This window comes from Heterocephalus glaber, unplaced genomic scaffold (genome assembly GCF_053883595.1).
Source record: "Heterocephalus glaber isolate CG9 unplaced genomic scaffold, H.glaber_assembly_v1.0 deba00001444, whole genome shotgun sequence".
NCBI classification, from domain to species: Eukaryota; Metazoa; Chordata; class Mammalia; order Rodentia; family Bathyergidae; genus Heterocephalus; species Heterocephalus glaber.
The window spans coordinates 25,549,686-25,838,043 of record NW_028258297.1 but is presented as its reverse complement, the minus strand read 5'-3'; the positions used below and the strand labels follow the sequence as shown (position 1 = coordinate 25,838,043).

At 43.3% G+C, this 288,358-nt stretch overlaps 1 protein-coding gene, 1 long non-coding RNA gene and 1 pseudogene across 7 annotated transcripts; 2 read left to right on the top strand and 1 right to left on the bottom strand.

The window, feature by feature from the left end:
- Positions 1-34,856: 34,856 nt before the first annotated feature.
- LOC110349436 (uncharacterized) lies at positions 34,857-42,900 on the top strand. The gene is made up of 3 exons (XR_015452343.1): positions 34,857-35,031; positions 35,198-35,357; positions 37,286-42,900. It is a non-coding gene; the product is annotated as an uncharacterized LOC110349436 (long non-coding RNA).
- An 11,051-nt stretch (positions 42,901-53,951) lies between these two features.
- On the bottom strand, positions 53,952-54,013 carry LOC147827510 (U6 spliceosomal RNA; annotated as a pseudogene).
- Positions 54,014-62,491: 8,478 nt separating this feature from the next.
- Etv6 (ETS variant transcription factor 6) lies at positions 62,492-280,030 on the top strand. Of its 6 annotated transcripts, none has more exons than XM_087214089.1 (9): positions 62,496-62,757; positions 154,618-154,747; positions 186,145-186,210; positions 234,449-234,613; positions 245,289-245,423; positions 259,305-259,850; positions 271,849-271,991; positions 273,204-273,304; positions 276,316-280,030. In XM_087214089.1, the coding sequence occupies exons 1-9, from the start codon at positions 62,725-62,727 to the stop codon at positions 276,419-276,421; spliced, it is 1,425 nt and encodes a 474-aa protein (XP_087070215.1). In that variant the 5' UTR covers positions 62,496-62,724; the 3' UTR covers positions 276,422-280,030. The 6 variants fall into 6 exon arrangements, with proteins under 6 accessions (XP_087070217.1, XP_087070215.1, XP_004845932.1 ...); XM_087214090.1 differs by lacking the exon at positions 62,496-62,757 and adding an exon at positions 91,524-91,639; XM_004845875.3 differs by lacking the exon at positions 186,145-186,210.
- Positions 280,031-288,358: the final 8,328 nt, after the last annotated feature.

Below are 288,358 nucleotides of genomic sequence, written 5' to 3'. Positions count from 1 at the left end.
GTAGGGCAAAGGCACCAATGCTGCAACTTTCAAATCCAGAGCAACTTGGGCTGAAGCTGGCCTCTGGCCATGGGAGCAGATCTGTGTCCTTCAGCTTAAATGCCTCAGGGAGTCTTTTTCCAGCCTGACCAAGGCCACCTGACCATGGCTGTCTCTCACTTAGTTACTGTGAAAATGTAACACTGGGAGCCCTGAAGTGAAGCTGTCCTGTGGCTGCTCTGAGTCCCAGGTTCAAACAATCAACCCTTCCCTGGAATGGCATCTGACAAAGCACTCTCTCCAGGGATGTGGTGGGCATGTGAACTGGAGTCACTCACCAGCTGTGGCCTGTTGAAACACTCATGAAGGAGCAGAGTCCTGCGCTCTTCCTGTTGCTCTAAGTATCTGCTGGTCTGTTCCACTGTCAGATTTCGCCATGAAGCCTTCTGGAGTCCCACATATTTGAGCAAATGGACTTAGCAGATATTTACAGAGTGTTACATCCACCAACAACAGAATACACACAGAACTTTTTTTCCAAAATAGAACATTTCCTAGTCTGTAAACCATACTTAAATAAATACAAAAGAATTTAAATAATCTCCTGCATACTATTGGATCATAGTGGAATGAAGCTAGAAGTCAATAGCAAAAGAAGCCATAGAAGATACACAAACATATGGAGATTACATAATACATTACTGAATAATCAGTGGATCACAGAAAAAAAATCAGGGAAGAAATTTAAAAGTTTCTAGAATCAAATGACAATGGAAGCACAACATACCAAACCTATTCAAAGTATGAGGTTCAGTCCCTAGCACTACTTTACAAGGACAGAATAACTACCAGTAGTCATCTAAAGAACCAGCCATATGAGTATCAACATACAATTTATACCTTGTTTTAAAAGTTCTCTTCTATTTCACTAATTCAGGAAAAGAAACTGAGAGGAATAACGTAGGATAGGATAGGTTTTTTAGGTCTTAATGACAATATTTATATACCAGAAAAAAAGGGGGAAATTAGGAGATATTTAAGAGGGTTTGAGAGAAAGAAAGAAAACCAAAAAGAGAAAGGAATCTATGTGGAAAGTGAGAGAAGATATGAGGAGTTTAAATCTAATTAATTAAATCTAATTAAGCTGAAATGCAAAGTTCAAAAACCCTATGAAATAATCTTTAATATAAAACAAATTAAGACACTATTGAAGCAAAATAATTAATACACACACGCACCCCAGGTCTAGTATTCTTCCTTATGGGGCTATTTATAATGGAAACATTATTTCCCCTGGTCTTCTGTTGTGGAACAACTTCAGAGGGATGTGAAAATCTTTTTGAGCCCAGATTTCTCATTCTCAGCCTCTGTCCAAGTAGGAGCAGTCATTTAGGGCAGTTTGGGGGGTGAGGTCTGCCCTTCCATAATTACAGATGAGTACTTGGTGGAGGTCCAGCAGTGGTAAAACTGGCCCAAACCTACAACTTAATCTCTGCTGTAGCTGGGAATGAGGGGGCCTGAAAAATCTATGCTGTTCACCAACTCATGTCGTTCATGGACAGGTCCAGACTGCCGCCCAAAGTTCCAGAATTCACCACCCTGCCAAGTTTATTCTCAATGCCTCCAAGTGACATGGAGGTACTTGGATATGTAGAAACTATGCTGGGATGGGAAGCTGAACTCATCAGTGTTCTACCCACCTTTTTTTTTTTTTTTTTTTGCTTCCTGCCTTTTTAAAATGTGTTTTCCTCCTCTTTGGTAAATGTGCTCACTGTCTGCTGGATTCCATGCATCTGGCCATCACTGAGACTTTCCTAGACTGGGCTTTGGTCTCCCTTGGATCAGGCTCTAGGGCATTTCCCCCGATCCCATGATTTTAGTTTTTCCATGTCATAGTCACCATTCTCCTGGGCCCAAATTAGCTATTAGTAGGGTGTCCACTGCCTACCTGGAGAAAAGTAGATCTTGCATCCTGAAGATATAAAATATATGAGGGTTTTCTGATCTCCCTTACTCCTACCAAGGCACAGAAAGTTATTTAAGATGGCACCTGCCCCAGATCTATCTGTCTGAGTTTGTCACCTGCTGGTTCCACTGATGCGAGTGTGTGTGTGTGTGTGTGTGTGTGTGTGTGTGTGTGTGGTGTGTATTCTTCTAAGATGGCTTTGTGTATGTAGGGAAATGTTGGGAATTATCAGTCTCAGCCATGGTCACTTGGCTGAATTCCTGTCTGCTCAGGCTGTATCTCTGTTCAGCAGCCGTCAGCACACTGGAGAGTATGCTCTGGTCTTTCTCTTTCCGCCCCACTGAGTAGCCATGCACTCAGTGCCAGTGTGCCTTACTTCTGTTACTAACCTTTGTGAATATCAACACTTGTGGGCTTTGCCAGGTTACTAGCATGCTCAAGTTAGAATCCAAAAATTTCCTATGGTTCCCCTGTATCCTTACAGAGCTGTGTACCTGTTGTTTTGGGCAAATATTCTGCAGTCAAATGCTCTACCACTGAGCTATACACCCCTGGGCAAATATTCTGGAACAGCTTGTGAGTGCTGCTTGCTTGTCTGCCATCTCCTGCATCCTCAAATCATATTTTTGAGCCGGGTGTGGTGGTGCATGCCTCTAATCCCAGCACTCAGGAAGCTGAGGCAGGAGGATTGCTGTGCATTCAAGGCCAGCCTGAGCTACATAGTGAGTTTAAGGCCAGCCTGAGCTACATAGTGAGACCCTGTCTCAAAAAACAAAACAAAACAAAAAAATCGTACTTTTGGCAGCTAAAGGAAACTCAAGAATTCTTCCTATTGCCCTGCCCTTGGGCTAAGGAAGTGTTATCATTCCCATTTTATTAGTCAGTGCAAATGAAGCACAGACAAAAAGGGACTTATTCAAGGCTAAAAAGGCAGAGCATAAAGGTTTGCATGTGATAGGGGCAAGGCAGGGATTGGAGAGGGTGGTGGGCATAACTAAAATCCTGCCCTTCTGCCTTCTTTTGACTTGCTGCTTCCACATTGTGACACTTCTTACTAATCACTTATCACTTATAAAAAAATCAACTTGTAAAAAGAAAGGAAAGCTAAACAAATAAAAATTATTGCTCAAATGGCTAGGGGATTATTTCTTTAAAGTAATATAATAATTATTATTATCTGATTTTATGTTTATGTATTTATTTATAAACCCAGTCTTCACACTGAAATACATCCCCAGCCCTTGTTTGTTTATTTGTTTGTTTGCTTGCTTGTTTTTTAGAGACTGTCTTATTACTTGCTTAGTTGCCTGGTTGGGCTGGAATTTGCAATCCTTTTGCCTCAGCCTCTCAGAGTTCTGGGATTATAGGAATGTGCCCCGCACTTTGCATATCTGATATGTGTTAAACACAGCATTGTTTGAGGTCCAGAAGATAATCACTCCTTCAGAATACATAGTGGTCCTCTGATATTCACAAAGAATACATTCCAAGGTACCAATCTCAAAAAGCATCAACATCTGAGGAGTCAAGTCCTTGTCTATAATGGCATACATACTATTGGCATATAACCTATGCATACACCTAAATACTTTAAATCATCTTTGTTTGTAGTGCCTAATACAATGTAAATGCTATAAAATAGTTGTTGCTTTGTATGGTTTAAGGAATTATGATGGAAAAAAGTTTGTACATGTTCAGTGCAGACACAATTTTCTTTCAAAGTATTTTCAGTCTGTGATTGGTTGAATCCTCAGATAACCTGCAGCCGCGGAGGACCAACTATAGGACCATTTATTCATAGTAACTCTGTCTCTCATGTAAAGTTTTATTAAAATAAACTAATGATCAAACATTTCCCTAAGCTACCATGTTCAGTTCATCCCCATGTTCTTTTATTGCAATTCTTGGCTCATGGCCCAAAGGTACCAAATGGACCGAACACTACCCAAAAGACTGGCCAGGCACCAGGCGTGGTGGCACATGCCTGTAATCCTGCACTCGGGAGGCTAAGGCAGGAGGATCGCCATGAGTTTGAGGCTCACTTGGGGTAAATAGTGAGTTCAAGGTCAGCCTGGACTAGAAAGCCATATCCTGACTCAAAAAGAAAAGGAAAATGACTGGCCAAGCAAAGCTCCTTTTTTAAATTAGTGCCTGTTTGCAGTACGTAATGACTACATTCACTGTAGGGGATTGGTACATGCACACAACACATTTCAATTCCCTTCTTTTTCACCCCTCCCTCATCCCCCTTTTATTTTTCCAGCACTAGATACATTTATTAATCTTATAAGACCTTATAAAGTTAATTATCATATATATAGATTAAAAACCAGACTAATAGGCCAAAGGACCTATAAAACACGTAAAACAATTGTAGTAAGTCAAGGTACACTCTTAGTTACGTTGTCCTCAGTGTATTACAATACCTTTTTTCAGGGGCCAGGGATTTAGCTCAGTGGTTCCGCCACCTGCCTTGCAAGCACAAGGTCCCGAGTTCGATCCCTGGTACCAAAAAATGCAATGCCTTTTTTTCCTCTTTTTCCTATTATCTAAATACTTATACATATATATATTATCTATCTATACATATATATATATAGTTTTTCATGTAAGAGGGGCCATGTAATATTTAAGCTTGTATGTCTGAGTTACTTCACTTACCATGGTCTCAAGGTGCATCCATTTTCCTACAAATGACTCAAGTTTGTCCTTTTTTATGGCAAAGTAGTACTACTCCATTGTGTATAAATACCACATTTTTTATCCATTCATCTCTTGATGGACATATAGGCTATTTCCAAGATTTAGCTATTATGAATTGTGCTGCTATAAACACGGGTATGCATACATCACTGTAGTGTGATGCCTTTAACTCTTTGGGGAAGATATGTAGAAGGTGAATAGCTAGGTCAAATGGAATTTCTATTTTTAGTTTTTTGAGGAATCTCCATACTGATTTCCATACTGCTTGTATCAGCTCATGGTCCCAGCCATAATGGAGAAGGATTCCTTTATCCCCACAGCCTGGCCAGTATTTGCTTGGTTGATTTGGTTGATTTCTTGAGGGTAGTCATTCTTTCTGGATGGAAATGACATTTCAGTGTTGTTTTAACTTGCATTTCTTGCTTGAATGGCCAGTGATGTTGAACATTTTTTCATGTATTTATTGGAAGTTTGTACTTCTTCACATGAGAAATATATATTCATTTCAGATGTCCATTTTTAAATTGGGTCTTTAAATTTGGGGGGGGGTCTAATTTTTTTGAGTTCTTTATATATTCTAGATATTAGTTCTTTTTCTGAGGAGTAGCTGGCAAAAGGTTTTGTGGGTTGTCTCTTCACTCTCTTACTGTTTTCCTTTGCTGTGCAGGAGCTTTTTAATTTGATATGACCCCATTTGTTGATTCTTGGTATTATTTCTTGTGCAACCCAGCTTTCGTTCACAAAATATTTTGCCTAAATCTGTGTCTTCAAGAGTTTTACCTTAGCAGATTAAGTATTTCTGTTCTAATGTTTAGATCTTTGATCCACTTTGATTTTAGTTTAGTGCATGGCGAGAGATATGGATCCGGTTTCAACCTTCAGCATGTGGAAAGTCAGTTTTCCAGCACCATTTGTTAAAGAGGTCATCTTTCCTCCAGCAAAGGGATTTGGCCCCTTTGTTAAAAATAATGTAGCTGAGTGCACCTGGAGTTGTTTCTATATCTGCTATTCTGTTCCACTGATCCATGAATCTGTTTTTTTGACAATACCATGCTGTTTTTATCACTATAGCTTTATAGTGTAACTTGAAGACCATGATTATGATGCCCCCTGGCTTGCCCTTGTTGCCCAGAATTGCTTTTGCCATTCTAGGTCTCTTCTGGTTCCAAATGAATTTTAGAATTTCTTTCTCCGATTCTATAAGGAATATTATTGGTATTTTGATTGGGATTGCATAAAATCTATATAACAGTTCTAGAAATGGTTCTGCCTATCCAGGAACAGGGGATATTTTTCCATTTTTTTGATACCCTCTTCAATGTCCTTCTTCAGATACTAGAGTTTTCACTGTAGAGGTCTTTCATTTCCTTGTTTAGGTTAATTCCTAAGTATTTCATTTTTTCCTGATACTGTCATGAAGAGTGTTGTTTTCCTAATTTCCCTCTCAGTGAGTTTGTTCTTGGTGTAGAGGAATGATACTCTTTTTGAGTGTTGACTTTATATTCTACTACACTTCTGAATTTGGATATTAGTTCTAAGAGTCTTTTGGTGGGATTTTGGAGTCTTCTATGTCGTCAGCAAATAATGATAATTTAACCTCTTCTTCCCTATCCATATACCTTCCATTTCTTTCTTTTGTCTTATTGCTCTAGCTAATGTTTTGAGAACTATATTAAACAGAAGTGGTGATAGTGGACATCCTTGTTTTGTTCCTGATTATAGAGGGAAAGCTTTCAGCTTCTCTCCTTTTAGTATGATGTTGGCTGTTTGTTTGTCATAGATGGCTTTTATAAGGTTGAGAAGTCCTTCCATTCCTATTTTCTTCAGTGTTTTTACCATTAATGGATATTGGATTTCGTTAAAAAAAAAAAAAAATCCTGCATCTATTGAGATGATCATGTGATTTTTGTCCTTGGTTCTGTTTATGTGGTGTATTACATTTATTGATTTACATATGTTGAACCATTCTTGCATCCCTGAATGAATCCTACTTGATCATGATGTATGATCTTTTTGATGATTTGTTGCATTCTGTTTGCCAGTATCTTATTGAGGATTTTTGCATTAGTGTTCAATAAAGAGATGGGCCTGTAGTTTTCTTTTTTGGTTGGGTCCTTTTCTGGTTTTGGAGTCAGGGTAATGCTTGCTTCCAGGAATGACTTTGGGAGTACTGCTTCCCTTTCAAAATCATTAAAAAGTTTGAGGAGTACTGGCTTTAGATCTTCTTGGAAGTTCTTGTAGAATTCATCAGTGAATCTGTCAGGTCTTGGGCTCTTCTTAGCTGGGTTTTTTTTTAATTACTTCTTCAATTTCACTGATGTTGGCTTTCTCAGGATTTTTATATCTTCTTGGTTCAGGTTTGATAGTTCACATGTAGCTAAAAATTTATCTACTTCCTCTAAATTTTCTATTTTATTAGAGTACAGGTTCTCAAAGTGGCTATTGATAATCTGGATTTCAGCAGAATCTTTTGGGATTTCACCTTTTGCATTTCTAATTGCATGGATTTGGGTCTTTCCTTATTTTGGTAAGATTAGCTATGGGTATGTCTATTTTGTTTATTCTTTCAAAGAACCACCTCTTCATTGATTCTGTGTCATGTTTTTTTACTCTCAATTCATTAATTTCTCCACTCATCTTTATAATTTTCTTCCTCATATTAGCTTTGAGTTTGGATTATTCTTGTTTTTCTAGGACCATGTGGTGCGTCATTAAATTATTTAAGCTTGTTCTGTTTGTCTTATGTGGGAACTCAACGCTAAACTTTTCTCTTAGGACTGCTTTCATTGTGTCCCATAGATTCCAGTATGTCATACTGGCATTATCATTTGATTGTAGAAACTGTCTAATGTTTTCTTTAATTTTATCTGTGCTCCATTGATTATCAAGAGACTATTGTTTAATTTCCATATGTTTGCATAGTTTATGTGCTTTCTTTTGCCATTGATTTCTAGTTTCATTGCACTATGATCTGATAATATGCATGGATTCTTTTGCATTTACTTAATAATGCTTTATTGGCTAGTATGTGGTCTATTTTGGAGAAAGTCCCATGTGCTTCTTAGAGGAATGTCTGTTCAGTTGCTGTTAGATGGAACACTCTGTAGATATCTATTAAGTCCATTTGCTAGAAGACCTGGTTCAACTTTGATTTTTTATGTTGATTTTTTTTGTGTGTAGTTGACCTGTTCATTTGTGACGGTGGGGTATTGAGGTACCCCCATTACTATTGTTTTGGTGTTTTTCTGATTTTCCACGTCCATTAGTGTTTATTCTATGAAGTTGAGTGTGCTGATTTGGTGCATATGTTTGTAATTGTTAACTCTTCCTGCTGAATTCTTCCCTTAACTAATATGTAGTGCCCTTCTTTGTCTCTTCTAATCAGACTTAGCCACAGCCCCAAGTTTCAACTACCTTGGTTATTTTGGGAAAGGAGGATGCAGTGTAGTCAATCCAACAACCAAGTTCTCTGGGAATGGACTGTAGTATTGTTAATGTCACAAAGCCGATCTGAGTGTTGGCTTACAGAGAATCTGTGACAATTTTGTGACCCACCTATTGTAGCACATGGCATCCACTGCTCTGTTCCACTGGTACATTTCTCTCTGAAGCCTTCTGAAGTCACCTGCTTCCACTGTGTCTCTGTAGATTTGATCTTTTCTCACAAGCCGTGAGCCAGGAGCCAGGGAAAAGTGCAGATCTCTCCTTCCTTTTTCTGCATTGTGGTCTGTCTCCACAAACAAAGCTGTTTTGGTCCCACAGTCTCAAGATTACCTTTATTCTCTCTTTGGGTGCTCTATAATACTGCAATGATCATAATAGGCACTCAGGAGATAACTTGCTGACTTGATAAAGAAGAAGGAAACTGCAGAAAACTCAGTGATTTTAAAAAATATTTTCTTACTCATTTCCTTCTCTTGAATATTGTCATTTGAAGCTCATTCTGCATCTATCTGCTTTGTCATTTTAACTTTTAGGCTTAACATTCAGAGTCTGCCCTTCACTCACATCCCTTTGAGTATGTTCCCTGTGCACAATTTTATAGCATCATCATAACCAATACGCTAATGACTCCAGGCATGTTTTAAATGGCTCTGTCTTCTTTACTCTTCCCCCTCTGGAATAGCTGAGATGGCTCCTTAACACAGAGAAAACCCTGAGGCCATGCCTGGAATACTTTCACTTATTTCCAGCCATAATTTTCTGTTAGGATATGCCCAAAACAGAACTTCATTGCCAGGACCAGTGACTGTTCCAAGGAATACCTGTGTGGACCAGCCTGTCGATCAGAATCCATCTTTGGAAATATTTAATCTGGCTCAGAAGAAGATCCCATTTTTCAGTCTCTCAGATAGAAAAGTAGAAGTCCTCAGCTCAAAAAATATAAATCCTGAACCAACTATGGCCTAGATTCTTAAGCAGAGACAGAGTCTCTCCATAGTAGAAAGGAATAAAGGCCACATTCAGAAAAAAGATATGGAGGAAGAATTATATCTGAGGCCTTGATTCAGTTATCCTTACTGGCTCTACCTGGTGTCCTTCCCAAGGTGATTGGGGCATGAGGACTCCAACTTCATCAGTGGATTAATCCACTGATGGGTTCATAATTTGATGGGCTATTTGGGATGTGATGGAAATTGTATGAGGTGGAGCCTAGTTGAAGGAAATAGGTCACTGGGGGCACACCCTAGACCTGGAAGTGGAAGTGTATATTCTCTCTCTCTCTCTGTCCCCCGACCCCGGACCTGGAAGTGGAAGTATATATTCTCTCCCCCCCCCCTGCCCCTGGACCTAGAAGTGGAAGTGTATATTCTCTCTCTCTCTTTCCTCTCTCTCTCTCTCCCTCTCTCTCCCTCTCTCTCTCTTCCCACCCTTCTTCCTCTCCCTAAAACTTATATATAGCAGCAAGCCAAAGGCACCTGTGCTTTATACCACAGTTATTTTCATACTTCTCATTTTCCTTTAAGGCTATAAACTTCCTTGGGGACAGGAGCTCTTCTGTGTTAAACATTAGTGCCAAACATTACCTGGTAAGTTTTCACCAAACATCTGTTAAATTGATGTAGAAATGACATGTAAATTTGGGAAGAGATTTTGTTTCTTCTCTTAACCAGTTCACATTTTAATTCTGTGTTGGAATTAATGCTTCCCATGGAATTTGTGAAACATCTTTTAAAATCTAGGTGCTTATCACATTTTCTATTCTACCATTCTCATGAATTTCCTCTTTAAGAGAACTCCCAGTTTAACATAAAATCTGTAAGGAAATTGAATGCATGACTATACCATTAAGAAAAAAAACATTTTCATGTCTTTCTTGTCTCTCCCTTCCTCCCTCCCTTCCCTTTAACTCCTTTCTACCTCCTCCCACTTTTTTCTTTCTTTTTTCTTCTTTCCTTCTCTCCCTGCCTTTCCTCTCCTCTCTTGTCACTTCCCATTTGCTTTTTTCTTTTCCTCTCTCACCCTTCCTTCTTTTTGTCCTTCCTCCCTTTCTTCCTTCTTTCTTTCTCCCCTTCTTTCTTTCTTAGAGATAATCAAAATGCAAGCTGTGGCTTGTCTGTAGTTATGGGTGCCAAGCCCAAGTCAGCTTCTCTTTGCAATCCCTTTGCCAAGTCAGCACTTCATCTCCTCCTCCCTGATGCATGCAGAATGCACCTGAAAGGGCTTGAGTCATGTTATTTGTATGCCATTAAAATAGGGCACCTGGTAACCTCTGTTCCCTTTCTCTGGTTCAAGTCATGAATGGAGCTCCTCTCCTGTTCCTTAGTCACCAGCTTTTGAACATTTACAATCTGTCAGTAGTACAAAGAAGTGGGTTTTGAACCCTAAACAGCCTCTAGTTGAAGTGAGAAAGCCACAGAGAAGAAAGTGCAGAGTACAGAGTGGATAATAATGACATTTCTCTGAGTGGGATGGGAGAAAAGAATGAAGTTGAATGACTGAGAGTGAAGAAAGTTCACAAAGAAGACCAAGAAATCTAAGGGCCGGGGATTTAGCTCAGTGGTTTCACCACCTGCTCTGCAAGTGCAAGGACCTGAGTTCGATCCCCGGTACCAAAAAAAAAAATAAAAAAATAAAAAAAATCTAAATATCTGTTTATGGATGAACAGGAAGGAAAGAAATAGCATTATGCTTTTCACATAGTAGGCACTCAATAGCTATTCATTTAAGAATTTTGGTACTGCTTATAAGATAGTGTTTGCTTCTTTAGAATTGATTATCAATATTAAAAAACTATTCCTTGTTAATGGCTATGGTAATTTTAAGGCTATAAGGATTATTTATTTAAATCACTTGACTCAAACTTAGTCAAGCACCTATCTGCATGCAGTTCTACATAGACGGAGTTTTAGAGAGTCTGGTTCCATGCATTTATAGCTTGAACATATATTGAAATTTTTGCAAATGAGCTAAGTTGAGAACATCCGTCTTTAAACTGCCTAATTTTCAACCAGGCAAACCATCCACCTGGTTCCAGTTTTGCTAGGTTAGCATAGTCAATAAGAACTGAAGAAAACTTGATCAACTGTATTAGGAGTTCTGATATTGATTGGCCAAGGGCGGCAGGCAGATGTTAGTGATATAGGATCAAAAAATACATAGACAACTGATCCTATACAGAACCAAAGACTTGAGGTTTTGGAATGGAAATTGCATCAAATTTGCAGTCAGAACATCTTGAGTTTAAATCTTGGCTCTCTCATGTGGACTTTAGGCAAATCACTTGACTCCTCTATGATTCAGCTTCCTGTGCCTTTGACTAAAACATTCTATTTCTCTCAGAGTTGACTTCCTGTGAAAAATTGAAAAATAAAGTTGTTGTGAGGATTAAATGAGATGTATGTGGAAGTATATTATATTCTTCACTGTTAGGTAAATGTAAGGCAGTATGAATTTCTGGTTGTGGACTTATTAAAAGGGAATACATTGGCATTATACTTAAGGGGTTTCTATTACTAGTCTTTAATGACAGAGGAGACATGCACAGTTTCTGCACAGCCAGTGAGCCACCCACTAGTTCAGCATTAATCCAAATGCTTACTGGTTCCATACTATGTCCCAGGAGTATTTTACATGTTGGATATCCAATAGTAAACAAAACAGATAAAAAATTCCTGTCAGATGCAGATAATAAACCAGTAACATCAAAGAGAGCTGCAAAAATTTACCTGAGTAGAATTTCGGAGAACACTCTGTGAAGTTAACACTGAATGATATTTTCAGTTGATAATGTCAAAAAAGCACAAACGAAACAAATTGGACCCTCAATTAATAGACACCAACTGAGAAAACCCCAAATTATCAGGAGGAAATACCATCCAAATTCCCCCCTACCTTCTGACAACCTGCTCACAGGAACTTCAGCTGGTGAACAACTGAGAATCAAGGCTGGACAGAGGGTGGGAGCCAGGTGTCTTTGCTGTCGGGTTCATGCACCTGACAGGACAGAATGTGTCCTGGAGAAAATGACAGAAGGAAGGGAAATCATACCTCAGTGGATGGGGTTGCAAGGAGGTCAAGAAGTATTCATGGGAAGGGAGCATCTGAGCAAAGGCTTGGTGGGGCTGAGCAAGGCGTCTGTCCATGGGGAGATCTGGAGGAGTCATACACCCACCAGAAGGAACAGAGTAGAAGGTACTGAGCTGGACACACGCTGGAGTGCTCAAGAGATAGCAAGGGGGCCAGTGAGGCTGTGGTAGTGTAAAAGAAGTGGGGGTGGAGGTGTGGGGGGGTAAATTCCAATAAAAGACAAGACCAGAAGGAACCGACCAGATGACAGGGGTGGTGAAAGACACTGGATTTTGTTCTGGATGGGAAGGGGAGTTGTTAAAAGACGTTAAGCAGAAGAGTAACATGAGCTGAAGGTTCTACAGGATAACTCAGGACTGTGTTGAGATCAGTCTGCAGGGGCCAAGGGCAGAAGCGAGAAAACCAGTGAAAGACTGGTGAAATAATTCCGAGGAGAGAGAGAGGTGGTGACTTGGACTGGGATGGGACTAGGTGTTGGTGAGAAGTAGTTGTGATATAGGGCGTGGCAAAATTGGCTGGAAAAATGAGTGGGACCTGTCAATTACAAGATCCCAGGGCGGCATCAAATAATTCCCAGAACCTCATATGTGCAACTTCTCATGGGCTCCCACAGATGTGAATGACATCAAGGAGACAAGACAGCTGGAGCCCACTATCATGACTCCTCACCGGGGCCCACTCTGCATCTCCTAGAATGCATTATTTTTGCTTTTATCTTCTCTTTGTTCTGCCCAAGTTCACTCTACAGAGCTAGTTCTTCCCTTACTCCTTCACCCCTCACTTTTCAAATAAACTTTTGGTACCATTTTTGGCTTCTCTCATCTAATTCTCTGTTCGAGGCAAGAAGGACCTGAAACACTTTTAATTGGTGAGTCATTTCTAAAGAAACTACCCCACTGGGCCAGGGATTTAGTTCAGTGGTGCCGTGCCTGCCTCACAAGCACAAGGTTCTGAGTTCTATCCCTGGTACCGGAAAAAAAAAAAAAAAAGAAACTACCCAACAACAGCTGGACTTGGATATGCGTGTGTGTGTGTCTGTCTGTCTGTGTCTGTGTGTGTGTGTGTGTGTGTGTGTGTGTGTGTGTGGTGGAAAGTAAACTCAGGGCCTACACACATGCTAAGCAAGTGCTGCAGTGCTGAGGTACATTCCCAGCCCCTTCCCCTCCCTTTTTAAATTTTATTTTGAGACAAGATCTCACTAAAGTGTTCAGATTGGCTTTGATTTTGGGATCCTCCTTCTTCAACCTCCCAAGTAGCTGAGGTACACTATGGCATCCAGCTTGTAAAGTGTGTTTGTGTGTGATGGTGATTGAACCCAGAACCTTTGCACTGAGTTATATCCCCAGCCCATTGTTTACTTTTTATTTTTGAGACAGGCTGTTGCTGAGACGGCCAGGCTGGGCTCTAACTTGCAATCTTCCTGGCTCACATGCCACTACACCGGGCTGGGAAAATGTTTTGAAGGTAAAGCTAACAGGATCTTCTGACAGTTCCTCCCCTCTTCCTATAATCCTTGCCCTATACATATCTTTATCTGGGTCCTTTGTAATTTCCTTTATGATGATCCTGCTATGTGGAGAATGCAGACAAGTAGAGCCTCTCTCCATACCCCCAGCCTGACTCTGGAACTGTGTGAGGAGCTGCTGAATTCTTCAGTGCCCTATCAACGGGTCTCCACTGACCAACTAGAGCTGCATGGTGTGGGGATGACAGTTCCAAGTTGAACAGTCAACATCCAAGTGGAAGGATATCTTCTGGTGAAGGGAAAGAGGGAGTTCTGGGACCAGGTCTTGTAACCAACCACAAGTGCTGGAAGCAGGGATGATTCTTAAGCAAGAAACTGTAACTATGCCTTTAAACCTATGGCAGAATGCCTAAGGGCCTAATGGAGGTGGGGTGTGCCTCCATCCCATCTGGTAAATTTGAGGTTAACAGTGAGAGCCGCTGGGCCATGTGGTGGTAAATATAGCCCACTAGTTCCACACTTGTGCAACCTTTCCCTGTCTCAATAGGAGGATGAGGAGGAAACACTTGCTAGACTAGTTTTGCTGCCTGCAGTATAGACAGGTACAGTGGCGAAACAAACTTGATGTTCCTTCCAAAGGTGGAAAAGCCTGAATAGAAAGTGAAAAGACAAAAGAACAGTAGCTGAGAGCAAAGGAATGAATAAATGGGTTCCAAATCAAGGAAAAGCCAATATTATATGAACACCTCTATAGAGACTCATAGCAAGAGATAATATTAACTCTCAGCTCAATCATACCAGATGCCCAGAAGGGTGAAGTTCTCTCTTTGCAGAGAGCACTCCAATTTTAGAACTTGAAAAGACTAGACAGAGCCTGCAAACCTGAGCGGGCGCACACTGGGAGACCTGTTATTTGGTGTGATGATGGGTGTCACTTATTAGGAACAACTGAATGGGATCCCAACGATGTGCCAGCATCTTTTGACTTGAATCTCCTTTTGATAGAAAGGGCTCATGCTCAAGGATCACAGGGGTACTGTGATATTCTGAAATATATACTTGGTCTTCATCTCCATTTCCTGGCATATAACTTCTAAAATCCTTGAGGAAAGAATGTCAATCAGATCATGATATTCTTAAATTTTTCAATGGCTCCCCATTTCACTTAGAATAAATTATAATAACAAAATGAGCACACATGACATCTACTATGTGGTGGGCATCATACTAAGAATACTTTATATAATCATTTATTTAATATTCACCCCTACAAAGCATGTCCTGTTATTGTAAGTTATATTTACCAGATGAAGAGACTGAGGCACTGTGAGGCCCCTTGTTCAAGAGGCCTCAGTGAATGTGGGTGGCCTGCATCTTCACTAGGGAGTGCAATCTCGGAAAGCAGGCTGAGTCAGGCAAGGAAGGACAAGAGTACAAAGTGGCACCTTATCAAGATGAACCACAGCATAGTATCAGGTACAACTGGTTTCTTGATTCCCTCAACCACTATCACCCCATGTCTATCTTAGCACACTCCATCTGAGTGAAAGAGAACTGACAGAGAATCTCTCTGTCTCTCTCTCTCTGTCTCTCTCTCTGTCTCACTGGTTAGAGTCCACAAGACTCAGCTTCCTTGCACTTGTGCCCATAAGCAGGTCTTTATGCCAACAGGACTGCACCTGTGCAAAGGATGACAGGTGCACAGTTTGGGCTCAAGGCAACATGCTATCAGATTGGTCCACATGAAGCCTGTCAACAGCTGCATGTCACATTGGCAGCAGGAGCAGACCAAGTAGTCAAACAGCCTGCAAGATGGGTAAGGCCCGAGGACCTGAAGCAGTGGGTGCCTACAGACAGAAAGGAATGGAGCTGAAGTCCAAGCTCTGGCGTGTTGGCCTCAAAGTGCCTACATTTAATTGTTATGATACACTGCCCTGTAGAATGGACTCAAACCCCTTACCATGTCCTACAGCCTCCTACTGGATTTAGCCGCTGCAGTCTGTTCAACTGCATCTTGCACCATCTCTGACTCACTAAGCTCCAGCCTCACTGTTCTTCTTTCAGTTCCCCCAAACTTTCCTGCCGCAGAACCTTCGTGCATGTCAGTCACTTTTTCTTCCTCTTTTGCATGGCAAACACTTTATCTTTCAGCCACAGTTCAAGTGTCACCTTCCAGAAAGCCTTTCTGACCTCTCTTTTTAAAAGGGATTTCTATCTTGTAATTATCTTCCTCAACTCCTTGTGTGCTTCTTTCTCACTACCTATCTCAGCTGGGAGGCAGTTTGTTACTTTATTTGATAACTGCTTTTTTGCTGGTCTCTCCACTAGAATGTAAGTCTCCTGAGGCAAGGGCACTGTCCATCTCGTTTACCGTCCTGTCCTTGGCATGCAGCACAGTGCCTTAGCCAAGGAAATGCTCAGTAAAGATTTGTAGAATGAAAGATTAAGGGCATTTATATAAAAAATGGATTTTATGATTGTATTGCCCACATCAATGTTTAAAGTAAAAACCACTATCAAGTTACTGAATTGACAAATGGGAGGAACTGATAAGTGAAGGTAAAAGACCAGAAGGAAACGACATGATGATCATGGAAGATCAACTTTCCTTCCAGCTAGGTGTCCCTATACTATAGAGGATATCTTTGGGGAAGTACATTGGAAACAGGAAGGAGGCAAAAGTAGGAATTCCTTAGGACGTTCAAAAGAGGAAATGCAGAGAATTGGGCAAATTATATGATAAACAGGAAGTTTCTTAAGGCAGGGTTTTGAAACTATGATTAAAGAGTTAGAAAAATCCCGGAACTTCATAAAATTTTACCCAAAAAAATCTCTATACACATACATGCATTTTTCTAGGCCAAGAGTCTGTCACATTTGAAAAGGAACTCATAACCTTCATATGGTTAGGAAATACCAGCTGATTGCAACAATCTAGACTCACTTCCTTGATTTTCAAATGGAGAAATCAAGCCCCAAAGATGTAATGGAACTCTGCTAAACCTTCTCCCCTCAATTAATAATAAATTAGGTGATAAGTAGGCTCAGGACCAAGTCTATCAATTCCCATTCTGATATTCTTTGCTATGCCACAATGCCTTCCTGAAGTTGCTATAAAATACTATGTGGAAAAAAAAGAAATTGTTAATTTTTTGGAAGAAAGAAAAGGAAATCCAAACTGATTACAAAGGTAAATTCAATAGACTCATAAAGCCAGAGGGAACTGTAAAGGTCCACCAAACAGTTCCCCAATTTCGGGTGCAAATCCTCTAAACATGCCCCAGTGTTAATTTTTCAAGGTGTTTAAGGAACATGAAAGAAAATAATTAACCAGCCATTTAACTTAGAAACAAAATGGGTAGATTTTCTTTATTTGTAAACATAAGCATATATATATGCTTACATATATCTTAAATTCATATATATAAATCTTAAATATATATGCTTATATATGCATATATATATATGCTTATATAAGCATATATATATATAAAATTTGCCCACAGAAAAAGAAATTTTAACAAAAGCCATAGGGGCTGGGGACATGGCCTAGTAGCAGAGCACTTACCTAGCATGTACAAGGCCCTGGGCTCCATCCCCAGCACTAAGGAAACAAAAAAAGCCCTAACTGACAACCTGTCAAATCCAGCACTCCTCTTAATGCAAAGCAAAAAAAAAAAAAAAAAATCAGTATGCTTTCTCCTAACTGCTAAGATCACAAAGAGTGATGAACATCTGATTATCTTTCACAATTTTACTTAAGAATAAATTCAATCCACAATGTCCAGTCTTCCAATTAGATAATTAATGAATTTTTGTTCAGAGAATATAACATTGCTTGGATATCCGAGTTCAAATCTCCCATCTGCCACTATTTCTGGATTTGGATGAGTCAGTTTCTCTGCTTTTTAGTTTCTTCCAGCTTCACAGTGGGAAAAGGTGGATCTTGGACAGTGTTTTCATTTGTTTGTTTGTTTTGTATTATTGTTTGATTTTTTTGAGACAGGGTCTTATAATGTAGTTCAGGCTGGCCTTGAACTCACTGTATAGCCCAGGCTGGCCTCAAACTTGTGATGATTCTCCTGGCTCAGCCTCGTGAGTGCTGGGATTGCAGGTATGTGCCACCTGCCTAGTCTTGGATAGTGTTCTTCAAAACTGTGAAAAGTTGTTTTTAAATTTGTTTTTGGTTACTGCCCATCCATTATGATATATTTTATATTAACTACTTGTATAAATACTGTATACGTATGATGGTAACCAAAACCAAAGCTTCACAAGACAGTGTTGACCCTATTTGGTACATACCGATATTTTTATTATAGACTATGTTTTTTTTAAAAAAAAAATGTAGGTCATGCCGGGTGTCGTGGTGCATACCTATGATCTCAGCACTCAGGAGGCTGAGGCAGAAAGATTGCCATGAGTTCAAGGCAAGCCTGGGATACATAGTGAGTTCAAGGCCAGCCTGAACTTCATAGTGAGACTCTGTCTCAAAAAAGAGAAAAATTAGGTCATAACCCATTAAACTGACTTCATGACCTACACACGGATCACAACCTATACTTTAAAAACTACAAAAAACAAAGATCACTTGTAGTTTTCACAATCTACCAATAAATCTTTACAACAATACAAGCCAATAGTATAATAAATTTATTTGAATGTATATTTCCCCCTCTCTGTATTGACAGTGATAATGGTTAGTAATAATTACAGGCAGAAAAAAGGAAAATAAGAGCTTTAAGTATCCATGAAAAGAAATTCTTCCAGTAAGTAATGTAACATTCACCAAAAAAAAAAGACATCAACAACTAAATTGGAAAGTTTATACCAACCTATTTTTTAAAACCACTTAAGAACTTTTCAAGATTTAAGAACATCCTGGGAATGCTTAGAAGAAGAAAGAAGCTGAGGGAATAGGAAGAGAGAGCAAAGAGGGGGGAAAAGGAGGAAAGGAGGAAGAGGCAGATGTTCAAGTGGGGGAGGTGGTCTTGGCCCCTTTGACCTTCACTGATGCCAGCTTCCGTCTGTGTGAGGAATACCCTCTGCATGTGAGCCCTGTCTGTATCCTCCACAGATAGCAGATGCTGACACTCTTTATAAATCCCAAAGCTGACCATCAGTGTCTACTTAACATTCTGCAGTGATTTCTCAGCATCTCCAGGGTAAACGTAAACTCTTCTGTATGATGCACACCCATTCATAGTCCGGTTGCCTCTTCTCCTGGTCGCCTGATGCCGTCCTCAGCCACCTACACACAGACCATCATCAGCTATGTGCAGTCCCTTGAAATCCTCCAAACATCCTGTCTCGTGCCTGTGTGATTTGGTTTCAGCTCTTTTTTGCTTGTAGAATACCCTTCTTCCACCTCTCTAGTCCTGCAAGTCTCTACACATCACATTATCCTTTCTCTGTCATTTCCACCTCATCTGCGCCTCTCCTAACTCTGTACTCATCCCAGTTGCAGGTGCCAACACAGTGTATGCAAGACATCCTGTCTGATCATCTCCCCACTAGACCATGAGATCCTTGAGAGCACAGATCCTATCCATCTTATCCAAGGTAATCAGTATACAGCACATAGGAAGAATTGTTAAATAGCTGTTAGCTAAACGAATATTGAAAAACTCTCCTGTAGTCTACCTCCCCCAACTGCTGAGGGTTAGTAGGAGCTCTGAACCTCAGTTATGAATCTTGGCATTTAAGTGTGCTCAGACTAAGTAGATGATCCTCTAATCTCCTGACAAAACTAGCAAAATCTTCACATAAAAAGTAAAGTGTGAATATTCCCCAGCTTAGAAAATGATAATGTTTAAAAAGAATGGAAACATAAGCCTCAGAAAATCTAATCTAGAAAATGTTATTCTCCTAAAATGGCCTTTCAAAAATGTGTACAGTTAATAGTGGAACAACGAAGGAAATAGAAAACTACAATGGAGAGTTACCAGATTTTATTGAGTATTTTGACTGTGTCCCCTTTATTAGTGGGTAATGGAGATAAAAATGCTAATAGTAAAAATTTTATGTGTGAAAATAAAACACCTTAAATCGCCTAGATATATTCCTACTTTGATAATTAAAAGAGTAGATGTTTACTAAAACAATAGGTTACTGGCACAAGAAGCAAGTAACATGGGATCAGGATGATTTGTTTTTAAAATATGGTAAATAAAAGAAGAGAAACAAGGTCAATTAATCTTGAAATATGGTAAATAAAAGAAGAGGTCAACTGGGCTGGGGATTTAGCTCAGTGGTCCCACCGCCTGTCTCACAAGCACAAGGTCCCAAGTTCAATCCCTGGTACCAAAAAAAAAAGGAAGGGGTCAACTAAATCTTGTAAAAGACCATAGTAGGAGGCACAAAGATAATTAATGCTAGCCTGAAGGGGTAAAAGACTGAAATGTTGCATCCTAGAAAGTGAACAAAAAGGAGCCCAGTGCAAGCCCAAAATAAGGAGAGGAGAAAACAAACCATGACTGTGGCCAAGCAGACCTCTTTGGAATTGAAATCATTTAGATCTGGTGTTTTAATAGGAAATAAAAAGGCACAGCCAGGAAGTAAAGAATTTGCTTCCATTTACCTCTGATAAAAAGCAGATGAGGGGACGTAAAGAACAAGGGATGTTCTTTATAAGTTTCCTCGTCCTTACGACATACAGGATATCTCAATTAGATAATGATTTCATTTCCTAGGAAACAAAGGAATTGAATAAAATAAATGCATTATTGTACATCAGAAAGAATCAAGAAGCTTGATTCCAAAAGTATTTCCCAGTGACTCAAATCTGGTCGTTGGTGATTTATTTGAAAAGAATGTCTGTGAACACATGAGAAAATGCAACCAGTAAAATAACATGAATTCTCAAAGGCAATTCAAGATAGCGATGTGACTACACTGTCGTCATTGTTAGGATGGGGTCCTAAAAATTGTTGATGACTGTCTATTGGTGCTAAACCTGTAAATCATTTTTACAATCCTTCTTTTACTTATATTATCAAAAGTTTCTACAGTAAACATGTATTACTATAAGCGTGAAAAGTTTTTCCATTCTTCCTCCAGAAAAAAAAAACTGAATAAGATAACATCTAAAAATATCTTTATTTGATCTGTTGGTATAGAAATATGAAAAATTTGAGCCCATAAATTCAGATTATTACTGAGATGATGTCTAGAAAGCCAAACTACCCAGAAGAGTATTGAGTCCAGAATCAGAGAAAGAAACTGAGGGGCATAGTTCCAGTACCAGAAGGAAGTTAAAGAACCCTCCCTCTGGACAGAGGTGGACTTCATATTACTGTTGTTGGTGTTACTTCACAGTAAGTAAGCCAGTTTGACAGGGGGAGTTTTTTAAATTGACTTAGTCATTTATTATGTCATTGCCAAGTTTCTGATGGGAAGAAACAGAAACCAACCCATGAAGCTCAGCTTTCTTGAATGTAGGCTCATTTTTAAGAAGACTAGGAATCGTGGAGAGGCTATTCAGTCCAGCCTCATGGAAGTTGAGGAATGGAATTGGTAAGCTGTCAAGCTGGAGGTCATGCTGCATAAATCCTGGGCACTGCAGGCCACTCTCCTCAGCTCTTTTCTAAGTATCTACCTCATTCTTATCTCTACAGACCAGATACCTTCATTTTATTTAAAATTTCTGCTCTCCTGTGATTTTGGCCTGCTCATGGCTTTTTCTGGGCCATAAAACTGACTCTAGGCATGATGCTGCATGACAGATAGGCTCTCGCAGCTAACACAAACTCTCCAAGGGCCAATTTCACATTGGATCCAACAGAACATGTTGTTGCCTCAGCTTGCTGACGTGTTCATGGCTGTGCAGATCTATCATGGCAGAAGGGCTCGGATACATTGTGTCAATGGCTACCACAGGCTCACCCCTTAAGGGGGTAGGGAGATATCCAGAGAAGTATCTGTAATATATATTACTTATGATTAAGCAACTTTGGGAGAATCTGTATTTGTCCTTCTCATCCAAAGTGTCATTTCTACAGCAGCCTACTCTTTCCTGGCAGAAACAGAAAGCAATTAATTAATACTAAAGTGCTTATAAAAAGTAAAGTGACTTTGGAGCAAGCCATTCATCCTCTCAGGGATTGACTAAATTTACTTTTGTCTACAGACAAAACTTGGATTTTTTTTCTACTATAGAAATTGTTTTCTAATACAACTTTCTATTTTTTAAAGTTTATTTTTTTTAATCTTTTTTTTTTTTTTTTGGTCCCGGGGATTGAACTCCGGTCCTTGTGCTTGTGAGGCATGCAGCGGAACCACTGAGCTAAATCCCCGGCCCTAGTATAACTTTCTAAATCCCACAAATAAAAGTCAAAGATCACTTCTCTGGGGCCATTTGCATTTTTAAAGAGAATTCTAAATAATAATAATAGTTTACATTCATTTGGTGTTTGTTATATGCCAGTCCCTCCTCCTCTAAGACTTTTAATGAGCTGGAGGAGTAACTCAGTGGTAGAGTGTGTGCTTAGCCTGAGTGAGACCCTGAGTTCAATCACCAGCACTGTGAAAAAAAATTTAAGTCCTTAACAACAATCCAGTCAAGAGAGTGTGTTATTTAGTATTCTAATAATGATGGTAACAAATAAATGCTGAAAATATATATTTTAAAAACTAAATTAAAGTTGGGCATGGTGGCACATATCTGTAATCCTACACTTGAGAGACTAAGGCAGGAGGCTCACCGTGAGTTCAAGGCCAGCCTGTGCTACATAATGAGTTCCTGATGCATGGGTAACTTTCCTCCATTTGATGACCCAGGAACTCAGGCTTTTATTTTCTCCTTATGGCCCTGTCATCTCCTGTCATCTCACTGTCATCTGCTTTCAACTAGTGAAGGAAAAAGAGTGTGGAAAAGTCACCAATATCTTAAAGAGCTTAGCACAGGGTCCAGAGGAAGGGGCTTCTGTGCAACCATCTGTCCCGCCACTCCCAGCTCAGAGGAAAGGGCATTTCAGCCGCCATCTGTCCCGCTGCTCCTGGCCCAGAGGAAGGGGCTTCTGAGCTGCTGTCCCAATGCTCCTGGCCCAGAGGAAGGGGCTTCTGGGCCACCATCCGTCCCTCCACTCCCGGCCCCAGTTCAGAGGAGGTCAGCCGCGCAGGCGCCAACAGCACCCCCCACCCCAGTCGAAATGAGAAGGCACATAAATAAGGCTCAAAACCAGACTTCCAGATCATTTACAGCAACCCCAAAGGGAAATGAGATGGGACACTCTGATACTCAACCACCTGGACCCACTGAACTGGCAACAAAAGTTGATCTGGAAAAAATGAAATCAGAAATAATTTCTCAGATAACAGCAGATATTGTGCTCCTAGTGCAAGACATGATTAATAAATCTAGAGAGGAGCTCAGGGACATGATGGAATCCCAACATAGGAAACAAATGGAATCTGTAAAACAGATGCAAATAGATTTCCAGGAGATGAAAAACTCCACTGAAAGTCTACACAGCAGAATGAGCCAATGTGAGGACAGAATTTCAGATATAGAAGATAAGATTGCAATTAGTGACCAGGAAAAGAAAAATTGCTTCAACATTGTAAGGGAACACAAGAAATCAATCCAGCGGCTGCTAGACGATGCAAAGAAGAATAACATAAGACTGATTGGAGTCAAAGAAGAAACATGAGAGAGTGCAGATGACATAAAAAAAAAACTCTTCACAGAAGTAATGGCAGAAAACTTCCCAAGCAGGGGAAAAAACTTGACATACAGATAAGTGAGGCATATAGGACTCCAAATAGCCTTGATCAAAAAAATCTACACATAGGCATATAATTGTTAAGATTCCAGAAACTCAACAGAAGAACAAAGTTCTAAAAGCAGGTAGAGAAAAGAAACAAATCACATACAAAGGAAAGCCAATCAGAATCACAGCAAACTCCTCAACACAAACCATCAAGGCAAGAAGAGCTTGGAGTGAGGTATTCCAAACCCTAAAAGAAAATAGCCTCCAACCCAGATTGATGCACCCTGCAAAATTATCTTTCAAAATTGATGGAGAAATAAGATACTTTCATGACAAAGAGCACCTTAGGAACTTCGTGAATACCAAACCAGCACTCTAAAAAATTTTAGACAATATCCTAGGAACAGACATTGAGGATCACAACCCCAGGAAGCAAAGCAGAATGAACCCATCTGGTGCGACAAGAAATTAAAGGTAAAGGAGGAGAACCCAACAAAAAGGAAAAGTCATTACAATGATAAGTCAATATATTTCAGTTATAACCATCAATGTAAATGGTCTCAATTCACCAATCAAAAGAAATAGACTGGCAGAATGGGTCAAGAAGCAAAATCCAACAATATGCTGCATACAAGAAACACACTTAATTCAAAAGGAAACTCATAGACTGAAAGTTAAAGGGTGGAAAACAATATTCCATGTGACAGGAACCCGAAAAAAAGCAGGAGTAACTATCCTCTTTGCAGACCAAGTAGATTTCAAACCAACACTGATTAAGAGAGACAAAGAAGGACACTACATCCTTGTAAATGGAACAATCCAACAGGAAGAGATGACAATCATAAATATCTATGCACCAAACACTAGTGCGCCCAATTATATAAAACAAATACTAACAGACATGAAAAGTCATATATGCACTAATACAATTGTAGTGGGGGACCTCAACACCCCACTGTCACAAACAGATAGATCAACTAGACAAAAAATAAGTAATGAAATACTAAAACTCAATCGAACTCTTGAACAAATGAACTTAACAGATGTTTACAGAGTCTTCCACCCCACAAAATCAGAATACACATTCTTCTCAGCTGCACATGGCTCGTGCTCCAAAATAGACCACATACTCACACATAGAACATGTTTAAGTAAGTGCAAAGGAATTGAAGTTATCCCCTGTATATTATCAGACCATAGTGTGATGAAATTGGAGATCCATAGCAAAAGAAACTCAAAAAATTTCATAAACACGTGGAAATTGAACAACACACTTCTGAATACCAATGGGTCACAGAGGAAATTAAAGAAGAAATCAGACAGTTCCTTCAATTAAATGACAATAACAATACAACATATCGGAATCTGTGGGACACAATGAAAGCAGTCTCATGAGGGAAATTCATAGCAGTGAATATGCATATTAGGAAAACAGAACGAGCCCAATTAAACAACCTGATGCTGAACCTGAAGTTTCCAGAAAAAGAAGAGCAGGACAACCCCAAAGCTCATACAAGGGAGGAAATTATAAAGATCAGGGCAGAAATCAATGCAATGGAAACTAAGAGAATGATACAAAAAATCAATGAAGCCAAGAGTTGGCTCTTCGAAAGAATGAACAAAATTGACAAACCTTTAGCCAACCTTGTCAGAAAAAGGAAAGAAAAAGCCCAAATCCATGCAATTAGGAATGAAAAGGGTGAAATTATAACAGACCCAGCAGAAATCCAGAGGATCATCAATACCTACTTCCAGAACCTATACACCAAAAAGATGGAAAACACAGAAGAAATGGACAGATTCCTAGATACATATGAATTACCAAAGTTGAACGAAGAAGACCTAAAAATTCTAAACGACCCAATATCAACCAATGAAATTGAAAATGTAATTAAAAACTTATCAACTAAGAAAAGCCCGGGCCCTGATGGCTTCATTGCTGAATTCTACAAGACATTTAGAGAGGAACTGCTGCCACTACTGTTTAAACTCTTCAATGAAATTGAAAGGGAAGCAGTACTCCCAAATTCATTCCTGGAAGCAAGCATCACCTTGATCCCCAAACCAGAGAAAGACCCAACCGAAAAGTAGAACTATAGGCCAAGCTCACTAATGAACATAGATGCAAAAATCCTTAATAAGATACTGGCAAATAGAATGCAGAAGATCATCAAGATCATACACCCTGATCAAGTGGGATTCATCCCAGGGATGCAGGGATGGTTCAACATATGCAAATCAATCAGTGTAATACACTATATCAATAGAGCCAAGGACAGAAACCATATGATTATCTCCATAGATGCAGAAAAAGCATTTGACAAAATCCAACATGCATTTATGATAAAAACCCTACAAAAAATTGGAATAGATGGTCTCTACCTCAAACCGATAAAAGCCATCTATGAAAAACCAACAGCCAGTATCATACTAAATGGTCAAAAACTGAAATCCTTTACACTAAAATCAGGAGGATGTCCACTATCACCACTCTTGTTCAATATAGTTTTGGAAACATTAGAAATGGCAATTAGACAAGAGAAAGAAATAAAAGGAATAAAGATAGGTAATGAAGAAGTCAAATTGTCATTATTTGCAGATGACATAAGACGCCAAGAACTCTACCAAAAGTCTTCTAGACTTAATAGCCAAATTCAGTAAAGTAGCTGGTTACAAGGTTAACACACAAAAATCAATAGCTTTCCTCTACACCAATGACAGACTCACTGAGAGAGAAATAGGGCAAATAATTCCTTTCACAACAGCATCCAAAAAACTGAAATACTTAGGAATCAACCTAACGAAAGAAATCAAAGACCTCTTCTCTGAAAACTATGGCACTCTGAAAAGAGAGATTGAAGATGATATCAGAAAATAGACAGACATCCCTTGCTCCTGGGTAGGAAGGATTAATATAGTGAAAATGGCCATACTTCCAAAACTGCTATATAGATTCAATGCAATTCCAATTGAAATCACAGCAACATACTTCACAGACCTTGAGAAAACAATCCAAAAATTCATTTGGAACAAGAAGTGACCCAGAATAGTAAAAGTAATTCTAGGTAACAGAGACATTGCAGGGGATATCACAATCCCCAACTTGAAACTATACTACAAAGCTACTGTGATAAAAACAGCATGGTACTGGCAAAGAAACCAACCTGAGGACCAGTGGAATAGATTAGAAGATGCAGAAACAACTCCAGACATACTCAGCCATCTCATCTTCAATAAAGGAGCCAAATACCCTCACTGGAGGAAAGATAGCCTCTTTAATAAATGGTGCTGGAAGAATTGGGTTTCAACTTGCCAAAGGCTAATACTAGTCCTATATCTCTCACCATGCACTAAACTAAAATTGAAATGGATTAAAGATCTAAATATTAATATAGAAACGCTGAACCAGTTGGAACAGAGGTTAGGTAGAACCCTTGAAGACATTGGTGTAGGAAAAGATTTTATGAACAAAACCTCAGTTGCCCATGAACTAGCACAAACAATCAACAAGTGGGATCTCTTCTTATTAAAAAGCTTCTGCACAGCAAGAGAAACCACCAGCAGTGTGAAGAGACAACCCACAATGTGGGAAAAAATCTTCACCTGCTATTCCTCAGACAAAGGTCTACTATCTCGAATCTATAAAGAACTTGAAAAGATCAGACCTCCCAAATTTAAAGACCCAATTGGAAAATAGGCATCCAAAATGAACAGACATTTCTCAGACAAAGAAGTAGAAATAGCAAATAAATACATGAAAAAATGTTCAACATCACTGGTCATTCGAGAGATGCAAATGAAAACAACACTGAGATTCCACTTCACTCCAGAAAGAATGGCTGCTATCATGAAATCAACCAATAACAAATGCTGGCGGGGCTGTGGGGAAAGCGGAACCCTGCTCCACTGCTGGTGGGAGTGTAGACTGGGGCAACCACTGTGGAAATCAGTATGGAGACACCTCAAAGAACTAGGACTGGAAGTCCCATTTGACCAAGATATTTCCCCTGCTGGGAATCTTCCCCAAAGAATTAAAAGAATCATACCACAGTGATATATGTGCACTCATGTTCATAGCAGCACAGTTTGTGATAGCTAAAACTTGGAAATAGCCCAAATGTCCATCAACTGGAGACTGGATCAAGAAAATGTGATTTTTTCATAAAATGGAGTACTACTCAGACATAAAAAATGAGAAATTAGAGACATTCATAGCTAAATGTATGCACATTGAGGTGATACTTTTAAGTGAAATAAATTGGACACACATGTATAAATACCAAATAGTTTCTGTGGTGTGAGAAATTGAAAGTATAAATAAGGACTAAAAGGTCTAATAGGTAATGTGAAACAGGAAGAAAAGGGGCAAAGGGGAAGGAAGTGGGAGGGCTAGGGGAAAGGATAGAAGGGAATGGGATTAATATGAGAAAATGGAAAAATAGGAACAAAATCTTTGTAAATAGGGAGGAATGGAGGAGTTGAAGGGAGGGCTGGGCAAGGGTGAAAAATAAGAACCAAGAGAGATTATGTAAAGGTGTAAATTTCCAATGATGAATGTCATTATATTGTATACCTAAAATGTACCAATGATTAGAATGAATAATCAATAATGCAAAATAGGAAGAAAAGGTCCAAAGGGGTAGGGGTAGTGGGAGGGGCAGCGGAAATGAAAGAAGGGAAAGAAAAAATGCTGAGAAATGGAAAAAATGGAAATAAAGTCTTTGCAAATAGGGAAGGGTGGAGGGGGTGAAGGGAGGGCTAGGAATGGGGAAAAAATAAGAACCAAGATGCATTATGTAAAGGCACAATTCCCAATGAGAAATGTAATTGTGTTGTATACCTACAATGTACCAATAAAAGAACTTAATTAAAAAAAAAAAAGAGCTTAGCACAGAAATGACCCACAGATACACTCATATTTTACTGGTGAAAACACTTATTTGTGACAAGACCAGGAAACAGTCTCTGATGAGACAGCCAGTTCTTGGAAAAATTAATGCTTTCCACAAACCCTGATTCTCATATCTTTTTCACATTTTAACATCTTTTCAATTAGAATGTATTGTTCAGTCAAGGACAATTTTACTATTCAACGTAAGCCCAAATTTAGTTGGTAGCACTTTTTCCTTCCTAGTAGTACTTAAATACTATATGTTTTACAATCAATGGAAATTTACATTAGATGAAATTTGATTAATAATATGGAAGAGAAAGCAGAAAATTTGGCTTTTCCTCAGTCTGCTGGGTTTTAAAAACAAATATCCATATATAGTTCTTTCTTTGTCCCAAACATGCTAAAGTCCCAAACTGGTCCAGTTAAAGCATACCACACAAAATCTGACATTTCTGGATAAGATGAACCATTTCCAGTCAAAGCTCTTCTCAGTATGTGACAGGTAGACGTATAAAGAAGTTATCTGAACCAGGCATGGTGGCCCATCCTGTAATCACAGCACTCTGGAAGTCTGAGGCAGGAGGATCATAAGTTTGAATCTAGTCTGGTCAACTTAGCAACTTAGTGAGATCCTGACTCAAAATAAAAAGGGGCTGGGTATGTACCTCAGGTTGAAGGTCCTGATTGAATCTTTGATACAAAAAAAACCCCAAATCATCTACCTTTCTTTTATAGAAGGAGAAAACAGGAGTAAGAAAGTCATGATAAAAACTCCTGTTAAGAAAATGAAGAGTTGTGAATACGTAACAGTCACTGATCCATTGTAGGAGTGGATTCTGCCTTTCAAGTTATAAATATAATTTTTTAAATGGTTTACCAGTGTATAACCTGGGTCTCCATGTTTCTAGCACCCAACATTTGTTCCTTTTCAATTGGCTACCCACGTGTTGAGCCAATAACAGTTACTTTAGGGATTTATTATAGCAGTTCTTCTTTCAAGGTACCAATTTTTATATTAATTAGGATAGTGTTAGTGGCAGTAAATAATAAATCCAAAATACTCAACTCAGTAGAGTTTTATTTTTCTCTCATGGCCACTGAAGGCATTTATCCTTCCAGCTGGTGGCAGAAAGAAGAGCCCAAAGGCAGTATTTCTTCTTCAGTATTAACCTTAAAATGCCATACACCACTCCTGTTCATGTTCAGTGGGTTAGAACCAGAAGGAAAGCCATACCAGGTACAAAGAAACAGGAAAACAAGGTCCTCAACTGGACAGCTTCCAGTGACAGTTCTCTTCCCTACACAGAGGCAAAAATTTTAGCAGATAGCTAGCTGTTTTTGTTTTGTGGTATCGGGGATTGAACCCAGGACCTTGTGCTTGTGAGGCAGACGGCAGCACCACTAAGCTAAATCCCCAGCCCAAGCTGGGGATATAAGAAGATAAGAGTTAAATCCCCCCCCCCAGCTAGCTGTTTCTAATATAAGAAGATAAAAATTAAATCCCCCCACCCCCCACCCCCATTCCGGGGATGGAACTCAGGACCTTGAGCTTGGAAAGTAGGCGTGGCACCACTGAGCTAAATCCCTGGCCCTTAATCTTGAATTGTAAATAATTAGTAGCAAGGAAGAAATTTTTTTGAAATTTAAATTTTGTTTTTCTCCTTCCTTTTATTAGTAGATGTTTGCAATACATAATCAATACATTCATGGTGTGGAATTGGTATATATATATATATGTATCTCCTTGATCCTTTTTACTTCCCCTTCTCCTTCACTCCCTGCCTTCCCCATCCTCAGATCCTCTTCCCAGAGACATCTCTACACAGTCTGTCTCCCTCTTTCTTATCATTTATCTTTTATTTTGCTCCTAAACTGTTTATGCTTTGTGTTTCTCATGTAAGAGCAACCATGTGATCTTTCATTTTCTGTGTTTGATTTATTTCACTTACCATTATGGTCTCAAGGTACACCCACAAGGGGAGAAATTCTTAAAGTATTAGTCAGGAATTCTTTATTAGGGTGTCTTAGTTACTTTTCTCCTTGCTGAGACAAAATACCTGACACCAAAAGCTAAAGGAAGAAAGGTTTATTTTAGCTCACAGTTTGTAGAGATTTAAGTTCATAATCTGTTGGCTCCAAGGCAGGGTGGCATGACAGAGGGGAATCACAGAGGAGAAACAGTCCATAGCAAAGCAGGGCAGGCAGAAGGCAGCAGGTACCAAGCAACTGCTTAGCAGCAGCCCTCTTTCTGTCCCTTATGTCCTATCCAGGCTACCCACTCTTAGGGCAGGTAGCACTCATACCCAGGGTGCGGCACCCTTATCCCAGCATCACACTATTAATCCTAGCATTATATTCTTAATCCTAGCATCACACACCCTAGATCCAGCCATCTCTGAAAAGCCCTACCTATGACCATATGAAGTTTAGGGGGACATCTAGCTACAAGCCATAACATAGAGTGACTCAGATTATAGCCACCAGATTGGCACCATCTCTGTCTCCTAAGGCTGTGTTGGCATATTATTTTGAAATAGTAAATAAAATATCTATATAAATATAAATAAATATAAATATCAATTTTTTAAGTAAGCAGAAGAGGAATAGTAACCATATAGTAAAAGTAGCTAGGATTATTTTTAGAGGTTTCTAAATGTCAGGCAATGTATTGAGAACTTAAAACATCTTATTCCAGGTTCTAGTTTCAAACCTATATAAGGGAGGAAAAGACCTTTTCTCTCTATGTTCCTAGGTTCTCCAACAGGGATCCTGAAATTGAAACTGAAAAAAGGCAGATTAACAAGAGAAAAATGGGTAAATTATGTAAGCCGGGCTTGGGAGTTTTACAAAGAAGTCCAGTTCAAGGAGGCAGCCAGATGTTTGAGCCTTATCCAACATCTTGAGCTAAGCAAAGGAAAAGTGGTCTGAGGCTTCTGAAAGAGAGGCAAGTTATAGAAAGGCGAGGGAAGGAAAAGGGTGGTAAGTAAAAGTTGTCTTGCTACACAGATAAGAGCATCTCAGGCAACGAGTTGTCACCAGGAGCAGCTCTCTTCCTGGCACAGACACTTTTACAAATGGAAATTCCCTGTACAAATCTAAATTTCTTTTAAAAATGAGAAAATATATACTCTACTTTTAGGCAGTTGTAGTTGAGTAAAGAGCTTTTCCTGCACCTGTTGGTTCTTTTTTGGGGGGGTACCAGGGATAGAGCTCGGGTCCTTGTGCTTGCGCAGCAGGCAGCAAAACCACTGAGCTAAATCCCTGGCCCCACCTGTTGGTTCTTAATTGCCTTCAGCTCAAAACAGTCTATATGCCAGAAAGGCATATTTTTGGCAAAGGCATATTCTGGTTCCCTTCAACATACATCAATTATATTTCCTACTGAAAATTCACAAATTTCTAATATTTCATGGTGAAGATTTGAAAAGTACTGAATTGGAAGTTGATGATGGGTAAGTGGTTGGTTTTAACACAATCAAACACAAATGCAAATAAATTACATGAAACTGCATGTCAGTCTTTGGTTGGTTAAAAGATGATACAAAGATTCAAAACAGGCTTTGGAAAAAGTATACTTCATATAATCATCAAAAAAACAATATTTAAGGGCCGGGGATTTAGCTCAGTGGTTCTTCCGCCTGCCTCGCAAGCGGAAGGACCCGAGTTCCATCCCCGGTCCAAAAAAACCCACAATATTTGAAAAATCAGGGCATTGATCTCTCCCCTTGGGGCTCGTGGAAGAATCATGTGGCTTTGGCTTGTATGATGATCATCTTCCTCACAACTGCCTACCTAAAATTAGTATTTCTCAAAAAACATTCATAAGTTCTTTACTTTGAATTACCCTCACATTAAAAAGAGCAGCTTGAAGTGTAATCATCAAAACTAAGAAATTAAAGATTATTTTAAAGAACTTGCAGTTTGAGAAATATTTCCCAATTCTGTAATGTGTGGATCCCTAGCTTTATCAATAATACTTTCTGAAATCTCACAGAAATTCTAATTTTCTAAGAGAGTTTTCTCCTCTTTGTTAATACTACTGACCCTTAAGCCTTATTTTTCTTCTAATTTTGAGGGTCAATTGATATTGCTGAAACACTAGAAGGTGAAGATTCCCAAGGTTCACTTACAGGGAGGACATGATGGAACTTACCCATGAGTGACCAAATGTAACAGGAAATAGAGGGCGAGCCCATCAGAATTTAACTAAAAAGTATGACAACAGAGAGGAACTCAGAAAGAGGCTTTGGTCCAGTAGAGATGCCCAAATAAACTCCTTTGTAGGAAATTTCTTAGGCACTACCATGAAATGGGGTAAGGCAGTACTTAATGACTATCCTTTGGCTTCTTTATCCTCTTAGAATGCTTCTCCATTTTTTATTGTTTAGCATCTATTCCTTTCCCTGGGCTTCTGAGCCTTAAGTTTTTGCAAATTAATGTTACATAGAGTAGATATGTCTTAGTTCATTTTCTGTTGCTATAATAAAATAACCAAGGCTATTTTATAAAGTAATCAAGGTACTTTATAAAGAAAAGTGATTTAATTAGCCCTGCTGGTTTGGCCTTGGTAAGGGACTTTCAACTAAATCCCAACATTGTAGATAGCATTATAGAGAGAGGGTGTGTGACAGCAAGAGACTACATGATGAGATAGGTAACAAGAGAGATTCAGGGGCCAGGACTGCTCTTTTTATTGCCTTTGTTCTCGAGGTAGTACTAATAGAGTTTGCAGAAGAACATTAACCTTCTAAGAGTTGTACTCCCAATGACATAACTACTCCCACTAGACCCCACTTTTTTATTGTTTATTTGTGGCAATACTGAGGATTGAACCACGCTTTTACATTGAGCTATATCCGCAGTTCTTTGAGCTTTTTAAAGGTTGTTTTGTTTTGGTTTTGACACAAGGTCTGACTAAGTCACTAAGTTTCCCAGATGAGGCTTGAATTTGTGATCCTCCTGGCTCAGGCCCTTAGAATGAGATTATAGGTGTGTGCCACCACACCCATTTTAAAAGCTACCTTTTAAAGATTCCACCACTTCAACATCACCACATTGCGGGCCAAGCTTCCAGAAGATGAACCTTTGAGGGGCACACTCAAAACATAACCAAAGCATAGTAACATGGAAGGGCTCCAAGTTTGCCCCACACAAGGGAACAAGGAGCAAACTGTTCACGCCAAGAGGTTTTGCAGCCCAGAATCCATCTACACACCACAGAGTGGGCTGTTCTAGGAGATCCCGGTGCTCAGCAGGTGCTGATGATTAGAGCTTCTAGAGGAAAACACTTGGATACTTTGTGTTAGATAAAGGGGGACCACTTCCTCTTCCAAGAAACTCCGGAGTGTGCATTTAGGAGACTGACAGCCAAATAAACAATAGAAATGACCAGGAAATAATTAGGGAGTGCAGTAAGGGAGAGCTACTAGGTAGATTTAAAATATATTGCTGAGGGCTGGGATTTAGCTCAGTGGTTCTGGCTCCTGCCTCGGAAGCACAAGTTCCCGAATTAAATCCCCAGTACCAAAAAACAACAACAACAAACAAACAAAAAATTAAAATATATTGCTGAAGAGTCATGACATCTTGGACCCTTAAAAGGGTCCTAAAATCCTCATCTCATCTGAAGCCCACAAATGACTACTTAGAACCAAATCCAGCCCCACTGCTGTGATGTGTTTTGTTTGGGTCATAATTTGAATTATGTGTCAACACTTAAAATATGGACCTGTCAGCCTTGAATGGCCATCATTTGCCCATGGTAGTAACAACATCTGAGCAGTTCTAACAGCTTTCGTACGTTGCCTGCGTTCCCCAGCTTCCCACAGTTCCTGCCTGGCCTGCTTTAATGTGTATACATAAACTGCCTGGACTCCACTGGCAGCTCTTGAGTGCGTAACCCCTGCTAGAACAACTCGTTAATTTTACAGATAAGGAAATGACACCTGGAGCACCCAAGAGAGTGGCCCATCCATACCACTTTTTCTAATATATTCTGTACGTTGGTGCTTTTCCGTATATTACTTTTCCTATCCCATACCTTTTCCATTAACCGGTGAGACTGATTCAGCAAAGGAAAGGAGATTTGGAACACAAGCATATAATCTGAAAATATTATGTTGAAAGCAAGAAAAGACAAAAGTAATAGCAAGAGGATAATTTAGAGACGAACTCACCAGACCTCAGTGGGAAGTTATTAATAGCAAAAAGTGGAAGGAAGAGAGAGATCCTATGTGTAAGAGGAACAAAGGAGAGACACATATGTGAAGAGCTAAGGGCAGGTGAAAAGAAAGAGTCAAAGAGGCACCAAATTGATCTGCTCTTGTAGAGGATAAAGAAGTAGCAACTGACAGAGAGGAGACTGCCAAAAAAATACCTTCAAAATAAAAACTGATCAGAAAAAAAATAGGTTTATTTATTTGTAGAAAAAGCACGTGAGAAAAAAAAAAAAACCAAGAGTTCCCTGGGAAATTACAAATTATTATTTGAAAAAACACTTCAGAAGAAAAGAAGAAAAGATTCTTCCTGAAACTAATGAATACCAGAATGTTCTACCCCAAAATAGGTCTCTGGCATAGGGATTATTTTGAGCTAATGGCAATTGAGAACCAGCAGGGACAGTAAAAGCTGTTTACCTCCTCCGACCTAAGAAGAGGGTTCCTCTTTTATAAGAGAAATTTACATTTATACAGGAAACTTCCTTGTGTAAAGGAAGAGAGCTAGCTACTCCGGGAAAGGACTCTTGTCACCCTAGATGCTCCTATCTGCATAACAAGACAGCTGCGTTAGTCCTGCTGTTCTCCCCTCTCCTTCCCGTAACTTGCACTTTCCCCTTGTTTAGCCTAAGGTCCTGTATAAGCCTCAATTATCTGGTGCTTCCTTGTTTCTCTTTGCTTTGGAAACTCTAGGGAGCTGGTGGGTGCATAATTAAACTGTTTTTCTCTTGTTAGTTTCTTTTGTCAGTTTAATTTCCTGGGTCCCAGTTGGAAAACCTAGGATGGAGGAGGGAAAAATCTTCAACACCTAGAGTTTTGGCAACCGCTGTGCGACAGCTGGGACACCCCACTTGCTCCAGAGGCTGAAGTGGAAATCTGGTACCCCTGGCAAAAGGTAAACATTCTCTCCCACGTCAGCCTCCTGGGTTTTTGCCTGTAGAGTTTGGATGAGGTTGGTGAAAGTCTCTTTGTCTTTTCTTTTCCACTTGTACAAAGAGGAGAACATTTGAAGACTTAGTTCTTTGGATTGTGACTCTTGTAAACTTAGCTTGAGTGACCATTGGTTATTGATCCTAGCCTCCCCAAATGCCATTGTTTTCCTTTGTTTCTGTTTTTTCCTGTCATTTGTTCTAATGTCATTGTTATAATAGGGTAAAACACAGCTCGTCGGTCCTATGAGCCTGATGTTCAAGCCAGCTTCACAGACTGATGAGTTTATAGGTAGCAGCAGACCAACATCTGTTCAGACTGTCTTTGCCATGGGTCTCTTTCTGTCTTATTTTGTGTCCTGAGAGTTTGGCTGTGTAACCATTATGGTCACTTACAGTCTAGTTTTTGCCAGCCGAGAGGGTGTGGCTGACATGCACCAGGTGGTCAGCAGGCTGGAACCCAAGACACATCATGTGCGGGGAGGACTTTGTCTAACCAGGCTGGCTGTCAGAGGGCTTTGCTTTAATAAGGAACCCAGCCCCTGAGGGGCTTTGTCATCTCTCCCTTTGTTGCCTTGTTTGTGCTGGGAGACAAGACCCATTCTGGTACTACCTACTCAGGGTACCATGCTAGTGGGTCTGTGATTGAAGGTCCCTTCCTTTTGTGGGAGACTAGTTTTCTTACCTCCTGGGATTATGAAAGTCATTGCTTTCTTGGGCTGTCTTTGGGAGTAACTTTTTATCTTGGGTACATGGATAGGATTACTTCTTTTGCACGCTTGTTAGGGAACATCTCTTGCAACCATGGTTAAGTCATAAAAAGGCGTATTGCTTAGGAGTGACATTGGAAGAGGATACTTTTGGAAATTTGGAATTTTATATCCAAAAGGAATTTTTGGGAAGAACTCTCACCCTAAAACAACCATCATACTGGTGTATATATGAGAAGATCTGATTGGAAGAAGGAGAAATTTGTGTAAGGGCTATTTGGCAGCCAACTGTATAAGTAAAAAATTTTGAAAATCCTTCTCCACAAATATTGGTGAAAAGTTTTATCCATCATTGAGCAGGTGACTTCTTCTATCTGAGCCAACTATTTTATATAAACTGGTGGACTTTGTATTGTGCTTGATTTGTGGTTTAAATTTTTAAATGAAGCCAATGAGATCTCTATTTGCATCTGTCTGTATATTTATGTAAGTCCTTCTGTTTGTTTTGTATATTGATATTTTTCTATCTTCAGATGGCATTTCCAAAATTTGTCAGAGTTCTGGTAACTGATTTAGACTTCAATAGGTTTTTATGTAAATTGGACATTCTTAAACTCTCAGGAAAATAGAAATTATATATACTCATTCTCCAATTATTTTTTTCATGTTCACATGCTCTGTGATAATCTTAGGTAAGTAAATCTAGTTAATATTGTCTAAATAAAAATTGGTATGTCTTCAGACTTGTCAGCATTAAATATAAAGCAGACAGTTTTATTCCACCTGAATTTACTAGTGAAATAAGCTTATGCTACCTGAACTAGATGTTTATGATTATAAAATTATAATTCAGCCTAAAGATAAAATGTGCAAACATAATGAATTGCTTCATGCATGTCTACAAGTCATCTTTATCATGTTTTTGATTACTTAAAAATAAATGAGTCATCAATATAAAAAGAACTAAGATTTTGCTATGATTCAGATCTTAAATTTCCCCAAAAGGCCCACATACTAAAGGTGGGGCTATTGGGAGGTGGGGGAACCTTTAGTAGGTGGGGCTATTGGAGCTGGGGAACCTTTAGTAGGTGAGACCTAGTGGAAGGAAGTTAGGTAACCCTTGAAGAAATATTGAAACCCAGCCCTTTTCTCTTATTTCTGTTTGCTTCCGGGACACCATGAAGCCTCCTCCACCCTGAACTTCTGTCCAAAGCAACAGAACCAAGTGACCATGGACTAAAACCTGAAACTGTGAGCAATTTGTTTATCTCAGGTGTTTTATTACAACAATGGAAAGCTGACTTCCATAGGTTTATTTCTGCTTCGGTTCTACAATTATGTGAGCTTCCATATTTGACTTTTAAATCTTTACTGTCACTTTGGTTAAATAAATAAGTATTGTTTCATCGTGACCCATTATCCCATTTAATTAAGTGTTCAAACTTATGAAATTGTTTGCCAAGCGTTCCCAAATGAAATTCTGAAGACTTTTTTACTCAGGACTTTGCGCTTGCGAGGCAGGTGGCAGCACCACTGAGCTAAATCCCAGGCCCTTCTGAAGACTTTTTTTACCTTGAACTTGGAGATTCCCCAGAGGGACCCTGGAAAATGTCAAAGGATTTGTTCTCTCACCTTGAAAAGGGGAGATGTTAAACTAATTAAGTTTCTTTGAGATGCTAAATTACAGAGGACACATTGTCAACTAAAAAGAGATTCTTAGCCTTCTTTATATTTGTATTGTCATATGTAATTAATATAAATATTTCAGACATTATGTAAAGTTCCTAAAAATATATCAATCTTTGCTATCCATGGTGTACCTTGATGTAATGTTTTTCATGGACTTATCATTTTAAGATGTTTTATGTCACAGAAATAACCAAATTTCCTTATTACTTATGTCATAAGAAACTCTTGTCAGATCTTTATCTGTGGCTATTTTAAGTCTTTTGTCATTTACTGGCAGTTATTTTACTCTGCTTCTCTAAAAGCTTTTGCAATGAACTATGTCTTCAAGGAGATTCATGAAAAAGACTCTCACAGTATCCTGAAGTACATGTTTCTGATAATTTTAAGATCATTCCACTGAGCTGGGTGTGGTGGCACACGCCTGTAATCCTAGTACTCTGGGAGGCTGAGGCAAGAAAGTTACAAATTCAGCGCCAACCTGGACAGCTTAGTGAAACCCTCTCTCAAAATTAAAAAAAAATTTTTTTAAAGGGTTGGGGATGTAGCTCATGTGAAGGTCCTGGGTTTAATCCCCAGCCCTCTCCCGCACAAAGCTACTGCACTAGATTTAAATTTTTTCAAAACTCTAATAGAGAAATCGATGAATTCTTAAAACTCCACACCCCAAATCAAACAAAGCAAAGATTAAATCCCTGGGACTGAATAAATGAATGAGAATGATTATAATATTATGGCCTTCCTGTTTGAAATATTGCTGGTTATGTAATAGTTTTTTTTCCCCATATTTAAGGGATCTTTCTTCTCTTTTCTTTTTACTATCAATAATTTACAGCAATTTGGTAAAGTCCACCTTTGTGAACAGAGATGATATTTGCTTTTTCTCCTGACCTTGCCCCTGCAGAATTCAGCAATCTTTATTGAATATCCTTGTTTTCAAAACAACATATTTATTTGCGTAAATTCAATAAAAATCCATTTTCTTTCTAACGGGACACAATCAGAAATATTGTTTATATTAGCTGGGCCTTGCCTGGTGTGTCATATTTGAGGGTGATGTGCATAAAATCAGATAAAACCAGACAACTTTAAGGAACTAAGGTTGACTTTCTGGAGCCCAAATTCCCAAATCCCCTTGGAAAACTAACCTACTTCCTGGCTGATGGAGTTCTCAACCTTGGGGGTGAATAAGGAAGGTCACTTTCTGATAGGCCAATGAATCCTTTTGTATGAAGATGTTTAAACATTTTTTAATTTTAAAAAACATTCAAAAATATATGGGAGACCTCAAGAGGAAAGGAATTCACCCAAATCTATCAGTATTGCTGGTGAAGTTTGGTGGTGAACCCTTGGATTGGCATCCTAAGCTTAACAGGCTTTTCAAAGTATAATCCAGGGTTCTGTTACTCCCAGTAAAGCAGACTTAAAAGAACCTATATTGTCAGTCACCATGCTTGCTGTATTTATGTGTCAATAATCAGGCCAAGTTTAATGATATTAGCTATGTTTTTCAAACAAAAATAGTCTTACTTTAGGGGTAATTAATGAAAGAAATATACATTTCAATGAGAAAGTAGCACACACTCTCTATGTATTGTTAAATTCTACTCACGTTCACTGTCTTTTTTCTTTGTAAACTGACTCTTGCCATGTTTGGCATTTTGTTAGTCACAATTATTTCCAATTTTTCTCTCACCCTCCCGATTTGGCACCACTGAGAACTAAAACCTGATTGCCTGGATCTGTATTGGCACTGTCTAAAAAATGCATGGCAAGGTGAAATTGGACCCTTCTGTCCTCTGCTCTGAGAAATAACCATGACGGTGACAGTGTTTATGCCATCACCAGAGACACTCAAACTACAACCTGGGAATTTGTCAGATTGCCACTCCCTGTCTGCTCTCCACCATCTAAACATGCTTTGTTTCATAATCAAGAAATGTTGACTGCTGGCCTTCTCAACTCAGAAACAACCATTTGTTAGAACAAATGGTTATAATTTGTTCTAACCATTAACCCTTGGTCTTCTTTGTTTCTATAGAAATCTACCTGATTAATTGTCTGACTGGTAGCACCATAGAGGAGCCAACATAGGTAGATTCCCTTCACCCACTCACAATGTTGTCCCCTAAAACGAGACACGACTAATTAGACTGGTCTGTTTCCAGGTCCGAGAGACTGATCCAATAAGAGGAGCAATTTGTTTAAATCTGACCTTTTCTACTCATCCTTGTTCCAATCTACGTTTTCTTACACTTTCTTATCTTGCAACACCTAACCTGAATCTTTCTGTGTCAATACCAACTCAGCTCTTGATATATGAAATTTCCAGGGGGGCGGGGGAGATTTACAAAGGGAGGCTAGAATGAAGGGTTCCAGAATAAGCCACCCAAAATATGTTTCTTTGGTATGTGAATTATTTTGAGCTAAAAGCAACTGAGAATCAGGAGACATAGGAAAAGCTCTTTGTCATCCTGTAATGCCTAAAAAGTACAGTATACATTTCCTCTTCTGTAAGGGAAAATTATATTTATAAGGGATATTTCTATTTGGAAAGGGGTCTGTACCAGGAAGAGAGCTACTGGAGACAACTAGTGTGTGTGTGTGTGTGTGTGTGTGTGTGTGTGTGTGTGTGTGTGTGTTTATGTTTGCATCCAGGGACTTCACACTAAGCTACATGCTATGGTTCATATCTAGATGTGCCCCCAAAGCCTCATGTGATCATAGATGGGACTTTTGGGAGGTGATTGGATCACTGGGTTGTGATATTCATCAGTAGATTAGTCCACTAAGCTTTTAGCTTAGAGTGATGTTGGAGGTGAAGCCTGGTCATAGAAGGTGGGTCACTGGGGGTGTGTTCTGTAAGGGTCCATCTCCCTCCCTCTGCCTTTGGTCCTTCTGTTTCCCACCAGCATGCTGTGAGTACTTCTCCTCTGCCAGGTACCCCTGCCCTGCCATCCCTGCTTTGTAGCCAGCCAACTATGGACTGAAACCTCTACAAACGATAAACCAAAATAAACCTTTCCTCTTTGCAGTTGTGGGTATTGGGTATTGTGTCACAGCAAGGAAAAAGTAACTAAAACACTGTATCTCCAGCATTCTCTCCTTCCTTTTTTTAAAAAACTTTTTATTTTTGATACAAGGATAAGTTGCTACATAAATTGCCCATGCCGGGCTCAAACTTTCGATCCTCCTGCCTTAGCCTTCCAGAGTGCTAGGGTTTTAGGCAGCACCATCACACCCAGATTGGAGACAACTCTTATCACATGAGAAGCTCTTATTTGTACCAGAGACAATGCTTACTTACTTACCTTTTATTTCTTCCCCTCCTTTCCCATCACTTTTCTCCCCCACCCAAGAGCCCCAAATCTCTTTTCCTTTACTTAGCCTAAGATATTATGCTGTGGTTTGCTACAAGTTCAGCTCCCCTGTATTCTAGAAATAATGTATGCTATGGTGCATGCTGTGGTTTGGGAATGGTGTGTCCTGCAAAGGTTCATGCACCCAGAGCTTGGCCCAAGTGGTGGTGGCGAGGTGGTGAAATGTTTAAGGGGTGGTGCCTAATGGAAGGTAATTAGGTCATGGGGGCTCCACCCTCATGCATAGATTAACGCTGCCTCACAGGAGTGAGTCATGTACAACATGAATTCTCAAGACAGAAGTGTTGTAGCCAAAACTACTCCACAAATGTGACTACCACTTTTTTTTTCCTTTGGTACTGGGATTCAAACTCAGGGCCTTGTGCTTATAGCTGTGCCACTGAGCTGCATTCCCAGCCCTTGACCACTCTACATATAACTAACTCCCTCTCTGCTTCTCTGCCACATTATGATGCTAACAGGAGGCCCCTGCCAGTATACAGCACCATGCTTATAGTTTAGAACCTCCAGCGACCAGAATCACAAGCCAAATAAACACTTTTATCTTATCAAGTGCCCTGCCTTGAGCATTTTATTATAGCAACACAAACAGACTGAGACAGTATATAAGCCTCAATCATCTGGTCACCTCCCTAAGTCTCTTTTCTTTGTGAAACCTTATGTGCCCATAATTAAACTTTTTTTTCCTCTTGTTAACCTGTCTCTTGTTAGTTTAATATCCAGGGTCTCAATGGAAGAACCCAGGCAGGGAGGGGAGAAATGTTATTTTTCTCTCTACAAAACCAAATCCAAATGGAAGTTTTATGAAAAATTTGCTGTTTAAGGTCTCAGCAAGAGTTTTTCTAAAAAGAAAAATGAAGGAAGATTGTAACAGCATTCATTTTCTTAGGGAGAGGATCTCATGCTGTAAGAATGTAGCATTTATACCCCATATTATTGTGTCAATCCACTATGAAGCTTCACAGAGGGAAGTAGCAGAATGATATTTGAGATCTTGGCCAGCGCCAAAAGAACACAGAAGTGGTAAACATTAAAAGAAACACTAGGACACATGTAATTAGCACGTGAAAGTCAGAAGACCAAGGTGCTTGTCTTGGCCCTGAGTTCAGTCACTTTGGGACAAATACTTCAGTCCTCTAAGGCTTAATTTTCTCAACTGTGAAATGAGGGATTTAGGGTGATTCTCAAAGTGTTATCCCTAGACCAGAACCACAGTATCATCAGAGAATTTAGAAGAATGCAAATTTTTAGACCATTCCCAGACACCCTGAGGCAATAACTCAGGCTAAGGCCCTTCAAGCTGTTTTAACAAGCTCTCTTGGTAGAAACCAGTAAAGCTTGAGCACTAGTGAATAAGCCAAAGTCCAGATGATTTCTGTGTTCCTTGTAGGTGTAAGCATTTTAATTGTAACCAAAAGAAGGAAAATACCCCAGTATTTGGATAAAAAATTCTAAAAGGATATTCCACAGGACAAGACATGGTTATTTTTTTAAAATAAGGCAAGTGTTTGATTAGCCATTCAATTTTGTAAGATGTAAGAATCCTACGCACACATGGAAGGAGCATTTACACAGTAAAATAGAAGGAGTTGAAACAAAGGTAAAGACCACAGATGTTAGGGAGTTATGGCTTGGATCTTAAATGTTTCCCAAAGGGCCATATGCTAAAAGTTGGTCCACAGCCTGTGGTGCTATTGGGAGGTGATAGAACCTTTAGGAGTAGGGCCTAGTGGAAGGGAGTAAGCTTCCGGGACGGGGGGGGGAGGGTCCTTCAAGGGGAATATTTGGACGCTTGCCCCTTCCTTACTCTCTCTTTGCTTTCCAGCTGCCATAAGGCAAGCAGTTTCCCCATCTAACACTCCCACCATGATGTTTTGCCTCAACATAAGGCAACAGGATCCAGGGACCATGCACTGAAACCTCTGAAACCATGAGCCAAAATAAATCTTTACTTCTCATAAGTTGATTTTCCTGGGTATTTTATTACAGGGACATACAGCTGAGTAACATAGATGGTCACATGTAGGATGGTAGTAATCTCCATGAGAGAGTACATACATGTTAGGACTGGTTCAGTGTGCAAGCACCAAAGGGAAGAAAGGTCCCTCTCTTTCAGTGTTAAAAGTTCTCCAGTTTTGGAAAAAAAATGCTTATAGCCCAGTTAAAGAACTCCTTTATAATTGGTAAGCTTATATTGATATTGTTTATGTTTAAAAACGAATGAAATCTTCAAGGCTCAGTGGAAGTCTTAATGGTGTCAAAAGGCTCACAAGGTAAGCCCTAATACCCCAAAGCAGAGCAAAACAAAAGAAAACACACAAGTCAAGAACCAACAAAAGGGCTGGGGATTTAGCTCAGTGGTTCTGCCGCCTGCCTTGCAAGCACAAAGTCCTGAGTTCAATCCCCAGTACCAAAAAAAAAAAAAAAAAACCCGACAGAAACAAGAAAAACCAACTCTTTAAAATCAATTTCTTTTCACCTGAGCTATGCTTAGGTGATTGCAAAATAGAGAGATTTAAGTAAGATTGCAAAATAGAGAGATTTAAGTTTGAGTTCTATATCATCCCCTTTTGGTTTTCTTCCTTCACTCTGAGGTACCTGCACTTTCTTGCCTTTGTCAGTCATGGATGTTTGTTAATTCGTGGACTACTGACATGCTTGTCAGTTCGTTGCCTGTTAACCGTGAGTATGAATAAACCACACTGTGCTATTTTCATAATGAATTCTGTAAGAAAAGGTCCTGTCCGTTGTGAAAGGAGTTCTAGGTATCACCTAATAGTGGCAACATTTTTGAAAGACACAGAAAAACCAAGGTTGGCAAAGAGAGCTCGGAAGGCAGATCTGACTTAGTGATCTTAAAGTACCTGGGAGGAAGAGGAGTAGCCAAGGTGGAAGAGTAAAGAAGTGGAGGGAGAAACAGTCCAGGAATCTGTGTGAAATTAATAGAGGCTACCCTGGGCTGTGTGCTAAGGACTTTCTCCCTCAGGAAAGACAGTCTGCTGGTTCAGTGGACAAAACAGTCTCTAACTGTCATGAAATGTGCATATATAGACCTCTGGAAATAGGAAGTTTCTTCCAGGACTAGAGATCAGTTCTCTAGGGGCCGGGGATTTAGCTCAGTAGTTCTGGCACTTGCCTTGCAAATGCAAGGTCCCAAGTTCAATCCCTGGTACCAAAAGAGATCAGTTCTCTCATGGCCTTTCTGGTTCTCTGCTCCATCTTTTCAGGCAGAAGTACAGACCAGCTCTTTTCTCCTCCCCCAGTCATATCTGTCTCCTGCCCCAGGAGCCAGGGCTATGCAGGCGGCGTCCTACATGGAAGGCCAAGCCCAAGTAGCATCCTCAGAACTGGAGAGTAGAAACTGACCAGCCCATGTTTCCTTCACCAGATTCTGTGCTAGAGAGCACCTTCCTTTAACTCACACAGACACCTGTGAGCTAGCTGCAGCCACGCTAGGAATCCTCAACCTGGATATCGGGGCACATCTGACACGACAGTGGTTTTCTTACAAACACTCCTCTTAGCCCCCTCTCTGGATTAACACGTGCTTCTGATTCCCTCTGTGAAATACACTTACAAGTCCATACACACCCATTTCGGCAGTTGGCAGGCAACTCGCTACCGTGCCCGGAGCATCTCCACTCCCTCCAGTATGTTCTAGGTATATCAAGCAGTCCTATTCATTCTCAGACTGGTTTTTACCAGTTATACTTGTTATTTTAATTGTCCAAATTAATTAACTATTGAATAACTGATGAAATAGTATTTTTAAAAAGGTTATAGTTTATTAGAAAACTGTATCACTCAGCCTTCCTATGGCTGTACATGACGCCCAGCACCCACAGTGTAGAGAAGAGGCTTAGTTTGCTTTACTTTTTAAGGGGATTCAGTCTCTGGTTGCTGGCTCCAAGGTAGAAACCTCATGTTGGAAGGGCGTAGTGGAGCGAAGCTGCTTAGTTCATGGTAACTGGGAAGCAAAGCAGGAGAACAGTGCAGGAGAGGGCCAGACAAAGACCCTAGGCCACACCTCATGGCCCCCCAGACACATCCAAGAGCACGCTCCACCAGTCCCGGGGTGGATCCCAAGGCCAATCAAATTGATACTCCACCCTAAACACTGCAAAAACTAAATTCAATGCTCTGCAAAGATTGGAAAAGGGGACGTACTAGAAATAACTGTTGATTTAGTTGTGGGAGGGGGCCAGCTATAGAAAGTTAGCAAAAGAAAAATGTGAAGTGTAAGTTTCTACAGTGTAATTGCTTTGTATTTGTTTTGAGGGGCTTCACTCACTTTACAGAAACTCAAGTTAGAAATCAGGCCAGGAATTATGGGTCTAGGTTATGAAAGAAAGATAAGTCACTATAATCTGCAGACCCTTGCTGAAAACAAAATTAAAATAAGATACGTATATTTTAAAATCTTTGGCACTACAGCAAAGAATTTAAGATGCTTTAAGGTAAAATGGCAGGTTTAAGATATGTGTGTGCTGTTTTAATCAACTTTTTTCAATTAATTAACTGTCAACCAATACCAGTCCAGATCATGTCATATAAGATTTTTATAATATTTTATTTAGGGCTAATGAGATTTATGTGTAGCAGTCTCTTACCCTCTGTGATGTTTTTCCATGCAGTTTTAAGCATCCTATATCATTTGCCTTTGATAACAGTGTTTCTGACAACAAAGTAATATTGTATCATACAAGAAAATAGTCCTTCTCAATAATAGCCACAGGATCATTTTTAAACCAACTCAAAGTATTTTAAAGAACTCTTTATTTATTTATGGTACCGGGGATCAAACTCGGGTCCTTGTGCTTGCGAGGCAGGCACTGGAACCACTGAACTAAATCCCCGGCCCTTAGAGAACTCTTTTAAATCCAATTTGACTTTTATAATAAGGTACCGTATTACAGATAGCACAAATCATGAATTTTATCTGGCAACCACCAAATCAATATTTGGCACCTTTCCTGGGAATTTTGTAAAATTTGACTGTTAAATTCAAACTGACCAAGAAGCAAATAATGTGTTCACTTCTTCAACAACAACAACAACAACAACAACAACAACAGAGAATGAAAAGCTTGCATGGGGCCAGGGATTTAGCTCAGTGGTGCCACTGCCCGTCCCACAAGCTCAAGGACCCGAGTTCGATCCCCAGCACCAAAAAACCCAAAAAAACCAAAAAACAAAAAAGCTCACATCTTGTTTTAGGAAGCATGATTTAGTGTGAGATTAATATTCACTAAGGGAAAAAAGGAAGAAGACTGGAAAAGAAGCTTTGTTTCATCATTGCCCAACCATTTGAAATCAAAGAATCATGAAATTGTGGAACTGAGGAGGAACCTACACGTCAACAAGCTAGGTCTTTACACCATGGCAGAAATTTCTTCAGATAAATGGCTCATGCTCTGTCTATTACCACCAAAAATGAGATATTCCTCACTCTAGAAATGCATATTCTGCTTTTAAAAATTTTTTATTTCAGAAAAATTTCAGACTTCCAAAAAATTACAAAAGAAGGACAAGTTTGTGTACTTGGCTTCCTCAAACAATTTCTTATTTAGCCTTAGTCCAGAGTTAAACCGGAAGTCAACTCTGCTACATTAGTGACTGGTCTGCAGATCCTTGCTCACCTTTCAAGACTGTCCCAGATCCCTTCCTGGTTCCGGACTCCACAGGGCATCGAGTCCCCTCATCTCCTTTTCTCCTCTGGCCTGTAACAATTCTTCAGTTTGTCTTTTATGGCTGCAACACTTTTGATAAATACTGGCAGTTAATTTGCAGAATATCCCTCAGTTTGGGTCTGTCTGATGTTTTGTCATGATTAGATTCAGGTTATGCATTTTGGGCAAGAAATGATGCCATCTGTCTCCAGAGCTTGTCAGGGGCACCTCATGCACGTTTCATTCCCAGCAATGACCACTTGGCTAAAGGGACCTCCACTGTGGTGTTACTGTTGTTCCCTTTGTCATCACCAACACCTTCATGGGAGGTTTCTCTGCTCAGTGGATTTTCTGTCTCACATCACACTCTACCCTCGGTTTTAGTGTCTACTGATGGTTCTTGTCTTGAACCATTATCACCATGGTGTTTGCCAGTGATTTTTTTCATCCCATCATTTCTTCTACATTAGTCAGAATCAGTGAAGAGCGTCCCCTTCCTCCAATTATTTATTTACTCAATTCTATCAGCGTGGACTTGTGGATATTAATTTATGCTGAGAACTGTCAACCTTGACAATCATTTGTTTTCTCAGCTTGTCCTGGTGCTTTATTACTGGAAACCTCAATTTAGAAAATTCTTTCTTATAGTGAGTTCTTGTATCACCTCCACTTTTGAATATTAGTTCTGACATTGCAGATTTAAACAGTTCCATCCGATTGTATTTTGAGGGAACTAAGTATACTTAACTTGGAAAAAATAAGATGCATGTGTTTGTGTGTTTGTGTGTGTGTGTGGGGGGGTGTCCCTAGGTAGATTGATGGTTAAGAGTAGTAAGCAACTGAATATCAGGAAAAACTACTTAACTATTAGGTAGCAATTAAAAAATGTTGAGGCTCCCCTAAATAGTATTGAGCTCAAGTGTTTAGAAGACAGCAGTAATTATTCACTGGGAGGTCTTTAGGATAGGATTCTCATAGTGGATAGGTTAGAATAAGAGACCTCTACAATTCCTGCAAAAGTTCTAAAAGTCTGTAATATACTTGACATTCCCCATGATTTTCTGCTCCATAACATACTTAATATTTTTATTGTTCTAAATGACCTGCTATGAAAAAATGTTTGTGAAATAAATATCTTTAAAATTTTGTGTTCAAAATTAAATTTTATAATCAGTAAACATAATGCTGAAACTAAGTCATGAGAAATGGACTGCCATCTTAACTCTGCCTGAGTGTGTGTGTGTGGTGCTGGGGCTGGAACCCAGGGCCTCTTACATGCTAGATAAGCACTCTACTCCTGAGCTCTACCCTCAGTCCATAAGTGATCTCCATCTAATGACTTTGATATCGATAGCAAAAGCCAATAGGAAATGCATTGCTGCTAAAGAGGCTAGAAAACATGAAGTTCCATTAAAGTGACCAGATTTAACATTATGACTAGACTGTAAGTTACAAATCAATAAGTTCATCAGTTAATTTGTAGATTATTTAAAGAAATACAGATAATTATGTCTTTACCTGTAATTCCAGAAAATTATGAAAAACAAGGTTTTTTTCCTAACTAATTTGGTGGCAGTACCTGATGTAAACCACTAGGAGATATTTAATTATTTGTATTTACCCTATTTGTTCTGAATAGTCACACATTTGGTTGCTAAATTATTTAAATGATTGCTTTAGAAGTATTCTATGTCACCTTGCTAAATCCAAAATATCTGAAATCAGAAAAACATCTGGCCAAAGCATTTGACTTAGAGACTATGCACTTGTATGTGTTGGGAGACCAGTGTTGGCATCTGTGTATTTGCAAGAAAAAGGTGAAAGGATTCCATATCCACCAGAGCAGTGTACCAGACACTCTGAAGGAACTGACAAGGTAAATAACAAGTCAGATCCTGAGTAAAACATATTTGTAGGCCACATTGAGCTTACAAACTGGGCATGGTGGTGATGCTTATAATCCCAGCACTTGGGAGGCTGAGGCAGGAGGATCACTGTGAATTTGAGGCCATAGTGAGTTTAAGGCCAGCTGGACTGTATGGTGAGACTTTACCTCAAAACCCCCAAAACTCTAAAATAAACACTTTAAGCTCACAAGCAGGAATAGAAATCTCCAACTCAGTTTCCCCCCTATCCTATCCTGGCCCCCGCAACCACAAAGGAAACAGAATTAGACAAAACATGTTCCAAAACAAAGGGAAAAAGGAAAAAGAAATTAAAGATAAAATATGTAACCATACAGGGGTTGGGGATTTAGCTCAGTGGTTCTGCTGCCTGCCTTGCAAGTGCAAGGACCTGAGTTCAATCCCCGGTATCACACACACAAAAAGTAACCATGCAGAAGATTTCATGATAATGTGTTACTCACAATAGGCTACTTTATGCTGTGAGGATGAATTAGGTTCATTATCTCACTGACATCCTATAAACAAAATGTGCAGTATTTCTTCCTCTTGCTGCATAGTGACACAGGCTGGTAGGAGACTCTGCTCCATGTTGAAGGACTTGATGGATGAAGGCTTTCCCATCTGGCACATTGTAAGTTTTTGCGACAGGATAAAAGAACACATGGAGAATTCAAACCAACCCTTCCTGGCCTTGGAGCGCTAGTGACAGATGACACCCTCCTTCCTATTGCCCAAGAGTTCTGATGTTGCCTCCCTAAAGTACAAACGTTCACAGAGGGCAGGACAAGGAATGCTTGTTGATCATTACTCTCTCTGTCATAAGAAGAGAATAGAGAAATATAAGAAAATGTGGAACAGATCAAAATTTAAAAATGATATGATATAAAGTCCAAATAAATCTATGTATAGTCATAATATATGACTTATGACACACATAAGTCAAAAAGCAGGTAGTGCCAGGATGGATTTCTTGGTAGTTATATGAAGTTCAGAAGGCCCTATGTGGGCTGGGGATTTAGCTCAGTGGTGCTGTGGCCTGCCTCGCAAGCACAAGGTCCCGAGTTCAATCCCTAGTACCAAAAAAAAAAAAAGAAGAAGGCCCTAAGTAAAAGAAGAAGACAAGAAATGGATATAATGGACAAATATAACCAAGGAAAGCTGATGTAGCTGTTTTTATTTTTATTTTTATTTATTTTTTTGGTACTGGAGATGGAACTCAGGTCCTTGCACTTGCACAGCAGGTGGCGAAACCACTGAGCTAAATCTCCGGCCTGTAGCTGTTGTTTTATCAGAGAAAAACCGATGTTAAGACTGAAAATTGTTAGGTGTAAAAAAGGAACATTCATAATAAATTTTTAAAAGCTCAATTCACCAAGATATAAAATTCTAAACTTATATGTATGTAAGGAAATAGCATCAAGTTATACAAAGTAAAAACTGGTAAGGTGAAGAGAGAATATGGCTTCCAAAGCTTAAAATATTAACTATCTGGCCCTTTATAGCATGTTTGTTGACTACTGAACATAAGGTATTCCAGAAAAATTTCAAAATACTGGTATCAAACAACAATCTCTGAAACATCATGCAACTAAATATGAAGTCAATAAAAATAAATGATCCCACACTCTTGAAAAACTTTTTTAGCTTATTAGTACATGTGTACAGTACATAATGTTTACATACCTTGTAGGAAGTTGGGACATGAACATAACACATCTTAATTCGTTTTTTCCTCCCCTCTGCCTTCCCTCTCTCCCCTCTACTCATCCCTTGATCCCTTTCCCTTTTGTTGTATATGTTTGCAATACACAATTGAAAATTTTAAAGGAAACTGAACTTTAAATAATGCATGAGAAAGAGAAGAAATTTTGATAATTTGATAATTATGATAATTTGAGAATATTGTATAACAACTTTCTCCATATATAATATATACATTAGAATTTGAGAGGTGATCAATAATGGCCAATTAATAAGAACATAAATTGCAAACCATTGAAGCAGTTCAAATATGTTTAAATCTCTGTGTTTAGATACACTTGGGAGACAAAAGTTAGACGTCATCTTGGAAGATGATAGGAATCTATTCAAATAAAGAGAAAAGAATCAAGCATTTATCTTGCCTTCTCTACATGAACTATCCCACTGAGCAGTCAAAAGTCAATCAGTGGCAATACTGGCACAGACGGACAAGCTGAAACATACAAGGAAACCCAAGAGGCCAATCATATCCAGTTGATCAAGTGAGATCATGAAGAGGGAACGGTTAGAGAGGTGAAAGGGAAGCTGTGGGCTGAACGTGGAATTGAGGGAGAGTGAGGACAAGCTTGGATCCACAGGGACCCCTGCATCTATGCATCATTATACCTGACTGCCACAAACTTCTGCAAGCCACTGCTTTTCCTCTGCCTTCCAGATTTCATGCAGGCTCCTCTTTTGGCCAACTCTCATTCAGAACCATAACGGAAAGGGAACCCTGCATGATAGCAGAATAATTTAGTGTGAGCTTCTTTTCTCAATTTGGCAACCACACAACCTCTTTTAATGACTTTCCAATAATGATAATAGCAAAATCATGCTTTCACTTAACAAGATGTTAACTATCTTTCATACACCCAAAAGGCTTGCATCCTTCCTCCCCTAAGGACAGGGAAATAAAATCCATCTTTGGCTCATGTCTATTTACCTTTTAGCTGACTCTCACTTCCTTTTTTGATATCCAGTAACTTAAATTATAATAGATAGTTAACATTTAACTGAGAAAAAAAGTGATATGTGCATACGGACATGCACATATATGAATATATTCATATAAAATTAAAAGGGAATAAAAAAGGAATTAAGATGTGTTATGTACATGTACCAACTCCACACAAGAAATGTAAACATTATGTACTGCAAGCATGTGCTAATAAAAAACTCTCATATTTACTACCCTCTTCATTTCTTTTTCTTTCACCGTACATGTGCTTACAGATAAATTTACAGAGGTAATCATAAGTTTCACCACCACTTCACGTCACATTAAAAATTAGTTGCAGGTAGATTAAAAGCCAAAACAGCGCTAATCATTTATTTATTTGCTAGGCACATTTTATTATTATTTTATTAGTATGTGTTTCTGAAACAATGGATACATTCATATTGGGGAATTTGTTCATATACATATTGCATTTTAATCCTTTTTACTTCCCCTTTTCATCTCCTCTCTCCCATCTCCATCCATCCCTTCACCCCCTTCTCATCTGCAAAAGGTCTACATCCCTGTTTCTAGCTTTTATTTTGCTCATTAAATTATTTATACTTTGCATTTCTCATATAAGAGAAACCATGTGATATTTAACCTGTGTCTGATTTATTTCATTTACATTATGGTCTCAAGCTGCCTCCATTTTCCAACAAATGACATACATTTTTCCATCTTTATGTCTTAGTAGTAAGTACTCCAGTGTGTATATATACCATATTTTCTTTATCCATTCATCTGTTGAAGGACTATCTTAGTTACTTTTCTTTTTTGGTATCGGGGATTGAACTCGGTTCTTTGTGCTTGCGCAGCATTAGTTACTTTTCTTATTGCTGGGACAAAATACCTGACACCCAAAGTTAAAGGAGGAAAGGTTTATTTAGCTCACAGTTTGTAGTGGTTTCAGTCCATAATTGGCTGGCTACAAGGCAGGGTGGACGTCAGATGAGGATTGCAGCAGAGAAACAGTTCATGGTGGGCAGAAAGTAGCAAAACAAGCAAGGGAGGACCACAACTCTTTCCTTTGTCTTAGCCAGGCTACTTAGGGTGGGCAGCACTCACACTCTTAATCCTAGTGCCCTTGATCCTAGATCCATGAATCAATTCCAACACCACACACTCTAGATTCAGCCACCTCTGAAAAACCCCTCCTATGACTGCATAAGGTTTTCAGGGGACATCTAGACATGAGCCATAACATGGACATATGGGTCATTTCTCAGATTTAGCTATTATGAGCTGTGCTGCTAGAAACATGGGTATACACAAACCTCATTCCTGCAATTGGACCCATAACTTATAATTTCCTTTTTTCACCATCCACTTAGTATTGTCTGCTCCAGCCAGCACCTTATCATTCCTAGAGGTTGAGCCAAAGCTACATTCCTGAAGGGTTTGTACTATTTAGTCTTCCTGCATTGTGTGATTGTAGTTTTCTTTGAACTAATTTTCATAGGTATATGAAAGTGTCCCCAGAGGATTTGCTCAATTCCAGAGATCCTCTTCCTTGCCCCACAGCATAGTAGCAACCCAATTTCCCCAACAGAAGTAGAATCAAACACACTAGATAGCACAGTAAGCCACCTTTGTGCTAGTAGGTTCAGCAGCACAAGAAGATCAAAGTGGCCAGTCTGCAGCCTCAGCTTCCAGATTAATGGAACTGTTGCTGTGTGCCCAGTATAAGCACATTGAGAACCAAGACCTCTAAAACAATAGCACAACTTGAGAGAGCTGGAGTCCAACTTTCGCCAGGGAACCATTAGAGTTAGTAATCTAAGAGGACCCAATCCCATTTCCTTCCCCTGATTCATTGACTTGAGGAAAATGCATCAAAAGGTGGTTGCTTACTGAGTGCACATCTTTCCTCCTGGAAAACATTCTCCCCTTGCAAAATGTTACCATCCAGTTGGCACCACAGCTGGGCATCCAAAGGGCCATCCCATTGTCCTCTCAGGGTAGTTTTTGTTTTGTTTTTTCAAAAGCACTGTACACAGGAAAGGTAAATTTATATCCAATTCTGCCCACTGGAAGGATATCCCTTAAGCACTGTCCCTTAGGGTACTCTTAAGTCTGCTTTTATTTATTTATTTATTTATTTATTTATTTATTTAGCAGTACTGAACTCAGGACCTTGCGCTTACAAGGCAGGTGTGGCACCACTGAGCTACATCCCAGCCCCTAGGTCTGCTTTTAGATGGTGCTAGCATTTACAAATGCCCTGACAACCATTTGTAACAGGCCTGAACTGTCTATTCCTCAGTAAAGCAGTCGTACAGAATGTCCTATGAGGCCCAAGGTATTGACAACAAGAGGAAGTATTTTAATAGGGATCTGAGCCAGTAGCTCAAGCACCTTATTTGTAATTTTGAGGTTGTTAAGGCCCAGTCTTGCACACATTACATCCACTCCAGGTACAGTGCTGCTTTGCATGGCTGCCGTATGGCTTAAAGGGTCAAATGATTGGGTCTTGCTAATCTTCTCTATATTGGTCCAATTTCAGTATATGTGCTGCCGAAGCAAGCACAAATGACTGGGTCTTAGTGGGTGGTTTGGGCTTAAGTCAAAAAGTTAAGACTTTTTCCCAGTAGTCAAAAATTCAGTGTTTTGGGGCCAGGGATTTAGCTCAGGGGTTCTGGCACCTGCCTTGCAAGCTCAAGGTCCCGAGTTTGATCCCCAGTACCAAAAAAAAAAAAAAATCAGTGTTTTCTTGAGTCCAGTAACAAATCAGAAGCTATTTTATTTTATTTTATTTTATTTTAGGGTACCAGGGGTTGAACTCCAGACCTTGCGCTAGCGAGGCAGGTGCTGGAACAACTGAGCTAAATCCCCGGCCCCAGAAGCTATTTTAAACCAAGAGAGTGAACAGCTAACTTTAGAAAATGGCATAGCTTTGCTCCAAAATCCTAAGGGTTTGTCCTGTAATTCACCTATAGCAGTGGAGGTGAACCTATAGCATGCATGTTTGTTTTTTTTTTAAGACAAAAGATGATAATGTATGAGTTGTTATTTCTAAACTAAAACTTCAGAATTCAGTGTTGCACATTGCAATAAATAAGTGGGTTTTGGGTAATAGTTTGGGCATTCGTCTTTAAAATGTTTGCCATCACTGACCTACAGGGTCTTTCCAAGGGCCTCATACAGAATCCTTATTTGTCATAGACATTTTAAATGTCAGTGAATCTCCTGGCTCAAAGGGGGCAAGGGTCTTAGGAGCTGGCCTGGAGTTTGGACCTGAAGAGATTTCTCTGAGGCCCCACTCAAGATTGGAAACCCAGCTAGATGCTGTGCTTCTTTCCTTCGGGCAGGAAGGACTAGATACACCGACTTGTTCTTCGGGGATACATCTCCACCATGTCCCCAGAACAAGAGGAGGCAGTCCCTGAGGTGGGAGGCTCCTGAGCTTTTGTGAAATGTATTCCGCATTCTCTGGTTATTCGCTACTTCCTGCTCATTATGGCCAGTCAACAAGATGTGATCACTGGAAATGACTTGAGCGGTACCTTGTGGCATGGAGAGGTAATCGATGATTTTTCAGATCAGATTATAGTAGAAGGCTGGCCAGTTGATAAGGTTTGAGATAGGATAGTGAAGATGTATTGTTGGCCCTGCCACATGAATCTTTTCACTGAATCCTTTCAGTCCATCCTTTAAAACCTTTGCAGTAGCACTATTCTCTGCAGTCCCTTCAAAAATTCTATACTGCCTTTGCGTTATTACTTTGGCAGATACAAAATAAGGGACTTTTTCCTGGCTTTTTTTTTTTTATCATAAAAGTCCTCTCTTCATAATTTGGGGATTCTACCATTTTCTGAAGATGAACATTCCAACTCTGCATTTCAGAACTAGGAAATTAATCACAGACTGAATTCAGATACCCACCCAGCCCACAGTGGGTTGAGCCAAAGCTCCAGACAGTCCCTGACTTGTTAAGGGCCTACTCTTGACCGCCGCACACTGATGATTGGATTTCTAGGAATCTATGTCAGTTCAGAGCTAATGTGCCATAATTCTCCCACTTCTGATTTCTTCCCCTCCCACAAATGCACACACTGGTAAGTGGACATAGGTACATTTGGAGAAGGGTAGGCAGAAGATTTAAAGTTTTCTTTGTTGCGATATAACTGCATTTTTCTCTAAGAGCCCTGGCCTCACTTTAATTCAAAGGGTTCTGCATCTATGAACTGGATCAAGTCTGGGAAAAATTTGAAGATTCAGGGCTGGGTGTTGTGGATTTAAGTCAGACTTCTTTATTTCAGATTTAAGAGGATTTTTGTGCATACAAATTAAGTAAGACTTTAGGAGACTCCATTTATTTCAGTCCTAATGATAGAAGAATAAATTAGCCAATAGTACAAACAAGTGATTCTCATGATCACTTTAGTTCTGCCATCCATTGTGCCAACCATGTTCCCTTTGTCCCTGGCCACTCAGACAGTTGAATTATGTCATGTGCTGCCTGTCACTCCAGTGTCCACCCTCCCCAGTGAACAGAGGAAAGCTGGTTCATGGCAGTATCAGTGGTTCACAGAGAATGGCCACTACAGAACTCTACAAGGATGCTGGCATTTGCTTCAATAATGCAATTCTTAAAGCTCTGATGAAAGGAATGTCTTCTGAACCCTCCCAGGTTATAATTAGTGGGTGGCTGAGCCGTTCTTACACAATGAATTCACTCCAGCGTATTAACTCTGTATCTTTTGAATACTTTCTATTTATAGGAATATGAGATGGATTATGAAAGAGGTGATTTTCAGGTACTACTTGACAGAAAAACAAAAAGTTTCACGGTTTGAGTATATAGATTGAGTTTGAGTGTATACAGAGCTTTGTATAATATAGGACAAGGTTGAAAGATAGAAATGGAAGTAATATATTGAGGGGTTTATGATAGTTAATTTTATATGTCAACCTGACTGGGCTAAACAATACCCAGATAACTGATAAAACATTATTTTTGGGTGTGTCTGTGAAGCTGTGCCAAAAAATATTAGCTGACTGAGTATAGAAGATTCTCCCCTCACCAATGAGAGTACTATGCCCTGCATCAAGGCCCTACATAGAAAAAAAAATGGAGGAAGGGCAAATTCTTTCTCTTCCTGAGCTGGAACATCATCTTCCTTTGCTATTAGACATTAGAGCTCAAGGTTCTCAGGCTTTGGACTGAAACTCACACTACTGGCTTGCCTGGTTCTCAGACCTTCTGACTGGGTCTCAATTACACCACTGCTCTCTTAGTTTTCCAGCTTGTCATTGGCATATCTTGGTTTCCATACTCTGTGAGCCAATTCAGTAATGATCACCTCTTACTCACATCTCTCTCTATGTATATCCCACTTTTTTGTTGTTTCTTTGGAGAACTCTAATATAGGATTTTAACAGAAATGATTCAGTACTGATAATAGATGAACTACAGAAGGTTGGTGGTAGAAAAAGGGAAAATGGCAATAATCCAAACTGGAGAGTTACTGCTTCTGGAAAGACGACTGGCTGGAAAGAAAGAAGGGACTCTGGGAATAAAACAAAATTATTTGGGAACAGGTAATCTTATGGCATAAAGGAAAACAATGTACCAAAAATTGTTTTGCAATTCATTCATTTGGAGGCGGATAATATAGTGGTATTAATAAGGAAGATGAGGAAGCCATAGAAAGGAGCAACACGGAAAACAATAGTTTGAAGGCTAGATGCAAAAAAAAGGTCCTGAAAAACTCTAAAAAAAAGTGGGTTGATGCAAATCTGATTAACACATGAAGTGATTCTGTAGTGTGACAACTTGGCTGGCTTGATCTATGTTCCCAGAATTCTCTGCCTTCTACCTTTCCAGTCAGGGTCAGTCAGAGTGTCTTGTGTGATTTAGAGGGTAGCAGTGAAGCAGCAGACATTTGTAGTTCGCACAGTCACTTACGTTGGCTTCCCCACTGGTGTGAGGCTGTGGCTTCTCATCAGCAGCACCCTTCTTCAGTTTCTGCAGCTCCTGGAGAAGGTCTGAGGCCCAAGACAAAGGGCCTCAGATTGTTCGGACACCTAGACCATCAAAGTCTGAGGCAATGAGAACAGACCTGGGATTTAGCCCACCCTCCTGGCCTCTAGCTCATGATCTTCAGCTCTAGCTTGTTCTCAACCTCAGCCACTTTTTATCCATCTTCTCTTCTCTACTGCCTACCCTATATTGTAGTTCGTTTACTCTGCCAATCAAAACACGAAGTCAGAGAAACACACACAAAGGCGGGAACCACACACTTTCGTTCTTCTGCAATTGCATCTTGACAATATAAAAAAAGGAAACAAATAATATAGCGTGGTTTAGGGAACTGAGTCTCAGAATTTTAAAATCCTGTCTTATTTGGATAAGCATAGCATTTCTCCTTTCCTTTGCCAGCAGCTATGACAGACCCTTCTTAAAGAAGCATGCCCTTAAGATATGTTAAGTGCATATACCAACTTCCCAGAATAAATTCCACCATCATGTAATACTAACATGCACTTATAAAATAAAATATGAAAAAGAAAAAAGAGGCATACCCATTAAATTGAGGAATTTATGGTTTGGTACAGATAATGCTTATTATTTAGTTTGTAGTGTTTAAAATGTTATTATTTTCATTTTTCCAATATAACATTAAATTATAATAGTGGCTATGCTTTCCAATTAAACACATCTACTTCCACATGTGTGTGTATATATATATATATATATATTTTTTTTTTTTTTTTTTCTTTTCTTTTCTTTTTGGTACCGGGGATCGAACTGGGGACCTTCCACTTGTGAGGCAGGTGGCAGAACCACTGAGCTAAATCCCCGGCTGTATATTCTTAAATGTACACTGCTTTCCACTCTGCCCCTCTCCATCACTCCTTTGGAGAATAATGATTAGAGATGAAGTTTCCTCATCCTGTTTGTAGGTAGAAACTCAAAAGAGACCATAATTCACTCCCTAACACCCAGAACAAACCAGGTAATCTACATAATTACAGTTTTTAAACAAAGAAAACCATCAAAGAAATGAGAGCACAGTGAGACCTAAAGTGAACCAAACTTCAGAGTGTGATCATCCTTCGTAGCACTACAGATTCTAAAGTGGACCTCACCCCTGACTGAAGTGGAAGGGGGAAGAATCCACCATACTTGATAATGAGAAATCAGCCTAATTTAAACAAACTTAAATGGCAGTGTGTAGGCTGATGTGACAGGTTAGAGCCAGAGAAGCTGCAGCACAGAGCTAAACCGTATGACCTCCCAGTTATTTCCCACTGATACTCAGTAGCTGCTGGGCCGGCCGGACCACAAAAACAAGGGCGGTGAAGAACAGCTGAGAGAAACTCTCAGAGGTACACTGGCTTTTTAGGTAAGAAGGATTTGTAGAGGGGCAAAAATCCCAGCGCTCCAGGTCTTCACTTAAGAAAGACTGGGGGGAATGGTGAGAGCAGAATCTCCCTGAAGCCAAGTCAACCAGGGCAAAAAAGCTAGTAAGAGCCCTAAGATAATATCTGCGTATATGAAAAATCCTGATCTCATCTTTGAAATAATTGAGGCTAGTGGTAAATTAAATTAAACCAAAGCTGTTAACAAAGCCCAAGCCCAGCTCAACTGTACATCATATTGACTCAGCCCCAACGCAAGTGGCCTGGTAGAAGATACGTATCTGTTTTTGGAGGAAAATATTTAATTCATTATCTACTGTACTTGTGCATAAATTTTTGCCACACAGTCAACAATATTAGCACACACACAAACACACAGGCAAGAAAATGTGCCTGCTGTTACTGAATGCTCTTTGGTTGGGAAATTGGCTTTTGCTACAGAATTGATACTGTTTCTTTGTGAATTCAACCTAAAGCTACATGGCAAACTAGAGTGTTTAAGTAAAACTTCTATTGTGGTGAGATCATTTTGACATAACTAACATTGCTTCAATCACAAATAACATTGAGCTGCTTTACAGACTTCCTATGCTGTCAGCAGCTAAAACAAGAAGTGTGATCTCCATCCCAACACAAATTCGCAGCAGTTATATTTTTTTGAACTCGAACTATGGTCCTAACAGTGCTTGTTGGATTTTAACGCAAGTCCAAGGGGAATTTCCATATTTAAAATCTACTTAACTGTGCAGTTGAGGAACTTCCACCTAACCTCCAACTGCAGGTGACTAATCTGCAATGTAATGGCATGCTAAAGGGGACATGGCCAGAGAATTTATAGAATTCTAATAGAAGTTTAGAAATGCCTTCTAAGCACTAAATATGCACAAATGAAATCATATGTCCATAGATGCATATCAATATGAGGCAATATCTGGGAAGAAAGACATTTTCAAAAATGAAATATGTGCAATCTCATCAAATATCAGAATGAACGTTTGCAGTCCATTTTGATAGAGAAGACTTACTTTGAACCCCAAGTAAGTGGAATGTTATTTCCCCCAAAGGAATTCCATTCCTTCATTATTAGATCTGTATTGTCATTTTATTATACTTTGAATTTTATAATAACTATATAATAGTCTCAGTTTTGCCCCTTGGCAGACAAGACCTAAAATATTCGCTATCAGGCCCTTTCTAGAGATTATAAATCCCTGATCTAAACACAGTTGTTGCTACATCTGCTACTGTGTATTTTTTATTTAATTTTTATTTTTTGTTTTTAGAGACAGGATCTCACTGTTGTTCAAGCTGGCCTTGAACTCACTATGTAGACCAGGCTGGCCTCAAACTTACAGGATTTCTAAAGCTTCATTATGCCTGACTTGAAAGAAGTCAGTACTTTGAAAAGAAATCCATGGAAACCCTTTGAGTTTATTTCTAATCACTTTGGCTACTAGGATCCCTACATTTCCCAGTTTTCTCATTCCTATTTCCTTACTACCTTCTGTCCCTCAGCAATGCCTATGTCTTTGCTCTTTTGTCTGTTTTGTTCTTTACTTTTGTTTTGTTTTATTTTCCTGAGACACAGTCTTGTTATGCAGTTCACTCCGGCCTTGAACTCACTAGGCAGTCGAGGCTGGCTTCAAACTCCTGGCCATCCTTCTGTCTCAGCCTCCTGAGTGCTGGCATTATAGAAGTGCACCTCCACACTGGCTGTATTTTGTTTGGGAAACCACACTCTACCTGCTACTTAGGCGAATCACTTAGAGAAAGTAAAGAGGAGCTGGAATGGAAATTGAAAGTTAATTTAGTCCTCAGGTTAAACTGAACACAAAGTCTGTGGCCTTGTTAAGGAAGCACTTTGTACAGTAGTCCCCTTGTCCCAAGTTTGTTACCCACCATCAAGCATGGACAGAAAATATCAAATGGAAAATTTCAGAAATAAACAATTCATAACTGTTAAATAACTTTTATTACAGTATACTATAATTGTTTTATTAGCTCTTATTACTCCGTGACTGTGCCCAACGTATAAACTTTGTCATACGTATGTATATGAGAAAACGATACAGAGGGTTCAGCACTGTCTATGTTTCAGGCGTCCACTGGAAGTCTTGGAATGCAGCCCATGAACAAAACTGCTATGCATATTTTCTCATTTGATATTTGACTCTTTTTAGATAGGTGCTATCCCTCCACCCCATTTTGTAGAAGTTTAGAGTGAATTGTCAGAGATCAAGACATTTAACTCAGTAAAGGGGCATCAGAACCAATGTCTGCAGATACTTGTTCAAAGGAACAAAGGTGGATGAAATAACTGCGGGAGAGGTCAAAGGCGGAGGAATTGGTCTGGCGAGACAGATGTGTTGGGGAGATGGGGACTACCAGGTGACAGAAACTGGCGGCTCGCCCAAGAGGAGGGAGTTTTCCCACTCCCAAACATCTTGATTAATACATTTTGGTTCAGACTGTTATGACGAGTGCGGGAGCAAAAGTCCTGTTTGTAACAGGCTGGACGCGTTTTATAATGCAGAGAAAGGCAGGGAAGTGGGCAGGACAAATCCACGGCCGAACAGGATCTGGGACTGCGTCCCGGCCTGGTGCAGAGAACACACGGTCGCCCACGCGTGTAATGCACCACCGTGGCAGGGGAGAGCTACAGCAAATTTACCTGCACATCGTCCACCCACTCATGAACCCTGCCTACGTCAATCAGACACAACTGTAACGTTCCCAGTGTTCGGCCTCGCTCCCAGCGAGCGTGCCGGGCGGGGTGCAGCCCGCGGGGCTGCGTCCGGCCAACTTTGCGGTCCAGTCACCGGGTCACCTACTTCGGTCGGCAGCGGCCGCTGTCGCTTTAAGTGGGCAGTGGATTTGGACGCGCGCGGGAGAGGGATCGGGGAAGGGACCCGGCCGCCTGTCACCGCCCAGCAGCCTTCCTTTTCGGGTGCCCCCACCCCCGCCCGCCCCGGCTTTGTCTCGTCTCGGCGTCGCGCTCGGGCGCCCGCTCCCCACGTTCCCCGGTGCAGCCGGTAACCCGAGCTCCCACTTCCTGGTGGATTCTCTTAAAGAGGCAGCAGTCGGGGCGCGGAACAAAGGCCATTGTTTTATTTCCTCCTTCGGGGTCCGCGTCTTTCCCGGAACGCCCCTTCCCAGCTCGCTGTTCTGCGCGCAGGGAACAAAAACAATTAAAAGCCCGCGTGCCCTTCGGAGCGTCTGAGAGGCGGGGGCAGGGCCGGCGGGAGGAGGGTGCAGACCTGTGCGGCGGCTTGTGGGGCCCCTGTACTGCCCGCGAAGGGCGCCTTCCTGCGGCCGGCCGGCGAGCTCGGCGCGGCGACCCCTGCGGGCGGCGGCTGCGCCCCGCTCCCCGCCCGCCCCTCCCCCGCTCGGGTTTCGCGGGGCCCGGCTGTAACCCGAGCTGGATTTCCTGGTGGCTCCTTTAAGAGGCAGAGCCCGGTGCTGGGAATTCACGTCAGTTTCTGCACTGAAACTCTCAAGATCCGCGAGCGAAGAGCTTTCTCGGTTCTGCCTTTCAGTTTCTCTCTTCCAGGAAGGAAAACATTCGAGAGCGCGAGCGAGCGCGAGCGAGCGCGCAGCGGGGCGAGGCGAGGCGAGGCGGAGGCGGAGGCGGAGGCGGAGGCGGGGCGGGCGCCGGCCGGGTGGGAGGAGAGAGAGGCCGGCCGGCTGCTCCCGGGTCGCCGCAGACCCCGCGGACCCCGCCGCCAGCGCTGCCCACCCGGCGCCTGCCGGGACGAGCTGCCGCAAACTTCTTAAATGACCACGTCCGGCTGCCCGTGGAGCGCTTCTGGGTTGGGGAGAGGAAAGGAAAGTGGAAAAAAACTGAGAACTTCCTGATCCCTCTCGCTGTGAGACATGTCTGAGACTCCTGCTCAGTGTAGCATTAAGGTAAAGATCTGCTCCTCTGCCCTCGGGGGTCGGGCAGTCGCGGGGCTGTGCTCCTAGCGGCCGCTGCCTCGGCTCGCAGCGCTTTACTGGGGGCGCGAGCGGGAGATGCAGCTCGCGGCCGCGGCTGGACCCTTTCGCGTAACCTTACCGCCCCCCCCCCCACTCCCCGCCGGGCCGGCTCCGCGCCCCCCACCCCCTCTCTTCTCGACAATGAAATGCCCGTCACAGTCGGCTAGCCGGAGTCCGGGTTGTCTCCGGATCTGCAAGACACCCCCGTAATTAGTGCGCTTAAAAAAAGCCCTGCTCTCCGTTCCTACACCCAACATGTGACCGAAAGGTAACTTTTGTTCCCAAGGGGTGGTCTCCTTAGGAACAAGTTCTCCAGCCCCTACTGAGGAGGTAATCCTTTCTTTTTTTAAAAAAGGACTCCCTGGGTTTGATCACACAGGCGCCCCCCCCCCCCCCCCATTGTAGTTGCATTTGCAGTCGGAGACACGGTCTTAGTGTCAGTTTTTCCTGGCCATTGCACAATGATTTTTTTTTTTTAAACCAAGGTGAATAAAGTTGCCGAATAGCTATTTTACTTTAGTGCATATGAAAGTTGAGCAGTCACTAAGTAGAAAACTCCTGTGATGCAGGGAGGAAAAGAAGTGACCAGGCAAAATGACCTTCTCTGTTTGACAGTGCATAGAGGGGATCTTAAGAGCAGCAGTCTGCTCTCTGGCCGTGTTTTGCAGTATTGGAAGTGCAGGGTGGATATTTCCGAACACAGTACAGAACTCGGCTTCCCAGTATTTGTGTGTGCATATATATATATATATATATATATGTATATTTTATACTAAAAAGTTAATGTAAAGTTTGCCACCATTGAGAGGCGAGATGATTTGTGTATCTCCTCCAATTATTTTTCCCATCCATGCGTTCATCTTGCACTTATGTCTCGGTGGCATCAGGACCTAGGTGGAAGTTTCTGCTTCCGTGAGAGGCTGAAGCTGCTGAAGTTTGCTTTTGCTTTGGCCTGTGTAATATGTGTTTCTTGGATGGACTCTGAAGAAACAAGGGACATAGAACCTGTTTTCCTTCTCTGTGGGGAGTTAGAAAAATCTTTCCTGTTTGACACGGCTTTTCAAGTAGGATCTATGTAGGAGAAAGGCAGTATTTTACCGCACTTGCCTACTAAATTTTCATAATTAGAATCAGATCTCAGTGTTTCCTATCAGGAAAGATGGTTAAGGGTTTGCAGTAAGGCCAGCGTGAACTCAGAAGGTGGGTAGGGTTTCTTTGTATTTGCCCCGTGGAAATGCCCCGTGGAACTTCTGGGGTAAGTGTGAGGCGAGTGCCATGCTTAAGAACTTAGGGACTTAAAAACCAATTTTTTTTTTTGGTGTAATGTGAATTAAATTCTGTATTGAGTTCAGGAAAAATCCTGTGGTATAGATAATCTAATTTATGTGACACTTTATAACAAAAACAGAGGTAACTGAATAATAGGGTAGTAAATCAGTAAATTGATAGCAATGAACCCAACATTAGGAAAATCTGGACCAAACGCGGCGCAGTAACTTAAGGGTGAAAACAACAAGCGGCAATCTGTTCTTGTGACTTCTCGTATCTCTTCGGCTCAGCCCACTGTCCTGATGGGCTGATGGTTATGTGCTGGAGGCAGAAGTGCTGCTGAATGGTTTGTTTCATTGTACTCAAGTGGAAAAAGAACACAGCAGTTCCATTCTTTACACACATACACAGAACCAATCACAAACCCAAACAGACACTTTCCTAAATGTGACATAAGAATTGCATCTATAATTTGCATATCATTGTTTTCTTATTGCTTGCACTCTCAGTCTTTGTGTGTGTGTGTGTGTTTATGTGTATAGAACCCATGGCCTTCCTCATGCTAGGCAGACATTTCACTTTCTGAGTTCTATACCAGCCCCTCAGTTCTTTTTGGATGGCTCTTCTCATAACTACATATTTCTGTGTAATTAAAATCTATTTGTATTCCTCATCAGTCATGAAAGTAGCACTCTTATCTTGGATTGGAAAGTAGTACTTTTATTATGGAACCAGTTTGTGAATATTTACTTGGACTGTGTGTGTGTTATGTGTGTTTTTAGTGCACTTATGTGGAGAGTATCTTTCCATGGAGTTTGTTGAATTCATGATGTTCCAGTAATAAGCACTACAGATCAAGGACCAGGATTATTCCCGCTCATCTGAACATGCTCGGGTGATGGGTCCTTGCGATGTGGTGCAGTGACAGCATAGTGAAGAATGTTTGCCCGAAACCCACAAGCAAGTGGCTTGCTTCTAGAGGGATTGCCTCTAGAGTCCCACGAGCAGTAGACTTCTATGGAGTGCACATGCGTGTCAGTCTGTCAGGGATGAGCCGATGAATCCGATGCACTGAAGCTGTGTGACGGAATGCTCTCGGCATTGTGGGGAGGCTTCTGTCACTGTCCACTCCTGAGGCCGTTCTTAGACCTTCCTTGCCCCCCCCTCGTGCCCCACAAGCAGTTGGCCTGTGGGTAGTAATTCCTCAGCAGCTGGCGAGAAGGAACCCTCAGAGCTGCGGCAGGGGGAAGTACTTGGTTTACTTCGGAGCAGTGTCTGTGCTCCTAAAAAAGAGTAGTGTCCGATTTGGGTCGAGTTTGCAAAGTAAAAGTTTCTGAATTGGTCAATCAGTGACACATTGGTAAAGATCGCTTTTGTGCTGATGGTTGACAATGAGTGCCCCATGAGGACTTTTGTGTTTCTTTTGCAGTTTCTAAGTGTCTTCCTCTCACCCAGAGAAGTTGTTATCTCACACATTACACACACACACACACACACACTCACACTCACACACACTGAGGGACAGCCCAAGGGCTGAGTTGGACAGCCCAAGGTCACCCAGGTTCACACAGCCTTGTTAATGTTCTGCTCTAAGCCCCTTTCTGGGCAGTTCTGTCTCGTAATGACAGCTTAAACGCTCCAGTTCCTAATCATCTGGGGGTGTTTGAATGTAAGGACAGGACCCACTCGTTATAAAGTCAAATGTTTTTCAGAGGATTGTGCTGGTTGCAGGCAGAAGGGAGAGGCTGTCATTTCCATCGTCAGCCTTCACCTTCAAGTCACCTGTTTCGTTTTAAATTCAGCCTAGTTGCAGCAGAGAGTGGGTAGGCCCAGCGGATACAGTCCTTTGCAGGGCTTGGCCCCGTGCTCCCGTCGGCCAGGTGATCCAGAATACAAAAACCAGTTGCACAGCTGTCCCCATCTTTCCCTACTGCCTTATTGGTTGGCTTTCTTAGCAGAACGAAATCTTTTGAAAGAAACCTTGTTACTAACTGGAAAACTGTCTAGCTCTCTTCTGCTGGAGTCCCAACCCTTGGGACTCCTGGGGTTTAACGATGGTTATCTTGGTGTCCTAGGGCCTTGCTTGGCAGCTGGCACAGGAACGTTTCTGTCACGTGAGCTGTGGAGGAGGTGAGCGCCCTTTCCTCTCCGAGTCCAGGCGTCACTTTGGGGTGACTTAACACCTTCATCTTCTGGCTTGGATGAAGCATTTATTAGGGCCACCCTACTGCCTCAGAGAGGGCAGGAGCGTTCTGTGGGTATCTATGCAAAAATTATTAATAGACTAGCAGTGTTAGTGTTTTGCTAACATTCTCAAAATCTGCTTTTGTGTCTAAGCAAAAATGATTGAGTAGGAGATACAACAAAGGAGTTTGAGGAATTCTGTAAAGGGTCCCATTAGTAATTAGAAGGTTTCTAGTTCCCCCAGTTTCTCTGCTAGTAGCGTCAGAGAACTCTTGAATTTTCAGAGTCCAGAGGTCGTAGAGATCCCCTGGGCCAATCTCTTGCTTTAATAGACAGTATTCTGGGGCTACTTTGGTGGTTTGTTTTAGCCCATGGGCAGCTGAGGATGTTTGGAGGAACACAGGCCTATGGGGTCTCAGACCACCATCCTGAATTCTCTGGGTTCATGGTGCATCTATAAAAAGCCAAAGAAATTGGATATGATAGGGTTCACTCTCTCTGACACTTCCTAGTGTGGTCCCTTTTAATCCCAAGCCAGCTGGTCTGGGCACGGAGTGTGTACCAAGGAAGGGGTGTGTGGGAGCATTGGGCTGCCAGGGTCTTGACAAGGGTGAGAGGAGGAAGAAGTGGGAGGTGGGGATGAGGGAAGAAGGACCTGGTGGATCGGTATTTGCACCAAAATCTGCAGCAACTTTTTTTGGTTTTTTTTCTGGTAGTGAGTGAAGAGCCTGGCAGTTTTGCCTTGGAAGAATCCTTGAGTGGGCCATGCGCTCTTTTATCCTGGGTCAGCCGAACTATTTATACCTTCACTTATGTGTAGTAAGCTCCTTGTTTATAACAGCAAAAAGGTATGGCTGTGGCAGCTGGTCCTAGAGAAGTTGTGGTGCAAAGTGTCCTCCTTAGGGAAGGCAAGGCAAGGCAAGGCAAGGGGAAAGGACCCCAAACATGCACACAGAGACTGGAAGAACTGAGACAGATTCTCTAGCTCTCAGTGGAACTGCGTTTACTCCCACCAAGGAAGGGCGGTGGGCGAGGCTTGCTGGGAGGGACCGGAAGAGCAGATTCCCTTTATCACAGACTTCTACAGCTGGCCCTTTGGCGTGGATCTCCCAGCTGAGGGAATCGGTGTCAGTGAAGCCCCCTAAGGTGTGCGCCATCCAGGTGACATACTTTTCTCTGAATACCGCGTCAGAAACAGCGCAGAAGCTTGTCCACTGGCAGAGTCCATCACCATTGTGTTTGTTGTTGGATGCATGGAAGGTTGTGTTTGTTGTTGGATGCATGGAAGGAACCAGTCCGTGTGTATTTGTTGAAGGGAGCGAGTGTAAGTTTTCTCAAGGTTCCCACGCCAAAAGGGGCCCAGCTTGAAGACTGTTCATTCCCAAACCTAGTCTGTGGGGGGAGAAAGGCTAGACTAAGCGAGCGAGAAGTTAGAATTATAGCCTATTAAACAGCACACACATTTTTATTGATTTTCTGAATATACAGGAACCAGACTAATAAAGTGGTACTCACTGGGGCATTGCAGGATGAGCTTCAATGAGTAGGCAAAAATGACTTGTGTTTTACATCATCCATTGGGCAAGAAAGACTGCTACCGTGTGCTTGAAACTGCTCCTTTAGTGTCGAAACCGTACCATGAATCTATTATTTGCTGTATTAATTTGCTGAGTAACCCTTTCATTTTAGTGAGAATGTGTTCAGCCTGGTCCCGTCCCAGCTGTGTAGACTCCTCAGCGCATGGGAGGGAGGCTGCCTGGGAAGGCCTCACCCTGTGTTAAGTGTGGATCCCCTGACGTAACTGCTCATGTATTCACGTGCGCTGTGCTTGTGGGAAACTGGAACCTTCTAAATTTTGTGTAATGGAAAGTGTTTGACTGCTGTAGTTAACCACTCTATAGCGATTTACTGTTCGGTACGTATTTTCTTCTCCTTTTCCTTCTTCTTGCTCTTCCTCATCTTCTTCACTTCCTCCTCCTCTCCCCGTTCCTCCCTTCATCTTTACAGCTTCACCTATTGAATATTAATACTTGCTGGTCCTTGTGATGTTTTATCTGCATGACCTTGATTACTTTTTACAACTCTCTCCTGAAAGTAGTTTCCCTCCCCATTTTACATGTGAGGAAAGGGAAACCCAGAGAGATCAAATGATAGATTGCCTTCAGATCTCCCAGGCTGTAAGTGGGAAGCTGAGGCTCAGAATCCACATCATGGGACTACAATTCTCAAATATTTTCCACAACTGTATTCTAAAATACTGTACAGTCATCTTTATGAAGAAAGTTAGGCAACTCAGAGGGATGGGGGCTGGTGGATCATCACAGGAGTGGAGCTGGCAGAGATCCTAGCAGGATCCTGCATTTCCTTCACTTGCTGGTCTTTGCTGAAGGTCAGTTATTCCATTGCACAGGTACGGGGACCAGCCAGATGGTCACCCAAGCCACCCAACTTAGGATAAATTCTGTGTCTTCCATTTTCCACCAATCCCAGATCCTCTAGTGATGTGTTATCTTGGAGTGGGTTTCAGTTTGAGTCCTTGTGCTTTGCTCAGAAACTTTCTTTTTCTTCTCTGCTTTTCTCTTATTTCCCCTAGCGCCTAATTATTCCATTATTAGGTCATTGGGTGTCTGAGAGGTTGTGTCCTCAGCCTGCTGAGCTTTGGGGCCAGAAGCCTTCTCTGCCTGTATCACCCCCTCCTATGTCTTTTTCTTGCGCAACTTTTCCTTTTAAAGCTATTTGTCCAATCCAAGAACATATTTGTGTTGTTGCTGTTCTTAAAGTATCCGTCATGTACATGTTTAATGCTATGTGTTTCTTTGAAATCTATTTGAGGTTTTTGCAGATATTCCCTAATTTTTTCCTCCAACTACCAAAGGAATATTTTGGTTTCTTTCCCTTTTATGACGGTCTGGCTGTAGTAACCTTATTCTTTCTCATTTACTTGAATGAAGAGAAAGTTTGGCCATAAAACTTCATAAATTTCTGAATTCGAACAGCTTTCTTAAAGAGTCTCAGAGGATATTTAGGAAAGGATTGGAGAGAGAGAAAAGCGGAGGGGGTGTGTGTTACAGAGGTGATGTAAGGGGATCTGGAAACAACAAACCAAACTCCATGAATCAGACGAGGAAACTTAGTGCTGTGGCATTTACATAGATCACAGTAGTAATTCTAGCCGAGTCAGGGTCTGGTGTTCCACCCACGTCCATGTCCTTCTAACCCCACGGCCAAGGTCAGATCGTGAAAAGCAGACCAGGACCCAGACACCATAGCTTCCCTCTGATGGCTCAGATACAGGGTTAAACCCCTCTGTATGCCCCTGCCGAGTGACTAATGGTATTGACGTTTATAATTATGACTTCCAAATTATGAGACTTAAGAAGTGAAAGAATGAAGTATATTTTGGAAGGATATCCAACAAAGAGGATTGACACACAAGTAATATTAAGTTTTAGAAGGCTAAGTTCACTTACCTGGATGCATGATCTATGAAAACACTCCCCAGTGTGGATGGGGAAGAGCTAGTTAGTCAGCTGCACTCTCCTGAGGCCTTAGATATTTCTCTGGGGTATTTCCCATTTGTATGTGGGACTCAGATGTAGGGAGGACATCATTTCCTGAGTGACCCAAAAAGGACATGTTGCCCTGCATGTGTGTTCTGTGTGAATTGCTACAGTTGAGTTCAAATCACCACTGCTTTGTTTTTTTGTTTTTTAATTTTTTTGTTTTTTGGTACCAGGGATCAAACTCAGGACCTTGTACTTGCCAGGCAGGCGCGGGCCACTGCTTTGAGTTTAGATTTGAATTTTACTCTGTCATATGTTGTCCTTTGGTTCCTACTTATAAAGTTGACTTCTCATAAGGGTATTCTAAGTTGCTGAGAAGAGGGGCCGCTCACTGTGGAGAGGAGCGCAGACCCAGGAGTGGACAGACCTATGAAGTCTGGTCCTTGAACTTGTTCAAGTTACCTAATCACAAACCTATTAACTTGTCTAAAGTGCTAATAAAGCAGTGTGTCTCTTAGCATTGTTGGGATGTGTAAATTGCCTAATGCAGTGCCTCATAGTGTTAAAAAGTTTTAGTTCATCCTCTTTATTATCTTCCACAATGCATGGATGCAGGAGTTGAGAATGTGATGTCAGAGACACTGGTGCTCTTAAGCTCACAGGGTTGGTGGTGGTACTGTCTGAGCTGAGATCCAGGCCTCCCAAGTTGGCTGACTCCCAGCACAGTGCTCTTGTCACAATCCCACCAAGGTTTTCATAGGGCTGGGGTCACTGGGTGCTCAGAAAAGCATTTATTTTAACTGTAATTGAACACAAGCCTCGACAACAGGAGAGATGCACCAGCTGCATTTAAGTGGAAATGGCAGATGCCTTTTGTACCTCACAGCAAAGTTTTGAGGGAAATAGCTAGTATGGTTCTGAATAAGTTTCCAGAGATGAAAGAAAAAGAAAAAACCTAAGTCTGGAAGTAGTGTACAGCGACTTTAACTAGCATTATTACTCAGCACTCAAGTATTCGAACGCATTCAGGGATCTGCTTGTTCATACAGTTGCTTATTATTTGCGAATGGGGGGGGGATGACTTGAAAGACGGCATCAATTCTTTAGTCTGCTTTTGTTTCACAGGCAATTCCATGTCTGTCTGACCACAGAACAGATACTGTTTGCTGTGGGATGGTGAATTTCCAGTTTCACCAGCGGGGAGTAAATGGGCCTTGCTGGAAGTGTAATTGTACAGAAGATTTTGAAAGCTGAATGTGTTACCTTGGGGCATGAAGGAAACCTTTGTTTTTAGTAGATGTTAAAGGACTGAAATATCTCTTTTGAATAGCCATATTCTTTTTGCTGTGGACTTAAAATGCAGTCCTGAATCTTTGTTTCGTATGCATGTCACATGAGAAGATGAAATGTAGACTGGACAGTGATCCTTTTTGAGGAATAATGGAGAGAATATTCACTGCCTTCTGCCCACTCCGTGCAGCAGGTGTGGGAGCTGGAGACTGTGGAAGAAAGAGGTTTGGAGAGAAACCATGCCGCTGTACTCTTCTTGGAAGCCACTGGTGGAAGTTGATTTTCTCCTCAGCGCCTTATATCCTGTGCAGTGGGTTAGACAGGCTGTTTCCCTGTCATCCTTTTCTTTTTTGGTACTGGGAATTGAACCCAGGGCCTCGCGCTTGCCGGGCAGGCGCTGCGCCGCTGAGCTACATCCCTGGCCCTCACTGTCGCCCTTAAGACTTGCCTGTCTTATGAGGACAGCGATCCTTGTTTCACTTACCTCTTCTGTACACGAGGAGGCTCTTACATCTTTCCTGAAAGAAATGATCTGGAGATAAAAATCAGTCTTGTAATTAAAAAACCAAGCCCCAGAGAACAGCCAGCTTGTCTCTGAAGTTGCTGACTTTCCCAAACACACCCCCTTGCTCCATAGTGAAAGTGTGACTAGGTGTGGGCGCTGAAGAGCTGGTGGTGTAGAGAGGAGAAAAGGAGGGCCCAGAGCTGCCACCCCACTGCAGGTGTGGCCCGGTGGTGCCTGCATCTCTAAGGAAGAGTCCCAGTCAGGGGACGGTGCACTGGGATGGGCAAGACAAAACAGAGTGGGGCTTCAGGAAAAGAGGCTGCGGTTTGCTAAGTTCCTTAACTGCTTCAGGGAGCTCAGAAAGACTTCTCAGTACCAGTTTCATCCTTATTCGTTATTTTTAGACCCTTTGTCTTTCCCAGACTGTCCTTGACCATCAAACCAGACTCCTGCCAGGGCAAACCACATGGTAGTGACTCCTGGCTCTGTGTGGTCCAGCTGAGTATTTCCACGTAGTGACTGTGATCACAGACAGGGCACCCAGAGGGTTGGAAGTGAGTTCTCTTTTCTTTGGGCCTCTGTATACTCGCACCCAAGCTACTGCTGGTTGTGGAAAAATGAAAAATCTAAAAGATTGGACCCTTGATGCATTTCGTATCTGCTGTGTCCTTTTGACCTGAGGTCTTGGAGATTGAGAAGAATCCTTGTGGAGAGGTCACTGGATCGGTGCTTTGTGTTGCTGAGATCTACAGCCCTCCTGATTTAAAGGGTTCTTAGCGACAGTAAAGGCCAGTGATGGGGAGGGGCACAGCTCCAAGTCAGGGGTCACTCACTTGGTGTCTTTTGATGGGGCCTTTACTCAGAGCAGGAGAGTTGTCATTTGGGGATAGAATCTGAGTGGTTTGGGCAGACCCCAGTGTAGGTAAGCCTCCTCTTCTACCTGACTCTGGGGCCTGGATGACCTGATTTGGCCAAGGATACCTCCAGTCCCCTGGAAAGCTGCCAGCTCCTCTTGATTTTGTGCCACTTAATCCCTCCCTTAGTCTGCTGACTGATCCTTTCAAGTGAGGTAGAAGGAGGGACCACGCCAGTGGGAAGGGGAAGTGTTTTCCCTGGGAGAACCAGAGGAACAGACCCCCCTTTCTGAATGTTGCACTCAGCTCTCTCGAGCCTCTGAGGCTCTGTGCTCCTGCCGGCGCTGTAAGTGGGGAGGGGAGGGCGTACCTGTCTGCAGGCCCCAGGCAGCTATAGGTCAGACACAGCCCTGGAACTTGGAGGGTTCCAGGGGGAGTCTTGGCGAGCCCAGGAGGGCTGGAGTGATGATGTCTAATCTTTTTCAGCAGGGTGTAAGGGTGTCTTTAACTTTCAACAGATGGGCAGGGAGATGGGCAAAGGACTTAGGTGTTAGCTTACATCTCAAGTAGGGCACCTGTTCGTCTCTCTGTCCTGCATGCTTCCATCCTTCCCGGTGCCTTAACTTTTCTAAACCACTTACCTTTAGAAAATGATCAAGTAGCCACTAACATCAACATATTTATCCCTGCGGCAGCATATTTATCATTTTTGTGGTACAAGGCAGTGTTCTCAGTGGAAGATGTGCTGCTGGACATGGCCTCAGAGTGGGCAAAACCTTTAAAAATGCAGGAATGAAGAGAAGGGGACAGCTGGAAAGACTCCACTGAATTGCCTTGTTACTTCAGCGAAGGGGGATGAAGTGGGCCCAGTGGCACTTGTCACTGTGAACCTTAGCCAGCTTTTTTGAGAATTTGTCTCTTTAAAAACAGTCAAATGGCCAAAAGGCATTTTCCTAAGTTGGAGGAGTACCTGGGTGTGCTTTTGTGGTTAGCCATTGTGTTGAGCAGCCTGATTTAAGAGAAAGATGGTTTGTGTACATTTTCATTTCAGCTGTGGTCTTGAAAGGCTTATCATGGCGGAGGTGTGAGTGGATGAGAATGTAGTCCTCTTGCCTCTTGGTTGGTTTAAATCTATGTTATGGGTCAGTGTGAGGTCACAGCATAGCCTGTTTCCTATTGGGTGCATTTAAGGGCACTCTGCAGAGCCTCATTGGGGCAAACCCAGTTATGCTATCTTGATACACACAGTCTTGGGCTGCCAGGCTTACTGCCAAATGGATTGTTGGGAAAGATTTGCTTCATAACTCCAGTCCCCAAATCAGTGTCTGTGATTCTTCTCAGTCTTGTTTTATTAGGGTTTTATCCTTTTGAGACCTCCGTGGGCTCTGTGTTGACAAGATTATGTTCTCTGGGAAAGTTCTGGCTGCACCCTGGGTGGGGTGAGGTAAGTGTTAGGTCCATCTGGCTGCACATCAGGCTGTTGACCACGTTGGCACCTCAGGGGTTTCTGTTACATCCTTTGCCAGAAGGGACATCTAGTTGCTGTTGCTAGGGTTCTTCGGGTACAGATGTTAGACCTTGGGAGAAAATCCACAATTTCAGCTTCATTTTTGCTGGCGTCTGTGTGCTTTGTCAGACTCATAAATGAAGTGCATTGAAAGATTTCTCCACACTCTGACACCTACCAAGGAGCTTCGAGGGTCAGGGAAAGCTTCCTAGGTAGTCATTGAAGGCTCAAGCTTAGAGCTAGCATGTGGGTAGAAGTAGCATGTCCTAGGGGAGCAGTGTGAGGGTAGCTGACACAGAGCCTTTACCTGTTAGTTTTAACTTTAGTCAGGATGGTGTGGTGTGGCTTGTGCTTTCCTGCACATCATTCTGCTTTTATTCTAAGGGTTTGTCCTTGTGACTGTTTACATACATGCACATATACTGTGTGCTCGCAAGGTCATAGTTATGGAAATTACCATGTAGCCTATTTTTTAGCATACAGAGGAAAAGGCTGCACAGATCTCAGCCTTGTGGCAAAGAAACCTTACATATAGATGTAAAATACATCTTAGTGGGTTGGCTTTGTGATGGGCTATAAGCGGATTGTTAAACAGCAAGCCGAGGGGCTGTTAAGCTGTTCCTAAGAGCATCTCCATGCTCTGGTCTGAAAAGGTAATGTGTACATGTTACAGCTCTGAGATAATTTGCCTGTCATATTTATATATTGGTAGACTGTGTGTGTTTGTGTGGGGGGGAAGATTAGTGGCAAATGGACCAAGAAGAGAATTTTAAATGTTTATTTGTTCCTGTGTTAGTGTCTGCATTCGAAACTGGGCAGGGTTTTAGTTTGTTTTTTAAGCTGGCTTAAATGAAGAGGTGTTTGGTCACCCATTGGGTATGAATCAACCAAACTTCAAAAAGCTTCAGTGTGTACTTGGATAATAGGTAAATCACCTTGCCATGAAGAAACCAGCATTTGGGTTCTCCAGTTTAGCAAGTAGGGTTCCCATTATGTGTGTGACCTTATTTGAACTGCTTTTTGCATTTAGGTGACAGAGCTGAGAATTGGTCCATGCCTGCTTCTGCACTAGTGAGTCTTCCATGAACAGAACTCTTGTTACTAGGATGCATGCTTCTGTTACATTAGCAGCTGTTGTGTTAAAAAACAGGTGTCCCTCATAATCCTCCGAGTGGATCAGTTTGCTAGCCTGGCAGAGCCTTAGTATTGTTCTTATTTATTTATTTATTTATTTATTTATTTAGTCTCATGTAAGCCAGATCCTGCCAAGAGATGTGGATGAGCAGGATTAATGTGAGAGGAGATAGCAGCTTTTCTCAGTAGAGGTTTCTGTTGCAAGAATCTGTCTCAGAGTCAAGTCATATCATAAAAGCAGGACTGAATAAGACTGCAGGATACGAATCACAGGGGAGATGGGCCAAAAGAAGGAGAGTGAATGGATGGTTCTGCCAAGTCATCTCCCCGCCATTCTTCAGAGGCCATCTTAAAGCCAGTGCTCCCACAGTGGCCCCCCAGGGGTGAGGGGAGCGAATGATGACCCTTCTGTGGTCCTTGGCACACCAGCAGGCTCATTCATTGCTGCTTCTTAGGGCTGCTGGAGCAGGCTTTTCTGGCCTGCCAGGCAATCTGGTGCATGCCACTCCTCCTCTCCACCGACCTCCTCCTCCCTGGCTTTTGCCATCTTCTTTCTGGCCCCAGACTCTTCTTCATGGCTCTTATCTCTTCCTCCTGCCTCCACTCCTGTCTTCTCCAGTCGTTCTGTGCAAATAAGAATCTGATCACTTCACTTCAACCCAGCTCCTTGTTCTCTATAGTCTACTTTTTGGTATCGCTTCCAACCTTGTTTTCCACATCATATTCCATCCAACCAGTTCCTGCTCTTGCCCCAGACCACGTGATGGACTTTTATGTCTGGAATCTTCCCCTGCCCCTTTTTCTGCCTGGCAGCCCGCCTTTCCTCTGAAGCCCATCTCTTCGGCACGGTGTTCCTACAATTCACTGAACAGGTCTCTGTTGGCAGTAATCCAGTTATAGATTAATGACTTACTGTTATCACTAGTGTGAAAACCCCAATGAGGGCAGGAGTTTGATGGGTTCATTTTTATATTTCCATTGTATAGCACAGTGCCCGGCACAGAGGCAAGCCAAGTTATGTTAGTTGAATTGGATATTTAAAGCAAGTACTTATGAAGCCTTTGTTCTGGGCCGAGTAAATACTGGGCTCTGTGATATGTAACATGAAGACCTTACATTGTTGAAATCCCGAGCAAATACTCCTTGAGGGTGGAGGAAGGAAGCAAGATAGAGACCTATGTTTTGAAGCCATGTCAGGACCACAGGGCAGGGCTAACACCTGCCACCCTACAACCTGAAGTTCTCCTGGAAAGCTCATGTGCTGGGCAGGCATGTACACACTTTCCCTCTTGGGCTCCTTTTGGAGAGGAACATGGGGAGCGGGAGAAAAAGCTTGAGTGTCTCTAGGCTGGATTTTCCAGACCCAGCCCGGATATCTCCACATGAGTGGACTGAGGCACTGACCGATTGTCCTCTTGCGTGTTATGGCCCAGGTCTCAGCTCTCTGCAGTTTGGTTGTAGCTGTCTATGAGACTGGGAATCAGTGGCCTGTCCCCATTGGGTGGGGCCACCAGAAGTTCCCCCACCTGATTCCCCTCCTGGCTGGCTGGCAGAGATAACTAGAAAGAAGCTTGGCTTCCTGAGCCTTCTGAGAAGTCTGCGATTGCCTTTCCAAGAAGAGAGAGGAAGCTGCCCCTCTCCTTGGGTCCTGTGCTCAGCAGCCTTCTCTGCTAGAGCCACATTCTCTGCTACACTTATCTGAGGAAGATCTCTTTTGAGCTCTGTTTGACTCCTCTGGGCTGCCCCGGGGACTAACCCAGTGAGGATGACTCAGTATGCCACAGCACTAGGAAAAGGGCTCAGAGCAAGCCTCACAGATGGTGCGGCAGCCTTAGTGTTTCTGTTTGCAGTGGACAACTCGGTGGTATTTGCCTATGGAGAGCACTCTTGGGAGAGTGTCTTATGAATCTGCCAAGTGCAATCTGATACAAGCGAAATGGACCAGGTGGGAGAAGTCAGGTCATTTGCAGATCCGAGTGGACACACCAGGGCCTTTCATTCAGGCCCCACAGGGCTGAATTTCACCTTATTCCTGTCGCCACTGACCTACAGCTGGGACCCAGGGCATTAAGGTATATGAAAAGCTTTAACTTCCTGAACCCAACCAGACCCCAGGAAGGGTTCGTTTAGAGTTCCCCCCAAACTGTCAGGAGTTTTGCTGACGACCTCACCCTGGCTGCGGGTGTGTTCATCCCAGCATTGCTATCCTTGGTTTCTCACCTTGCAGAGAGCCTGAGGGTTCCCTTGCCTCTCTCAGATGGACGCCAACCGAGCTCCCGCGGCAAGTCCAGAGTTGTTACAGGGGGCTGAGCTTGGCCATTTAGAGAGCAAAGCGTAGGTCCATGTGTAAATGGGAAAATACACAGCATTTATGGTGCTACTAAAGAAGAAAGTCCCTGTAAGAGTGTGTCCCTTGTGAACACGAGGTATGCACCTCATCCTTGGACAGTGTGCTGCTGCCAAGTCCCCCCCGCCAAGTCCCCCCAAGCCCCTTACTCAGCATCCTCACTGCGGAGGCTGTTGATGCAAAGGCTGAGCCCTCCTCCTTCCTCTTCCAGCTCACCAGATCCAGTGGTAACACAGGGACCTCGGGGTTAGTGCTCGGGACCTAGTTCCTGATAATTAGCGTGTTGCAGTCATGAGTCTGTCTCTTATTTAGCTCTATCAACAAGCAACCTCTATGACTATGTTAGAACTATTGGTAATTATTTTCATTTGAATTTGCTTAAAAATCGACCTGACTTGGAGAAAATCTCAGGATCCTTTGCTTTCCTTTTTTGTGGTACTGGGGGATTTCACTAAGTCATCCCACATGCTGCTGTGCCCCAGCGCTGAACTACAACCCAGGCCTTTTCATTTTATTGGGATACAGGGTCTCACTAAGTTGCCCACGTTGAGCTTTGAACTTGCGGTCTTCCTGCCTCAGCCTCCAGAGTAGCTGAGATTACAGGCATGAGCCACTATCCTCTGAGTTTAAGGATTGTGCTTTTTTTTTTGAGACAGGGTCTCGCTCTGTAGTTCAGGCTGGCCGTGAACTCACTATGTAGCCCAGGCTGGCCTCGAACTTGTGGCAGTCCTCCTGCCTCAGCCTCCTGAGTGCTGGGATTATAGGCGTGCACCACCACACTTGGCAGGATTCTTCTTAATGAGCTGTTGAACTCATTATTCTACAGAAGTAGAATAACAAATGCCCAGTGCTGCTGGGTTGAGGGACACCCTGCCCTGCCCCCACCACAGCAAAAGTTAACAAATTTTGCAAACCTAAATTTGTGACCTACAACGTGGTAAAGGACTTCTCCCTTTTTTTTTTTAATGTGGCAAGACTTTCACAAAACTATGCCATTATATTTTGATGAATTCCTTCTATTGAAAACAAATTTGTTTGTGATCAGGACTGTTAAGGAACGGCCACACTTCCAACCAGTTTTCCCTGTGACAAAGGTGACACTGTCCCAGAGATAACCTGTGACCAGAGAAGGGTCTTTCCTGAACCTCTGCCCTTTTTATGAGCCCTGGCTGGGATTGAGAAGGACTCGTTCCTGTGTTTTCCTTCTGCATGCGAGTTGCAGGGACACTTAAGCCTCATGCTTCGGGGCAGAATCTGATCACAGGCTGAGATGAGGAAGAAAATTTCCCCTGTGATATCCCATTGCACAATTACCCAGCCAGGTGTGTCACCTCTGTTAAACACACACGCACAACCTCTGTTAAACACACACGCACACCCTCACCCTCACCCTCCCTCCTCACCGGCTGTCTTCGGAGCAGGACATTGGACCTTGCAGGGCCGGCAGCCCAGTCATCTGGCAAGTCCTCGAGCTCTGAGGCAGAGGGACACTTGGCTGGCCTCTGTGTGCTGTGCTCCGCTCAGGGCCCCATCTTCAGACGCCTACAGCTCTTCACAGCTCCCTTTGTGGGAGATTTAAAATTGTGACTAAGTATATACATCCGCACATGTGCACGCACACGCACACGCACACGTATCTTGTACACATTCTCTATGAACTTGCTTCCCCCTTCCTGGGCCTTGCTTTAGTTCCTGCACCACATCAAACTCATGCACACCCAGAACATCAAAATACGGTTCACAAACCATAGTGGAATTCTTTCACCATAAACTCTCAGTTGCCGGTCTCAAGTTTGTCTTATAAGTGGCTTGGGAGTCTGGTCCAAAAGAAGCAAGGGAGAAGGGAGGGACAGATGTGCTTTTTCTTTTCCTTTTTCCTTTTTTGCTCTGGCTGTGCTGCCTCTGGTGCAGTAGGATAATTACCAGCGATTCCCAGGCTTGCTGCTCTTCTTCCTCTCATGTCTATCTCCTGTGGTGCAGCGCTTCCTTCGGTCTCTATTCTTAGCTTGCTTAGCTTTACCATTGACTCCCCCACCTCTCTGTGCTCCCCTCCCCTCTCCCTCTAGCCCTTCTCCCTTCACCTCTGTGGAGGTGCTGTACTCGGGAGTCACCTCATGTTCCATGCATATGTGAACCTTCTTTTTCTTTATTAATACAGAATAATTGTATTTCTCTTTCATTACATTATGCATTCATATTCCCCAAATAGAAATATCACCCCGAAGCACATCGTGTCTGGCTTGTAAATCTTTAAAGCAGAATTTACTGGAGTGAGTTCTTCCAGAAGAGGCTTACCCTCCTCTACCCTGCCTGCCATTTGCGGATCTTCACACCACCTTCTTGCCCTTCTCCGCTTTTCTGATGATTCCACTCCAACCATGTTCCTTCCCCAAATGATTGTATTAGTACTTAAGTATTCTCCTTGGCTTGTTCATTTTGTAGTTCATTGTTTTCTTTTTCCCCTTAAGATCTTCTTTTTTCTTTGCAAATATACTGATATTCCTGTTCATTAGAGATTGTATCAGTTATCACTTTACTAAATGGACATAATAGTGTTTGGTATCAAGCGTGTCTTTCAGAAATGAGGAAAGAAAAGTAAGTTTTGGCAGCTTTTGATATAATAATGTATACTACTAGAGAAATAGTTTGTGTGATTCTTATAGAGTAAAAGCTTACGTGTTACTCTTTGTAATTGTTCTTACTCAGTTTGGGTAAGAAATCCAGTTTATTAGTCTTTCAGATTGTGTCCTTAGAAACTAATCATTAAAGTACTTCCAAAAACTCATTAATTTCTGGATGTTAGAGTTTTAATGTTTATGATGCATTACTGTGTGGTGCTGGCCTTTGAGGAATTATAATTTTTAATGTGTGTTGGACTGCATGTAAGTAGTGAAACTGCATTTCGTTAGAGGGCTTTCCCAGTCACACTTTTCTGAAGGAGCCATTTTGACCCTTCATCACGGCTCATTTATGCAGTGTCGCAGTAGAAGGACAGTGCCGTCCTGTGGACAGCACACCCAGGCTGGGAGTGGGAAGGGGAGGGGTCAGAGGAAAGCTACAGGACTTATGCAACATTGTTTTGGAAATGAAAGCAGAAAAGTTCATCTTTTCCTAAAAATAATGGGGAGAAGAGTTAGGGAGGTGGCTTTTAGAGTAAGTTTTTTTTGTTTGTTTGTGTTTTGGTACTGGGAATTGAATCCAGGGCCTTAGCATGGAGCTGTATACCTAACCCTCTTGTGGGCAGGGCGGGGGGGGCAGTACTGGGGATCGAACTTGGGACCTCGAGCTTGCCAGGCAGATGAGTGCCACTGAGCTAAATCCCCAGCCCTCCTATCCCGTTTTTACTGTTTGAGACAGGGTCTCAGTTCCCCAGGTTGGCCTCAAACTTGTGATCCTCCTGCCTCAGCCTCCCAAGTCATTGAGATTACAGGCATATGCCGCTGCACTCAGCTTAGGATCAGTTTTTTGTTTTTTGGTTTTTGGTTTTTTTGGTTAGGATCAGTTTTAATACCAGGACAGACACACACAGTGATTGCTTCTTGTAAATGAGAAGTAGCCCTGAAATAGCTTTGAATGGACAGATGAGGAAGTGAAGTATTATCCTACCCAATGCATGACATTTTTGTAAGTATTACACTTTGAAACTTGCTTTGTAGAGTTTTAAAAACATTCTTTTCTGGATTCTAAGCATTTATAATAAAGACCAGCTAGCATTTTATGAAAACCATGCATTTATTTTTGTAGAGAGCTAGGTGAATGAGCAGGGCTTGTGTGTTGCTTTTGCTTTTCCTCATCTGTCTTGCTCCTAAGAAACCATGGGAATAATTAAAGCCATAAAGTGGTTTGTGCCTTTCTTCTTCATAGACAAGGACGCCCCACCCCCAGCTCACATCCCAGTGGTTTCTGAAAAGGAGGTGGTAGGGAAGAGAGAGCTGTTGATTTTGTAGAACTCAGTTTTAGCTTCTGCAGCAGTTCAGAACAATGAGGACTCAGTGACTCAGATTTGGGAATTTAGTGGGGTTTTACTTGTTGGGGTAAGATATTAGATATTGGGGTGGCAGCTCCACTGCTTCCGGAATACTGTACTGATGTCTGGGAGCTTCTTAAGAAAGACTGAAGTGGCGGTGTTATCTTTCATGAACCTTGGCTTGGGGCTCCTGTCCCAGTAGTACAGGAATCGTCACAAGCTGATTTTTTAAAATTAATTAATTAATTAATTTGGTACAGGGATCGAACTCAGGACCTTGAGCTTGCAAAGCAGCCAGCGGAACCACTGAGCTAAATCCCCGGCAGGAATCGTCACAGGTAGCACCATGACATCTACCCAGTCGGTTCTGACTGCTAAGCACTAGTCATTAGAATAACGGAATGTAGACATTTAGAGCTGCAGTTTTGAGAAATTTTACCCCAAGACTCAAACCACTCAGTTAAGTGCCCTTCCTGGGGTCCCATGGCAACCATTGCTATGTTGGAACTAGAACCCAGGTCTTCTGCTTATTGATTTTTGACTTGGCAGTTAGTTTTAATTACAGTTGCATTTTCAAAATAGCAGATAAGTTCAAATCACAATCTTATTAGTGAATTGAATGAATGTATCTACTTTTCAGTTGATGTTTATTGTACATGTAAAGAAAACCATGAATCAGCAGATCATGCATGCTTTGTGCATCTGATTTTTTTTTCTTCTAAGCTCATAATGAATTAAAGATGGCAAAGCAGGAGATAGACTGTACTAACACAGCATCTGCTCCCCTGCCCTGTCACCTGCATTCCTGTGGGCTGTCTCAGGACTCATTTGAGGGTGAGAGATGAGTCGTGGCCCTGATTGTCCTGTTCCTCGGTTGAAAAATGTGATCATGAGGTTTTTAATTTTATAGTGCACTCTGACTCTGGGGAGGAACCAGCTCCCAACTGACCCTGAATAGCCTCTGCGATCCTATTAGACAGAAAATGCCCTGCACACCAGTATATGAAAATGCTTTTCTAGAATGAGCTCACAGCATTTCATCCTCCAAATAAAATCTATCTGCTCGCACTTAGATTGTTCAAAGGCAGATGGTAGGCAATTGAAACAGAGAGGCAAGCTGGCAAAAGGAAACATAAAACCACAAATATCTGTACATGAAGGTGATCTACGCTCTTGCCAAACCCCCTCCTAACTTCGTTAACGTAACAGTGTAGCAATTAAGTAGCATGGGAACTCAGACTCATATGGCTAATACAATTGTCCTCTGTTAATGGGGTGAAACAAAGCTTGCGTATAATATACAGTGCTGTTCACGAAAATGCAAAGCTAAAAGAGAGTTTCAGAGGTAATCAGCAGTGTAGCACATAAACCACACTATCCATAGCAGACAGCTACCTTATTGAAATCTCCCTGCTCCCCAGCCCATGTTAACAGTGGGGTCAGTGGTGTTAAATGTTGGCCATTACTGAGTTACCAAGACTTAAAAAGGAACTGGTCAACAATGTTGAGCTTCAGATGGGTGGTAAAATGCCCTCGGGTTGAAGGAAGGAAGGTGGTGAGCAGAACACTAGAAGAGTCCGAAGCAAGTGCTTCGTGGGGAGCTGGAAGCGGAAGCGGAAGTGATTGCCGCGGTCCAACTGCTGGGGGAGGGTGTGTGAGGACCGAAACCTCTGCATTCCCTCAGCCTCTCCCCGGCTGGAGGACTTTCCAGACTGAAATCTGGCACTCCTCGCTAACCTTGAACTTGAACATGCAGTGACAGAAGGGGAGGGGAGGGACAGCTCAGGGTCGGTGTGGTGGTGCACACCGCGGGCCACTCATGGCGCCTGTGAGGCCACACTGGGGTGTTTGCCAGCGGTGTGCAGATCGGATGGGGGTGTTGATCCAGACTGTGATAGGGGCACCTCTCAGAGCAGGTGGGAGTGGGCCGGGAGGAGGGGATTTGATAGAGCAGGATGTGGCATGAGTTTTCTCTGCTGGAAAACAAGCTGGGAGGGCCGTGAGGAAGAAAATCTAGGTGAGTGGGCTGGTGTAGGAGAGGAGAGCTCAGACTGCAAGCCAGGAGCAAAGAAAGGAGGTCTTGGCTTCAAAAGGAAATCGCTGCTGGGACATGGAACCTTTCTCTGCCGCCCTCGTGGCTGAGGAGAGATCCTGGAAGAGCGGGTTCCATCTGTGAAAGGGAGGTCCAGGCAGGTCCAAACCTTGACCTTTGTAGTCTTTCCAAGTTCAAACGTAAAGTGACTGGGCAGTAGTCGTTAGAGAAGTATGTTGAATGGGTGGATTCATTCCTTTAGAAATCATCCTTTCCCTCCCAGTCCCTCCAAGTGTTTTAATTGTAGCTCCCAAATACAGCAGTTTGTCTCTTACGTAAAAGACTTTGCCTCATTTCATTGCTGTATTTCGTTTTCAATTGTTTTCTTGCTCCACAGTCCCGTATTTGATGTTGGCCAGACACTGCCAGAGACTGCTGTTAGAATGGCCTTTTTCCTCTCCCAGCCCAGGCAGACTCCGTCCTGTGATCTGCAGACTGGGACTTGGCAGCGATTCCCAGCTATTAGGAGGGGAGCTCAGTCATAACACTTGGGGTAGGAATGGCTGTACAGTATTATGGAATTTGCTTGAAGCAGGTGTAGCTTTCATTTCTCTGCCAGTGCAAATCTATCCCAGAGAATTTTTCTTTACTCAGAAAAAATGGCCTCCACATCATCTTTCTCTAAAAGGTACAAACTGCGATGACTGTTTGACACATGGGTTGACGTTTACCTTGGGGACCAGCAGACCACCCTGGCAAACACAATGCGCGGAACCCAGAAAACAATAAAGAGCAGTGTGTTCGCGTGGCCAGATCATTAGCTTCCTTCCTTTTTCGCTTTGACTTTTGGGAAGCCCTGGCTTGTGAGTTCCACAGGCCATGGAACATGGCAGTATGCGGTGTCGGAGGATGTTCAAATGGGTGTGGGGAGGAAGAGGGACAGCAGGAATTCTGGGCCAGGGAGCAGATGGCCGGCTGGTGATGTAGGAAGGAAAGCTCGTGCTTTTAAAGTGAAAAAATAGCCATTTTTCTTTTTGCGTGGTTTTCATCAAGCAGAATCATATGAGGCTCCAAGTTAGAGAATTCCAAAAGTGGTGGCCCTAGAGTTCCTGACCTCAAGGGTTTACCATCTGAAGAGAAGGAGCTGTTTTTAAGGGAGTGAGGAGATACAGAAAACAACCCTAGATGGCAGAAACGCCCCCGTTTGGCTCATCTGTGGCCCTGCCCAACTGCACTAGGCCTAGGGGTTTTTTTAGAATTGTTTTTGGTGTTTCCCCACTGTGACCCAATTGTACAACCCTGCATCTGAAAGCCAGCTGCTTCCTGCTGTTCTTTTCCCAGGGAACATGCGTGTCCGTGTCCTAAAGAAATGATGGAGTGGGAAGGGACGGTGGGGGGGGGGGCGCAGTCTGGCTGCCCTTGCTAGCTGCCCCAGAAGTGGAGTCCCTGATGTTCAGGAAGACTGTGGCTACTTCCGGATCAGCCACATCCTTGCTTCCCCAAGGGAGGGAGGGGAATCTGGTGGTAATCCGATGAGAACCGCAGCCCTCCTAATTTAGAGGAGAGCTGGAGCCCCTGGTCAGCACTTACCGAAAACATTTAATGCATCTCTCTCCATGTAGGGCCAGCCAGACTGTCCATCAGTGCTCCGGCACAGGCTTTGGGGTTTGCATGTTCATATATATAAATAGTTGTAGACCTAGCAGTAGCCACAGGAGTGAGCCTGTCAAAAGTTTATAACCACAGAGAACAAGAACGCCAAGATTTTCTTTTGTTCCCCAGTGCTGGGGATTGAGCCCAGGCCATGTGGAGCTACATCCCTAGACCTTTTTACATTTTATTTTGAAACAGTGTTCTACTAAGTTGCCCAGGCTGTTCTTGAACTTGTGATCCTTCTGCCTCAGCCTCCTGAGTAGCTGGGATTATAGGTGTGTGGCACTGCACCCTGCAAGATTATTTTTTTAAAGATATTTTTCTGTAGCCCCCAAACCTGTAGCTCCCGGTTGTTTTTTACATTGACCCTAGAATTGCCCATAAAACATCCTTTTAGGACCTTGTAGAAATCACCCTTTGTACTCTGCTATGAAGGGGAATTTGGTAAGGCAAGTGAACAAACAAGGTCTTTTGCAGTCTTTTAATAATAATAATACACCGAGTGTGGGTATCTCTACATGTCAGTCCTTTACAAAACGTGCCCTGAAACTTCTTGTGTACACCTAAAGGAAATGTTAAGTTAAAATAAGGTCTGAGGTTCTCTTTCCCCTAGAAAATAGTGAGGGAGCAACTGTGGGAACCTAGAAATGATTAGATGAAATAACGTTGTACAGAAAAAGTCAGTGAAGGCAAATGGAGGGACCCACTCTCCTCCCCTGCCTTGGGATTCTGACCACCGTCTCCAGCACTGTTCCTGTCATTTTCCTCCTTACTTTGGAATGGGCTTAGCCCAGGTGGTGTCCTTAGAAACACAGCAGACAGTCATTAGGGAGCGGGAGCGGCCAGCTGCTGAGCAGGGACACAGGGCTTTGTGTCTTTTTGTAGTCCACTCTGCGCTTAGAAATGCAGACACTGAGCTAGGTGTGGTGGCACACGCATGTAATCCCAGCACTCTCTGAGGAGACTGAGGCAGGGAGATTGCAAGTTTAAGCTCAGCTTGGGCAACTTAGTAACATAGCAAGACCCTGCTTTAAGATAAAAAATAGTACAATAAAAGAAGGGCTGGGACTGTATCTCATTGCGAGGCCCAGGGTTCAACCCCTACTATTGATATTTTTGTGGGGTTTTTTGGTACTGGGGATCGAACTCTGGACCTTGTGCTTGCAAGGCAGGCGCCGGAACCACTGAGCTAAATCCCCAGCCCTACTATTGTTAAAGAAGAAAACACAGGTGCTGAGAGTGGCACAGCTCAGTCTTCTCCTGTCTCCCTCAACCCTTCTGTAATCATGCTGTCCCAGACTGCTGGTTGCCTTTGCTAATTCTCTGCTAAAGCCCAATGAACCCAGAGCAGGTGCTAGAGCGCTGTGCGAAGTGGCCCTGCTCACCCCTCCGCCTTGTCCTTCGTCTTCCCGGAGTGTCTTTGTGCACTCCAGTTCCCCAGCATTCCCCCCAGGTGCTGTCTTTGTCTCTCTTGGTCTTTGGATGAACCATTCCTTGAAGCACTCCTGTCTCCTTTCTCCCAACGGACCACTCATCCTTGAGTCTTACGTCCCAGAAGTCTTCGCTTGGAGTTCCCGGGTCTGGATGACTGTCCCTCTCAGGTGTTCGCTTTGTGCCCATTTTGAAACTTCTAGCAATTACCTTATAAGTGCCTGTTAGATCCACCACTCAACAGCGCATTAAGTCACGGTCCCTCTTGGTCTTGTGCTTGGGACCACAGCATTGGACATAGGGCTGGTGCCCTGTAAGTTTTGTTGAGTGAAGGTGCATGTCGAAGATAATATGGTTATAGATGACATCCCTGCTCAGTGTCTGATGTTCTCCTGTCTTCTTATCAGTCCACAGGACTCTGCAGCACTATTAGCTGCGATGAAGAGGAAAGCATGTCTACAGTATTGTCTTAATGCAGTCAGGTTGTTAGAAGTTTGCTTATACAGAGAAAACAATATGGAATTTTAAAGTTTTAGTCGTGGATTCAGAATCTTGGCCTGTGCTTGGGCTGCGGTGATTTGGTTTTTAAATTGAATTTCTGTTTATTGTTAAATCTTAGCCAAATCAATTAAAGGAAGGTCTTCTTATCATTTGCTCCTCCTTGAAAGGACAGTGTGGCTCTCTGGATGTTCCTGTAAGACAGGAAAAGTGATCACAGATCAATTCTAGCTGCTGCCTCTGAAAAAGGAGAGGAAGATAGATGGGTCTGGCTTTGTGATGATCTCTCTCTTTCTCTCTCTCTCTGCCTCCCTCCCTCCTTCCTTCCTTCCCTACCTCCTGCTGCTGCTCCTCCTCCTCCTCTTTGCCAGTAATTACAAATTAAACAGCCACTGGCTTATTTCCTGGCTCCAAATAATAGGATACGGATGACATATGCATCTAGATTACTTGGAAATACACATACATGTATGCAGTACATACGTACACCATGTACTCTGCCTTTGGCCTGATGTGATGCAGATAATAGTTGGGTTTTTTTTGGTTTTTTTAGGGGGGTACCGGGGATCCAACTCAGGACCTTGTGCTTTCGAGGCAGGCGGTAGAATCATTGAGCTAAATCCCCGGCCAACTGGACTGATAGTTTTTTAAGCAGATGGATAGTTACACTTACGTTTATCTGAATCTTTCTTGGTTAGTTTACTAGAATGTAGGTAAGTGACTTGTATTAACTAGACAGCCACTTAGGGAGCACCCACGAGGTACTGGATGCTATTGAAATTACTTAGGCAAAGAAGACACAGCCTCTGATTCAAGTGGTTCGTTGTGTAATGGGGTCAAGCTACTGCCCTTTGCTCTGTAACTTTGAGGAACAAATCACTTAACCTCCTTAAGCTTCCTGTGTGTTTGAACTTCCTGATTTTTAACTGCATGAGGATGATGGCCCGTACATCGGGATAGTAGCACCTACCTTATAGAGCAGCTAAAAACATCTGCATGCTGATGTTTGTTAAAGCCCTCCTGACAGGTGCTGTGAGTTCTTGATCCCCTTCAGTGGTTGCCCGGCCCTTTCCTGCTCTGCTGGTGAGGCTTGGCTATGGCGCGTCCCTCCGTGCTGGCTTTGGCTCCATACTTTGGCCAGACTCTTCTGGATGAAGAGTTCATCGGACCTTCTCTGTAATCCCAGGACTCAGCACGGTGGCCAGCACATAACATTTGATCCGTGTTGCTGAATTCAGGAAGAAAGGTTACAAATATCTACCATATTATTTGGGCAAGAAAACAGAATAAAGGCCTTGGAAGTCAAAGGCAATCCTGGCATACCCAGCTCCTAGTTTTAAGATCACAGATGTGCGTCTCTTTACCATCCATTCTGACCAACTGCCCAGGTAAAGAAGCCTCTGGAGAGCAGGGTGCAGTCTCCTCTGTACCCTTCACCTAGAGGTCGGTGTGTGGTCTCATAGCTCCCCTCACTAGAGGGTGGCAGAGAGAGGCTCGTCGTACCGTTGTGTGTCACCTTCTCTGCTGCTCACATGGCAGCCTCTTCATCCACCTGGTGTTCTCTCCCCTTGCAGAAAGACATGCTGTCATCTTGGAATCACCTTCTTTTCTCCTCTTACCCTATCTTTTTTTTCCTGTTGTCTATATAAATTAGAGAATTGATACGAGCTATTAATATCAGTCAAGATTCTCCAGAGAAACAGAACTAGTAGGAGATATTTTATTTATTCATTTGTTCATTTACTTGTTAATTAATTAGAGGTATTCACTCATATGATCATGGAGGCTGAAAAGTCCCATGACCTGCCATCTGCAAGTCGGAGACCCAAGAAAGCCGGTGATGTATTTCAGAGTTCAGAGGCCCGAGAACCAGGGCAGCTGGTGCTGTAACTCCCAGTCTGGGGGCTGGAGAAGGTGCAGTGAGGTGTCCCAGGGCCAGCTGGAGCTGACTGAGACATTCTCCTTTCTTTGTCTCATTCTTTTCAGGCCCTCGGGGAGGGCTGTCTATTCTACTGAGCCCAAGATTCACACACCAGTCTCATCCAGAAACACCTTTGCAAACACACTTAGAAATAACATACAGGGCCTGGAATTTAGCTCAATGGTGCCGCCGCCTGCCTTGCAAGCCCAAGGTCCTGACTTTGATCCCTGGTACCAAAAAAAAAAAGTGTAATCTAGTTACCCCATGATCCAGTCAAGATAACATATAAAGTTAACCATCACAGTTATTATTAACATTTAATGTTCTTGTCCATTATGCGTGCATGCATGTATATATGTGTGCATATACACACGTGCATGTACAATCTTTAAGTATGGTAAATAAAGGGTGAGCTCTTTGGAATTATGGGTCATATCTTGAAGGATCTTCCTCCACCTCTTCACCTGCTTCTTTGACTCTTCACATTGAAATAAAAGTAAGGCCAGATGGATGGTTGGAAGGAAACAGCCCCTGTCTGTAGTTTTGTGGTGTACTAGGTAGAGTCATTTCTTTTTTTTTTTTTTGGTACCAGGGATCGAACTCAGGTCCTTGTGGTTGTGCAGCAGGTGGCAAAACCTCTGAGCTAAATCCCCGGCCGGTATAGTCATTTCTTAGTGCTTGATGAATGAATGAGTGAGCGAATGGTTGTGTTTTTGAGGAACAACATGCTTTCTTGAGTAAAGCTTGCTAATTATTTCTACAAATTCTCTTTTATCTGTTCTCTAGTTTGCACTCTTCCATTCTTTGCTAGGCTTGCCACACAGTTCTTATACACCATGTTAAGTGATTTTGATGTTTCTCCCGTCTATACATGAATGACTTTTAAAATGGGGCCATCCTGGGACTTTAGTGTATGTTTTCTTTGTCACTCTTTTCTCTCCTCCCAGAGGGAAACAGCTCATTTACAAAGATTTGTAACATTCGATGATTTGTGTCTTTCATCAATCATTATAGTGCTAGGGAAACAGCCAGTTCCTCACTTTCAGACACGCTTGTTCTTGGCTGCATGAGTTTCCTGGCAGAGGGACCACGTTTCTGCCGGCACCATCGTTCACTCAGTTACCCTACGCCGGTGATGAAAACCTTTGTCCATTGATTTCATTTTAGTGTAGTGAGAATAGCACAGTTGGTGACCAGGGCCCCCTGGGTCTTGGGTAGGACACTTCCCCTTCCTGGCTTGTAGTTTTTCTCTGTAAAGGTTGAGACATGCAGCCTGATACTTACTTCTCTGGCTGTAGGACATTTTGACTTCAAACACCGAAAGGGTGCAGGTGGGGTTTCCATTTGGTCAGCTCACTTTTGATGATTCAGAAAAATCCTACATTCCCACAACAGCCGAGGGATCCCTACTGGCCCTTTCAGATCAAAGCTGCTTGAAATAAAAAACTTACAGTTGGGGGGGGGGCGGTCGATTTATTTCAGGTCTACTGATAATAAGCTAGAAACCAAATTGCACAATAGAGCCATGCGTATCATTTATATTATCTCTATTAACATTTTTCTTATTTCTAAGCTTTTGATGGTGTGGTATTTGCTGCTTTTGTTTTTGGCTGAGAACCCCATACCCTCTTAGTGATGGTGCTGTCACTGACCTTGCCCCAAAAGGTCCATTTGACATGTTCTTCTCGCATAGGGAATCCATGAGGCTTCCTTTCATGTAATTGGACTCAGCCCTAACACATTAATTTTCTTAGAGCCAGGAGTTAACTCCCTCCAATGAAGACTCACTGTGAGAGAAGAATAGAGAGTGAAGTATTCTGTTAAAACAATGAACTGTCCTGATTTCATCTGCAGCCAGCAAAGAGATCTGCTTGGAAACTAATTAGAGCATTTCCCCAATGGTGCTGGTGATCTACTTCTCCTGCTGTAATGTGAGCATGACTATGGTCTCTTAGGCAGCTGCACCATGTGGCAGAAACTGGGCATAAGGCAACCATCCATTTTCTCCATCTCCCTCAGCTTCCTCCTTCTAATAGAAGGATGCTGAGACTGACTCCATCCTTCAGATGTGTCTCGGATCTTTTGTTTCAGGCTTAAGGGTTTTCTATCAGTATTCCCTGCTCCTTTCTTCCATGCCTCACTTTCTGTTCTTGTAAATATCTTTGGGTGCTAGAGATGTAGCTCAAGGGTGGAGCATTTGCCTAGCCCTGAGGTTGATCCCTAGTGCTACAGACAAACAAAAACTCAGAACAAAACAAAACACCCTTCTTTGCTTTTGGAGCCCAAGATAGGAGAGGAAAATGGGAACCACCTTTAATAGCATCCATAAGTAATTAGGAGACTTAAAGGCCCTCAAAGCCTAGGTTACACTTTCAGGTGGTACAGAGAGATGATCTCTTCTGTGGAAGCCTGCTGGGTCATAGTGTCGCAATGTTTTGTTCCTGTTACTTGTTTGTTTTTGGTGATACTGGGAATTGAACCAGGACCTTCTCACTGAACTATATCCCCAGCCCTTGTTAATTTTTTTCTTTCTTTCTTTCTTTTCTTTTCTTTTCTTTCTTTTCTCTCTCTTTCTTTTCTTTCTTTCTTAATTTGGGAGAAGATTTTACAAGCTCCCCTCTCCAGTTGGGCCTTGAACTTGGTGATCTTCGTTTCTGCCTCCAAGAGTACTGGAATTACAGACTTGTGCCACAGTTCCCCGCTTATTGTGGCTTTCTGGTAGGCCTGCTTTCTTTCTAATATACCTGCCACATGGACAGAGGCTGAGGATACTCATTTATCATAGCTACTGGTGCAGCTGTAAGCCACCTGCATCTGGGTTTCTTAGCAGCTGGAGCACTATCAAGCCCATTGAGTTCTTTGTTTTTCAGGATAATTTTTGTTTACCTCTTGCGTTGAGTGGCAGACACAACCCAACCTTTTCTTTGTTTTATAATGTGTTAAAGATTTGGGTTCTGTGGGCTTAGGCGGGCATTTACATAATTAAAGTTAGCTATTTACACTTCTTAGCAAATTTCATGCCCTTCCTGCTGGGGTTCCTGGTATTTTTTGTTTTTATGTTAGCATAAGCCACAAAATCCAGTGACATATCCATGGGACAGTGCAGGAAATCAGGAGGTAAGACTGGAGTTAGGAGTGAAAGTTCCTGACTCTTTCAAGTATGATGCTCATTTCCACCACTGGTTAAGGACCTCACACCACAACTGCAGCGAGTCAGTCTATACTGTGCACTTTGTTTACATGTTCATTGTCAGTGCTAATTGTTTCCATTTAACTATAATGGGACTAAGATGAAATAAATGCTTTAAGAGTTCTAATGAGTGAATTTACCTATTCTTTTCAGTCTGACTGTTACTTTCTGTGACTTCCATGTCTCCAGGAACTGAGAGCAGACCTTGAGCCTGAGTTTGGAGTTTGTTTTCCTAGATATGTCCCCAGACTGTAAACTCAGAAACAGATTACTCCCAAAATTCCCTAACGAGTGCTTGCTGTTTTTCTCATGTTTGTTTGTCTCTTGTGGGATTCTGCGTTGTAATAAGTACTTCGTATACTTGATTCCTAAACTTTTCTGTTTAGTTTCTGCCGTTTCTAAACACTTTGTTTTAGAATTCATTGATAATTAATTCAGCAGAGTTGTTGCCACGTGGATGGACGATAAAGATGGCCATTTGTCACAGGTGTTGACACCTAAGTCAAAAGTGACTCAGGGATTTGGTCCTGCATGTAAAAAGGCTTAGGAACAGTGTGACCAATTAATTTTACTTATTTATTTCTTTGCATATATACATAAGATGAGTGTAAGTATCATGTGTACGTCTAAGATTTCAGTAAATACAAAATAATTATAAATGATAAAGTAGGTTTTTTTCTTGGTAGCAGATAAATTGTCTCCTAGATCTAACAACCCATGGCTTGTCACCTTGTCATTTTTTAAATTGTTGCTAATTTGATAGACTAAGTGAACATCTAGTTTTGGTTAGCTTTAAGACAATTTTTGGTTGCTTTTTTTCTTTGATATTGTGCTTATAGTCTACCCTCAGACAGATACTCAGTTATATGAAATAGTATCTGTTACATTTTTCCATTTAGGTTTTAACATTTTATCACAGATATTTCCACATATTCAAAGTAGTATAATGACTGTTACATATTCATCACTCAGATTTAACAATTGCCAGTGTGTGACTAATCCTGTTCAATGTCCTTCCACACTTCCCACCCCTCCCCACCCTATTATTTTAAAGTACTATATAAATCTCTTGTAATTTCATCTATAAATATTTAAGTATGTCTTTAACAGACTTACAAAAACAAACAAGATGTCATTATTGCACCTCATAAAGCTAACAGTAATTACTTCATATAATCTAATTAATACCTGGAGTTCAAATATAATATGCAGTTTGAGTACGGAGGGTACAACCTATAAGTGAAGTGTATGTGTCTCAGCCATGAACCAGTATTTGGCATGAGGAAACACAGAAAATAAGCAAAATAAAAACAAAGTAATTTCTGCTTGATGATCAGCTGTCAGAGAACACAGTGGGTCGTCAGAGAATGACCTGTGTAGCATGGGACTGTCACAGGCCAGCCTCAGGATGTCCTGAGGAGGTGGCATGAAATCTAAGACCTGCTGCAGGGTGGGAGGGACTTGACCCAGGAGCCCAGGGAACAGCTTTCCAGGGTAGGATGGGTGTGGGCTTTGCATTGCACAGGGTTTGCCCTGTCATCTGACCCAGCAGCCTTCCTTCCCTGCCCACACAGGCCGTTCCATCAGAGTGAATAGAAGGGGCCATTCAGAGTATACTGATGTTGAACTGTGTGATAAGTCTTGGTTGATTTGTTTATCAGTTATGAGGCTTAATTGCCCTTTGACATTTCAGAAAAAATGAAATGGAAGACCCAGGCTACTCAGAGTCTTTGAAATGTATAAACCCCTCTGGGTACAGACTTTTGTCTGTTATGACAGAGCTGCAGTTTCTGCCAGGCAAGGTTCCCTCTTGAGGTGTGGGGCGCTTCCTGATTCTTCCTGGGTAAAATAAGAGTGACAACTTTTTTTTCTTACGACTTTTAAATACTGCTTCTCTGTGTGAAAGCCAGGAAGTGAAAAATGAATGTAAAAAGCAGCACTGTGTGTGGACGTGACACACACGTGTATTTCCATATACACATGAATGTGTATGTAGGTGACAGGAGAGAAAGGATACAGAAGATTGTCTGCCAAATTTGATTCAAACAGAATAGCAAATTATGGTATATTCTTAATCTCTTCTATAATAAAGATAATGTGGGGGTATTACGTTCATCGAATTGAACAGAAGTGGATCCAACTTTTTTCTTCTTGCCCATTAAAAGAAGGATGAAAAAACAGTCCTTAACCATGCAACAGGGTTTGTGGCCTTCAGACCCAGCCAGCTGCAGCCAGACTAAACATTCGTAGACATCTCATGGAGTCCACAGCAGAGGTATTTTTTTGATTTACATATTTTCTGTTCTCTGGAAAATCTTCATAATTAGTATTCCCCACTGAGTTTAACCCAAAGTCAAATTCCATTGTTTTTTTTTTAAGACAGTCTATAAAGTGTTAGCTTCTGCCGTTCCTAAAAAGGTGCTGATTTTGTAATCTATGAAATTATTACTCCGCTTCATTTCTCTCCTTGATCTGCCAAACACCCGTGCTCTGTGTTCACCGGGGACATCTGGTGTTTTCTTCCCAGTAGGTGGGATAGTAGGAGGTGGGTTAGAGTCATAGTGGATTCAGCTTGTCTTTATTTACTCAACCAGTCTTCTGGGGCCTGCAGTTCTCCTAGGTGAACCAGGAGATTATTGTTTACATCTTCCAGGAGTTCATTGTTCTGTCTTTTATGAGCTTTCATCCCCTTCAGAGACCATTTGGAACACCTTGATTGTCAAAGGGGCCGGGGTATTATTGGAGTGGTACAGAGATTGAGTATCAACAGCTTAGTCTATTGTGACTTCCAGTGCTCTACAGCTCTTAAAATTTATTTCCTTGGCAAAAGTATTTTTTTTAACTTACTCAAGGTTACTAAGTATGAGAAACTGATAAATTAAGTGAATATGAAGGACTTAGTACTGTTTTGTTTTTGCTGTCAACTAGCAAGCATTTATTGTGTTCCTGCATTTAAGACACTCAGGCATCTCATGGAAAGGAAAACACATAACCTTTGGTCTTTACCTTCAAGGAACTTGTAGCCTAGTTGAGGCAAGATGTGTGTGTAATAGCATAAGGCAGTATGTGATCAAAGGCAAATGCAAGTGTGTGCTAAGGGAGTTTAAAAGAGGGAGAGAATTCATAGCAAATTAATGGCAGTGATAGCAGCCAGTGTTTATTGATAGTTTTCTGCATGCTAAGTAAGTACTGATCAGATATTTTACAGGCATTCATTCATTTATTCTTCATGTCAGGCATGGAAGAGAGACACTTCTATTATTCCTGTTTTACAGCTCAGAACATTGAGTGAGCTTAACTCACTGATGCAGGTTCCTACACCAGGGAAGTAGAGGTACCATTAGATTGGGTTGCCTGACCCTAGAGCTACCATCTTATCCACACCAGGTTGGTCGAGGAAAACTTGATTGAAAAGAGAGACCTCAGAATCAAAGGAAGCCAACCAACCACCACACAGAATGGGCTACTGTAGCCCGGAATACCGAAAGGTGGGGTTTCAGGGGATGTTTACAGGGCTTCAGTACACGTTCAAGGCACTTGGACTGGATCCAGTAAGCAGTGGGAGAACCAGTGAGTGAATTTTGGAGGAAAATGCCACGGTTGCCCCAAGAAGACAAAGGATCATTGGGTTTGCTAGGGCAGCCACTGGGCTGGAGTTGCTCATTTCTAATAATTTCTGCTTCATCTTTGTGGGTGTCCAGGGGTTCCTTTGATTTTTCCATTAGCTCTTCTGTCTTAGTCTTGAGGGATTAATAACTATCAAATTTCAGTCGTTAGGGAGTGGGAGCTCCTGTACCTCCTATGACTGATTCACTGGGCTTCCAAGCAACTCTCGCGAGCCCTAGTTCCTGCTGAAGAACCTGCCTTGGACAGATGGCAGAATTGAGTCACCACTCTCGGGGTTCTCTGTGTTTCTCTGGATTGGGAGCCTGAGAATCCACATTTCAGTGCAACCCTGGAAACCTAAGAAGAGAGTGGTTTCTTGTAGAGACCTCTCCAGGAAAACTGGTCTCACCTCCAGACCCCAGAGGCTGATTAGAGACTTTTGTGATCACCTGGTCAAGACTGCATATGTTTAGAGTGCAAGGTTAGGGGAGTAACCATAGTTCTCTGCTTCATGGAGATTAATCTGAGATTTCAGTACAGGTTACAGAATAAAGCGTAAGTGTTGGTAGCTCAAAGAAGCAAACCCAGCTTGACCTGAAATGCCACAGCACTCCCGAAAACGTGGGGAGGACTGAGAACAAAGGGTATTTTACTACATTGATAAGTTTTTTTAGACAAAGAAAATATATGATTAAGAAATATATTGGCAAGATCTTATTGAGATTATTCACTGGGAAGGAGGCCCAGGACTCAGGCAGGCAAGGAAAATGTAGAGTGTTTGCTGGGATTGTGGAGGAAGAGCCTTTTGAAGTCAGGGTAGAGTGAAGCCATGCGCCGGGGAGCGAATGCAAGGGGGAGTCCCCCCGTGACACAGCGCGATGCTGTTAGCAGGACCCCTGCAAGACCAGAGTAGAGAAGGGCTTGAAGTGATAGCGCTGGCCTGAGGTGGAGAGGGGCAGGGCTCACACATGAGGTCTGCTTCTTGGGTACGTTTTAAATGTGAAACGATAGCACGGTCCATTTATTGCTTTTTAATTTCATTTTAAATCATGGCTAGCTCTTCTCCAGTCTGATATAGGAGGAAAACTTGATTGTTTGCTGTCATCTTGACATGAAAGTGTCCGCCGTTACATTAACAGCCAAGCATAGGGTTAACATATAATTTGCCTTTTCTGGTTCCAACATTTGACTACCTAGTTTGTTTCCTAAGAGAAAAAGCAAGCTGGCAGCAACTGAAATTTCATGTTAGGAGCTTGGTTCGAGGGTGTTTGGAGAAGTGGGGATTCTTTGCCATATCTTTTGTGGGGGTCCATGTGTTTCAGCATTCTGGCCAACCATACTTCTCCCTGGGGCAGATTCTCTCCAGGTCCTTGTCCCCTGCTGGGAGTCTCTTCCCTCCCTCTCCTTTGTCCTTTGCTCTGACAGAGACTGCTGCATGATCTCTCTAGGGCACAGGATCCAAACTGGCCTGCTTAGTGTAACTTCTGGAAGAAGATAGGACTGACTGCTTTTCATGCACAGATAGAGGTGCACAATGACGTTCTTGCCAGAAGCTCCATGTACTTAGTGTCATGAGCATGAATTTATGCAATTTGAAAAGGGGCAGAATATTCAAAGATATGATTACTGCTGGGCCCTGGGTGCTTTGTGGTGCTCAGGCACCGGGAGTGTAGCGGAGCCCAGGGTCCCCTGCAAATGCCCAGAAGAAAGAGATGACTCTGGGGACACGGGTGGTGGCACACGTATTTTGCTCTTTTTCAGTTGGTTGTCTAGACACAGACCAGCGGGTAAATCAATTAGTGGTAGAATGTGGCGTGAACTCTCCTTATCCCCCTCCTCCATCCTCACAGGGCATCTGTTCATTTTGTATAGATTTACGGAATTTACAGGAATAGTATATATCATAAAATCAAATAATACAATATTCCTGTAAGTTTATTTTTGTTTCTTTTCAGTATTAGACTTTATATGCAAAGAATTGGATGGATGAGAATCCTTACTTCATGACACATTATCTTCATATTTTACTTATTTAAAATGTGTAATAAGCAACTTTTGAGCTGCTCTGACAAACAGTCATAAAGCGAGTGGCGTATAAGCAGCAGAGCTGATTTCTTTTACAGTTCCAGAGGCTGGAAGTCTGAGATCACAGTGCCAGCACAGTTGTGTTCTGAGGGCCTCCTCCGGGTTGTGGACTGCGCTCTTCTCTCTGTTCCTCACATGGCAGGAGGGTGAGGAAGCTCTCTAGTGTCTTGGAGAAGGCACTTACCCATTCAAGAGCGCTCCACCCTCCTGACCTAATCACTTTGCAGAGGTTCCACCTCTTAGTACTATCACATTAGAGGTTAGGTTTTAGAGTGCATGAATTTGGGGGACACATTCTGTCTTATCACAGTGGCCATAAACTCATCCCCCAAAACTAAATCTAGAGCCTCGAAAATACCCTACGTCTGACCAGAAGGTGGTCTTCCCCACACATTCCTTCTCTTTTTTTTTTTTTTTTTGGTACTGGGGATCGAACTTGGGACCTTGCGTTTGCGAGGCAGGTGCCGGAACCACTGAGCTAAATGCCCAGCCCTACATTCCTTCTCTTACTCAAGGTGGCCACCATCTGAATCCTGTGTGCATTTCCCTTTCCTTCCCCTCCAATCTGTTTTCTTTCACCTATATAGGGTCCTAAAATGGACAACAGAAAAACACAAAACATACACTGTTAAGGGTTAGATTTAAAATGTCCACCCAGACTTTTGTGGGTTCATGGGAAAAAAGGTGGGGTTTTTGGAAGGTGATTGGATCATGGAGGCGCCATACCATTGAGTTCATGTGCTATAAGGACATGGGGCCTGGTTGTTGGGATGGGGGCTGGTGACCTGGAAGGGTGTGTTCTTGTCCTCAGCTCCTTCCTTCTGCTTGCTTCCTGGCTGCCATGGGTTGAGCAGCTTTGTTTTGCCATGCCCTTCCACCATGCTGTTTCTGCTTTGCAGCTAACCAGCCATGGACTGAACTCTCTGAAACTAAAGCCAAAAATAAATCTCTACTCCTGTAAGTTGTAGGTGTTGGGTATTTTGTCCCAGCAACAGAAAGCTGACTAATACATGTACATTAAAGTGTGTATCTATATAATATATACTCCCTTTTAGTTATCTTTAGACTGTGAGAAAAGTACACCAGACTGTATGCTTCTTTTGGAACTTACATTTTTCCTTAATGTTTCACCTGCTAACATTTGTCTACATTGCTTCATGTCACTGAAGTCATTTACTTTATCTGCTGTATGATATTTTGTTAAGTATGCTTATCCTCAGTTCATTCACTTTCCTGCTGAGGGACACTGAGGATCATGCTAGGATTTTGGCTGTTGTGAGCAGGCTTGACATTCATGGATGCCTGTAGGCTCACTTGGCTGCATGCAAGACACTTCTTCTGTGTGTATATGACTCCAGTTTTTGGAAACCATCAGTAGTACTGCATGCTGGGGAATTCATGGGAATCGCAGTGAAGATAAATCCTCCGTGCTTTTTATTTGTTTGGTGTGAAGAAGTAGCAGGTAAATTTTGTAGGAGATGAGACAACATGTCACCTAACTTTGTTCGTCGCCTCAATCTTCCCAGCCCCACTCAGTGCTTAGGACATCTCTGGGTGCACGACAGGCACTTTTAAAGGCATACTTCAAGGCCATCAGTGCTTGATAACTGTCTTATGTGAATTTCCCTGAAGGTAAAACCATATTCTCTATAAGACTAATCTTTTCTGTTCTTCCTTGTATAGTCAGATCAATTCTTTGCATTATTTTACTTAACACCTGCTATGAACTGGGCAGTCACCATCTTCATGAGAACTGGTTCCTGCCCTTAAGGAACTTGGAGTCTAGTAAGAGGATGTATGTGAATGGAGAATTATAAGGTGTGACACCGAGGTCATAGAGAAAGATGCTTGCCTCTCCCTGGAGGGAGGACTTCTGGGGTGAGAGTGGGGAGATGGTGTGGAATCTCATATGTAGAGAATGAGTAAGATGGGTTCAGAAGGCCAAGAGGGTGGACTCTTTCAGGGAGGGTAAAGGCAGAGAGAACATGACACACTTAGGCCTTGGCACATGCGGGGCTTTGATGGAACGTGTACTGTGGTGACTCAGTGGGAGCAGAGAAGGCAGATCAAGTGGCTTGCTTGTGTCTTTTTGCCTCCTCAGTTTGGGGTTTTATAGGTGGGCCGGGGTGATTCATCACTTGTTCGCAGTGTCAGACCTACAGCTGATCATGAAGGCCTGTGCTACTTAGTGACATCCTCTCACGCCTTATCTCCGTGGCATATCCACTGGGCCAAGATGGCGGGCCAGGCTGTATGCCCAGAATGGGAGCAGGGTCCCAGTGACTTCGTCCGTGTCAGCCTGTTTGCTTGGACACTCGTGGGATTTTCTAAGAGTTTGTGGTCGTGGAGTAGTGTTTTTCTCTCCAGGGACGAGACCAGCAGCAGCAGTACCTGCTGGGGAAATGTGTGTCCCCCACCCCCAGCACTCTTCCTCCACCCTATCTCTGCCCCCAGCTGGTCCCATCTACTTGCTTTCTAGTAACAGCATTTGGGAGGCTGCAGGGATGGCTGCGTCACCACATCCGTCCGAGACCATCTGTTCCCAGGGTCTCTGCGGCTGGCAGAGGGAGAGATGATTCCCTCACTTGAGGGCTGGTGGGCCTCAGGAGTCTCTCTTCTCAGAAAAAATAGCTAGTCCTCTGTGACCAATTCTCCCTCTAACTAGAGAGATCACACAGCCACTGCACACAGACGCACACCCTGGGGAAGATAGGATGGAGTTGCACCGAATAAAATTTTTATTGGAATGAATGGTGGAAGAGAAACACATTGTCTTATGCCATGGTATCATGCAGTGTCATATTTTGGATAACTTTTGGAAGTTTTTACTTTAGATCTGCCTTATTAGCAGTCCCAGTGCTTTATATTCTTGTACGTAGCTGGCACTATGGTTAAGATGACAGCCTCTGAAGTTCGGGAGACCTCTGTTTGAACTTCACCTCTGTAAGCTGTTAGGTCTGTGACTCTTGCAATGTTGTTTAACCTCTGAGGCTCAGTTTCCTTATTGGAAAAAGGGGCTCTAATAACACCTAGCTATCACACTGGGTTATTAAGAGGGTTATGTAAGATGTAATGCATATTAAATAGTTCATAACAGCATTTTTTGGACGGATTTGAATTTGGGACCCATTTGTTGCTTTTACAAAAAGTTCATCCACTAAGATGAGTCAGGCAGATGGCCATCCTAACACCAAATGCACTGTCTTCTGTCATGCGCAGTAGACTTTTTGTGTCACCTGGGGCAGAGGTTAAGTGGAAGGATGACTACACAGCCAGAAGATGCTGAACAGGATACCTCTGTCTCACTTTCAAAATGGAGCTTTAAAAAAAAGTCTGCTCTCCTGCAAAACTTTCCCAGCAAAATTCTTTTTCTCCACCTGGTTATTGTCTCTGTGTTTGTTAACAGCCTTCTCTTTGCTTTCATATATTTATCAATCATTTATCTACATGTACTTTTGTGTGTGTTTGTCCCATCGCTCTCTTTATAAGACGTATTCCTGTTGGTGCATGGAAGGAGATGTTCCTCTCCTTCCCCATGGAAATGCTATTTTTCCTCTCCTCAAGGAACTAGGAGATAGTTTGGCTCCACGTTCATTGTGTACTGGTATGTCACTGTGCCTTTCTTCTCTTAGATTGATGTGTGATGAAGAAAATAAAATGTGGAAACCATCATTTAAAGATGGTGTATATTGGGCCAGGGATTTACCTCAGTGGTTCTGGTGCCTGCCTCACAAGCCATGGTCCTGAGTTCTATCCCCAGTACCAAAAAAACCAAAGTAAGGGCTGGGGATTTAGATCAGTGGTTCTGGTGCCTGCCTCACAAGCACAAGGTCCCGAGTTCAATCCCCAGTACCAAAAAAAAAAAAAAGATGTGTATATTGCTGAATGTGTGTCATCTTTGCAACTTTTTTATCCTGAATTGTGCTGAAATCAGTCAAAGGATACTGAAGACATACATGTATGAAACATTTAATTTTCTGGCATTTTCATGCATGTTTAAACTGAAGATGTGTTGTCCATCTTTTTAATGATGTTATAAAATATAGCCCAAATTAACGGAACTCCTTAGAAAATTGTGACAGGAACAGATTCTAATGAATTGAAATAGAGATTTTCCTACCATATGTAATTAGCATTATAAGGCCTAATAAAAAAGTGAGGGGAATATGGACAGAGATAAAACCAGTATGGAGAAAGTTGGAGAAAAGAATAAGGAGGATAATCCTAGCAGCCTGGGAGGCTGAGGCAGGAGGATGACAAATTCGAGCTCCATCTGGGTGGCTTAGCAAGACCCCTGACTCCAAATTAAAAATAAAAACGGTCTGGGGATATAGCTCAGTGCGAAGGCCTTGGGTTCAATTCCCAGTTTAAAAAAAAAACGCAAAAGGAGGGGAAGGAACACCAGCACCAAAAGCTGTGCATTTAAGGAATTGGCATTCTTTTATCAGCCGTTGGAGTTCTTCCTGCCAGGCACAGGGTTTGCCGTGAGCTCTCCCTGCTTTCAATTGTCTGGAGCAAATGCTACTGGTACAAGCTGAAGGGAGAAGGACTAGTTTAGTTATAGATTGGAGACCCAGAAAGGCTGTGCTTTCTCCACTCAGCTGCATTTCATCTGATGGGTTCCAGGATGCATGGAGTCAGATTTTTGAGGAGCTTCTGGCTCTCGCCTTCATACTGTCCGTACCTGATCACCACAGGCAAGACTGTATGTTTGTGCGGTACCTGCTCCTCCTCAGTCTTCCTCCAGTGCTGGAAACCTAGGTGCATTGTGCACAGTGGGGAGGAGCCTCAGCTTCCCCAGTGTGTTCCTGCCCCACCCTTGGTTTAGGGAACTTGGGAGTCTCATGTGTTCAGCACCTCGTAGCATGTTCAGTTGGCCTTTCCGATATTACCAGCAATGTCTTTCTTCCTAGCTCTCAGCTGGTGGAATGTTAGAATTAGAAAGGCCCTTGCAGTCCTCGTAGCGTCACTTCATCTTAGAAGCGAGGACCCAAAAGGCCTGAGGGCTTACGTGACAAGTGTAGTGGAGGAAACATCTTTTTCCGCTACCCATCTTGGGTTTTTGAGTGAGAGAGAGCCTTATAAGTTAGACGAGCAAAAGATAGATCAAGAGGAGAAAAACCAACGTCGTTGTTGTTGTTGTTATTATTATTATTATTATTATTTTTGGTACCGGGGATCGAACTCAGGTCCTTGCGCTTGCGCAGCAGGTGGCAAAACCACTGAGCTAAATACCTGGCCCAAAACCAACATTATTAACGCACACAGCACACACCTGAGGGAAACCCCACAGATGAGTAACTCACAGGTATGAAATAGTTTTTTGTCTTTCTTTAGCATTTGTCACTCTTTGATATGAATTTTAGGGTTTTTTTTGTCTTTGCTTAATATTTATGTCTTTTTACCAAAATGTCTGCTGCAGTAGGCAGTAGACAAATATCTGTTGAAACAATGGATGTGTGATGTTTGGGCAAGTAACTTAAGCTTGCTGTACTTTAATTTTCTTGTGAGTAAGGTACAGATACACTTAGAGCCTACTTCATCCATTCATGAGAATTAAGAGAGTTAATTTGTTCTAAAGTACTTATAACCAGCCTCGAACATAGTAAGTGCTCAGTAAAGGTTCCCTATTGTAATCATTACATATTTGAGATCAATTTGGCTGACACATGATTGATACTCTCTTTATCGAATAGATATATGAATAAATTATAGAGAAATTGTAAGCAATACCTCTGCAAGTATTTGTTAAAATGTAAGTAGATTTCCTTCTTGTCCTTTCCCTTGAGCTACAGTTGGTGAATCTGCCTGGAATAATTGGTTTATGTTCTGTCTTAGTTCATCATTTAGGTGGGGGGGGCAATAATTTATTTCTATTGCCATGATTTGGCAAAAAAAAAATTTCTTGAACGCTGACAGCAACGGCAGAGGTTTGGGTGGGTCATGAACATCATCTCAGCCAGTAGGAGAAGCAGAAGCTACTTGAGAACTCTCTCATTCATAGTTGGTACTTCATAGAAATGCTTGCTGGCAGAGGGCATCCTTAGCCAGGTGCAGGATAAGGTGAAAGGCAAGGTCAAGAGAGAAACATACTCATCCCCATTTTCAGGGAACATTGGAAAGGTTCCGAGAATCCTTTTCAGCACGAGCCTATCATTTGACTTTCATGGGCCTCAATTTCTCCACTAAAATTAAAGAGTAGGACTAGGTCATCTCTAAAAAACTGTCTTACTTTTAAAGTTTCTTGATTCTATGGAAGATGTTTAGGAAAGCAGCAGACTGATTAAGAATTTAAGTGTGGGAAGGGTTTAAGTGGAGAGACTGATAAAATGGAAGGAGATGTTATTATAAGAACATTGTGCAAGTGGCTAAATGGCATATAGGATCTGTTTGTGAGAGGAGAGCTAGAAAATTACAGTAATTAAGTAGAAAATGAACTTAAAACCCACAAGTTAACGAAAGGCTTTCTGATCTTCTGGTTTGGGTGAGTGCATTTAACGGAACCAAGTTGCATGTGGGCTCTCCAAACTGGGCAACTGATGTGTGAGCCTTTTCCATAATTCAATCCTCAGAGATTTCCAGCCATGCCTGTAAGGTAATGCAGTTTGGCAAGAGGATTTGGACCTTGACAAAGTCTCTTGCCCAATTTGGTTTCCAGAAAGGCCAACTTGCATAATATGAAAATAAACTGAAGACAAAAAGTTAAAAACAAAACCTCTGGTTGTCACTTGTTTAATGAAATACCATAGAAAAGTATAATTTTTTACATACCCTGTTACTAGGGAGAATTTTTTTACTGTTGAGCCTAAATACCTGAATTTAGAGTCCCGTCCTTCCCTGACACAATTTTCCAAAAAAGCTAAGTCACTATAAGAATGGTATTAAGTCATAGAAACCCACGTGGATGTGTGGATGTGGTGTGTATTTTGTACCCTGTGATCTGCCTGCGTGCCTGATGTCTACAATGGTTTGTTTTAGTAGCCTTCTGTTGCTGTATAGCAAATTATAACAAATGTAATGGTTTAAAACAACACACATTTATTATCTCATAGTTTCTATGGGTCAGGAAACTGGACGCAGCTTATTTGGGTCTGCTGAGGGTCTCACAGGGCTGGAATTAATGTGTCAGTGAGGGCCGTGGTCTCATCAGAGGCTTGGCTGGTGAAGAGCCTACTTCACTGGAAGAGTTGAATACCTTGTGGCTAAGAACAGGGGATCTCAGTTTCTCATATGAAGTTGGCTCTTGTCAGTACTCTGAACCACCCAGCATAAGCAGCCTGTAACAGGCCTTGCTCCTTCAAAATGAGTAAGGGAATTTGTGTCCTTATAGATGTGGCCTCACCCTCCACCCCCCATCATCCCTATAAGATAGAGGTAGGGAGAACCAAGATACAGAATACTCAATGAAGTGTCTAAGTGCAGAGCAGGTATTGGTTGCACGGGAGTGAGAATACAAGTTCATTAATAGCAAAAAACAAACATTTGCTAAATATTTACTACATGTCGGGTATGTTAAGAGCTTCAAGTCCATACATTCCTGTCTCTTCCTCAGCACCACCCCCTGAGTTAGGCATGACTGTTAGGTACTAAACTAATGTGGAGGTGGGGGTGTTGAGGGTTAGAGAGGTTGCATAACCTGGTAGGCAATGCACGCCCTTGATTTGAACACAGGCCAATTCCAGAAGCCGCTACCATTGCTCTGTAAGGCTCTTTCCATTAGGGCATAACACTGACTATGTGCAGGACTCTTCCTTTCTTCCGTCAGATACTTAAGTCATCGCTGTATTGCAAAAGGGTAATTCTAACAGGTTGCTCTTTTAAAAGCACATTAGTAAAATAGAGGCATAACATTTTTTTTTTCACTTAAGCCAAGCTCATTTTTCTGAAGACACTTAGGCAACATTGAAGGATATCAGCATTTAGCATGACTTTATGTATTAATAACCCTTGTGTTGTGTACGCATTAAAAAAAATCAAATTCAAATTCACTGTATTACTATCTTTATATTCCTTTTTTTAAAATTTGTTTTTGGCTCCCGGTCATTTTATTTTTTTCTTGTGTGTGAATTACGGTAATGTATACATAAAATTTACCATCTTAACCATTTTTAAGTGTACAATTCTCATTCACATTGTAGTACAACCTTCACTTCACCACTGTCCATCTCTGTCATGTTTACATCTTCAACTGAAACCGTACCCAGTAACAGCTCTTCCAGTAACCACATCGTTTCTACTTTCTCTGGCCTCTGGTAACTGCTGTTCTGCTCCCTGCCTATGTATTTTGCCTCTTGTGGGGATCTCGTGTAAGTGGAATCCTGTGTTTGTCCTCTTGTGACTGGCTTATTTCACTTAGCACGATGTTAAAGTGTTTATCCACATTGTAGCATATATCAGAACTTCATTCCTTTTTAAATCAGTCTTTGAAGACTTGAGAGTGTTTTTAGTCTCTGTAGCCACAGAGGTGGATTTTTCTTCCAGGCCTCTTTGTGGCCGTTACCTGGAATGAACTTCTAAAGCCATGTCCTGTCTTCCTGCGTGGTATTCTGTGGAGGAGCATGAATAACAAAACTGAGGCAAAGTCAGCAGAGAAATGGGCGTCTACCATGTACCAGGAGTTCTGTGTGTGACTGAGGAGCACAGTCTTAGGAAAGAGACATCTGTGTTTTCCACTAACTGTAGTGCCAGATCCTAAGTGCTGAAGGAGAACTGGGAGGGAGCTGCTGAAGACCATGAGGGGGCTTTTAGGAAGATTCAAAGAGGTCATATTTTCAGTGAGCTGGAAGAAACAACAGGTGTTCAAGGTGGAGAAAGAAGGGATCAACAGACTTAGCTCAGAGAAGTGAAAACACATGGTTTGTTGGAGAAAGTGAGGAGAAGCACTGTTAGTAGAAAGCACAGAGTGGGAGAGTGATGGGAGGTCGGAGGCCTCTCGAGCTGCGGGGCAGGCGTAGGTAACTTGGAGGCCTTGTGCAGTGAGACTGGCACAGGGAGCCTGTGGGTTGACTGTGGGTGGTGGATGGATTGCAGTGGAGAAAATGGGACCAGAAGCCAGAGTGTGATGGTGATGGGGGTGAGGACAGTGCAGTTACAACATTTTGGGCGAGAGATGCTGAAGGCCTGAACCGAGGCACTCACAGACAAGGAAGGGTTTGCTCAAGGTCAGCAGCATAATTTGTTGACAACGGAATTCATTGGCTCCCGCCTACCTGTCCTGCCTTTTTATGTTGTGAGATTCTTACAATTTCATCTCTAATTTGGAGTTCTGTTTTTGGAAAATCCTCATCAGATCTTTCCTTATTGTACCCATAGTGACAAGAATGAGTTGATTTATAAGAGACAGGTAGGTGGGTAGGATCCTGCCTCCAGGTTTTCACTCAGTAATGTTATGTTTCATGTACTGTGATGATGATGTAGTACCCATCCAAAAAATACAACTGTTAAGATTGTATGTGACATAGAAGAGCTATAATTAATTAGAAAAGATCATCCAAGCCACATTAGAACTGCCCCCGTGATCGCTTGGTAACAAGGCTTTGAAGAACAAAGCTGAGTTGGCCCCAGAAATCATCGACACAGCGGCCAGAGCCTAATGGTCCATGAAGAATTCACTTGGCTCATCTTGAAGAGCTTTGATAGTGGCTTAACAGGAAAGACATAATGGTCCTTGCCCATGTGCAGTTTATATTCTAAGCTGTAAAATGCTAGAAGTTACTCTGGAAGGTTAAAAAAAAATGAATTCAATCACTTCATTAAAAATGATGTTTAAGAGACCTAAACATACAAATAGAGAAAGGGAAAACATTACTTGATACAGTAGTGAAAGAAAATACCCAACTCGTTATTTGACTAAAAGCTGATGGAAGAAAAAGTGTTGAAATTCACTAAAAAAACATGAGTTTCAAGGAAAAGAATCCTTCTGCTAACCTTTTTATTAGTTCCTTATTTTTTGTTGTTGTTGTTTTAGTCCCTACTTTAAAAGATATATAAATATAGAAGATCATGTATAAAGATAGAAGATCATGGGATAAAAATAATTTAAGATTTGAAGCATGGGTTTTAAAAGAAAAGATTAGAGAAAATTGGAGAATAAAATGGGCTGACTTCATCATCTTCAGAATAAAAAAATGGAAAGAATATTTATGGGCAAGCCAATGTAAACAGTACCAAAAAGTTTAAAGCACACACTCTGTGCTTATGTGCTTATGGAACTTTAATTTAGTGGCCGGATTTTCTTCTGCTTTTTTTGTTTTGTTTTATTTTTTGGAGACAGGATCTCGCTATGTAGTTCAGGCTGGCTGTGGAACTCACTGTGTAGCCCAGGCTGACCTCAAACTCGTGAACTTGTGGCAGTCCTCCTGCCTCAGCCTCCCAAGTGCTGGGATTACAGGTGGGCACTGCCATGCCCAGCATAGTGGCCAGATCTTTTTTGTGCTGTTGGTTGATGAATTATTATTATTTTTTGGTACTGGGGATCAAACTCAGGACCTTGCGCTTGTGAGGAAGGTGGGGTGCCACTGAGCTAAATCCTCGGCCCTGAATTATTTTATTTTCTAGGAGGGTCAGGTGTAAGGAAATGTATCATCAGTTGTGGGAGTTCTGTTGGATGATTATTAGAGCCCACCAGGGTGCCTTCTAACTACTCACTTCGAGGTCAGATTTCTTGGAGGTTGCCAGTTCTGACCCGGAGCGCCTTCTGGATGGGCATTTGGACTGAAAGGTGTCACCTGATTCCTTTCAATTGAAGATTTGAGGTCAGCTTTAGAAGGAGACTGCCCTGTGCATGTAAGTGCCAACTCCTGAAACAAATGTGTATTTCTAAAATTGTGAAAGGAGAAAGGGAAGAAGGTCGGAGGGAGGGAGGGGAAGAAGGAAGGAAGGAAAGGAAAGGAAAAGAAAGAAGGAAGGCTGTGTTATTGCCAAGAATTACTGGGCCATCCCTGCATAGTTTTTATCCTACTGTTTCTTTCTCAGAAGTTACTCTAACTCACAGATATTTAGTCTGTGCACTCATTTTGTCTGTCGCACCATTACAAGTAAGCATCACGAAAGCTGGGGCCCGGTCTTTCGAGTTCTCGGCTGTATTTCATCGGCCGTCAGCCACAGTGTTGATGTTGTAGGCGGCCTGCATGAGTGGGGGCTGCCAAGGGGAGAAGAGCGGCACAGACAGCAGTCAGTCCACTGAGACCGCCAAGAGGGTGGAGCGGGGCCAGGAAGGAAGGAAAAGCAGGAAGTGGAGGGAAGCGGAAGACAGCGGAAGGGGAGTGAATTCATAAGGCCTTTCTTTTTCTCATTGCTATTACATCGAAGACTATGCTAAGAAAGGGAGACATAGAGCGAGCAGGAGACGCAGTGGCCTAGTGCCCAGACTCACTAGCTCTGGGAAATTAGTATGATTTGCCACTGCATAAAATTTGTTAATTTTGTCAGAAATGGCCCAAGGCTTTCTGCAAACCAGGGTTTCCATATGTGTGAATCAGCTGAAGATCCTAGTGGGTGTGTTCGGTGCGTGCCCTCCCAGAGTTTGCTCTATTTGCATTCTCTGCCCTGGCCTTCAGATGTTTTCTGAACAGCTTTAGATTAGATTATCTGTACTGGGATAATGGAGCGATTTTGCAGTGCTCTGCCTCTGTGCTTTGGACTGTTCAACTCTTTTCAGCCCAAGTAGCCAAAAAATATCTTGATTTAGTCTAGTCCGGCCTGCTGTAATCTGAAGGACACTGTCCCAGACCCTAGGATGCTTAACATATTAATAAAGGGATAAAGCAAAATAGAAGGAAAAAAAAGCAAGCAAGCTAGTGCACTTCTTCCAAAACTAACAAATAGCTCTCCCCAAACTCAAATCATTCTGCCTTCTAAACTGTCCCGTGTGATGGAGCTTTTTAGAGAAATAACTGACTTGAACCACAGACTTCCCTTGTAATGGGAGAGTATTCCAAGGGGAAGATTAGGGGCAATCAAGGCAACTGCAGCCCACCCAACCTCTCACCTCTGTGAGCTCCCCAGGAGGGAGCGGGCTGGGGGTGAGTTCATCTGCCAGGGTTGAAGTGCTTCTCCTGTCCCGGAGCGCAGAGAAGTGAGGCAGAGAAAGGCACCAGAGCCCAGAACTTGACAGGCGGGCTCACCAAGAGTGCTTTTGAGAGACTTAGCATAGTCGCAGGGACTGCCCCTGCGCTTCATGGTTTCCCGGGTCTTGGGGGGCCTTGGATTTAAATGACCCAGAGGTTCCCTGAAATGTCCCACATTTCTTTAGGAGAAGGGTGGTGAGAAGCCAGTGTCCCCTCTGCCCTTGTGCGTCCCAGTTTAAAGTCCTCAGGCCTCACCTCGGAGCAAGGAATGAACTTAACAGTGCCTTTCATTTGTGCAGCAGCTCTGTTGCCTCACTCCATCCTGGTAATACTGAGATGAGAAAAGCAGAGTGATGTTTTGACAGTCACGGGGTATGGGAGAAACGGGATGCTTGGGCAGATGGAGTTGCCTGCATGGGGAAGGGTGGGGCAGAGACCAGGGTGCGCGTCTCTTCCTGGGAAAGCCTGGCTGTATCACAGTGCAAGGCTGCCTCACGGAACAGAAGAACGTAGAGAGCCTGGCGCTGTGAGCTCCAGCTTCTGCAGGCTGTTTACCTTGAGTGGAATGATGAATCTGCGGTGTGCTGTGCTCTGGTCTCATCCGGACGGCCCAGGTCACTGAGGCCTCACCTAGACGGGCACTGTGTTGTCTTCTGACCTTGGGTTTAGGTGCTAAGAGGCAGCAGGGCTAACTTCTGTGGACTGAGTGAGCAAGTGAGCATTATGTGGCCTGAGAAGGTAGAGCGGGCAGGAGACCCTGGGGCCCTGCTTTGTTGCTTGTTCAGGCCAGGGCCTGGCATTTCCAGACAGCTCTGTTCTTGCTGTATCTGTGTGCTTTCTGGTGGGGCTTAGCGTTTCCCTTTCAGGGGCCATAAGGGAGTCAGGGCCACAGTCTTGACTCTACTGGACCTGTGACCTGCTGAGGGGCCCTTCTTGTGTGGGGAGCCCTCTGCCTCACAGTGAACAGGCTGTGCCGACAGGTAGACCTCTGCCAGAGGACCAGCTCCTGGGTGTTTGCCAAGGAGGACAAACCTGTATTTTACAGAAAGGGCCTATTGTTCTCAGGGAGTGGTTGTGGCCAACTTCTTGGACTCCCTGGCTGACTCTGAAGAAGGAGAATGCTAATCACTGACTCGAAGAGACGCCAACAGCCAGACCTCAGGGAACTCATAAGAAAGTAAACAGAAATGCTCGGTTTCAGATTCTTGAAGAACAGCGGCGTAAAGGAGGCTGGAGATGAAAACAGTGTGAGAAGAAAAGGACTTCTTTCGCTCTGCTTCTCAGAAGGGCAGTCTTTTTTTTTGTACATCCTTTTATTGGTACATTTTAGGTGTACAGTACAATGACATTGATCATTGGAACTTTGCACCTTTACATAGTCTCTCTTGCTTCTTATTTTTCACCCTTCCCCTGCCCTCCCTTCACCCCCTCCATCCCTCCCTATTTACAAAGACTTTGTTTCCTTTTTTCCCTTTTCTCATGTTCCATTCCCTTCTTTCCTTTCCCCTACCCCTCTTATTTCCCCTTCCCCTTTGCCCCTTTTCTTCCTATTTCACATTATCTATTATACATTTTAATCCTTATTTACACTTTCAGTTTCTCACACTAGAGAAACTATTTGGTATTTACACGTGTGTCCTGTTTATTTCACGTAAGAGTATCGCCTCACTGTGCACCCATTTAGCTATAAATGTCTCTAATTTCTCATTCTTTATGGCTGAGTAGTACTCCATTTTATTAAAAAAACCCCCGTATTTTCTTGATCCAGTCTCCAGTTGATGGGCATTTGGGCTGTTTCCAAGCTTTAGCTATTACAAACTGTGCTGCTATGAACATGGGCACACATGTATCACTGTGGTATGATTCTTTTAATTCTTTGGGGAAGATCCCCAGCAGGGGAATAGCGGGGTCAAATGGGACTTCCAGTCCTAGTTCTTTGAGGTATCTCCATACTGATTTCCACAGTGGTTGCCCCAGTCTGCACTCCCACCAGCAGTGGAGCAGGGTTCCTCTTTCCCCACAGCCCCTCCAGCATTTGTTATTGGTTGATTTCAGAGGAGCAGTCTTAAAAATAAGGAAGCGGAATCGCAAGGCTCCAAGTTCAATCCCAGGTACCAAAAAAAAAAAAAAAAAAAGGAAGGAATGTTGAGCTGTGGACTCAGTTTCCAGATTGCTGTAGGGGGCGGCCCTGCTGTCTTATTGGGTCCCCTGGCTTAGCCTGAGAGTGTGCCTGTGGGATCCCGGCTTATCTGAATCTCAGGACTTCTCCACCCGAGATGATGAATCTGCGGACATACATTTTTTACAAAAATTCTAGTTGTGCACTGCAGTTTTGGTGTTAAGAATTCTGTCATCATGAAGGAGTGTTTTCTTCTAAATCTGGGCCATTTTGGAACTGTTGGAACCAACGCGTTAGGCCCTCGTGGTGGATCTGTGGGATATTCGCGGTTTGGCCTAGCCTCTGATGCTTTTCCTTCTCTAAGCGTAAGGAAGGAATTATTTGCTCCTTAATTGTAGACCTCCTTACTCCTTCATATAGATTTATGTCTTCTAATCTGGACCTTCTTTGATTTAGTGTCAGCCACACAGGCTCCACACTATATATGTGGCAAATGGCCCACATGATCTAGCCTAGAGTATGTCATGGTGGGAAGGCATTGGCCTCCGCGTGGGGCACTGGCTGCAGTCCCCCTTTGGCTGGTGAGCGGACATTTCTCCTCACAGGACCATATTTACTTATTTGGACCAGGATGTGACTATAGTCATTTTCATCTCAGCCTTCTGTCCTCTACATTGAAGCATATAAAGTGACCTCGTAATAGAATCAATTTGTAACCATTTGCAGTGTATCTTTTCTTCCTTTAGCAGTTGAGTTTATGATTATATATTAAACTTCAGTGAGTAAGGAAATCATTCCCACTCCCGCATTCTGTTCTCATCTCGGTGGTGAGCAGACATCAGAAATTATACTCTTTCCTCAGGTTAACCTTTGTTTCCAATGGGAGAAAGCTGTCACTACCACATACAGTCACAGTCGCTTTTTACCAAAGTTAGAATGAGTCAGAGCTGGATCCGTGGGATAAATGGGAGCATCTCAAGTTCAGAGTTAGGGAGTCCTGATGAGAAAAATTAACAAGAGTGCAGACTTGGAATGCAAAGACAGATAAAGAAGTCCTCATTGTTCCTTGTTGTCTTCCTAGCTATTGACCAGGCTGTGTGGGAAGCCTCCTGAAAGATGGGAAATTTGCTTAGGGACATAGCTAGAAGTGTCATGGTTGCCATAGAGTGTTTTCTTTAGGAGACTTGGGGCTGAGGTACCCCAGGCCTGGGAGATACTTTTTATGGTCGCTTGGAGTGTGGACATCCCTCCCTTGGTGTGTGTATGTGCCTTTCTACAAGCCTGTGTTAACACAGGGACTGTTTGTAGTAGTACCCCAGTGTGGGGGATGGGTGTTGTCGAATTCTGGGCATATTAAAAAGTTATACGTGGCCTCTTGGGTAGCATCTGATCTTTCAACCCTACTTTAGAGCTGTTAGTGCCCTTTATAACTCTGAACCCTGGTTCCACTCAAGCAACCTTGCTTTGCTGCTGGTTTATTTATTTACTTTTTATCTTTGCTCCCATCCAATTTGCTATTCAGCCATCAGTGAGTATTTATTGAGTTACTCAGTTGAACAGCCAGACTCTGGGAGAGGAAGAAGATGTGTAAAGAGTTACCCCAGAATTTATGGGACTTAAAATCCATTTGAGGAGGCAAGGCTTAAACACAGGACAAGTCATTTGATGGTGTCAGTCCTTGAATAGAGTGGACAGTGTAATCAGAGGTGACTTCTGTCCAGGAGCAGTCAAGGGAAGTAGCCTCAGGTGATGGATTCTCTCTCCTGGCCTGAACGCTTAACTCCGTTATCTTTTATGTGTCATATTTGTGAGTTACGAAGCACCGTGATAAGATGAACGTCATGGACTTGGCACCTACCTTGGATACTAGAACATTACCACTACTACTTCTCTGTCGATGCCTCCTTATTCTGTCACTCACACCTGTCAGCCACAGTCTTGAATTTCGTGGGTTTTGTTCCCTTGCTTTTCTGTTTTGGAAGTCTCTGTAGAACTCATATGTTTTTGTTTGATGCCTTATACTTTTCTGTGATATGGGATCTCTGAAGGTAAAACACCGAAAGGTATGTGTGACAGATAACTTTATGTCTACTTAGCTGGGCCCCTGTGCCCAGCAATTGGATTAGACACTACTCTAGATGTTTCAGTGAAGGAGATTAACATTTAACTCAGGGGAATTTGGGCAAAGCAGATTGCTCGCCGTAAGCTCGTGGGCCTCATCCAGTCACTTGAAGGCCTGGATAGAGCAAGGCTGACCCCCTGCCCCCAGCAAGAGGGAATGCTGTAACAGATGACCTTGGGACCCCAAGCGCCTGGGCCCACCCTGGCGTTTTGCGCTTGCCAGGTTCCATTAGCACGTGAGCCAGTCACACACACACACCCTGTTGACGCTTTTTCCCTGGAATCCTGACTAAGCCAGGCCATCACCCCGCTGCACACCACATAGATAGCCTTCCAGAGCTCATTTGCAGAGTGCTCTTACATCAGGGGGCAGGGACATATTAGTCACATGATCAGGGAGGCGACGGGAGGGTCCTGGTCTAGGCCATGGAAGAGCAAATTTGCCTTTCTGTAATAGCAAAGCCAGCCCTATCTTTTGGGGTGCTTCTTTCCTTTTTAGTATTGTGTCCCCTCCTGAAGCTCTGTGGCTCTCTCTGGTCACTCACACACTCCATTGCCACCCCTAGCTCACACTTACATGTCCCGCTTCAACCCATGTGCACACTCATCTCCGTGCCTTCCATGAGGAGCCTGTTCTGCTTGTCACTAGGATGGATAAGGAACTTCTCCAGGCACCTGCGTCCTCGTGTGCACTGGGTTGCGGGAGTCATCGGTGTGTTTATTATGTGCCACCATGTGCCAGATACTGATTCAAGCACTCTGCATGTTTATCCCACGTTAGGTCACAACAAGCCCAGGTAGGAGCCATGATCTTTATCCTCATGTGCATGGAAAACAGTAGAAACAGGATTTGAATCCAAGAAGCCTGGTCTCAGAGTCCTTGCTCTTGAAGCTTTTAAAACACATTATAAACTGGCAAGGGATCAGCTAGTCCTATTATTAAAATGTTTCCTTTGCCTTGGGTCCCTGTGCTGTGACACCTGAGGCCTTTTGGGGCTGATCCAGGCTAGTGAGGTTGTTGGTGGGAAGTTTTTGCTCTTCATAGAAGGCATTGTTCTTCAACAGAAGCTTGTGGTTGGTGGCTATGATCCTCAACCCCCAAATAGAAGTCCTGTAGGGGCCCTTAGGATATGATCAGTGGCGAGCAGGGTGAGCCTTCTTTCAGGTGAAGACAACTACTCCCTGAAGTTTTAAACAGGTCCTGGAGCCTCCATTTAGCCCATGGAAAGTAGGCATGGGCAGGGAGGGGCAGGGCCCTCAGCCTGGCCTGGTAAATATTCGGCACTTCCTCTGCTGCCAGGACCACAGCAGGTATTAAATACTCATGACACTCGTCAGTGTTACTACTCCTAATCAATTGCGTTGGGCAAATAGCAAGAAAGGTCTTTGCCCATTCTTCAGAAGGTCTGGATGGCCCCAGAGAAGTGAGCCTGGCATTAAGTTTCACCTCTGCTTTCTTATTTTCTTTCTCAGCCATCCTTTTCCAGGTTTCTGGCAGGGACTCAGCACATTTTTCTTATCTTTTCAGTGCTTTTAACTCTTTCTCTAATAAGGAAAACGGTGGCACACAACAGTGTCCAGGACTGCTTCTTCAGTCTGAGTTCCCTCTTTCATGGAGTCTATAATCCAGCTTTTTAGTAATGGAAGTACATTGAGGGACATGTCACATCAGGAGAAGTTTTTTCTTCCTGTGAGGTTAGTTTTGTCTATCTCAACTGGGGCAGAAGCAGAATTTGTTCCATTTCCTTTTCTTCACAATCCAGGTACCTCTCTCATGGATGCTCATGTAGATACTCAACATATAAACCTGTCATTTCCCATTCCAGATTTCCTTTTCTGAAGGAGAAAACATACTTGCATGTGCCCTTCTTTTCCGTGGCAAATCCACATCACTCCCTTGCTTTCCAAACATTTCTTTCTCCCTAAAGCAGTTTCAAATGTTAGTCAAACAAGGGAAGAGCAGTCCCTGGGTCCTGTGACTTGAAAATGAATAATGTATAGATGATTACTTGGCTAAAGTAGTGATTTGTACATCATTTTCTTGCTTTCTTCAACATCATCATTTTTGAACCAGAAAATATTTTGATCAACATTTTGAGGAAGAATTATATGGTATTTCCCAACCTTCCCTCCCCCTTGGATCATCGAATCATTTTTCTCTATTTTTTCCCCTACTTTCTGTCTCTTGTTTTGTCAACACTCCAGCAAATTCCAGCTTTTTTTCTCTGTGTTTTTACATCTCAAAATTTTAGTCTCGTGTTTGTGATTGTGTTAATTTTCCATCATTATTTTCTAGCCTAACAAGGAAACCTCCTAAAAACAAAGCATTTTGTTTAGTCCTACGGTGGAAGGTCAAGCCCTGGTAAATGTGGACCCTCTTATCTTACAGCTGCAGAGGTCAAAAGGAGTCATTAAATCCACTTTTTCTTCGTCCTTATTCCATCTACCTAATCCATTTTAGGGGACAAAAGGCAGTCAAAACTATTACATGTGTGCTTAGATTTGTACCATTTTAACCAGGTCTGAGACTGAAGATGGAGTGCCAGCCTGGGAGAGTTCCTGGGGGAAGTAAAGGCCCGGGTGCCAGTCTCAGGCCGGTTCCTTCCTAGAAGAGTGACCTTGGAAACCCTCTCAGAGATGCATCACCATCTCATAGATGGGGATGGTGGTATTGGCTGTGCCCATCTAAGGTAGGTTCTTCAGAGAAGCAGAACCAATAGGAGGTCTATATCAATATTGGTGTCAGTCAATAGATAGGTGTTTATAAGTGTGTGTATAGAGATCGGGAGAGACAGAGACAGATAAATTTATTTTAAAGGATTGACTTACGCCATTGTGGGGACCAGCAGACTGGAGACCAAGGGAAGAGTTGATGTGGGGCCTCAGGTCCAGAGATCAGGAGGAGGCTGGACGCTCTCTCCTAAATTTTTTGTCTTTCTTAAGGTCTACTGATTGGATGAGGCCTACCCACATTATGGACAGCAATCTGCTTTACTCTGAGTCTTGGCTTAAATGTCCATCTCGTCTAAAAAATATCTTCACAGCAATCTCTAGTCTAGGGTTTGACCAATTCCTGGGTACCATGGCCTAGTTAAGTTGACCCATGATATAAACCATCCCACTGTCTATTGGGGCTTTTCTGAGCATCAGATGTGAACGTCAGGAGTTGAAGGTATAGATCAATGATGGCAAACCTTTTAGAACTTTCAATGATAAACAGCCATAGGTGCCATAGGTTCGCCACCACTGGGATAAAGATGGAAGAGGCAGCTGTTCATCAGCACTTTTGTCTTCTCTCTGTGCATCCTTTACTTCCTTACTTCTCTCCCTCACTTTTACCCTTTGCTCCTGTCTCTAACGTCGGCCCTCCTCTCGGACTGACAATAGGGAGAACGACCATGTGAGTGGTTAATTTATGATGGAAAGAGAACAGATGTTGGAGTTATGTAGACTGGACTTAATCTAGACCTCCTGTGGTCATTGGCACATGAACATGTCTCAGTGAACCTCTAATCACTTCTAACATGAGGATAATGCCATCTCTGATACAGTTCCTATGACCTAACATACATGTGCTCATGTTCTTTGCTTCCAAATGCTGGTAATTGACCATCTCAGAGTATCTTTTAGACATAAATCACTGGTCATATTGAATTCCTTCTTGCTTCACGTTTAAATTAAATGACTTATTTTACTACGTTTTATAACCCCCTGTTTCCATGAAATCTTCTAGTGAATGTTCTTGTATATTAATCTCCTTTGCTATTCCTCAAATAAGCCAAATACACACCTGCTTTGCATGTGTGATTCTGCTACATGGAACTCAGGTATCTGCTTGGCTTATTTCTGAACTTCAGGTATCAGCGCAAATGTTGCAGTCTTTGACCTCACTATGTAATGTAATATACTGTCTTACTTCCTATTGTACTTATGTTGCTTTGTTTTTCTTCATAATACTTATCTAGAATATATATTTTCTGTCTCTGTCTCCTGCTATAACAGTGTTTCTCAACCTTGAGTGTTAATTAGAATTACCATGGGAGCCTTAAAAATTCCTAATGCCACATTGCACTCCAGGAAAATTAAATCAGAAACTCTGGGGGAGAGAACTAGTCATGAGTATTTTATAGAAGTCCTAGGTGACCCCTGTAATCGTGGACTTATAGTCTAGAACCTTACTACAAAGAGACTGGTCTGGTACCATCAGCATCATCTGGTAGCTTATCTGAACTATAGGATTTTGGCCCCACCCTGGGCCTACTGAGTCCAGTTCTGCTCTTTGACAAGATCCCCAGATGATTCATTTGACGTTGAAGTTTGAGAGGCACTGCACTAGAATGCAGGCTGGTGTACTGGTCCACTTTCTGTTGCTGGAAGGAAATACCTGACACCACAACTTAAAGGAGGAGAGGTTTGGTTTGGCTCATAGTTCCAGGGGGTTCGTTTCATGGTCATTAGGTTCCAAGGTAGAAACTTTGTGGCAGAAGAACATGGCAAAGCAAAGCTGCTAGCTAGGAAGCAGAGCAGGGAGACAGTGCTGAAAGGAAGGGGGCCAGGGACCAGGAGTAGACTCCCAGGTTACACCAGCCAGACACACCCAGAAGTGTGCTTTGCTAGTGGAGGTGTCTCTCATGTTAATGAAGTTGACAATCAAGATCAATTGTCATAACTGGGGGCTTCATTTTTGCTTGTGTTAGAGAATACCTAGCACACAGCTATTGCTCACTAAATATTTATTTGCTGGATGAATGAATGAGCAAATATTAGAGATGAGAGGAAGGGAAGTGGTAGTAAGTGAGAGAAGGCAGAGAAGAAGGGAAGGGCATATAGGACAAGAAAGCAGCCATGCCCAACCCCAACCCATATTCCCTGGCACAGGCATAGCAAGTGCTGCTCTTCCTGCTCTCTGCTCCCAGTCAGGCTTGTGTCCAATGTCTCATGGACTTTCCTCCTGCTCTCTGGGCTTTCCAGAGTGATAGCTGACTAATCAAAGATATTGTGATAATGAATTGCCTAACCTACCCAGTCTTGCTTCTTCTCTCCAAGCATATATTTGATTAGGGACCTGCTAAAACCAATTAACCAATTAAGCAAATAATTTAGTAAGACTTTGTGAACTGCCTGCTGCACGCACAGCTTAACACACACACAGGCTCAGGAGACTTAAGAATGAGAGGTGGAAAAGACACAACTTCCAGTCCAGCTGGAGAGACAGGCAGTTAGATGAATAATTATAACCTGAAGCAAAAAGAATAGTGTTGTGAGACACTTGTGGACATGCAGGTAGACTGCAGTGGAAAATTAAGAGCAAGAGATGAGTTCAGATTGAAGGATCAGAGTAGCCTCTGTGTGGAGAGGGTGGGCACGTCTGAGCTGGGTGTGTGAGTGGCTGCAACACCGGGCAGGTGAGGCATGTGCGTGAGTTTCAGCCATCAAGGGTCAGTTAGGAGGCAGTGAAGGTGTTGAAGGGCAGTCAGTTCTGTGCTTGGAGAAGTTGACAGCTATGGGAGGTGGCCTGGAACAGGGAGGCCATGAACCCATGAGACCCAGTGTGGAGATGATTAAGTGTAACAACCAATTAAATGACAAGCCCTGACCTTGGTGAGGTCAGTAGGATGTTAAACGCGGATAGTCTTGAGAAGTGTTTCATGTGTAGAAGATTATATCTTTTACTTAACCCAGACAAGTACAGAATCTTGGGGTAATGTAAGATTTTAGAACTCCATGAGCGTATACACCGAAAACTGCAGTTTTATGAAACTAGGTCATTTCTCTCTCCCTGACCATCAGATAGACTGGATTAGTGAAGGAGAGTCCTCTCTTCTGGTTGGAATGGACCCTGGTGATTATTTAATTCTTTATTTTGAAGATGGAGGGTTAGGAAGCCAAGATACAAAGCGATCATGAATCGAGCGCCTGTTCTCCATCACTGGATATACAGTAGTGCCCCTTATCTTTGGGAGATAGCATTCCAAGACTCACTCCCTGCAGATGAGGAAACCACCAGTTCCAAACTCTAAATATTCAATTCTTACCACGGAGTATGTCCTAAGATGTGCTGTCTGGTGATTTCATCATTGTGGGACCATCACAGTGTGTACTTACACAAACTGAGATGGCTATGACATCACTAAGTGATATAATCTTACAGAAACACCATTGTCTATGCTATTATTGTTGACTGAAATGTTGTCATGTGGAGCATGATTGCACTATACAACATACCTGTACAACCTTTTTTTCTATACAACATAACTGTGATAAAGTTAAATTTATAAATTCAGCATAGTAAGAGATTTAACAGCAATAACTAATAATCAAATGAAAATTATAATAATATACAATAATAAAAGCTATTCAAAACCTATAAATTGTTTATTTCTAGAATTTTCCATTTGATATTTTTGGACCACAGTTGACCACAGGTAACTGAAGCTGAAGAGAGGGAAATGGAGATGGGGGGGACTGTGTGTGTTGAGTGCCCGGTGGTTTCTATGTGTGCTCTTTCATTTTATCCTTACACTAATTCTATAGAGGAGGAGATTTTATTCTTATTTTTTAAAATGGGGAAAACCAAAGCACAGGACATGAAGTAATTCACCTAAGGTCGCACAGTTGATAAGGGGTCTATCTGGGCTTTGAACCCTGGTCTATCCCTCCTAAGTTGTATTCTTTGCTTCTGTGTCCTGCCACCTTTTAAACCTGTTCTCTGGCACTATGGATGGTACATCATTCTTATAAGTGAGGTCAGACATTATTTTCCTTATTTTTGGACAGAGTAGTTTTGTTTGATAATCATGAATTGAGGATTTATGAAATTTATGATTTCTCTCTAACTTTGGTCACAGTTTCACAGCGTGACCTTTGGAGGTAAAGGCTCCGAGTTCCTTAAAATATCTAAATTGGGGGAGGAGGTAAAGGAAACCCAACACAACGTAGGGGATTTCTCTCAGGTTTCTGTACTACGTGGCGTACTATAATCTACAAGCATTCAGCAATTCTTTCTTCACCTGAGTAGGAGAGTGCCAGGGAGAATGCTGTCCTTTGACCTGACTAGTAAGCCTCCCTTTTTGGGTTAGGGGGAAGTTGCTGAGTATGCTACTTCTGATACCACAAACTAGGAGAAAGCAACATCCTTGTTGCTGTTGTGCTTAAGGACATTTTTAGAACCCAATACGTAGAGATCCGGGCCTGATCTGGTGATTTGTGCCGCCCAAGTAGATTGACCTGAGTGAGCGAGGTCCATGCCAACTGCTTCAGTTTCTGTTTGTATTAGTATTTAGTGGAATTGGTTTACTTGAGGTTGAAGTGTTGGGCATGTGCAAAGCAGACCTGGTTCCTCTTCTTTCACCCAGTGTTCTGGGAGTGCCCTGGAGACTCTCTGGAAGACCATTCATAGCAGCAGCTGGATCACCTTGGACATCTCTTTTGTCCTGTCTGCAATATGAATGACCCATCCAGAGGGTCACTCCTTTCCTTTCCAGCTCGGGAACTCATGTAGGGTTAAAATGCCCTCTGAGCTGCTGTAGGGGTTGTGCATGTTATGCCACAGATCTTTCTGATGCAACTGCACATTATCCGGTACTAGGAGCACCTTAGTGGCCTCAAAGCAAGTGTAAACAACCCATAAACTGCCCAGCCACTTGCCCCAGTCTTCTTTTTTTTTTTCCTTAAATAAAAATGTATTTTTGTCCAATGTCATTTATTTAAAAGCCTTTTTATAAAAGCCTTTTTACAAGTGTTATAGTAAGTCAGTACATATTTTTGACTCGAAGTTTCTCTAGTGTTTTCTTATGAAGTTCTTTTGCCTTGCTCTGTTTTGGGCATAAGCTTCTTGTTTTGCTTTCTTTTCCTTTTGTTGTTTTACTTAAGATAATGGATTGTATGAGCTTGGAGCCCTTTTATACATGAGGGCTTGTGCCATTCTTTCTTCAGGAATGCACTCTTTATTCACACCTTTGAGACTACTCACAGAGGGACCTGTGGGTGGCCTCTCCTGAACTGTTTTGCATTGGGAATGTTCAAATACTCAAGTTTTACTCCTTATTTTTTTCTGCCTCTGGTAGGATCTCTCCATAAATGATTTCTTTCTTTTAACAAATGGTTCTTGTAAGCTTTCTGGTATGGCTATAGATCCTGTTGACTTTTCTGTAGAAAGCTCTGATACAAGTGGATGAACTGAAGTTTCTGTTTTTGACACAGCAGGCAGAAATTCACTCACCAAAGTATGTTCTGGTTCTTCCATTATGCCACGGCCAGATTCTGTCTACCCCAGTCTTATTAGATCTAATAATTAGGTGATTTCATTCCCAGGGTCAAAGGGCCAATGGGCCAGTGTCTAAGCAGCATGTTGTCACGATGCTAGGTGCTTTGTGCCTTCACACAGTTTGCTTGAACTTCAGGGAAACCTTCAGTTTGCCAGTGCTGTTGCTCTTCCTGCCCCATGTATGTTCACGTTGGTTCTCACAGTCTTTTCTCCCTTTTGCCAAACAGTAGGCAACCAGCCCTGCCTCCCCCAGAGTGGCCTAACCTGCAGCCACGGGTACCACATTTCATCTTTGATGGCAGTTACTTCAGCTCTCTCATTTCATAACCAATTAGGATGTGCAGGTGAAGCTAAGTGACACATAGCTCATAAAACATATCTGCTTCCTGCCAATTTCATGGCTGGGGTAGAGAGGCTGTGCCCAAGAATTAAGACAGACTGAAGTCACAAGGAGGAGGCAGGGATGGGATACAGTGTTTATCTCTACTAAATAAACAATGCTTTTTTGATAGCTGCTTTGCCCCCTAGTATAATGCAGTAGTGTGAGTGTGTGTGCGCCTGCCTGTGTGTGTTGAGGGGTAAGGAGCATCCATCCTCTCCAGCTGTCATGTCTGAGAGCAGTAATAGAAGGCTGTAGCCCATGTGCCTGAGGGTCATCCCCACACAGGGAAGCATTCAGAGGAGCAGTGTCTTTATCTTCTGACTTGGGACAGCTTTCCCAAGACTGTAACACTTTGAGGTGGTTCTTCTTGTGGTTTGTGGTTATTGATGATCATCTAGGGCTTTGCACCCACAGACTCCAGGCTGTGAGTGGCCCCGATGTTTCCCAGCTCTGGACCTGATGGCCCTGTATGTTGGGAATTGATCTTGACTCTTGCTGCTGGCACCACCAGTTCTCTGACTGGGCCTAGAGGGAGCAGAGCATGAGCAGCTTGGGAGGCAAGTCTGCTATTTGAACACCCCCTTATCTCACGCAGATTTCTTTTTAGCTGAAAAGGACAAATAGAATGCTTCTATGAAACCTATGGGGAAAGTCAGGCTTTCTATAAATCAGAAACAGGGAAATAAAGAGCAAAAGAGATTTGAAAATGAGAAGAGGGCCCATGGTTAAAGATTTTAGGTAGACTTGAGGAGTTTTCATAAACTAGTGCTCCAAAGGGGGCCTGGTTTTTGTGTGCATTCACGAGGCCCTCTGATGCCTGGGTCAGCGCTGGTGGTGGTGTCCATCCCAGGCACCTTGTGTTCCCCATCCTAGGCACCTTGTGTTCCCATTGCATCCATCTCGAAGCAAATCCTACTAAATTGAGATCTTGATGATGGGCAGCTGCCACCCTGTGAGTGAGCCTGCCAGGGAGAGCAACCCTGAAGGCTGGGCCAGGGGCTCTGCAGGCCTAGAGCATGGACTCTTACTTGCCTGAGGCAGGAGGCCTGCACCCTGAGGTGGGAATCACTGCCTGGTGCCTAGCATCATGCTGATGTCCTTTGGTGAAGTAAAGATGGCCGTTGTCTCAGATCACCTTACAGTGTCTTTGGGCAATGTAGTGCATATTAAAAAAGTAACAGCAGACTTCAGACCCATGCTAGATGGTGGTCTCTTAGGTCTAGAATGGGCCAGAGACAGTAGTGTGGAGGGTAGATGTGTGAAGAGACTTTCTTTCCTGAAAGGACAAGAGCTTGTGGTGGAGGTATGAGGCTTGGAGAGGAAAAGGCCAAGGCCGGGGCCAGGCTCTCAATCCAGCCAGGGGTTGGGGCTGGAACGAGGAGTGGGAGCAGGATGGACTGCTAACAGCAGTGGAAAGAGGGGTGAAGAATAAACATCTTCTCCCCCTCTTCCTTCTTCCCCCAGCTTTAGCCATTTGGCTCCTTCCCTCCTGAAATAGGAAGTGGCCATGTGACACCAAGGGCATGAGCTTCTGCCACATGGGCACTGCCCACTTGTTATCTCTGAGTCATCTGGGAAGTGAGGGTGTCTCACTGCCTCCTCTGCCACAATCAATGTCCTTGCCATCCTCCATGCAGAAAATCCTGGGCTCCTGCTCTTCAGAAGCTGGGAGCAGGGCTAGCGGCAATATGTGCAGATCTGGCACAGGAATGGGAGCTAGTGGTTATTTGCATTAGTGATTGCTGAAGGGGGAAGCACTGATATCTGAAGATATTAGCATGTCCAGGCATAGCCTTAATCTTTAGAAGTCACAAAGGCCATGGGCAGTCACCTCCTAGATTAGCCTGCAGAGTACTGTCAGACACTTCCAGGTGCGCCTCCTGTCCGTGAGGCTGCACCGTGAAGTGAGGGGGACACTGCGGATTTTGGGGTGGGGGGGGAGAAAGCCACCTTTGTGTTCGAATCTCAACTCTTATAATGCCTAAGACTTAAATTGTCTGAGCCTCAGTTTTCCTATAGAAAACCAAGATAAAAATTGTCTTCCCAGACTGGGGATGTAGCTCAGCAGTAGAGCACTTGCGTAGCATGTGGAAGGTCCTGGGTCTGCTCCTCAACACACACACACACACACACACACACACACACACACACACACATTTTGCCCAAATTGCTTTTTTATTTATATTTATTTTTTATTAGTACATGTTTGTAGTATATAAGGATCACATACAGTCCTCCTTAGATTGTTTTAGGATTACGGAAGGCAGTGTTCATGAGATACGAGCTGAAGGTCTGGCATCCTAGCATACAGTAGATACTTAATGAACATTAGCTTTCTCATTTTTCTTATGAGAATCAAGATAAAAGTATTGATTTGGGTTGTGGAAAGTTGGAATGGCAGCAAAACTCAACTGTTAAGATGGGACCACTTTCCTTAAGCGATCAGAGTTGGCCGTGAGCTTGGTATTTTTGAAAGCTGCAATTGAAGGAAGACAGTATCGTACATTGCCTCTTTGGAAATCCCAGACTTTGAACAATATTGTTCTGTTCACTTGTAGACTGGGCTAGGCTGGCTAGGCAGCATCTGATAATTAGGGGCAGGGAGGGCATGGAAAATTGAAGCCCCCAGATAATCCCAGGGTCTCTTTTTATCCAATAACAATTCTTCTCCCACCAAGTCTTTACCAGAACTGCTAACAAGGAGAGATATTGACTGTTTTGAGCTTCCTCACCTTGTATTCTCTCCTGTTTGTCCTCGGGAGAGGTGCTAATGAGCAGTGAAGTGGCCAAAGGTAAGCAGCTGGGGGAAGGAAAGCCAAGCTCCGATGATCACACACTGGGTGATTGAATTATCTCTAGTAAAAGTACAAATACACTTGCTGTGCATTGTCGAAAGCTGAGTTAGCAGATCAGAAGCAAGGCTTTCCATCTTAAATTTCACTTGTAACCTGGTGGCAGATATTTTGGGACTCTGTTGCATCTCCTACTGCATCTCCCACCGGTGTTTAGCTCCTCTGAAGAAGTGACACCACTCTGAGAATAGCCCGGGCCTCACCCTTCCCCTGCCCCAAGGCTTTCTGGATCAAAGTATGAAGCCAGAGCAGCCCCATCAGTGACTCTGACAATGATGAGAATTGAGACTCCTCTCCCAGGCCCCGATCTTAGGCCACTCCACCAACAGAGAAGTGGATGGATGAGGCCAAGTCCAGCGACAGAGCAGTGTTACTCTCTGCCTTACTTTAGCTACTGTGCGAAGAAGCACCATAATACAGTTAATGCCAAGGGGCTCAAACTCCAGAGTTCGTTGGAATCACCTGAAGGGCTTTAAAAAGTAGTTTGCCAGCCATCCTCCCCTCGCCCCCTGTTTTTGGCCTAAGACCTGGAATGGAAATCTGAGAAGTTTCCAGGTTCTGGGGACCACACTTTGAGACCCACAGGTGCAGTAGAAAAGAAGATGAGGCCTGAAAGCAATAGTTGTGTGAGTGGGTGGCTTAGCGTACATAATCTTTTGATATCCAAGTTTCCTCATATTTGAAATGGGACTGCTAATGATAGGATAGTGAGCTTTAAGTGAATCAGAACAAGATGAGCCCTTAGTCTATTGCCAGCTAGGTGGCATGTAGTCAGTCTGGACTGTCGTGATGTGGTTACGGGCTCCCTGTAACCAAGAATGTAATGCAGATATTCTTTGAACGTTTATGTATCCCGGAGGTTAGGTACCTGACAGAGTTAATCATATTCAACATCCTAACCATCCTTGCCTGCCTGCCTTCTCCTTTTTCTATTGGTCTTCCCTTCCTCCCTTTCCTTCTTGCCCTTCATAAACAATACTGTCACAAAATTAAGAAGACTAAAATTTAAGAATTATATCATAATAGGTCATAAAGTGTGACCTCTAGGAGTACAAGTGTTTGAGGACTGTCCATCTCCCTTTTTTTTTTTTATCCCAGAGTGATAGTAGGCACACCACAGGAGTTTGAATATTGACTACCCGGATATTATTATTCTTGCAAATTAGACTGGATTTGTGCATCCGGGCTCCCTTCTGGTTCATTGTCCTGTCCTGGCTTCTCTTTGACAGACACATTTGTAAGTTTGCCTGCTGCTCTTTCCTACCCCAGTTGCAGGGCTACATATACTCAGACAAGGTGGCATTGCTAGCCTTTAAAAAAGTTTTATTTAGGTCAGGGATTTAGCTCAGTGGTTTTGCCGCCTGCTGCGCAACCGCAAGGACCCGAGTTCGATCCCTGGGATGAAAAAAAAAAGTTTCATTTACCTGTTTGCTACCTGGACTACCCCTTAAAATCTTGAAAATTGGTATTCCTTGGGGCCAGGCCAGGTGTCTTGAGAACCTCCAGGAAGAGTGTGGAACCCTGAGAGGCTGGAATCCATACTCCTGAGGGTTCCTGAAGAGAGAGAACCTGCCAGGGCCACCCTGGCCCTGTATTCTCTGACCCAGTGGAATCGGACCCTGGCTCCCTCCCCAGCTCCCAACACTAAGGTTGCTATATGCTTGCTCACCATATCGAGAAGTTGGTTGTCAGGTATTGCCCAGTTGTGGTAGAGCTAAACTCTAGCTAAACTCCGAGTGCCTCTAGATTGTAAGCAGGTCAGCTTCCTGTGTCTCTGGTTACTTCTGTGGCTCAGGTTTCCCTCTGACAGGTCCAGGTAGGGGCTTCTTTTGCACAGTTGAGTGGCATGAGGCCTTAGAGCAAGATTTAACAGGCAGCTTCTAAAGAAAACCAGGAGGCTGTGAGGCATGTTTGTGAATCTTCAGTCTTTAGAGCCAGTCGTGGGGTGAGGGACTGCAGTCATGGGTCCCAGGGGAGTTTATATGTAGGGTAGTCTGTCAACTGTGGTGTGTCAGGGGTCCGTTCCTTCTTTGTTTCTCTTTGCTTGTTCTATGGGATCATGAAATAAACATGAATTGACAGTCTCCTGTGCCAGTTACTCTGCTAGGTGTTAGCAAGGATGGGGAGTAGGGTGCAGAGATCAATAAGACCTGGCCTCCAGGAAGCCTTCATTTCTGTTCTCTGTATTGGTAGAAGGTTGAGCTGGTGACAAGAATAAAGAATTAGATGGGAGGAGGGCAGAGAAGTAATAATAAGCCTTAGAGAAGCAGGCATAAAGACAGTTTTACCTTGGAAATTATCAAAACAGTTCCTTAAGGTATTTGTAGGGGATGTGTATTTCTATCTAGATACAGGGTTTATCTCTCTGCAGTCAATGCATGAGACCCTCGCAGCTTCCCAAACCTCTTGTGACCAGGTGCTTCAGATTAGCATGAGGCAGGTCCTTAATATATCACCGAGTTGTAGGTAGGGGCCACTCTGGTATCCGTACATAGAGGTCCTGGGCCCCTGCTCTTCTCACTTGGAAATATTGGGAGTTTCAGGACTGTACTTATCAGTCCATTTTGTGTTGCTGTAACAAAATGCCTGAGACTGGGTACTTTATAAAGAAACAGAGTTTATCTGTTTCTGGTGGTGGCTGAAAAATCCAGACAACATGTCATCTGGTAAGTGTACCCCCCCACCCCAGCTATGTTACAACACGGACGAGATATGGAAAGAGACCTGGTGAATGCAGAAGGCACCAAGGTGTGGGGTGGCCTCACTCTGTAACAGCCCATTCTCTTGAGACAGCATTAATCCACTCATGAGGGTGGAGCTCTCCTGACGTGATTGCCTTCCACTAGGTCCCACTTCTGAAAGGTTTCACCAGCTCAACACCACTGCACTGGGGCTGAAGCTTTTAGCAGTGAATTTTTGGGAAACAGACAATAGCCGAGCTAGAACACAGTGTATTTCTTGTCATAGACTAATTACCACCGCCTTTTCTACCCATTTTCCTTTCAGCTTCACCTGGAGTCTTTCCTCCAGGACCGTCTCCTGCCAGGAATCAGCAGGGAGCTGTTAAGACTTCTTTTTACCTTTTTGCGCTCAGCGTGTAGTCTGGTGCTGAGTACTTAGATGTCTTGCTGTGAATATGTGTGTGAATGCATTGGTCAGAATTTCAAATCATCGCTGCAAGAAAATTCTTTTGTTTTGCATGGTGTATGGCTTAGAATGAGAAAAGGCAGTGACAGAGACTTGGCGATCCTGAGATTTTCTTTGGAATGACATTTGCTTTAATAAGTTTTGGCCTGTTTTTTAATACATCTGAATGGGATTTCCCTTTCACCTACTATTTCAACAAAGTTAAATGCATTGGAGTTTTATCACAAAGGCAATATATATTTCAAAAATTTCAGAGTGATATTCTCAGGCTAAATTAAGGCTTCTTTCTCTCACAGGATTTACCTGTGTACGCTTATCTAAGCAAATAGTATTTGGAGTATTTGTTACCTTTCCATCTGATTCCCTCTGCTTGCTTCAGGTAGGCAAGGATTGTGTCTTATCCATTTCTGTGTCTGCGTTGTATTTGGCACGTAGTATTTACTCAAGAAGCAATGAAGGAAAGGGACACCTGGGCCCCTGAGAGGTCTTCAGGGCACTCCAGATGGCAGCTGATACTCTCAAAGAGGAGGCACGAGGAACAGAGGGATGGAGGAGAGATCAGCTGTATCTAGAACCCATAGCTGCCTCCTTAGGAAATGTTGCCAGCTTACTATTGCATGTGGGGAAATGGTCCACTTGTTCAACAAGCTAGAACATACTTATTTGGGGGGTTCTTACTATGTGCATAGCTCAGGCCGTGGAGTCATAGTTAAAATGCCATGATGTTTCTCTAATCTAGGTGGGGAATAATGTATAAATACAAATAACGTGAAGCACCGATCAGATCGGGATTGAGCATATGAGTAGGTAAGCTAGAGAGAGGCAGAGAGATGTCCCTGTGATCCAGATGCTGTTTGTCCTGTGACAGGAAGTTTGGTCCGTGCATATGGCTTCATTTGATCTGCATAGATTTCAAGGTAGGCATCTTTATCGCAGGTGAGGAAACTGAGTTTGGGGGCTGAGTGACTTGTACAGAATTGCATGGCTAACATAAGTCACTGCTAAGATTTGAACTTGATTGTGTAGCAGTTCAGAGAAAGGGGACCCAGAGTGTGTTTCCTTTAAATTGTAGTTTATTAGAACATGTGTGTAGTAATGGATGTTTACATTCCTTGTGGGAAGTTGGTACACGCACATAATTCTCCCTTCCCGGCCCTCCACCCCTCCACTCATCTCCTGATCCCTTTCCTTTTTAAGTTTTATGCATGTTTGCAGTGCCTAATGTTTGCATTGCTTCTGTGGCTTGATACATGTAGGTAACACATCCCAGTTCCTTTGTTTTGGGCAGGGAAGAAACCATCTACATTGTGGGGTACACGTAGCTAAAGGGTGAACAGGATGTAGTTCTGAGGAAGTACCCTGCCCTTGCAAAGCCGGGGTGCATGATAAGCTGTCACAGCAAGAGCAGTGCAGTAGAAACTACACCATTCAGACCTGTCTTGTACCCCAGAGCCTCCCAAAGGCTGTTGGATTTGCATGCAGGCCAACTGCACACTTCACACACAGTCCAGCTCCGGCCGTATGGTCCCTACAGGGTTAAAAGCCCTCTGTGAGGACCTCTCTCTTCTAGTGGGAGTATACCTGGGAGCTCCATCTTCTCTTTGTGGCGTCTGTGTTTCCTTGAAATATTTTCCATGGCCTCATTCCTTACCTCTGTCATCAGTGTCACTCCTGAAGTCACTTGAGAGGAAGAACAATCCTAAAGACAGACTTGGGGAATAAGAAGTAAGAACAAAGGAAATAAAGCTCCAAGGTATACTTGGAGCTAGCATTGCAGTTCGAAGCCTTGATTGAAAGTGTGAAGGGACTGAATCTATGATTTCCATCCTTCTAAAAAGTGAAGACAGCGTGGTGCCACATGTTCCGTGGAGGCTGCGTCATACACCCGCAGCACGGGGGCTTGGGGGTGTCTGGGTGTGTGCACTGTGAGCTGTGGGCGCCTCAGGAGGTGCCCCTGGTGGGAGGAGAGGGCTTTTTCCTGTTAGGAGACTTCAGAAAGTGGGGATTGGGCGAGGTTCCAGTTCCTGTCTTACTCCTTCAAGCTGGATGTTCCTGTGGCATCAAAGAGCAAATTCAGGGAAGATTCTGCGGTAGCTATCGCTGACCCGTCTCCCCTGGGAATAGTTGGCACCTTAAGAGATTAGATTTGTTTATAGGAAGCAGGGCTGGCCTCGAGGCTATCTGAAAATCTGCTTAAGGTAAAATTTATGAGCTTTCCTGTTGAATTCATCGCTAAGGGAAACCATTTGAACTTATTTATTATATGTTTAAACCTCTTAGAATTTTTTCTTAAAAGTTAGGGCATTTTACATAGTGACTAACTATCTGTCCCCGATTTTAAGTGGTTAGCCATATGCCCACATAGTGATTCCATGGTCATCAGTGTTTATTTACAATTTAATGTTCTACTTTTAGCATTACTAAATATCAAAATAATATTCTATAATGTTGTATGTCGGGCTTTACAGTTTACAAACCACTTTTGTGTACATCGTCTCTTGTTTTCAATGGTTCTGTGACATACTCAACTGAAGCAACAGGTTAAGGCTCTGTTTCTGTTGGCTTCTGCTCAAGTGTGAGAAACTAGCACGATAGCACCGTGAACTAGATTTGGCCTTATCTGTTTCCTGCTCAGGCAGGTAAAAGCTCTGAAAGGAACAGCTGCCAGTTGGCCAGGTGTGCCACCTCACAGCCTTGAAGGGGCAGCTGTTGGTTGAACTTTGCCCATGTTTTCCGGATTTTACCTCATCTCCAGGGTATACTCCTGAATATACTCCTGAGGGTGAGAGCACTGACCTGTTCAAAGACTTTGTAACCTGTCCCTGAAGAATCTTTCCGAAGGTCCTTAGAGCTGTTAGGCAGCCATCTTGGAACAGGTGAGGAGTTGGGTTGCCGTGTGGTAGATGTATGCTCGTGTCTGATGTAGTAACTCTCCCAGGATCTGAGTGGGTTGCTCCCTGGATTACTGATACACCTTTGAATGGGAAAGGAGATGTGACAGGAGTGGCCGGTTTCCCATCTCTCTTTGATGTGATTTCTGTCAGTTTGATTATTGCCTCCTTAATCTTCAAGCAATCTCAATATGACTGTGTGAAACTAAGGGAAAGATAATGGCCTTTGACCTCTAAGTTCAAAACAATCCTGACCTTTTTTGATACCATCTTGTCAACTAGGAAAAACTGTGGCCTGGTTACTATTTCATTGATTCTTCTCTCCACAAAATAGTGTCTTTCAAGAATTGTTGGGTTTTTTTTTTATTGTTGTTTGTTTGGGTTTTTTTACCTTACATTCCTGAATTAGAAGGCCATCTCTTTCGTAGTGAAAGAATAGCCATTTTCCTTGTGGCATGCCAGATGTGTAGGTTAAAACAGGAAGAAAAGCTGTCCTGGGTTCTGTCCCAAGGATATTTGCTGATTCACAGTGGTATTTAATTACTCTCTACCACATTTTCTAGATCTGCAAAATAGAAAGAGGAGTCATGATATGCTACTGGGGATTTTTTAGGGCAAGTGAAAATTATTATTGATGCAGCCACAGAACTTGCTGCTGGCTCCAAGAAGTGCATGTTGCTCACTCTGGAAAGAGGCCAGCAGTGATGATAGAAAACAAAGTGCATTTGACTTTGGCCTTACTTATGACAATTGTTCCCTTACAACCAATCCTTAACAACACGTGCCATCATTGAAGAGACTAGCAGCAGGCCTCCCTCCATGCATGCCTCTGAAGGACTTCGGGATGGTGGTAGGAAAACCTTACCCTTTTCTTGTTTCCTTATATCTTGGCATTTTACAGGTGCCTGGAAAGAAAAGTGGCTCAAAAGCAGCATAACCTGCCTGACAAGTGTTGTATAAACAGAGGAAGTCCAATAAGGCTCTGGCCTGGGATTGCCATGCTCAAAGGAGCCAATTGTAGTGTGTACAAAGGTGCAAGTCACCAAGGCCCCAGAGAGCTCTGTTCATTGCAGCCAGTGGAGAGCCGAGCTTAATGACTAGACTCTTTGGTGAGGTGGCCCTGTTCCTCAGCGGTCATCTGACAGTTGTCCCTGCCCTGCTTACCTGTGATGTTCTCATTTTAGGCCTTTAGACTTCCTCCTCAGGTACAGGTAATGGTGTTGGCAACTCTCTGCACTGCAGAATGCTGGATTTGTGAGCTGGCTTTGATTTCTTCCTTTTGCTTTGGAGGAAACAGCAATCGGCCGTTTAGGGTAGAAGTAAAAGGAGAAAAGCCTTTCCCTTGTCCTATGGGCCTTCAGAGAGCTGCTAGTTTCCCTTCCCTGGTAAATTATTTTACAGTGTTGCCGTTGCGCCCCAGGACACCAGAGCTGGCGGGAGAGCGCCCTTTCCAAGTAGCTCATACAGGGCAGCTTTGTGCGTCCGTCCCAGTGAGTGGGGCCAGTGTCCCACCCTCTGTGGACCTGTCTTCTTGTCTTCACAGCCCCTCTGCTGCATCCTAGGCCATGCCTACCGCATCCTGCAGTGTCTTTGGTGAGCCAGAAGAGGTGAAGGTGAAGCTGCCCTTTGTGGCACTGCTGAATAAGAAGTGATGTTAAGCATGAGCTTCTCTGTTAGGCGCAGGACTGCTTCTCCACTCCAGGAACAGTTATGACTAAGTCCCAAAGGCAGTTTTTGATCATTAGGATGTGGGGATATATATAAAATAAAATATATTCTTACTCAGTGTTATACAAGGGGCGATCGAAATGTTACCATTAATCTCTTTCAAAGTACTCCTCCTTGATTAGCATCATTCTTGCCACTTTCTAAAGCAGTTCTAAAAGTTCTCTTTCCTGTATTTACACGGTGTGATCAAAAACATGGTGAATGCTGTTGTCGTGTTCCATCCATCAGAAAAGCAGGCTTGTAAAAGCATTACTATTGTCCTCAGCTGGGGCTGTGTGACTTCTGGCTCTTCCCCAAAGTCAAATGACTACGAAAAGTAAACTTTTTGAATCAGTTCAGGACATTGAGGTAGCATGACAGCACAATGAAAGACACTCACAGAAGAGGACTTCCAGAGCTATGTCAGAAAGTGGCAAGAATGAAGGGCTAAGTGTTGAAAGCGAGGAGTATTCTGAGGGGGATAGTGACAGTGTGTTTATTACTGTACTAAAATTGTTTTAAAAACAAACATCCACTGTATTTTTCAATCGCACCTAGTATTGTCAGCAATTAGCATAGTGTTTAATAGAAAAATAATTGTTTTGATTGAAAATATAACTAGATGGCTGAGTACTTGGTACTTCTTAAGTGCATGTATTTGTCTTTTCTAATCAGATGGTTTTCAACTTACCCAAAATTATATGTAGCAAGAATTTAGGATGCTTATGGAGAAAATTGAGTGTGGTTTGTTTCTCTGTAATATTTCTACATAAAAGCAAGAGCTTATTAAACTATTAGAAGTCTTGGGAGGTTTTGAAATTTCCCACTGTTATTAAGAGAAGAAAAGAGAGAGAGGAAAAAAATAGTTTTCTTTTTGCTTTCTTGGCCTATGAGGAAAAGCAAATTTCATAAAGACATGGGACAGAACAGGAAGTGTTCAGAGGCTTAGTCATTCTTGTGAGGTATGAAAAAGCCCCACTGCGTTCTCATATTGTTTCTTTTATGGTCTTAACACTTCCTACTTTGAGAATACCTTTCTCCCCAAGGACTCAAAGCCCTTTATGGCCATTAATCTTATATCCTGCTTCTTTTCTCAAAAAATGGAAATGGTAACTACCACTTACTGGTGTTATATCAGCTAAATGTGTTTTATTTGTTTGGGTTCATTAGCTATTTGAGCCCTCATAGAGGCAAAACTTTCATGGTTTTATCACCAACAATCCCAGGTCCCAGGACCCCCAACCTAGTCCCAGGCACCAAGAAGGCTGGTTACAGAGAAAGAGACCAGTTCGGGTGACTCTACATAAGAAAGCATTCCACCCTGCAGACCTCTCCTTTACCTGACAGCTGCCTTAGACCTGACTGGACAGTAGTATGGGAATGGCTCCGTGCAGATCTTGGTAGACGAAGATTCAAGGCATACAGTTGTAGAATGAGGAAAATATGAGACGAGTATAGATATCACAAAGTAAAATTTCTGGATTCTTATTTTTTCTCTACCTTTTTTTCTCTTTAATGCAGTATATAGTGAAAAATGAAAACAAGAACTAATAACTACCTGATTTCTGAAACAAGAAGTGTGATCTCAGATACTCTGAAAAATGAGGATGCTGGTCTCACTTTCTAAGTCCTTCCTGCCTAAATTCATCACAGGGAAAGAACCAGGAAGTTGACAGCAGGAAAAGTCAAAAGAAAACGGACTGTATTATGCTTTAGAACCAGACTGTCCCCCCAAAACTCTCCTGCACTCAGAGGCATGGCCTTGGCAAGGTGATAGGATCATGGTGGGGATACTCGCCTGTGGATCCATCCACTGATACGTTCGTAGCAGAATGCTGTCAGGAGTTGGGGTCTGGTTGGAAGAAGTGGGTTGCTAGGGGCGTGACCTGGAAGGCTGTATTCTCATCCCTGGCTCCTCTCTTCTCTCACTGCTTCCTGGACATTATGACTTGAAAAACTTTCTTCTGCTATACCCCTCTGCCTTGCTCTTTCCACTGTGGAGCCAGGTGACGATGGCCTGAAACCTCTAAAAGCTGTGAGCCCAAATAAACCTTTCCTGAGGTACAATGTCCCAGCCATGAAGAAAGTGACTAAGAAGACTCCATCTCCTTTGATAAGCTCTGCATAGGAGGAAGACAATTTCTGTAAAACATATGAAGGCCATGGGGATCCGTCATATTCTGCCCACCTTTTTCTTCCATCCTGTGCTGTGTTGTGTATTTTTCTACTTTGTTGCTCCTGGAGGTGTCAGACACAGACATTTCTTCTTGCTTCTGCATCTAGGGGGTCCAGGGCCCTGATACCCTGTCACTGGGCCTCACTATGTGACTCTGGATGCCAGAATATGCACTCTTCCGCTTAAATTGCCCAATTCCAGCTTTGTAATCACCATGTGAACTGCTGGAACTTTCAGAAATACTTTCTAATGTATTTGCTACCATTTTCCCTAAGTTTGTGGTACCACCTTCATCTAGCCAAAGATTTTTACTTCTCATTTTGGAGAGAAAATCTAGAAAGACCATAGCATAGTTGGAATCTGACATACTTTGCTTCACATTTTAGCACCACATCAGGAAGAAAGTTCTTAAACCTCACTGAGACTTTGTTTCTCCCTTTATAAACAGAAAGGTGTAGGAGTGTCTGGCACCATAAAAGATACATGACATATTAGATTTACCTCTTTCCTTTTCCCTTAGCTCTTCCTTTGCTCCTTAACATAACACTTGTTTCCATTCTTTCTCCCCTTTCTAACTTCTGTGATTGTAGAAAAGTTGTAAGTTACAGGTAGAGGGTAGTAAAGGCACAGTGAGTGGATGCTTATGAATAATTCCACCAGCTCTCCCTCCGACAACTTGTACAAGACTCCGCTGCCCCTGTAACATCATGGAATCAACTGGAAAAGAGATATTTTTAGCCGAGAACTAGTAACCTCAATGAAGGAAATGAAATATGTGTATCTTTAGAGGATGCAGGTGTCTTCCCTCACATACACGCGCACACTGGCATTCACAGCCTATGCTCAGTCATATCGAAGAGTTGCTCTGTAAATGCAGGTGAAGCTGATGCTAACAGATGGCCAGCAGTACGGATTGTTGTAGCAGACAGCAGGAAAACCTCTGCGTAGCAGATCACTTGATGTTTTTACCTGTGGCCTCTAACGTGTTAATCAAAAGAAGCAAATGGATCTTTTCCCTTTGGACAGAGTATGGGTAGCGGCATTATGGGAATTACCTTGCATTATTCCTCCTTAAGTATGTACCAAATTCAGACAGATGGATTATCAGATCATGCCAGAGCATGCAGACCTGGGAGCAGCCGCATCTCCTACTGCCTCGTCTTTATAGGAACCTGATCTTTTGATTTCCATTTTCTTGTTTTTATTCTGTTTTTTCCCCTGCTTCAAAACAGGTGATTTGCAGAGGGGTTTGAAAGTGTTTTAAACTCAGTAACAAATAATAGTTTTACAAGAGCATTGTGTATTTTATCACATAGTCCACTATACATTTGTGTGACACTGTAAGCCTAGCATAAAGAGAGCCACTGAGACATCTCAGAAATAAGCATGTCAGAGTCATGTAGTAAATGCCAGAGCCAAGATTCAGAATACACCTGGGTGCTTTCAGCCACTGAAATAAAATTTGAAAGGTTCCATTCTTTATCTTCTGCTTAAGAATGAGCAGAATGTCTTGATAATTTATGGCATATGCCCCAAAGGTGAGAAATTTGCCCCTTTTAGTGATGCTGGTTTCTGCTTCTAAGCCTCCTTCCTGTTTCCAAGTGTACATGTACCTGGGTTTGTCTGGGGATTAACCCACCGATTGGTGTTCGTAGGTCACCTGCCACTAAAAATGCCTTCACCCCAGGATCAGCATAGAACGGGGCAGGCATGAACCTTTGGCTCTGGGTGCCTGTGGGAGTGAGGGCTGTGGGAGTTGTACTTCTAAGACTTTATCAGTGGTAAAATCAGCATTTGTCACCTAAGGTGATTTCTTGGGTAGTATGAAGTAAAGCTAAAAAATAAGCAAATATGTATCATCTCCAGTGTTTCAAAAGTCCTAACCTTAAAAGACCATTTAGTTGAATTGTGTAACTATTACTTGCTGTAATCAAAGAAAGGACCCGGACTTTACTGCTAGTAGGCTCTGGGTTTTGAGCCTGGCTCATCATTATTAACATTGTGCAAGATACGTAACATTGCTGAATTCCAAGTTTTTAGCCTTTAAAATGAAAATTAAAATGTCACACTCATTTGATTGCTTAAAAGTTTAAATGAAAAAATATATGTGTCAGTCATGTAACAGTTGACAATGAATTGTAGCTTCTTTTTCTTTCCCTGAGTTTTTTTTTTTTACTATAAGTTCCACTCATTTCTCCACTCTTAGCACCTAGCAGTGTTATCCACATATCTGTTGAATCAAAGAAAAATGTTTTATAAAGTTCATGAGATCATTGGCTTGTTCATTTGCCAAACAATTATTAATTACTTGCAGTGTATCAGGCACTGTGCTCGGGGAGTATGGTCAATAACAATCATAGTGTATGCGCACATTTTTAGTCTAGCTAGGAAAGAAACATTGAATAGATGATTATAGTAGTAGACATCTTTGATCTTTGAAGTGGGATTTAAATGTTGGAAATGACTGATCTCATTTGGTATCAAGTCAGACAGGGTAAACCTGATTGTATTTTTGATCAAGTACAAGTAATTGTAACAAACTATTATTGATAACTAGTTTTGAAAATTCTAAAAGAAGTATTTCAAAATTATTTTTGAGGAATGGTGGTATTATTAGAGTAAGAATGAACACATTCTGAAATAAAGTATCTACCTTAAGAGGTAACAGATTTGATGGGATAGGATTATAGTAGGCAAGATATTCCAGGATCTTGGAATAGACAAAAATAAGTCCTAAAAACCAATCAAATAACTGGATAATAGAGCCAAGAATGCATCTCTTGGAGGGGAGAAGTATAAGATAAGGTGGAGCTGGTGGCTTATAGCAAGATTTTTATGTAGACAATTGGACTTAAAGTGTTAATAAGTGACTCTGTGCCCTAAGTGAAAGCACAGGCCAAAAGATGAGTTTGTGTTGGCATTAAAAAATGTCTTGAGTGAAATTGTCTAATGAGGCTTATTTTTCCTTCAGTACTTCATCAGTGTCCACTGTGAGCCCATTCTGGGTACAAGGGATATGGTGGTGAGCAAGACAGGCAAGGCCCCCCTGTCATAGGGAATTTTCTTCTCATGATAACCTCCCCTTCAGGGTGCCTGGGAGAGCCTGAGGCTCCTGTGTGATTTGGGGGTTTGAGAGGCAGATGAAGATGAGGTTGAGCCCCAACTGTGCATGTGGACACAAGAAAATCAAAGTCCAAACTCCAGTGAGCCATCAACCCATTAAACAAGGAAAGAAGAAGAGTGAGACTTAGATGTGAAGTCTTAGATGTGAAGAGTGAGACTTAGATCCAAGCTCAAGGCCAGGCAAGCAGGGGCCAGGGAGGCCTGGCTGGGACATTCCAGAGGCAGGATAGGAAGCCCTGAGTGAGACACCTGCGGCTGAGTCCAGAGATGCTCCAGGAGGGACCTCCCTGGGCAAAGCTCTGGGTTGTAACAATGAAGTCAAAACCCTGTAGGAAACTGTAAGAAGTTTTCGGAATACCCGGTATTGAACCAAGAACATGATTACTAACAGTGGTTGAAAACAAGCGGGATTTTGTTTAGATTGTAGGTTACTCAGAGTCATAAACAGAGAATTACATTCTCTTAGCACTTGCCTTGTAATCTAAATGTGGCACGGTTGGTCAAGATCACAGTCTCTGAAAATCAGATTATTGATTTTTCTAGTCTGAACCAAGAAAAATACCACCCATTCTTCTGTCTCCTAGAGATCTAATGCACAAAAAGTGTTTTAATGTAACAAGATGGTGCATATTAATTTTTCTTAAGCATTTGACAGAAGGAATTGACAAGGGGAACAGTGTTTGTCTTGGATCCTAGGTCTGAAAGAAATGGAAGCTATTGTGTAAGAATAATACGTCATGGTTGGTATGGCCTTTTCCGGGTATTGTATCTCATTTGATTTACTCAAAAGCTCATAATTTATCATCACAGTTGTCACTGCTGTTTCATGATGAGGCAAGGAACATGAGACTCAGGTCTGTACCTCCCCCCGTCACTTTTTCATACTTTTACTGGGAAGAAATCGGTGTTGAGGAAGTAATGAGTGTATTTGTATAGGCTTAGACATTTGTTATTTCTCAGCCTTGGGAATAGAGGAAGGAAAGCAGATAAGGATGACTAGAATTGGTGAAAAAATAAGGGCAAGGGGCATTAAAATTGTAAATAGTAAGACATGCCCCTCCCCACAGCCATATTATCAACTTCCTAATTAAATACACACCTTTCCTCTGAGGGAATGCAGATTATCTCTTGGAGAAGTTTAAACTTTATTTTGTAGTTCAGATTCTAGCTGGTAGGTAAAGTAATATTAGACAGGATACTCAGAGCTTTAGGACTTGCTGGGTTATATCTCTAGGTATCTTCTAAGGAGTAACATGGCAGAGTTCAAGAATAATCCGTAAGAAAGAGTTGCAATGCGCAGTGATCACTTGTGTGGGGGAGAAGTGAAACTTCACAAAGTGCAGCCCTGAAGGAACTTGTTTTTCAGTTTGGGAAATCTGTTTCATTTAGAGACAGACAGACTGGGTTGACTTGATGGAGCCTAAACTCTGTTCTTGCTGCTAAGTGGTGCAAAGCTCAAGGTCTTTTGAGTACAGAGAGCACAGAAGTACCCCCACCCCCTCATTCGTCTCTGTGAATGACTTCCAGTTTGGATATGAACTTTGGAGAAATGCAGGTGAGGAGCGTGGTTCATGTGCAGTCGTGGTCTATCCCAAGCCTCTGATGCTTCTGAAAGCTTGGGGACAGTGGTGCCTGCCGTGCACAGTGTGGGTACCATGAGCGCTGCAAATGGCTGGTGCCACCCAGAAATGGAATTCTTTAATTTTAATTAAATTTGAAAACATACTCAAGCCTGTTATTGAAAAGCCTTTTAAAGAATTTTTTAAATAACTTGGCTATGTGAATTTACCTTTTCAACTGTAAATTTTATGAAACCTAAGCACAAATCAAATATTTCCAGTGAAAATTTAGTGTCTAGAAGCATGAAGTGTGATCAGAATATATGTTGATAGTTTAAATTAATCACATTGCCATTAATGCCCCCCAAAATACTTGATTTGAATACACCTAGCCTATCATTTTTGCAACTTCCTCAATCAGTTCCGGAAGTCCTCTCTCTTGAATGTCTTTTTTTTTCATACCTGGGATCAAACTCGAGACCTTGCACTTGCGAGGCAGGTGGCAGAACCACTGAGCTAAATCCCGGCCCTCTCGAATGTCTTTGATTGTGCTGTTCTGGCTGCCTCATTGTTCTGGCTCAATTTAAAACATTTACTTTTCACAGTCATTTTGACTTTGAGGAAGAGCCAGAAGTCACCCAGTGCTAGGTCTGGAGAATATGATGGATGAGGACACACTGCCATGTTTTCATGAGCCTGCTTTCTGTTGGATGGCATTGGGCAGCAGCAGTCACTATTTCTGATCACACCTTGTAGGGATTTCTAGGGGAAGTTGCTAGACTTCAAAAGCTGGAGACTCATTTTTCCTGTTCTGTTAACGTGTTTTATGTGGATGGATTTATGGCAATTAAGGTTAGAAAATAGGTTTTAATAAGAGCAAGTTAATTGAGAATATATCTTTACCCATATTAATCAGAACGATTTTCAAGTGCGTTTCTCCCCAAACCACTGATTCTCCTGGGAACAAAGAACTGCGTGAGTGCTTTATCATTTGTGTCTGTTTGATCCTTTCGCCTTTTCTCCAGGCAGAAATCTCAGTGACTGTCAGCCTGGATTTCATTTGCTGGTGCTAAGGACTATAAAGTAATCTAATGAGAGGGGAATTCCATTCTGTTGGAGACAGTAGCCCTCTCAACCCTACCAGCTCCAAGTGAATTTTTTGTTGAGTCCTCCCGTCAACATTTTTGCTAAACTTCTGAGATCTTTCCCTTTGTTGGTTCTAGTATTGGCAGCTGCATGTTGGGACTGTTGGTGCAGCTCCTGTTAGGGTTGACTTGTGCGCGGTAGTACGCTGTCACAGCTTGGCTTGCAAGTTGCTGTCTGAAGATGCAGAGAGAATTATAACCCATTCTAGTAATTTCAGTACCAGAATGAGAGTTTCAGATGTCAAAGCCACGACCCTCTTGGTTTTAGAGCTGCATGTTGCCTCAACAAAGAAGAGATGACATAGCAATAATACCAGGATGCTCAGAAACTGTTGAACGTTTTGTTTTACAGGAAGAACTTAAGTTTCTGGTGGCTTTTATCTTAATAAGGTTTTCATTAAAAAACAAGTTAGTAAGTCAGCTGCCACCCCCCTCCCCCATACTGGGGATCGATCCAAGGAACTACTGAGCTACGTCCCCAGCCCAGTGATGGATGGATAGATTGATTGATTATCTCACTAGTTTGCCCAACCAGCCTGGAACTGGTGATCCTCCCTCTGTGCCTCCTGAGGAGCTGGGATTACAGGTGTGTGCTGCCAAACCCAACTCTTCTAGGCTCTTGAGTAATCTACTCCTATCTCGTTAGGGGCACTTTGTATATAGACTTGGTCGTGAGGACTGCAAATTTTAAAAGGGTTATAGGTAGAAGGTGTACTGCAGAGAAAGAAGGCAGCATAGGGGTTGGGAATATTAGCTCCATCCAGAGTAGTTACATGGCTCATTCAAGGGTTGTGTTAACCTTTCAACCTCAATTTCTACATCTGCCAAGTTAGTTTTGTGCTACTTGTGGTGACTCCTGGGATGTTAGCAGGGAATAATGACATGTCACAGAAGGGCTTTATTGGTTAAGGGCCCTACCAGGTTCACACTTTCTAGTAGTTTAGGGTTCCAAGATTGTATTATGAAGTTAGCTGCTTGGAGGTAAAGGGATTTCTTCAGGTGATAATCACTTAATAGTTCCATGTGCAAAACAAAAAGACCCACCCTTGAGTAGTAGCAAGATTACTTTGGGGAAAAATATGCCTGAACAGCCGTTGTTAAGTGGCTTAGGTGCTTCTCTGTCACAGCTCTGACAGCCACCAAGGGCTCATTCCCCTAGCCCAGGAAACGGCAGCCCCCCAGTCTCCAGGCAACTTGCCATGGGGCTGTTCTTGAGCAGAAGGGTGCATAGACACAGACACAGACACTTTGCTTCTAGGGGTGAGAGGGAAGGGCGTGCGGGCCAGAGGGGAACGGGTTTTCATTTCCTCTTGCTTCCCCTCCATTAACCTTGCCCTGCTCCAGCCACGCACCCCTTGTGCAGTTGGTGTCCAGGACAAGGGCGCTCGCAGAGCTCCAGAAAGTGAGGGCCAGCAGCCCTCCTGGGGTGGCCATGGGGAACTCCAGAGGCATTTGCAAGAAATCAGGAGGCACTGCACATGGCTGTGTGTGACTGTGTAGGTCAGACTCATCATTCAGAAACTCCCTGCATTACCTTGGTCATCTCCGTTTTATGGTTAAAGATAGGATGATGGTAATTTACTCAGGAGGCTAGGACAGTTAGCAGATTGGTTAATACAGTCCCTAAATTCTGTTGTGAAAGTTAATCGTTTGCTGTATGTCTTGATTTATTTTATTTATGTCTCAATTTAAGGCACTGATTTTCACCCTCAACTCTGCCTATTGCAGTCACCTAGGACATTCACTAATACCTGGCTTCCATCCCCGTGTACTCTGATTTACTTAGATACTAGAATTTTTTTTTAAGTTTTTCTGGAAAATTCTGACTTGCAGCCAAGATTCAGAGTACCTAATTTAAAGTGTGTGTTTCCTAAATTTTTAGCTGATCTAAAGTCCCTGACATATGTGGAAATTCAGGCATCATTCTCACATGCTGTTGAGCACTAAAAGTTTTAATGAAGGCATAGGATCTTATGTAAAATAAAATAACAGTCTTAACAACAAGGCTAAGAGTTCAGCATGCAAGTTTCCCTATTATTTTGAGCAGCTTAGTATTCTGTTAATCACTGTTGTCCTCAGGCCCCACCCTCTGTCTCTCTCTCCTGTTTCATTCTCATTCTGTAGTTTACATTTTAGAGTGGTACTACTTACAATGGCATTTTCATAGTAGTATTCACCTTGTCAGCAAAACTTACTTTGTAATACTTGTCAAAAAACAAAACGGCCAGGTCGACTACAAGGAAAAGAAGGATGCCTTTTCTGATGGGGAGTCTTGTGTCTAAGAATCAAGGAATTTCTTTGATGTTTTTGACAAGTATAGTTAGAAGTGACTTGCTGAGATGGTTATTACTTCTGGAATTTTTTTCTAAAGTGGAAATGCAGGTGTGCAACATTCCTGATCAGTGTATATAAGGTTGTTTATGTTAGTGTTAGGGTTGTGTAGCATGGGATGGGGGAAGCATACTTTCTGCCTTCAGTCAGTCATGAAAGGAGGTCGCTGTTAATCTTCAATCTTGTTTTCTTTTTTGGGGGTACCTGGGATCGAACTTGGGACCTTGCGCTTGCGAGGCAGGCAGTGGAACCACTGAGCTAAATCCCCAGCCCTCTTCAATCTTGTTTTCAGTTATTATCTGCTTTACATCAAGACAGGTTTGTTGATTTGATTGATTGATTGATTGATTGAGGTACTGGGGATTAAACCAGAACCTTTGCCCTGAGCTCATCCCCCAGTCTTTCCCCCCACCATTTTTAGACAGCATCCTGCTCAGTAGCCCAGGCTGGGCTCAAAATTGTGATCCTCCTGCGTCAGCCTCCCACAGTGCTGAGATTACAGGTGTGCACCACTACATCTGGCAAGACAGGTTTAATTCTTAAAGCATGTGTTAAAAGTAATGTTTCCTGTGGTAACTTCTGAAATTCCTCGTCATAATCATGCCTTCCCTTTATGGAGATCTTTTGATTTAAGACAGTTAAAATATTGTAGAAGCTTCATCTTATTTATTTTTGAGATGCCATGATATGACAGTAAAAGTTGAGCATATTGTTCCTGTTTGTCGGGCAGGAACACTGAGATGTCGACTCATTTCTTTTACATTGCTTTTTTTGAGTTCGATATTGCTTGGTTTTGTTGAAAATTATTTTGGTGGTAAACATTTTCCAGAGAATAAATTTTTTCCAGATTTATGTTTGTTCCTCTAGGTATAGTTTACAGGGCTTTTTCTCTTTATATTTGTTTCTCAGGCTGGGGTCACCCAGGAATTACCTGATCTGTGTAGAGCTGGGGAATTTCTTCAGTTTTGAGTGTGGAAGTGGTTGTAACCCAGCCTTCCTCCTCCCTGCCTGGGTGGTGGGGTTGGGGTATCAGTTTGGGCTTTCTTGGGCTTCACACAAACTGCCTAGCAGCTCAGAGCATCATTCAGTATGCCTCTGGTTACCCATATTTGAATCAGAACATAAGTCTTCTCCCTAGTTCTGCTTTCTGGTCCTTAAAACCAAAAGTTCCTTATTAAGGTATGGGTGGTCCACTTAAGCTGTGGACATTTTATAAGGATAAATCACAAGCAAGACATCTTTTCAATTTTAAGGGAGGTCTGAGTTGCCTCCCTTGAATTTTCCTCCCTACTGACTCACTGGGGTTGTGGGTTTGAACCATAGCTTCTCTTTCTCAAGACTCCCAGAATATTTTAGTTAAAGAAAGAAATGAAAATGAGCCGAGCCTTGAGTGAGCTGCAGCAGAAAGAAGAAAGCTACTGGAGGAGGTGGTGAGGGGCCTATGAGGCCAGGGAAAGCAAGTGAAAGAATGGAGGAATTCATAGTTAATGTGCAGATCCCGAACCCTTTGGACCACTGATGTCTGCAGGAGCCTGACCTTCAACCTTCCCTCTGCCAGGTTCTCAGTCCCATGAGTCCTGGGGCAGCTCCCACCCAAGGGCCCCGGGAGTGAGGGACGAGAGCAGTCACTTGGCAGGGCTCGGTGCCTGCAAGGTCTCTCTCATTTGTGGGGAGAAATTGAGAAGCCTCTCTAATGGCACCCATGATAGGAGTAAATAGCAACTCTCTCAGTTCATTACTTGTTAGCCCCAGGCAGGGACAATGCAGATTGGCTAGTTGTAATAGCCAGACCATTAAAGGGAATAGTATTAATGGAGGAGAAAGCAGCTAATAAAGAACTGAACTTGGCCATTTTGTTGTGCCTGGGTTACAAGCTACTGCTAATTTAAGTATCTATTTTTTCTGCTGCTAGAAATAGGAAAAAAGAATTTAGTGACCTTCTTTCAGAGGTGGTTCAAGAGCTTAGGGGAATTTCTGGGTAAATCCAACCACAGGACTTTATTTTCCCCACAGGGACACCTGATAATCCTGTGTAAATAAAGCCACCCCACTTTTCCTCCACTGAGGCAGTGCTGCTGGCCTACTGTAAGTAGCACATGCACTTCCGTGGTCTTTCCAGGAGTGGTAAGCTGCTGAGCTTGTCTGATCTCTGTTTTGAGCAAAAGCAATCACTTACATCATGGCAGGGCTTAAGGGTGTGGGCTGGGGCTGTGGAATAGTGTGAATTTAACTTTTCCATGCAGGTCTGAAGCTTATAACCTTCAGTGATGGGTTCCAGCCAAATGAGCTAACCATCTATGCATCCTTAAAGCTGGGCCCACTCCATAATCCGCTCTGGAAACCACAAGTCTGGCATTAAAAGGAATCCCAGCTTTAGATTCTGCTTACTATTCATGTCAGAAATATCTAAGAAATTCAGAAAAGGAAAAAAAAATCATGGCATCTCAGGAGTGGAAAGGATCTTAATTTAAATGTTTTGAAATTGGAACAATAAAGAAATCTATTTGAGTCTTTTGCTTTGATGTTCCTAGTTCTACAAGGTGGTGCTTTTTCAGATTATATTCAGCAGAACCCTAGGATCCAGTGAGGGGACCACGGGGACTAATTGAAAGAGAAGGGACTCATGGCGTTCCTGTTGTATTTGGACTGCTCCACCCACACTGTAATTAATGAGCTTTGACTAACCAGGGGGTATAACGTTGTATAGAAGCAGAATCTTGGGAGTTATAAAGGACTCTTCATGAGCTCCTTCCAGTGCAGAAACCCTTTTTAGCGTAACTTTTGTACCTTAGCTCCAGTTAGCGTTAGAGGGAACAAGAAATCCCACACATACTGGGAAGAAAGCCTTTCTTCTAGGGTACAGGTCTGTGTTGCTGGCCCTGCCTTTTGTGATTATAGAAGTGCTGGGTTTTGGATAAGGATCCCTCAAAGGGATCAGGTGTTAAAGGCTTGGTCCCCAGAGTGGGGCCCTACAGGGATGTGGTGAAACCTTTAAGAGGCTGGACCTAATAGGTCTTTAGGTCATTGCGGGGGGGGGGGGGTAGTGGCATAGCAGCCCCTTGCTTTTTCACTTCTTTGCCACCATGGAGTGAGTGCTTTTGCTCTACCATGCACCCCTGCCATGATGAACTGACTACCTTGCCACAGCCCCAAAGCAACAGGGCCGATCGATCGTGGACAGGGAACTCCAAAATTGGGAGCCAAAATGAACTTTTTCTCATTAGAAGCTGATTAGCTCTGAACTTGTTGCAGTAATGGAAAGTTAATACAGCAAGGAAGCCTTAAACGCTTACACTTCTCCTTCTGAAGTTTGACGAGATCTTGAGGATCCTCTGAATCTGTCCGCTTCCCTGGCCACATATACCCTCCATGCCTTCCTCTGTCCCCATCAGAAAGTGTGGGTCTTTAAGCCACTAGAAAGGCCTCGCCCCAAAGGGGAAGGAAGTGGGAGGGCTAGAGGAAAGGATAGAAGGGAATGGGATTAATATGAGAAAATGGAAAAATAGGAACAAAACCTTTGTAAATAGGGAGGAATGGAGGGGTTGATGGGAGGGCTGGGCAAGGGTGAAAAATAAGAAGCAAGAGAGACTATGTAAAGGTGCAAATTTCCAATGATGAATGTCATTATATTGTATACCTAAAATGTACCAATGACTAGAATGAATAATCGATAATGCAAAATAGGAAGAAAAGGTCCAAAGGGGTAGGGGTAGTGGGAGGGGCAGGGGTAAGGAAAGAAGGGAAAGGAAAAATGCTGAGAAATGGAAATAAAGGCTTTGTAAATAGGGAAGGGTGGAGGGGGTGAAGGGAGGGCTACAAAGCCGGGGGGGGGGGGACGGGACGAAAGGCCTGGGCTGGACTGAAACCACTGTGAAGTCTGCAAGCTCCTCGGTACAGAGATCTGCCTGCCGTAGGCACCAAATATATGTTGACAGGGTCCTTTCCTCTTTGTGGCTTTATCTCACCTGTATGTTTAGATTTGCTGCTCTTGGATAAATGGAAAGGGGTTGAGGAAAAGAAATGGCTTCTTGTTAAAGAAAACGTTAGGGATAAAAAGTAACATATTTGCACTCAGCAGTACCCAAGATGAGATTTCTGTACAAGGTGAAGTTTTCATATATACAAGCAGCCTGTAAATGCCCCGGGGACCCTGCTGATGGTGTCCTGGAGTAACTAACTGCACATCCCTGGGTGGGTTCTGATGCTTCTCTCATGGGGGCAGACGTCCACTCATACATCACATTTAGTCCCTTTCCTTCAGCTAAGTTCAGTCACACCCTCAGTCTGTGCTCTCCATAGCATGAGCAAGGGTCTTAAGAAAGTAGGCACCATGGAGGCTCCACTGGCATTCCGTGGGGAGTGGGGATGGATACAAAGCAAGAAAATATTCCAAGAATTCCTTATTCCAGGCTTGAACTTATCTCTTGGAATTCCCCACGTCACGAGGTCATTGCTGAATGGCTAGGATGACTTACGTGCAATTTCTTGTTCTCCTCCAGGAGAAGCGAGTAGCAGGGTCAGACCTGCCTGTGCACAAAGATCAGCTCTGCTGTCTTTCAGCCTGTGACTTGGACAAGTTGCTTAAGCCCTGTGGTCTTCAGATCAGATTCCTTTCTGTGCAAGGGAGATCGCGACACCTTCCTTGCTGTGTTCTTGTGAGGCTGAAATCAAACTCAGGCTCCTTGGAAAGCACATACCTTGTGCTCTTTAGTGCCAGCTCTCTTTCCTGATGGTTTCAGTGACCATTTTCCAACCAGAATTGGGACTTATGTTCTGCGAGGTATAAGTATTTGTGTGTGAGTACTTGTGGTGCGTATTATATGCAGGGTTTTTTTTTTTCTTGAAGTACTGGGGATTGAACCAAAGGCGTAACACTTGTTGGCCTCGTGCTCTACCACTGAGCTGCTCCCCCCTGCGCACACGCACATAGAATTTTCAATATTGGAGTCATTGTATGAGTTCCAGGACTTAGCAATATGTAATTGCTAATGCCTGGTAAGTACAAGCCTGGTTCATAATGAACACATCAATGCTGAAGCATTTCTTAAATCAGAGGAGGAAAAATATGTCAGTGACCTTTCTTTCACAGCAAAGTTTGATTGCAGGGCCTGTTACAAATCTTTCCCCACCCTCTAGCTCACTGCAAATAGATAGTACGCCTGGGTAAAAGAAAAACGTAAGATACGCTGATTTAATTGTGACCATTTGAGAGATACAGTACAGTGTCTTGATTTTAGGATATCACTTGTCAGGGAGGTGAAGCAAAGGACTATTTCATTTCCCCAAATTTCACGTCCTGAAACATCTCCATAAACTTCCGGGGACTCCTTCAGCCTGGTGCAAGCACTGAATATGATCGGACAGGTTCATCCTCTCTTGTCTCTCCCTGGGAGGGAGGAAGCTCCAGAGCCCAGGAATGTGGTTCCCACCCCTCTGTCTTTTCCACAGGGTGCTCCCATTTGTTTTTCTGAAAGTGCTAATATGCATCTTGCAAGTTGGTTCAAAGCCAAACACCATTTGGGTTGTAAAAATCTGCAGAGGGGTGTTTCTCCCTGCAGGGGCCTTGGACACCCAGAAGAAAGCCAGCTTGGGTGCCTGCTTTAGGTATATTCTGGAACCTCAGGGGATAGGAAGAAATCATCAGCTTCACTTCTGGGTCTGGTTTTCTACTTCAGAATTCATGTTTGAATGCCTGTAATGGTCTTCCTTACCCCGGGTCTTAGGGTATACTGTTTTTTCCTGGGGAAATTCCAAAAATGTTATAATCTATAATTGTTTTTGTATCTTTTCTGGAATTCTTTATCTCACTGAATTCTGAGGTCGACAAAACGGAAATTGTTTTGAAGCAAAGAAAACTGGTTCTCAAGAGTGTTGTCATTTTAGGTTCTTGTATCTATCTGTTTGCATCCATGAAGCCAAAAATCTAAAAAGTGATGTGGACAAATTTCTGCTTATTCAGTTTTTTGGTAGTATGAAGATGTAACTTGTTAATAAAAGCTTATTTAATAAAAGCCAATACCACTATCTTGAATCATTTTTCAGCCAGAAAAATATACAGAATAATTGTGTATTCAGACATTAGTTCATACATCTCAGTAAGTAGAGATATACAGGGTACAGGTCTCTGTACACGGGGGAGATTTCATCTCTGTAGCTGTCTGCCTACTGAGATTGGCTATAGTATGATATCAGCTTTTCTAAAACTGCGGGGTAGAAGAGATCCATTCCTCGGACACTGGACATGCCCAGGGTGACCACCCTGCCTTCGGTGCCTGCCTTTTCCCATCTTGCCTGGGTTCAGGTTTTCAGTGCAGTTACAGGCACCGAAGCCTGAGTGGATAGAAGATGGTTGTGCCATTTTCCCATCGCTCCAGGAAGGAGGCAGTCACTATTCTGGTCCTGAGGCCCTCTTCCTCCCCAGGACTGTCAACACAGGCTTCAGATACCATTGTGGAGAATGCTGGCATTTATAATGGGGATGGGGCAGTTTCTAGAACAAGTTTCTAAATCAAGAGCATCTCATCTTTACTAAGTTACCTGTAAAACCATCTTTGTACAAGTTCTCAAAATTTGGTTTCCCAGTTCCTGAAATGCTTTGTCTTTATTTCCAGAAACTTACTATTTGATTAACCCTAAATTTCCTAAACCTCCAGTCTCTTCCAAGAGTTAATGGTATAAGAACAAGTGCTTAACCAGGTTGCATATGGCTGTAATCCCAGACCTGTGGGAGGCTGAGGCAGGAGGATTACAAATTTGAGCCCAGCTCAGGCAATTTAGTGTGACGTCGTGCAACTGTGTCTTAAAATAACAAATATAAAAAGGGCTGGGGATGTAGCTCAGTGAGCAGGCCATGAGTTCAATACCCAGTACTGGAAAGAAAAAAAGAGAACACAGCATTTAAATGTACTAGGAGGATGCCTATGATCTACAGAAGTGCTTTATCGAATAATTTTGAAAGTGACTTTTTGTTAACAAAAATGCTGCTTTTTGTCTTTTCTGTACTGGGTAGGTAGCCTGGGGTGGAGATGCCCTCCTCCTGTAGAGCACCACATGGGGAAGCGTGTTTCACAGGCTTCTAAGCATTCAGTTTAACAATAAGCAGAATTAGACGAGTGCCCTTCATTGGCCCTTCGCGGGTTGGGGCAGGAATGAGGAGAGGGAATGTAAATCCATTTGGATTTGCTAGTTGTTCTTGTCGGACCAGACTCCACCCCCACCCCACCCCCAAATCCTTTCTATTGCGGTTAGTAAAATTTACATTTCAACCCTTACCTACAGCTATTGTCAGCTTCATCTTCTCTTTTCAGAGCCATGAGCTGCACACACACACACACACACACACACACACACACACACTCTGTAGGTATTACAGTGAGCCTCAGAAATTGCAACCCCTCCCTTGTGTTCGGGTTGCTGGTTTGATAGGTTGCGTCTGCAAATTTGAGAGCAAAATTTTTTTTTTCACCATCGAAACAATAATGTAACCACATCACGGGGTTTTTAGTCACATCATTGACCTCCACTGGCAGCTTATCCCCCACAACACTTGGATGCGTTAATATCAGTGTCTGTAGCATTTTAATTGAATTAGAGCAGTGTTTATAACCCTCTTGGGAAAATCCCTCCTCCTCCTCCTCCTCCTCCTCCTCCTCCTCCTCCTCCTCCTCCTCCCCCCTCCCCCTCCCCCTCCTCCTCCTCCTCCCCCTCCCCCTCCCCCTCTCCCCCTCCCCCCCCCCCCCCTCCCCCTCCCCCTCCTCCTGCTGTTAACATGAAGCCCCTCTGGTTTTCGTCTGTCTGCCACTTCACTTTGGAGGTGAGTGAGCTGTCAGCTGGTTCTCTAGCGGCCCACTTCTTTCTTGGGGTCAGACAAGAAGTTATGAGAATAAATATGTTCCCTTTATCCTGCACATTGGCTGCTAGTCTCCTGAAGTCCCTCTGTCTAGATGTCTCCCTCTGGTACTTGTTTCATTTTTCCAATTGCTGATGATGTTCTGACTTAGCACTGTAGATGTGAAGTCCATGGTTATAGCGTAATAACATAAAAATATAAGGACTGTGGATGTTGCCCTAGAACAGTGATGGTGAACCTTTTAGAGCTCAGTGCCAAAACTGCAACCCAAAAGCCACTTCTTTGTCACAAAGTGCCAACACTGCAATTAAACTTGAGGTTTAATTTAAAACAGGTTTTAGTTTAGAAAAAACAACTCATACATCAACATCTTTCGTCTTAAAAGAAAAACATGGTAACACAGGTGCCAAAGGTTCGCCACTACTGCCTAGAGTCATGAACAGAGAGAAGGAAGTAGTTAAGTCTGCGGTGTAGTGTGTGTGTGTGTATGTGTGCGTGTGTGTGTGTCTCCTTGGAAAGGCACCCGTGTACTGGACAGTGTCCTTTCCAGGGTCCCCTGAGTGACCTGCTGGCCACTGAACCCAGGGTTCCTGGACGATGTGTTGGCTGCTGTCAGATTGCCTGAGGCCCTAGAAGCACGTTTTGCTTTACTCCCTGTTGGGCAAGGTAACTCTTCTGATACAGACAGGTCTCTTAACTGAATCTTTTCAATAGTTTCCTGCCCTGGGTTTGTAGCATTGCAGTCCTGACCTTCCCCTGAGTGGAAGCTATCGCCAGGAATGAGAGGCCCTCAGGTGCCGTTGTCATTCAGCCTCTGGGTTGTCTTCTGTAGGTTTCATCATGAAATAGGACAGTTGTCTCTATCTAGAATTTCTTAGATAGGGTCTGGGGGGTTGGGGATGCATTAATCCCAGCATAAGTGCTCAGATGCGCTGTTTCAGTATGGTCATGAGGACAAGGAACTGTGTAGAGGTGAAAAAACAGTGGACCTGCTTCCATGGGCTCCTGTGACATGAAGACACATTGCAGTGATAAAGTCCTACAGCCTGTGATACCTTACTGACTCTTGTGCATTGGGTGGACAGCTTTGAGGGCTGGGTTTTTCCAGCTTATTCTTGATAGAGTCCAAGGACTGGATAAAGTGGCCCCTTTCTCTTGTGTACAAGTTACAGGATCTTCTGAGTTTCTCCTCGCGTTAAGGAAAAAGCCACAGTGTTACAAAATACCATCTTTTGAAGACTCTGGCTGTACAGTGTTTTCTTCACCAGTAGTTTCATTTCTCCAAAAGCCATAACAAAACAGCTATTGCTGGGAATAAAGTTAACTGTAGCTAACTAGACATATGATAGGATTATAGGGTCATGTGAGGATTGAAAGTACGAGAATTTATTAAATTAGAGAAACAGACTGTTTGCAATGTTCAGAAGCCCACCTCACCTGGAAAAACTCTGAAAGGGATTTAATATATGTTTCCCCATATATGTAATTCTGTACCTTTGCCTCTTTTCACCTCAGACAGGCTCAAAGCAAACACCGAAATCCCTAACTCATCTGAGTTAGAGCTGCTTACACTATGTGTGATGTTTGGTAAAAGCTCAGGAAAAGTGAAGTTGAAGGTTTTGCCTGTGGGTGATCTTTCCCAGGATATCTTGATGGATACAAAGAAGTCACATTTAGGATCTGTGGGCCTGCCCTTCATTAAGATGTGTGTTTCAACAGAAATAGGCCAGCCACCCTCAATGCTGCTAGTGGATGCCCTAGGGAAGGTATAAGCGATTCCATCCGGAAATTACAATAATGTGTATATATTCACTTAAAATTGAAACTTCCTACCACAACCACCAAAGTTTCCAGGCTAGGAGTAGAGTTTTTAATTTGGTTAGACGGCTGGGGGAGTCCCCAGCTTCCCTTTTCACATTTGATGAGAAGTAAAATGTTAAAGAATTAATTATCTTTCCAAAATGTAAACACCCTCTTTACTTTAATCTAGGATTTTCTTTCGCTCCTGATTTTTATGTTCATAGTGGCAGCTCAGTGGTCTTTTCCTTTCAGCTTATTTTTGGACCTGATGTGTCCCACTTTATTTTGCTGAGTGAAATCACAGAAAGTAACAGAAGTTATGTTTATGTGTGGACTTTGAGTCGAGTACATCTGAGATAAAAATTGCCCTGCTGTCCTAGCTGTGCACAATTGTTTCTTGCTATCATTTGCACTATTTTAACTTAAAACTAACAATACTTCCTAAGCCCATCCAGTTTGCTTCAATTCATCTAGCAAATATTGCTGCTTGTTTGGATGCAAATGATGGTTATCCTGAAGGCCCTTCCTCTGTCAGACAATAAATGTCGTCATTTAATCAATTCTTTCCTTAAATTGAAATGATTCTTTTAATGATCTCCATAATCTTCAGAGGGAAAAGGAAATACTGATTTTGATACAGAGAAGGAAGCAACAGGGAGATATTTGTTAATGTTGCAGATAACCCCATTAAAGGAAAAATTTAAATGTTGGATATTTTTGGTTGTAGTTATTATATAGTAAGATAGGCTAGAAGACTCTTGCTCATACATTTAATAACTAAATCTAGATCTTATCTTTGAAGCCATCACTTTCCACTTGGCCTGGTTAGCTCCCTCTTATTGGATCTGAGTATAGAATCATACTTTGATTAGAAGGTGGGGATATTGCCAGAGAAAGGGAAGCAGTTTTAATGTATCAATACCATTAACCATGTGACTTGGAAAACAGTTTTTGAGAGAATTGCCTTAAAAGCTGTTCTCTTGGACCTCTTTTTTCATTTCCTCACCTCTGCCTTTTCTTATTTCCCAAACAAATCACAGGGGTACACACCTGTTGACCCAAGGCAAACGGAAAGACCCCATTTTTAAACCTTTCCTAAAATAAATCCCAAGTGCCAGGCACCTGAAAGACTACTGCATACAGTCTCCCGAGTGCTCCATGCCAGCGTTCCAGATGCCCCATCTCCCTTTTGCTCCCCACGCCCCGGATAGTTTCACACCTCCATTCCAAGCTTTCATTGTCTTTCCCCCCCTCCTCTTCCTGCTCTTATTTTTAACAGCAGGAACGAATTTCATATACACCTCCTGAGAGCCCGGTGCCGAGTTACGCCTCCTCAACTCCACTTCATGTTCCAGTGCCTCGAGCGCTCAGGATGGAGGAAGAGTCGATCCGTCTGCCAGCGCACCTGCGTGAGTGTTTGCCCGTGAGGCCATGGTCCACAGTCCACGTTGGGAAGGGGAAGGACTGAGGGACAGTCTGCTGGAGGGCATGGGGAAGGGGACGCCTGCAGAAGGCTCCAGGCCAGAAAGAGATCGAGGTGGCTTTCACGTGACTCTAGACTCTTTTGCCCCCACCCTATAATGGATCTGAAAACTTTGAGATTCTTGTCCTTTGTGTCATCTCTGATGGTGAAATTAAAAAAAAATTCTGGAAATGTGTAATATGTGGCAGAGTCAACTCAGGCTCCTGGGAGGCCAGATAATTTTTTCTTTTTCACAGTTTATCTGCATTTCTAAATTTGCACTTACTGGCCTTTGGTATTATCTTTGGTCCAAAATGTGGCTTGGTTTCTTATTCAGACTCACTCTGCTTTATTATTAAGCTGTATGCTCTTCCATGCTGGTTACTTTTCTGTCCTTCTTTGTATATACCAACATGTATCCTTTCTCTTGTTCCCCTTCTCGTCCCCTCTCTTGCCTGGGTTTACCTTGTCTCGGCAGCATTGTTTTGTAGTATTCCGCCTTTCTTTTCCAAATCATCCCTGCCCCTTGCCTCCACCGCCTTCCATCTGAACCCTCACCCGCAGCCTGGCAGCAGTGGCCCAACACAGCTGGGCTGCTGGTGCTGATCTCCGGAGCATTGACACCTGTCACTTCCTTCTTTCTCTCTCTTTCTTTCCCCTATTGCCACCCAGCCCAAGTGATGAAATGTGATTGGGGCAGCTGATTCCCATCCTGGTGAGTGTCTAAGAAATGTCTGATTCTGTGGCTTGAATGTTGCCCAGGTTGTGGCGGACCCTGGGGCCATCTTGTGGACCTCTAGTTGATTCCCAGTGATTTAAGTGGTGGCACTTAAGTCATGCTCACTATATCTTTTTGGCACAGCAGTGGTCCACAAGTTATTCTCATCTTTTCCTAGAAAGTGGAGTACAATAGGACACAGGATACAGGCTCCATTTTTCTCTCTCTGCAGTAAGTCAGAGAATTAGATAACTGACACTGAGTACTGGGAGAATATTACTGGCTTGTCCCTTCTCCATAATGAGGATAGTTGCTGGGATTTTTGCAGGGGTTTGGGGACAAATCCCGCAGCCTCCTGTGTCCATCAGAATTTTACAGAGTTCCTGCCTCCTACAGTTGGGACACTCCTGTTTCACATGGGCAGGGAAATAAAGGACACAGCTCTACTCTACCATCTTTTCTTCTGCAGAGAACTCTTAAGTAAAGGTTGGGATAAAGGGAACATGGTGTTGGCCGAGGATACTGTTATCCTTAGTAAACTGGAGTGTGATGGCACCACTGCAACATACAGAACTGGAAGAGAAATAGCAGGCAGGTAGTAAGTTTCCATCCAGTGTCCTGTACCCACTATATTTCCTTGAGGACTATTCACTTCAGGGTGGAACACACCCATGTCATGCAGGCACAGCACTTCCACTGCCTAGTCCCATTCATTTGCTCTTTCCACTCATGGTTATTGATTATCTGCACTCTGTCAGCCATTCTTATGGGTACTGTGGGTGCAGAAATGAAGAAAGCAGACAAAACTGTCTGCTCCTACAGAACATAAACATTAGTACAGAGAAAAAATTGCACATGCTTGTCTCAAAATAGGCAGAGATTTCTTTCACAACTTCTTATTCCTGTATTTTACGACATTCCCCCAGGGAGACCCTACCTCCTGATTCACCCCGGATGCCTTTGACATACATAAGCTCTTTGACTGCAGAACTATCCCTCCCTAAGAACTCATCATGCTAAAAACAAACAAACAAACATATCAAACTGGTAGTTGGGAAATCACAGCTCCTTCTGCTATCCAGCTGTGAGTCAATCCTTCAAGTCAGTTTTCCTACTTCGCAATACTGAATTAGGAGAGAAGAATGTTTAGCAGCCTTCCTAACTTTAAAATATTACAGTTCTCATCTGAGACATCCGTCTCACTTGGAACTCTTTCTTTCCCACCAACACTTTAGTTTCTTGTGTAGATAGTTTCCTCATGGTGCCAGCTCTGTACTGCATCCCAGCATCTAAGTAGATCCTACTGTCTGCCTCACACCCAGTCATAGGCACCAGTAACTATTGTGGGATTGTACTGGGCACTGTACAAAGTCATGTAGATATAATTCTTTTTAATTCTTACAACAGTAACTGTAAGGTGGGTTCTTTATATCCATGTCATATATAGGCCTTAGAGAATTTAATTAATTTCAAGATTTGTCAAAGAACTAGTAAGACTTAGAGGCATAATTTAAACTCAGTTCTGTATGACTCCAAAGCTCTTTTCCATTTGGATGGATGGGTGAATGCAGGTATGAGACTTAGCAAGTATTCACTGATGATGTGTCCACAGCATTGGTTTATGACAGGAATCCATTCTGTCCATTGCTGAATAGTTTGTAGGTCACCCTTCAGTGGGTGGATGGATGGATGGGTGGATCCTCACATAGATAATTAACCAGTGTAGAGCAATAGCATGCTTCTGGGACATAATGAATAAACATTATGGATTTAGTTCAGGAGAATAGTATTTCCTGAATGCCTGCTCTGTAGCTAGTTGAGATACCTCTTCTTGGTGATCTGCTGAGCCCTGTCGGGACGCCACTGGTCTTGACATCTGGAATGAATCCTCTGGAAGTGGAGGTTCCCAGGCTCTTGCTGTTTGCCCTCAGCTGGGGCTTTCTGAAGAAGGCTCAGCTGCCCGCCTCCTTTCCCCATTCCAGGACCTGGCCACTTATCATGCTGTCTGAGAGAAGCATAGACGGTCGAGGCTGGGCTGTGGTCACTTGAAGATGCATCCCAGCTGAGTTTCCAAACCTAAAAGAAAATAAATACTCTAACAAGGGAATGGGGTTACTGCTGTTTTAATCTGGGATTCCAGACAATTCCCAGTGGAATGCTCGTGGAAAGTACGGGGAAGAATCTGAAAGCCAAGACAGCAGCAGGACTTTTATGGTATTACTAGGTTGAAAGCATTTTAAGCTGCTTGTTTTAAAGAGATACTCACCAGACTGGTATGGCTCCAGGGGCTTCTTTTCCCATTTACCATTGATCTCCGATCTCTCCCTCTTTCTTTTTCTTCTTTCATTCTTAACTCAGAATACCTCCTTGGAAGGGAAAGGGCAGAGATCATTATAGTTAAGGTTCTCATATGGAAAGTTTCTCACCACTTTGCTCTGGGAACACAGAGCTAGGCCTAAATTAAGGACACAGCATGACAAATTAATAAGCCATTGAAAAGTAGAAGGTGATGCTTTTCCTTTTATTTGCCTGTGATAAGAGCAAAGTGATAAAAAGGAAGCAGTGCTATTAAGTGGTCCTGAAGAGGAAGGGGAATCTGGGCCTTGGGAAGCAAAAGAGCCAAAGGAAGAAGGGTTGGCCCCTCAGCCTGGTCTGCCTCACTGCCCAGGCTTGTGGGATGGAGCCCTTCTGCCATCCTCCAGCAGCAGCTCTCCCCTGTTCTCCAGGATAGCAAACACGAACATGTTTATGGAGAGCTTAGGAAGGGCATAGTTTTTTCTTCTTCCATAAAGAGTACGGATTTTTGTTTTTAAGCTTGAGGCCAGAGGAGCTGATGTGCAAGATTATAGCAGGCAGGTGAAGAAAAACATTCTGTTCTTTAAAGAGAACATCAACTTGAAGGACCAAGGCCCCCAGCGGTACTCGGTCAAGGTCACCCTTGAGCTCCTCAGTAGAGGAGGGCTGCAGCCTAGAGAAGCATGGCTTTTCCCTGTTCTCATCAGGGCATCCATGTGTAAGGGAGGGACTTACAATTTTTCTGCCCAAAGGGCAACTTTTTGAAACTCACAGGAAAGTGAGTGTTGAAGGGAGTACCAGAAGGCATGTCATGGTGCCAACCTGCTTATGGCAGAGGCTCTGTGTTATCTCTCTGTTCCTGTATGACCAAATACCTGATAATCAACTTAAAAGGAGGACCAGTTAATTTTGGCTCATGGCTTCAAAGGTTTCAGTCCATTGTTGCTTGTCCCTGTTGTCTTTGGGCTGTGGTGAGGCAGCACATCATGCCAGGAGCATATAGTGGAGGAAACTGCACACCTTATGGTGGCCAGGAAGCAAAAAAAGAGTGAGAAAGGGGAAAGGGACCCAATCCCCCCTTGTACACCTGTGTCTTGTGTTTTGTTTTGTGGATGGAACTTAGTGACACACTACCACTGACCAACATTGCCCCAGTCAGTCCTTTTAAATTTTTTTGTTTTGAGACAGAGTCTCATTATGTTATCTAGGCTGGCCTTGAACTTGGCAATCCTCCTGCGTTGGCCTCCTGAATGGCTGGAATTCCAGACGTGCACCATCATGCCTGGTCAGGCCAAGCCCCCAATGACCTAACTTCCTCCCTTAAAACACCACCTCTTGTAGGCTCTGCCCTCTCCTAGTAGCAACACAGGCTGGTGACCGAGCTTCCACACAGGAGCCTCTGAGAGATGTTTAAGATCTTAACCTTCACAGGTGTACAGTCCATTCGTGGGGGTTCAGTTAAACACTGTGCCTCAAATAATGATGCCCAGGCTGGACCATACACTAACAATAGAAATGTATTTCAGACATATGAGGCAGAATTTAAATTAAATGTCTTTTCTTTATTTTAAATTTCTTTTGATCATTATCATTTCACATTTAGTTGATTTAATCACAACTGCTCATGGGTTGATGTTATACCATTTCCCAGAGCTTTGCATCTTGCTGTGTCTATTTGGCCTGCTCAAAATCCCTGTGAGTTGGTTGTTAAAAATCAGAACCTAGGACTCATTCATCATGTTTAATAGGGTTCCGGTTTACGATGTTGCAGGTTAATAAATAGCCATAATAGCCGCTCTGAGTTTTCTACAGTCAGAACACCAGAAACCCTGGCTTGCTTTCCTTTCCTTGTGAATCTTTCAAATTTCTTACATTACTATGCCTGCTTGTGTGTGTTTAATAATTTAATTTAATGTCTTCCTTTGGAAACGTTACCTCACCGCTCACCCACTCGGCTGTTTTGCATTCTCAGCAGAGTCACTGAGTTTAAGGAGTCATGTGACAAGAAGAGCTCTGTTCCCACCTGCACTGAGACGAGGGGTGCAGTGCCTCCCTGTTTAACAGGCAGGAGCCACAATTTTATATACTTTCAGGTTGAGGGACAGTGGGAACCAAATATATCGTAAATGTTTTATATTGCAATAGTAGCGGTGTGCATTCAGACATATTATCACATTTAATCATGCAGCGGTCCTTGAAGCAGGTGTCATTGATTCAGTTTTATTGCTGAGGCGACTGTGACCCATACAGGTCAACTGAATTGTCCTGGTTCATGCATGTGAAGGCTCTAAAGCGATTTTGACTTCAGAAGTCACCATTTAGCTTTCCTAGGAAAATACCTACAGATGGGCTCCCATGAACCTGAAAGGCTAGGGCTCCTGACTGCTGTATCGGGGTGGCCATGGGTGCAGGGACTGGTGGCAGGCATGCCCTACAGGAGCAGGTGCCACTTGGCTGGTAATATGTACTCAGTCTCACCCCACCCCGCTCACTTTGTTTCCTTCACTCTGAGCTACATTCCCAGCCCCCTTGTATTTTGTCTCACTAAGTTGCCCATACGAGGCTTGGATTTGCAGCCTTCCTGCCTCAGCCTGCCAGAGTGCTGAGATTATAGATGTGTACCACCTTGCCTGGCCCTCCTTTACTTTCTTGTGAACTCAGGTTGAATTTCAGCTTATCTCTGCAACCAAAGTGACGAGGCCTTAGAGGAAAGTGGAACTCAGGCAAACACCCACATGCAACAGCACCTCACCAGGAATGACCTGCTGGCAGCAGGGACCTGGTGCCTCTTCGAGTTTCTAGATCAGAAAGCCTGGCTGTAGAAAGGACTTGGGTCCATGTGGACCTGAAAGGGCTTGAATTTCAGGGCTGCCTCTTCCTATTAGAATGACGAGTCACCCTCTCTCAGACTCAGATTTCTCATAACACATACTGATAAGGCTTTCTAATAGATAGCAGAGCTCATCTGTATAACACCTAGCACAACCCAGGTGCTCAGTGGCCAGGTAACTCACCAGAGGCCCTTTATGAGTTTTTACTGCTTGTATAAAGGAAACTTAGGAAGTGCCTTCCCTCTTTCCAGGGGCCAAGGAAATAAAGAAAGGACCTGGAGTTCTGTCTCCATAGTGTGGAGGCTGATTTTTCTGAGACGCAATCCAACAAGCTTTGTCTTCCCCCTTTCCTGTGACATCCGGGATCTTAGCTCTCTAAGGCGCTCTGCCGAGCCCTTTTCCTGCCCTCACTTCTGTCCCTCACTCTGGAAGCGTTTCTTCATGGTCTTGCTGGAATCTGTAAGTCTCTTTCCTTGGCCTTCTCTGTTCTTTGCCTAAGACCCATCAAATCCTCCCCTGTCCTTTGGCATTATCCATGTTCCAAAAATGTCCTCTCCTCACACAGCTGCCTGTGACGTGCAGTGGTATCACCCACAGAGGTGAGGCAAGGACAAGCAGAGTGAATCTCATTCTCATTGAGCATCTTAACAAAGCAGTAATCACTTCTCCCCAAGTTCACCAGCAACTGGCATTTCATATTTTATTCCTCTCTTACGCTTCTTTGGGCACCTTCTTTTTTGCATTCAAATGTTTAAAGACTTTCTGTTTTCCCCGCTTCACATGGGCTGTACAAGGGTCCTGGTTAGTGGCTTTAAAAAGCTTGAAGAGAAAAAACAGCCCCCAGCAGAACAGCCAGGATGCTTTGGAAGGGAAATTTCCTTTTTGGGTTTGCTGTTTGAAAGAATTTCCGATGCAAGCAGACGTTAATTCCTAGCTCCATGCTTCCTGATAAGGAAGCAGCTTCAATAAATGCAGCTATTTTTAGGTGTCTTTTTAAAAAAAATATATAACCAGAGGTTTATTGACCTTTTCTTTCACTTCATATTTCATGCAGGGAGCACTGTGTACATTTAAGGCAGTTCCTCCAGCATAAGCCCTGACACAGTGGCTCTGTGGGGGACGAGGGGTGCAGGGGGCAAGAAAGGCTTCAGAATGGCCTGGGCACCTTTTCCACATCACGGGCTCTCAATTTCCTTGGCATTTTGAACCAGGCATTCAGAAGCTCTTGGCAGTTGGTTTTCCTTACCTGGTGGTGTGGGTTAGCTGTGTGAGTTCAGTGACCCCCGACTCACTGAAAGTCTGAGAGAGCCATTGCAAAATAAGACAATGAGGACCAGTTGATTGTGTAAGTAATGACTCAAACAATAACAGGAAATGAGGAATCTTACTTCCATTTCATCTTCCTCCTCTCTGCTCTCTCCCTTTTGATTTTTCCAACCATCAGAACTTCCTCTTGACACATTGGGTTCTGCAGTTGGAGTGGTCCTGTCCATGTGTTCGCTCCATGAGCAGCCTCACATACATGTGTGTCATACCTGCTGGCAGGTACGATAAAGATTCACTGTGATGTTGGCTTGTACTGTGCTTTCCTGAGTTCCTCCCTGCCTGCTCTGCATTCTCACAAAGCATTGCTTGAGCTGAGAATATACAAATATGATAAAATTTCCTTTCTCAAAGAGCAGATATTTTCTCCTATTTTCTTCATGGATGAGTTACACTCTTCTGTAACTCACACTCTTGGATTTTCTGGCAGGAATGACTTCGACAGCTTCATCCTTAAGCTTTGCCAGAAGTAAATCTTAGCAGAGTCCTTCAGATGTTGCTGATTTTATTGTTGCTGTAGATGGTTTCTGATTCTCAGTTGCCTGTGCCAGGTGTGAGTGTTCAGGGGTTCTCTCTCTGATCTCTTCTGAAGCAGGATTTGAGAGATTTAATCTTGTCTTGGTTCTGGCCACATGCCGAATGTAGATGCCCAAGTATAATTAGTTACCCTGGCCTGCTATTTCTTGCTTCCATTTTGGGTGGGTGGACTAACCCATTCTTTTGAAATTGGCCTATTTCTGCTTCTTACAGCATGAATACTAATAACCCTCAAATGGGGCTCATTTGGGGCTTTAAGATTCTAGTAACATATAAAGGTAGGTTATGGATAAAGAGCTGTGGAACTGTGGTAGATACCTCTTGGATGCTGGGAAGGAAAAGTGTGCTCATGCAGGCCTGTGAAAGGAATACTGGATTTCACTACTGCAGTGGAGGCTAAATGCTCAACTCTTGGGGTCAGGGTATTAACTAAAATGGTTCACCGAGGAGCATGAAAGTTTCTAAGGAAAGATCTAACAATTTTTCTGTCTTTAAAGTTTGTAGAACAAGTGTTGAAGGGTGTTGAATACTGCCATCTTAAGAAAAATTAAAAGGATATCAGGCAATTAATGTAACTCCAATTTAGAAGTAACGGTGTTAAGATAAAATTGCCAATTTTACTCCAGGAATGGCTTACCTTGGCCAGTGAGGTATGGTTTTTGATATCACACCCCACCTGCCAGCTGATAGGAGCTGTGCTTTTTCTTAGCAGCCATTTCCAGGCCAACTGTGTTTAAGGTCATAATGCCACTCGTAATGATGTGTGGTAATTAATAACAGTCACTGTGTACTGAGCACTATCTGTGTGCCAGGAACTTTCTCTACATTATTCTGAATAATCACAAACACGGCAAAGTAGATACTCTGTATTTTGTGCCTGAGGTTTAGAAGTGGTACATAACTTCCCAAGGCCACACAGAAAGAAAATAGAAGACCCAGGACTGGAATCTACACCTCGTTCCAAAACCTACACTTCCTACCCCAGCCCGCCCACCACCTCATATTGCTTAGTAAAAGTTGTTTCATTCTAGTTGGTTAGAAGGAGAAAATATATCCACTGCTGATGAGAAGGCCCAAACGGATGAATTCAGAGATACAAACCAAACTATCTTTTGAATTTAGAGGAAGATAAATTTTCAGATCTAATCCCATGGGCCGGCTGTCTGTCATAAAAACTGACTGTCTATAAAAATTCTGGGATGTTAGAAACAAAATTAAATGAAATAGAAGGAGGGTCCCATTGTGCCCAATTTTCCATCCTTTTAAGAGAGATGATCTACTTCATAGAATATTATTAGGCAGTAATAAAGATGAAGTGCTTGCATATGGATTGTATTACTGAGTTTACAGATTAAAACACAAAACTTGCCATAAATTTGCTTAGGCCATCATGCTTCAGAAAAATTGCCTAATATTCTGGTGCCTTTGTTTCCCCATGTGGCATGGGTACCATGGCATTTACAACAGGTAATAGAGTGAAGAGTCGGCTGTTCTCTCCCCAAGTTCTCTGGCTCCTGCCCCACATGGCTACTGCTTGGCTCAGCTCCTACAGGTTATCCCTTCTCCCAGGCAGTAGTTTCCTTATCTACAAAAGGAAGTGGCCTGAGTTTGTGATTCCTGAGGTTCTTCCCAACTCAAACATTCTATATTGTTTTGATTCCAACTATAAATGGCACTTTTATGATCATTCATTTGATTTCCAGTAGTTGACATCGATTCTTAGTGTAGATGGTGGTATTTGTTGATACAGGAGGCTCTCTTCCACATTAGTTGTGATTATTTGGTGAGGCTACCCCTTGCCAGGAAATGTAGAAACCCAGCGCCTGACTCTGTTGGACACTCCCCTGTGTTGCCATTGACCGAGGTTGGGTTAATGCTATTGTGGGATGAGAACTGGCACGGACTCCTAACCTTCCAGGGCTTCTAAAACCACCTCTGCCACACGGGCTGTGTGCTGGTTCCCAGGACCCCACAGCCCATTCTCAGGCCTGTCCTCCTGCGCTTGTGGCTCTGCTCCGCATCCTCAGAGACCCCCTTTGGCCTGAGAATGGTCTGTGATGGGAGTTGGCCCTTTGCCCAGTGCATTACACATAGGTGTGGCTTCTGGTAACTACTTGACCCCAACTGTGTGATTTGTGGGAATCCCCTCCAACACCCGAGGCATGTTTGCTTTTCCTGTAACCTGCAATAATGCAATCTGCATTTTCTTCCCCTTCTAGATGGTTTCCACTGGGCTTTGAGCTCTACGGAGCCACCTGATCTGCACAGATAGGCCACACAGCCCTCCTTCAGCCAACCCCATGGCACATGAACAGTTACTACTGCATGAATTAAGTATGGATAGGGGGGCACAGTTGGCAAGGGAGTGTAGGCTTTCAGCTTCTAAAGTGAAGGCTTTGATGCTGAGCTTTATTTATTTATTTATTTATTTATTTATTTATTTATTTATTTTGGTACTGGGGATCGAACTTGGGTCCTTGCACTAGCGAGGCAGGCCACGGAACCACTGAGCTAAATCCCCGGCCCCTAATGCTGAGCTTTAAAGTCCATTTCCATCTGCCCTGGCCAGCAGAGAGAATCTGTGACACTTATGCTATCCCCTGGGCTGGAAAACTCACACCCAAGGAACTATTTCTAAATGGAGGAGTAACCTGAACCAGTTACTCGAATCATCTACTCTTTGACACAGGCTGTGAAAGGGTGAAAAGAGGATGTAAGATCAGACAGAAAAGAATTGCCTAGAGCTGTAACGATTTGTGAACAAAACTGAGAAAGAGTTTTGTCCCCTTCAGTTGCTCTTGGGTCACCAACATCAGGAACTCTATAGAGAAACAAGTATGACTGATTTGATGCCAGCCCTCCTGAGGAAAGAGAGCCACTCTTCCTCCGTCCTGCTCCTTGTATACCTTACCTCAGGAAGGAGCCCCAGGGCAGTGCAAGTTGGCAAACCTATTATTCCTGTGGGCTGGAAGCCAAGTCTGTCCTGTGAGCAGTTTGTTACTACACCTTAGCAGAGTGGGGGGAAACTGTGTGTCCTTTCTTTTTTCATTCTGACTCCTTCTACAGCATTGTTCTTGAAGTACTAATCTCCCGACTTCCCTCCTGTCACTTCTCATGTGAGATAATGGTGAAGCCACCCCACAAAATCCCCTCCCTGGACACAGAGTCTTGTTCCCTTATTTACAATTCAGTCAGGCACTTTGTGCTGGGCTCACACTGACCTTAAAACTTGGTCGTGATTCACATACTCATCCAAATATGTGGGGGCTATATTTAAAGGTCTTTTAGGAACACAAAAGTAGAAATCCCCTAAGAGAGATTTTCCTCACTTGAGACTCAAGAATTACAAATGTCCTTTTAAAACTACACTTTAATGTCCTGAGCAAATGCTGCTGAAAGGAACATCAGAGACCCACAAAAATCTAAATGGATTTTCTAATCAAATATATTTTTGGACATTATAAGAGAAAAGAAGCTTTTCTTTTGACTCTTAGAGAATAGTTCTAGTTCAGACAGATCCGTGTGTGTGTGTGTGTGTGTGTGTGTGTGTATGTGTGTGTGTGCATGCGCACATGTGCACACAGAATTATCCGGATATCTACTTCACAAAACACAACTTCTGGGATGATTACTACCACCTAAGTGATCCAAGGAAATACCTGGAAAAAGTTCAACAGAGTATTGTCACATTGCCATTATGTGTACAGCTGTGGAGCTGTTTGTTTGGTACTTCTCTGCTGAAGTATTGAGATTCAGAAAGCGGCTGACTTCTAAACTTGTATAGTCCAGCTAGCGTTCACCTTTGGACCCAGGACAGAAAGCTTGTCATTATGTGTGAATAGATATCCTTAAGCAGGGAATGGGGTCACCCAGGTGCAATGATTGAGAGTGCCTTGAACATAGATATCTTCTACAGTGAACTTCCTTGGTGCCTGAAATTCTGCCACTCACAGACATTTAAGCATTGTTTCCACCTAGCTCCACTTTTAAAAGTAAATAATTATGGCTACAGATAGTATCTTGGAAAGAGATAATACCTTGGGTCCCTAATATCTTAATAAAAGTTAGTTTATCAGTTCTCTGGTCTCTTTTATCATAGCCAGGATGGAGGGCCAAGAGAGTACAGAGTTGGAAATAAACTCCACAATTTTGTTTAGGGCGTGTTATGTTTGGGATCCAAAATGTTCCTCCAAAGTCTCATGCTAAGGTTTGCATGTCAGCTGATGGGATTTCAGGAATGAAATCAATTATGAGGGCTCCAACTTCATCATGTAGATTAATCCATTGATGAGTTCATAGGTCAGTGGGGTTATTGGAGGTGAGGCCTAATTAGATGAAGTAGATCATTGTTGGTATGCCTTTAAAGGGTTTATCTTGTCCCTAGCTCCTTCATTTCTGACTCTTTCCCTTTCTCTCTGCTTCCTGGCTGCCATGAGGTGAGCAGCTTCCTTCTGCCATTCTCAGCTACCATGATGTTTTTGCCTCACCACAGGACTAAAGACAAATGGAGCCAGCTGACCATGGAGACTAATGCCTTTGAAACTGCAAGCCAAAATAAATCTTCCTTTTTTTTTTTTTTTTGGTACTGGGGATTGAACTTGGGACCTTGCACTTGCAAGGCAGGCGCCGGAACCACTGAGCTAAATCCCGGCCTCAAATCTTTCCTTCTTTAGGTTGTTTCTCTTGGTCACAGCAGTGAAAAGCTTGATTTCTTCATGGAGGAGAGAAACATAAGACTAAATGGAAAATCCAGGACCCTTGATTTAGACAGAGCCTTGTGAACCCAAACCCCTGAGGTGGAAAGAAGCAGTCTGCTACTTAAGATTCATAGTTGTTGATCTCCAGATGTTGCCTGCACCAATCTTGGCCAAAGTTGAGCATCCCCAAGCATGTTGTTGACCTGAGTATGTGCAAGTCATCTGTGTTTCCTTGAAAGGAGTAATACATTTGCGAGTATACATCTGAAGCCGTAGGCCTTTCAGCCTCCTAAAGCCTCCTGCCTTTAACATATAAGGGGCATGTTAATCCAAGTTTCAGGTTGAAGTGATTAGGAAAATGGCCCTAGGGAACTGCAAGGAGCCACCAGGGCAGGGTGACTTATCTGTCTGTGACAAGGACTAGTATGTGGAATTTGGGGGGAAAGATCCTCCATAGCTGTCCATGAGGAGTAATAACTTCCATTTATTGAGTGCTTATGGTAAGCACTTTTCTCGTGTATTATATCATTTAATCCTCCCGACAGTCCTGTGAGCTGAATTTTATTATCCTCACTTTACTGATGAAAAAGTTAGGTTTAAAGACGTGAAGGAAATTGGCCAAAGTCACAGAGCTTGTAGGCAGGTGGTCCATCAGACTTTTTCCATTCAACTCCCTTTTTCCCAACCTAAGCCCAAGCCCTATTCCCCTTCTCTCTACAAAGACATAAAAAATAGTATTGGATCCCCCTGAGAGATCCAACTGTGGTTAAAACTTCATAAATTATAGAAAAGCAGGAGAAATCACCATAGTAAAAATTTAAAGCCACCCCACAAAAAACATACCACAACCTAAAATTTCAGGATTCATATACTCAGATTTTAGTCAGCTACATGATTCTTGCTAGTCCCTTGACCATTGCTGTTTTACCTGGTAAATATAGTAATATCCCTTCCAGGACCTGGCACCTAAGTAGTATGATAGAATCGGATCCTACCATGCTACCATCCTAGTTCAGTCTTAATCACAAGGTGAGAATCCAGTCTGTGGTAGTCCTCATCTGTTTGTGTTTTCTGACCAAGACTTAATGCACAGTCTGAAGTTCAATACCATTGCCTCTTTTTATGCCTGAGGTTTCTGTGTTGTTTCCTTTTTACAACTTTTTTTTTAAATGAAGTGATTTGAAATAGGAAATTAAAAACTTAAATGCAAGTCTGGCAGCTTCTTTGCAGAGAAGCTTTATAAAATAGTGTTAGGTTATTCACTTCAGCTCAGCTTCTCTGGGCTCTCACCCACTTAGCCATTCACAGTATGTCTGAGAGATTAATTTTTATAGGGCTGTGGTTTGAGATGGTTTCCCCCTCTATGGTTTAGTTAGAATGCTCATTGGGAAAGTTCAGGTGGAAAAAACCCACCATGGAACAGAAAAAGGGGTTTGCTTGAGGAACTTGAATTTGTCATTTTGTGTTCTTGGGCCCCCTTCATTTGAAGTACCGTCATCTTCTGTCTAACTTCTCGGGCTTGTGTGGGGGACTGAGTGCATGCCCTGCGTTGAAGCTGCCCTGAGATAACCGGGTGCACGTTTGTGAGCACGGGTGTGGGTCTGGATATGCCTCTTTCTTCCGGAGAGCCACAGGTACTGATCCTCTCTCAGCTGGTTAAAATGTGGTGTCACGAGAATGAAGAGGGAGGAGGAGGCCGGCCGGGGTCTGCTTTGGTGGGGCCCCCGCCCACGGGCGAGAGCCCAGCTGTTTATCCCAGCCTCCCCGCAGCAGCGGAAAGCCAGGGGTGTTTTCAGGACTCAGCTGCCAAAAGTTTCTTGAAACAGCTCTGCTCAAAGGCATATGCTGGGCTCACTTCTGAGGGAAATTTCCTTTTTGGGGAAGCTGAAGCGAAGGAATTTCCTGTGTGGGCAGACACAGCTTCCTGACTTGAAGGCTTCTCGGAAGGGAAACAGTTTCATAATGAAACGACAAATTAAAGACATGCCAGCCGAGTTCACTTCAAAACAGCTATTGAGAGTGCAGGCCAAGCCCTGTTATGCTCCCTCACAGAACAAAAATAAATCCCGTCCTGACAGGTTTCGGTATGCCGGATTGTATCTGTCCCCCATACCTTCCTTCACAGCCCCTCTCAGGCTCCATTCCTCCCACCCCCACCGTTAGCTGCCGCCATTTCTGTCTTTACCGCACTGAGGAGCAGCCTAGAGCAGGCCTGGGGCTTCTCTCTGCCGCTTTTCCTTGTGGCTTTGCCCACCCCCCAACCTGCGTAAAGACCTCATGGGGGACCAGACTCACAGAAATGACCCCTTTGACATAAAGCAGTGAGTGAAGATGTCTTCAGCCATGAGGGGAAATCGTAGCCATTTCCTGAGGCTGGCCTCTCAAATCTTACAGGGAGCAATGTAAGTGCTGTCCTGGTCTTGGGAGCTGGGCCAGAAGTCTGCTTTGTTGAAGGAAATAGGGCACCGTACTTGAACTGAACATAGCGTTTTCTATGGTTCAGTCAGCCTGCATTTTGGTCTTCCTGAGATTGACATGCCTTATAAACTAAATTTCTTTCTTCTTTTCTTTTTTTTTGTTTTTGTTTTTTGAGGCAGGGTCTCCCTCTGTAGTGCTGAACTCCCTATGTAGCCCAGGCTAGCCTCGAACTCGTGACAGTCCTTCTGCCTCAGCCTCCCAAGTGCTGTAATTGCAGGGGTGCACCACCACACCTGGCCTAAATTTTTTTTTTAATGGAATAGATTAGAAGAAAGAATGACAAGAGTATCGTTTGGGGCAGTATTTAAAACAATCATCATTGATTAGGTTTAGGTCAGTGAAATTGAGTAGACACAGGCTTTGGAATCTGATGTCCAAATTCAAGTCCTACCTCTGGCAGGACAGAGCTAGCAGCGTAACCTTGACCAAATCACTTAAACTCTTGGCTTCTGTTTCCTTATCTTTTAAATGGGTACGGAAAACCCTTTTTTCACATTGTTTTATGGAAAATAGATTATGATTTCAAAATCACTTTGTAAATACTTCTAAAGCCTTCACACTTTTTATTAAACCACTGTTGGGATCCTCTGAGATTGAAATACAGCATTAGACTGAAACAGGATTGAAGAGATTATAGATCAACTTGGCAAATATTTATTGGAGTTCTTTGCATGCAGTAAGGCTGGGCTCAGTAGGGGAAAAATAAACAAAGGATGAAGTTTGGAGTGGCCATCTGGTATGGCAGGAAGAATCCTGGACTTGGGCACAGGAGGCCAGAGTTCAGTCTTGGCTGTCACTCAGTAGCTCTGTGGTTTATGGTGAACTGTTTAACTGTTATGAGCCTCAGTTGTTCATCTGTAAAACTGGGAGAAATCACACTCTATGACTTTAATAAATACTCTCCAACTGTAACATTGTATAATCAATTTTAAGAGCCCCCTGCCTTTTGCAGTTGTTTATAGGATTTATTCTAAAGAGTAAGGAAGAAATACGTACTGCACTGGATAAAGAAACTTGCATCAAGAAAGCTAGACATTTTTTGTTAGTACATCTGATGTAAACAGGAAAAATTGCTGCCTGCCAAATGTGTCAGCTGTAGCAGTTTGTCTTTGGGGGTTTCTGAGTGAATGCTGACATGAAAATAACTGGGTACAGGGGTTGAACGTGGCGGTTCCTCAAGATCTAAACTCAGGGCTCTGGTTTACCTGCTTCAGCAGCTCCGGGAGGCTCTCAAGATATTTCCAAATAGTTGTTCATTGAAGTCTTACTCATAACAGGCAGCTTTGTCCAAAGAGGCTTCCAGGAGGGTCTCAACGTAGACGAGTCCTGCCAATTAGATTTTACTATGGGCTGAAATGTAAATTTAGAGCTGCTACATCATTCTGCCTCTGATTTTCAGTTTGTATTAACAGAAGACATACCGATTTTGCTTCTCAAAAGTCTACTAAGCACTCATTTTGATTGGAGAAAACTGAGGGATTAGCGAAGTTCAGGGTCCCGGTTTATTGGTTATGTACTCTGTGCTACCAGGGCTTCAGTAAATTGGCTCCCTAATTTTCTTCTAACAAGCCTGGCCGGTGAATGATGCTATCTTCCTCTTACAGATACAGAAACTGGGGCTTAGAAGCGTTACATACTTTGCTCAAGGGCATGGAACCTGTTGGTGGTAGAGCTGGAGTTTAAACCCATGGCTTGTGTGCTCCAGAGCCCATGGTCTTTACCTCTTCAGTGAATCTCATCTACCTTGGCGATTGTTAATAAACTGACCTCAGTGTTTGAACATGAAGTCAAACCTGTACTAGGACCCTGAAAAAAAAACAAAACTAGCCATGTGGTCACTATAGTCTCAAGATGGCAGTAAACCCTGCAGCTTTCCACTGTGGAAGAGAATATACCTGGATGGTACACAGAGCGAAATTAGAAGCCAGCTCTGGCTACACTTGACCTCGTCTACTAGGACAGAAATCTCCTGACCACATTCCAGATAAGGAAAGTGACAAGTGCCCGATAGCACCCTTTCTCTTGTGAAATTCCTTGGAAATACTGTTTGTGGCTGGCTGGGTTTGTTCTGAAGAAAATTCACATTTTATTCTAGTCAAGCACTGACTAAAGATCTAGCATTCTCAGTGCTAGGAATACAAAGATGAGCAAGGTAGGAGCTCAGTCTGAAAAAGCAAAAAATTGGTTAAGTATTCATCAGAATCAGTATTTATTATCTGCTGCATCCAGTGGAATGTTAATTATCAGAGTTAAATATGTAAAACTTGCGAAGACATAACTCTTCATAGAAAATATACATTTGTACTTGATTCTGCATTTCATTTTATTCACTTTGTTCTGTACAGATAAGCTTTTAGTGAATGCTAGTGACTATCCAAAATATATACCTCTGAAATTATTTTTTCTTCCTCATTCCCATTATTAATCCCATTTTTTTCCTCTGGAGACTATAGACTTCCAAATGATTGGCTATTTTTTAATCAAGACCAAAATATTTTTTAAGTTCACTTCTACTTAAAACACAAATGACATTCAGGAGAAAATCTGAGAAAAAATACAATTTGATGTCATCTCTTTATAAATCACAGTACTAAGTCACTCTTTGGCAATGTAGCAAGATGCTACCATAGGTGTCATTTTGAGTTCATAGTAAGGGGGAGAAATAGTATCATTTCTCCTATAGAGAAACTTGATCTCACTTAATCTTTCATTGGCCTTTAGCAGCCAGTGAGGTCTTATAAAAATTTTCTTTTATTTATTACTCTATTTCATATTTGGGCTTAAGATAGAAAAAAAGCAAGTACTTTTGAAGTGTTAGGACCAAACCTATATTTTAAAAAATTAATTTATTTAGTGACTTTTTTTTTTTTTTGCCGTGCTGGGAATCAAACCCCCAGGTCTTCTCACTCATCCTAAGCAGGCACATCACCATCAAGCTCCACTCTGCCCCTGAATCTACCCTTTAAAGTGCCCCTTTGGTCCTCTGTTGAGGAAGTGAGGGGAGGTGGGAGAGATCGAATGGTTGACTATTTCTTTTGTCTGGAGGTGAGAAGAAGAGGGTTGTGGGTGGTTTAGAGTCGAACTGGTGTGCACTTTCCTGGGGTGGTTTTTACTTGGTGCTCTCAGGCAGCATGGCAAAGGGAGACCTTAGGAGCAGGATTGTGGTAGCAGAATTTTCAGGAGCTGAAGAGGTGCCAGAGTGAGGTGGATGGAAATCAGTGTCCATTCCTTTCAATTAAAAAAATAAAAGCAAGTTGCTCATAAGTAACTGTAAGTTAAATCTTCTTTCTTGTAGTCCCAACTCCTCAATGTGAGCCACAAGAGCAAGTCAGCACCTGAGGGTGGTGAGGGGCAGACCCTCCATGGACCTCTGTATCTCCAAATAGTCCTCAAGGCTTTGGGTACAGGGAGGTGACAGTGTCTTCTCATGGGCCTAACAGTTTCCCTTGCACCATTGAGACTCCGGGGGTCCTGGGGATTTAGGCCGTACCTGGATGTCACACTAGGCATTCAGAGACAACTTCTGCCTCCTTTGTTCACTTCCCACTTTCTGGATGCTAGAGTTGCCTGTGCCCATCTTAAAGGAAACCAAAGAATGTTATGTCTCCTTGTAGAGCAGGCCCCTCCCGGGGCCTTGGAGATTCTGAACTTAACCCTGGCTGTTCCAGTCTTCCTTCCCTGAGGCCAGAATGCCCTGTAGAAGATCCTCTGTGGCCACTCTCAACCTGATGATAGACTTGTTTTGTTAGACCATCCATAGTCTTCCCTCCTTCCCCTCCTCTACTTGCCTTCAAAAATGTCAAGGTTTAGGGGAAATTAAAATAGTCTTTCCAGAAAGATATCAAGTCCCCTTGCATAAATAGAGTTTTTTTGATGCCTCGGAAAGAAAGTCATTTTGATTTCTGCAGATAGAATGAATAATGACTATGTTACAGCCTCCTACCTAGATGAGCAGTGAGCTTGCGTAAGACCCACAGTGATTCCGACACACTTTAACTTGTGACTGACATCATGTCTCTGTCTCATCCTTTAGAGTCTGACTGTGAACATTGCTATCAAGCTGCCACATATAGGAGCTCCAGCTTCTGCAAATGTGGCAGGACTATGTAAGGACTGTGACCATTTCACAGTTCGTGTTAATGAGCTGGATACTGTTTCAATAACGTGCTGTCGATGACTGATAGCAGTAGGCAGTACTTCCAATGGTGTCTCCTCTCCACAGTTTTGGTTCTTCCTCAGTAATGAGTTCATAGCTCCAATCTAGGGAACAGTTGTGTTCGGTGAACTTTTGTTGCTTTAAAAGCTTAAGACAATTTTCAGTACCTTCCTCTTTGTCTCTGTGCAGTCATACTTTCTTAATGACATTTAAAAGTCAAACTAAACACTTCAGAGCAAAATCCTGGCAGAGATGAACTTTAAACTGGTGGGAGCATGGATAGAAAAATCCTCTGGGAGTCAAAAGGAGAAACTCGTGTGTCTGGACTGGTGGCAGGTTGTATGTTGGGAGAGTGGTCTCCATGGTAACAGGTCAACATGGCGCCAGTGACAGCTCTACACTCAGGGCTTGAGGTTCCCATGAGAAAGAGGATTCTCGAAGCAAATAAAGAGGAAGAAATCAAGAAATATGGATGTGTGCTCCCCTTTCTTACAGAGTTCTGGCCATGAAGTTTCATTTCATACAACCACCAGCACATCTAATTTAACCACTTGCATCCCTTTGAATAAATCAAAACTCTTCAGAGAATTCAGTGTTCTCTCAAATTTCAACCAGACTCATGCAAAGTTTTTATTTTTATTTTATTTATTTCCTTTTTTTGGTACTGGGGATCGAACTCGGAACCTTGTGCTTGCGAGGCAGGTGGCACAACCACTGAGCTAAATTCCCGGCATAAATGTTGCATGCACATTTCTATGTACATGCAAGGTTTTTAAACAGCCCTGCACAGAAGAGAACTATATTGCAGTGGAATGAGAATATAACTTGGAATTGGGAAGCAAGGCCTCCAGACCAGCCCTGACACTGTGATAGGAGGAAAGCACCTCACAGGTCCTTATTTTCCAGATCCTCAGATTCCCACCTATTCTAATAGTCAATCATACAATTGTATTTAGGCTCTTAGTGTGGTACATTAGCAGTAAACAAAAGTACTATAGCTAACTACATATAATACAGTGTTTCTTCTCTTCCGCCATCAAAAGTATGATCCTGATCATGTGCATAAAAACCTTCAAACACCAGCTGGGTGTGGTGACCTGCATCCGTCATGCCTGCACTCTAGGAGGCTGAGAAGGAGATTGAAAGTTAGAATCCAGCCTGGCCAATTTGGCGACTTAGCAAGACCCTATCTCAAACTAAGAACATTTTTAAAAAGCTTGGTGATATGATTGGACCTCAGTATGAAGGCCCTGCATTCAATCCCCAGTACCCCAAAAGCTAACTAACCAAAACAAACAAAAAAGAAAAAACTCTCAAACATCTGAAGAGAAAAAAGTGTAAGATTCATCTCTGTTAAAAATTAATGTCTAATGTAATAACCAAAATCCGGAAGCTGGACCGCCAACAGAGGGGTTCATTTTTTGGAGCCTTGGTCACAAAAGATTATTAATTTGCAGGAAGAATCAGCAAACACTACAGTTATCTTAAACCACAAAAGAACCCCTTTGAATTTGGAAGAACAATTATACAATTTGGTGGTTTCGTGTACCTCCTCCCTGGAGAGTCTTATGACTCAGCAATCAAAGGTGTCAAAGAGTCGGAAAGATAGTTTTCAGCGGTCAGGTCTGTGCCCACAACTGGGCCGGGGTACACTTGGAAGTGAGATTCTTTGTTAGATTGGATGATGGTTTCTCTTGTGTTTATTTAAAGGGAACCAATTTTTTCTTTAATGGCAAATTTCTTTTCTGAAGAGTTTAATTCTAGGGGTGTGGGGGAGTTAAAAACCACAGTGAGTCAAAGAAGTAACTAATTGTGTGTTTCCTATAAAAGGCAGCTATGGGCTTGGTATTGACTAAAACAAACTGGCAGCTCCAACTAAGAAAGGTAGTTAGTGCTCCATTTAACTTTTCTTGTGACTCTCTGTGGACTATCTTTAACTGACAAAAGCCCAAAACTTTTATGTTAGAATCATAATGTTAGAAGATCTCCGGATTGCCCACATTCCAATACTGCATTTAAGACTGGTCCCAAGAAAGACCAAGTTCAAGATTTAAGTATGAAAAATCTTGACCAGGCCTGACTATTCCCCTTGGTACATGTTTGCCTTGAATTTGCTTTGTGGCATAAAAGAATTTTTGTTTAATTCAGCAAGATCTAAAAGAGCACACATCCCCCCATATATTTTTTCAATTAAAAATCTTTCTTCCTAAGTTTGAACTGTGATGAGACCTGAGTTGAACATGGAAAAGTTCTTTAAGGAAAGTCTGAAAGAATACCATGGAGAGGCAGAATTTTAGAGCACAATTTCTTTATTGTGTAATTCCAGCTCCAGAACATTAGCATTATCCAGTTCAAGTGTAAATATACGTTATTTTATTGTTCCTCCCTATTTTACTTGTTTATTCTGTCAGTAAAGACAAGATCATTGATAGTTTGAGTCCTTTTCAAGGACACTTGGTACATGCCTTTATCTATGGACTGTCCAGCCAAACTGGTATTTGAAGCATTTTTCTTAGCCTCTGCCTAGAGGGAGTTCTACTAGAAGCAGGGTCCAGGGACGAGGTGGAGCACACATTCTTCCTCTGAGAGCTGGGGAGATGCAGTGTTACTTGCTGCTGTGTTGGTATCTGTGCTGCTGACCCCGCAAAGTGGGAGATGGTGGGTGGGAAGAGGGCAGGGACTGGCATTTGCTGTCGCACAGTTGAGACAGACCCGGAGCCCGGGTGGGTGGGGGAAGATTTTCTTGAGCAAGACCTAGCCTTCTGGAAGAGGAAATTGGCCGGTGCTAGAAAAGGGAAGAAAAGGAGTGTGGTTGATTGGTTTTTGCTTTTCATGAAAGAAGGAGAATTAAAAATGAAAGGAAGGTGAATTGGGAAGGTACTAGACAATTTCAGGCCCAAGGTTGAGAGAAGCTCCTTTTTAGCAAACTGCCTGGAGTTCATTTTGATCTGAAAATGAGCCCTGCCTGGGAGACTACACTCAGCCTCAGTGTTAACTACCCAAGAGAGTTCATAAATGGAACATGAGGACTGATGCAGACAGAAGAACTCAGAAAGTCAAGGATTGGATTTGAACAAGCAGATTGGAATCTCTGCCTTCCTATCATCAGTTAGTGTTCAGTGGACCTGCCTTGTGCTCAGTTCTGCGGGAGTATGAAATGAGAACCAAGACCTGCATCGTAGAATATGATGGTACCTGGCCCACCTTTTCTTCTCCACCAAGAGAAATATATATAAACAAATTGTGTTCAAATGTCCATTTAGCTCATAAAAGGCCAGATAACTCAGAATCTGTCTGAAATACAGTACCAGAATACCTTTTCAGCTACCTTTTCTAGCATATTAATGTGGCAAAATACTGTGGGCCCTTTGTATCAGTGAGTTTCACATCCATATATTCTATATTGTAATTGTGAATTGAAAAATATTTGAAAAAAATATTGTATTGAGCACGTATAAACTTTTCTTGTCATTCTGTAAACAGTAAAGTGTCGCCACTATTTACTCACATTTACATTTTATTAGGCATTTGTATTAGTCACTTTTTCATCACTGGGATAAAATACCCAACACCTACAACTTAAAGGAGATGTTTGTTTAGCATATGGTTTCAGAGGGTTCAGTCCATGGTTGGCTGGCTCCAAGGCAGAAACCACGTGGTAAAAGGGCATGGCAGAGGAAAGCTGCTTACACCATGGCATCCAGGAAGGTAGAGAAAGAAAGGGGGCATGAATGCACACTTCCAAGTCACGCTCTCAGTGACCTACCTCCTCCACTGTCGCTGATTCACCTCCTCTAAAGCCCCTCATCCTAACAACACATTCAGCTGTGATCTCATGCATAGATTGATCCACCAGTGAGTAGAGTTCCCCCAGTGATCTAGTGAACCTCCAGAAACCCTGCACTGTGAACACATGAGACTTTCAGAGGACATTTAGATCTAAACCATAGCAGTGTTATAAACAATCTAGACATGATATAAAGTACATGAGAGGATGTGCATCACTTATATACAAATATGATGCCATTTATATAAAGCACTTGAGAATCCTTGCATTTTTTTATTCATTGAGGTTCCTGGAACCAATCCTGAAAATAGTTTAAAAGTCGAAACTAATGGAAGAATTCACCCAAGGGCAACTATGATGCCGCAACTCCAACCATGGCTTGCTTCCTTGCTCTTTGAAGGAACTTGGGTAAAATGAACCGTTAGTCACTTGTTAACTAGTCTCTAAATGAGGGAGGTGCTGCTTTAGACAGACCCCAGGAATTTTGAATGTTGCAGTAGGATCATGGCCCCAGTAGAAGTGAATGACAAAAGCGAGTCTCCCCCCTCCACATGAGTCTCACTATGTTGAATGTCTCTAATCTGAAACTCCATGTATAAAAACATGATCTCTGCAAGTCTGGGTATGGCTCCATGTCACCACCATGGTCTATATCTGTAATTCTCTGCCCATGCATGGTCTGACCTTAGGGGAAGCCTTGTATCACATGCTAATTTGTACAGTTTTCTGTAGTCAAAATTACAGTTTGAGAATTTCACTTTTTTTTGTTTCGGTGCCGGGGATTGAACTTGGGACCTTGCGCTTGTGAGGCAGGCCGCAGAACCACTGAGCTAAACCCCTAGCCCAAGAATTTCACTGTTAATGATTGGGAGCAAAGAAAATGTTGGTGTATGGGAGGAAAAGCTGATGTTTCCAGGACTGTGACCTAAGGAAGACAGCTGGATGGCGGCAGCAGAACCTATGGCAGAAGCAGCTTCCTTCACATAGGTTCTAAGCTGGGAAAGTCGACTGTGGAAGAAAACTTAACCATTCACAGTAAACACTTACTGTACTTCCTATGGCAGGTGCTGTGCTTGGTGCTGGGTTATACCATGAATCAGAGCCAGTCTGCTCTCTTCATAATTTATAAAAATGTGTTTACATACATACACGCTTGTCTGCTTTCTGAGTAGATACTAAGTTAGCACCTGTCATGTGCCAGGTCGCTGTGCACTGTGGATACCATACTAAACAAGAAGGAACTTTTTGCTTATGGAAGTTTCAATCTAAAGAGGAGATTTCACTCACCCAGAGGTGTCAGGGGACACCATCACTGCTCTGGTTATGAGTCTCTTTGCACATTGGGCCCACATTTAGGAGAAGGATTCCTGTTGTGGAAGCCATCAAAGGGCCAGGGGAAGCAGCTAAACCACACAAGCGTGTGCTCACAAAATGGTTCTGAGCCATCCGCGAGGCAGCTGGGGAGGGCTTTGTGCACTGAGCATTCTGCTCTTACTGTTAGGCACAGAGGATGTTATTGATTGCTTTGTGGTGAGGATCTTTTTGTTTTATATAGCTCGCTGGGTCTCTCCAGGCTACCCTTAGCTGTCTTGACTGGAATCCCAGAAACCTGTGTGACCTGCTTCCTGCCGTGTCTGCCCCAGTGTCCAGCACCGAGCCTGCCCTCTTTGTTTGCTGTGGTGTTGACAGGTGGTTATTAACAGCGCTGGGCTTGTGAACTAAGTCTCTGGCTGTGACATTTTCAGGGCTCAGCCTGGGAGTGCCGAATCATAGAAAGGACAGACTTAGGCCAAGCTTGGGAGGTCATGGGATGTTAGCCCCCAGTCAATTGGTTTGTTTGTTTGTTTTGTCTTATTTTTATGGGTTTTTTGAGACAGGTTCTTGCTAAGTCAGTAAATTTCCCAGGCTGGGCTGAAGCTTGCGAGCCTACTACCTCAGCCTCCCAGTGTGTTGGAATCCCAGGCATGAATCACCACACCGAGCAGAAATTGATTTCTTTTATGAAAATAAGTCCTCACTGAGGTAATGATAGGCATGTATCGTAGCCACATTAAAACTGTCCCAATGTGGGAACCCTACTTCTGCCTTAAATTTAGCATTAAGTTAAATCACCAAGGAATAAATATCAGTGAATACCAAAAATGCAAGTTAACTGAATAATAAAATAACACTTTTTGCTTTTGGAAGTGGCAGAGTTTTTTATGCCAGTGCAGGTGGCGCTGTGGAGAAATGGGTGGGTGGTGGCTGGTCACCCTAGACTTCAGCAGTTAACACGCAGGGATGCACATGGAAGCAGAATAAAACGCCAGCAGTGATGTGAGCATCACCTTTGTAGAGGCACTTTGGCAGCATGGGGAAAGAACTTCCAAACAGTTTTACTCTCTTACCTCAGAAATTCACATGCTGGTCGGCCGTCACTAGGAAACAGTACGAGGTGCTGAAAAGCATCTCTACCTATGGTTGTGCAGCACAGCAGGGGCCAACAACATGGAGTTGATTAAACAAATTAGGTCACGACCCTGGAATATTATGCACTCATTAAAATCATGCTTTGGAGAAGCTGACTAAATATAACCAAAAGGCAGGGTAAAAATGAAAAGTTCTCCACAGAATAATTCCATTTTTTTTCTGATCCATAAAAATAAACCACAAGAAATTGCAGGAAAATAGCTGTTGTGGTGGTCTCTAAGGACAATGTTTCTAATCTTTTTTGCCGTAGCATTTTTTCTAGCATTATCCAGGATGACTTTTGTCCATAGAGGCCAGAGGAGTGGTGGTCATTTCTGTACCCAGCACTTCGTACTTAGACTCCTTGTGTCAAAATGCAGATCTGGGGTGTGTTTTCCATTTTCCCCTCCCCTCCTACCCGAGAAACCCCTCAGCGCCTTCCCGCGGGACTTGGGATGAACTCAGGCCTGCAACGCTCCGCTCAGCTCCGCAGCCCGTTCTGCTCACTCACCTCTTCGCTCTGTTCCCCAGTCGCAGGGGCTTTTCCCTGCCTTGTGCAGGCCGCATTCTCCCTCATCTTCCTTCCGGCTGTACCACTCTTCTCCATTCTGAGCCCTTCCCCTGTCCTACCCTCAATCCCTCGCAAGGTAAATTCAGCACAATTCAGTTCATCCTTCAGGCTGCAGCCGAGGTCCCCGATTCACACTCGGCTTCTCTGGAGAACCCGCACGCACCCCCAGTGTGCTTCCAGTGTGCTCTCAGCCTCCCTTCTTGGAATGGGTTCCTGGTCTGTCCTCGCCGCCGAACTGCAGCCTCCTGTGGGCTGGAACTGTGTCACTCATTCGCTGCATTTCTCCAGAGCGCAGGACAGGGCTTGGCTCACCAGAATCTGATGGTCCTTAGGTATTTCTATTTCTGAGTGGGTGAACCTCATCTAAGTGGCCAGACCTTCTGTTTGCAGAGTGAGCCACGTCTATTACAGGTTGAGCATACGTAATCTGAAAACCTGGATTGTTCCCAAATCTGAAAAAGAATTTCTGAGCACCTCCATGGTATAACAAGTGGGAAGTTCTACCCTCGACCTTGAGTGCAAGTCACAGTTAAAATATAGGCATGCTAAAAATACTGTATAAAATCACCTTTCGGCTGTGTGCATCATGTGTATGTGGAGCATAAATGAATCTTGTGTTTTGGCTTGGGTTCCTTTCCCCCCAGCAACTCATTATGTATATATGCAAGTATTCCAAAATCTAAAACACTGCTGGTCCTAAACATTTCAGATAAAGGAGACTCAAGTTGTAGCAGAAATGCACATAGTTTGAGCCCTGCTCTACACCCAGATGCCAGAGTCTTGGTTTCCTCGTTCCTAACAAGGGACCACAGTGCCCATCTTATGCCAATCATTGTGCGGTTGGGTGAGGTAGTGCCCCATGTGGTGTCTGGCGCAGGGCAGCATCAGCTGTGGTGCTGAGGTCGTGAGCAGCCTTGGGTACATCACACTGCCAGGCCCAGCGCACACCTGTGCTTAGCGTGGCCTTGTCTGCTGTGAGTCATTTGAAGAACGGTTTTCCCCATAAGAAACTTTTCCCCAGAAAATGAGGCTGATTTGTGCTCATCTTTCGTTCCTGGAAGGCACAGTGGTTTATCGTAACTCTGGGATTCCTAGGCCTAGCGCAGTGCTGAATGCTTGGTATACACATGCTGCATTGAATCCGAACCAGACCAACTCGCTGACAGCCTCTGCATTCACACCACCACCTTCTTCTCTTTGAGGGCCAGGAACTCTGGACTCTGCCTGATGGGAAGAACAGAAGGAAAACTCGCTTGCCGGACCAGATAGCTCTCATTGTTCCTTTATAAAAAAACACTTTTCTTTCAAACACCTTTCAACTACCCCAGTTGTGTTCACTGGACTTATGGGAAAAACCTTTTTAAAAGGCATAGTACAAAAGCCAAGTGGTTGGGATCCTCTGTGTGAGTGATTTCAAGATAAAGGTCCTCGGGACCAGATCCATCATTCCTTTTTTTTTTTGGTACTGGGGATCAAGCTTGGGTCCTTGCGCTTGCACAGCAGGCAGCAAAACCACTGAACTAAATCCCCGGCCCTCCATCATTCTTTATAATACTGATTGACCCATCTACACAGCCCTGAGCTGTCCCCTTGTAGCTTCTCAGCATTGCCACACTGTCAGACTTGGACTGGTGGCTATTTCATCTCTCAAACAGCCAAAACCAGATTTGTGGCAAGGAGATGAGACTGTGACTTTTGTCCTTCCTCTATCCAGGCCCTATACGGTTATGAGCAGGCTCATGTGCTCTTGCTGTCTATCTTTTCATGCGTTTGGGCTTCAACTAAACATGAACGTTGGGCTTGCTGATGTCACTCTTGTGTATGTGCAAACCTGTCTGCATGTATTAGTGCACACTTTCCTGGATAAGACCCCCTGTGTAACTCAGGCTTCATCATTTAGAGACCATTGGCTGCTGAACAGCTGGTAGTTTTTATGTTTCTTAGAGGATCAAGGCAGCAAATATATTTGGTAAATAGTGAACACACAAGCTGTTCCCCAGAACTCAACACTGAACTTGCCGAGTTCCTAAAAACCTTCAAATCCCTTTGCCTCTTCTTGTGATGTACTCATGTCTGATCAGAAACAGTAATTGAAAGCTAGATCTGGTAATAGTTTATATCAGGAAAGGAAGAGATTGCTCAAAAAAGAAGTCAAGTGCTAAAAATAGCTCCACACCGAGCCCCACTTAATTTTTACCTTGAGAATTGAGACAGAAACATTTCCAAGATTGAAACGACATAGTTCAAGCAATGCCACCATTTGGCTGCCTGCTACTTTCTCTTCTGTCACTAGGAAAATATGTAAGATAATACAGAAAGATGCCCCCAGAGTTGTTAAAAGATTATCAGCGAAATAACCTTTGGTGCTTACTATGATATCCAGGCTAATGTGGATCTCTAGAATCCTTCATTTCCAAAGTTTTCCAGATAATCAAGCTTTAATTCAAAAATGGTGTATATGTCTGGTTCCCACTGAGACCATTCAGTGTGTTGTAAGCATCCTTCATCAGAGAGGTAAAGACCAGAAAGAGAATGTCTGAGAAGTGACCAGTTCTCACTTCTGCGTTTGCCTCTTAAGTTGTATAATTAATGACTGAATAAAGTCGACAGGAAATAGTTTTATATAATATCAAATAAATGATATGACTTTTTAAAAGGCCATAGTCCTTTTTTTCTCCTGTCTGTAATATCTCAAATGTTCCATCATTAGCCTCCTTCCCTTTTATGCAGATATCAAAAAACAAAATGGTTAGGGATGTTGGGGAAGAAGCCCAGTGGTAGAGCACTCACCTTGTGTGCACGAGGCCCTGGGATCAATCCTCAGCAGCACAAAAATAAGTGTGTATGCGTGCGTGTGCATGCACGTGTATGTATGTGTAGGGGGCATTAACTGGGAATAATTTCTGTCATTCTGGAACAAAGAAGGCTTCCAATAAACATGTGCAGAATGAATGAATCAGTCTGGTTTGAGTTTATCACAGAGTTGTTTCATAAATGTAGTATAATTATTATCTCCTGGGGTTTAATGGATGTATCTTTTTTTTTTTAATTTGTGGTTTTCTTTACCACTTGGAATGTCAGCCTTTTAGATGAATAAACATCTTGGTTTTCTATTAGAGTCATTTATAATATTCACCTGAACAGAACCTTGTTCTGTGATTAAACACTTTTAGAAGTACAACAGTTCTTATTTGTAACAACAGCAACAAAAATTTATGAAATAACTTAATCAGAAAAAGCTTTTATTGGAAGTACATTGACTCAATAATAATGAAAACAAAACAAAAACAAAAACAAGGGAAGGAAGCTTAGCTGCCAAGAGCCCAAACAAGATGGTGCAACTGCGCTGTGTCATAGACGGTGTAGATCCTGAGGCTGGCAGTGCCACCGTGAATGCTGTCTCCCCGTCCCTGGGGAGTTGGCCACTGTCTAAGATGTAAAGCCTGTGGCAGGTGCCTCCGATTAGCTGAGCCCAGGTTGTATTCCAGGAAACTGAGAAAGCTCTGCCAGTGTTGGGATTCCCCCAAACAGGTGTATGGATCAAGCAGATAAAAATACAGACATCTACCACTGTTTTGTAATTTATTGTATTGCAGTGTTTCTTCTTGTTCTTGTATCCCATGGCAGCTCTATTTGTGGCAGAGTTAAGTATTTCCACATTTGGATTTCTCCAGGCTGGCATACTAAAGGTGAATGGATTATCGTCTTTCCCCATTTTCAGTTACATTTTGGAGGTGTTAGGAAATTATGCAAATCTCAAAGAGCTTTAGTTTCCAAATTCTGTTAGCATGCTAGGAAGCTTGCCTACACCGTGAAACAATGACAAAGTCCTGCCTGAAGGAAAAACTGAACCTTCCTTTTTAACATGTACAGTGTCCAATTCTTTGGAAATGTTTCCAAATTTTTAAAAATTAATAATTGCTGTAATAATTTCTGATAATGTCAGTGTAGAGCTATGAAGGACTTCAGAGATGATATATTTTATTTTATTTTACTCTATTTATTTATTTTGGTATGGGGGATCGAACTCGGGTCCTTGCTCTTTTGAGGCAGGCAGCGGAACCACTGAGCTAAATCCCCGGCCTAAGATGATATATTTTAACTTGTCACCCAAGTCATGGGCATCTCTGTGGCCTCCCAGACATAGCAGCCCACTCAGCAGAGGAATGTCTTGCCGTCCTGAGTCTGCATGGTGCTGCATGTGAAAGGCTTTTCTTAAGTTGAGCTGAAATTCACCCCAGTGTCACTTTATTTTTTGGTTCCGGTTTTGCTGCACTGAGCCAAATAGGACATATTCTCTCCACATGAATTCAAGAGACAGACAGAACTCTAGAATCAGACATGGATGTGGTTCTCAGCTTGCCATTTACCCCAAATGGGACTTACTTCCTGTGTCAATATTTTTCTCCAAATGAGTGAGAACTGATAATTGAATAAGTAGAGTTATTTTATTAATGTAACATAGGTTGTGTGAGCATCTTAGTGTCTGTATTATACTCATATTGAGCATTTTGCTTGGGCTATAACCGAAATCAAAGTTCTCCTTCCTTATTCTTTTATGGGCCTTTTAAAAATTCTTAATTTAAATATCTGCCTTTATAGATAGCACTATTAAATTTCATTTATTGACGGTAATTCTGATCTTGTGGCTGTCATCCCTTTTTAAAGTTTCTTTATTTCTTTATGTCATTTAGATTAGCTGAGTATTCCTTTTATAGCTTTATGTTAATTATCTGGAAGGAAAAAGAGTGAATGGGACAGGATCAGTGGAAGGAAGAGCTTTGTGACATACCAGCAGAGACTGCTTTCCAGGTGGGCACAAACTGATCTTTATAATTAACAAGACTATTTTGGTTATATAATGTTTTATGACATGTAAATCTCTTTTGATATGCCACATGCCATAAATGACACATTATCTGGTTAGCAAGTATGCACAGTCATTCTACATTTTGATTTATCCACAAGAAAGAGTCAAGATAGACTGTCACATTACTTACTGAAGTCAGGAGGTACTGCCTGGCTCTCCTGACAATCTGAACCAAGTACCCTCTTCTGCTTTAGCAGTCTGCTCATGGTGAACCTAAAACCTTGATGTTAGGTGTGTCCAAGAGGTCTTCTTGGGTCAGTGGTAATAAACAGGAGGTTCGTCAACCCACCAACTCTCAGTGTTTTCAAGAGAAAAGAAGAATTTTACTTTTGTATACAAGAAGACTTTAACTCGGCAAGCCAGCTAAAACATTGAATATCTACTAAGAGAATATGTTTTGTTCATTTATTCATGATGTTGGTGTGCATTTGTGTTTTGTCCCACTGAACTTGTAAAGTGCCCTTACATTTTATTTCTCATTTTAAAATTTACTCTGCACTAATGTGGAAGGACAGGGCTTTGGGGATCACTGAGAAATACTTGGCATTGATCCACTATGTGGATGTGCCAGGAGACAAGTTCAGAGTGGGATAACTTTTCTTACTCATGTGCTGTTTCTCTCCATGTATACAGAATCTGCCAAAAACTGGACACACCTGCCTTTGGCTTCCACAAGGGGCTCTCTCTCGTCAGCGACAGGTGAGCCAGTCTCTGTGGCAGAGAACAGCCAGTGGAAGCCTGCTTGCTGTGGGCTGGACCATAGAGGAAAGTGGCTGTAGATGACCCTTGGATTAACTGTGGATGGGACTGAGATAAGATAGGAGCTGGAGGGTGGCGATGGCTAAAGGGAGGTTTTTCTTTGGTGGGTTTTTTTTTTTAATGAAAGATGTTTGTGCAGAACCACTGATAAAAGTTAGAGAGTTAGAACTATAGGAGGAATGAGTAGAGGGTGATTTATGGGAAGTGGATACCCTGCAGAAATGGGGGGGAAATGAGAGGCAAAGCCAGGATGGAGGAGTAGTTTTCAGTAGCAGGATGAACACATTGCCCAGGGAAACCAGACACAAGACGTGTGTGGACGGAAGAGTAATGCAGGGAGGCAGCCTTCGTAATCTGCAGGATTCCCTCTTCAGTGCCTCCATTTTTCCCCCCGAGAAGCCAAAGACAGAGGTGGTGGCAGGAAGAATGGGGAGAGTGCCTGGCTGAGCTGGAGAAATGTGAAGTATTGCTCGGCACGTCGTCGGGGAGACACCATGGGACTGTTTTGGTACAGGCTTTTCCTTCTGTGTGTACAACACTAGCACATTGTATAGTACTGAGTTACAGCAGGTGACAAAGCAGAGTGAGGTATGAGTGGTGTGTCCGTCTGGGTCCAAGGATTCCAAGCACAGAGAGCAATGGGAATGTGTGTGTTGTGTTGAGCGCAGTGAGGATGTGTGTCTGAGCTGATTGGCAGTGAGGGGAGTCGAGTCCAGGAGGAAAAGTATAAGCAGGAGGACATGGGAGGCCCCATAGGCCACCACAAAGATCTTGGCTTTTAATTTGCCCATGAAAATTTTAGGCAGATCACTGATGTGGCCTGGTTTTGATTTTTAAAGTATCATTATAACTACTATGTAGAGACTAGTAGGAGGGAAGAAGGAGTGTGAAGGCAGAGAGGCCTGTTTATTGTCAGACTGGTAAGACATGATGGTAGGTCGGACCAAGCACATTCTTTGCCTGCCGTGCTCCTACCCCTGGGCCTTTGTACTTGCTATTCTATCTGTCTACATTTCTTTTCACTCACATATACATGGCACATTCTTTCTCTTCCTTCAGATATCTTCACAGATGTGAGGCCCTCACAGTAACTTTCACTTCACTACTAACATATCTTTCCCAGGCCAGGGATTTAGCTCAGTGGTTTTGCCACCTGCTGCGCAAGCACAAGGACCCGAGTTTGATCTCTGTACCAAAAAAACCCCAAAAAACATATCCTTCCCATTACATTTTTACCCTCTATAACATTTACCACCATTTGACATCGTACATAGTTTACTTGCTTATCTGTTTATTATCTTTTTTTCCTGCATAGAGTATATACTGCATAAGAGCAGGAGCTTTTCTCTGTTTTATGCATTGCTCCACCCCTGATATCTAGAACAAGACCTATACTGAGAAGATACTCAATAAATATTGATCGGATCAGTTAGGAAGGGCGTCTCTTCCGTCTCCACCACCATATTAGTGAGAGTAGTGGCAGTGTCACTGTCATTTTGTCTTTACCACAGGTCCCTGTTTGGAAAGACTCCATGCATCAGACTTCACGTGTCCTCTTTGCAGAGTAGAGGTACATCACTGAGCCATGCCGTTGGTTTCTTGGTTCCTGGGGTAGCGAGCAGCCTTGCATTTGGTTTGCGTCAGTCTTTGCATCTTTTTTTAGTCACGTTGCTCACGCTCTTCACAGTCCTCCAGCTTAAACTCTTGAGTAACTGTGGACCTTGGAGTTAGCTGGGAATTTGAGAACCCACTGAATGATACTGCCAATAGCATGCCTTCTGTGCTTGGCGTCTAATTTTGGCAGGCTTCATTGCATAACTTAGCCATTGGCTAGAAAGTGACCACACATCCGGGGTGGGAAGGAAGGACTTAGAGGCACAATATGGAAGCACCTGTAGGTGTTTGAGGATGAGCTAGTGTTCTTATTTTTAAAAATATACCTGCATTTTCAGGACTCCTGGGGTTACCCTAGACCTTATGCACCACTGAATATCACTTCCTTTGAGGATGTACTGTGAGCTGTCATTTCTGACCTTTCCATACCAAGTCTCCATTTTTATTATTTTTTAACATTCCCAAATCCCATGCTTTGCAATATTTCTCTACCATAAAATCCTTATTAAGTACAATTTAATTTGTTTCCCACTTCTGCCTAACTAAAGACATACATAAACTGCTAATTCAGAACTCCTGTTAAGTGTGAAATAATTACAAATAGCACATGTCATTGATATAATTCCATAATAAAAGCAAGGAATTTGTAGATTTAGTCCACTCAACCTCCTTATGAATCAGCACAGGATTTGTGATATTTTCAACAAATAGGATGTCTTTCTAGAGGGGAAGCTTGATATTGGTTTGAAATGTGTGAAATTTAAGTTGCAAGTGAGAAGAACACCGCATCAACACCTGGACAGTGAGTCTGCCCCTAACTGGAGGTGTGACGTTGAGAAGTCACTTGGCTAGGAGGATGTGTGGAGTATCCTGGACCAGGTGATTCCTCAGTGCTCTCCAGCATTAATGTACAGTGGTTTTTCACGTGTATCTGTGCCTGTTGTTGCTTTTTGCAGCATTCAGGGTTAATGAGAGCTGTCGGGAGAAGGATGACCTCGAAGGCCCATGGCTCATAGCCAAAGAACAGATGCCAGTCCCCTCCACTACTGTCCCTGGGCACTGCCCACTTCCCACTTATTTAAAACCTGAATATTTTCTTATCTGTCAGCACCTGCATAATTAACATTGTTACAGTGATCAGCCACTGAAGTGACCAAATAGTAGCGCCGAGGGAGACCCTAAGCTGGCACCTAGTTTGGTTGTATCACCCCAGCCCCAAAGAGTAAGGAGGGTAGATTCACGAGCCCGTTTTAGTACTCCACGTGCCCGTGGTAATTACGTGTGGGGGGCAGCACTGTAAGGCCAAGGAAGCAGTGGAGGCTCTGCTTTTGGCTGGAGTATAGATGTGAAAATAAATCAGCCATTCTTAGTAACTGCTCTTGAGTAGGCAAAATCTTTCAAAGTCCAGTATCTGTAGCTGAGTTGTCCAGGTTGGTGGCCATGGAGCACTTGAAACGTGGCAAAGCCTTCTTGAGCCGTGCCACAAGTGTAAACTGCCCAGCAAATCGCACAGATGAGTGTAGAAATGTGACTTTCATTAATAATTTTACATTGAGGACATGTTTAAAAGGTAATGTTTTTGGGAGTTTGTCTTAAATAAAACATGGTATTAAAAGTACCAACAACTGTTTTTTACTTCTTTTCTCCATGAGGACTAAAACATTTTGAACTACATTAAATGGGCCGTGCTCTCTTTCTGTTGGAAGTGGTGGTCTAAAGTGAGAGATTTCTGGGTGGTGAAAAGGCTGGGATTCTCCCTTTCTGTCGCAGATGAGCAAAGTGAGATCAGAGAGGCTAGGTCCCTTGCTCAACATCACACAGCAAGTTGGTAGCTGAACCATTGCCAAAAACGGCCAGAGGGATGATCGAATTTGGGTTTCTGTGAAACTGCTTTGGGTACAAGTTAAGAATTTCATATGAAATATTAGCAGTTTTCCAAAGTACAAGTTCCAAGTCATCAATATAGTGTCAAATCCAATCGAAATTATTTTGGGGCACAGGACATAGCTCGCTGACAGAGCACCTGCATCTGATGGGTTCAGTATCCAGCATTAGTTAAAATAAATTTAACCAACAATGTACTAAACTGAAAAGAAGGAAGGAAAGAGATAAAGCCTTCCTGTAAAGGACCCACTGAGAAATCCTCTCAGTTTTCATTTTTGAACAGACTTCTCCCAGTCCAGGCCCCTGGTGTGGAACATTAACTGTTGGAGAGAAGCTCCGTGAGAAAACGTTTACAAGGCCTCCCTGCCACAGCCAGGGCCTCCGACAGACACCCATGATGACATTAAGGCCGACTGGGAAAGATCGCTTCTGAGTCCCCAGGCTATTCCTTTGGCGGCATTCCACCGGGTTAGGGACCCCAGCAATATGTGTGAAGCACGGAGCTGAATCAGCACCACATGGTCTTATTCTAAAGAGTTGTAAAATAACTTTAAAGAAATCTTGACCTAATAAGACCTTAGTGGGGCCAACAGCCATAGTAATGGTTCTCCAGCACACAGTGTTGTTTGTCTCCACAGTGTGTAACCAAACCCAGCATCTGCTGTCATGGACCACAGTGAAAGAAAATGAAATATTATTATGTATGTGGTTCTAGGAGGCTTGTTCCAGAGTCCATCCGAGCCCTCACTCCCCTGCCCAGTCTAGTCTGGCTTTCCTCTTGGTTTTCTGCCCACCAAAGGCAGCTCTTTCAGGGGTTTTGTCTTTTGCATCCCATTCTTAAGTCACGTGCTCATTATCTGTCACTATCTGTCTGTGGAAAGTGAGACATTTGTTCCTTTTGCCCCCTCTTCCTCGGCCTCCCACACAAGCCTTTCTGGTAATAACTTTCCCCAGTGCTGGGGATAGAACCCAGGGCCTTGCGTGTGCTAGGCATGTGCTCTATCACTGAGCTAAACCCTCAGCCCCCCACCCCCGGAATCATAATTTTGGATTGAATATTTAGTGCTTGCTTCTTCTGATTATATAAATATCATTTTAAGTTGAGTCATGTACTGGATTGTGGTGGTTTTTCTTTTCCTGTCACTTTGTTTTCCTGGCATTGAATAGCTATGGTGCCATTTCGGAGAACCAGACTCCACTTAGGGAGGGAAGTCTTAAGTATCTTGATAAATTTCTCCCTTCTCTAGCTGCAGCTTACATACCCCTTACCTGTGAAATGCTTGGGACTAGAAGCGTTTCTGATTTTGTATTTTTTTTTTAAATTTTGGAATATTTGCATTGATATGGTGACATATCAGTGGGGAAGGGACAGAAGTCATAATTTACTTACATTTCATATACACTTTATTACCTTTTTTTTTTTTTGGTACCAGAGATCGAACTCGGGACCTTGCACTTGCGAGACAGGTGCCAGAACCACTGAGCTAAATCCCTGGCCCCTCACATACACTTTAGACACAGAGCTTGTAGGTGATGTCATACAGTATCTGAGTGCACCTGCATTTTGACTGTAGCCTGACACGAGGTCAGCTGTGCAATTTTACACTTGCGGCATTATGTCAGCACTCAGAAAATTTTGGATTATGGAGCATTTTTAATTGTGGATTTTTGGAGCCTGGATGCTCAGCGTGTACTAACTTTTGCTCTGTTTTGCTGCAGAGGAGGTAGAAAGATCGGGGATGCTCATGGCTACCTTGTGTGGTGCTATGTGACTCTTCCATCTTTTCCCCAGACATAAGCCTGGCTTATGTGTGACAAATAGAGCCAGGAAGGGAGAGGTCTCCTTTTTGTGCATGGGAGAAAATGTATTGCATTGGCAGTAGAGAACTGCACCCACCAACTCTGTTTATTTTCTTTCCTCTTTTACTTGTTCTTTTCTGCTTCTTTTTTCTTCTTCTTCTTCATCAAAAAGATGTGAATGTTGAGATCATCCCAGAGAAATTGAGAATAAATACCAGAGGAAATAGTCCCTCTGGAAAGCATCTTGTTCTCCTGCTGTTTGTGAATGTGAAAAGCTCAGCAACTGGGCAGCTGGATGGGTATAAATATAGCCCACGGCACTGACGCCTGCTGAATCCTGCTTTCTTAGCAGCACACCGGGAACCCACGGAAGCCAGGGGATGAGCAGTAAAGCCCAGTCAGTCACCCCGCCTACCCCTCTCTTTCGGCTTGTCCATCCTGGACCATCATGTGGGTGTGAGGACACAAGCAGCTCTGAGGGTGAGCTTAAAATAGCTCTTGGAACTGGACACTGGCGAAGCTCAAAGGCAGGGAAGATGCTTCCTATAAAGCTGACCCCTGCCTGACCCTTAGACCTGGGGCTGATTTGACGTCCCATGATCACAGGAACATGCTCCTTCTCAGCTCAGCTGCCCGGGCACAAGCATCTTTTCCAGTGTGAGCTCAGGCGCTTGGCGCCTCTCTGCTGCCTCTGTGCTCAGATATCTTATTCTAACTAAACTCAGCTGTCTAGAGCCTGGGCATTAAAAATAGCTCTTGGTCCTAGCTGCACCAAGAAGGAGAGATGCCCAGTGGACAGGGACATAGGCCCCCTCTAGGTATCCAACTCACACCTGTGTATTCATTGTGAGTGTTTCATCCCTAAAGATTATTTGAGTTTAAGGTATACTGCTGGCCATTTCTTATACAGTGACACAAGATAGATGAGCCACCTTAGATTTTGGGTCTGGGTATTGTTGGGAGCCTGGATTTTGGCAAGAAAACAGTCATTCTAGGTGATGGTTTCCAGGAATAAATTGTGTCTAGGTATCTTTCCATGCAGATGTCAGTGATATTTGCTGTTGATGCATACCTTTATTTGTTTTCTCTTTCCCATTTGGTGGTAAATACTTCAAAGAAAAGAACCCTATCCTCTGCTTTCATTTAAACTGCCCATAAAACTTAATGTCATCTTACACATCTTAATGTGTTTTCTTACTGTTGAACTCAACATAGCAACCTTCCTTAATAAAGCGTTCCATTAGTGTTCCATTAGCATCTGTAGGGTTCCATTAGCAGGTGGTATAAACACTATGTTATTCAGCTGATATTTCATTGTTTAAGGTCTGTGTCCATCAGTAGTCTAAGAGTATTCAGTGTGTATGTGTGTGTGTGAATTTGAGCTATTATCTGTGCATTTTTTTTTACAGTTTCTAAGATTGCTTCCTTCAAGTTGAAGCTCGAGTATAGAGCAGAAGCTATTATTCAGTCAAAGCAGAATATATTTAAAATATTTAACCGTGGATACATTAGGGAAGGTCCTGAAGTTGAAAGAGCTTGGCTTTTGGGTCATGCATGGCTGGATTATGCCAGCACAGTGCCTTCCTTACAGAACATCCTGCTGCAGTCCCTGTCCTTGGAACTGCTGCCTATCAGCAAAAGAGCATCAGCTGTTCTGGCCTTGGTGTGAAGCACAGGGTAGGGGCAGTCTCCATGGAATTTGGCCAAGAGACCCATGAGTTGGGAGCTGATGTTCATTGTGAACATCTTGAGCTACAGTCAGGAGCCACTGCAAGTTATGTAGAGCCTGAATGGTTACTAACCATTCGTTTAATCTTGGAGAGTCAACATGAGACTTACCAGGTTTTACTCCAGACTTCTGTCTACATTGATTTTACCGCTGCATGTCCAGCCCACCCATATTCTAGAGAGCAAAGTGTAGTTTCTGTGGTATAAAAAGGTGATATTGTGAAAGGGAAACAGCATTTGGATCTACCACTTTGCCCTTCTAAGTAACTTGGAAGGTGACATCGCCTCTCTAAGGACCCTAGGATGGAGCTAATTGTGCCCATTTCTTAGGGTTATTCTAAGAAGTAAATGAGAACACAAAGTAAAGTACTTAGCACATTGGCACATAGGAAAGACCCCGTAAATGTTGGTCAACATGGAGGGAACCTCCCATTCTTATCTGCTAGCTTCAAAACACTGAGCAAAGCAACATTGTAGGTTTGATCTAAATGGCCACAGCGAGTCCATGCCCTCTGCTGATAATGCTCAGATTACCTTGGCCACATTCTTTAGATTTTTCCTTTTGCACCCAAATGACACATCCACTGCACACAGATCAAATGCAGACACCTCTGCCTCCAGTTCAGCCTCTGTCAAGTAAAGCAGGAGAGTATGTTGCGAAAGGGATGAAGTGGAAACAACAGGGTGGACCCTTAGGCTTCTGTGTACACACCATGAAGGAGAGGAGAAGAAACGTGGTGCTCAGCCTTCTTCCCATCCTTGGCCAGCATTCTGGGCCACATTCACTTCTGCACTGTTGCTGACAGCCTTGCTTCCATTATCATGTCATCTGCTCTCACGACAACCCCTGGGCTGCTGGTGGTAGTCCCAAAGCTACAGCTGAAGAAGTGGGACTCTGGTGGCCAGACGGCTTGTCTAGGGTCACCAAGCTAGTAGATGGCACAGGGGTCAAGCCCAGATCTTTTGGTCCAGCCCGGTGAGGTGAGAGTGGAAACAGCTGTCCAGCCCTCTGGGAGTGTCTGCGAGCACTAAGAGGACCAGCAGTCTTAGAGGCACCACGTCCCTCGCCACCGAAACCAGCATGCTCACTGCGCTTTCTCACACACGCAGCCCACCGAGAACTACAAGACTGCACACTCTCAGGTTTTCTCTCTGTAAACTTTCTCCTGCTCTTTCATTTTATTAATAGCACCAAGGAGCTGGAGGTGGTCGCACATGCCTATAATCCCAGCACTCTGAGAGGCTGAGGCAGGAGGATTGCAAGTTTGAACCTAGGCTGGGCAACTTAACAAGACCCTGTCTCAAAATAACAAAAAGGGTCGGGGATGTGGCTCAGGATGAAGGCCCTGGGTTCAATCCCCAACACCACAAACAAAAAAGCAAAGCACATTTTTAAAAATAGAGCTTTACCTCCATTTTCAAAGGCATCTAAGTGTCCTTTTCTTTGATGAAAGATTCTTTTTCTCCTATAAAAGAATTTGGAAATAATTTGTTTGTCCTTTGCTATGATGTTCCTAACTAATCTAAATTATGCCATACAGAAAGCTCCATTTTGAGGAGCGCGTTCCTCCTTTCAAGCCCTGTTATTTTTATTCACACAACATTCCCAACTCTAGTCCAGGCACTGGGAACACAGAAGCGAATGGTCATTCTCCTGAAGAGATTCACAGTCCCAAACCTCTGCTGTGCCCGCAGAGCAGTGTCACATCGTGGGCAGAAGGCTAGGACTGCACCATGGGTGGGTGTGGTGGGGGGCGGGGAGGTTCTGGGCAGTTGGGAGCTGCATTAGCACCAGCCTTGGAAATGGGAGTTCGGGGAGCAGGGCCAGAAATCCAGCCACAGACGCTGGGATTCATTCATGCACTTGTGTTACCGAGGAAATAGAAGATCGAGCCAGGTGAGGAACCAAGATGGGGCTCCCTCCGGCAAGGGCTGTTTTCAGGGGGCAAGACACACAGCAAGGCCAGCAGTCAGAAGGGTTCATTACTGATTCCCTGAACAGCTGGTCCTTAGCTTTCTCTTGATAAAGAACAGGATTGGGTCTGGAGTCTGGGTGGAGTGGAAGTTACAGGGGATTGGAAAGGCTGAAGGGCCAGAGAGGCAGGCGGCCAAGTATCTCATCATAGCCAGATCGCAAATAAAATAAATAGGACACATGTTATGCACCAGTCCCTTGTACTGAAGAAAATTAACTTTCCAAGTTTGTGAGTTAAAAAAGGGCTGGGAGCCCGGGGATTTAGCTCAGTGGCACCACATCTGCCTTTCAAGCGCAAGGTCCTGAGTTTGATCCCCGGTACCAAATAAAAAAGGATTTCAGTTTGTACGAGTCTTACAGGCTGTTGCTAGATTGTTAGAATGCTTATGATCACTAGCCAGTTCTGTGTGCTCTGTCTGTGGATAGGATGGTAAACACAAAAGAAAATTCCTGTCATTTTTATTGCCATACAAGGATAAGATTTATCTTTCCAGAAAATACTTTATCCACTATCTATAATGTGTCAGACTGGGATTCCAAGTGCAAACACAGTAGTTCTCGCACTCAAGGGGCTTGTCCATCCATTGATGAAGACAGATAAGTAATCTAAAAATTAGAATATAGGGGCATTGGGGTGCATTTTATGTACCTGGCTTACAGAACAGAGAAATTGAGTTAGGAAGGGAGAAAGGTATTTAAACTGGGTCATTAAGGAAAGTAAAAGTATAAAAGAGTCTGAAGAAGTCAAAGAGAGGTAAAGCTGCATGATTGTTCTAGAAACTGGTGGCTGGAGTTAAGGAAAGTTGTGGAAAATAAAACTGGAAACAAGTCTTGAAGGCCTGATAGGCTTAAGATGAATACATTTTACCTCCCAGTCAGAAGGGAGCCACTGAAGGATTTTAGACAGGGAAGTGATATGTTGAAGGATGGATCATAAACCAGAGACAGAAGGGCCATTTTTGAAGGAAAGTGATACTGGTAGTGAGCTAGTACTTGGATTTTTCTCATCCCACCTATTGTAACTTCCAGAAATGGAGACTTAACTATAGAGAAGCAACACGAATATGAAATCCTAACTTGTGAGTCATGGTGGGAGGGAAACTTGCCTCTTCAGGAAAGGGTATTCTGGTGCCTAAAAGTGTGGGAGTTCGCAGTGACACTGTTAATGAGAAACTTATGATAGGTCATGTGTGTAAGGAAATTGCAGAAAAGTTTAAAATCCTAAGTACTTGGTAGCCATGATATATGTAAAAACCAAAATTTTACTTGAGTATTTATAAATACTTTGAAGTTGGACTCCAAAAAGCCTGCACACCTTCATTTTGAGTTACAAATAAAATTCAAATGTTCCATAGCTACATGAGTGGTATTTACATTCTCACACATTTCAGATCTCTCCAGTCCATTTTGCTAGTATTTGTTTTCCTTTGAGACCGGAATTAATTCAGTCACACTTTCTTCCCCTGACAATAACTACATTTTTTTCCTGAGGTAGCTTTCCCTCCAACCGTTTCTTGTTGTTCTTACCCAAGACCTACTATCTGCCAAAACAAATGTATGTGAGTGATAAACGCTCAGAGGAATGTCTGTTGGACCACAGGAAATTTCCTGTTCAGGAAGAGATCTTGGGAACTTCCTGTGGAGGAGTGCATTGTGGGACTTCTGGCTGCCGGCCCCTGACCACAGCTGCAATTAACTAAAGGCATAGGGGGAGGGGAGAGGAAGAAAAAGAGACAGTTACCCACAGACATTTCTTCCACATAGCCCGAGGAGAGAATGGGCTGATATGGGTTCAGAGCTTTTCAAGTGAATTAACTAGCTAGTGTCTAACAAGATCACTGTGTCCACTCTCCTTTGCTGCCTCCCATTTTTCATGATATACCAGATCCTTTTTTAGGATTCCTTAAAACTGGCATGTTATTCATGTTTGTCCCCCTGACCCCTGGGCCCTGATTAGGCTTACATGAAGTGTCCTGCCAAAGTTGGACTCTCCTACTTAGGTTTGGTGGTCCTCTCACTGGCTACTGGTGTCCAGGCCTCAGAGTTGGTGGCTTTGCCTCAAGCTAAGTATGGAAGAGAAAGAAGAGACCCCTCAGCCCCATAGCATTCCCTTCTTTTTTGATTCTGAAAGTATTAAGGGAATATTACAGAATTAAAAGGAAAAGTTAAATAATCTGGTTTATAAAAGCACAAACAAAACCAATAGAACTGTGTGTTCTTGTTCTAGGATACCGCTCAAAAAATAAAGTCCTCAGGAATGCCTCATCCCCGCCCCCATTCCCCAAACTGAATGCTTCTACTTTGCATCCAGTGCCTTTTCTTGACAGCCTTCACTCCCTGGTTCTGAAGGTCAGGGCTAATGGCTGAGTTTCAAAATCAAAGTCTCAGCTTGGTGGCAGGTAATATCTGTTGTGTAGCCTTGAGGATTTCTAACAGGAGCAGGGGAGGGGAGCAGCCATCTGAGGACTGAAAGATAGTCCAGGCCATGCTCTGGGTCATGCAGAAGTATCCTGACCTTGTCCTGCACCCTTATGCATCATCCAGTCTCACTGTCCATACCTGCCATTCTGTTCCCCTTGGATATCTGGGGCTGATCGCTAAGTATGAACCATCACCTGCCGGCCAGTGACTCCTTGAGGGCGGGACCATGTCTGCTACATAGTTAGTGCTCAATGAATCCTCATGAAATTGAATCACGTGGATTTTAGGGGAAAGAATCCAGGAGGCCTTTAACATGGGGCTGGTGATGCTAATAGTGTATGACACCACACCAATCAGGTTGCATATTACTAGTGTTAAAAATACACATCTGTAGGCTGTGCAGACTACATGTATGTGTTTTCTTTGTGTATTGTACAGCTGACAGGGTGCATTACCACAGGTTTGAGTTTCCATTTTCCTGGACTTTGCTGCTTTTTCCATTCAGTTTCCCTTTTCTTCTTTTTTTCTGGTTCTCCTCTTTTCTGCTGTCTAATCTTGATGTATAAGCCTCTCTTTTGCAACAGGTCTGTAAACAAAAGGCAGTGTTATTGACTCTTGATATAGTGATTCCCCAAAATTATTCTGAAAAATGAGGTTCCAGTGTATTTCTTTTTAATTTTAATTAATTTTTAAGCAAACAATTCAGTATTTAGATACTGTTTGTTGTGTACATGATGCTCTGGTGGATGTATACACTAGAATGGGTAGATCAGACTAATGAACATCTCTCTAAACTCACTTATGATTTTTTATAGTGAGGACATTTAAAAAGCCACTTTCTTCAGTAATTTTCAGTACAGGATGGCATTATTAACCATACTGAACAAGAGATGCCCTGCCCTTAGATCTCCTGACATTTCCATTCCCTTGACCAGTACCTCCCTAGCCTGCCCTCTCACCCTTGGCCCTTGGTAGCCACCAGGCTACTCTTTGCTCCGCTGAATCCAGCTTTTTAAGATTGCACATATACACAAGGCCATACAGCCTTTGTCTTTGTGTGCCTGGCTTATTTCACTTCAGCATCCTGGCCTCCAGGTTAAGCCATCCTGTTACAAAGGGAGAGCTCAAATTTTAAAATATTCTTTAAGGACATGGGGCCCATTCGGTGGAAAAGATTAAAAAGCAAGAATATTTGCAGCCAGCATTGTCTGTGCATTTTCTGGATACTCTTCAGTTTACCCTGCCCTTTAAATTATTAAAATTACGTAATAGTTTCAAAAATAAAAGCAAAAACTACAAGTGAAACAATACAAAATGAGCTGTTTTATTTAAAAATTTGTCCTCATTCATCCCGTGTGATTTTCCTCTACATTACCCTAAGCAGGCTTCCAGCACCAGTATGTCAAATATGTGAACAGAGAAACATGAATTAACTAGAAGAGAACAAAACAGACCTCTCAGCTGAGTATGCTTATTTTAGCCCTGACCTTGGCCTTTAAAAGAAAAAGGCAAATTTTACATTTAGAAAAAACCTTGTCTGATTTTAATTCAAGAGGCAACTCCCTGGCTATAGCTTAGGACAATTAGGCCTATTGGTAGAAAATAAAATATCGGTGTTTTTTGGGTTTGTGGGGTTTTGTTTTTTGCTTTTTAAGATAACAGCTCACTGTGGCCCCTAGGCTGGGCTCCACACTTGAGCCTCCCCAGTAGCCAGGACTGCAGGCAGGCATCACTACACCTGCCTAAAACCTTGTTTAATTCATCTTGATATAACCAAAAATTCAAGTCATCAGAATGCTCCATTTCTGTAGCCTTCTGGTGAACCAAATACAGCCCGCACTCAGTTCAATTTGGATTCTTTTGACAACAACGAAGACATAAAATGGTTCTCCCAGAGACATACCTGACTTTTGTGTAGGTTTCATACTATCTATTGGCATGTGTGCTGTGGGAAATACTGTTATGGGACCAGAAATTTAGCTCAGTGGCACCACACCTGCTTCGAAAGCACAAGGTCCTGAGTTTGATTCCCGGTACTGGAAAAAAAATACTGTTACGGTTAAGCTAAGCGAGATCTTGTATATATACAATGCCTTACCAGATCCTCTGTATTAATGAAACATAGCAATCTATCTCATTTAATTATCAAGCTGCAAAAGAGGAAACAGACTCAGAGAGGTTAAGGGTAAAGGTCAACCAGCAAAGCCCATTCCCACTGTAGGGTTTCCCTCTCCAAGTTCAGTTTGGTCTGGGGTAGAAGCTGCTGGCCAGGAGGTAAAAGCCAACATATGCCAGTGGGCAGGCAATTTTCTGATAAATCCAAGGCCAAGGGAAAGTGCAGTAACTTCCGTGTTCCCTCCATTTCTTGCTTGGCTGTCCAGCCCCTGTCCCCTGCCACCTCCCACACCCTGTCCCTACTCTGCCTAGGCCGTTTCTGCAGGAGCCCAAGGAACTCTGTTTATGCAGCAAGGGCTTCCTCACAGGAAATTTCCTGTAATGGAAACTCTGGGGAAACTTCCTGTTGGGTAGGCCACTGCAGGGGGCTGATAAGATGAACCGCCTAAAACCTCCAAGCCCAGACTGCTGAAGAGCATAGAATGGGCCTTCCCTGCTTTCTCAGAGCCTAGGGGGCAAGAAAGGGCAAATGTACAAAGGCCTCAGAACTCTCACTCGGGTGATATTTTTTAAAAACTAAGCTACGGCTGCATTGAGCAAATTTGTTTAGAAGCTTTGCCTTCCTGGTTTAGATTTCTGGTGACAATGGGGTACGTACTGTATGGGGGATGCCTTGATAGGGCTCTGAAAAACCATCTCACCGGTCCAGGTCTGGTTCATTTTCTGTTATTTTAAAACACACTCCTTTTACTGTCAATGTTGTGGGCCTCTGAGTACTACAGGCATTCATTTTCAGCTGTTACTTACGAACTGGGAATTTTAATTAATCCTTGTCACTGTCACACATGGTTGACTGTGTGCAGTGTGGTTTATGCAATACCAAGTGTGAGTCGTCTTAGGTGTATATCACAGGGCAACCTCCTTGAGTCATAGCACGAAATTCCCAAATAGGCTTTCTGACCATCTGACCTCGTCAGGACTGCCAGTGGATTATTTTGTTGTTTGCCAGTACTCTAGCAAAGATAATTATTCCTAAATCACTCCTTAGGGTTGAACTCAGCTTTGAATATCTCTAATGTTGGGAATTCTGTGGTTTCCCTTAGCAGCTCTTATAGCCCAGCTCATAGCTTAAAAATTTGGTCTCCTAATTAGCCTGAATTTTCCCTAGTGACCTGTAAGCCCATTACCACTTTCATGCCTTTCTTGTATAATAAAAATAATTGAGCCCTTGTCCTCTATCTGCTTCCATATAGGTAGACAGGTAGTCAAATGTTATCTTTTAATTACTCCATTTTCCCCCAGTCTATTTCTGTATGAATTTCTTAATAGAGTCTTCTTTTTCCCCGGGTTTAGGGGTTAGTTTAGACTTCCCTTCCAAAAGGCATTAGATTTAATGCAAGCTTCTCTCGGTCCCACTGCTCCAACCTTCTGTCACAGTATGGTGTTCTTTCTTGTTTGTAGAAAATGATTATTTCAGCATCAGAATAAATCCGTGGATGAGACATATATTTAGGCGGGGTTTTGTGGTTATGTCCCAGATCCACATTGCACATTAGATAGAGAAGCATGAAAGAAATTATGATTAACCAGGAAGACCTTGGTTGGCTGATAAGTCTGCCTCTTAGATTTCCAGAAGGCAAAGATCATTATTCATCATTGTTTGTATCCACAATGTTTCCTAATTTGGGGGCACATAGTCTTGATACATGTTTGTTGAATGAATGAATGAATGAATGAATGAATGCTGAGAGTCAAAAAGGAGCAGGTTATTGGACTTAGGTTGTTTCTACAACATGTAAAAATTACAATTTTTTTCAGCTTAATTATAAGAATAACCTATCTTCATGAATTCAGCGTTGACCCCCAACCTGGTGAATTGTCAGTGATGAGCAATCCTGCCTAGAATGTACTAACAAAGTCAAGGAAGAATATATTGTAAAAATGCCTCAGGTTAAGCTTTAAATATGAAAATGCAAAACTATGATTTAATTTGAGGCCTCATGTTTAAATGTTTTGCCGTATGATTACTTTGGGTTTTGTTACATTTCATTTTATAGAATGAGATTAACTGGGCTATGTTATAAACACAGAAGACTCATTATAAAGACTAATTAACACCATTTGTCTACGTAAGAGTAGTTGCCATTTTCAATACATACTTGCTGTAAAATAAATCACAATGGTGTCATAATGTTCATAGGCTGAGCCATGATATTATCCCGGAACTACTATCATGTCACAGTCTTCTATTAAAATACTTCAGGACTCTGCTAGGTGCTGTTATCTGTTTTGGAAGTCTAGTTAATGTAATAGAAGGACCAGGAGCTTTGAACCCTCTAGCCTGATTTCTGGTTCTATTTTTATTGTTGTATAAATTCTTTCAACAGATATTTACTGGATGATTGGTGTACTCTGTGAGTTTCTAGATACATCAGTGATCAAAACACACATGGTACCCTCCTCCATGTTGTTTACAGTACACTAGGGCAGATCGATGCTTACCAAGGAATTCATACCAACCTGTAGTTCATTTTCCGCGCAGGAACCAGAGAAATATATCGTAAAAATATAAATTGGATTATGTTACTTCCCTGCTCTAAAACTTCCACTGGCTTTCAGTTACTCAGAAACATTCTGAATTTTCAGTTTGAACCACCAGGCCCAGTGTGACCTGGACCCTGTAAACCGTATAAACCTCTCTGTCCTTATTCTCTATCACCTTTTGTGCTGCTCATTCCTTTTCAGCCACACTGGTCTTCTTGCTCTTTTGGAACACTTCGACTAAGCTCCTGAATCAGGGCTTTTGCACTTACTGCTCTTCTTCCTATAAAGTGAGTCTCCAGATTTCCCCTCAGTCCCTCAGTTTATCCAATTCTCTGATTATGTTTCACTTCCTTAGGGAAGCTTTCCTGATAGTTCTTTCTAATGTGGCACCTTCCTTCACTCTCCATCCTTTCTACCTGCACTGGTTTCCTTCTTAGCAAGTTTTACTCCTTGATTTATAATTTTTAAAAAATGGAGTGGTGACATTTAGGTGTCTGTTCAAAATAGGAGTTCGTGTACTCCTGTGGGCCTTAATACCTGGTAGATCCAACTGTAAGGTAGAAGAATCTGTCTTTGGGCGGGGCTCCAGAAACCCTGTCTTTAGGGCAGATGAGTTTGTTCAGAAAGTAATCCTGTGATCTCCTGCTTGGAAGGAGCCCATATGATGGAAAAGGGCTCAAGTTTTTGTCATTCATCATTAAGCTTTCCGAGGACATCCCCAGCACTCCTGGTCTCTTCATTCTTGCCCTCTCCTGGGCCTGGTGCTTTCTGACTCAGGCTGATTCCAGTAAGTCAGTGACCTGCATCTGGAAGGAGGAGCAGTCATTGGGCTGGGGAGGTGGAATGTAGGCATGCCACAGATGCTTGTGTGGGTGGCTTCCCCTGCTCCCCTCCTGTCTCTATAGGTACTCGGGGCCTCCAGTTTTGGCCCCAAGTACCTCAGGAAAACTAGCTTATTTCTTGGTGCCTGTCCCTGCGGGCAGATTGGGTTCAGCTTTTGGATTGTGCTAAGTCAGATGCCCGTTGTCCATCTGCTTTCCATCCTCCCATATTTGGTGTACTACTCACAACTGCCATGGGCTCCTCCCCCATTCTGTGTCTTGTGGATTAGTACATTGATTAGTCCTCCACTGTGGTTTGGCAGGAATAGACAGGGAGATGTCTGATTTACTTGGTTATGAGTGGAGGTAAGTGCATGGATGCTGCAGTGCCAGATGCTTTGAAAGCATAGTGTGCAGGAATCTGGTCTTGGCTCTGGAATACAGTTCGGAGAAGACTTAAAAGCCTCGTAAGAGTTAATTGAGTAAAGAGGACAGAGGATGATTTCTGGGAAGGAAAACCCTGAGACTAGAAGAGGATTTGTTCTCTAAGGAATAGAAACCCAGCCCGATTGGCATTTGGTGAACTTACTGTGGAAAAGCAGTGCAGAAGTGAGGTGGACTGAGACAGTCACATCGAGAATTTTGGTCTTTAAAAGCAACCATGACTGTTACCTGTATAACCCTAGATCTCACCAACTCTTGGTTCTTTTATAAGTCAAGCATAGTAATTTTTACCTCATCGGGTTGTGAGCATTAAACCACATCATGTTTATACTTTATCACCTTAAAACGGTCATATTTGTTTTCTGAATTCAATCTTCTTGGACAATGAGAAGTCACTGAAGACCCCCGGGAAGAGAAATATAATCAAGATGTGAAGGTGAGGGATAATTTTTGTCATCAACTGAGTGAAAGGTACAAACTGAGAAACAGTTGGAGGCATTGACCTGGGATCTCAAAGTCAAGTAACAAGGAAGTTTGAATTGTCCCCATCCGAGACTAAGTAAACTTGCAAGACAGTGCAAAGGTTAAGGACAGGACTTGGACAGGATTCCAGCCATACTGCGGATTGAAGACTGTGCAAGGGTTGATGGTGGAGCTTCTCAATTGCTTGTTGGGAACTGTAGAGGAAGCGGGCAGCAAGGAAAGCGACAGCCCTGCACACCTTTGTCCTGGGCAGTTGAAACTTATAATGAGTCCTCATTTTACATTTTCATGTTAAAAAAGTAAAGTTTCTATGGGGGCTGGGAGCATGACCCAGGAGGAGAGCATAGCCTCACCATGTATGAGGCCCGGGGTTTGACTCCCCGCACCAAAATAAAAGAAAAGGAAAAGAAAGTTTCTTAACATTACTTGGAGCGTTGGCGATGAACCTTTGAGAGCTTTCAATGATAACAAACGGCTCACTTCAGAACATGTGCCCCTGGCCTAGGAAATGTGCTAAACATTGTAGATAATATACAATAAAATAGTAAAGAAATAGTTCTTGTCCTTAAGGAACTTTGAAGCTTTAATACATTTTTATGTGAACTGTTGGAAAGAATTGGCTGGAGGGCTGCACCTTCTGTTAGGCTGTGGCCTCTGAACTACCTGGCACGTGGACAGGGCACTTCTGCCTGTTCTCAGTCAGCAAGCAGCGGTTGAGGGATCTCGGTGACCTCGGTCACTGAGACTGGGAACCAGCCTTACCAGTGACTGGACAGTGCCGAGCAGGCAGTGACTTTTAATAGTTCCCCTTGCTGATGTTCCACCAAGCAAGTCAGTCAAACAGAACTGTCTCATTGGAGAATTGTCTGGAGCTACTGGAATTCACACTGACGTTTAAAGACACAGGCAGGTTCTGAGGCCTACAAATTTCTGATTGCCAGGTGTGTGTAGGCTGCAGAGTTATCCACGAAAAGGCAGTGTGGTTCGCATCAGGTAGATGTGATCGGGTATAATTATATTGCTTTTTGTAGCTGGGGAGAAACTTGCGATTGTCAATTGCAGCAGACACAGGCATCTAAATTTTGATCTTAGAGAATTTCAAAGAGAATAAGTGCATGCTAGACAGTGGGTGGGTTTTGAAAGCATACCTCACTATCATTTTTTATTTAATATGTGCAGACGTGTATAGTAGTAAAGAAACTTGGTCAAGTGAATAAAAGCCTAGGCAGAGCCAACGCTGGCTTCAAATGAAGAAATGCATGGCCAGGCTTCCAGTGGGGAAACTAGTTCTGGGCAGGTGTCTTTGTGTTTTCAGGGCTCATTAGGCAGTGAGCAGGTAGGCTTAACGGCAGTGAAGTTGACAGTTGTACCAGGGAAACTCAAAAATGAGTTTTTCTCACTTCTGAGCTTATCAAAAAGTGGCCGAGAAGGAAAAGAGCAGTCTAGTATAGTATAGTATAGTATAATATAATATAATATAATATAATATAATATATAATATAATATGTAAAGATGAACCAAGCAACCCACTTTAGGTTTTACTCACTGGCAGGCAGGAATATATCATACTAAAGAGGGGAGGCATTCCCTGAACAGTTCTATGACCGGGATGCCCCCTGTCCAGAGGGGCCTTTCTTCCTGGAGCCATGCATGTTTGATTGGACTGACAAATTTTATTCCTTTTTGGAAAAAAAAATTAAGAGGTGGCATTAAATTGCCTTTTCTCTTGCACCAAGAATTTTTTAAAAATAAGAATTCTTGAACTTGATAAAGAATGCAGTATTTTTTGAGGACTGATATAGTACAAAAATGTAACCAAAATTTTCAGATACTACATTTTTAAAAAACAAGAATGGGGAAAATATATATCAGTGTGACTCAGATGTAGAAAAATAAAGTCTTTAATTGAACCATGAAAAAAAAAAAATTCCTGAACTTGAGAATCCAGTTATTTGACCGACTTTTTTATCTTTGCATATTCTTCTAAAGAAATAGCATAGATTTTTCTCCTTCCTATCCTGCCCCCTGCCCCCAGTGGCCATCTGTACTGCACCCACCCATAAATCAAAGGCAGCAGAAAATTCACTTGAGAAAGAATACTACAGGCTGTTTCTGCAGTTTCCAATATAAATTTTTTTTTTGCCACCAAAAGTAATTGTCCTCACATATTTGATAGCATGCATCACTCATTCAAAAATCTCAACTGTGATGTGTGCAAAGCAATGAAATTGGGCCCCACAAACCATTGTTGTCATATGAATAACTCAGTTTTAATGTGATTTCATATTTTTCTCCCTAATTTCAGCCATCATCACCTCTACCCCTCTACTGCCTATTTTCCCCAGGGATACAATAAGAAGGAAAAAATACCAGACAGAGTATAATGGAAAAGAAAGGAAAGCTACACCAGCGAAGATAATAGCAGGCAGTAAAGTACTGAGAGAAAATAAGAGAGTCGGGTACCTATGAAAAATAGAATTGTGCTTGGAGAGAAACATGAGACCAGGGAATTCATCGATGCCTGGGTAAAAGAGGCTGTAGGTCAGGGTTTGACCAAGTGTACAATGGGGAGAAGTGATGAGAAGGGAAGGGGAATACAGTAAGAAGGAGGAAAGACACAAATGAATATAGAAAAGGAAGTGAAGAGATGTAACTGAAAAAGCAGAAAAGATCTGAGGGAGGAATTAAGTTTCAGATTTACTCAGCCATAGCTATGGAACCATATCACTATTTTGTTGTAATAAGGGGAGAATGATACGGATAATCCAGAGTAACGGCTCATTTCCAAAGCATTAATGCATTTTAACATAAAGTACATTTTTATAATTACCTTTAACTGTATCTTTATGTTTTTTCATGTGTAATTTTAATTTTTTAAAATAAAACAGAGATGCCATGAGGTACATACAGTTTGGTAGACTGTTCCTGTGTCCTCCTTTGGGCCAAGAGGGATTAATATCTACAGACGTCTCCACATCTGTACTTAAGCCAGCTACATGCTTATACCACCCCTGTTTCCCTGCTGACCCTAGAACTCTCATTGTGGCTATTGCTTGGAAATTGGGGAGGGATAGAACATTTTACCTAAAAGACTCCCATGAACTCCTCCTGAGAATGGGTAGTGAATTCTAACCATCTTTTTTCCCTAATTCCTTCTGGAATGTGGTGTCCTAGAGTGAGAATGAGCAGAGATTGGAAGCAACACGGCAGCATGTTGAGTTTATGCTCAGTGGAAGTCATGAAGAAAAGCACTTCTTTACTTCAGAAAGAGGCGAGAAGGCCATTCAGGTGCATTGTCAAAGACTTTGCAAGAGCCAGAGGTGACGATGTGTGGAGAGGGCATGTGGGAGCGACCTGTCAATGGCTCTAGCTCACAGCCCAAACCTGTGTCAGGATCCTTGGTTTCACAGTGTCACGGGGAGAGAAAGTGTAAGCATGAATGAGTAAGAGAAACCACACTGAAACAAAAGTATTTACGGTTTCTTGAGACTCTAGCTGGCAGGATCTAGCCGGAAACATGTAAGACTGTCACACTTAGTGAGCCACACGTCAGATTTTCCTCTGTTCTCTGTTAGGATTTACCTGGAAAGGCGGATTAGACCCATTTTTAATAATGACCTGTACCTTCTGGAAGATTTGAAAGTATTGTTTTCTTTTTCTTTGGGCTCTTTTCATAGATTCTTAGTAGAACTCAAGACTAGGTGGATATTCTGGGTTGTAGATTCTGAGGACAGCCTTTCCCAATGCTGACTGGTGGCCCCACCTCAGCATGACCGTGGAGGACAGGGACCGCACTGCTCCACAGGCAGCCCTTGCTGCTTTTAACAGCAGTTTTCAGAAAGTGCTTTCAACTCTTAGATACCCGACATTTATTAGAACAAAAGCCCCACCCTACTTGCACAGCAATGGTATAGCAGATAACTGCTCCTATTTTTGGTTTTCCCCTTTGTGTTTTTTCTTCCTTCTCCAACTCTGATCATTACCAAGACACTGTTTATGGCAGATGCTCAGCCTCAACTAGTCTTCCTGCTTTTACCTCATTCTCTGATGGTATCTAGTATCTAGATCACTGGGCTCATTTAGACTCTAACTAAAAATGAGAAATGCTCTGTTTATGTAAATAGAAGCTTGGTAATCAATAGGAAAAGGAAAGGCAGTTTAGCAAAGGCCAGTGATAATTCCAAGAAGCAATGTCTTTAGAAACATTCTGTGGTGACCCCGTCATTGAAGTTATCTGCTGATCTGTCTGGTTTTAGGATTTCCAGAAAAGATTTGCCACCCTCGCAACCCTTTCCAGTCTTTCCTGGAGTGCCTAGATTTCTTCCATTTGTGGTTTATTCCTTGAGTGTGAATTTTTGTTTGTTTCTTTTTTTTTTTTTTGGTACCGGGGATCGAACTTGGGACCTTGTGCTTGTGAGGCAGGCGGTAGAACCACTGAGCTAAATCCCCGGCCCGAGCATGAATTTTTGTAAAAATAAAAATAGAAAGCACCTAGTCCAGGGAGATGGCTCATTAAGGTGTTGGTAGTCATTTCATCAGAGCATTAATCATTTCTATCTAGACCCTTTCCTGGAGGCTTGGTGGAATGGGTGCAGGTGGTGTTGGGAACAGGGATGTGTAGACCCCTAGGACACAGGCTCTGGGGGAAAGGAGAGCTGTGCAGGGAGAGAAAAGAAAGGTGATTTTCAGAACAGTCCCTGTGCGGTAAGCACTTGTACTTGTAGATGAGGAATGAAGGCAGAAGTCTTAAGTGACCTGCTCGTGCTCAGGTCATAGCCTAGGAAGGGACAGGGCCGGGATTTAAATAAGAGCTGCCCAATTCAAAGCCTGTGTTCTGTTATCCTCTGATACCTTGTGCATCCCTTGAGGGAAAAGGGCAGAAAACTGGAATGCTGAGACAGAATTGCATCCTTCTGAATTAGCACAAGACTGACCTTGTCTAAAAGGATCGCTTTGCACGAGGCAGGAGACATCTAACACTATCTGGTTTTAAGCTGTGGCTTTCTTCCTACCTCAAGTGTATGCATATTTTAGACACAATGAGCTTTGTGTTTTTAAGGAATCTTCCTCTACCTGTTCAGAACATTTTGTATTTTCTTGCTCATTGTCACAGATATTCCCCCAGTTTGGAGAAAATGGACTGTGTTCACCCTTTGCCTCAAGTCTTGCACAAATCTCGCACGAATTCTCACCCAAAGGCTGGTGAGAGAATCAGCACTGCGGTTGCTTCCGCCTTACGTCCTGACACTGTTGGCCCCGGCCACTTGCCTCTCCTACCATGCTCGCTCACACATGCAGGGACACTTTGTGCTTGCCCCTCACTCTGACACTTCTCAGGAGCACTCAGGTTCCTTTGTCCCAGGGTGGACTTCCCTGTTCCCTCAAACAAGCTGCCAGCAGACTTTGGAAGAAGCTCTTGCATCAGGCGGGTCTCTTGTCCCCAACGCCCCTGTGGTTTTCTTTCGCAGGGACCACAAAACCTCTCTGTGTCTATTAAGTACACATTCCTAGGGCTCTAACAAAAGACTTCTGTGAGCTGGAAAGCAGAGGAAGGGGAGGGTGTAGTGCAAAGGCCTGAAGATTTAAAGGGTTTCATTTCTTCGTGCTGGGGACTGTATTATGTTTGAGTGCAGTTCGGAATCTGCTTCCCCACCACAGGGGGAAATAGAAATCTGCCCTAAAGCTTCACAGGGACCCTGGCTGCTCTTTATCCTCCTAGCTTAGTGATTTCCTGTCTGCCACTGAGCATCAGCACAAGGCTCCCTAACACTCTGGAGGCCCCAGGAAACCTGGCTGTGAGGCAGCCTCAGACCCGCTGTGGGTCCTGAGCCTCAGTTCACCCAAAACACCTTCGCTTTGCTGAGTGCCTGTTTGGCCAGGCCTGTCCCTTCTAGGAGAAGCAGACAGCCACTTCAAAACAGCCCTCCGGGGAGAGTGGATTTCATTGTTTTAAAAGAGATTCAGAAAATCAGAATTTTCCATCCTGCCCATTGAGGAGAATTGGGTTCTACAGAGAAAGTCATATGGTTTAAAAAAGAAAGCCCTCCTCCCTCCCACTCCCCCACCCAAGGGCATACCTGCCTACCATCCCTCTGCCCTGCATTGGCAGGAGCCCTCTTCCCTGCCTGGCAGTTTCGGGGACCGTGAACCGTGGGGCTGGCTCTACGGCCAGCTGCTTGTGTTTTCGGTAGCAGAGTTAATGTGGCCGTGACTCAGAACGATGGGACCCTAGATGCTGAGAAAGTGAACTCACTTCTTCTTGGCTCACAGTGGAGTCATAGTCAACAGAATAGGGTTCATGTTCTAACGAAGGAGTGTAGAAACTGCCCTTGGTGGCTCCGTGGTGTGTCTTTCCCGTGCCCACTTCATCGCCCGCTGGCTGGCTTGCTCTCTGTTAGAGCTGAGAACTCTAAATCCAGACCAAATTGCAAAGGCTCCTCTTCAGTGTGACCTTGAACAGATTTCTTGTGATTGGCCTGTCCAGAGGTGCATATCTCTTGGATTTAGGAAAGGCTGGAGAAATCTTTCACTCCATTTAAGGGGAGCCTGGTTGTTAATGACTGGGCCCTTGGACACAAGATTACCAGCAACAGCAATAATACAAAGAAATATACACGCAAAATAAAAACTAGCTTATAATTACGTGCCAGTTTCCTTGCAAGGAATACCAAGAACCTCCTTGTAAATTCTGTCCTGTTCTCACAGAGCATGAGTTATTTCCAAGAAATGATTTAGGCTGTTTTGGAAAACGCATTGATTCTTTTAACTGTCATGATCCCACTTACAGTAAAACCTCTATTATCTGATTTTCTGTGAATTGTAAAGCTATTATTAACAGGCACATCATATATTTTACCAGTATAGTGACAGCTCATGTTTATAATGGTGACCCCAAAGCTCTGTAAAATCCTGAACCACCCACTCAGAAATCAAAGAAAAATTAAATTGTATTCCATAGCGTTTTGCATGATAAGTGTCTATTCCATTATATCCAAATATTTTTAGAAGACTCCAAGTGTATGCCCACTATGATTTTCCATGGCAGTATAGATTTAAGATATTTCATCCTTTCTTGGCCTTATAAATGAAACTTTGCAAAAAATGCTTTAATACTTTGAGTCCAAACTACAAATTAGATCTTAAACTTGAAGAGAAAACATAATTTATGTTTTAAAGCAGTTAATGTAGACAAGAAATAACAAATACAATCACTAAAATGTAGGACGGATCACCCCAGACACTTGGCACTGTTACTTTTTTGTTTGTTTGTTTGAGATCTTAGTCCAGCCTTCTATATTCTGACTCATGCCTTGGTTTGACACCGTCATTAAGGGGCTGGCTGTAGTTCAGCATCTATGTCATAAATGGTTTGGATCAGTGTCCTCTTGTTGATCTCTTCCTGCCCTGTTTCCCTTCCCCCTTACCTTTTCTCTCTCCTCCCCCCAGCTGTATGCGATGTGGTTTACAGTCATTTTCCTAGAAGGAAACATTATGTAGAAAAATAAATGGAATATACAATGAGAAGACTTGAACCAAGAGTTAGAATTCTCTAATACCGAAGAAAGGGATTGAGACAAAAACACACCACAGGGAAATGAAAGTGAGCTTAGAATTTGGGTGTGCAAAGTCCCAGGCCAGAGATAGCACATGCCATTACTGTCCTCAGGCTGGGTTGGGGGCACATTACTCTGCAGCTTGCAGAACCATCTGATGATGTGCCTTGACCTGCTGGGGGAGCCTAGAATTTGGATTCACAAGGGCAAGTCTGAGTCCTGATTCCGCCACTCACTGGAGCCAGGACCTGGCTGGTCACTCAACCCCTCTGGCCTGCATTTCTCATCTGGGAAGGGGGACAGTTGTGTCTGTTGTGAGGATGAGAGACATAGTATCTCCAAAGCACCAGGCGTAGTCTAGAATATCAGTTTATGGTTTTGCCAATGCCAGAACTTAACATTCTTTCAATTCTTACTGCTGCCTCTGCCTTGCATCAACCCCTCCTAAGAAGCACTATGGAAACTACCATCCAAGGAGGCTATGGGACAAGAGCAGGGACCTAGGGGCTGCTTCTGCAGGTAAGCTCAGAAAGCTAAGAGTTTCAGCCAGCGTGAGCCTGAAGGAGAAGGAAGCCGAGGACTAAGATGACAGAAAATAGGCCATGCCCTGTTCTGTGGCTCATCAGTCCATACCCCTGGCTGAAGAAATCAAATCATGCTGCAGAATAACATATCTGCTTTCCAATAATGTCAGAAGAGCCTTTGTGTCACTGCCTCTCTTGCCTAAAGCACACAGTCTCTTAAGTCCTCACCAACAATGCTCTGACGCCCGTAGCACCCTGATAGAATAGGCCCACCTTTCATGTGGCTGGTCTCTAGTGCCCAGCTGTAAGTGAGCTGGATGCGGGAGGGGGGTCCTCTTGGAAGACATTAACCCACAGTGCCACCTCCACTTTGTGAGTTCAGGTGGTTGATGAGCCCTGAGCTGAGAGCCAGATTTCTAATCCTGATCCTACCTTCAACTCCTTGGGCAACCATGATCGAGCCACTTAGCCACCCTCCCTTCGGATTGCACGGCTGGAAGTAAAAAGTCTTGTCCACACCACTGTCTCAACTGGCTGCCATGAAGGCCAAATGAAACGTGTGTGAAAGCACTTTGCAAACTATGCAGTGCAACTGGCCGTCTCTCATGATTTGGCTCAGAGGAAAAGGACATACAGGCGAAGAGTTTGTTATGTGCGATAACATAGGCTTGAGAATACTTGTTAGCAGGACACAACAAATAAATGTGATGATGAAGCCTAGGACAGGTTTCTGGGTATAGTAGAATCTGTGGTTGTTGAAGGGTTAGAAACAAAAATAATGCAAAAGGCAGTTTCTTTACAATTTTCTGCTTTTTGTTGTTGCTGCCGTTTTGTTTTCCTGGTCTTCATCTCTGAGAATGGTCTGTCAGATCCTTCCTGGAGTGTAGGTAATTAAAGACTTCACAAAGGTACCCTTAAGGAGTATTCTTGTATTTTAAAGTACGTGTGGTTCTCCAGGCAGAAGGCAGACGCCTCCTATCCTAGGCAGAGGGAGGGGTGTGCAAAGGCCACAGAACACCGTGCCTCTGGGAGCTGTGTGTTGATGTGGCTGGAGCCAGGTCTGCCAGAGGGCAGCGTGGGAGGATTGGCACTGGTGGGAGCTGAGGTTGCACTGGGGAGCTTCGGAAAATACTTAAGCAAGGGAGTAACTCAATCGGTGTTATGTTGTTAAAAAATCTCTGCCTCCTGCTCAGATCGCAGCTACCTACCCCTTCACTCCTTACTGGATGCAGGAGAGATTTCCACGCACAGGAGAACTAATGAGCAGGAAATCAGAAATCCTCCCGACTCCCTCCGCTCCCGCTTGGGGTCAGCCATTTCTCCATCTACAGTGATGAGGCCCACATAGCAGGGAGTGATTAGAAAAGATGGGAGTCAGCTGAAGGTCTACACTGCAGTTGGCAATTTCATAGAATTAATGTTACTCTGCTGTTCCTTTGATATTGCCCCTGCCATCCTTCAGTGGACTCACAGCCCATTTAGAATTCGGGTGTCCAAAGTCCCAGGCCAGGGATAGCACATGCCATCACTGTCCTCAGGCTGGGTGGGGGGCACGTTACTCTGCAGCCTTGAGAAGCAGCTGGTGATGTGTCGTGACCGGCTGGGGTTGCCTAGAATTTGGAGTCACAAGGGCGAGGCTGTGAGTCCTGATTCCGCCACTCACTGGAGCCAGGACCTGGCTGGGCACTCAACCCCTCTGGCCTGCATTTCACATCTGGGAAGGGGCACAGTCATGTGTGTTGAGAGGGTGAGAGACATAGAATCTCCAAAGCACCAGGCATATATTCTAGAATGTCAATTTATGGTTTTGCTTTTACTGCTAGAAGTTAACATTCTTTCCATTTTTACTGTCTCAGAGACATGAGATCTTGTTTGTGTGATGTCCCTACAACATCTGCTGTATTGTAATGTGGAAGCTTGAGAAATAGGAGTTAATGATGAAACATATCAGAAAGGCAAATGACTCTTAAGATGCCAAATAAGGAAAACCGAGTAAGAAAAGTACCAGTAAATCAGTTGATTAGCAGTCAAAAATGTCCTGTGTACGTGCCTTTCAGAACTAATTTCCACTAATGATGTCAACGTCTGCACAACTAATACTGTATTTTTCAGAAACATGACACCTGTAGGGTGCGTTTCATTTGAATACACAAATAATTATCCCTTATCAAAAAGTATCTGGCTTTTTTCTGTGCCCACCAATAGCGTGCATAGGCTGGGCCAGCCACCTTGCCAACTGAAGTGCAGGAACCTTATCAGGATAGTTTCTTGGAGACCAAACAGGCTTGTGTTTGGAGCTTATCCCTGAGTGGGAAAAAAACACATATGCACTGATAACTCCAACTCCGTGTTCTAGAAATGCTTTATGAATCTTCAAAGTGCTTTGGAAGCAAAAAGAGAAGGAAAGACTTTGCAAAAGTTTTCCCTGGTAGGGGTGACATTAGTCCTAGGCCTTAAAGGAGAGGTGATTTTCAACAGATAAAGATGGAAGAGAAACCTATTCCAGCTAGATGGACAGGTGTGCGAACAAAGGCACACTGAGCATGCCAGGACCAGGACAGGTGTGAAGGAAGCTAGGAGGAAGGCCTGCAAATGTACCTCGAGGGACCTGGTTAGGATGCTGAATCCCTCTTTAAAGAATGTGATTTATTCATTGTGACTTCACTGGGGAGCCATGAAGGTTTTAATCAAAGCAACAACAGGAATGGGTCTTAAGGAAGATTTCTTAAGAAACATTGTATATTCTCACTGAATATTTGGTGTGGTTTTGGTTTTATACCATTTGCAGTATGGAGCTTGACATCTCTGAGCCTAAAATCTGTGCATCTGGAGGAGAGTGAAAATGTCTATTTTCACTTTGTTCAGTATGCTTCCCCCAACTGGGCCCTGGACATCACTTGTTACAGTTTGGAGTTTAAATGTCTCCCAAAGCCCATGTGCTAACATTTTAATGGCCAATGAGTGGTGCTTTTGGAAGATAGTGGAAGGAGGTGGGGCCTGGTGGGAGGAAGGTAGGTTGCTGGGGGCATGTCCTTGAAGGACACTTTGGGATCCTGCCCCACCCTCCTTCCTGACCACCATAACGTGAGCAGCTTTGCTGTCCACACTCCCTGCCATGATATTCTGCCTTGCTGCAGGCCCAAAGCAATGATGCCAAGCAGCTGGGACTAAAAGCTCTGAAAGCATGAGCCACAGTAAATCTTTCTCCTTGTAAATTCATTTTTCTTGAGTATTTTGTCACAGCAGTAGAAAGCTGACACACTGGTTACCAAACCTCAAGGTGCCCTTGGTCAGCTTACTCCCACCCCTGGGGTATCACAGGCGGGCACTACAGTCCAACTCCTCCTCTGCACATCCATCCCAGACAGGCTCACCTCCTCCTTCCCGAGGGCCAGTCAGCACTCCTCACCCTCACCTGTGGCTTACCTGCACTCGTGCCCAGTCTTACCACCCCCTCTTCCGTTGTATTTCCCTCCCCTGTGGGCAGAGGTCCTTTCCCTTCCACCCCAGCTTCCTCCTTTCTCTTCTCTACACCCAGCCTTCTTACTGTTCACATTTAGTTCCCCCTTCTTACACAAGATCTGCTTGAGTTCTGCATCCCCTCCACTGCTACCCCATCCCTTTTTTCCTTCACAGCCCAGTTTTGGGGAGAGCTCCTTACCCATGCTCCTTGTTTCCCGTTAATTACTCAACCCATTGTCCCCTAGTTCCTGTCTCCAGCGCGCATCTGCCATGGTTGCAATCACCAGATGCTAAAGCCACTGGATTTGCCATGGTTCCCTTTATTGTGCCCTTTTTGTCTTGATCACTGCCTGCAACCCTCTCTTGCCTCCCAAGCTGACACTCTCCCCTGACTCCTCTCCTGCTGTCCCATTCTTCAAGAGTATACCTTTTTTAAATTGCTTGCTTCTTAAATAGGAAAACTCATATATTATAATGGCTTCAACAGTCACCAGTATGATAGTGATGACCAAATTTTTTTGCGGGGGGTACCAGGGATCGAACTCGGGTCCTTGCGCTTGCACAGCAGGCGGCGAAACCACTGAGCTAAATCCCTGGCCTACCAAATATTTTTTTAAACCCTAGCTTAGGTCTTTCTGTTGACTACCAGATGCATATATACAGCTGCCAATGAGCTCTCTTTACCTAGACTTCCCAGGGTCACCTCATGTTCAGAAAAGTATAATCTGTCTTATCCCCACCAGTCCCCTGTGGGCTGGGGTGGTGGGTAGCAGTATCTATTTAGTTGCAGGAATCAGAAGTCTGGATTTTTTCATTGCTTCCTCCACTTCAAAGTAATCTGCAGGTTCCGTCAATTCTACCCCTATAATATCTTGAGCCCATCCATCCTCCTTCCATTTCTTCTGCTTCAGTTCAAACTAACAATATCTGTCATCTCCATTTCTGCAGCAGCCTTCTGATCCCTCTCCTTGTACCAGTCTTGCCCTGATCTGATTCATTCCCACTCTGCAGCTGGAATGATCCTTTGAAACAACATCTGATTATGTTACTCCCTTGTTTAAAATCCTTCAATGACTCCATGTAGCCTTAGGATAAAGTCTAACTCAGTACAGCAGACAAGGCCCTTCCTAATAATAGCCAACATTTATCAAGTGCTTAATCTATACCAGGTACTGTTCTGAGGCCTTTACACGTATACCAGCGTACATAATGCTTACAATTCCATGACAGGTCCTGTTACTATCCTAGTTTTATAGAGAAACTGAGGCACAGACAGGTGTGTACACTTGCCAGAGTCACATAGCTAGTAGGTTGTGGAACCAAGATTCAAAACCAGTACACCTACTCCAGGAGCACACTCCTAACCACTCTGCATACAGTCTCCTTCACGCCGTGTGCCTTCTCATTCACTCAGAAATAGTTGAGTTTGCACTGTACCAGCTGCTTGAGGCGTTGGAGATGCAGCAGAAGTCAAAGCAAAGGTCTGTTTCTATTCTAGTGAGGAAAATGAATATTAAACAAGATAATAGTATAGCTGTTTGATTAGTGACAAATACTAAGAAAAATAACACACAAAACTGAGGAATCAGAGAAGAGAGGTTTGAGTTTTTAGGTGGAGCATTCAGGGAGGACTTGAAGTAAGCCTGTCAGTGAGGAGAATGCTCCAGTTGAGGAACAGCCTAAGGATGTGGCTCATATGTCCAAGGAGCGGCACAGAGGTCAGTATGGCTGGAGCCTAATGAGGGGAAGAAAGCGTGCGAGTAAGTAGGATCAGACAGGAGTCAGATGGATCATGCTGGGCTCAGAAGATCACCAAAGAACTCTGCCATGCACCTGAGTGATACGGGGAGCCGCTGGGGGATTCTAAGCTTTAAGTGGTCCCTCTGGCAGATATGTTGAGTTTAGGTCATATGAGACAATGGTAAAAGCGAGGGGACCAGTTAGGGACCAGGAGAGAGCTAATGGTGGCTGAGATTAACATGGCATCTGCAAAGGTGGCAAAAGCAGTCAGATCAGGACGCTTTGGAAGGCAGAGCCAACAGCTTTGGCTGATGGATTAGAAGGGGATGTGAAAGAAAGAGGGGACAAGGATAGCTGCAAGATGTGGGGCCTTGGCAGCGGAGAGCACAGAGCAGGTATTCTCTGAGGTGGGAAAGACCAAGGGCAGCGGATGCAGACAGTGCTGCCCGGGGATCAGTTTGGGACAGATCATGGCTAATGTGCCTGGCAAGCATCAAAGCAGAGATGTTTTGTCACCTCCCACCTCCATTTAAGCATAACTGACATATATGTCGTATTCTAATCCTGCACAGTGATTCAGTTTCCCAAACCGTGAGTGCACTTTCGCCCATCCCTCAGTTCGAAAAGTCTTCCCTGGTCGTGCACTGAATCACTGACTTGTAAATTTGTCTCTTTACAATTCCTTGCTTCCCTCCCTGCCTGTAGAATCCAGGTATCATTCCCCTTGACATTCCCTGCACCCAACATGAGATGCAGTGAAAAGCGAGTGCCTGCTGCTTTAGGTGGATAGGCAAGCGGGTGCATGCATGGAGGTGGACATATGAGCACCCGCAGTTCAACCACACTGCGTTTTGATGGCAATGATGGGAATTCCCCTGGAACATTGCCAGGTGAGATGATCTTCCTAACTGAAAGAAAAGAAATAGCAGATGTCAGGCAGTTTGTGTGCTAATCCTGCCCGGGTGTTAGAACACTCCAGAGTGAGTCCCCTTTCCTGCACACTGTCCCCAACTTCCAGCCCTAGTCCTGGCTCCTTTGCTGATCTTTAGCATCAGTAAGTGTGTTCTTTCTACTTTGCACATCCAAGTCTGTAGAGGAAATTTTGATTATAAAATTGGAAGAACGTTTAACCTAATGACCGTGCTGCAAACTTGCTTTCCATGAGCCTCTGGGTCTGCCAAAACCATCAGGCTTCATTATTTAGGAACCTGCCTCAGCCAGGCATTACTAATTTGGGCATTACTAATTCGGATGCCTATTCAGGCAAATGAGCAATGAATGTAAAGTGCTTTTGTCAGTGAATTGCAAGTGGGGGTGGGGGAATCAGGGGAGAGTGATAGAGTGTTTGAATGGTGCTTCATTTCCAGAAAGGACAGCCATTGCTTCCTGGAAGCTGTGCTTGGCAACAGGCGTGGGCAACGGGAAAGATTTATTTCCCTTTGCCAGAGCTCAATAATTTAGCTGGAGCATTTCAAATCAATACACTTCTTGCACAGTTTCCAAGGGCCGCATTAAAAAAAGCCATTTTAAAAAAATTATCAGTGCACGACTTTGTCCTCTGATGAGATTGGCATGTGAGGAAGGCGTCGGGTCTTCCAAACAAACCCTCATGAAACAGGCGTTGAAAGAGGAAAGCAGGGCTGCAGCCAACAGCATAGCAGCCTCACCTGCAGGCCCCGGATGTCACATGCCTCTCTGGCTTCATAGGTTCCTTCTGAGAGGAGCGGCTGAGTCACAACTCTGAGGGCTTGTGTGGGGAAGTCAGTACAAAAATTCTGTATTTCTCTGGAGATGCAGTTTGTTACTAAGCCTGGAAAAGGCTTATTTGGGAAAGTCCTCAGCATAACCTAAGATTGCTGAGGTGTCCGGCTAATAGGCTGAGTGACTCAAGTTTTTGTGAATTGAAAAAAAATACTCCACAGTTGTCCATGGAAAGACAGTAAAAGGTTGTGTGCCTTTGTGGTTGTTTAGTCCTCACTAGAAAGTTCTTCCATTGGGAAGTTTGTCCTCACTGAGATTCCTTACTGCTTTAACTGTAAGAAGCAGTGTTTCCCCTCCCTTGACTTCTGGTGCTTTCTGACCTTTGTGTCTCTGTGGTTGTCCATGTGGTTCCCTCCTATCTCTGGGCTTCTTAAATGTTTTGGCCCCAAGCTTGGGCCTATGACCCCTTTGAGGCCCCCTCCAATTGATTATCACATTTCTTTCATTTATTGCCATGAAATCAAGTAGCAGTTCACCAAGAAACACAAAAAGATTGGTGCTCTTTTTTTCTAAGACATCAGAGGGATGCTGTCCTTTCAAATAGGAAGTATTCTGGCACAGAGTCGGGGAAGATGACACAGGCAACAGCATCATTCCCAGAAGGTCCACGTAAGAACGGAGCGAAACTAAAACCCACAGATGATAACTAATAACAAAACTTAGGTGACATGATAGCCCCAAGATGTGGGGGGCTTTTGATACACCATAGAACAGGAAAACCCTGAAATAGCTTAGAGACACAGTCGCCAGAAGCGTGGAGGCATGGCTGAGTAGAAGCAGCGTGGTTTTGCTCATTCCAGCAGTGAGAAAGTGGCCCATGGAGCGTCTGTAGGGTATAGAGGTCCCTGATCACAGTGGGCCCTGCAGCCTGCCAGCCTGGTCCTCCTTCCAGGAGAGCAGAAACTGTGGGGTAGCTGCTGGAGTAGAGCCAGATGGAGCAGGATAGAAAAAGCTCCCAAAGGAAACCAGAACCAAGTGACTTCAGAAAGCCAACCATCTTGTATTTTTTGAACACCACATGAGAACAATAGGAGAGATAGCTGGGGAAAGTTGGAGGCATGCCATTTTCTAAAAATCCAGAAAAACGAATTTCATGGGGAAAATGAGCAATAGGAAAGTAGTGAAGTCAAATCCCATAGTTTTCATAAGATAGAAGACAATAGGCAGCAGAACAGCGTCCCTAAAGGAAGCAAGCTGAAATGATTGACTTTGCACCAGTTCGGAACTGTCACCTACTTCCCTGTGAGCTAAAACACATTAAGGGAAAAAAAAAAAAGATACAAAACATGTTGTTGGGGCAGTGTTCAGTTAGAATTAGAAGAACTTGGAAATGAGATTACACAACTCAGGAGAGAATTAAAAATAAAAGTCATTTCGGAAATGAAAAGTGAACTAGTAAGAATACAAGAGAAGTCTATACAAAGAGCAGTTTTTAAAGAAAAACAGAAGGTGGAAACCGAAATTTAAAAAAAGAAGAAAATAAAAGACAGTTCAAGAGGAAGTGACAAATGCAGTATTGGAGAAAGGCAGAAATTCCAACATATGGATAATAGGCTCCTGAGAGCAGAAACCCAGAACGGCCTAGCATGTCTGAATAACTATGCTTCTGGTCAGCCATTGCCTCTTCTCTGTCTCCTCTGTGTCGCCTTGTAAGGTCGCTTGTCACTGGGTTTAGGGCCCCCCTGGAGCATCCAGGATGATCTCATCTCCCGAACCTCAACTTCATTAAGTTATCTCTGCAGAGACCTTTTCTCCGATAAGGCCACACTCACGGTTCTGGGGATAAGGATGCTAACAAATCTTTTTTTCAGAGGTGCCACCGCTCAACCCTTTTCAGTAAGCAGGCTCGTAAGTGACAGGAGTAGGATTCACATTTGAATTTAGATTTCATTCTATAATGAATAAGTTAAAGGAGATCTTTAGTATTTCTGTCAAGTGAGCAACTCTCGCAAGAACCAAAAGTGGACAGGATGTTTTATAAATAGTGGGATAACAGATGGCCCTGCAGGCCACGTGGAGGCCTCTACTGAGCTTCAGGAAGCAGCTTTGCACTTTGAGAGTGAACATTGCTTGCACCATCAGTGATACGCCATACGTTCTCTTCACAGTTTTTTCAGGCTCCCATGTTGAAGTTACACAAACAGAGGCCTCTTCCAGAACTCAGGACGTGGGCTTTGGTATTGTATATGCACCCATTGTCTGCTGCAGAACGAAAAGCACTTTTGCAGTCATGAGCCCTCAGTGACCACAGGCTCTTGGCCTGAGTTCAGATCTCCTTATGGTGTCCTCTGCCATTCTGCCTCCTGGCTGCGCAGGATCCCCAGCTGTCTGTCCCTGACCCTCGAGGGTCACTTAGCTCATTCCTTTGACTCCTCTGGCTGCCTAGCAAACAAGTGTGAATGGATTTTGTGGACTTCCTGTTTCTCTCCTTTACTAGCTTCCTCTTCCACATCTTCATCCAAGGAGAGAATAATGTAAAATGTCAGACAGGGTGAAAGGAGCCCAGAGAAAGGTGTTGTGTCTTCTACATGGGGGAGCCTCCCAGTGCCCCTTTGACCACTGAGCCGGCTGGCTGCAGGGGGAAGAAGGTTGGTTTGTTTTATTTTTATTTTCTGAGTGACATTTCTTCAGCCAGGGGATTGATAACCTCTACACTTGTGATGGAGAATGTAACTAGTGATGGAAAAGATTATACCCGTTTTTGTGGATAAATCTACAAAAGCCATTTCCCTGTGAATAAAGAAAGAATGAAATGCGTAACAGGGGGAAGTCTGTCACACACTCAGCCACAAGCACACACACATGCAAGTGCATCACGATTATCTTGAAATAGAAGTTGCTTGTCCAAGTTTGGTTTTTTTCATTTCGTAAGGCATCAGCAATGCTGTGAGAGTGATCTCATCCTGCCTGTGTTGTCACAGTCGTTCTGCCCCTCAGATGCTGAATCAGCAGCGGCTCCAACGCCTCTTGGGAGAGACTCAGTTCCACATGGAGGCAACCAGCAGGGCCTCTGCACACATTTGGAGTCTGTAGGGCAGGAGCCGGCAGAGGAGATGGAAGAAGGAAGGATTCTCTCTAGAAGGAGACATCTGCGAGGAAAGCATTGTTGTGGAGATGTTTGGGGCTGCTTTGGACCCCTGGTTAAATGTCTTTGGGTGCCCATATGCCTTTTCCAAGGTCTGTGGGGTTAGTGTTGTAAACGTTACATACTTCCTTTGTGCTGCTGTCTTTGGGTCCCTTGTCCACCTCTCTGGGCTTGTGATGGTAGGGACTGTCTGCATCTTGAGAAAAGGCAGTGCTTTCTCAGATTTCCTCGGCATAAAGGGAAGGAGCAGGCGCAGCTGTGCAGCGCATCTCCCGTCCTCTCCCATCCCAGTGTTTGTGCCAAGCAGTCCCCGTCTAGAATGAGAATGAGTCGACTCTGGTTTCACTTCCTAAAGGGATGTTCCATAGCTGTAGCCGGTGGCCTGGGTAGGCACTAGAGATGTTCTGTGTGTGGTTTAAAAGAGTGAGAAGGGAAAGAAAGGATACGCGTTTGTGTTTATTCAGGCACCTTCCATAGCTCACCCTCGTCCTGTCAAGCTGGTCAAGCTCGGGAGTCCACCCGCATCTTTAAGTTCTCTCTGCTTGCCATTTTCCACCGAGGGCCGAAATATCTCAGCACCAGCATTCCACAAACAGTTCTCATTTGTTCTAACTTAATACTTATTTTCCTACACTTTTTGTTTCTTTCTAGAGTTGGGCTTCCTGTGGGCATAAATATCAGCAAATTTGATAATAAACTGCATCCTCCTGCCCTACAGTGTCCATTTTTGCATCTTTTCTTTAAAAGCTCCTCTTTGAATAACATCTCTTCTGTGAGGACATGTGGCCTCACTGGCCGTAGATTGAGATAATTTGCAGTGACACCCTTCACTAGTATGAATAAAAGCTTCCACCATGTGAGTGATGGTTTCTAACCCACCTGAGGAGAGACGTTCCCCACATAGGGTCTGGTGCCCCCGGGTCAGCCCTTGCCATTCTAGGGTCCCCCACTTCAGAGTAGAGAGGGGACCTTTCCCGGTTCTTCTCTTCTGTCGTCTCCTCCACACGTGGGAGAAACGTGTGTGTGTTTCTCAAACCTAATTTGTCTTTGCATTGCATCACAGGTTCGTGTTGTCAGACTGGACTCATTTGCATGCACGATACTGACAGACACTATAGTGATTCTCCAGTGTGCCCGGATCAGCTTGGGGCACCCGTAAATGTTGGAATTGCAGGCAGATGTTTGTGTATATTCCAGGAAAGGCAGTTCCTGAGGTCGAAAAGGAATCCTTTGCCTCTAGAAGCTGAGAAATTACTGCTGCAATCTAGCTCCTCTTTCCATGAGCACTGCACCCGGCCCACTACCTCTCCTGTCCATATGACTTTAGTTGTCATTGTTGAGTTTGCCATAAATATTTTTGCATTAGTTTTTTAAAAAAGTACACTTGTCATCTGCAGAGGGTAGGTTCCAGATCCCCGCAGACACCCAAATCCAAGAATGCTCAAACCCCTTTATAAAATGGCGTGTAACCTAAATATCCTCCCATATACTTTAAATCATCTGTAGATTACTTACAATACCTAATAAGCTGTAAATGTTATGTAAGTAGAAGTTCTACTGCATTGTTTAGAGGATAAAGAAAAACATCGAAAAGTTCCATACCAATATAATTTTAAGAATGTATTTTTAATCCACAGTTGGTTACATCTGCAATGTGGATGCCATGGATATGTAGCGATGACTGTACTGCATGGAATTATTATTATCATTATCATCATCATTATTATTGTCTGCCCTAGTTTCCGGGTTTTCTAAGGTGCTTAAATCTCACACCTGAGGCCAGTGTCTCGCTTGCTTCACCTTTGCCCAGGACCTAGCAGGCTGCTACTCAGTCTTCTTCCCTCCAGCCTCTCGCCTCCTCCCCAGCCGCTGGTCCACATGAGCCCATTTCCCAGTCCATACTCTCTTCATGTTCTTTTTCAAGGGGCTGCTGGCTCTGTGTCTCTCCCAGAGCATTAAAGGCACAAAGAACTCTTGCTCCAACTTCCAGCTCTCCACTGAGCAGCAGAAAGCATTTTAGCCTCCAAGAGACATGTGGCAAAGTAACCTAGCTCTCTCATCTCTGTCCTGCCCCACCCCTAAGGTGGATGGAGCACTTCCTATATACCAGGTGCAGCGCTTGTCCTTTTAGGGATTATTGCAGTTCACATTTAAGTTTAGAAGGTAAGCACTGTTCTTGGCCCTGTTTTACAATTTAGGAAGTGGTGGTTCCAAGATATAATTTATAGATGGCTACTGAGCTGGTTGATGGCAGGACCAGGATTTTGACTCAGGATGATCTGACTCCAGAACCCAAACTCTTATCTAACATGCTACATGCCTCTTGACACCTTGGGCTCACTGCCCCAAAGCAGAAATGAGGAGGAATCTCGTAGTCATGTTCGCAATGGTGAGTGGCGAGCCATGGGCCAGCCTGGTTGCCAGCGGGTTTCTTGCCACAAACTCCTTTGTGACTAAAACTAGGTAAAAGTTAGAAAAAAATCTACAAAACGAAGTTTACAAGAAAAAGTGGTTTGAGGGAATTTAATGTGACTTTAGATCTAAGCAGGAACATGAAGCATCTGTTTTTGGACTTTCGTCATGAAGATAACCTTCCAGCCTCACCTGGAAACTGTGTGTGAGGTCTAGGGTGACCTTGGGAACAAAAATAGGCAGTATTTTGGAACATCCAATCCCTTGTGATGGAATCTGTGTGCAGAAAGCAATTTTGATCAAATAGTGCATCCAAGGTTAGAGGCAAGTTCAGAAGACCAAGAGCCAGAGCTTATCGGGAAGCAGTGCAAAGGGCCTGGGGATACTTGGGTTCTTTGGAAGGTAGGGCACATGGGGAGAATTGCAGGGTGAGCCCTGCCGGCCCCGCCCCTCCGCAGAGGTCTGAAGATGCCATCTGGGCACTGCATAATTCTGGATCTAACACTAAACCAGGCCTGCCACGAGAGGTTGACTTTATTGCTTATCATTCCTAACCCTTTGCATTTTTACACTGCACTTGAGAGTACAGGGACTTTTATGTCTGATATTTCCTTTGACCCAGAGGAAATTCACTGATAGGGATAAATTGGAGATAGAGTTCTGGCACTACACGTGCTCAGCGTGACTCGGGAAAGTCTGTTCAGCCTCTCTGAACGTCAGTGTGTTTTGCTGACTTGAGCCTTTCCGCAGAGTAGCTACTGAAGCAACGTGGATGGAGGAGAAGCTGGTAATATTTGGAGCTGCACAGACCTGAAGCATGCTGGTTGCCCAAGCGTCCAAGCCAGAGAGGGAGCTGATGATGAGAGGAGCCAGGAGGGCGGGTGGTGGTCACAGGCTGCAGGGCCAGCCCGAGGGGGTCATCTGGCATGGGGGTGTTTGGCTCAGAGTCTGGGCCACGTGTGCCAGGCACCACATGGACATCACGGAGGAATCCCACACACACACATGCACACACTTCAAGTCTTAATGTGTATTCCTAAAGATCAGCAATTGTGTCTCTCAGAAGATAGAAGAGACAATGAGGGGCACTGCTACTGTGGACTCAAGTTTGAAAAATAAGGAGGAATTGGTTGGCAAAGTAGAAATGATAAGAACTTTTGGTGAGATTGAAAAATATCACCCTCATCAAATATCATCATTTTTTCATCATTAGGGAAGGGAAATGAAAGGCACCATGAGATGTGTTTTCTTGACTAAAGACAAAATGTAGACATTTGGAGGAAAAATACCTATAGTTCCATAAACTGAAAAGCTGTAACACAACTTGGGAGAGTCAGAGTGGTCTTGAATGTGAAATTTTGGCACTTAACATCTGTACATGACTCTTACTGGAACAAGAAGGGGGAAGACAACTACAGCATTTGGTTCTACAATGGAGTACTACTCTGCCATGAAGAAGGATACATTTGTCATTTGTAGGAAAATGGATGCACCTTGAAATCATGATGTTAAATCATACAATTAGTCATTTGTAGGAAAATGGGTGCACCTTGAAATCATAATGTTAAATGAAATCATACATGCAAGCTTAAATACTACATGGTTTCTCTTATGTGAGAAACCCATAAGTATAAATTAAATAGCAAAATAAAACATAGATAATAGGAAACAGGGAGGTAGATCTTTTGTGAATGAGAAAGGGACCAAGAGATAGAGGGAGGGAGAAAGGAGGGAAGGGGAAGAGAACGTAAGAAAGACAAAGACTAAGTCGTGGTGAACGTAATAATTGTGTACTGTAAACATGTACTAGTAAAGGGGGCCAGGGATTTAACTCAGTGGTGTCACCGCCTGCTGCTCAAGCACAAGGACCCGAGTTCGATCCCCAGTACCAAAAAACAAAATAAAAAAACAAACATACACTAGTAAAAATTAAAATGTATAAAAAACATCTAATGAGGCTATATTGGGGATAGGCTCTGATCTACTCAATTTTTAAGCAGATTTTTAAAAAAATATAAAATACATGCTTAATATAAAGAATTGGGAAATACAAAATGAAAAAGACAAACTTACCTAAAATTCTACTATTGTGACAATTGCTGTTAATATTTTATACTTTATAATCTTTTCTGTGCATTTTTGAGATTATTGTATGATTACCATATTTTGGTTTTCAGTGTGAACTTATACTCTACAAATACTTCTTTTTTTTTTTTTCTTTGGTAGCGGGGATGGAACTCAGGACCTTGTGCTTGCAAGACAGGCGCCAGAACCACTGAGCTAAATCCCCGGCCCACTCTACAAATACTTTGTTATTGGTTGCATAAATATCGTACATGTTATCAGTAGTTTACTTAACTACTATTCTTTTATTTATGTTCCCATTTTTTCACCATTCAAAATAACACTGCTATGAACATCTTTATGCATGAGACATTTTTCTGTATGCTGAGTTATTTCTTTAAGGTAGATTGTCAGAAACTAACATTTACTGGGCTCTTAAAATACCACCAGCTCAGTTGCCAGAAAGATCATGCCAACTTAGCTTCCCACTACTTTATACCACTCTAATGAGCTCAGATTTTTAAAAAGATGTATAAAAGGGTGGAAAAAACAACTTGCTGAAAAGAAAAATGTAAAGGAGAATTTCTTAGATCTAGAATGTTAAAACCAATTGCGCTGGAAACTAGGAGAGAGGCCACAGGGAACAATGAATGTCGGGGGGGCAGTGCTAGAAGAATAAACGTGGGATCTGCTCATCAGTTGGGTTGGATGGACAAACATTCCCAGCTGTGAAGCCAAAACACAACTGTTCACCTCTCTTTCTTCCTACTTTTCCGTCAAGGAGAATGACAGACTCAAACAGATAGTGTACATGGTGACAGGGAGTTGAAGCCCATGATGAGTGCATTCACTGTAAAAATGTAAATTACTGTAAATAACTTCCAGGCTCTTCACCCAAATAAATATCCTCCCTGGGAGAGAATTTCCATGGGTGGAACAGAAGCCACCCTGATAGTGACCCTAAGGGAGGGGGAAATGGAAACGGTACTATAAGAAAGAAGAGGAACTGTTGTTAGCTTGATGTTAGGAGTACAAAGGGAGGAAAGTGTACATATTGACTAAAACAGCTAACTTGAAAGAACTCTCAGATGAAATTCCGGACAGATTTTCATACCTGTGTGTGATGAGCACTTAGGGAAAATTCCCATCAGGCCCTACCCCAGCTCCTGCTCTTCCGCTTCACCCTCTTCAGTGAGTTTGGTGTGAATTCTTGCTACTGTATTTCTGGACAATAGGAAACTATTCTACTGAGTTTATGATGGTGCCTCTGGGGATGAGTTTGGAAAAGGTAGTCCAAATACCAGCAGAGTGTTTAGATGGATTCACAGTTGAGCCACTGTGCTCAAAAGGAGCCAGTCCTTTGACTTGTGTCCATCCAAAAGGAAGTGCTTGATGTGTCCCTGGAGGGCTCCAGGTCAGCTCTCACCTGATCAGCACCCTGTCCGTCACCTGCTGAGGTGGTGGGTACTTGTCAGAGCTGCAGAGGAAAGGAAGCTACAGGGTACAGAAGGTCCGGGAGAGGTCCCAAGCTGGAGAAACTGCAGCAAGCTGTAATGATGAAGCTATTATTGATCAACGTACGTTCTTACAGTTGGATTCCAAACACCATGTAAATGTGTGCAGGGTAGGATAAGAGTATAAAAATAGTCATGGTAATAACAAGAGTAAAAAACAGCTAATATTTATTACATTCTTTCTCTGTACTAGGTACTGAGCTGTGTCTTTTAGATCATCCTTATCAGTTACATAATTTTACACTAGTTTTATGTCATCTGAAAATCTGATAAGCCTGTCACCTGTAGTCTAATGCTACTTAGTTTACAGGTTGAAAGTTTCCCCTATTCTTCAGTTAAGTTCAGTGAGGTAGAGAGGTTAAGTAACTTGCCCAAGGCCACACGGCTAGGAAATAGAAGTTCTGTGTTGTTGGTGCTCAGTGCTTGCATGCTTAACCCTTGGGAAACGTTTTTCTTTTTTCTTTTTAATTCTTGAATTTAATTTTATGTCCTATCAAAATGCCAAATAAGCCTAGACAGAGAGGCAGGTGGTAACACTGCGGATGTTGGTTCTGAGCAACCGGCTTCAATGCCTGCTTATTTAGCCAAGGCACTTCTCTTTTGTAAGCGAAGATTTTCTCCTTTGTAAATGGAGGTGGTGATGTTCCTGCAGGATTCTAGTAGAAATTAAATGAGTTAGATAACTCATGTGCACAAAGAGCACTTGTGTTTGGTGTTTTGGGGCCACTTGAGAATATGGTGGATATTAGCGGTTGGAACTGTGGAGCTGGGCATGGTGGCACATGCGTGTCATCCCAGTACTCTGGGAGGCTGACACGGGAGAATTGCAAGTTCAAGCCCAGCCTGGGCAACTTGGCAAGGACTTCACTTGAAATAAACAAAGGGCTGGGGATGTAGCTCAGTGCAAAGGGCCGGTGTTCAGTCCCCACTATGAAAGAGACGGGGGTGGGGGGGGTGGAGAGACAGAGAGAGAGAGAGAGAGAACAGTAGCAACAATGGAGCGGACAATCCCAGCACCACCATTTCCATTTACGTGTACTGCATTTTTCTCATCTGTAAGACAAGATTCATAATCATGGCAGAAGCACTCAGTAATTGTGGACTGTTACTGTCCATAGATAGAGAAGGGAAGGTGCTGGTCCTATTCCTGCACCACCTTTAGTGATGGTGCCACAGAGCATCTCCAGGGGAGGTGGGCAGGTTACTGAGGGTCTAAAACTGCAGGGCAGAAGATATGTTTGGGCCAACAAGGGTGCTTGGTCTGGAGGTGAGCTGACCAGGCAAGGAAGTGTGGTGACTGCGGTGACTGTGTGGAGGGTTACAGAGTTTCTGTGTGTCCTCTGGTCACAGTACTGTACAACATGGGATACTGACAAGGGTCAAGGCACTTGGGGCGGGTTGACTGTAGTTCAGTCTTAACTTGTTTGTTGTAGTTTCCCAGTCGGTGAAGTGGGGTCAGGATTGGACTAAGTCATCTTTGTGGTGTCTCTCACTGCTCACATTTTATGGTTCTGCTCTCCAAACTGTACAATCTCGAGCAAATTCATTTGTACAGAAGGTTGGGGGTAAAGGATGTTTTTGGTGAACAACTGCTATACCAAAAGTACTTGGGCTTGGGGATGTAGCTTAGTGGTAGAGTACTTGCCAAACATGCATAAGGTCCTGTGTTCAATCCCCAGTACCAACAAATAGAGCGAGAGAGAGAGAGAGAGCGAGCAAGAGCTTGAGACAAATATTGCTCAAAGCACGTCTACTGGCCATGAGCCCTCTTGTTTCCTTATCTGTTTAACTGAAATGAGAACCCAACTAACTGTGGGAGACATTTATGAGAATTTCACAAGGTGATGTGCGGGGAAGCAACAGCTCAACTCCAAAGACACAAACTGCTATGTTTATCATTGCCATGGCTGGCTTACAGTTTTCCCAAGAATTAGAATATAATAAAATAGTCTTAAGCACTCATCTATCTTCCATGACTCTCCTTCAGGAAGTTACAAAATCTCAAGGTCTTGGGGTCATGATCATGAGCAAAGAGAAATTTTGTAGGAAAAAAAAAACCAACAGCTCCTAGCTGTGTGTATTCTTGGTTCATAAGATCCAAATTAAATAGGGGCATATTGACTGTATTAAGCCCAAAGGGAATAGTGATTGTAGGCTCTCAGCCCCTCGTTTTACAGATGAAGCCACTGAACCTGCCCAGAGTCACATGTCAAATAGTGGCTAATCTGGGAATAAAATCCAGGCTCTGACTCCCAGCACACTTTTCATCATGAGTTTAAGCATAACTCAGAAAGTTTGAAATGAGAGCAAGAATGTCCTGATGTATGTATCTGGCCGCCCCTTTGAACGTGAAATTGGGAAAATAGGAAAGTTTAAGAGCCTGGGTAAATATATCATTGAAGGGTGCCATACCAGAACTTGATTTAATTCCCCTTGGAAGAAAAACTGCAGTGGAATTCTTAGTAATTTTCTTAATCGTAGCAGTTCACTTCCTTCATACAAAATTCTTCCCAAATAGCCTCACATTAATTGGCATTAAAATTCTGATCTTAGTAAATGTCTCTCATGGGTTTGTTACCTGCACAAGTAGTGATAGATGCACAAGAATGCACTCCTGCTCTCTCTCTCCTTTTTTCTTTTTCTTGATGATCACTCACATTATATCCTTTAACTCTGTTGAGTTAAAATTGCAAGGGACAACTGTAAAACAAGTTGTACGCATCCCTCCCTCATCCTGTCTGCACAACCTCTGTCCCATTAGTGGCTGTGAATCACGTGACCCATCAAAACTGAGCTTGATGGAACAGCCATGGAAATGGGGCTTCATTCCTGGCAGTAAAAGCCGAGTTCCCCCACACCTCTCTCCTCTCCCCATTTATAAATTGTTTCTCCAGAGATCTACAAATCCTTTTTTTTTTTCTTTTTCTTTTTGCTACGCTTTTAGTTTGTTGGTAACTTGAGAAAGCCTCTGAGGCTCTCAGGCTTGGATGCGTAGGAATCACTTCACTCAGTCTTTTGAATCCCTAACAGATGTTGAAAACCAGTGTCGATGCTGAGTCTAGTTGGGAGATGCTTGGGTAAGCAGAGTGATAGGGTAAGACACAGACTCTAGAGATACATGCCTGGGTTCTCATCCCAGCTCATCTTGTTCTAGGGCCATACAGCCTTGGTCAAATCCCTTAAATGTACTGAGCCTCAGTTTCCTAATCTGACCCCCTGTCTCATGGGATGCCTGAGCATGCAGTTAAATGAACTAATATATATAAAGTACTTAGAACCGTGCTAGGTGCATAGAAGTGCTTCATAAATGACTAGTAAATTAAATGGTCTCGAGTAGACCAGCATCCCCTCTGTGCTCTATTCTGCTTGGAGTTAGCTGCTTTAACACACGGGCCTTAGTGGGCCCACAGGTGTGGGAGAAAGGGCTTCTCTTTCCTCAATTAGAATTGCAAAGCATATTCTATAGCACAACCTCTTTGTTTGATTGAATTAGAAAGGAAATAGCAGTGGGACCAGCTTTCAGCAGAGAAGCATATCTGACCACTTTCCAGTTGGGTGAACTGTCCACCTCTCTTTATGCTAATGCAGGAGCAGTGACAGATCAATTTATTGAACGGCCTCGAGCAGGTAGCTTGTTCCATCTTGATTGCGTACGTAAAACTGCTAGGATCACCCAGTTTCGCTGGCATGGGTGGATCCCTGTTGTACACAAGCGTGGAGCTTTGAGCATCGGTTCCTGGGGAGGGGGTTTCCACGCTGCTGTGGCGCTGGCTGCCCCTAGGGCTGAGCTGTGGGAGAGGTTCATGGGAAGTGAGAAGAGAAACTGTTGTTCTTAACCGGCAGTGCTGTTTGGAGTGTATAACTCTTCTTGTGTTTAGGGAAAGATTACTCATGAGTATTTTCTCCCGTAGAATATAAAGAACCTGAAGCTACTACTTGCGTCTCCCACCCCCTTCTCACTGCCTCCCTCTGTTTCCCTGTGTCCCCTGCAGAAACTTCAGCATTTTACTTTCATTTCCCCTTCTGGGCAGGATTCGGTTCTGTATTTGCTTTGGAGCCTGCACTTCCACGAGCTGCCCCACGCTTTTCCCTGTTTCTGCCTAAGCACCCTCTACTCTCTGGCCCTGCCACCACCAGTGCTTTCCTGGGCCAAACTTGGCTGGAACCTCCCGTTTGTCCCCTAAGGGCCACTGTACTTCTGCTCCTCTTGTGAGGGAGCAGAGGTCAGGCATCTACAATAACAAGTCACTCTGCTCTTCTCCTCAAAGCTGACACCACTGAGCATAGGAAGTAAGGTTTAAGATTTTAACTGGTTCAAAAATTGGCTGCCATTCCCATCTTACTGTGGTCCCAGTTACGAATGTTCAAGTCACTGGGAAGAGGTGGGCCCCACCTGTACCTGGGGCCATTCTTAATAGGCTTTGCTTTCTGGCCCAATCAAGAGTCAGAAACAGAACCATGGATCCTTCAATGCCCATGTTTTATTCTAAAGGTCATAAAGCAGCCGTGTACCACAAGTCATTATTCCATAGTGCTGTTTATTTTTTTATTTGAAAAACATTATTATAAAATTTTAAGAATTCTTAGAGGCTATCTCTAATTATCCCAATGTCCAATAGTTCTTTATTGGTCCCTTACAAGATGGACTGGTTTGGAGGGGACTTCCAGAGTTGGAAGAAGCCAGCCACCCTTCTTCAGAACTATATTCTGCAGAGGCCGTGCTAGGAAGACAGCCAACAGTCGTGCCCAGAGCCCTGGCCGTTGTCCAGGGGGCCAGAGTCCTGTGTGCCGGCTCAGCCACCCATCTAGCACATCGGTGCTTTGTCTTGCCTGGATTCCTTCCAAGAGTGAACACTTTTATAGCACATTCCAGGGTCCCCCTTAGTTTCAATAACTTATGTGAGAGCCTGAAGCTCTTCTTAGCACACATTGATTCCACTGCGCTGGGTCTGAACTATTGATTTGCACCACTTGATTTTCGAGAATGGAACTCTGTGGAGCATCTACATTCTTTTGACTTAGGGGTTCTTAAATTTTGTTGTCAGGACTCTCTTTACTTCTTGAAAATTACTGAAAACTCCAAAGAGCTTTTGCTCATGTGAGTTATATCTTATCTAAATTTACTATGAGAATTTAAAAATATTCATTAACTTAATGAAAAATAATAACCATGTGTCATTGAGGAATTAAACCATTAAAACCCAATGAGCTACATTCCATCCCCAGCCTTTTCTTTTTTTTGAGACAAGATCAAAAATGTGTGCCCCTCCAAAATATTGTGCAAAGAATAGTAGTGTTGTACATGTTTGCAAGTCTTTTTAGGACCTAGCTTAATAGAAGACAGCTAGATTCTTTTAGAGCTTGTTGCAGTATCACATGTCACACAGGTATGCTCATGAACATATGAGAGCAACAAAGGCAAATGCTCTCAATTGTTATGAAAAGAATTGAACTACATAGACACCCTGCAGAGATCTCGGGGAACCCTCACTTTTCTAATTCCTTCAATGACATATCAAAGATTTCCCACAATAGCAAAGTAAACTAAAAATGTAGATTCATAGTTGTGGTGTCAGAGACCCAACCTGATCACCTGAGCAGCCTGACTCCAGCCCTCCACCAGCCCACATTGGTCCTAGTCAATGCAAGTACCACTCTCCCTAGAAACTTCTAACATCAGCACTTCCAATAAGAGGCAAAAGCCCTTTCATCCTTACCTTGCCCTCTTACTCCCAGAGCCCGGCTGCTGGTTTCCCAGAGGCTGAGTGAATCGCTCTTCCTGAAAGAAGGTTCAGAAGACACTTCATTATTTGGCAGCTCTGGAAGGTCAAGGCCAGGTCTGGGACATTCTCACTTCAGAAACACTCAGAGGCGACAGTCGATCCCCTCTGATTCTAAGGCCCCATGCAAGCACATAGATTTGTCAGGATTCTGGGCCTCTTGTATACCTCAGGCCACCCCTAGGGCAGCGCTCTAAAACCTATCACCCTTTACATATTTTTTTTAAATGTGTTTTTCCCCCCATTTTGCCTCTAAATAAAAAGTTAGTCTGACAGCACACTTGAGCCATTATGAAGCTAGAATTTTAACCTGGGACTTATAATTGAATATAAGGGCCTGAGATGTAGAGACTCGATTTTGTTAACCATTTAGAGATCTTTCCCCTTGTTTCAACTGACTTAACTGACGAGACCTTTTTCTCTCTCCCTTTCTGCCTCTCTCTCTCTCCAACAGGCTTGCAGCCAATCTACTGGAGCAGGGATGACGTAGCCCAGTGGCTCAAGTGGGCTGAAAATGAGTTTTCTTTAAGGCCAATTGACAGCAACACATTTGAAATGAACGGCAAAGCGCTCCTGCTGCTGACCAAAGAGGACTTTCGCTACCGATCTCCTCATTCAGGTGAGCACCTGCCTTTGGGCCGAGGCGGACTCCACGTGGATAGCCTCTGTCTCCGAGGTTGGTCTTTGACATCACTTTTCCTGCATCAGGAACCTGCACACGTGATCATCACTGGCGCAGGGACAGACAGTGGCGGCTCAGCAGAAGACAGATCCCACTTTCATAAGCCAGTGTGAGGGGAGAGGAAGAGCCTCCCAGGTCTGGGTGGGGCGTGACAGTTGGAGGTTGCCCACTTATTACCTACTAAGCCTGGAGCTCGAGCGATGTTGTACTGCCATCAAGGAAAGGAGACACCACTCCTGCCCTTTCATCAACTTGAGAGCGAGTGTAGGTCAGGAGCTGATGGATTAAAAACCGACTATGCCTGGGAGCGTGGGGGGGGGCACACCTGTTTCCCAGCTCCCAGGAGGCTGAGACAGGAAGATTGCCATGAGTTCAAAGCCAGCCTGGGCTACATAGTGAGTTCAAGGCCAGCCTGAACCATGTAGCAAGATTCTGTCTTTAAAAAGAAAAAAAAAAAAACAGACGAGAGCAAGGACGTGGGCATTCCTGATTGCTGAGTAAAAGAATGTAGAAAGGAAATAGGAACAAGGAACCTGGGGAATAGGGGGATCCTAGTAGCCAAACTGAGTTTAGAAATACTATAAACTCAAAGAGCTTCCAGTAATTTCCTTCAAAAGTACTGACATCTTTGAAGTCATGTCTGTTGTAGCTTTAGAAATCCTGAAAAATAAAAGCAGAAGTTTCTTCAGGCCCATCTCAGATTTGTCACAATGTGGGCTCCTAAGACCACACTAGAAGATTCAAGTCAGCAACAAGCATTGGCACCTGCTGCAGAGAGTGCTGCTGACATAGATAAGCCTTCAGAAATGCTTCTCAATATCACTTCTCTGCCTATGGTTTTTAGGAAGGCAGGTATCTGGTAACTATGTGTCAGTGGGGAACTCTGGGCTCTAATTTATGCCTCTTGAGAGATTAGTTACCAGAGCACTAAAAGGTCCTTGTCCTATTGAGTCTCGTTGTAGACCCTACCTTTGATGTGAGTTGCCTGGCAGAGCCCCTTTTCTCCTTGGCAAAGGACAAACACCCTGCATAAGACGTTGGCATTGTCCCTAAGTGCATGTAACCCTCATTTACCCTGGAGGCCTGCCAGCAGCTAATAAACTAACCGACATGAGGAAACTGCCCCATTCCAGGGGTGAGATGAGCCTGTAGAGTACTGGCTCCCTGCTCTTTCCAGTTGCAGCAGATGGTTTATATGAAGAAATGCTAACGGGGAAGTTTACCCAAAAGTATAGATGTTACTAAGACTTGAAAGTTTATAGCTCTGAAAGCAGCTGATTTTTAAGTTTTTATCAGGGACACAGGCATACCAGAAACGTTTTGTCTCAAACTTAGAATAAGAAAACTGTAAACAACTATATGAGTAAATGAAACTATCCAAAGTAGTTCCTTTGAATTGATTGCAAAATACTTCCCTTTTCTGTTCTAGAAACTAAGCGGTGTTATATTCAGAGGCAATGTTACATGTCTAGAGGCAAAAACCCCTAACTCTTTCGGTTTCCAGTGAAACCAGTTGTGTAAAGCAAACAAAGGAAAACCCAGTGATGTGTTGTGACTTGATTTGACTTAGACCTTGGCCCAGCTTTCCTCCCAAGTCTGTGAATTTCCCTGCATCACCTCTCAGGTGCTCTACTTCGTTGCTTTCTCAGCCCTTTTCTAGGGTAGGCCATGGGGAAGATGGTCCTGTTCCCGGGAAGTTACTGTCCAGTTGGAGAGGCAGGACTGCATGGACCCTGAAGGCCAAATAGAGCTGGAGAAGGGAGAGCCAGAATAGTAAAGGTCTTGTGAGAAGAGGAATGGAGTTGGTCTAGAACATGAAGGGCCGGCAGAAGTGAGTCACGGAGGGTAATTGGAATGGCCTGGTATTCTTGAGCAACAATGGAAAAGTCCATCTGATGTGTGGAAGAGGCAGGAGTCAGGAGGGCCAGCTCAGGCTGGTGCTCTAGTTCAGACATGAGGTGCTGCAGACCACAGTTAGGTGGTGGCAGTAGAGATCCATTCTGTGAGCATTCACTGAGCACCTGAGGCAAGGACACAGCACTCTGGGGTACCTAGGTAGGAGAGGCCCTTCATAGCTAGATGGTCAAATGAAGCTTGGCAATGTGGTAAAGGAGATGGGGGGGTGGGAAAGTGGTCTGAGGAGAAGGCATAGGCTGGTTTGTGAAAGAGGAGTTCAGAGACAAGGCTGAGTACTCTATGAAGCCCTGTCCACTATCACTCCTGGCCCCTCCCCTTCCTTTTCAGATTCCCTCCAGCGCACAGCTCGCACGCACTATTATACATGATCATATTCTATGCCGTCTTCTTCCCCTAGAGTACACAGTTCAGTGCACACAGGAACCGTATCCTGTCAGGCTGCCCTGTCTCCTGTACCTAACACAGGACTTGACAGCCAGTTGGCACTCGATAAATATTGGTCAGATTGTCCGGAAAGCCATGGACAGAGCTTCAAGGTGATACCTGCCAGTCCTAGCTGCAGGAAAACTCAAGAAAGTGCAGAGGATGTTGTCTGACGGTCTGGAGGACAGAACCAAGGAGCAAAAGAGAACCACCACCCTGTGCTGTGGCTGCCCAGCAGGTGGTGCGGTGCGATATTGCCACTGGTGCTGTCCTTAGGGAGGAACAAGGTGGAAACTTTGCAAAATCTTTTTCTTTCTCAGATGGAATATTTGCCACTGTTTCCTCTGATGTGAGCTTTCTCCTTCAGTTTCGAGTCTGACACAAATCACATCACTTCCTTTGATTTTATTTTCTTACCCATAAAATGGGATGTTTGCCTTGTGGATCGTGAGTTCCCTTCAGCTCTTCATGGTTTGGTCCAGCTTCTACCCTGAAACATCCTTAAGCTTCCAGTAAACAGTACAACCACCCACCCTGCAGACCGTGAATACATACTGTCTCCTCCAGCCCAATCATCTTGTACAACTTAGCCCAGACCCACCCCGACCTGGGATCGTGTTTTGCTACCTAAGGAGAATCAGGAGTAGCTTCTCACAACTCATGGCAATGCTGGAGCAAAACAGAAGCATCTGCCTATCCCATCATCATGAAGACACGTTTCCTTCTTTCACTCAGCCTCATTTCCTGCCTGGCCTTTCCCAAAACTCTGCTCTCCTAACACAGTTCATGTCCAGTGTAGCAAGGAGAGAACTAGACTTGGTGCATTATATTTACCTGAAATATTAATACACCTTCAGTTCAAATACAGTAGGCTCCCTGAATGCCATATGCTCTATTCTTTGGCCAATTTAACAAATTAAATTTATCCACTTCCAGGACAAGAGTCTTCCTTTTTCACCACTACAATAAAGCAGGGAACACTTGGAATGTGCTTTAAATAACTGCCTGCTCTCTAAACAGAAGAACGTTGAAGATAAATGGAGTATTTTCTTTGGAGTAATCTCCCAGTGATATAAGATGCAACTTTAAAACATTTGTAAAGCTAAAGAGTACATGTAAAGAATACATGTAAAAAGATCCACAGTTTATACAGAGTCTCACCTGGGTAGAATAATTTTACCTAATCCTTGAACTAGATGGTTGCCACATTAAATGGTTCTGGGTGATTTAAATTTAGAGAGATATTTGATTACTAGATTACTTTGAGACTCTAAGAAAACATATTAATAAGGGGAAATAGATAAGTTAGTATTTATTCTTAGAGTTAATTCATTACATGGCATTCAGGTGGAATAGATTTATGTACCCATTATATGAACAGAAACCCCAAGTTATTATTAATTTATTCACGTTATGCTCTCTGTGCTTAAAAGGGAAGAAAGAAACATTTTCAAAATTCATTCGATTCAGTTTTTTAAACACATCGGGGAGTTCCTAAATGTATTGGGAATTTTGGTGTACAGAAATGAGCTCTCTTTCAGTGTACCACAGTGTGATTTTGCAGATCATGTCTTCCCTTTCCAACCCACCAGAACCTTTATCTTTGGAAATGTGCTTTGCTGAGGCCAGGGATTTAGCTCAGTGGTTCTGCCGCCTGCCTCACAAGCGTAAGATCCCAAGTTCGATCCCTGGTAACCCCCACCAAAAAAGGAAATGTGCTTTGCTTGTATTTAAATATAGTAAAATTCCATTTCAAAGTTAAAAACTGAGAATACTAATCTTTATCTATGTATAGTTCCTTGGACCAGTTGGCCTGGATTTCTGTTGCACAACAATAGATGGTTTGCTAGATTGAGTGGCAGTGTCTACTGGAATCCAGGCAAAGAATGTAAGGATCCAGATCACAGAAGGGGACCCAGAAATGTGGGAGCTGATGCAAGCATGCCCCTTTCTGAGGACACCCCTAGTCCACTCTGTCTCTCCTTCCTTCATTTTTGAACAAGTAAGATGTAAAAGAGACACACATCAGAGACATGCTTAGAGAAGTCACTTACGGGGAAGTGGTTTATTTGTTAGCACTTCCCTTGACTAGTTTGTGAAGTGGTAACCGATCCTTCTGTCATGCAGAGTGATGTTAGGCTAACAAGGGAGACAGAGTGCTCAGCGCCTCCTTTAACAATGCATGTAATTATTACATTTCTGTTCAAGAGCTTATTACTTACCTCTTATTCTATATCCAGCTAAAGAAAACTGCCTTATTGTATCTGTTTTCTAACTGATTGATTCTTGTCATAAATATAATATTCACATTTTTCCACTACCTTCCCTTTTTTCTCAGGACATAAAGGTAAATTTCAAATATTTGTTCCAAAGACTAGCTTATTTTTATACTCACAGAATGTACTCCATATTAAATAAAAAAATTTGTAATTCAGTCATTCTATAGAAATAGATTGAATGAGATGCTTAGAAACTTGGACGGAGGTGAGTTCAAATTTCCAGCATGCCAGGACAGGAACAGGCATGTTTGGGCCACTTCTGGGTTTCCCCAGGCTGCAGCCACACTGGTGTCCCCTGTTCAATCCACTGTGAAAGGCAAGGTACTGAGAGCTTCCTCCTGAGCCCGTCACAGGCAGGAAGGATGCAGCAGAGGATTTTCTGAAAAGCTTACAGCGTCCCTCCAACCCGAGCCATGCTTTTGTGTGTGTGGGTGGTACCAGGGATGGAACTCGGGTCCTTGCACTTGCGAGGCAGGTGGCAGAACCACTGAGCTACATACCCGGCCCCCAGCCATGCTTTTATTTTTCTTTTTAAAAATGGTTTAGAAAGAAATTAAAATCACTGAGTAAGAGAGTGAAAGACAGAACTGTTTGCAAATTTGAGTACATGTTACTTCAGATAATCCACATAAGTTTATGTACATAGTCCCTGAAAAATGTAAACTTTAATAAGGTAAAGGTTCTACATTACACCTGCTGAGGCTGAGAACTGAGAGGTTGTGGGAACCCCGGGGAGAGGTGAAACTAACCATGGCCTCACCCTTCTGAGGAGACGCCAGGCATAACAAGATCTCTGAAACTAATCATTGCCCTGGGAAACTGAGGCAGGCAGACTGCAAGTTCAAGCCAGCCTGGGCAACTTAAGAGACTTGGTGAGGGCCTTGTTTCACAGTAAAAAGGACTGGGATGTAACTCAGCGTGAAGACTGTTCAGCCCCCAGTACCACAAAACAAATGCAGTCATATCCATTCACTGATAACTCATTCCTTTAAAAAAAAAATCCTAAGAAAATCATCCAATAATGGGTGAAAATGCCCTTACAATACTACTTATAATGGTAAAAACTAGAAATTCCATAGTCACTCCCATTATGGGACTTACTAAATTCCGAGAAGGGAAATCAAGTGGAATGCGTTGTTGCTTTGTAACCATTCATTCCATCACTCCCTTATTATGTTTTCAGTGGCCCTTGTAGGCCTTTGCTGCTCATGTTCAGGGTTTTAAGCAAAGAATGGTGGTGACAAGGAACAGAGGTGAGAAATGAAAGTGGGGCCATCTGGCTGGAGTCTAAGAAAAGGAGAGAAGAGTTAAGAATTTCTGGTGTGATCAACTAACTGAGCTTCTACTCAACTAGAGATCCTGCTGTGGTTTGTAAGGATTTCTGGGTCATACACTAAAGGCGTGGTGCCTTTTAGACATCTGAGAGGAAGTGTCCAGGAGGTGAGTACATGTGGTCCTGGATTCCGAAGCCCTGCCCTGTGGAACAGATTTGGTGGAGACAAGCTGAGTGACGTGATGGGACCAGAGGAGAGCGCCCCAAAAGGAAAGCTAGTGAGAGCTGTAGGGAATGTTAATATCAAAAGATTGGAGGAAGAGGAGCAGAGAGGTGGGAAGGAAGCCAAAGTAAGAACGTCAGCAGCCACAGTGTGCTCGAGGAGGAGGAAGGCCGGGATTCCTGGTGATGGACGGAGATTGTCAACTGATAGAGACCCTTCCACACATACAAATGTGACCTTGTGAAACATGCTGTGCTTTAAATACAAAAGTATTGAAACAAAGGGGATTTTTGCTAAACTTTTGAGACCTGTCTGTTAAGCATTATAGTCACAAGGAATTAGATAGCATCCATCGAGTGTGTATTATGGTAAACATGGGGCTGGTGCTTTGTACCTTTCATCTCATTGAATCATCATCATAACCCTGCTGAGTCTGTGGCATTATTTTCATTTCACACAAAAGAACACTGAACTAAGCCTTTAAACCTCGGAGAGGAAAAATAATTTGCCTACAGGATACACCTGACAAACAGAGGAACCAGCGTTCAAACTTGGGGCTGTCCTGCTCCACACCCCCAAGGTTTTCCCTCTGAAATTAAAGTAACTTAAATTATTTTAACTCCCCCCTCCCTAGTAGTATTCATGTGTTCTCAGTTTCAGACACTGGGTAAGGTTGATACGGCAACTTTCAGTAGCATTGTTTACTTTCTCTGCTATTCATTTAACACAAATTTCAATAAAGTAATAGAATTTAGGATTCTCAGAGTAGGTGCTTGGCTCTTCATGTCAGAATACACACATCAAACATGCATGTGCTATATTTCTTGAGTGTGTATGTGTGCATGCACCCAGGAGCACATGTAGGTTCTAGGGCCTAAAACTTCTAAGACTTCTCCCAGGGCCTATGTAAGTGAAGGCTCACCAGCTGCAAAGCAGAGCCACCTCTGTACCTCGTGGGTGTTGTACATCACGTGTGCGTGTGCTTGCAGATAGATGGAGGAACCAACAAAAGCTATTGTCCCTTGACCAACGGACCTGGGTTCCATTGCTCAGTGCAATAGAAGCACGAGTTAATACTACTTATTTCTGTTCTGGAAAATGGAGACGACTTATCAAGAGCTAAATGGGCTGAAAAATTTTTAAGTACTTTTTGAATTTAAGCCAGTGGTCATTTGCTAAGTTAGATGTATAACTGTGCTGTGGCTCACAGTCTTTGCTTTGAGTAGACAAATACATGTAATTTATTTTTAAATATCTTCTGTATTCCAGAGATCCTTTGTTAATACTACTTTTTAAATGTGACATCCCGTCTCTATGGGGATTTGAAGAATGTGTTGATAGGACAGGATGAGTGGTGGCAAAGCTATGTGACAATGGACAGGAGAGCAAAGGGGCTGCCTTCACTTCTTTAGAAATCTGTTGCAGATGAGACACAGGTTTTGTGTATTCCAAAGGCTGAGACTAACAACTGAGGTGCAGAGATTCCGGGACAGCCAGATTCCAACTCAATGGAGACGTCTACCAACTAGAGCTGTTCTAAACTGGTTTGCTTATGCTGTGGCTGGCTGCCCATCACAGGATGTACTCCACCAAAGCCATTCCTTGAGCTGGGCATGGTGACACAAGCCTGTAATTCCAACACTTAGGAGGCTGAGGCAGGAGGATCACTGGGAGTTCAAGGCCACCCTGAACTACATAGTGAGTTAAGGCCAGTCTGAATTACAAAGGACTCTGTCTCAAAAGAAAAAAAGCCACTCCTTGGCAGAGGAAGGGGAGCTGGGAGACTCATAGCAAGCAGAAGATTGAGTCAATCTAAGAAACCTCTAGAATCCTCTCTAGGTCCAGGATTCCAAGTGGGTATAGTCAGATACTATTACCACCAGGCACACACGCTCTGCGCACACAGAATTGCTGCCTGCATGTGGCAGTCACATCAGCATCAGTGTGGGCCTCGCCCATCCCCGGTCAGGATGCCCAGGACTGGGAGCATGGCTTCAGTTTGCCTTCTTTCCCCTTCTTAGCCGGGGCTGTGAAACTGAGGGTGACCCAGACACTTGCCTGCTGCCTGTGAGCTCTGCTGAGGCCTCACACACCTCAGTGATACCAGGAATGCAGTCTGAGTGGTAAGGGAGTGGGGGACAGCTGTCACTCCTGTGACCTGAGCTTTGATGTTTCCTGGCTCTGTGCCGAACTCGTTCTCATGGCCCGGATCACCTCACTGAATCCACACAAGAATCCTGCAGAGGAGACACTGTTCACATCTCCTCTTTCCAGGTGAGGGAGCACAGGCCTGGGGCAGCTGAGAGAAACGCCTCAGGAGCATTGCCTGACTCCAGAGTGCACTCAGAAGTGTGGCCTCCCTGCCCGTGTGCACGCAGTCACAGGAGCACCAGAGAGGGTGGCTTCGTCCCCTCTGGCCTGTGACCAGCGACCTTCTCCAGCCCCAGCACAGGCAACACGTACTCCAGCCCTGTTCCCTCTCAGGTGGCCATCCCTGAACCCTCACTGCAGGTGGCGAGGGAGCTGCCGGGCTTGGCAAGGTGACCGGTACCTGGGCTGCAGAGTCTGCAGTCTACACCCCACACACATCTCCCACCAAGCTGCGTGCCGATGGACACCCTCATGGACACTAAGTGCGCATTTCCTGGCCTCCCCTTAAACGGATAGGCTAATTATGGACCCTTTTTGTGTGTGTCTGATAGTAATCATCAAGAACATAAGTTTAAATGTTTTCATTTTCTATTATTCGTACTACCGAAATAAAACATTGAACAAACCTCAGGATCAAACCCAGTGAGTGTGAGGCCATGTAAATTAGGAAAAGTTCAGGAAAAAAAAAAGTGTTGATTAGGGACTTATTTTTGTATGAGATTAAAATATGAATCATTAAAATAGGACTGTATTTCAAGCTCCGCATCCCCATCTCATGAGAGCTATCACCATGACTACTAGATTTGGAGTCTGTGAGTGCCAGAGCCCTTCCCAGCACTCAGACTCATCACTGGGCTGGGTTCTGCCTTATCCAAGACATTTCCAGGTGTGGTCAGAAGACCTCTGTGTCTTCTTGCTCACTGCCCCTTTTAAAGAGATATCTCCGCACATGGCACCTGCTCTTTGAAGTCTTTTCCGTCAGCAGTAGTAAGTAGTTGGCAGTAAGTTACATTAATGGCATCCACAATTCTAAGGTGGAGGAAGGAACAAAGAGCTCCTGAGGTTCCCTGGGGACTCACTTGGAACGAGGTCGCCAATAGCCACAGAACTTTATTTGGGTACAAAGAGTCAAGAATTGGAGGTTTGGAGAAAGGAAGAAATTAATATGGAACATTTCTCAAGTTCATGCTGAGTTCGGAGCAAAAAATAATGCAGCAATATCTGTAGCCCAAAATATGCAGCTAAATAAAGTTGTTAATTAAAGTAAAGTATCTGTTAAAAATGGCTAAAATTAGAGACAAAGACCCAGTATTTGGTACAATTGTTGACTGCACATCCCCCTGTAGGGAAGGGCTCAGGGGGACAGTCAGCGGCCTGTGGTGTTTTAAAGATTAATTACTCACCCGTACAGGGTTTTGAAGAACCCACCTGCATTGTGAAGTTGGATCTCAGCCGAAGGGGTGGAACTAGATCATGGGGGATTGGGGGGCTACTCAGCGGACACCTCAATACCAAGCATGAGAGAACAGCCCCCACCATCCTCTGCTGGTGACTGATATCTCAAGATGATTTTCTAGATCACCTAGGACCTGAGAGCAATGAATGTTACATATTTTTTAAGGAGGGAAGCATCCCAGAATGTTCCCTAGAGCATTGTGACTAGTTAGCACCTCTGACGGGATTTGTGAAGTTTTTTCACTATTTTCCTGTTCCTGTCTGGAGTTAGGGTGGGTTAAAAGGGCATACTTTTCCCTGTAGGGAAGACTTCTGTGGGTTGTCATTGGAACAGTAAAGACTTTTCCATTAAAGTTTTCTTTGAATAATCTGAAGTGCAAGAACAGATAGATGTAAAAAGAGTATTTTCAGAAAAATCATCGGAATAAGTTGGAACAATGTAGGTCTCCCCTAAAGCCTGGGATATTCATTTGATGAAGTATCATTTTACAGCTACTAAAGCAGTTCAGCAGTGTGGGGACATCACTGAAACCTGACATAGAGGGGAAGCAGTAGACACTAAACAATTCCAGCTGTATGACTCTAGATAGTATTAGTAAGGCTTTTCTCTGAGTGATGGGGTTATAGGTGGTTTCCTTTGCTTTCTGGTTTTGCACATTTTTTTTTTTAACTTGTGTATTACTGTTATAGTCAAAAAGTCTGATTCAAACAATCACGTGGCTCTGACGTTTTGAGTTTCGTGTGCTGTGTCCTGTCCCTGTGAGTCCATGAGGACTGCAAGCCGTCTTGTTCACCATTGTAGCCCTGCTGCGGTACCAGCCGCAGAGCTCAGCTCCATCCACGAGGGCAAATGGTGTTCCATCGCTACTTCTCGTTCCTTTTTCTTCCCAGGTGATGTGCTCTATGAACTCCTTCAGCATATTCTGAAGCAGAGGAAACCTCGGATCCTTTTCTCACCATTCTTCCACCCTGGAAACTCTATTCACACACAGCCGGAGGTCCTCCTGCATCAGAACCACGAAGAAGGTACTAGACAAGACTTCTCTTTCCATGCCTGAGGCTTAGACAAACCCAAGGGTTTTAACTGTTAACGTGACAGGCTGCTCTTATTCATGTGAATTCATTTTTCACTCAACAGACATTTATTGAGTACCTACCGTGTTCCAGTCAGTAGGGGAAATGCCTAGACGAATAAGATGCATACTCTTCCTTTCTGAAGTTCACAGCCTAAGTAAAGCATGAGGGAGATATGCACATAAGTATGAAAGCTTAATTAGTTCGCACCTGAGAGGTATAGTGGAGGGGAGGCTACAACCAGGCACTTCAGGAGTTGTCCTAACGGTTGGGTCTCTGAAGGATTCCTTGATGATTGTCCAGCAGTATTCTGACCAGCAGTGAAGTGGACAACATCCCAGACACAGGAAATGACTTATGAGTGGGGTCGGCCCTTGGAATAGAGAGCAGTTAGATCACATGGGGTTTAGACCTTAACCCCCCTTCCATTGTGATCAGCGCCAATGTGCATGTTCCAGATGGAGAGAAGGAAATAAACCCCCAGGAGCCTTCCCCTGCTTCAGGAGTGATGTGAATTTTGCCACTGAGCTGGGCCGGGGAGGGGGGGCGCTGCTGCCTGGAAGCAGAGCGTGGGGAACTGTTTCTCAGCTGCAGAAGAAAGTGAGAGCAGTCACTGAAGAACCTTGAGCAGGAGGTGATGAAACCCAGGGGTGGGACATGGGACCCAGTGAATGTGGTGTTGGTCAGGGCTTTCTTCACCTGCACCCAAGGAGGTGTGTGGAGGCACTCCGGGGCACGGCTTCTCCAGATCCCCTGTGGCTCCTCCTCTTGGGATTCACAGGAGTCATGGAAGCAAAACCAGAACTGAAGTGTGGCCCCTGAATATAGCTCTAGAGCAGGTGATTGGGTACAGAAATGGCCATAAAAATGTCCTTTGAGCTCAGCTGCGCATCGAGCAGCATTCGGTGTGGAATCACACCTCTGAGGGCCATGGTGTCCACATCCTCCTGCCCAGTTGATCAGATAATGAATATGTGAACATGAGTGATACTTTTTCACACGTACTTTCCTTAGGGCCAGACTACTAGGGGCTTGGGTGCCCCATCTCATGCAGAATTGCCTTACATTGATCCACTGTCCCCAGAAGGTAGGGCTAATTGTTTTTGTCAGCCAATTAAAAAATAAGTTTTACGTTTTAATAAAGATGCCACAGGAGAGAACCTGACTCCAGGCGACCCGTGTCACCTGGATCACCTTGCTTTCATGATGGGAATAATGAGCGAGCATTTCTGGCTTGCTCCCTGCCTCTCTCTCTCTCCCATTCTTTCCTCCCCTGGCTTTACTGGCAGAATTTAGCATCTGATCTCCTCCCTCAACTCGCTTTTTATATTCTTCCACTCTTCCTGCTGTGTTCATTTCTGCCTTGCATAATATCCACCAGCCACTCCAAAAAAGAGGAGGTGAGTTTACGGAAGCCTGATATGAAGGCAAGAATTATACCCTGGCCTGCTTCTTCAGATACAGAATATGTGATAAGTGCCCCCTTCTTATTATTTAAGAAAATTCCATTTGGAATTTCTAGCCCCATTTTAGTCCCAAACTTGATGGCAGGTGTATTGGCTCACCTCATCACAGTTCCTTCTTCCTTTCTCCTGGCCTGATTTGACCTCTCAGTAGGCGTATGTGTTAGTCTTGTTTGCACGCTGGTAAGCTGGAGCTCATCAGTAGAAAAAGCTGCCCTATTCTGAGAGCTACTCTCAGACCAATAAGGACAGATGTGCACTCACACACGCTGTAATGCGTGGTGCTCTCAAGTGTTAGGATGTCAGGTGAGCTCAGTAGGTAAGAGAATGGAGCTAACGAGGCCAAAGTCGGAGGCTTCATTGCTCTGCAGACCAGGTGGCTCTGCTTCAGACCTGGCCCTTAAAAGTACGCAGTGTGCGCCTGGAGACCATTCCTTAAAGCTGGTAGCCAGGAAGCAAGATCTGAGAGCACCTGCCCTGCCCTTTCATCTGTTCAGCCACGGTGTGTGCTGTCAGAGAACAGGTGGACATGGCTGTGAGCTGAAGAGGCTGCTCACAGCGTGCCCAGACTTTCAGATCTGTGGGTGCCTTTGATAAAAGAGGACAAGCAAGAGGTGACTGCATCAGTACAGGCTCCCCACTCCTAGCCTCTTTCCTTTCTCCTCCAAAAGGAAAAAGAACACCACATGGATTGTCTCGAGAATCGATGCTGATGTATTTGATTGTGACGGTAACAGATGATGGATGTGAAAGATCTGGTTCTAAAAAGCCTGTAAGGAGAAATTATACATCTCAGATATTCCTGGATTTATTTTACATAATTAAGGATACATATAAAAATATGCTGGCCCAAGATTACTTATATTGCTATTGACTTGGCTCAGAAATACAGACATGTATACATATATATGCAGGATGAGTATCCCCTATCCAAAATGCTTAGAACCAGAAATGTTTTAGATTTGGGGATATTTGCATGCACATAGATCTTGGGGAGGTGACCCAAGCCTAAACATGAAATTCACTTATGTTTTGTATATACCTTATACACACAGACGGAAGATCATTTTACATAGTAGTTTTGAAGTTGTGATTTTCTACAGTTTCCCAGTGTACCTGCATTTTGACCGCAACCTGTCACATGAGGTCAGGTGAGGTATTTTCCGCTTGTGTGTCAGGTCGGCACGCGGAAGGTTTCGGATCAGTGCTCACTTCAGATTTCAGATGTTGGGTCGACATGTATACGAATGGCAGAACAGGGTACTCCGGAGCGGCCCCACTTGGCTCCTCAGCAGCCTGGCACCATGAGGCGCAGAGTGAAATACAAACAAGGCTTCATTCAGTCCCCAGGACTTCGCCTCATCCCAGCCAACAACTTCAGTTCGGATATTCATAATTTCACAGTGGGAATTTATATCACAAAGCAAATGCGTATTGTTTAGTGTAGCAGCAGTTCCCCCACAGAGCTCTGTGCCTGCAAGACACCAAGATGTCACCCTCCCGACTAGACCAGCGGTCACGCGGCAGCGCCAGAAGGTAGGAAGCTGGTGTTAGCTCAGGGCCCCCCCTTGGCGCCCTGGAGAGGACATCACCCTGACCCGACCCTTCGTTTTATAAACACTTGTTATCTCTGCAGGGTGCTCTGTTCCAAAGTCCAGTGAGGCCTTGAGCAAAACAGTCATCAGGTCACCACCTACATCCAGGGAAACCAGTATTTCCACTCTCTTCCCTTACTACCTAGGAGAAGGGAGGCCGCTATTATATAATTAAGTATCTAATTAAGTTCCCCTTACATTGTTTCATGGTCCTGAGACACTTAGGACAGTGACACAGGGCTCTGTGAAACCACAGCTGTCCCCAACAACTGAGATGAGGTGTGGGAGTGTGAGAAAATTTTTAAAAGATGGGATCTGGAAGTCAGGAAACCAGGTTCTGACCCTCCATTCTCCCAGAGCCTATTGCGAGGGTCAACTTTCTCATTTCTCTGGACCTTGGCTACCTCATTTATGAGATAGGGTTTAGGCTGAATTGTGTCTAAAGTGTCTTATAACTCTAAAATCCTGACATTAATACCCAAGCGATACAAAGATGAGTAAGACATATTCTTCACCCTCAGCGGCTCGTGCAGCTAAAATACGGAAAAGCCTAACAGTTCTGCCTGGCACTACCCCAGAAACAGTAGAAAATCTCTTTTGTCTCATTTTATTGAGAATCTATGACGCTATTGCCCATCTCAGTAGCCAAACTAAGAGCAGCATCATTTATTTACAAATGGAAAGCTCAGTTTAAGCAATTTCCTTTTCTTTGGCTATTATAACTCACTTCATCTCCGTAATATGAATGAGATGGTAGGTGGTTAAATAGAAAGGGACAAAATAAATGATGTTTCTACTTCTTGCCCCAAAACCAGGAAGCAAAGCATTTTTAGAAATTTGAGGCCAGAAAATGATTATAAAGTAAATTTATTTTTCATATATAGTCTAGTGACAACTTCTGTTGATAACTTAGTTTCCAAAGTCAGATGCTTTTTACATTCCATGGAACTAAAAGTAACAAGATTTTAGCTCCTTTCCCAAAAAAGGCTTTGTTCCCCCAAAATATTGTATATGTTCAGTTGCTCCTGGTCCTTGGAACTACTTAAATAGTGATTCCCTGAAAGCTCACGGGGCCACAAAATAAAAACTTGCAGTCTCAGCTGAAGTCTCCAAGTGGGACAGCTCTGTAAAGTGAGCACTGTAGAACAGGACAGACACAATCTGTAGGGAGAAGGAACAAGATCTGTTTCTCTAATATTCTTACTCCATCACCCCATTGGGGCCCTCCTGTCATTTAAACTTTTCAGTCCCACCCTTTCCTATGCCTCAGCTAAAAGACTATGAGAGATCATTTTTATCCTTTTGAGAACATTCACACACACAGTCCTGTGATCATTTCTGTGACAGAGGACAACGGAGTTTCAAGAGGGCAGTCCCGCTCTAGTGGCAGCTTTTTGTCACAAGATGAACATGGATAGCTCATGTCATTATGAGAAATTTCACACTTTGAAATTTTGTGCACCTCAATTTTCCCTAAAACTAGCCCATGGAACAGCCCAGATAGTAGAGAGCAATCATTTCTTTGTGGGGGGCAGGAGAGTGTCACATTCTGCAGTGGCCCAAATAAGTTTCATTTCTATGATTGCTTTCTTGAAGGAAACATTACCCAACCTCCACCACCTAACCCAAGTGCCCAACATTGTTTTGAAAGAAGAAAATCTTAATAAGGTAATTAAATATGAGGTGTATGAATCTGTTTCATAATCACAGAATAATAGCTAACATTTATTGGGTGCTTGTTGTATGCCAAGTCCTTCTAAGCTCTTAAACCTTTAAATCATTTAATCTTCAGTGCCACCCTATAAAAAGGTAATATTATTATCATCATTTTATAGATGAGGAAATAGAAACCAATAAAGTAATAAGTCCCCAGATCAAGTAGCAAAGCTTAGATTTCAGTGCAGGTAGGATAGACTCTCGTGCTGTGTTGATACCCCCTGCAGCAAGAATGAACAGACCAAAGTAACATTTTTGTAAATATTTATCAATGCAGAAACCCTGAAAACAGGGAGAATGATTGAAAGATGCATCAATGTGGAGATTACTTATGGAGTTGTGGAATGCCAGGGCAATTTTCAGACCACCTGCCTGGGGGACAGTGTGGCAGGTCCCAGTGCCCCTGCTATGGTACCGCCACACGGAAGCAAGCAGAATCTCAGAGAGCTCTTGAGACCCCAGCGTATGTCTTTTGTCCATGATTTTAAAACTCAGGCTGAATGGAATGGAATGAATGTAGAGATGGCTGGTGCCCTCAGAATGAACGGATGGCCTGATGAAACTCGCATCCTCTGAGACAGGTGGCTTCTGAGTCAGAGTGGTCCCCAAGCCGTCATCTTGCTTGGGGACCAGCACCTCGGTGCAGGTCCCTCCTGGGAAGACTGCCCTCATCACTGCTGTCACAGGTAGAGGAAGTTTCTATCTGCCTCGGCCATATCCTGATACTGGTTGTAAAAACCGCCCCGATTCTCTAGTCTTGCTAGAGTGCTGCTGAACAAAGAGTCAAGCTTGGGTTTGATGTCTTCTACATTTAGCCATGTAGTATATGATGGCACCAAGAGCATAAATGGTACACGTGTATACTCTGAATCAAACCTCCTGGGTTCAAATCCCAGCACCTCAGTTTACCAGCTATGTGTCTTAGGCAAGTGACTTAACTTTCTTGTGTCTCCATTTGCAAAAGAAGGAAAATAGTGGTACCTATCTCATAGAATTGATAAAAGAAATGAGTTAATATGATAAACGTCCTTGAAATAGCACCTTTCAGATAGCAACCAGTCAATAAACGTCATTCACTGTCATGATTCAATATTTCTTACCATTACTTGGTTGAAGTGTTGTCCTTTTATTTTTTTTGGTAAATTTATAGCTGTGATGACAAAATGCACACAATACAGCACTTACCATCTTACCTATTTTTAAGTGTACTGCTTAATAGTTTTAAGTATATTCACATGTTATGCAGTTTTTTAAATTCCAATTCCAGTTTTCTTAGCCATTTTCCTTACTGCAACTGCAGGCACCTTGTGTGTGCACCAGATTGGTGTATCCCAGGCAGGAGAGAGGCCTGGTGCCTGCCCTAGATACTTCCAAGGATTAACTGGGCACCATTGATACCATAGTTTCTGCAGGGAAATACATTTAAAATGCCACTCTTAATTACTTTCAGAACACACCCTGTTTTGAAGTGAGCACTGCTTGCCTTACCTCGAGGCACCTGGCACATGGTGGTTCCTCTGGGACATTTTTGGAAGCTTTCTGTTTAAGGACAGGGTGGACCTTTTTATCCCCTTTCCACCCTCAGTCTTGAATCTGGCAGCAGGTAACGACAGGTCCCACCAAAGAAGAGCAGGCCCAAAGTTGGACTTCCTGTTCCCTCCTTAGAGATAAGGAAATGGCGGGTAACAGCCTCTTCTTCCTGGTGAACCGCCTGTGTTTCAGGGCTAGGGCAGCGTGACCTTTTACCCTCTGACCTTTCTCCCCACTGCAATATTTGCTTGCCATGGCAAAGTAAGGGCACTGAGTTTGCAGAGGGCCTCTTGGCATCTTCTCCACGCTCGCTCTTCTTCAGGGGAGATGCACTCACCCTCTCTGCCTCCTCCAGTCCCCTCTAGGGTACTTTTAGCTCTAGGGCTACCTTGCTGTCTTAGGCGAGGAGTTTATGAACAAGAGATCCTTACATACATGAATAACTCTCCCAAAAAAAGGCAGGAAGTCTCAAAGAAACTTCCTTTTACCCTGAGGGAAATGCCATCAGATGCCCTTGAGCTAAGAGGACTGTGATCAGTTTGATTTCATCTCCAGAGAAGGGATCTCTCAGTGTAAGGGCTCCATCTTATTGTTCTCCTGGCTGCTCCGAGACTCTGAAGCCTTATCTCTGTGCTATGCTGACCCCGCTCCCTAGACTGACAGGTTTACCCCACTGCTCTAATTCGCTTATTTGAAATCTGATCCCTTGATTTCTTAATTCACTGCTTTTGGCTGCTTTCTTGAGACTGGGGGAGACTCGTATTCTGCCTGTGAAAAGCAAGACTGTTTCCAGCCAGGAGCTGGAAGCCAGCTCTTTCTGGGTCTGCAGATTCTAGTAGGTGTTCTGTGCTAACCCACCAGGACAACAGCAGCCCCTCCCCTGTAAGGAAGGTTAAACCTGAAAGTTACCCATCTTTTTGCTTATAAAATTCTGGGAGCTTCATAGGATTTTTTTTTTATGACTTCAAACATATGCAAATCCTATACTCCAAAATGTGGGGCCATAGTCTTCTCAGGCCCTACAAGGGAATCCAGTGACCTGGCAACTGGTTGGGGTGAACAGACTGACATGTCTGAGCAGAGTGTCAGTAGGAAGTCCCCAGACCATGCAGAAGTTGGAACCTTGAGGACAAGGAATCAGGACTGGGTGGAAGGGCAATATCAGCTTACTAGGAAAGAAAAAAATAAAATGATAACAGCTTAGTAGGATTGGTATAAAAAAAGTACCACAAACTAGGCGGGCATTGAAACAACAGAAATTTACTGACTCAGTGTTCTGGAGGCTAGAAGTCCAAGACCAAGGTATGGCAAGTTTGGGTTCCTTCTTAGGGCTGTGGAGGGAGATCTGTCCCAGGCCCCTCTCCTAGCTCCTGGTGGATTGCTGCCAGTCCTTGGCATTCTAGACTTGAGATCTGCTTTCCTCCTCAGTATTCTCCCTGTATGAGTATCTTTATGCCCAAAGTCCTCTTTGATGTGGCCACCAGTCGTATTGGATGACTGATAACTAATTACACCTCAAGAGCCCTCTTTCCAAATAACACCACATTCTGAGGCACGAGGGGTTAGGACTTGACCCAGTTAATGTGAGGGGAGGGGCACAGCCCAACCCAGAGTGGGTAAGGGAATTCGAGTGTGCCTGTGAAATACATTTCTGCTTCAGGAGCCTTTAACTACAGCCTCGAGCCTTCAGCCTTTGCTTAGCTCTTCATATAAGTCAGAGTTCCCTCTAAGATTTGACAAAACTGTGCTGGGATGAGGTCCCCTTTGGAACAGTGTGCAGCACAGTGGGCTGAAACTGACGAGAGTTACCTTCTGGGCTGTCGATCACATCTCCCTGACTCCCTTCTTGGAGCATCATGGTGCCCTGGGGAAAGCACGATAGCGGAAGTGTGATCCGGGCCTGTGAGATGTAAATGTGAGACTAGCCTTTCTTTGCTCATGCCCGGGAATTTCCCAGGCAAAACCCCTGTCTTTCATAAAAGGCAGATTTCTTTTTTGTTTTAGGTTTACTAGCTATCTATTATTTACATGATTAAATTGGGGCAGATTTTGATGAATTTCAAGTAGAGAAACTTTTCTAATGAATAAAAGGAAAGAGAATGAGAAATCAGACCTTTTTTATTTAAAGTCCTGATTTATTTTGACCTCTTTAGTGCTTAGAGGAGGAGGATTATTTGTGACTAAAACAGGTTCACAAAGAGAAAGTTTGGGATCAGAAAACACTTTCAACCAGAAAGATAATTCCCAGCAGTCCTTGGGCTTTCTTCCTCCTATCCTTCTGTACCCACACTGACTAATTGTATGTGGCTTTCCCTCCCTCTTCCTTGTGTATTTCCCTCCATTATCAAGACCTTCAGAAAGGAGGGCAATGTGGACAATTTCCCAGTTTCCCAGCTGGGCAGCTCACCAAGAACAAACCCAGACATCAAGGCCAGACCAAAAAAATCTTCATGTTTTAGACAGAAGACTCCTACATCTGGGGGATTTAATGCACCCAGTGTCCACACAGTACATTTCCTGTGTCCGGAGCGTCTCTGCCTGCCGGCTCTGGTCTCATAAGTTTCCATACCCTGCTGCCAACTTATAATAACAGAGGCAGCAGGCAGCAGGGTAGGAACGTCAGAGCCCGCTCCGCTCCATACGTGGGATCATGCTTTGCAGACTGAAACAAAGCCTGGAAGGTGTCATCACAGGCCTTTCAGCCTTGACAGTGGTTGTGCCCAGACCACCAGGAGCCTGGAATTAAATACCCTCAGATCCAGTTCTCTACCATTAATGTTATCAACTTCATCAAGTACTTCCTCTTTGAATGGTGTCTGCGGAGAAATAAATAAATCAAGCTCCTCCAAGTCCTGTTCCTGCCCGGATCCTGAGTCAGAAGTAAAATCTGAGTTGAATTATCTAGAGCACTGTCTCACTCCTTCATTGTTCCCAAAGATCTGGGCAGGAACAGAGAGTGAAATCTCCCAGGGACATTACATCAGTTCCTCTTTTACCCTTGGCATGAAAGTTCTTCCTCTCATAGTCCTCCCAGACTTCCTAAGGCTTGCCCTGAGTGCACACCCACATGCTGTGCCTTGAAGCCAGGACTTCAAAGAAAGGCTGCAGGTAACCAGATTACTGACCAACACCCGTGTCCGCTGTGAAATTTATAAGGCGGGAAATGGATTCAGGAAATGGGATTTTTTTTTTCAATACATGGTCTTCATCATCCTTAAGTATTTTTAAACCTTAACAAGCTTTTAAGTAAGGAGACATTCCCGAAAATGGCATTTAGAAGAAAATATATGAAAGTTCAAAATGAAACTGTCTTGAATAGTTACGTCCAATGATCATATTCTGTGAAAAATGAAAAGTGAAACGTGGACAAAAGATAAACTCATTTTTATGGGCAGTAGAATTGAGATCCATATGAGCTATATAAAAAAAGAACTTGCCTTGTCCCCAGAAGACTGCAGATCATTTCTATCATAAGATTATTAAATCTTAGCCATTATAGTTAACTCCCTAACTCCATTGGCCTAGTCAGTACCCTGAATGCATTATATAAATGCATTTGGGTCAGAATGAGAAAGTTGGTGCTTGTCACTCCAACCTGTACCTTTGCGAGGTTGATTAAGTACTTAAAAAAGAAACTCTTTATAATGGAAAGTACCAAACCTACACCAAAGCAGAGAGAACTAAAATGGAACACCGTGTACCCCCACCCCCAGTTTTGGTAATCAGCCCATGGCCGGTCTTGTTTCTGCTGTACTTCACTTACTCTCTCCTTCACTGTCCCAGACTATTTTAACGCAAATCCCATTTTATCTATAAATATATTAGTATAGGTCTAAAAAGGTGAAGTCTCTATAAAATAATACAGTACTAGCACATCACCTGAAAACCAGTAGTTTGCATTTTTCCAGCTATCTTATAAATGTTTTTTACAGTTTGAATCAGAATGCAGACAGCATTCTAAACACTGCAAGAGGTTGATGTCTCTCTTAAATCTCTTTCAGCCCATCATTTTCCACCCATAACCTTCTTGTGTATGCTTGAGCACTGTCTCTTTCTCTCTTTGGATTTTTTGTTTTTGTTTTTGTTTTTGTTTTGTTTTGTTTTGGTACCGGGGATCGAACTCGAGTCCTTGAGCTTGTGAGGCAGGCACCGGAACCACTGAGCAGCTAAATCCCCGACCTCTTTCTGGGTTTTTTTAAAAGAATTTCTTTCCCCTATACATGGTATGGGTTGAATAACCCTTATCCAACATGCTTGGGCCCACATGTGCTTTGGAATTGGATTCTTTTCCAAGTTTGGAATACTTACTGTACATGATGAGATAGTTTGGTTGATGGGGCCTAAGTCTAAACATGAAAATCATTTATGTTTCAAGTAGTATATACCTTATGTACATAGCACAAAGGTAGTTTTATAGAATGTTTTAAATGTCTTGATGAAACAAAATTTCATGATGTAGAATTTTCTGTGTGGGATTATAGAGACATTCAAAAAGTTTCATATTTTGGATTAAGTGTGTTCAACCTGCTCCTCCTGCTTCTCCCCACCACCGCTTCCAGCTGCTTTCAAGGTTTTCTCTTTAACTTTGGTTTTCAGCAGTTTGACTGTAATGTGCCTGAGTGTGGTTTTCACTGTGTTGTACTCTGCTTGGGGTTCACTAAGCTTCTGAATCTTTAAGTTTGTTGTTGTTGATGACGATGTTATTGTTTCTATATTTGGGTGCAGTCTGGCCATTAACCCCCTCTCCCCACTTTTTCTGTACTCTCCTTCTTGGACACCAATTACATGTGTATTAGACCACTTGATGTTGTAATTTGCTTTTTTAAAAATTTTTATTGATTTCAAATTTACTAACCCTTTCTTCCCTTATCTCCAGAATGCCATTAAGTTCATCTAGTTTAATTTCCCATTTTTGATATTGTACATTTCAGTTGTAGAATCTTCATTTTAACAGTTTCCATTTTGATAGTTTCTGACCTCACTCATTATGATCCTAAGTGCATGAATTTACTTAGAATAACTATATTAATGTCCTTCTCTCCTAATCCTGACATCTAAATGATCTCAAGATCTCTTTCTCTTGAATGCCTTCATCTTGATTATAGGTCACATTTTGTTTCTTTTCATGTCTAGAAAATTTTTGTGAAATACTGAACATATAGATAACACATTGTAGGGATGTTGAATTGTTACATTCCTCTGAAGAGTGCAGACTTTTGTAACACCAGGCAGTTAATTTATTAGCAGTCACTTTGAATTTGTGTAGTCTTGGTCTTACATTTCATTAGGACAAATCTGTTTCAGTTTTGCCCAGAGATGTTGTCATTATCGGGTAGTGGATACCCGGTAGTGTTTACAGACCCTTCTAACTTGATGAGACTCAGATTATGAACTCTTCTCTCTACTGCAGTAGTCAGGAGCTGAGACTTCTCCTGTCTTTAAGGAATTTGCTCAAAAGCAATAGTTTCCTCTGCTAATATGTTATTCAAGAGGCAGACAACAATTTGAGAGAATGTTTATATAGCATTCTAGTAGCTGTCCCTTCTGAGGCTCCCTCCTATATGAGATTTGCTCCCACAATTCTTTGCCATTCTGTCATCTATGTATTTTATCCTGTGACAGCTCAAGCACTGCTGTTTGTCTTGTAACTGCCCTCTGCCATGTAGACTAGAGGGTACACGCAGGGGAAATCCATATAAATATGAATCTCTCTCTACAGTTCCCCCCTTTCAAGGATAATATCTTCAATTTTTGTCTGCTTTTCATTATTCCCCAGTATATTCAGATCTTTTTTTTAATATATTATATCCAGACTCTGTAATTTTTAGCTGTAGGAAAGTTAGTCTGATACAAGCCACTCAGCCATGATTAAAGCTAGAATCTCACCTCTTCTTTAATAGGTAGCTGATGGCAGATCGTAAATATTTCATCATTCTTTTCATATCTAACCGTAGAGCCTGGTCGCTGGTCCCCAGCAAAATACTGAGGTACTCCTCATTCTTTTATGTACTTGTCTAGTACCCCACTGCTTAGAGGCATATTATACTTTAAGTTTCCTGTTGATGGCTATTCCAGGCAGCAGATTACACATTAGTCACAAAATAAGATCATCTTTACCTTCAAGATGATCTTTTAATATCATGAACAGTATTTCCTTTGTTCACTGTCTTATGTGCTAGGTGAGATCCAGCGGAACTTAAAAAAGAAAAACAAATCCCTATTTTCCTGTTAATGCAGTGTAAAATTTGAAGAAACCACCACCTCTGTCTCTGTTTACTGACTTTATCAGAGTCCATTATCTCCTTTATGAGCTCTTCATATAGATACTGTCTTAGTGGTCGGAGGTCACAGCTTTGACTTGCTTTACTTAGAACCTTGAGCAACTCTTTGAGCAGAATAGGGGTCAGCAAGCATGTACATCCTTCTGGTGAGACAGCTTAGAGAACGTGACGAGACCTCATTAAGATGGATGTGAACCCCTCTGGAAGGTGCCATTTCCTGGCACATCCCCATTCTTCTGAGCCCTAGCAGGGATCCCAGAGCCCACCTGTTTGCTGGTCCATGCCTAAGCCAACCCCCAAAGCTGTACCTACTGCTGAGCTGTGCACACTTCTGACTTTGTCCTCAGGAGCTTGTAAATTCAGGTGGGGTGGGGTATCCATCCATCCATCCATCCATGCTTCTCACTTACCTCTACCTATCTCCGACATTTGACGGTGCTCCTAAAATTCTCTCAAATACAAGATTGTCATCCTGTAAAAGAGTCCCACTGCTTATGCTGAAAGCAAGGGGTTTTTTGTTTGTTTTTTGTTTTGGGGGCTTTTTTTGGTACCGGGGATCGAACTCGGGACCCTCCGCTTGCAAGGCAGGCACCGGAACCACTGAACTAAATCCCCGGCCCCTGAAAGCAAGTTTTGATAGGACTTTGTACCCTAGTTTGTATGTGACAAAGCGATAAATATTGCACTGAGTACATAGATTTCTAGAATTGGTCTGGAGTCTGGTTCTGACCTCTCCACTGGGTGTGTGACCTTGAATAAGTTGGCTCAGTTTTGTCATCCAAAAATAGGACCGATAGTGGTCTGTTCTGCTTAGGAGTAAGTTTTAAACAATGAAGTCTGGTACCTAAATATTGTTTGTTAGTCATCATCGTGATTAGCAATAACGACTCGTGGACACTCTATGGAAATTTGGTTGTAAGACTCCAAGTTGGTAAGAGCATCTAGAGAAAACTCCCTAAGGGTCCTTCCCCTCTCTGAAACCCACACGGAAGAGTCAGGTGAGAAGATAAAGGATGGAGGTGGGGCTCGTGTTAATCAGCCACTTCCAGGTGGTGAATCCAATTCCTAGTTTGAGCAATAGGAAAACAACTTCAAGTATGTGTACTTGAATTTTGTGTAGGCAACAAAAAAGACAATGCGTGCTGGGGCGAAGGGGGCTTTGTGAACACGTAAAACTGCTTCAGAACGCATGTGGGGCCCCCGCCTACCCTTCCCTGGGGCCTGACTGTCTCTTCCTCTGCCCCACAGATAACTGTGTCCAGAGGACCCCCCGGCCGGCTGTGGACACAGCACACCACAACCCTCCCACCATTGAACTCTTGCACCGCCCCAGGTCACCCATCACGACAAATCACCGGCCTTCTCCCGACCCGGAGCAGCGGCCCCTCCGGTCCCCCCTGGACAATATGATCCGCCGCCTCTCCCCAGCTGAGAGGGCCCAGGGTCCGCGGCTCCACCAGGAGAACAACCACCAGGAGTCCTACCCTTTGTCAGTGTCTCCCATGGAGAACAATCACTGCCCGCCTTCCTCCGAGCCCCACCCGAAACCCTCCAGCCCACGGCAGGAGAGCACCCGAGTGATCCAGCTGATGCCCAGTCCCATCATGCACCCCCTGATCCTGAACCCCCGGCACTCCGTGGATTTCAAGCAGTCCAGGCTCTCCGAGGACGGGCTGCACAGGGAAGGGAAACCCATCAACCTCTCCCACCGGGAAGACCTGGCGTACATGAACCACATCATGGTCTCAGTGTCGCCGCCGGAAGAGCACGCCATGCCAATCGGGAGAATAGCTGGTGAGTTCCGGGGCCTTACTCCTTCCTCAGCCTTGCAGCTGGCCTCACGCCGTTGCCAATTAAGTGCCCACGGCGGCTGTGGGAGGGTGAGTGGAGGTTTCAGCCTGGGTGAGGCAAAATCCCTAATAGCCTGGTTGATGAGCCATGGGGAGGGAGTAGTTAATGAGCCTCAGAAATGTTAAGAAACAAATGTCCTAGGTCCAGCTTATAAGGAGAGTCGCATCAGAATCATGGCTAAGGGAGAACGTTGAAAATCAAAGGTTTATGAGCATGCTAATAGCCCTGTCCTGAGGTTTCCAGCAAATTAATGACCAGACATGGCATAAAGAATCTTTGTCTCACATTCGTGCCTGCAATTCCGTCGTGTGGGTAGCTTCACCTTGAGAGGAAGCAGGAAAGGAAAACAGGATTATGGGGTTGGAGGCAGGTGTTGCTGGGTCTTTTGGACAGAAGAAACCACTCCCAGATTCTTATTTTATGATGACAAGTTCAAATCTGCTTATGTAGGACAAGCAGCCAGTGGAAACCAGTGAAGAAAAATCTACTCATTCCCTTCTGGCTAGTCTGCCCATAATTGACATGAAATCATCCTCCAAAGCCTCATGCCCCATCTGGCAAGGTGAACTCTTTCCCTAGAGTCTCGCTGCATTCACAGGATACTTGTTGAGCACCTACTGTGTGCAGATGAATGTGTCAGGCACACAGTGTGCAGACTTGATGTAACACACAGTGCCTTTGTCATCCAGCATTGATAGTTCAGTGGGAGACTAATGTGGGAAACACCAAGATACAAGGCAGAAAGAAATAAGTCCTGTGCGGCATTCCTGTCATGTATAAGTATTCATTGAGCACCTGTTGTGTGCCATAATAATAAAGCGAAGCAAAGGAAGATGTATTCTGACTGGAGAAACCAAGGTTTCCCGAGGAGGTAGCTTGATACGGAAATGATTCTGGTCTCCACAGTGGGAAGGGGGCCCAGAGTAGAGAACAGAGCTCACAGGGACAGGTGAGAAGTGCCCCTTCCTCTGGAAGCCCACAAGGATACAGCGATGCCCATAACAGCAGGTACTTCTGCAGGCCGCCTCCACCTCTGCCTCACCTGACCTTTTGTTTGAATCATTTGCTTCTCTGGCCCTAAGCGCACCTGTAACATTGTCGGTTTTATTATTGTAAGTAATTTACATCAGACATGTTGAGTCAAGGACAGAAAATGGAATCTGGGGATGTAGCTTAGTGGGAGAGTGCTTACTTAGCATATGTGAAGCCCTCATCCATGGAACCATGAAAGGGAAAGAAAAGGAACAAGGAAGGGACAGAGGAAAGGGTAAATAAGTATGTTTAAAACTTAGATGTTTCAGAAACCTATGAAAATGGAATATATTTTGGATTCAATTAAAAATGATGCCTCAGGTTTGGGGGTGCAGAGATGGGAGTAGAATTTCACTAATGAAGAAGTAGGTGGCTGCTGGATGGAGGGGATTCCCGTTGTTGTTCTCTTTCCTCTTACACATACATTAGGGTTTTCTGTTTTTGTTCTGTGGCACTAGCTATCATCAGCAGGGCCAACCCCACGTGGGTTAAGACCAGTTGGCACTAAATTTCCCAGTCTGGCCTCGAACTTGGACTCTTCCTGCTTCAGCCTCCCCATGGGTCGTATTGTAGGTGTGTGCCACCATACATTGGGGGCTCTTAAATAATTAAAAACTGCAGGAGTGGGGGGGTAGGGGACAAAGAGTTCAGGCAAAAATGTGAATTTCCTCAGATAACTGGAGGAAGAGGATAGGGCCAGAGCATTGCTGTGAATGAGATAAATGATCTTCCGCTTTCCATGCAAGACCCTTCTTGGCTGCATTGTCTGCAAAGCAGGGTTTGTAAGTTTCGAAACAGTATCTTAGTCCTGAACCGCAGCATCATCTGGTGGTGGATACTGTGTCATCTGGGGAAGACTACCACCGACCAAGTGCTGAGCCTTGTGTCTGTGGAACACACCACAACAGGACTCCTTGCTTTCTTGGTGGCTCTGGGAAGTCAGTATTCATATAAAATAATCCTCAGACCCAGATCTTTTGGGGAATCTATTAACTCCTTCAGGAAGACAGAGTCCTCTAAAAAGAATGATGAAAGCTATCATGGTATATTCAAAAGTTTTAAATGTCCAGATATATCCATAAACTAATTTAACCAAAGCCAAGATTAACTAATTTAACTGAAAGCTATTGTTTTTCTCAGGGGTGCAGTGAGAGGAATGGATTGGGCAGTGTCTGAAATTCCTTCCCATTGTGCAAGTCTGCAATCTGACTCTAGTCGTGATTCTGAAACTTTCTAAAAAGGTCTCAGCAGTTCTCGGCTCCCGTGTTCTGCCATGAGAGCCCCTGCCTCTGTGCCTCAAACCCCTGCTGTCTTTCTGGACTACTCAGGTCCTTGGAAAATGGAGTGTGTCCATGCGAGGTCAAATTCACTGGGCGGCTCCTATGTACAACGTAAGGTTCTTTCATTACCGAGCAGCCATAGGAAGCCGCTAATCTCTATAAAGCAGCTGTTAGATGAGAAAGCTTAGTCCCTTAAAGCTCTTTAAAAGAGCACAGCACAGAGAGAAGGTGCTGAGAATGTCACGCCGATGAGCACTGTAGCTGGAGGATGTAGACGGAAGCAGACCTCATGGATGTGAGTCAGGAAACAAAGCCCAGTTCTCACCACCAGATGCAGTTTGCTCAGAGACACTAGGAGTTGGGCAGTCGGACACCTTCCACCTTCCACCTTCTGCATTCTTGCAGGAGTGGGCGTTCACAGAGGTGTAGGACACAGTCTGTATCAAGGAGCTGAGCACCGTGAGCTAGGAAATTTGAAGCGTGTGAAACGTGTCTTAGGAAAATTCCTGTTCCTGTCAGGCACTGTTGGAAGTCAGGGGAGGCTGTGTGGCGGGCTGGCTCTTAGCCGGGCCTACAAGAATGCTTAGCATGTGGACACGTGGAGAGGAGAGCAAGAGAGTCGTCCCAGAGGAAGACAACCTGCAGGAAAGCACACAAGATAAGGCCCAGCGGTTTTTTCCTACTTTGGGAAGAAATGTAAACCCAAGAATCCAGGTCTATGCAGGTCAATTAAAAATCCATCAGTTTTCATGAATTTTTTTTTTAACCTCTTAATACATAAATCTGCCTTGCATCCTACAATTAAAAGGTTACATGGAAAGTTAGGAGTCTACTTGGGATTACCCTGTAGAAAAACTAAAACAACAAAGATAATGAGTAGGTGGTTGGCAGTTTAAACGAAGGCCACAAATTAGATCTATTTAATTATGTAGCTTAACTTTTAAAGGATAAGAAGGACTTGTCATGAGAGTTTAACAAGGTGGAATGCTTGGCCTTTATAGGAGAGTTTAAACAGGACGGAGTGAGAGGCGTTCCCTAGGTTCCGTTTTTTATGGAATAGCTAGTGATGCATGTAACAATGAGCAAGTTCCTTTTTTTTCCTGTTTTCTACTTAGTATCTTCAGGAAAGGACTGCTGGGGATTGAGGAGCAGCTGGAAGTATCTGTCATCTTCTGAAACATTTCCCTACCTGCAAGTTCCGTCCGGCCTGTGTCTCCCCAGTATTTCATAGGCAGAGGGTAGAGCGGCCCTTGTGATGGTGGGTGTCATGGTCTCAGGATGCACAGGGGCCCCCCGTTATCCATGGTTTCAGTCCCCCGTGGTTAACCAGGGTCCAAAAATATTGAATGGAAAATTCCAGAAATCTGAGTTTTAAACTTTCATTACAGAATATCACAGTTGTTCTGTTTTACTAGTCATTGTTGTTCATCTCTCACTGTGCCAAACTTATAATTTAAACATTATCATGTGTGTTTATATGTAGGAGAAAACATAGCAGATAGGGAGGGAGTTCAGGCATCCCCTGGAGGTCTTAACAGGTAATCCTGCATGGATAAGGGAAGCTACTTGTGCTGTAATCCCTTCTTAGGACCAGATGATTTCAAAACCAGAAGCATGTTTTACAGAAGAAGGAACTAACCGAGATTCAGCCACACCCGTATCGCAGCCTCGTACACTCCTGCCCAGTGTTGTTCCTCAGACGCTGTTCCTTCTACCCCAGGCCCTGGAGTGGGGATTGGCCACTGTGGCAAAATTCAGCCGCCACCTGTTTTTCTAAGCCAGGCTTCCTTGAAAACCAGACCTATTTATTTAGTGTTGTCTGCTTTTGTGCTGCAGCAAAAGTTGAGTTGAGTAGTTCCGGAGACCATTGGCCAGAAAGCCTAAAATATTTATGAATTGGCCTGATAGAGAAAGTTTGCTGCCCGGCTCCCCATGTGGTCAAGGTACTGGGCGGCACTGGCATAATAATGGAGGGTGTGGGCATAGGAAACACTGTCCTTGCTCTCAAGGAATGCTTTGCCCCATAGATGGTGAGGCAAGTCTAAGACATGAAAGAACAGTAACAAATGATGAAAGACTAGGCAAGTTCTGGACTGCAGGCTACATTCAGAGAACAATCCGGAAGCATTGCAGTAACATCATGAACGTGAATAAAATACAGCCAAGTGAGTTGTTTCTTTGCACATTTGCTTTATATAGCTATTTGTTCATTCATTCAAAAATCATCATGTGTCTGCTCTGTGCCAGGCAGGCACCATTCTAGGTAACAGACAGGTACGCACCTGTCTCCGAATGCCAACTTGTTGTGCCTGCCGACCGGAAGCAGTACCCCGCCTGCTCTCCGCCACCACACAACCCAAGCTCCTGCTACGGTTTTAACTACAGACGGCTAAATCCTAAAAGGGAAATTTTAAGTTATTTTGGATTTCTCTTAAAGTTCTTCAGTTCCCTTAAAACCTGATCCACCTGATTGTCCATTCCTTGGCCTTAATCCAAAAATCTGCTAAGAAAGAAAGATTCATGGATAAGCTGAAAATTGTCTTATATCTTAGCCCTTCATTTGCTACATAAAGGCAGGTACTTCAGAAGTCTGTACAGATTCGGGTGTTCAAAGCCCATGACCCATCTAAATAGACAATATTTCCTTTCCTGCACTCACCTGGCAACTCTGGCTAAGTCTCTTGGTCTCGGTAACTTGAACTTCATGGGTTTCGAGGATGTCCTGACTTCTGTCAGCTTGCAGCCTCCTCACTCCCACCCTCATAAGGTACTTCATGGGCATCTTTCAGATCCTTAAAGGCAGCCATTTAGGCTTTAAAAATATACATGTTGGGCCAGGGAGCGCAAGGTCCCGAGTTCAATCCCTGGTACCACACACACACAAAAAAAAAAACCACAAAAAAAATACATGTTTATTATCTACCAAGGTTACATATTTAACAGAAACAAAAAGTCTAATCAGGGAGACATGAGTCTCCTGGGAAGCTTATTTTATCACCTGACTCGGTGTACTTTCCTGATTTGGTTTTATTGACTGGATGAGTTCTGTATACACGAAAACCCCATCCTGGAAGCCTCTAATCTTTAAATCAGATGAAGCACATGAAGGGAGGAACAGGGAAAGCAGTGAAGCTCATCCTCAGGGACCTCCAGGACCAGAGGAAGCCAGACTGAGCCCTGACCTCTTGCCTCCATCTGCCCTTCATCCCCACCAGTGAAATCCACTTCGGGTGAGGCTCTTGGATTTTTTTCTTTTGTAAGTAACCCTCAGGAGTGGCCTTGAAGACAAAAGACATCATAAAAGTGGACTAAAGGGATTAGTATGACAGTGAGGAGGACAAGTCTCCTCCTAAGATGTGGAGGTGCACCTTTGCACTCGCGTGTATTGGTGTAAAGTCTCTGTTTGGAGGAAAGAAAGGACAGGGTCATGGGAGGTGTCCATCAGCCAAAGGATTCCAGAGTTTTGTACCGGCTGAAAGAGCCACTTCCTCCTGGACCACATTGGGAGATAGCCCTCTGGGGACCCCTGTGTCCACCCCCTTGATCTGGGGTTCAGTTGACAGCCAGCCTGGAGTGCCTGGGGAGGCGGTGGGGCCCTGGGGGAAAACCTGGACGCTGCAGGTGGAAGCAGCGGAATCCAGCTCTTCTCTCGAGAGCAGAGGGGCTCAGTGTCTGAGGCTTTGTTTCCTCATCTGTAATTTCCAGAATACCCATCCTGGGCATTTGTATTAACAAGACAACGTGAATGGTAGCACAAGCAGGTTAAGTACAGACGGTCAGCCTCCCCTTCTTCACCGTGTAAAAGCGAGGCAGCAGCTCAGAGGGGCAGCACAGCAGCCCTCCGATCAGGTATGGGGCACTGACACACCAGGTCATGTTTGTGTCAGGCCAATGCTAAGATGCAGAATGTGCTCCAGCAAGGCCACCTCAGCTATTTGCTTGCAAGTTTCTGCCTGCTGCCCCTGCCAACCGAGGACATAGATAAGATCCTCACTAGGGTCTGATGAGCCCTGGGGAGGGTGAGTCTTCAGTCCAGCTAGAATATTCAGCTTGGCTCTGACTTCTCACACTTTGGCTCAATCACTTTGCTTTATTTTCAGTGCAAACAACTAAGAAATCAAAGAGTCCTGGGGCCAGGGATGTAGCTCAGTGGTGCCGCACCTGCCTGGCAAGTGCAAAGTCCTGAGTTCAATCCCTGGTACGGCTGGAGGTGGGGGGGCGGATCAAAGAGTCCTAAAGAAAGGGAAGTTTCAGGACAATGCTTTTAAAGGGTAGAACATCAATGGCACCCTGGCTGGGCAGGAAGTAATAGGAGACTGGAAATTCCAGTTTGCTCAATGGTACATGCGTTTGTTACACTGTGCCCCAGCTCTCTGCAGTCCCTGGATGTGAATTCCCAGGTGACTCCCACCCTGAGCAAAGCTGAGGCTGGCGTGGGGCTTGGTTCTAGCCTCTGGGCTCTCAGCAAGGGCTGGAGTCTCAGACCAGCACCCCGGCCCGCTGCTGCACACCCACACCATCAGTCACCAGAGCTGGGAGGCCCGCTTGTTTGCAGCTGTGGTCCCCCTGCCCCGTGAAGCCTTTGCATTCTGTCTCCACCGCCTACCCCACCACAGCGAGCCACTCACTGTGCCCGTGTGGCCTGTTTTCCTAAACCACAGGGAAACACAGCCAGTGGCCCTCTAGAGACAGCTCTTCGCATTAACAGGGAGTTGGCTGTTTGGGATTTAGCAACTTTCTGCTTCGAGCTAATAGCTGCTCTAGAACAGAGGAGGAAAAAAATGACTGAGTGGCATTTGCCCCTGCATCTTGCCAAACCCATGTCTCTGTGAGCAGTCTCCCCCGCGGCACTCTCGCTGTTCAGGCTCAGCACTGTAATTCTCTGCTGCACGGCTCGTGCTGTGCTTTATAAGTTGTCTAGCAGCATCCCTGACTTCGCCCACTGCATGCCCGAAGCTCACTCTGTGCCCATTAGGACCGAGACCTCGCCATACACTGCCCCTTCCGAGCACTGTCAGACTTTCTATTTTGAATGTTACCTCACCTTTATCAATTTCTAGCTATTTTTAAAAAATTAAATAGGGGCCTTAGGGGCCTCCCTGTTGGTAATTATGTCTATGGCACTATGGTTTATAGACCTTCATTTAAAATTTCACTTGGAAAAAAATAAATAAAAATAAAATTTCACTTGGGCTTTAAAACAACATAAAATTACTTCCTTAGATGCTCTTCTGAAGGTTACATTAACCACCATTATTACACATTCCCTTTGTCCCGAAACTTGACTTGCCTACTCAAAATTTTTAAATATCAATTTTGTCTAGCATGGTTTTTTTTTTCCTTTAGAAACCATGTTGATTATGTGTGAATTGCCCATCTTTTTACAGTCTCTCCTCAATCCATCTCTGGTAGGAGACAGACGTGCGAGTGAAAATCTCTCTCCTTAACCACAGGAAGGGACTTTTTATGCCTTTTAGCAGTGGATTCTCAGGGTACCTCACCCAGCAGGAAGCAGAGAGGACGCTTTCTACAGTGGGAAAGAGGCCTTTTATTCTAGCTAAATTCTTTCGTAAACTTCCTCTCACCTCATGGAAGAGACGATCCAAGTAATGGACAATTTCTTTAAAATACTCACCTGCCTTGCTACAGAAGGAGGCCCTTTAGTTTAAGGGAAGCATATTTAAAATTAACAAATGCCTTGGGATGTAAAAATTTTACACATGCATGTTCACTTGTGGTGAGATGGGCTTTTGTTTATAGAATTTGGTGTGTTTTTATTGTACAGTATTAAGCACTTTCAGTGCTGACCAAAACATCACATCTGTGCAAACATGGGTTTGACAAAGCTGGAAGATTCTAGGTGGGCTCTGATTACGGCCTCCAGAAGGTCTAGGGACTGAGGAGGGTGTGTCTTTTATTGAATGAAATCTTAAAAACAAAAACAACTCATGGATTCAATCTCAGTTGTTGAAAAAGGAGGGATGGTAATGTGGTCAAGCCATTATTATTTTTATCATCTAGGCATAACTTAACTAAAAGCAATCAATAATATTGTAAAAGTCACTTATACTCTGAACTTGAAACAACTTTGTCACAGAATTCCTGTTGCTACCTCCATTAATGACTGAGTAATTCAACATGTCTTGAATGTCAACAAATTTTTATTACTCAGCTAACACTGGCTTTGCTAGGTTAAATGTCACTTAAAGTGATCAGTGGAAAGCTAGTTTGGGGTTAATTTCAAATTTATGAAAGGAAAAAGTTCACAAGATACAAATGTTCTTGAAGCTTATAGGTAAAGTCTGCTTTCTGTTAAGCCCTGCCCTTCATTTGCAATCCAAAGATAGCATTCTAGATCCCAGTTCTGTGCCTCTAGGAAACCAACATGGTATCCCAGTGCTGAGTGAGCCGTTACTTGGCGAAATGGTCTGGTTGACATTTTCCTGGGGTTTTTTTGTTTCTGTTTTTGTTTTTGTTTTTTCAGACAGGACTATGTAGTTGTATGGCCTTGAACTCACTATGTAGCCCAAGCTGACCTCACACTCATGGTGATCCTCCTGCCTCAGCCTCCCAAGTGCTGGGATGGCAGGCATGCGCCACCATGCCCAGCTATTTTACTGTTTTATGAGAAATACAATGCACCATGACAGTAAAAGATAAAAAACGGGGGAGTGAAACCTCTGCAGTTGGAATGTCTGCTTTCAGCTCATAGTAGGTCTCTAGATTATTAAAGTTTATTGTGAGCACATTAGAGAACCCCATTCCATTTCAGAAAAATGCAAAGGTGTCCTCAGCCTCTTTGCAGTGAGTGTGATTGGAGCCACACAGGGAGGCAAGGGCGGGGTATCAGTAACCCACTTTCATTCTTCCTAATTCACAGGCATTTTACATGATTGCATTTGGTTTTGTCAGATTTTCCCAGCAGGGAGAGATTATGGGAAATTAAAACTATATTTGCCTTTTGATGGAACCAAAACTGGACAGTTGAGCTACAGCTTGTCTGTTCAGGCTGCTATAACAAAATAGCATGAACTGGGTAAATTATAAACGACAGAAACTCATTCCTCAGAGTGCTGTAGACTCCCCGTCCGATGAGGCCTCACTTTCTGGTTCAGAGACGGCACCTTGTCGGTGTGTCCGCACCCGCACGGAAGGGAGGCCCAGAGGTCTCTCAGAGAAGCGCAGGGCCCCCGCTCTTGTGGGTGGAGCCTCCAAGACCTAATCGCCTTCCAAAGGCTGGGGCTGTCACTTGGAGGCTAGGATTTCAACATCCAAATTGGGGTGGGAGGCGTAACAGCCAGAATGTAGCAGTTCTCTATTTTCTGTTTGTAAGGAAAGTGATACAGAAAAAGGAGGCAGCTTCTCGGCATAAGGACACTTTGCCTACTCTGCTTTGCCTAGAAACTAGGGCCGTCGTTTTCCGGGCGCCTTAAGCGCGAGCTAGAATATTCTGCCGGTCATTGCGTAACACTGGCCTCACATGCTACTTTCTGGTGCTTGGGTTGGTACCCTGCTCTCTCCCCCAACAGCAGCCTACCCTCTGGCAATAAAGAAGGGGGCCTTAGGAAAGTAACAGAAGTGATGGGCCCGTCCCTAGAGGGATTCAAACTCCAGGGCTGGATGTCACTGTTTTAAGGACACCACTCATCTTTTTTCCAAAACGCAACAAATCCCCCATCACGTTTATTTTGAGACACAGATAACACATACACACACACTCACGAATGCTTGATGTTTAGGCTCATGGTAAGCTTGTAGTTCCTTGAAGAATTAAGCTTTCTGAAAAATGCTACATTCCCTCTGTTCCTTCTGCCAGAGAAAATGTTGGAAAGGGTACACTAAGCAAAGTTCAACTTTGCTCTAAAAAAATACTAAGATTTTACAGATATATTCCCATTGACCAGTTATCTGAGACTAGAAATCACATCAGGGAGTACGGTACAGCATAGGCTTCGGAGTCGCACATAGCCTAGAACCCAAAATGTGTCCCACACAGCCGTGCCCTGCAGTGACTACATTACCAAACCCCCTGGCCCCGGCTTCCTGGTCTATGAAGCAGGCAACAGCCTCTGGCTCCTAGATGGGATAACAAGTGTAACCATGCATACAGAACATACAGACAGTGCCTGCAAGTAGCTCCCAACAAATACAATTAATGGTTTCATTATTTTCTTTTCATTTGCATTAGCACGAGTACAATAATCCTGTAAAGTAAGTGTTGTAATTCTCACAAATGAGGAAACAGACTCCCAGGGAGATTAAGAAACTGGCCCAAAGTTGTCTGGAGAATTCAAAGAACGGAGTACTTTCTCTGGGATGTGAACATGTTGGCTGTAAGACATTGCTGGATACTCCCTTCCCAGGGGTGCCAGGCCCAGACCTTACCCCTGTAAGAGACAGCACACTGTAGTACAAGAACCAGGGACCTCAGGCAAGTTCTCGTAACCTCTCTGAGGACTGCAGTGATACTCAAAGTGTCAACTAAACAGCGCAGTAAACAGGGTTAATGTTTAGATTTCTAAAAATTACAGTAAAAGACACATTGCCATTCATCGCCCCGCCAAATACTCATGCTTTGAACATGTGTCCTGTTTAAGGTTTTTTAACATTCACTGCATTTTCCTATCACCCCTTGTATGTGTCTACCTCCACCTACCTACCTAGCAAGGCTCTTCTAGAGGGCAGCAGAGGGCAAGGGGACAGGGAAGGGGGACGTCCCATGTTAGCTGGCTGATTGCGACAGGATCTCACTGTGTCACCCAGGGTGGCCTCACATTCCTGGGTTCTGGGGTTACAGATGTGCAACACCACGCCCAGCCATATGTCTTCTTTAATATACGAATCCACAGCCAAAACCTAGGTTTAGCAAAGTACCAGGGCCTTGCCAAATCACTTAATAAATATTTGCTGCCCAACCACGCAATCAAACATCATTTCTGCAAATGGAAAAAATGAGTTTTTGGACCAGGTTCCTTTCTACTTTGATTCCATTATAATAAAGCCATTTACAAGCCTTCCAACATATGATATAATGAGAATATGGGTATTTGTAAAGTCACGCTGGCCACAGTTCCCGCAGTCAGCATCACCAAGCCACATAGCTTTGCTTTTCCCAGTTTTTGAGTCATTCCTCTTCGTTGGACACTTCCCGGGTCTTCTCATCTCCATCCATTCAGGATCTTGCCGACACCAAGACCGTTTTCAGCCCCTGTACTTTTAGTTCACTGCTCTCTGGGACTTTGAGACCTTCTTTGCCCCCTTCCTCCTCCCAGCCTGTTTGTAGGTCACTGTCAAAGCCGAGTCATGCATTAGTGCTTTGCTCCCTGTCTCTCCAAGTGTTGGTCACGACCACGGACAAGCCTCTTCCTCTTTCTGAGTCACGGCGTCCCCATCTGTAGAGGGAAGCAGCCATCCTGGACATAGTCTAAGCCCACTCAGGTCAGAGATCATACTTCTCCAACAGGATTTCACCAGCTCTCCCCAGACCTTCGTTTCCTTCTCATAAACAAGGAAGTTAGACCACCCGTTCAAATGAAGCAAGAGCAGTGACTGGATTCTTCTCCGAGTCTTGTTGTTACTGCCTCAACCAGAAATATTTTCAACACTGTTTCCTCCCTTTTCCCCTGTAGACTGTAGACTGCTTTGGGATTACGTCTATCAGTTGCTTTCTGACAGCCGGTACGAAAACTTCATCCGATGGGAGGACAAAGAATCCAAAATATTCCGGATAGTGGATCCCAATGGACTGGCTCGGCTGTGGGGAAACCACAAGGTAAAAGTGCCCCGGATACTCGCCTTATAAACCAGTGCCAACATGAAGTCTCTGTCCCTGGAGCGAAGGGTCAGTGTTCTGCTTCCCAAGTGTGCCCATAATCATGTAGCTTGTTCCTCACTGGCCAGTTAGATGGATAGCTGCAGCAGAAGGAAACAGCTACAGAGACCACTTTCCATGCATTACTGCTGCCAGGTACCCATGAACTCACCTGTGGCAGAAGGGTCCCTCTCCCTCTCTCTGCCACTCCCCCCTCCACCTGGTCCTGCCACTCCGCCATCACTAGGAACTGGGTTACAGGGAAGTGCTGCAAGCTGTATGACTCACGGGGAACCCTTGGGAAGTGGTCACTTCTGTCCCGCTCATTTGGAAACTCCCGTGTTCACAAAAACCCATTTCTACATGGAAAATACTTACAATCTTGACTAGCAACATCCCCTTTACAAGCACACGGCACGAGAATTTTGATTGGCCCACAATTTTCCAGACTAGAAGAAGGAAATGGAGTTTAAAACATAAAGTCTTCTAGGGTAAGGCAGACTGTTCAGATGTGCATATGGACAAGGTGGATGGTCATGATCCAGGCCAGACAACAGATGGGCAGATCTGGGACCACATTGGGAGAGGGCACGGGACTCAGCCCATGCTGTGGCCCAGGGAGGAGGACCTGATGCAGACCATGACCAAACAGGAGGCCCTTGTGACAGCCACTTCAGTGTGAGTCACTGAGAAATCTCTGCCATCGTGCAATAGCCCTGGGGCTCAGCACTGCTGTATTCCTGCTGCCACAACAGGGATATTAAAAAAATAAAGTCTCTTCCTTAAAATGACAGACCAGAAACAAGTTTGAGAAAGGTCACTGGAACGAAAAAGGAAATTCTGTGTGGGTTAGGCAGTGAAGGATGTCCCATAGATCGGGGGGACCCACAGGGAATGGCTGGGCACAAGGAAATAGAGGTGCTGCTAGAGCACCCCGCCTTCTGACAGAAGGGGCTTCACTTCAGGCAGAGTCCTCAGCCCTGGTGGAAGCAGAAGGGTGGGAACTAAGGGATGCAGACTGATGACAGCGGATGAGCAGGTAGAATCCCCAAACTGGGAGGGCCATATGAGGCAATTGAAGAGCTTTTATTTTAATAGCTGCCCCAGTGCCTTTTCTGAGGTTCATTTCATTGTCTTTGTGCTTTTTTCTCTCTTCCTCCTTTGAACAAACAGAACAGAACAAACATGACCTATGAGAAAATGTCCAGAGCCCTGCGCCACTACTACAAACTAAACATTATCAGGAAGGAGCCAGGACAAAGGCTTTTGTTCAGGTAGCACTACTTTTGCTCTTTTCCTTCTTTGGGGAGGGTTTTGTTTTCTTTAAATAAGAGGAAGGCGGTGGACTATCACGATCTCTACCTGCCCAGCTGAGAACGCGAAGCCATTAATGCAGGTACTACAAATTGGAGATCAGGCGCGGGTTTGTTAAGATTTAAAAATTTTTTTCTACTTATGTCTGTCCTGTAGTAAAACCAAAGCTAAACAAATACAATCTGACTCACTTATAAAATAATGCAGCAAACAAATAGTATCTGGCTTCAAAGTCCAGTGTAGTTAAGGGAGCCAACAGAGTAGTCCTTTTCAAATGGCAAAACAAGGAATTAAACCTGGACTTCCAGGTCACCAACCCCAGGAGCGACTTTCTGAAGCTTTTGTCAAACTGCAGATAATGACCCACAGTGATTCATGAAACAGACTTAATGGGTTGGTCACATTTTTTTTTTTAACTAGAGAACAGAATAGAGTTGAAAATATCAGAATACATCACATAAGAGTGACAAATGATTCATGAAGATTTTGTTTCAGGGGTGTGTGTGTATATAGATGCGTGGCTCATGATGTAAAACGTATTTCTTCAAATGCATCATAGTCAGAAAAGTATGAAAGCCACTGCACTAGATATTCCTCTTTTCAGAATTTTCCACAATTAATGAGTTCAAACCATTTAACCTATCACATAGATTGTGATTCTAAGAACTAGAAGAGAAGAAGGTGTCTAAAGGACCACTCAAGAAAGGCAGAAGTGGACCCCTGACACCATTAGTAATTTGAGCTGGGACCAAGTGCGGTTTGGGGGAAGGTGAGGTGAACAAGTGTGACTGTAGGTCGTAGGTTTTGGCAAATGAGACAGAAAAGAGTGATAGACAGGGCTGGAGATGTGGATTTGGAATTATATACATTGGTAAAAAATGACACGGTAATGAGCAGAGCAGCTCACTGGGATGGCGGTGTTCATTGGAAAGAGCAGCAAACTCGGAGGTTAGCACTGGGATAGAGGGGTTCCTTGGGAGTAGTAAGGAGAATTCCAGTCTTCAAAAGAAACAGAAAAGGGTAGTCAAGAAAGAGAAACAGAATGGAATAAAAAAGAACCTTCTCACCTCTGGCTCTAGATACTTTCTCTTTGCCCTTCATTCTAAACTCAGTCCTTGGTTCCCAGTTTTTCATACTTGACTCTTTTTTCCTGGATGAATTGATCCCATTACACAACTTCATTTGTCACCTCAGTGAGTATATATTCTTAAATCCAGGTCTAAAATTCTCCCTGGAATTCTAAATTTAAATTTCTAAGAGCTTCTTGTAGGAAGTAACCACTTAAATTTATCACATTAGTATTTCGAACATGATACCTTCAAGGCAGACCCTTCTTCACATATTAAAAACGCTACCCAGAATTCTTGTTACTCATCAGTGGCATTGTTACTGTTTTAAGCAATCTTGAAACTAGAGTTACTAGTTATAGGCTCCTCCTGTACCCTAGGCAGGCATTATGCTGGACGGACCACTGGCTGGTCAGCGCCATTCCCATTTCACTCTGTTACAGGAGCTAGAAGCCTGGCAACTGCATTCCCAGGATTTGTTGCCAGAAGGTCCCAGGTTGAAGTCTACACACAATATACACATTCATGAGATTTGGAAGATAGAGGAAAGACAAAATCATTGCTATTGCTTCCTTGACAGTGGAAGCTGATTTCTGCACTTCAGTGATCCACATCAGAATTCATTCAAAACCTCCTATCCCTGGTCCACTCCTCTGCCTTCCGATATTACACTACACACTTCCGGCAGCCCCACAGCACTAATGCAATTCCCTTTTCCGGGCAGGTACCTTTACAGGCAATTTCAGTTCTGTTACCCTTTATGAGGCCTTCTGTCATCTCATGAATTCCCTTGCCCCTTAACCACACCATGATTTGTATGTTTAATAGTCGAATATGAGAAGTCCTTCTCCCCACAATTAGATCATAAGCTCCTCAAAGATAGAGGATTGTATGTTATGTAACTGTTCGATACTTTAGGGAGGGTTTCGATAAATGTTCATGGCAAGCCTGATAGAACACCCCAGTGGGCAGGCCAAAGATTATATCTTTGAGTTAATACATCATACGCCAGTGATGGCGAACCTTTTAGAGCTTTCAGTGATACAAACAGCCCACTGCAGCTCGAGTGCCATAGGTTTGCCACCTGTGGAATGGAACTGTCGTAAGGTTTTGAATAGGAGACAAAATGTATATTTCAAGTTAGTTCACTGGTGCAAACTAGAGCACATGAAGAGGGACGATGCTCAGACATGGAGGTGGTGGCGAAAATAGCAACCCCATAGTAGGGACAGACCCTAGGCAGTCAGGCTACCTTCCTGAGCCATGCAAATCATGGCGAAACGTGCTCAGAGCCAGATGAACCCATGGAACAAGATGAGGCTCACTGTGCAGTGCGGCGCAACTGCGAAGGACAAGCCACTCGGAAGGGGAGTCCTTGCCAGCATTTTGTGTGGATCAGGGTTAAGACTAAAAAAGATTCTCTTCCCTTTTGCCTTTCTAATTTTCTAAAAGCTCCACTAACTTGGCCAATTGTCAAAATTTCCCATTTAACATTTAATTGTATTGAGTTAAATTTAAATTTTGAGAACCATTCCCTGGCCTGATGGTCTAGAATGGAAGTGGATATACAGCTCTCATGGGTGATGATAAAATTGAGCTCTCTAAAAATAAGCCAGTAAGTAAGCTGTACCCTGGTTCCCCATCCAGTCCGGCAGTAATGTACCCATAGTGCCAAAGGGTGCTCCCTCCCTCCTAGTCACTCCAGGCTTTGTGCAGTCATTTTGCCGCTTTTGAGGCATTTAGAGGAGGGGTCCCTTCTGCTACACTAAGTTAGCATTAATGTGAGGGCTCAGTAGCTTTCCAGCTGCAAGCATACGATGGGGCCTCACTTTATAGGTTCCAATTCAGAGTCAAGGCACCTTTGCTTCAAATGTAATCTTTTGGCTCCATTTCTTCTTCCCAAGGTTCATGAAAACCCCTGATGAAATCATGAGTGGCCGAACAGACCGTCTGGAGCACCTTGAGTCCCAGGAGCTGGATGAACAAATATACCAAGAAGATGAATGCTGAGGGGACCCAGGGTCGCCTCAGCAGCAGGCCAGCAGCAAGGGAAACTGCCCACCAGGACTGCTGGAAGCTGGGGAGGCTGCAGAAAAAGGCTAGAGTGGCAGGAACACTTCCCTGCAGGACAAGATGGACCAGAGCACCTTAGACAAACCTCCCAGCAGGGGCAGGGCTGGGATCCGGCAGAGGGCACGAGCCTGGGACTGGAGTGTCACGTTTCCTTCCCCTCTGGAGTCTCTCCCTCTGTAATTCCTCGCCCATACCCTTCCAGATCTGTTGTAGTCCCAAGGTGTTTCTTTGTTTTTTTAAGAACATGCAGTTTGACTTTTCATCATTCATATAGGGGAAGACATCGGATGTTGTTTTCCTATGGAAATATATATCTATTATATATCTATTTTTGCAAATCTCACAAAGGATGGCCAGCCCAGATTGTCAGGAAAGAGAATACTTGCAGAAAGGATCAGGTTCCTCTTTTTGCTGCCACATGGGTCAGGTTTGTTCCTGTTGCAGTTGGGTCTTGGCAGAAAAAAGAAAAAAAAAGATGCTTCAAAAAATGATCATGTGAAAAGGAGAGCTCGTGCATGCTCCCCCCCACCCCACCCCAGCTCCCTCTGTCCTCCCTGCCTGCCTGCTGTCACACTTCGCTCGCCTTTCTCCAGAGTTCAGCCTCTCAAGAGTCTTAGGGATTGTTGGCGCCTACACAGAATCAGTGACCTAGGTGCTCGGTGGCCAGCAGCACAGAGTCCAGCCCCCCTCTGGCATTTAGCTGCCCATTGGAGGGAGGCCAGAAACCTCACAGACGCTGCTGAACTCCAAAAAGATAAGTGCTGCTCCATCGCGCCATCTTGAGAAGGCTGTGAGAGCCACGCAGCTAAGGCATGAGATAAGACAGAGGCCGTCCAAGTTACCTGGACAGACCCAGGAGCTTGAGATTAGCTTGCAAGTGCTGCAAAGTGGAACATACAAAAAGACCACACAGGCCTGGTGGTTCAGAGACTGGGCAAAAATATTCTGCAGTGGGGATTTATTTTTCTAAAACAAGTTATTGAGGAGAGCAAGAAAGAAAAGCCCCTCTTGCTCCATTCCAAGGGCCATCTTGTGGTCAGTTATGTGCCCTCAACGAATTTCTTTTTTCCAGTTCCGAGTCTTCTTTAAAATTCCCTGGTCTCCACTGAACACTTGTGAGGGGAGGATCCCAGCATGCAGTCCGAGATGCCACCGGTGTTTGCCCAGCGTGGGCAAACAGGAAATTCCTCAAATCTATTCTATTTTCTTTCCTTCGTTGCTGTGTTTCAGAAAGGAGTTATTTGTGGCTCTCGTTCACCTCCAAATAAGGTTGGTAGTGTTGTAAAAGGAGGGTGGTGCCACCCTTTAATACTTTTAACGATAACAGCTATTTTTAGAGAACTATTTTAGATTCCCTTTCCTTTTCTACCCAGCTATATTGATTGTTCCAATACAGACAGGTTCAGACATCCAATATGTGGAGTGCAGACCTGTTTTAATCCACAAGATTAGGCCTGCCTTACAAATCACCTCCTCTCTGTTCCTCTGTTTCCCTTACCAGCTCTGGGGTACACACGTATTCTACCATTAGCAGCTGCCAGATGAGCAGATCCCCAGGCTTATAATCCCACCATTTCTGAGTGAGTCAGGCACACAGGCAGGAGGAATCCTTCCTGGCCCTTACTCCCAAGGGCACCAGCCTGTGGGGCAAGCAGGTGGACCATGGTTCAAAGACACTGGAACTGAGGAGCTGATTGGGGCTCTTCAGTCTTGCTCTGTCCCTGCCTCTTAGGCCACAGGTGGACACACGGGTGGCCAGCCCACTCTTCCTGTCACATGCCTCCCCATCTGCCCTCTGGGAAGTCAGGGACGTTCTGTGGCTCAGGGGCCTCACCGTGAAGGGTTTGGTCTTGGTCTGCTTGAATGGTGAAGCAACTCTGCTGCAGATGTCTTTTGAGAGTGTTTGGGTGGTACATTTCTCAGCTTCTACTCTTAAGATGTGTATTTCAAATAGAGCAAGCCAAAAAACTGGTGTATTGTGAAAGTCACTGAGTGTAAGAGCTGCAGAGAAAGGGTGGGTATTTTACTAAGGCCCTTTGAATGAATATGAAATCAGAAACCAGGACATGATGCTGCTTTTCCCTGAGATTTAGGACAGCATTCTGGCCAGTTTATCAGAACCCAGTCTCGTAATTGTTCAAAGAATCTTATACATGAATTGTGGAGGGAAATTCTCTCGGCCCAAGGATCTCTGCATTTGAAGGAATGTCCAGTGAGATGATGTAAGACTTAGGATGACTTGCTCAGCCACTTCCAGTAGATATATTAATTCCACTGTAGTCTTTACTTCGCATTCAGATATTACCAATACTGATTTTCAGTTGATTCTCTTCACTGCAAATATCCTTCTCATTGTGTCTTTGAAAGAATAACTCCTCTCAGTGGCAACCTCTGGGGTATGGTTATTAGCATACTGCAGACCATAAAATTGGTCAAACTTTGAGGAACCACTGACTAGACACTGTGAGGGTTTCAAAGATAAACCAGGCATAATCCCTGCCTTCTGAGAGTTTATGTTCTACCTGTAGGACCCACCCATCATGACATTTCTCAGTTCAACTTGAAATGCTAGAGATGATGAAAATTTCACCCAGGACCAAAGTAAAATCTCATGTATCATCTGAATAGTTGGCCTTTCTTGCCACCATGAGAATTCCTTAGCTTAGAAAATCTGAAGCCAGAAAAAGAAAATTCAGACAAGCCCTGCTAGCTGAAAGATGGGCACCCTCCACTTGCATCTTGGCCTGTAGCTGGGCTGTCTCCTCTCCAGAAGAAAGCCAGGGTAGCTGGCTAGCTGGGCTGAGTTAAAGGCAACACTGTCACTTCCTTAGATCTTGATCCAAGGCAATTTAGTCTTGTCTGAGGCAGAATCACCAATGCTCTTAAGTTCTTGAAAAAGAAATAACAGACGGATTTTTCTCCTTCACTGTGTTTCAAGTCCTCTGATCCAATGTCTTATCCAAATGAGAATGTCACTTTGACATTTGAATAACAATTTACCAAAATGACTAACCACCAGATCTACCTTCAGCACATAGGATCTCATCCTGAAAACATTTTTGAAATATTAACTGCCTTTTGCAGAAGGGAACCCCAAGTGTCAGAAGTAATACCACTTGTCCTAGGAGCAGACAGCATGGCAGAATTAGAACTGGGGTGAAGCCGTGCCATACAGTCCATTTGACCATTCTTTCCTAGGAAACCTGGAAATAAAAGATTGGGAAAGACAAAGAACAAAGGACAGTTTTCTTTGCCTAAGCATTAGGAACTGTTCATTCCCTCAGCCTGCTCCTCTGAGCAGAAACCTGGAATAAAGAGAGTGATGGAGCCAGTGGGGTGGGGAAGGAATCTCTGCCTGTCTGCAGACCACACAAGACTAACCTAATACTCTTGGCCCCATTTGCATCAACACTAAGCAACTGCAAACTCCCCAAATCTCCCATACATGCCAAGGGAACATTCTTGAAGATTTCTCTTTGTGACTGAACACACCTGCAAAGCAGAACGAATCTAGCTTTTTTTTTTTTTTTTTTTTTTGGTTTAGTTTCTAATCTCTTGTTTATGAGGTGTGGGGTTTATAAGGGACTGAATCAAATGAATGTAACAAAAAGTAAAAAAAAAAAAAAAAAAAAAAAGCCTTTTCTCAGGGCCAGTGAGTTGCAAATAATTTTTAAAGAAAAGCCTATAATTACTTCATCTCAATAAATTTTTTATAAAAAAAAAGTCCTATTTCTGTTTTGTTTGGTTTTTTTTGGTACTGGGGATGGAACTCTGGACCTTGCGCTTGCGAGGCAGGCGGCAGAACAACTGAGCTAAACCCCCGGCCCTGTGTCTGTTTTGAATGTGAAATGCAGTGGGACTGGCAAGGTGCTCCAATAGGTAGATCCTGTCGACACTCAGTTACAGCCTAAAGTGTGCTCCCTGGATCGCCGCTGGCCAGAAGCCTCACTACTGAGTGGGCTGCGGCCAGTCTTCAGACAAGTGTCACTAGAAGTTCAGAGCAGATCGCTCCAATCTGAGCAGCAGCCACAGGTGCAAATTTTTGCTAAAAAGAATCCAAATCAGAGACTAGGGATCTATGTTGTGCCAAAGATGGATCAGTTCCCTAAGGGGCTTCAGTGAAGCTAGAACCTCAGGTCTTCTCATAGCAATGCACAAGTCAGTCGACAAGGAAACCAGGGCATAGCTGAGGAGGTGGCCCATGCCCAAAGCCAGGACTGTGCCTGCCTGGAAGGTCGTCACAGTTCAAAGCCAGTCCACAGGCACAATGTCTCAGCCACACTGCCCGGGGGAGCCAGCTACCAACCCCTGGGCACTTAGGATTTCACCCTCAAACATCTTATGTTCCAGCAGAGGCAGGTAGAAACAAGTACTGTAGAATGGAAAATGGAAGTAAATCATGCTGTATGCAATTCCCATGTAGGTTGAAATACAGGAGTTAGAGAGCAATGATCTGTGGATCCAGGGGCGTAGCTCAGTAGTAGAGAACTTGCCTAGCATGTGCATGGCCCTGGGTGCCACCCCCAATACTGAAAGCAGGGAGAGAAGGAGAAAGGGAGGGAGGGAGGGAAATTAATTAGTGGTTTCTTAGATCATTTCTGTATTGAAATTCTCTAAGATACTCTTATCTCTTGACCATGGATTGCTGAAAGTTGGCCTTTCAGGCCAAACTAGGGGCGGGGCCTGGCAACCTGTTTATATAGATAAATCTCCCAGCGATTGTGACCCAGGTTGAAGTTTGAGAACCACTGCTAACATCAATCTGTTTATCTTAGCATGAAAAAGATGACAACTCATTTACATTAACCGTACCCATAGTCAACAATGCTGCATTTTCCTAAAAATAAATACACTGTAGAATGAGGCTAAGTGAACCCAGAATCATAAACCAAAGTCATCATCTTGTTTCCTACAAACCTTTTAAGCAATTAGTTTGCTATCTTAAAGGCGGACTCAAACAGGTGCCCTGCCCTTGCTAATAGAAGCGCAGCAATTTATCCACTTATGCCCACTTCTCTGCCTAACCAGCCTGATTGAAAAAGAAAAAAGGATCATTCACATCTGCTCTCTGACCTTGGCTATCTGTCCCCTGAATTAATAAGCAGAGAACAGATGACCACTTAGCCAGGATATTCGTAGAGGACTTCAGAGCCACTGGACTAGAAACAGTGCTTGTGGCTCACTTGGGCATCTCAGATAAAAGTTGGTTCTCCCCTAGTGACATCTTGAGAAGTACGGGCAGAAGATCTGCTCTCCTACCCTACTCTCTGGTTATGTGGCTTGATGCCAATGGTGCTGGTCCTCAGACCACAATTTTGAGTGGCAAGACCCCAGTGATGTCCCTTCAAACCCTGAGAATCTGACCCTTATGGATCTGAGTCTTTCTCTTGACTGTTCCACCTTGCCACTTCCTCCCTAGAATAGTTCCTGGGGCCAATCCTGCTCTGCAAGAAGTTCTTTTTTATGGATAGCAACAAAAGTAAAAAACATGATGAAAAGCCTCTTCAGCAAGGAACAGTCACTTATAAACCAGACCTTCATATGGCCACTGAAGCATACACCTCCTGGTCACCACCCTTACATTAGGAATGAGAATTCCAGCACCACTACCTCTCTCTTGGCCTCAAGAAAGATCTTGACATTGATATTCCAAAGGCATGAGGACAGATGAGCAGATCTTCCACCCAAAACGTCCATGACATTGACATTCAAAGTAGGCAATCTTGGGTCAGCGCCTACACTGTCAGCACTCACAGGTTCACTCTTCTCTTATTTTTTATAATTAAGGCCTCACTCCCCACTTGACTAAAGAGACAAAGCTCTGCTAGTAAAAACCACTAGGGGAATTCCTAATTTCTTAAGACAGTAGAAGAATACTTTCCAAACTCTCTCAGCAATGCCCTCGTAGAATCCTGAGGAGGATTTTGGTCGTGAGAACCCTTATCAGACCATCCCTGAATTGATGCTGCATACTCTGCTGCCTCTGGAAGAGCTAAGTACCTCCTCCCACTTGCCCCAACTGGAAGCTCTTCTGTAAAAGCAACAAAAAGCCTCCCTGTGTGCACCTCTGACCTCTACTAAAACATCCTGAGGATACACACTGTGTTTTATGCACTCTTTCACCACCAGCCACTCGAATAGTGGTTGGCACATGGTATATTTTAATAAAGGTTTTTAAGAAAAGAGTAAAGTTGGAGAAATTCTATGACTTTGAGTCCTAACACAGGACAAAGATTTCCTTGGATATGAAAGCAAAAACATAATCTTTAGAAAGGAAAAATTGATAGTTTGGACCTCATCAAAATTAAAATTTGCTCCTCGAGGGATACCACTAAAGAAAGGAACCCAGGAAGCCACAGGAGAATGGATGGTCCTGGCAGTGCAAGTGACTGATGAGCTCTGGTTTTCTTTCCAGCAGCAGTGCTGTCATGCACCCCACACCTGTGTACTACCATGTCCTCTACCAAGGAAGTGGGGAACCCAGGTGGACTGGTCATGGAGACCTACTAACTGGCTGGTGGCTACCAGGCTTCTGAGGACGCTTTCACCACCACCCCAGCAAAAGCCAGAGCAGAAAAGCTAGAATCCAGGCGGGTCCATGGGGATGCTCTCATCACCACAGCAGCAAAGGCTGAACCAAGAAGCCAGCATCCGCTCGGCCCCTCAAAAGACCTTGACCCATGGAAGAATATAACCAACACCAAGGGTTCCCTGCACCCAAAATTTGTCACGTGGACCACGGTGACAAGACCCAACAATACATTGCTGTAACTTGAAACAAAGGACTTTGGAAGGAGTCTATGACAGAATATCCTAGTAGAGGCCCAGTCTACCAGATGGATTCCTGACCTCAGTCACAGCCAGCAACCACCAGCACACAGCCTTCCTCACACTGAGAGACACACTCAGGCAGACACAGGGAGCCTCAAGCCTAAGCTCTGAGGAACAACCCCAGGGATTCTGTCTCCTTTCTTCCCAGCCTTTAATGTCTCCTGAGGGCTTCCTAACCGAATAATGTGATTTTCTGCAACAAACAAAAACAAAAAGGAAATGAAAAGGTAAATTACAGATTGGAAGCAAATATTTGTAAGTCATCTGAAAAAAGACTGCTGTCCCAGAGATATAAAAGACTCTTACAATTAAATAATATGATGAAAACCCAATTTAAAATGGTCAAAAGCTTTGAATAGACATTTCACAAAAGTCATAGAAAAGACTGTAAAGCACACACACACAAACACAAAGATGTGCAACACCATTAGTCATTAAGGAAAGACAAAGTAGAACCTTCTGAGTCACCGTACCACCACCCTCAGCACCAAGGAGGTGAGACATGCAGGCACCAGCAGCACACACCCCCACCCTGGGAAATGAGAAGAAATGTAAAAAAGTCTCAAAAACAGATTTCCAGATCACCTAAAGCAACCCCAAAGGGAAACAAGATGGAACACTCTGATACTCAACCACCTGGTCTCCCTGAACTGGCAACAAAAGAGGATCTGGAAAAAATGAAATCAGAAATAATTTCTCAGATAACAGCAGAGATTGTGCCCATAGTGCAAGACATGATTAATAAACCTAGAGAGGACACAGACAAAAAAAATAGAGGAGCTGAGGAATATGATGGAAACATAGGAAACAAATGGAATCCATAAAACAGATGCAAATAGATTTCTAGGAGATTAAAAACTCCACTGAAAGTCTACACAACAGAAAGAGCCAAGGTGAGGACAGAATTTCAGATATAGAAGAAAAGATTGCAATTAGTGACCAGGAAAAGAAAAATTTCTTTAATATGGTAAGAGACCACAAGAAATCAATCCAGCAGCTGCTAGACAATGCAAAGAAGAATAACATAAGACTGACTGAAGACAACAAAGAAAGAAGAGAGAGTGCAGATGACATAAAAAATCTGTTCAGAGAAGTTATGGCAGAAAACTTCCCAAGCAGGGGAAAAGAACTTGACATACAGATAAGTGAGGCATATAGGACTCCAAATAGCCTTGATCAAAAAGAAAATCTACACATAGGCATATAATAGTTAAGATTCCAGAAACCCAACAGAAGAACAAAATTCTACAAGGAGTGAGAGAAAAGAAACAAATCACATACAAAGGAAAGCCCATCAGAATAACAGCACACTTCTCAACATAGACCTTCAAGGCAAGAAGAGCTTGGAGTGATGTATTTCAAGCACTAAAGGAAAAAAACCCTCCAGCCCAAATTGATCTACCTTGCAAAACTATCTTTCAGAATTGATGGAGAAATAAGATACTTTCATGACAAAGAGCATCTTAGGAAATTCATGAATACCAAACCAGCACTCCCAAAAATTTTAGGCAATATCCCAGGAAAAGACAACAAGGATCACAACCCCAGGAAGCCCAGCAGAATGAATCCATCAGGTGTGACAAGAAATTAAACACAAAGAGGGAGAATCCAACAAAAAGAAAAAGTCATGACAATGATAACTCAATATGTATCAGTTATAACCATCAATGTTAATAGTCTCAATTCAACAGTCAAAAGAAATAGACTGGCAGAATGGGTCAAGAAGCAAAATCCAACAATATGCTGCATACAAGAAACACACTTAATTCAGAAAGAAATTCATAGTCTGAAAGTTAAAGGGTGGAAAACAATACTCCATGTGACAGAAACCCAAAAAAAAGCAGGAGTAGCTATACTCTTTGCAGATCAAGTGGATTTCAAACCAACACTGATTAAAAGAGACAAAGAAGGACACTACATCCTTGTAAAGGGAACAATCAAACAGGAAGAGATGACAATCATAAATATCTATGCACCAAACACTAGTGCGTCCAACTATATAAACAAGTACGAATGGACATGAAAAATCAAATAAGCACTAATACAATAGTAGTGGGGGACCTCAATACCCCACTGTCACAAATAGATCAACTAGACAAAAAATAAGCAACAAAATACTAGAACTCAAACTCTTGAACAAATGAACTTAACAGATGTTTACAGAGTGATCCACCCCACAAAAACAGAATACATATTCTTTTCAGCTGCACACAGGTCATTCTCCAAAACAGACCACACACTCGCTTATGGAACATATTTAAGTTAAGTGCAAAGGAATTGGAGTTATCCCCTGTATATTATCAGACCATAGTATGATGAAATTGGAGATCAATAGCAAAAGAAACTGCAGGAATTTCAGAAACACATGGAAATTGAATAATACACTGCTGAATAACCAATGGGTCACAGAGGAAATTAAAAAAGAATCAGACAGTTCCAACAATTAAATGACAATGACAGTAGAACATATCAGAATCTATGGGACACAATGATAGCAGTCTTACTTACCAGGGAAATTCATAGCAGTGAATACTCATATTAGGAAAACAGAATGAGCCCAATTGAACAACCTGATGCTGAACCTCAAGCTTCTAGAAAAAGAAGAACAGGACAAACCCAAAACTCATACAAGGGAGGAAATTATAAAGAGCAGAGCAGAAATCAATGCAGTGGAGACTAAGAACAATACAAAAAAATCAATGAAGCCAAGAGTTGGTTCTTTGAAAGAATGAACAAAACTGACAAACCCTTAGCCAACCGTATCAGAAAAAGGAAAGAAAAGGCCCAAATCCATGCAAGTCGGAATGAAAAGGATAAAATTACAATGGACCCAGCAGAAATCCAGTGGATCATCAATAGCTACTTCGAGAACTATACACCAATGAAATGAAAAACACAGAAGAAATGGACAGATTCCTAGATAAGTATGAATTACCAAAGTTGAATGAAGAAGACTTAAAAATTCTAAACAACCCTGTATCAATCAATGAAATTGAAAACGTAATTAAAAACTTACCAACTAAGAAAAGCCCAGGCAATGATGGCTGCACCGCTGAATTCTACAAGACATTTAGAGAGCAAGTACTGCCAATCCTGTTTAAACTCTTCAATGAAATTGAAAGGGAAGCAAATTCATTCCTGGAAGCAAGCATCACCTTGATCCCCAAAGCAGAGAAAGACTCAATCAAAAAAGAGAACTATAGCCCAATCTCAGTAATGTACATAGATGCAAAAATCCTTAATAAGATACTGGCAAATAGAATGCAGAAGATCATCAAGAAGATCATACACCCTGATCAAGTGGGATTCATCCCAGGGATGCAGGGATGGTTCAACATACGCAAATCAATAAGTGTAATATACTGTATCAATAGAGCCAAGGACAAAAACCATATGATCATCTCAATAGATGCAGAAAAAGCATTTGACCAAATCCAACATGCATTTATGATGAAAACACTGCAAAAAATTGGAATAGATGGTCTCTACCTCAATCTGATAAAAAGCCATCTATGAAAAACCAACAGCCAATATTATACTGAATGGTCAAAAACTAGAATCCTTCACACAAATCAGGAACAAGACAAGGATGTCCACTATCACCACTCTTGTTCAATATAGTTTTGGAAACATTAGCCATGGCAATTACACAAGAGAAAAAAATAAAAGGAATAAAGATAGGAAATGAAGAAGTCAAATTGTCATTATTTGCAGATGACCTGATACTCTATGTAGAAGACCCTAAGAACTCCACCAAAAGTCTTCTAGACTTAATAACCAAATTCAGTCAAGTAGCTGGATACAAGGTCAACACACAAAAATCAACAGACTCACTGAGACAGAAATAGGGCAAATAATTCCTTTCACAATAACATCCAAAAAACTGAAATACCTAGGAATCAACCTAACAAAAGAAATCAAAGACCTCTTCTCTGAAAACTATAGCACTCTGAAAAGAGATTGAAGATGATATCAGAAAATGGACAGACATCCCTTGCTCTTGGGTAGGAAGAATCAACATAGTGAAAATGGCCATACTTCCAAAATTGCTATATAGATTCAATCCAATCCCAATTGAAATCCTAGCAGCATACTTCACGGACCTTGAGAAAACAATCCAAAAATTCATTTGGAGCAAGAAGAGACCCAGAATAGCAAAAGCAATTCTAGGCAACAGAGACATGGCAGGGGGTATCCCAATCCCCAACTTGAAGCTATACTACAAAGCTACTGTGATAAAAACAGCATGGTACTGGCAAAGAAACAGACCTGAGGACCAGTGCAGCAGATTAGAAGATGCAGAAACAACTCCAGACACACTCAGCCACCTCATCTTTGACAAAGGAGCCAAACACCCTCACTGGAGGAAAGATAGCCTCTTTAATAAATGGTGCTGGAAAACTTGGGTTTCAACTTGCCAAAGATTAAAACTAGACCTATATCTCTCACCATGCACTAAACTAAAATCAAAATGGATTAAAGATCTAAATATTAAAACAGAAATGCTGAACCGGCTGGAACAGAGATTAGGTAGAACTCTTGAAGACACTGGTGTAGGAAAAGATTCTATGAACAAAACCTCAGTTGCCCATGAACTAGCACAAACAATCAACAAGTGGGATCTCTTCTTATTAAAAAGCTTCTGCACAGCAAGAGAAATCACCAGCAATGTGAAGAGACAACCCACAATGTGGGGAAAAATCTTCATCTGCTGTTCCTCAGACAAAGGTCTACTATCTTGAATCTATAAAGAACTTTAAAAAATCAGACCTCCCAAATTTAAACACCCAATCCAAAAATGGGCAGCTGAAATGAACAGACATTTCTCAGACAAATTAGTAGAAATAGCAAATAAACATATGAAAAAATGTTCAACATCACTGGTCATTCGAGAGATGCAAATGAAAACAACACTGAGATTCCACCTCACCCCAGAAAGAATGGCTGCTATCATGAAATCAACCAATAACAAATGCTGGCAGGGCTGAGAGGAACCCTGCTCCGCTGCTGGTGGGAGTGTAGACTGGGCCAACCACTGTGGAA

What these genes read in the sequence shown, in the direction of transcription:
- Etv6 (XM_087214089.1), top strand. Translation starts at nt 62,725, where the DNA reads ATGTCTGAGACTCCTGCTCAGTGTAGCATTAAG. An exon ending in GCCAATCGGGAGAATAGCTG is followed by an intron (nt 259,851 to 271,848) that starts GTGAGTTCCGGG and finishes TTTCCCCTGTAG; the next exon opens with ACTGTAGACTGCTTTGGGAT. An exon ending in GGACAAAGGCTTTTGTTCAG is followed by an intron (nt 273,305 to 276,315) that starts GTAGCACTACTT and finishes CTTCTTCCCAAG; the next exon opens with GTTCATGAAAACCCCTGATG.